Source organism: Saccopteryx bilineata, chromosome 1 (genome assembly GCF_036850765.1).
Source record: "Saccopteryx bilineata isolate mSacBil1 chromosome 1, mSacBil1_pri_phased_curated, whole genome shotgun sequence".
NCBI classification, from domain to species: Eukaryota; Metazoa; Chordata; class Mammalia; order Chiroptera; family Emballonuridae; genus Saccopteryx; species Saccopteryx bilineata.
The window spans coordinates 80,741,997-81,030,354 of NC_089490.1; positions in this window are offsets into that span (position 1 = coordinate 80,741,997).

Here is a 288,358-nt window from a genome sequence, read left to right on the forward strand (position 1 = left end):
CGAGGTCAGGAGGATCCTTTTATAAAGAAATCAATCCAAGGAGAGATGGCCACAGAGTATGTGACGTTCCAACTCCCACTTTCCAGAACCAAGGTGGATTACAACTTAAATCTGAGAACACTCATCGTGAAAGAACAACTTTGAACTAAACTAAGAGGATTCTACAGTCAGGGACCACCTAAGAACCCACACTGAGACTGGTAGGAAAGGCGGAGACATGGAAAGGGCTGCCCCACTCCCAGGAGGGACTCTTGTGATGGGGAGGGTTGCCCAGTGAATTGTGGGTCCTCAGCCCCAAAACCAGAGTCCCAGCCTAGAGCCTTGGATCCTGCAAGGGGCTTACAGACTATATTTGGCTGAGAAAAGAGCCTAGACACTGTTTGAGAGAAGGAGGCAGAACTCTCAGACCCAGGCTTCCTGCTGAAGGGACTGCACGGAGAGCCTCGCTCACAGCCACTTCCCCAGGGCTCCAGGAGTGGGGAGCGCTGAGCGGACTGGAGTTGCCAGGGGACAGAGTGGTCTCAGGGGGAGAGGCACAGGGGGAGATCCTTTGAGGGATGGATACCTCAAATCCCTGGGCTGAGTCACTCCCCAAATCTAAAGAGAAAATTTTTCCTGGTAACAGCATCACCAGCAAAGGGAAGAAATTACCCAGTCCACTGGAGGCTCTTCTGCCCCAGTTAGAACAAAGGCTCTTAGAGGCAGGCAGCACGTTAGGGACATAAAGAGGAAGTGCAGAGGTCTAAGCTACACCACCCCCAGCACTGCTGAGTGCTCCTTGGGGGTGGGCAGGCGGGAGGCAGCAGGGCACGGCTGTGGAAGCCCGGGCAGTTTGAGCAAGCATGCGCAGGCAGGCGGGAAAGGCGGGAACCCCCGCTGCCGCTGCAGAGGTCCGGGCTCATACATAGTCCTGCTTGCTGCCTGGGCCTGCCCTGGGTGGGGGCAGAGGCCCAAGCAACGGCGGAGGGGGTCTGTGCAGGCGCGAGACCACCATCAAGGGCGGAAGTTGACGCTGCCGCTGTGGAGGTCCAGGCCAGCGCACAAACCTGCCTGTGGTGCAGGCACGCCCTCAGGGGCAGTGGAAGCTGGGCGACCTAGGGGGTGGTCCGAGAGGGTGGGCGTGGATCACCCCCCGCGGCGGCTGCTGAGGCGGTCTGAGCCTATGTGCAGAACTCTGGTGACACAGACCAGCCCTTGGCAGCCTGGAAGTGGTCTGAGCGGGCATGCGCTGGTGCGCTGGCCTACCTGCGGGGGCAAAAGCCACGGCAGACGCTGAGGAGGCCCGAGCCTGTGAGCAAAAGTGCCTGTGGCCCAGGCCAGCCCTCAGCGACAGTGGAGGCTGGGGCGGCAATGGCAGCAGTCCAAGCAGGCACGCACATGCCCGAATGCGCTTGCTCGGGCCAACAGCTGCTGCGAAGGCAGGCTGGCTCCAGCAACACCTGAGCCCAAGTGCGCCCCAAGCAGCAACAGCAATGGCAGCCTGGTGGACAGACCACACAACGGGAGCACAAGGGACATACCCACTGGACCCCTGTGACTACACCCTACTGAGTGCTAAAAAAGAAGAAAAAAACAAAATAAAATAAATAAAAAGTCTGGATAGAATGACACCTGAGGCTTAGGAGAAGGCCACATCCAATACCATACCTAATCACTGAATTAGAGTACTGAGCCCAACAAGTTGCCAGCAATAAGAGGCAACAGAAAGCGGATCTCAGGGAAACTTGAATTTTTAAAGGAACTTCCCCCAGGCCAAGAGTAGATAAAAGCAAGCCTAGGAGTGCAGCTGATATTTACAATGGCACCTGGACCCAGCAGAGGCAGCCACAAGATCTGGATCACCTGTACTTCCCAAAAGGTTGATACCAGCCAGTCATAGGCAGTGACCCCTACTGATCTGCGTTAGGGCCCTGGCCAGGGAGGTCCAGGGCAGGCACATTCAGCAGCCAGAAACAGAAAGCAGCAGCTCAGGACTTAACAACCCTTGTTACAGTGGAAGCTTAATGAGGACTCCTCACACCTGACCCAGCTAAGACATAGAAAACTCAGACACAAACAGCAAAAAGAACAGTGATAACAGATAAGTAGCCCACAGCAGATTACAAACAACAGCTGATTCCAACCCAAGAAGACCTAGAAATAAATCAACTGAAAATTGGAGGCAGACAATACCAACCCTACACTTGCTAGCTGCCTTGTACCAGCGCGGCTCCTAATAACAGTGCGGAATTAAGGAAACACACTTATCAAAACAAAAACGATGGGACCGGGAGGACTCTTCAAAATGCCTGGCAGTATCCGAGTGCCCCATAGCCCCAGTTTGCTTTATTATATAGCCATGTGCAAATAAAGGACCTTGATACAAAGTTGCACATCCAAGGCTAAGACAGGAACTCTCCCAATGCAAAAACAGGATACATTAGTGAAATCTACCAACATCTGAAAAGAAAGAGTCAGAGGAAGGGGATGTAAATTGCTTCCAGCAACCTAAGGAAGCAAGTGAAGTGGGTGCAAATACTCTGCATCATAGCCAAATATGGAGATGGAGGGAGGAGAACCCAGCCTTTTGCTAAGCCTCGAATCTACAATGGCTTTTTGCCATCTACGGTCCACAACATATTGCCCTTTTCTTTTTAATTTGTGTGCTGAGATTTGCACTCATCTGATTTCCTAGTTTCCTAGATTCTAATTTGGAGGCAGACTGAAAAAATACAGAACAAACACAAAATTAGTATAGTCAATGCTAACAGATACCCAAATAAACATTCTAATACATTACAGTGATTAAAGCCTTTAAGCAAACTCTTGGCCAATACAACAAGAATCCATAAAAGAGTAGTGTCCTTAACATGTTCACCAAGTCCAAGTTCGCATCAACACCATTCCAAATTTCTGCAAATGCAACCCAACCCCAGTTCAGTCCATTAAAAGCTGTCACAGGAGCAGGAGTCCAGGAAACACATCCAGGAGAAGTCCACATGGCACTGGAATTGCTGTCACACTTCCACACTCTGCAGCTAGCGTCAAAGTCCCAATGACCGCTGCTTCTAGCTGGTGATGACCCTGGTAGACTGTAAAAGCCATCTGCAGCATGCATGAAGACGGAGCTTCCGTATTCTTTAAACTGGAAAGATGAACCCAGGGGGCCTTATCCTGGAGCTTTACAATCATGGGGTGGTGAGGAGAACCTTGGGATACACTAAGCTGGGTGGCAGAGGTAAATTTGTAAGTTGGCAAAAAAGGAGCTCTAAATTAGGAGTAGGTCCCAGCCTAAAATATGAATGGGGCATTGAGGCAGGAGGAATAAAGGAAAACTATATATTAAACAAAGCAGCAGAAAATAGGACTATCGACACCCACAACAGAGATCTTCGAGGGAAGAATAAAAAACCTGAATATTCAGGCAAGACATAGTTAAGTGGCCCTCATATAAATGAGATCAGTTTACCTGCTACTTGGAAGAAATACCCTAGGCTTGTCCACAGTGTCGTAGATGGGGCTGACGGCCCTGGGCACCTTCAGCCTTCAGTGGCAAATCCCAGCATTCTGGGCAAGGTTATGTCACAGGTGGCTGGAGCAGGGCTGGAAGAGACTGAACCCTCCCTTAGAGGAGCAAGGGGGAAGCCTACCTTCCAGTGTCCCTTCTTCCTCACAGCAAAGGCATTGGCTCAATGACCTGGCAGGCTTTGGCTCAATGACCTTCCTTTCCACTATTGAAGAAGGGACCAGATGGAGTCCTATGAGACCCCGTTGGGGTGCTGGAGCCTTTTGAGGGTGTATGCCAAGAACTAGTATTTCACCTGATCTCTTTTGGGCTTTTTCTGCCTCTTGGTACCTTAATAGCCATGATCAGAAGGCCTCGCTAAGGGGTTTGAGGATCCCCATCTGCCTATATAAACCTTTTCCGTATATCTGAAGCTATTTGGAAAAAAGACAAAACAGTGTTATTAGCTGGATCAAATAAAAGAGGGTAGAAATTTGCAGGAGAAAAGGATTTGGTGTCTCCTGTTCATCAACATTCAAAAGAAAATTTTTTTAAAGATAAGGTAGATTTGCAGGAATTCCAGGATATGACTCCCCCTTTTATATTTTTAAAATTGACCTTAAATATTTGCTGAGTACACTTTAATAATGCCTTGACTTTAAATATTTTAAGAAATACCTGTAATTTGAAAGGTTTACAAAATATAGTAAATGCTTTTGCTACATATGCAAGAACATTGTCAGTTTTAATCACATCAAGAAGTCCAATAATAGAAAATGCATACAGACAATGAGCTATAACATGCTTAGCAGCCTCTCCTGTTCTGACAGAGGTTACTATAAATCAAGAATATGTATCCACTGTAACATGGACATAGGACTGTTTGCCAAATGAAGGTATATGAGTAACATCCATTTGCCAAAGTTGTCCTGGTAGGAGTCCTTGAGGGTTAACTCCAAATGAAGGGACAGATTGTAGAATAGGACACCTTGGACAGGATTTACCAATCTGCCGAGCTGCTTCCCGAGAAAGTTGAAACTGTTTACGTAGGGCTGCAGCGTTCTGGTGATGAATAGTATGAGACTGAATTGCTTGATTTGTCATGGTTGCTCTAATAATTTTCTTTTGGGTAGCTTGATCAACAAGGGCATTCCTTGTGCTAAAGCTCCAGGGAGCATAGAGTGAGCTTGAATATGTCCTATAAAACATGGAGCTCTATGTTGACGTACAAGTCTTTGAAGAAGGAGAAACTGCTGAAATAGTTCATCAGCAGTTGTCCCTAAGACAGCAGTCTCTATAGTGGAAACAACCATAAGTAAATATTTGCTGTCTGTATACAGACTAAAGGAGGAATATGGAAAATGCTGAAAAGCCATGATAATGGCATGTAATTCTAGTCTTTGAGTTGATTTCAAGGCAAATTATTTTAGTATAAATTTGTCCATCGATATTAAGCCTGCTATTCCTGAGCTGGACCCATCAGTAAAGACTGTAGGTGCTTCAGGAATGGGCTCATTAACAATTGTCTTAGGAAAGAAAAATGTAGTAATTAATGAAAATTGAACTATTTTATCATCTGGGTAGTGAGAATCAATTTGGCCTGTTAAATTTGTAAAAGCAATTTGCCATTTAGTGGAAGTTTCCCAGAGCCATTGTTGTTGATCCTTTGAAAAAGGAACAACAATAAGTTGAGGCTCAAAACCTATAAGCTGTAAGAGTCGCCTCCACCCCTTGATAATCAAGGAGGTGACAAGATCAAAATACAAAGATAAAACTTTTTTAGAAGTAACAGCCAAATGAATCTATTCAGTAAGACCTGAAGCTTGCCACAATAGTCCCGTTGAAGTGTAACTCGAGAGACAAATTAGAAAGGCAATTGATTCTTTAGGATTTATGCATTTTAGTTGTGCTTGTTGCAAGGCTTTTTAAAGCTTGTTGTCCTGCAGCTGTAAGTGGCCGAGGAGAAGCTGGTTCAGCCGAGCCTCTAAGATTATCAAAAAGTGGTTTCAGTTCCCTGGTAGTTAATTTCAAGGAAGATCTAAGCTAATTAATGTCTCCTATCAGTTTCTGGAAATCGTTTAAAGTTTGCAAATGATCTGTCCTGATTTCTATTTTCTGTGAACGAATTTGTTGTCCCTCAATAATTTGTCCTAAATAAGAAAAAGGTAAAGATTACTGTATCTTTTTAGGAGCTATATAAAGTCCTGATTCTTTCAAAAAATATTCTAGTTGTTGCAAAAGGTCAACACAGTGTCTTTATCTGGATGAGCGATAAGAATATCATCCATATAATGAATTATGTATGCCTTAGGGTGCTGCCTTCATACTGGAGAGATAGCTTGAGCAACATATTTTTGGCACAAGGTAGGACTGTTAGCCATACCTTGAGGCAGAACTCTCCACTGGTATCCCTCCATTGGAGCCTGGAAATTAAGTGAAGGAACACTGAATGCAAAACGCTTGCAATCCTGAGGGCTTAAAGGAATAGTAAAAAAGCAATGCTTCAAGTCAACAACTAAAAGGTGATAATTCCATGGAATGGCAGTAGGAGAAGGAAGTCCTAGCTGGAGAGGACCCATAATTTCCATAGTCTTATTTATTGCTCTCAAATCTTGTAATAGCCTCCAGTTTCCTAATTTCTTTCTTTTTTTCTGATTTCTTTTTAATGACAAATATAGGTGTATTCCATGGACTATTAGATGGTTCAATGTGCCCAAGCTGTAGCTGCTCTTGTACCAATTGAGCAGCTGCCCTAAGTTTCTCCTGTGAAAGCGGCCATTGGTCTACCCATACAGGATTATCTAATTTTTAAGTAATTGGGTCTGCACAATGCATTATTGGGTAGCAGGAACTACCAAGGCCCCTGTGCTAAATTTTTTTAATCTTATTTTTATTAATTTTAATGCAGTGATATTGATAAATCAGGGTACATATGTTCCGAGAAAACATCAGATTATTTTGACCTTTGATTATGCTGCATACCCTTCACTCAAAGTCAAATCGTCCTCCATCACCTTCTATATGGTTTTCTTAGTGCCCCTACCCTCCCCCCACCCCCTCCCTCTCCTTCTTTGCCCCCTCCCCACCCCTCCACCCCACTACCTGTTACCATCACATTTTTGTCATGTCTCTGAGTCTCATTTTTATGTCCCATCTATGCATGGGTTCATATAGTTCTTAGTTTTTTCTGATTTACTTATTTCACTCCGTATAATGTTATCAACGTCCATCCATGTTATTGTAAATGATCCAATGTCATCATTTCTTATGGCTGAGTAGTATTCCATAGTATATATGTACCAAAGCTTTTTAATCCACTCGTCCTCTGATGGACACTTGGGCTGTTTCCAGATCTTCACTATTGTGAACAATGCTGTGATAAACATGGGGGTGCATTTCTCCTTCTGGAACCATTCTATGGTGTCCTTGGAGTATATTCCTAAAAGTGGGATGGCTGGGTCAAAAGGCAGTTCGATTTTCAATTTTTTGAGGAATCTCCATACTGTTTTCCACAGAGGCTGCACCAGTCTGCATTCCCACCAGCAGTGCAGGAGGGTTCCCTTTTCTCCACATCCTTGCCAGCACTTATTCTGTGTTGTTTTGTTGATAAGCGCCATTCTGACTGGTGAGAGGTGGTATCTCATTGTGGTTTTAATTTGCATTTCTCTAATGATTAGTGATGTTCAGCATTTTTTGATATGCCTATTGACCATCTGTATATCCTCTTTGGAGAAGTGTCTATTCATTTCTTTTGCCCATTTTTTGATTGGATTGTTTGTCTTTCTGGTGTTGAGATTTACAAGTTCTTTATAAATTTTGGTTATTAACCCCTTATCAGACGTATTGTCAAATATGTTCTCCCATTGTGTAGTTTGTCTTTTTATTCTGTTCTTATTGTCTTGGGCTGTGCAAAAGCTTTTTAGTTTGATATAGTCCCATTTGTTTATCCTGTCTTTTATTTCCCTTGCCCGTGGAGATAAATCAGCAAATATATTGCTGCAAGAGATGTCGGAGAGCTTACTGCCTATGTTTTCTTCGAAGATGCTTATGGTTTCACGCCTTACATTTAAGTCTTTTATCCATTTTGAGTTTATTGTTGTGAATGGTGTAAGTTGGTGGTCTAGTTTCATTTTTTTGCAGGTTGCTGTCCAATTTTCCCAACACCATTTGTTGAAGAGGCTGTCTTTACTCCATTGTATGCCCTTACTTCCTTTGTCAAATATCAGTTGTCCATAGAGCTGTGGGTTTATTTCTGGGTTCTCCGTTCTGTTCCATTGATCTATGTGCCTGTTCTTATGCCAGTACCAGACTGTTTTGAGTACAATGGCCTTGTAGTATAGCTTGATATCAGGAAGTGTGATACCTCCCCCTTTATTCTTCTTTTTTTAAGATTGCTGAGGCTATTCATGTTCTCTTTTGGTTCCCATATAAATTTTTGGAATATGTGATCTATATCTTTGAAGTATATCATTGGTATTTTAATTGGTATTGTATTGAATTTATAAATTACTTTGGGTAATATAGATATTTTAATGATGTTTATTCTTCCTAACCATAAGCATGGTATATGCTTCCACTTGTTTGTATCTTCCTTGATTTTTTTTATCAATGTTTTATAATTTTCTGAGTACAAGTCTTTAGTCTCCCTGGTTAAATGTACTCCTAGGTACTTCATTTTTTTGGTTGTAATAGTGAAGGGGATTGTTTCCTTAATTTCTCTTTCTGACTGTTCATTGTTGGTGTATAAGAATGCCTCTGATTTCTGAGTATTAATTTTATATCCTGCCACCTTGCTGAATTCATTTATCAGGTCCAGTAGTTTTTTGACTGAGACTTTAGGATTTTCTATATACAATATCATATCATCTGCAAATAATGATAGCTTTACTTCTTTTCCAACTTGAATGCCTTTTATTTCTTCTTCTTGTCTGATTGCTGTGGCTAGGACTTCCAGGACTATGTTGAATAAGAGTGGTGAAAGGGGGCACCCCTGCCTTGTTCCTGATCTTAAGGGGATTGCTTTGAATTTTTGCCCATTGAGTACGATGTTGGCTGTGGGTTTGTCATAGATGGCTTTTATCATGTTGAGGTATGTTCCCTGTATTCCCACTTTGCTGAGAGTTTTGATCATGAAAGGGTGCTGAATTTTATCAAATGCTTTTTCTGCATCTATTGAAATTATCATGTGGTTTTTCTCCTTCCTTTTGTTTATGTGATGAATGAGATTGATTGATTTGCGAATATTGTACCAGCCTTGCCTCCCCAGAATAAATCCCATTTGATTATGATGTAATTTTTTTCATGTATTGCTGGATGCGGTTTGCTAACATTTTGTTGAGGATTTTAGCATCTAAATTCATCAGGGATATTGGCCTATAATTTTCTTTCTTTGTGTTGTCTTCGCCTGGTTTTGGAATCAGAATTATATTCGCCTTTTATAAAAGGAGCTTGGAAGTCTTCCTTCTTCTTGAATTTTTTGAAATAGCTTGAGAAGGATAGGAGTTACTTCTTCTTTGAATATTTGGTAGAATTCACTTGTGAAGCCATCTGGCCCAGGACTTTTTCTTTGTTGGAAGTTTTTTGATAACTGTTTTGATCTTATTTGGTGTAATCGGTCTGTTTAGGTTTTCTGATTCTTCCAGATTGATTTTTGGAAGATTGTATGTTTCAAGGAATTTGTCCATTTCATCTAGGTTGTCTAGTTTTTTGTCATATAGTTCTTCATAGTATTTTTTTACAATCCTTTGTATTTCTGTTATGTCAGTTGTTATTTCTCCCCTCTCATTTCTAATTTTATTTATTTGAGTCCTCTCTCTCTTTTTCTTGGTGAGTCTAGTTAAAGGTTCATCAGTCTTGTTTACCTTTTCAAAAAACCAGCTCCTAGTTTCATTGATCCTCTGTATTGTTTCTTTAGTCTCTATGTAATTTATTTTTGCTCTGATCTTTATTATTTCCTTCCTTCTACTACCTCTGGGCTTTACTTGCTGTTCTTTTTCTAGTTCTTTTAGATGCAGGGTTAAGTTGTTTATTTGAGCTTTTTCTAGCTTCTTAAAGTGTGCCTGTAGTGCTATGAATTTCCCTCTCAGTACTGCTTTTGCTGTGTCCCATAAATTTTAAGTTGTTGTATGCTCATTATCATTCGTTTCTAAGAATTTTTTTATTTCTTCTTTGATCTCATTCTTAATCCATTCATTATTTGACAACCTGCTATTTAGTTTCCATGTGTTTGAGAATTTTTGAGCTTTTTCTGTTGTGGTTGATTTCTAGTTTCATGCCATTGTGATCAGAGAAAGTGCTTGATATGATTTCAATCTTCTTAAATTTGTTGAGACCACTTTTGCGCCCTAACATGTGGTCTATCCTAGACAATGTACCATGAGCACTTGAAAAGAATGTATATTCTGCTGCTTTAGGGTGAAAGGTTCTGTAGATATGTATTAAATCCAGTTGATCTAATGTGTCCTTTAAGTCTGCTGTTTCTTTGTTAATTTTCTCTCTTGAGGATCTATCTAGTGATGTTAGTGGGGTATTAAAATTCCCTACTATTATAGTGTTGCTGTTGATCTCGCTCTTCATATCCATCAATGTCTGCTTTATATATTTAGGTGCTCCTATATTAGGTGCATAGATATTTATAATAGTTATGTCTTCCTGTTGGATTGCTCCCTTTATCATTATGTAGTGGCCTTCTTTATGTCTTACTATATTCTTTGTTTTAAAGTCCATTTTTTATGATATAAGTATTGCTACCCCAGCTTTTTTTTTTCATTTGCATTTGCATGAAATGTTTTTTTCCATCCTTTTACCTTCAACCTATGTGCATCTTTTGTTTTAAGGTGTGTCTCTTGTAGACAGCATATGTATGGGTCTTGTTTTCTTATCTGTGTAGCTACTCTATGTCTTTTGACTGGATCATTTAGTCCATTTACATTTAAGGTTATTATTGATATGTAGTTGTTTATTGCCATTTTATTCTTTAAAGCTGTATTCCTCTTTTGCTATATTCTTTTCCCACTTTGATCTGTTTACACCATGCCCCTTAACATTTCCTGCAGCATTGGTTTGGTTGTAATGAATTCCTTGAGTTTCTTTTTTTTGTCTGGGAAACTTTTTATTTCTCCTTCGATTTTAAATGATAGCCTTGCTGGATGAAGTAGTCTTGGTTGTAGGTTCTTGTTCTGCATTACTTTGAATATTTCTTGCCATTCCCTTCTGGCTTCAAGTGTTTCTGTTGAGAAGTCTGATTTCATCCTTATGGGGGCTCCCTTATACTTAATAGCGTTTTTTTCTCTCGCAGCTTTTAATATTTTCTCTTTATCACTTAGCTTTGGTATTTTAATTATGATGTGTCTTGGTGTAGGTTTCTTTGGGTTTCTTTTTAGTGGAGTTCTCTGTGCTTCTTGAATTTGTGAGAGTTTCTCCTGCATTAATTTAGGGAAGTTTTCAGCTATGATATGATTGAACAAAGCCTCTATCCCTTGTTCTTTCTCTTCTTCTTCAGGAACCCCTATGATGCGGATGTTATTTCTCTTTATGTTGTCACAGAGCTAAGAGTTTCCTCAGACTTTTTGAGTCTCTTTTCTTTTTTCTTCTCTGCTTTCATACCTTCATTCCAGTTGTCCTCCAACTTGCTGATTCGATCTTCAGCTCTATGCATCCTGTTTTTAATTCCTTCCATTGTGGTCTTCATTTCTGATATTGTATTTGTCATCTCCGACTGATACTTTTTTAATATTTCAATATCCTTTTTTATACTTGCTGTTTCTTTATTTAGGTGTTCGTGATGACAATTCATTGTTGTTCTAAGATCCCTAAGCATCCTTACAATCATTATTTTAAACTCCGCATCCGGAAGTTTGATTATTTCCATATCACTCAGTTCATCTCTTGAAGGTTTCTCTTGGGGTTTTATTTGGATTGCACTTCTTTGTCTTCTCACTGTGTCTGGGTGTTTGGGTATTTTCTTTGTAGAGTTGGTTGAGTCTAGGCTTGGTGTTGTCTGCCTCCAGTCTTTACTTGTGTTGTTTCTAGGTCTTCTTGTGTTGGCATCAGCTATTATTTGTAATCCATTTTAGGATTTGGGCTGCTTTGAAGTCTTGATCTGTTTGTTTTCTTAACAGGTGATTGTCTTGTTTGCTGTTCTCAGCAGGGGGCTTATTTGAAACTGTATCCAGGAATGCAATGTGGTAGGTGTGACCTGAGGCTCTGAAGTCCTCTTCTGCCAGTTAATCTCTCTGGGGACGGGTTGCTTTCTCAGCTTCAGTAGGGAGAGGTGTATCTCAGACCTCCATGGAGACCTGAGTTACTGCCCCTTATCCCCACTTCTTGTTTTCAGCTGTGTCTTGTTGCACTGATTGGAGCTGGAGAGATGTCTGTATCTCTGTGACCTGGAAGTACTTTTGTATTTTGCCTTGTGGAAGGATCAGCCCCTCTCCCAGTTATGGCCACCTCCAGCACTGAATGAGTCAGCTTTTCATGTCATCACCTATATTCCTCTCCCCCTCACCATCCGTCTCTCTTTCTCTCCTTTCTTTCTGGAAGACAAGCAGGCCCTTTCAACACACCTTGTTCTCTGGTCACCAGGCAAGTGGCTGTGAGCAGTATTTACTGCTCTTTTCATTGGAGTGAGAGCCCAGCCTCACTCCCCCCCCCCCGTTCCTGTAAGCATGGGAGATTCAGGTGCTCCCTACCAGGTTTGTTGTGGCTTCTTCTTTGCTCCTTGGTTTTTGAAAGCTATTCCTTTAGTCCAGATTTGCTTTTTCACGCTGATTGTTCATAAATTAGTTTATAATCCAGTTTGGTGGTGTGAGCTGGGAGTCTGTGTGTTTGCCTACTCTGGTGCCATCTTCAGGTCCAGTAATTCTATCTATGCTAAATTTTGATATCCTGTTGGGCAGATAAAATATATTATGCTCACTTTGTTAAAGATGGTGCTGCCCACTAGGAGGCCGTTGCCCAGTTGATATTAATGTGTGTTGGGGGCAGGCTGTGGGCAGGCAGGATCGTTGTAGCCTGGGGCTTGGTTTTAGGATTAAGCCTTTTCCACCCTTTTTGATGTGGAGTGGTACAATCCAATCATGCCTCAGAGAAGTGACTTTGTATTAGAGACTTCCCTATTTTGTATATTGGATTAAAGGTTTTGAATCTACACTATAAAATGGGGGCAGAATGGGAGCTTGCGCTCTTGGTTTCTGAGATTAGCATTAGAGAGCAGAGAGCAGAGAAAGGCCACATGGAAGAGGCCAGGAGAAACAGCCAAGATGGTGGAGTGTTGAGTGAGAAGTCAGTTTGTGCAGAGTTTGTACAGGGAGAAGGAAGGAGATGGGGAACAGAGGTGAATAAGTCTGGTGAGCTAGAAACCTTTGATTCTAGAAAACTCAGATAAGTCAGTAGCTTTGTGAGCACTGAATGTGAGTGGGTTTTGGAGCCCAGTGTGTATTTTTTTACTTGCCCACCAGGTGCAAGCTAGAATTAAAGATGGTGGCCCACCAGTTTTTGGCTCCATTGTTTCTTTACCAACTGTCCGAATCCAATGCAAACCTGCATGTGAATAGCCACGATGGCCATGGCCACTGGCTTTACATTTCCTAATCCACATCTTCTTGTATTGGATGCTACTTCTATGGGGGCGAGAATTCCCCGCTGTTCTTTTCCTAACCCCTTAGTGGGCAAAAAATCCCTGATCAAGCATTTGAGTACTGACTAAACTATTAGGACTGACAAGCAATGCTCCAATATTTTTCAAAACATCTCTACCCCACAAATTAACTGGCCATCCAGGGAACACATAAGGCTGAATAAATCCAGAATGACCTTTATCTTCCCATTGTAAAAATCTAGAACTTTGTTGAGGGGATTTACTCTGCCCTGTACCTTGTAATTCTGTGGATGTTGCATGAGTGGGCCAGGAAAGAGGCCAATGTAGCTTAGGAATAACAGAGACATCAGCTCCAGTATCTAAAAGCCCTTTAAATTTACACCCTTGTATTGTTAGTTCCATTTCAGGGCGTTTCTGACCTATTTTTAAAATCCAATTGGCAAAATCAGAGGTGCCAAATCACCAATATTCTTGGGGCCTCTTTTGCAGATGTGGCCTGAGAAGCAGAATTAGCATCTTTATACTATTCTTCTAATTGCCTGAATTATCTGTGAGGCAAATTCTTGAGATGACTTATTAGGGCCCTGCTTAATTTTGCTCAATTCCTTTGTTTTGCCTGAGTATAACCTTACACATAAACAGGACAATTTACACACAAAAAACACAAGTATAACATATAACTTTGATCAATCCTAATACTTAAGTTGCTATATGGCTCCTAACTCTGAATGCACCTCACAATGCACTAACCAAATTAGTAAGTCTTAAGGATCTACATTCTATTCTATTTAAATTTAAATGAGCGCTCCTTACAAATTCTAAAAACATTTTATTTTTTCTAAATATTAGAGCCAGAATTTCCAATTTTTGCATGCAAATAAACCTTAATTCAGGCCTTAAAAACAGACACATTTTGACAACATTAAACAAAGACTAAACAGAAACAAGAATCAGACAAGCCAGAGAGAAATTTGGGATTTCAGAGCACATCCAGATTAGAAAGACGCCTGCCTGATATTAGTCAGGGCATTTTCAGACAGAGGGATTGAAGGATGTGACTAAACAAAATCTCCCTGAGAAAATTTGCTCTCGGCAGCTGCTGAGATATTTTGTATAATCAGATACAACACAGGTCCCCTGCCTCAATTTCCAGACAAAGAACAAGAAAGAAACAAAATGATAGTTCAGAAGATCATAGTTAAAACATTAAAGAAAATCAAATCATGACAGGAAAAGCTGTAATCTTCCTAATACCTGAATCTCCTTTCCATTCTCAAGAAAGTCCAACTTCCACAGCAAATAATCACCCCCTGAAGAGACAAGCACAAGCAATCGCCTTCCAGTCATTTGGGGGGAAGAGCCTTTATACTAATAATATCTGATAAACCAAGTGAAAAGGGGGCAGTAGGCCCATACTGAACACAAGCAAGTTTAAGCTCTTTCAGAGTTCTAAAAGGTACAGGTTCATGTTCTCGCACTAGTCTCTCTGTATCATCCTGTATTTCTACAACAGGAAAATGAGTAAAGCCATCATTTATTGTTTCCCCTACATTTCGAGCCTGGTCTATAGATTTTTTGGGGAGGGGATTTCCCAGATTTTGAGCTACAGACTCCGCAATCAGCCCAATAAGTGAATAGAGGAGCAGAGGGTTGAATGTAGGAAGGAGCTGAGGGCAGTGGAGGTCCTGCGGCTAAGCAGCCATAGCCGTGGATTTTTTTATTTCCTCTGTCATCCTCAGGCTCCAAGTTATCCTCGTATTCACATCCCTCTGTTTCCAGCTCACCCTGATACTCTTCAGACAATGATTTGTCTTCATACGGAAACATTTCTACATAAAGGTCCTTTATTTTTTACTCTATCTATCCCATAATATTTTACTCTTGACTACACTTTCCCCAAAAACTTTCTTTACTCACTGTGCGCACTTCACTTTGGGGAGTTCTGTCACCTTCATTCAGTTTTAGTTTCCTCGTACTCATACCCAAGTCCTCTGTTCGGGCGCCACTTGCTGAGGACCAGTGTGGCTCCTAATAATGGTGCGGAATTAAGGAAACACACTTATCAAAACAAAAAGGATGGGACCGGGAGGACTCTTCAAAATGCCTGGCAGTATTCAAGTGCCCCATAGCCCCAGTTTGCTTTATTATATAGCCATATGCAAATCAAGGACCTTGATACAAAGTTGCACATCCAAGGCTAAGACAGGAACTCTCCCAAGGCAAAAACAGGATACATTAGTGAAATCTACCAACATCTGAAAACAAACAAAGAGTCAAAGGAAGGAGATGTAAATTGCTTCCAGCATCCTAAGGAAGCAAGTGAAGTAGGTTCAAATACTCATCATCATAGCCAAATATGGAGATGGAGGGGGGGATAACCTAGCCTTTTGCTAAGCCTTGAATCTACAATGGCTTTTTGCCATCAATGGTCCACAACAGCTAGCTTCACAAACAACATACCCAAATGAGGAGTGTATACACAGATAAAATGGGAAGACAGAGAAGTGCAATCCAAATGAACGAACAAGAGAAACCCCCAGAAAAATAACTGAGTGAGAAGGAAATAACCAAACTACTGGATGCAGAGTTTAAAATAATGATTATTAGAATGCTTAAAGATCTTAGAGCAACAATGGATGGAAACAATGAGCACATAAATAAAGACGTAACAAGCATCAAAAAGGACACTGAAATAATAAAGAAGAACAAGTCAGAAATGACAAATACAATATCATAAATGAAGACTACACTACAAGCAATTAAAATCAGGCTGGATGAAGCAGAAGATCGAATCAGCAATTTAGAAGACAAGATAAACAGAAACATGAAAGTGGAGCAGAAAAAGAAAAGAGGCTCAAAAAGCCTGAAAAAACTCTAAGAGAGCTCTGTGACAACAAAAAGAGAAACAACATCTGCACCATAGGGGTTCCTGAAAAAGAAGAGAAAGAACAAGGGATAGAAACCTTGTTTGAAGAAATCATAGCTAAAACTTTCCTAAATTGTTGCAGGAAAAAGTCACACAAGTTCAAAAAGCACAGAGAATTCCATTAAAGAGAAACCCAAAGAAATCTACACAAAGACATATCATAATTAAAATACCAAAGCTAAGAAATAAAGAGAAAATATTAAAAGCTGCTAGAGAAAAAAGTCACCTACAAAGGAGCCCCAATAAGGATGACATCCGACTTTGCAATGAAAACACTTGAGGCCAGAGGGAATGGCAAGAATTATTCAAAGTAATGCATAACAAGAGCCTAAAACCAAGACTTCTTTATCCAGCAAAGTCATCATTTAAAATTGAAGGAGAAATAAAAAGCTTCCCAGACAAAATAACAAAACAAAAAACTCAAGGAATTTATTACAACCAAACCAATGTTGCAAGAAATGTTAAGGAGCCTGTTGTAAAAAGAACAAAGGGGGAAAAGAATATAGTAAAAGAGAAATGAAACTTTAAAGAATAAAATGGCAATAAACAACTACATATCATTAATAACCTTAAATGTAAATGGATTAAATGATCCAATCAAAAGACATGAGGTAGATGCATGGATAAAAAAACATGAATAAGGACCCAGACATATGCTGTCTATAAGAGACACTCTTCAAAACAAAAGATACACATAGACTGAAAGTAAAAGGTTGGAAAAAAATATTTCATGCAAATGGAAATAAAAAAAAAACTAGGGTAGCAATACTTATATCTGACAAAATAAACTTTAAAACAAAGAATATAGTAAGAGATAAAGAAAGTCACTACATAATGATAAAGGGAGCAATCCAACAAGAAGATATAACCATTATAAATATCTATGCACCTAATATAGAAGCACCTAAATATATAAAGCAGACTTTGATGGATATAAAGGGCGAGATCAACAGTAATACTATAATAGTAGAAGATTTCAATACCCCACTAACATCACTAGATAGATCCTCAAGAGAGAAAATTTACAAATAAACAGCAGACTTAAAGGACACACTAGATCAACTGGATTTAATAGATATCTTCAGAACCTTTCACCCTAAAGCAGCAGAATATACATGCTTATACATGCTTATTTTCAAGTACTTATGGTACATTCTCTAGGATAGACCACATATTAGGGCACAAAAGCAGTCTCAACAAATTTGAGAAGATTGAAATTATATCAAGCATCTTCTCTGATCACAATGGCATGAAACTAGAAATGAACTACAACAACAAAAAAAACTGAAAAAAATACTCAAATGCTTGGAAACTAAATAGCATGTTATTAAATAATGAATAGGTTAACAGTGAGATCAAAGAAGAAATAAAAAAAATTCTTAGAAATGAATGATAATAAGCATACAACAACTCAAAATTTACGGGACACAGCAAAAGCAGTACTGAGAGGGAAATTCATAGCATTACAGGCAGACCTTAAGAAGCTAGAAAAAGCTCAAATAAACAACTGAACTCTGCATCTAAAAGAACTAGAAAAAGAACAGCAAGTAAAGCCCAGAGGTAGTAGAAGGAAGGAAATAATAAAGATTAGAGCAGAAGCAAATGACATAGATGCTAAAAGAACAATACAGAGGATCAATGAAACTAAGAGCTGGTTCTTTGAAAAGGTTAACAAGATTGATGATTGTTTAACCAGACTAACCAAGAAAAAATAGAGAGAGCACTCAGATAAATAAAATTAGAAATGAGTGTGGAGAAATAACAACAGACACAACAGAAATACAAAATATTGTAAGAAAATACTATGAAGAACTGTATGCCAAAAAATTAGATAACCTAGGTGAAGTGGACAAATTCCTTGAAACATACAATCTTTCAAAAATCAGTCTGCAAGAATCAGAAACCTAAACAGACTAAATACAACAAATGAGATCGAAACAGTTATCAAAAAACTCCCAACAAAATTGCCCTGGGCCTGATGGCTCCACAGGTGAATTCTACTAAATATTCAAAGAAGAACTAATTCTTATCCTTCTCAAGCTATTTTAAAAAATTCAAGAGGAAGGAAGACTTCCAAGCTCCTTTGATGAGGCAAGCATAATTCTGATTCCAAAACCAGGCAAAGACAACACAAAGAAAGAAAATTATAGGCCAATATCCCTGATGAATTTAGATGCTAAAATCCTCAACAAAATGTTAGCAAACCGCATCCAGCAATACATGAAAAAAATTACATCATGATCAAATGGGATTTATTCTGGGGAGGCAAGGCTGGTACAATATTCGCAAATCAATCAATGTGATTCATCACATGAACAAAAGGAAGGAGAAAAACCACATGATAATTTCAATAGATGCAGAAAAAGCATTTGATAAAATCCAGCACCCATTCATGATCAAAACTCTCAGCAAAGAGGGAATACAGGGAACATATTTCAACATGATAAAGGCCATTTATAACAAACCCACAGCCAACATCATACCCAATGGGCAAAAATTAAAGGCAATCCCCTTACAATCAGGAACAAGGCAGGGGTGCCCCCTTTCACCACTCTTATTCAACATAGTTCTGGAAGTCCTAGCCACAGCAATCAGACAAGAAGAAGAAATAAAATGCATTCAAGTTGGAAAAGAAGAAGTAAAACTAACATTATTTGCAGATGATATGATACTGTACATAAAAACCCTAAAGTGTCAGTCAAAAAACTACCGGACCTGATAAATGAATTCAGCAAGGTAGCAGGACATAAAATTCATACTCAGAAATCAGAGGCATTTTTATACACCAACAATGAACTGTCAAAAATATAAATTAAAGAAACAATCCCCTTCACTATTGCAATAAACAAAAACAACAAAGTACCTAGGAGTAAATTTAACCAAGGAGATTAAAGACTTGTACTCAGAAAATTATCAAACATTGATAAAAGAAATCAAGGAAGATACAAACAAGTGGAAGCATAGAACATAGTCATGGATAGGAAGAGTAAATATCATTAAAATGTCTATATTACCCAAAGCAATTTATAAATTCAATACAATACCAATTAAAATACCAATGACATGCTTCAAAGATATAGAACACAGGCCTGACCTGTGGTGGCGCAGTGGATAAAGCGTCGACCTGGAAATGCTGAGGTTGCCGGTTCGAAACCCTGGGCTTGCCTGGTCAAGGCACATATGGGAGTTGATGCTTCCAGCTCCTCCCTCCTTCTCTCTCTCTGTCTCTCTCTCCTCTCTGTCTCTCTCTCTCCCTCTCTCTATCCTCTCTAAAAATGAATAAATAAATAAAATAAAAAAAAAAATAAAAAAAATAAAGATTAGTTTAAAAAAAAGATATAGAACACATATTCCAAAAATTTATATGGAACCAAAAAAGAACATGAATAGCCTCAGCAATCTTGAAAAAGAAGAATAAAGTGGGTGGTATCATACTTCCTGATATCAAGTTATACTACAAGGCCATTGTACTCAAAACAGCTTGGTACTGGCATAAGAACAGGCATATAGATCAATGGAACAGAACAGAGAACCCAGAAATAAACCCACACCTTTATGGACAATTGATATTTGACAAAGGAGATAATAGCATACAATGTAGTAAAGACAGTCTCTTTGACAAATGGTGTTGGGAAAATTGGACAGCTACCTGCAAAAATATGAAACTAGACTACCAACTTACATCATTCACAAAAATAAACTCAAAATGGATAAAAGACTTAAATATAAGTCATGAAACCATAAGCATCCTAGAGGAAAACATAGGCAGTAAGCTCTTCGACATCACTCACAGCAACATATTTGCTGATTTATCTCCATGGGCAAGTGAAATAAAGGACAGAATAAACAAATGGGACTATATCAAACTAAAAAGCTTTTACACAGCTAAAGACAATATGAATAAAATAAAATGACAAACCATACAATAAGAGAACATATTTGACAATATGTTTGATAAGGGGTAATAAACCAAAATTTATAAAGAACTTGTAAAACTCAACACCAGGAAGATAAACAATCCAATCAAAACATGGGCAAAAGAAATGAATAGACACTTCTCCAAAGAGGACATACAGATGGCCAATAGGCAGGTGAAAAAATGTCCAACATCACTAATCATTAGAGAAATGCAAATTAAAACCACAATGAGATACCACCTCACACCAGTCAGAATGGCGCTTATCAACAAAACAACACAGAAACCCTCCTGCACTGCTGGTGGGAATGCAGACTGGTGCAGCCTCTGTGGAAAACAGTATGGAGATTCCTCAAAAAATTAAAAATCGGGCCCTGGACGGTTTGCTCAGTGGTAGAGTGTCGGCCTGGCGTGTGGGGGACCTGGGTTCGATTCCTGGCCAGGGCACATAGGAGAAGTGCCCATTTGCTTCTCCACCCCCTCCCCCTTCCTCTCTGTCTCTCTCTTCCCCTCCCGCAGCCAAGGCTCCATTGGAGCAAAGATGGCCCGGGCGCTGGGGATGGCTCCTTGGCCTCTGCCCCAGGTGCTAGAGTGGCTCTGGTCGCGGCAGAGCGACACCTTGGAGGAGCAGAGCATTGCCCCCTGGTGGGCAGAGTGTCGCCCCCTGGTGGGCATGCCTGGTGGTTCCCGGTCGGGTGCATGCGGGAGTCTGTCTGACTGTCTCTCCTCATTTCCAGCTTCAGAAAAAAAAAAAATTAAAAATCGAACTGCCTTTTGACCCAGCCATCCCACTTTTAGGAATATACCCCAAGGACACCATATCACTGATTCAAAAGGAGAAACGCACCCCCAGGTTCGTGGCAACATTGTTCACAATAGTGAAGATCTGGAAACAGCCCAAGTGTTTGTCATTGGACAAGTGGATTAAAAAGCCACGGTACATATACACAATGGAATACTATGGGGCCATGAAAAAGAAGGAAATCTTACCTTTTGCGACAACATGGATGGACCTGGAAACTATTATGCTAAGTGAAATAAGCCAGGCAGAGAAAGAAAAATATCATATGACCTCATTCATTTGAGGAATCCAATGAACAATGTGAACTGAGGAACAGAATTGACACAGAGGAGGGATCAAAGGGACCAGAGGAAAAGAGGACAGAGGGAAAGGGGATGATAGGATGGGATAAACCTGAAGGGAAGAGGGGCCGGCGCTGTGGGGAAGGGGACAAGGGAGTTGTTGAGGGGACTACAGAGGAGAGGGGGATGCATTGGGGGCGACACTAGAATCTATGTAAATATAGTAAATTCAAATTTAAAAAATGTTAACTGAAAAGAAAGATGAAACGAAGGGAAAAATAACAAACAAGAGTCATCACTTCAACATCCTTAGAGAGAACCCATGGAACATCAGAAAAAGGGATGCTGTTTTCATGAAAATATGCCAATAGGGGCTGCTCCCTTAAAGTATAATAAATACACTATCTTAATTAGAAAGATAAAGCATCAATCCGAGGTCAGTAGCTCCGACCCCTGGTGGGGAGGGAAGCACCTGGGGCAGAGCTAGCTGTGGGCACTCCCACCGCCGAAGGGAAGGACCTTGGAAGGCGACAGTCCCCACATGTGTGGGGGGTTCCTATTGCCTTCCAACAGCATTGCTACGTATACTTCAGCTACTTTATTTTTCTTAATAAAAAAACCCCACACCACCACCTTTCTCAGGATGCAGAGCTATTGGGCTCATAGTAGGTGCATGGTGCACGCATGCTGAATGGTAGTTTTTAAGCACTGAAGCATTGTCACGCACAGTGGGAGGCACAGAGACTGTTTAGAGAAAACTGGGATACTGTGCTGTTTGTGTGCATCTCCTCTCCAGCTTAGAGAAGGCAGACATGCTGCTGGGGGAGCTTTCTTCCTTTTCTTTTCTTTTTTTTTAAATAGAAAAGAAAAAAAAAAACATTCTCCTTATAATTCACCTGAAGTGTCATTCTGAACTTCTGAGAAAGCTACAGGCCTTTTATCCTAAGTGGAGCAGAGTCAGCCCCAACCCACCTTTGGGGATAAGTCCTGTTTACTTAGAGCTGAGAGGCATTTTAACAGATGTGAATTTATGAGCCTTCCAGCAACAAAAACACGCGTGTGTTGGGGAAGTGGCCATGTCTTGCAGCCTACCTGGCCACAGGTGGGCTTCCAGTGTCCTGACTCAGTTCACCCCATCCTCTGGTTAATTTCAGCAACATCCTGTCTCACCAAAGACCCTGACGACTTCACAGAGGACTGGGGTTCCAGGCCAAGTGGGACCCAGATCTGGGCCGGCGGAGCAGGGCCTGGGGACACAGGGGTCCTTGAGAGCCATAGTTCCCTGTTCTGCCCCAAAGTGCCCCAGGAAGTGCTCTTCAGCAGCTGCAGCCAGACCAGAGCCCCTACTCACACCCTGCACTGGGGACAGAGCAGGCACTGCAATGAGGGAGACCAGCTCCACACCTGGGTTGGTATGTCACTCACAGTGAAGCCACTATGTGCCCCTGCTGGACACAAAACAGCCTCCAAGAAGACCAGTGGCAGTCAAGTTCGCTCTGTGTCCAGGAGGAGTGCGACCAAAGGGGACAATATGTCAAAACCCTGTCTGAGCACAGCCAAAAAACAAGACCACTAGGCAAAGCAAAGAAGCCCCTCTTCTGCCCAATAAGCACCAGGCGAGCTTACTGGTGCCAACTGCAGCCTCATTCCTGTCACCTGTCACCTCCTCTGTGAGAAGAAGCATTAGGATACTCGTCACAAGCATAGAGCCACCATGTGACCCAGTAATTCCATTCCCAAGAGACAGCAGAACTCACCTTCACTTAAATCTGCCCATGAATTCATAGCAGCACCGTTCATAACATCCTGAGTGGGAGCTGCTCAAATGTCCATCAACTGACGAAGGATTTAGACAATGTGGTCTATCATCCTTGCACCTGTACTCACACCAGTGGATCTCACAGGGGTTCCCAGGGTCCACCCTGAATTCCCACAAAGCCCTGTTGACCCTGCTAGTGCTCTTGCGTTCATGAATAAGGACAATTGAATGATTGACAATGTCTCTGAGCCACCCACTTGGAGAGGGCAGAGGTCCTTGGCCTGGGGACGGGACCTCCAGCATGTCCGTGGGACATGCTTTGTCCTTCAGCATAGACACTGTGGGAGTCAGCGCAAACCCCCCACACCCAGCTCCCTGCCATCCTGGCTCTCTGAGGGTGGCAGCAATGTTGTGATGGAGACTTTGTCAGGCTGGGTCTCTTGACACCTGTGAAAGGCGTGAGTGACAAATGCATGCCTCTGAGAGATGCTGAGAGCTTTAGATGGCCCCACAGCATGACAAAGCCAACATGGAGTGACACGGCTGACGTGAAGACTTCTGTTCCTCCTGATGCGATCTGGCTCGAAGCAGGACAGCAGCTACATCACGTCTGGCATTTGAAAGGATTACCTGGGTGCTAAGTGCATCGTGCAGGTGATGCACAGGTCAGGGTGTAACGGGGAGTGAGGGACTCAGTGGATTGAGAGCTATCCAGCTTTTCATTTTTGTGTGTTTTTGTTTGTTTTTCTTCTTTTTTTTTAAGTGAGAGGAAGGGAGGTAGACAGACTTTTTTATGCACCCTAACCAGGATCCACCTGGCAACCCCCATCTGGGGCTGATGCTTGAATCAGTTGGACTATCCTCAGTGTCTGAGAATGATGCTTGGACCAACCAAGCCACTGGCTATGGGAGGGGAAGAGGGGAAGAGGAGAGAAGAGAGAGAGGGAGGGTAGAGAAGCAGATGGTCGCTTCTTCTGTGTGCCCTGACTGGGAATTGAACCCAGGACATCCGCACGCTGGGTCAACACCCTATCCACTGAGCCAATCAGCCAGCACTCTGGCTTTCTATTTGATTGGTAAGGAATGACAGCCTCCATCTGGGACAGACAGATGGAGATGGCAGAGCAGGTATGGTCCCCAGGCTTCTGGATGGGCAACTCAAAGGACAGAGATGTATCATCAGTCTACAGCCATACCACCCTGAATGCACCCGATCTCATCTGACCTCGGAAGCTAAGCAGGGTTGGGCCTAGTTAGTACTTGGATGGGAGAGATGTATCATCAGAGTGAGAGGTATGGGCTGGGGGGATGACAGGTCACTTCTGTTTGTGAACACTTGAGGGCTATGGGCACAAGGGCCAGAGGGCCAGAGGGAATTCTCCCACAGTCCACCAGGGTCCACTGGAGAAGCGGAATGGGAGGAGACACATGTGTGAGATGCTTTAGTTGCTAGAAGGGGCTCACACAGCTGTGGGGTCCAGCTGGCTGAGTCCCAACTGCAGGGCAAGTCTCCAGGAGGGCTGGCTGGGCTCCCACATGAGGAAGGGGTGGTTTTTGCACCGGGCACCCTCAGCTCTGCCCTGCAGGCTTCTCAACAGACTGGACGAGCCTGCTCGCCTGTCCGGGGCCATCACACATGCTGGTGAGGCCCACTGCTCTGGATTCAACCACAAGGGCGGGACCCTCACTCTGTGTGGGCCAGCCTCCAAGAGCAACGTTTGCAAATCTGGGGGAAATGCGGAGCTCACCTCACGTGTTTCATTTCTCTCGTGAGTCACAGCCACATGCTGGTTCTCAAGATCTGACATGATTAATATATATATAAAACAGTTGGCATGCAATAAGAAGTCAGAGATCCACTTGACTTTCTGACCCATTAGCACATTTCCCAGTGTGGAATGTGAGCTGAGAGGCACGTGCACATTTTACAGTTTTCTCTTTGGGCTCTGGCTGGGTCATGCTCTGAGAACCCACTGATGAGCACTGTCCTGGCTCAGGCAGGGTGACACTCATGTCCCCTGTTGGAAAGCCCCCACAGGGTAACCTCAGGATCAGTTCTGAAGAGCTGACATGCAGCCTTATCCAGATTAACAGGAGCTTTAATGGGAGATGCTTACACACACAGCACAGCTGCTTTCGCTGGTGGTGGGGGCGGGTCAGGTGAAAGCCACACACCTCACAGAACGGGCTCCCCTTTTATACTAGGTGAATAGCTAAACCATATGGTGGGTGGTCACGGGCCACCAGCAAGAACAATGCTTTTCTAAGTTACAAGACGGCACCAGGCAGTTGTTACACACTCTGTGCACTCATGACCCTCCCTCTGTGCATACAGTTTTTATCTCTGGGAGGTAGTACCCTGCCTGTCTGAGCAGGCAGCCCAGCTTGAGGAGGCCGAGTCACAGAGGGTCACAGAGAGCCCACCACCTCTCAGATGCCCCTGTGGCTGGAGCGATGCTGCAGCTCTACAGTGAGCCCCCCACCCCCGCCCTGGGCCCAGAAGGAGGCTTGCTCAGCACTGAGCTCGTGTTGATGAACACAGAAGGGGAAACCAATGCCTTGCTCAAGGAGGACCAGAATGAGGGACCCGGGAGTCTGCGGGCAAGAACTTGGTGCTGTGACCTGGCCAGGCAGACCTTGGGGCATGAGGGCGGGGGCTGATGTGACTATGCTACTTGGGCTCCCCAAGACCCACAAAAATATTGCTTCTCTGAACCAGCAAGGATCTTTCTCACATAAGGCTGCTGCCCAGGAAGGGAAGCTTCTCACCCACAGGCTGTGACATGCACACTACACATGCAATTCCTGCGTGGCTGTGTTGTCGCTTTAGCACGAGCCCACGAGGGTCAGTTTGCTGAGTGTGCATACATCCATGTCCACCCACCACTTTCCCCAGGACCTGAATGGATCCTGCCAGGTGGCTCCAAAGTTCCCTGGGAAAAATGACACATGAGTCTTCATTCAGCTACTATAAACATACATCAATTAGCCTCCACTTGGCCAGCAAGGCACACAGCATAGAAGCTGAAGGTGACCAGGGCCCTGGGTACTGAGGGCCCCACAGCACACCCAACCATTCACCTGTGCCATGTAAGCAATGTCCCCCACACTGTGTGAGCCATGTTCCCTGTACTCTGTGAACTGTGGCCCCCTGTAAAGTCAGTAGCCACAGCCACCATCACAGCCGCCTGGCTCATGCAGGTTTGCATTTGATTTGAACAAATGGTAATGAAACAATAAAGCCCAGAACTGGTGAGCCATTACCTTTAATCCTAGCTCACACCCAGCGGGCAAGAATTATACACAGTGGGAAAACACTTCCCTTTCCATTCAGGGCTCCCAAAACCACTGACTTATCTGAGTTTCCTAGAATCAAAGGTTTCTACCTTACCAGCCTTATTCACCTCTGTTCCCCATCTTCTTCTCTCTACACAAACTAGCTTCTCTTCCAGCACTCTGCCATCTTGGCTGCCTCTCCTCTGCAATGCTGATAGCAGGAACTGAGAGAAAGAGTGAGCCCCTGGTCTGCCCCATTTTATTATATAGAACAGGGGTCGGGAACCTATAGCTCGTGAGCTAGATGTGGCTCTTTTGATGGCTGCATCTGGCTCACAGACAAATCTTTAATAAAATAAATAATAACATTAAAAATATAAAACATTCTCATATATTACAATCTATTCATTTCCTACCACTCATGTTCATGGTTGCGGGTGGCTGGAGCCAATCACAGCTGTCCTCTGGGATAACACCAAATTTTTATTGAATAATGTGTAACGTATATGGGTCATTGTATGGCTCTCATGGAATTACATTTTAAAATGTGTGGCATTCATGGCTCTCTCAGCCAAAAAGGTTCCCAACCCCTGGTGTAGAAAATTAAAGCCTTTAAGCCAATATACAAATAAGGAAGTCTTTGATACAAAGCCACTTATCTGAGGCATAAATGGGATTCCTCATAAGAGTGCACCACCTCCTATCATGCAACAGTCAAGGGTGTGGGGAAAAGCTTAGTTTTGAGAAGACCTTAGTATTAGAAGGGAGGGAAAGACTTAGTCCTAAAACTAAGCTGTAGGCTATAATGACTTTGCCAGCTTACAGCCTGTCTCCCACACCCAATACAAACTATAAGTGAGCAAAACATATATATCATATTTACAACCTTATTTGACCAACACCCCTGCACTGGGCACAGTGGAGACTCCAGACTTGGTTTTCCTCTTCTTTCTGTAGAAGCTGAAACACTAAACGCGACATTTCTGCTCTTCAGTTCCCTAAGCTGGAATAGGAGAATGGGGGATTTCCTCCTACTTGTTCTGCCTTTGACAAGCCAGGTCATGTGCGCTTTGAGGGTTTGGGGGAACTGTGAAAGCCAGACATGGCCTTCCAGCACACAGGACGTGTACTCACTGTCTTAAAACCCTTTAATTTGGACACAGTGGAAGTGGTTGGGCAGTTCCGAGCCCTCCCTGTGCCCTCCACTCTGATGGCCCCGGGCAGTGCACACTCCTGAAGAAGCATGGAGGCAGGCACTTAGACTACAGGAAGGACAGGTGTCTATAATGGGAGATCTCCATTATGGACCATTACTCCAGAACCCAATCCAGTTTCCCAGAGGTGGGCTCCACAGAGAATGAATGGACGTGCTATCAGGATGGCCCTGCAGGGCCCGCCAGCTGAGATTGGATAAGGATCTTTCGTAATTGGTCCTGTTAGTCTTTGTTCTAGAAAATGATTTCTAATCCTGTTTCTCAGTCAGTGAGCTCCTCTCCCCTGGTTCATCTTCTCAGAGTTGGCCAAGTTCCCTGGAAGCTTCCCTGGGGGGGCTGTGCAGGGGACCTCAAGCCACTCTCCTCCCTGGTACCTTCAGCCTGGGAGTCCCACCTGAAGCTGAGGAACAATGAGGTTTGGAAGCATGGCTTACATTTTTGAGATCCTTCTCTAGATTTTAGGTATGCTATGCCTAGGGCGTGGGAATGTAAGCTACAAACACCACTCAGGGGCTGACAGAATGTTGCAGTTCACAGAACTGATTGGGTTTGGCCACCAATGAGTGGAATTTAGGGACTGTGGGAGAGGAACCTCTGGTTTGAGAATTTAGCCAGACAGATTAGGGGACAAGAACCTGGAGGGGAGACCTGACCCGAAGGGAACAGCAGACAGGGGCACATCTTTCTCCTGCACCTTTGGCAGGTGCTCAGGGGCTTGTTAACTCCCTTGCAGGATGCTCACACTCAGGTAGTTCTGTTGTAAAGTACCGTAACTTACTTCCGCCAGTTTACATAGAGACACCAAGTCTAAATGAATTTTTGAGAAATAAGTTTGTAAATATGATATATAGGTTTGCTCGCTCATAGTTTGCATTGGGTGTGGGGGACAGGCTGTAAGCAGGCAGGGTCGTTATACCCTAAGGCTTAGTTTTAAGACTAAGCCTTTCCCACCCTAAGTGACTTTGTATCAGAGATTTCCTTGTTTGTATATTGGATTAAAGGTAAAGGTTTTGATTTCTACACTATTGTAAAGCCAGTAGCCCCAGCCTTTCCCAGTGTTCACAAAGCTACTGACTTATCTGAGTTCCTAGAATCAAGAGTTTCTACCTCATCAGCCTTATTCACCTCTGTTTCCCATCTCCTTCTCTCTGCACAAACTCTGCACTAACTTGCTTCTCTTTCAGCACTCCGCCACCTTGACTGCCTCTCCTCTCCATGTGGCCTCTGTCTGCTCTCTTCTAGCATGGGCTCCTCAGAACGTAATCACTCTTCCCCAGAACAACATGATCTCTCTTTCTTTTAAAAACTTTTGACGTGAAAGCCCTCCCCCAACACACATTAATACAATCACGCCCATCCCAAGCAATCACCTGGGCAACTGGCTTCCACATGGGCAGCGCCATCTTTAACAAAGTGAGCATAATATATTTTATCTGCCCAACAATTCACCCCTATGCTCACTTTACTGCCCACAATCTACACCACCGACATTCCTGTGCAAGGAAATTAGGCACATTACACAGATTACAACAACATGACAAATCATACAATTTCAACAATTATAAAGGTACATTTCACCAGTCTCTGAGCACTTTGCCAAAAGCTTAAAATTTCCTCAGACTTCTTTCTAGCCATGGGAAAAGCTTCCCGGGGCAGGGAGAGGGCCTCCAGCAAAGCTGTCCCCCACCCCCATCAGGGTATTTCACATTGTCCAAAATCCGTAAGTCCATACAACAAAGGAGCCAGTGTCCACTCCAGTCATAGTCCAGGCATCAGCTCATGCACATGGGGCCTCAGCCACCTCCCTCCATCCCTGCCATCCTGGCAGGTCTTACACTGTCCCAAAGAGGACCACGTGGCAATGGCAGTCAGCATTTCCATCTCTGCTCCAGAGAGCATGATGGCACCCACCCCTATGTCCCAAAATTGCAGACCTACCAGATGTATAATAGATACTCTTTGCTGTTGACCTCTCACCTTCTGGAAACTCCAGCCCAATTCTGCTCATCCTCCAAAGAGGAACTGAAATCATCAGCTCCTGCTGCCAGGCTTCGAGCCCCGGGCCGCCGCCGCCTTCTGCTCCGCAGACCTTGCAGCCCCAGCTCCGGCCTCAGCTTTAGCCCCGGGCTCCAGCCACTGCTGGCTCTCCACAACATCCAGGGCAAGCTGCAACTCACGAACCTGTGATTCCTTCTCCAGTGCTTGCTGCAGCTCCAGGGTCGGCATCTCTTTCTCCCACGTTTGCTCCAGCTCCTTCCACTGCTTGGTTTGCAGGTCCCAGGCAGCCTCTTCCGCAGAGCTCTTGGTTTCCTCATGCATGGCTGTAAAAGTCAGCCAGTCTATGGCCCCCAAAAGGATAGCCATGGGGAACAATAACAGCAGCCAGTTCTCTACTCCACCGCTCAAAGGTGGTGGTGGCTCCATACTAAACTGTATCAAATCCTGCCACAGACTACGCCAAATGTAAAGCCAGTAGCCACCATCACAGCTGCCTGGCCCATGCAGGTTTGCATTTGATTCGGACAGACGGTAATGAAACAATGGAGCCAAGAACTGGTGGGCCATTAGCTTTAATCCTAGCTTTCACCTGGTGGGCAAGAAATACACATAGTGGGAAAACACTTCCCTTTCCATTCAGTGCTCACAAAGCCACTGACTTATCCGAGTTTCCTAGAAGCAAAGTTTTCTACCTCACCAGCCTCATTCACCTCTGTTCCCCATCTCCCTCTCTCTGCACAAACTGGCTTCTCCTTCAGCACTCCACCATCTTGGCTACTACTCCTGGCCTCCTCCACATGGCCTTTCTCTGCTCTCCCCTCTAATGCTAATCTCAGGAATTGAGAGAGAGCAAGCTCCCGGTCTGCCCCATTTTATAGTGTAGAAATCAAAACCTTTAATTCAATATACAAACAAGGAAATCTCTGATACGAAGTCACTTAGGGTGGGAAAGGCTTTGTCTTAAAACTAAGTCTTAGGGTATAATAACCCTGCCTGCTTACAGCCTGTCCCCCACACCCAATGCAAACTATGAGTGAACAAACCTATATACAATATTTACAAACTTATTTGACCAACAAGGTGCAACGTTTTTATTCCAAAAAGGGTAAAAGATCTGCTGAGATGCATCTTCCTGGTGGTGGGGCAGGACGATGCTCACCCACCTCTACCCCCCCCCCACACACAAGATGCCCATGTCTTAATCCTATGAATATATTACCTTACCTGGCAGAAAGGAAGCTCAAGTACAGATGGAATGAAGTTTGCTAATGAGCTGACTTAAAGATAGAATATTATCCAGGATTAAGCTGATGGGCCCCAGGCAACCAGATGCTTCCTGAAAGGGGAAGAGCAAGGAGGAAGGGAAGAGACTCAGAGTGCTATAATGCAGGAGGGGATGGATTCTGCTTTGCTGGCTGGGAAGGTGGAGGAAGGCGCTGTTAGCCTAGGAAGGTGGGTGCTTCTGGAAGCTGGACAAAGTGAGGAACAGGCTCCCCTGCAGGAGCCTCCAGAAGGAACGCACACCTGCCCACACCTGGAGATTAGCCCAGTGAGAGCTGTCTTGGACCTCTGACCTGCATACCTGGGGCCATCACATGTCTTATCTTTTCCTTGGCTGCTCGGGAAGGGGGTATGGCAGCAGGCTTTTCTGTGGCCCCGTCAGGGCTGGCATGGCAATGGCTAATTGTATAACCATCGCCTCCGAGAACTGGCCCTTCACCTAAGTCGATTTCAGCACCGAGAACTGGCCCTTCACCTAAGTCGATTTCAGCACCATCCTGTTTCATTCTAGTTGGACAGAGTGTGATGTAGTGGTCAAGGTCAAGGCTCTGGAGTAAGTCTGTTTGCTTAGGTTCTAGCTGAGGCCTCACTTTTCTCATCTGTGAAATGGGAACAGTAGGGCTCTCGGGAAGATTTGAAAAGCCGCCAACACAGAGAAGGTGGTCATAAATATTAGCGATTCTCAAGATTTGTTACATCCCCATGAATGGATTCCTTTCCATGGATGTATCCAACCCACTGCACAGTCACACTGCAAGTTAGTTGCATTCTCCCTGGGTTGTATGGTGGTTTTAGTGGTACGTACAATGTAACCTTTCACAGTCTCCTCCACATCTCCACCTGCTGTTCATCTGTTGGCAGTAGCTATGGCCAGCTGTGGAACTACTTTCTGGTCACAGGGAACATCTACCTGTAGCACTATAGATAACTAAAATCTTGTCTCCCACTATGATTCTACCTATGTATGCAACCCACCGTCACTGGGTGAATAGTCTCACTATTCTCATCCTCACCAACACCTGGTATTGTCAGACTTTTAACTGTTGTTATCAATCTTCCCTCCTGGGAAAAATTTATCTCAATATGATTTAAAATTTCTTTTTAATTCATGCATTGGTTGATTCTTGTATGTGCCTTGACTGGGGATTGAACTTGCAACCTCCAGTATGTTGGGATGACATTCTAACCAAATGGGCTACCTGGCCAGGGTCTTAATGTGATTTTAATTTGCCATCCATCCATAATAAATTTGACCCTCCTTTAAAATGCTTATGAGCTCTTAATCCATCCAATTTTGTGAAATATGTTTCTATGCACTGTTTCTGTTTTTTCTCTGTTGACACTTTTTTTTTTCCTGATGAATGTATAGCAGATTGTTACTCTGGATACTGATGCCCCCTAATTAGCTGCATTCTAAATTATCCCATTTTGTGGCATTTCTCCTACTTTTTAATGGTGCTGCTTTATAAACAAAAGTTTCTACTTCCGAGATGCTTTATGGTTCATGCTTTTGTGTGTTTTTAAAGTGATTCATGAAATCCTGTTGTTGTTAGTGGTGGTGTTTTTTTGTTTATATTTTTGCTTTTTAAAATACTTATAGCTAATGCTTTCAAAAATTCTTTAAAAGTCTAATTGGTGCTATTAGCATTGTGGAATGAGGTAGGATACAATTTATTTTCTCTTCTAGTTTTTATTTCTCTGTCCATGTGGATAAATTGCTGTCTTGAGTCACACACCCTGAATGTCCCTAAGTCTCTTACCCAGCTGCAGCCTGCAGCCCGCGGCCGAGTCTGCAGCCCCAGCCCTTGCCCAGCACCCTCTCCGTGGGCTCTGTATTCCCTGGCACATCTCGCTTTCTCCCCCTTTCCTGTCTTTGCTCCCGTACCACACTCTGACTGCGAATGTGGATTTATGACTAGATTTCGGCGTCAGGACCATCTTGGCCGCTCCTGGCCCTCTGCTCCTCCATATAAATGTTAGAATTATCTTGTCAATTTCTGCAGACATCAGCACTGGCATTTCCATTGAGTCTCAGTGTGGGCCAATTTGACATCTTTAAATATTGAATCTTCCCTCGCCATAAATATGGAATACCTTTTAATATATTTCTGGGTTTTTTTTTTTCAATAAAGATGTAATTCTTTTTCTCATGCGAGGTGGTGTGCACATTTTGTTAGATTTCTTTCTTGGTAACTCGTTGTTATAAATATCTTTAGAAGGTACATTTAAGCAGTGTCGACTTATAAAAAAGTAATTGTGTTTGGATATATATATATGATCTTATCTAGTGCTTTATTAAATGTAAATTAATTTTTAATTTATTTTATTTTATTTCTGTAGAATGCTTCATGGTTCTCTTTAGACAACCACAATGCCTCCAAATAGTGACATGTTTCTTTCAATTTTCTTATATTCTTTGCCTTATTTTATCATGCTGTCCAAATGTCTCATATAAAAATAGTAATGCAGGAGTTACTCCTTCTTATTTATAGTTTTAAATGAAATGGTTCCATTTTTTAAAATTTTATTTATTTATTTATTTTTTGTATTTTTCTGAAGCTGGAAACGGGGAGGCAGTCAGACAGACTCCCACATGCGCCCGACCGGGATCCACCCGGCGCACCCACCAGGGGGCAATGCTCTGCCCATCTGGGGCATCACTTTGCTGCAATCAGAGCCATTCTAGCGCCTGAGGCAGAGGCCACAGAGCCATCCTCAGCGCCCGGGCCATCTTTGCTCCAATGGAGCCTCGGCTGCGGGAGGGGAAGAGAGAGACAGAGAGGAAGGAGAGGGGGAGGGGTGGAGAAGCAAATGGGCGCTTCTCCTGTGTGCCCTGACCGGGTATCAAACCCAGGACTCCTGCACGCCAGGCTGATGCTCTACCACTGAGCCAACTGGCCAGGGCCAAAATGGTTCCATGTTTTATTAAGCAGAAGCTATCTTGAAACCTTTTGATAGATTCCTATGCTGCCTATGTGCCCCCTGCCCCCTCAGCTTGAGCCCATGCCCTGCTGCAGCTCAGGGCTGCCAGAATCCGGCTTGGTGAGTTAGATTCCCAGGCTCCTTTTTAATGGGCTCTCAGTGAGGTTCAGTCTGTGGGAAGGTCTGGTGGGGGATGAGAAAACAGAGCAAGGGAGCATCTCTCTTACAGCAGAAGTCGACAGCCTAATGTTCGGCATCTTACCTTCTGGGTGTTCCCAGCCCCAGCCCCACCATGACCCCTGAGAGGCGCTGTCACCAGTTAGTAGTCCCCTGGGAACCCACTACAGAACCCTCAAACCAAGGTCGGGCACCAGTCATTCAGAGTGTGTGTGTGTGGGGGGGGAGGGCTCTCTGAGCTACTAAATTCACCCCCAGCTGTGAAGTTAGTATCCATAATTACCAATATTATTACTGATTATCGTTTGGGTTAGCTCAGCCCAGTAGTGATAACTGTTCCTGGAATATATTGCTGAAGGGCAATACATTTTCTAAAACTTAGTCCTTCCAATACATGAATCAACAACCCCTGTGTTATATTCCCTCAGTTTAAGAGGCCTTCCTATTCTGACTGGAATCTTACTTATAAAATCGCTAATGTTTGGTTAGAAAATATTTTTGGTCTTAGTTTTTGTTAGAAATTATGTTGAATTGTGTTACCTAATCAATAAGAACCAAATGTCAATAATGCCAGGATTTTTCTAGCTAGATGTGCTAATGTCCCATTTGAGTATAAAAATGTTAATTGGCTTGTAGAATCTCTGACAGATTTTCAGGTTTGGAAGCATCTTTCTGTTGACCCTCTTTATCCCTAATAACCTTGTTCAAGGATGTGATTTTTATCAACGTAGCTGTCCTAGCTTTCTCTCAAGGAGTGTTTGGGTATAAATTTCCTTTTGTTTCAACTGTGTATCTAGTTTAAAGCGTTTAATTGTGTCTTTTGTGATACATTTTGGCAACATTCATGTTTTAAGCATTCTCTTTTCTTCATTTACACTTATTGGGATAACTGGTGTGCAGGGATTCCTTGGGTCCATCTTGTTCTGTTTGCTAGTTACCTACCCCTCTGTTTCTTAGCTTCTCTCTTTTCTTACCTTATTTTAGATCAGTTATTTTTTTCTCCTCCTGTGATGTCCCATTTATACTTTTGGAACTACAAATAAAAATTACTGTGCCTAATAATTATTATAAATATGAAAGGTATCAATAACTTGACTATTCCTGAACAGCACAAAAGCATTTGACCACTCTAACCTAAAACCTTATCTCCTCGTCCAGTCTAAAGGTTACTTTCTTTTTTCAGTATTTTAAGTATGTTATGTATAATCACTTTTACATGTAATAGATGACATATTATTATCAAACTTCAAAATTTATTTATTATTATTTGTTCATGTTTATCCACATTTCATCCATGGGGTCACCATTTGCTTTGGTCAGCATTTCTTTTTGAACCCTATGTGTTTATTTGGGGCTCATTTTTCTTCTTTCTAAAACACATATTAAAAATTCTTTTGGTGAAGATCTGTTGATGTTCTTTCTTCTGAAAACTTTTAATTTCTCTCTTGTACTTTTACTGGTTTCAGAGTTATAAACTAACCATAATTTTTTTTTTTTTTTTTAGCAATTTGAAGATATAATTACACAATTTTTCTGCTGCTATTTGGGGATCGGCTGTCAATCTAACTGTTAATGTTTTCTGGGTGGTCTACCTTTCCTCATGGAGGTTCTTACAATCTTTGTGTGCCTGGCTGTCTCACTACAATGATCTGCATATAATCTCCTGTTCATGTATCTTTATATTTATGAATTCATCATGCTTTTTCTCAGCTCGAAGAAAAATGAAATCAGCCGTTAACCACTTGGATCATTCCCTTGGCTCCTTTTCTCTTCTTTATTTGGGACCCTGATTACATGTTTGTTGGGTGTTCTAGTTGTGGTTTCTGTGTCTCTTTACCCTTGGTGGAGTGTTTTATCTCGTCCTTCTTTCTCTGTCACATGAGGGTAATTTTATCGGATTTAACTTCAAGTTCTCCAATTCTATGTTCACCTGCATCTAATCTGCTATTGAACTCACTCATTGTGCATCTTGTTTTAGATACTATGTTTTGATTTCTGGAAGTTTGATTATTTATAATAAAATTTGTGTGGTCATGTCTGCCATTTATTCCTTCTTGCTTGTGTTTGTAATATTATATTTCAATTTTAAAATGTTTCATCCAGAATATTTACACCCTTCCACTTACAGTTCAATCACCGAACATCATCAACGAGGGGACTGCTGAACCTCTCCTGCTTCTCATGGCGCCTCTCCTGGTGGCTCGTTTCTTGTACCTTCCTACATTTTTGCTTTATATTTATTTTTAGATAAATTTTATTTTATATTCATGTTTTCCTGCGTTTAACCTTATGGAATTCTGAGGAGTCTAGATTGAACTTTATTTTTCCAGAAAAAAATAATAATCTGTACTGTTAATGCCAGGTACCAGAAGGAAGCAGCCACCTGAAGCCTCTTGAATGTCTCAATCACAGCATTGATTGTGAAAATGCAGGTAATTTAAAACGGAATACCAGAGCTCTGTGAGATCAGCTTGGTAATTACAAATGCTCTATGGAGATGAGTATTATTGGCCTTACCCTCTCTTCTACCTGGGACTGCCTCAGAGGAGACAAGGCTCACAATCACTGTTCTGTGGGGTCAAGCAGGACTCATTTTGTCCTTTATCAGGAGGAGGGGTACAGCTTCTCAAGAACCCATGATTTGTGCAGAAACATTGTCTTGGCCTCCACACCAGGCAGGGGTGAGTCCCCACCTTCTGACACCCCAATTGCCATTAACCCCGTATATCCTAGGTTCTTGGCATTAACTTACCTCCAGGAGAGAACCAGCTTTTATGGGTTTAGCATATTCTTCTACCAACTCTCATGGGTTTGACACGTTCTTCATTTATTTCTTCTTCACAGGTAATTCTAATATATATATTTGAACTTAGTTAAACATTTTATATCCAGAATCTGAGAGGCTTTGTGTGTGTGTGTGTGTGTGTGTGTGTGTGTGTGTGTGTGTGTCTAAGCGCTTCTTCATAGACCCACTTAACCAGCTGCTATAATTCTGTTTTTGTATTTTGGATGCTAGTCGAGGCATTGTGGATATAAAGGAGGCCGTAGCCACTGCACTGGGAGGAACATCTCAGTGATATATCAACTGCTACCGATGGAACCTTGGGCCTGACATTGAACCTTGTCAGCTTCTGTATTTTCATCTCTGAAGTGAGGCTGATGATACCTGTTTGGGAAGACCATGTAAGGGCTAAATGAGCCTGTGTCTGTAAAGAGCTGAGGCTCGTGTCCTGTACACAGCCATTGCCCCAGTGCTTGCTGGGAGACTAAATGATAGGATCAGTGACTGCATGGAACCTCCCCTGAAATCCCACCTAAAGGTCTTCCCCTTCCACTGGACAGAACCAGAACCTCCACTGTTAGCCGACAGCTCTGTTCTTCCCAAACAGCAGTGAATGTCACACATGTAGTCAATGCACGCTCACAGTGAGCACTTCCGTCCCTCCTGTCCCAACCGTGGACCAGGGTGGGCATGCGACGTAATACTTGAGGAAATGAGTGAAGAAAAGAAAGCAGAGCTCTGCTAGCTACCATGTGCATGTGTGCAAGAACGAGGCAATTTGCAGAATCGAGCTGAGTGACTGACAAATAGGCACTAGATGCATGTCTGCTGCTGTGTGGTGCCCACCTGAAAACCATCACCAGGAGTCACTGTGCTTAGCTAAATGCTCCTTGCAGCTGATGGACAGACTGCTCACTGCCCCTTCTGACCCTCTCGGTTATTCAGCCCTGCTATTCGGCTACCTGTGGACGACCGGGGGGTCCTCGTCCGGTGCTTGCTCCACTCTGGGCTTTGCTCTGAGGTAAGGAGTGTCCTCATCAACCCATCAGGGCATGTCATCTAAATAACGTTAGTGTCTGACAGCCCGTTCCTTCTAGGACATTGGAACTCTGACTTCTGGTTACGTACATCAAATATAACCTCAATACGGAGGGGAATGGAGGGAGAGTGCGGTCATAGGAACTGTTTAAACATCTTTAGTGCCGACTGCATTACTGTGAAATTTACAGATGATGGGTGGGATACTGGGTAACAATCTTGAGGCAATAATTACCTGAATTTATTTTTCGGGATCCAAAAGTAAAGACCCATTTGTCCCAGTCTCCTTTCCGGAAGCCAAGTGCCCTCCGACCGGCTACGTTTAATTTAGATAAAATGCTCTCACAGCTCTGATGTTCTCTGAGGCTCTCTTGCCCCTCAAGCCCCAATTATGCTGATTTATGCCTCCTTGAAAGTCGTTTGAATTCTAGATGGGCCCCATTTTGAAAGCTTGTTTCTAAGTACTGCTTGGTTTATACAATTTCCATAGAAGTATGCAGAGCACCTTGGGTGGGTAGGTGTTGCGTCGCTTACTTGAGACCTTAAAGGTGTAGGGACAGGCATCTGGGACTCGTGGGTGAGGAGAGGACACAGACCAGGAGGCTTGGACCCAGAGTGTGTGTTGTGACTGGTCTGCTTTGGTGTGTGGGGACACAAAAGAGGGGCCACTGGGATTATCTACACAGACTTCTTAGAGGAAACATGAGCAAAATTAAGTCATGCAAACCAGACAAGAACAGGACAAAGACAGCACATAGGAGGGATATCGTGACCAGTCACAGAGGCCACAGATACACAGAGATGCTCTCCCTCACATTAGAACATATTCTGGGATGGAGAGAGACACAGTAAGTCACTTCCCAGGACATCAGGCATGCATCGGCTTGGTCCAGGCACACTGGGTACTGGCCACTCTGTGTGGAAGGGTCATCACAATGTGGTCCAAAGGGACAGGGCTCAACAAGCTGTCTGGTTTTGACATTTTGTCCTTGAATTTCCACTCTGGTCGGGCCAGATCTATGCACCCTGAGGGAGGAACACTGCCCCTGGCCCAGGCCAGGCTCCCTGCTGCACCTGCCAACACACTGAGTTAGGGGCCGCTTGGTGTTGAGCCCCAAGGGGACACAACTGCTCCTAAGCGTAGGTCAGGGAAAAGGCAACTTCCCATGCATTCACTCCGCATCCTCTCTGGCCCCACCCGGAGCTCGTTCTTGTATGCGTTGAGGTTTTCCCAACACACTGGGCATCTGTTTACTCACAGTCCTTCTGGACTAGGGTCACCTAAGACCTGGAGCCACTGTGACCTTGAGGGTAGAGGTTGACATGGCCAGGACGGAGCTGGTGATGTCATGAAAACAGCCCGAACTGCGTCCCACCGCAGGGTGGAGGGAACAGGTCTGTGACCCGTGCAGACAGATGTGCCTCCATGCTGCACCCCAATTTATTTCTCATCCCCTGGTGAGGTGAGTGCCACGGGGCCGTCAAGAAGACTTAGTGGAAATGCCAGGTGGGCTGCACTGATAAAAACCGTTCCTGCCTCTCCATCTCTTGAAGGTTTAAAATTGCTTTTTCTACCTAATCCCGAGGAACTTCAGGTGACTAAACTCCCTGCAATGTGGGCTAGAACCTGGCCCAGGTATTTCAACCTCCAGGGCCTCTGTTTATTCTGAAAAAATAGAGGATGTGAGGCAGGAAATTTACAAATAAAAATAAGCTGCACAATATCCTTTATTGTAACATCTGCATGGCTGATTCTCCCGCAATGCCCCCATTTTTGCTGGAGTCTGTGAGCGCAGACAACCTATTAAAGAAGGAGCGTAGCTCAACACATGCGTTGTCTGGTATTCTTTGCCATTAATGAGTCCCATGTAAGAAAAAAGTGCAGGCCCTGGCCAGTTGGCTCAGTGGCAGAGCATCAGCCCAGCATATGGATGTCCTAGGTTTGATTCCCAATCAGGGTACATAGGAGAAGCACCCATCTGCTTCTCCACCCCTCTGCTTCTTACTTCTCTTTCTCTCTCTCTGTTCGCCCTCTGCAGCAATGGCTCTATTGGAGCTAGCGAGCCCCAGGTGCTGAGGATGGTTCCATGGCTTCTGCCTCAGGCACTAAGAGCTTGGTTGCTAAGTAACAAAGCAAGGACCCCAGGTGGGCAGAGCATTGCCTCCTAGTGGGCTTGCTGGGTGTATCCTGGTCGGGGCACATGTGGGAGTCTGTCTCTCTGCCTCCCTGCCTCTCACTTAAGAAAAAAAATAAAAGAAAAAATGATAAAAGTGCAGCCACAAAAAACAGGCTGGGAGCCTGCCCCTTGGCCAGTGACCTGAGCAGCTCCCTTCTGACCTGTGTGACTCTTTCTTCATTCTTTTGCACCACAGAGAACGAAGCTGCCCTTCCGGGCTGCACGTTTTCGTGTCACCTGCCTCAGCAGTTGTTTGCCCATCACTTGGCCTCCAGACAGTCAGTCAAATGACAAATCAACCCACCGGCCGCCTGGCTGCCTCCACCAGCATCCTTGATGCACACTGCACACATGACATCCTTGAACGTGGACTTGGGAAGAGACGTGCGGCAGCCAATCACTCTGTAGTGCACCCATCACAGGAGCGGCGGGCAGAAGTTAAGACCTCGAGGGCAAACATAAGAGCAAAGTGAGGAGGCGATTAGGGAGCGCTGAGTTTTAAGTGCCCGCTGTCCTTATTCTCATTTATTTAATTGTATGTTTACATGGTATGATTTTTAATAATGCCTATGGTGTTAGTCTCTCCTGTGGCTGCTGTAACAGATGACCACAGAAATGTATTCTCTCACGGTTCTGAAAGACGGAAGTCTGAAAACGAGGTATCTCAGGGCATGCTCCCTGCAGAGATGCTGGTGGGGAGGAGGTCCTTCCTGCCCCATCCAGACCCTGGCATGTCCAGCTGGTTCGGCCTCTGACTTCACATGGCCTCCTCCTATGTGCCTGAATCTCAGATCTGCCTGGTCTGACCCTCCTGAGGACACTTGTTGATGGGTTTAGAGCCCAGTCTTATCCAAGCTGATCTTGTTGCAAGAGCCTTCACTGCCAAGACCCCCTTTCCAAATAAGACCACTCGAATGATGGGTTTGGGGCATGTCTTTGGGGAGGGGGGTGTCAAAGTGCAGCCCTTATCACCTGTGTTACACCAGCTCACAGCATTCCTGAGAGATGAAGTCTCTCGCAGGCCAGGACGATCTGACCAGCGCAGTCTCGAGAGGAGCCTACGCCTTGCCACACGTTCAGAGAAACAAAGCAACCCCGTTGGCTGCCTGTGCGACCCCAGGTGTGAGGACGCCCCTCAGGAGCACCTCGGAGGCCCGGCCTCTCGGGTCCGTCACACCCACACTGGAATGATGACTGCAGGTCTTGCTCCTTGTCCACCCAGTCACACCTGGGTGGGAGCAAGTGGTGGCCACTGTCCTCTGGGGCCTGGTGGATGAGGTAGGCGGGCAGAGAGCTTCCCTGGTGTGTCCCTCACAAGGGTCAGAGCCCTGGGGACAGAGCAGGACAGGTGCTGTCTGCTCCCAGGGCCCGAGGACAGAGGCCCATGCCACCGCACAGCCCAGCCCAGAGAACCTCCACGTGCCGGCTGCGTCTGCAGGACAGGGCTGTCCTTGGAGCCGGGAGACAGCCCAGAAGTGGCAACAATGACAGCAGGGCCGAGTCATTCCCCCCAGACCTCTCAGCAGCAGGCACTCAGGATGGATGCGGGCTGAACAGGCGGTGGTCACAGCAGCCGGGCAGTCACGCTCCCCAAACGCCCACCTCACAGACGACAATAGACTCCACCATCCGAATCACTGTTGGCGAGAAACTGTAAGAAAATGAGGGAAATTGTCCAACCTGGTGACATTTTTTCTTAAGAGGAAAATCAGTGACAATGATGTCTCCTCCAGTGTCTGGACAAGGTTCTCAGAGAGTCAGGAAATGGTGGCCTGGGTGGAGGAGGAGATTTCTCGGTGTGACAGCCAGGGCCGTGGAGACAGGGCCAGCTCTGCACCTCAGCTCCTCCTCCTCTAGCTCCGACATGCTGTCTCCTTCCCAGGGGCAGCTGAGGACGAAATGATGATGAAAACAGGGACATCACGGGCTGGGGGGACAAACGGGGCCCTGGTTGGGTTGGAAGTTCTGACACATGCACCTGCTGTTTTCTTGGCCCAGCCAACGAGCTCTCAGGTGTGATGCTCGAGGGACATTTCGATAGGGAGGCAAAAGGGGAGGCAGTGCCACAGACCCCGAGGACAGCACTCTGTCCAGACCCAGATCCCTCATCTGCCACCACTGACAGGTGACCCTGGGCATGCAACTGCACCCTCCTGAGCTACTTCTTTCCAAGTTCAAAGAGAAGTGAGACCAGATGCCACTCTTCCCCATCGATTCTGGGACATTCCAGTGCCATCAGCGATACTCCTGAGGCCATGGCAGCCACCCCCCCTCTGCCTGGTCTCCGGGGGGGACTTCTGAGAGAGACATCAAGCCTGAGACAGGAGCTGGGGTGGGTCAGGCCATTGTGACTCACAGCTCCTGAGTGAAAAGGAGGCAACCTCTGAAGGACCCTGGCTGAGAGGGTGGGCAACAGGCAGGTGAGGCTGTGCCACCCACTGCTGGTTGCCTTGGAAAAGGTCAGGCCATCCTCAGAGAGAGAGCTAAGGGGCTCTGGATGACAGATACCTTTTGACAGCCTTGCAGTCTTCTGGAAGTCTCCCCCATGAGAGGGGTTCACACAGCAGCTCAGCAAGAGGGTGAGGTGTGAGGTAGCCTTCTCCTCAGGGGTGTGAGACATGGTCTGGGTCTAACGTTGGGTCAACATAACAGGGAAGCACAGCGGGGACTATGCAGGCCATGGCAGAGAGAGACCAGGGTGAACCACACACCTGGAGGATGGCTGGGAGTCAGCGCTGGGCTCACTGCCCACCGGCAGTATCCAGTGAGCACCGCGCTTTCCGAGCTCCAGGCTTGTCGTCCTCCACTTGAATTACGATCCTGGCCTGTGTGAACATGGACACACACACCTGATCTCTTCCTGCCCAGGAGGTGGGCGGTGTCGCTGAGCTCCAGATGGGTCTGGAATTTGGAAATAGGGAAGCAGCACTTTCTTAATGTAAATATATGTCCCCTTTCACAACTAGCTTTGGATGGAGAATCTCTGAGCCTTAACATGCTGTGTCTCGTTATTTGATGAGCTAAATTACCCTTAATTGAAGCACTAAGGACACTCTTGTCCAATTCCCAGGTACACAGTTATAATTGACCAGACAAACAAGGCCATTTTCTCAACGTGATTCTTCGGCATTTTGTGTTTGATCTTTGTTTTTCCTGTGTGTGTGTGTCCGTGTGTGTGTGATAATTCGAAAAGAACAGACAGCGGCCCTGGCCGGTTGGCTCAGTGGTAGAGTGTCGGCCTGGCGTGTGGGGGACCCGGGTTCGATTCCTGGCCAGGGCACATAGGAGAAGCGCCCATTTGCTTCTCCCCCCCCTTCCTCTCTGTCTCTCTCTTCCCCTCCTGCAGCCAAGGCTCCATTGGAGCAAAGATGGCCCGGGCGCTGGGGATGGCTCCTTGGCCTCTGCCCCAGGCGCCAGAGTGGCTCTGGTCATGGCAGAGCGACACCCCGGAGGGGCAGAGCATCGCCCCCTGGTGGGCAGAGCGTCGCCCCTGGTGGGCGTGCCGTGTGGATGGGGGGGGGGCGCATGCGGGAGTCTGTCTGACTGTCTCTCCCCATTTCCAGCTTCAGAAAAATACAAAAAAAAAAAAAAAAAAAGAACAGACAGCGTTCCACTACACTGAGCACCCCCCTTAAAGTCATCACTGACGCCCATCCCTGAAGGCTCTGTGATGCTCACTGCGCGGCGTGAGGTTCTGATCAAAGCTCCATGGTCTGAGCCTGCCCTCCCACCCACTCGCTCCCTGTGCCTCCGAGCATAACTTTGTCTAAAACTGCAGCCCTCTGAGTTCTTCCAGAATGTGCAATGAGCTCAGGCCAGTTTTCTCCAAAGATGTGTCTCTCTCCGCCACACAGAGCAGTCCTGCTGGAGCTGGCCCAGTTCGCCAAAGGCTTTAGCCCATTGAGTGTGGACTTTGTGTTTGGGAAATGGAGCCACTTTGTGTTGGAGAAAGGGGGTTGAGCTGCAGGGAGGACTCACCCTCATTCTGGGGTGGTTGGGAGAGGGGTCCCGATGTCTGACCCGTGGCACTGAGGCACACGCCAGAGCTCTGACTGGTGGTGCTGCTCCTTTGGGTCGATAACACCAGCCAAGGGCTCAGCCTGGGTTTCACCAGGGCCAGTCCTGGTCCAGGTCAGTGTCTTCTTCCAGGGGGCAGAGCTGTCACAGCACCAGGGTGGTCTGACTCAGACTCCCACTGCCAACCCTCTTTTAACCAGCCAAAGATAAAAAAAAACACATAGATAATAAAAATATGCAGGACTCAGAGCCCACACTTGGTAATCACATGCAGTTGTAATGGAAGGTCTGTCTCAGGAGCTGCCAGATAGTGTTTCCATGATTTATTTTTTGATTTTCTCGAAGGACTCACCCACACCAGCATTAGCACTTTGTAGAGGCCAGACACAACAATGCAATCTTTATTATAACACATAATTTCACTTCTTACCACTACAGGAATAAATTATCATTGTGTAGTTACCTCTATATTCAAATACATTCATTGCAAGTCACTCTGTCAGGACCACATGCTCCATCTTGGAGTATTGAACCGATCCTTACAGGAATAAGGAAGCCAGAGGTTCACGGGAGCATCGGAGACACTCCTGTCTACGTGGCTTCAGGACGGCATCCTGGGAGGTTTGCAACCTGCCATCTTTTCGGACCAGGTGAGTGTCAGTAAGATCAGTTGAACATTAGAATCAGGTAAGTGTCAGGACCAGATTAGTGTCAGGATGAGAGGAGCTTCAGGACCAGGAAGCTCCAGCCAAGGCTAGAATGCCAAAAGCTTTGAGTCAAGCCTCGAATGCTAGGACAGGAACCACACCCAGGAGCCCCTCTCAGCTCTCCCTCTTCCTCCGCATCTAACTCAAGTCTCTCACTGTGGTGGACCTGGGAGGCCCAAAGCCAGGGTGCCCAGGGTATGCCTGCCTGGAAGAGTCAACGAGGACTCCCTGGAGAGCCTGGAGTTTGCTGTCCCTTGCAGAATGCTGAGAAATGGCGCAGAAAGGGGAGGGGTGGGAGGAGGGTGAAGGCCGCGTAAGCACCACCCACTGTTCTGTCTTTCCCAGTGTGGCCCCATCTTCATTGATAGAATCACCACCAGCCCAGTTCTTCAAATTTAAAACTGAGAAATCTCTGGAAACTTCTCTCCTCTCCCTCACTGGGCCCCTCCCTTCCCAACATCAGTCATCCCTGAGCTCTGATGACTGTATCTGACGTCCACCTCAGGCCCTCTGTCCCCGCTGCCCCAATCGTGTCTCACTGTTGCCAGGATTTGCATTTTTATGAAATGATGATGGGCATGGCTTCCATCTCAGATGGCTCTGGTGGGGACAATACGAATAGTTCTGAGCAGAGCCTGGCCCAGGGCAAGTCCTCACTCAACATCCAGGGTTGGGGTGAGCCATGCCCTGTTCTCACCTGCCCTTTCATTTCCTCCTGTCTGTGCTCTACCTGCGTTCTCACTCAGGATCAGTGGACCGCGTGACTGAGTGCTGGCTGCTGGAATGGGGCCAGAGGGATGCCTGCTGCTTTCAGCCAGGACTGACCTTATAGGACCCTCATGGGATCCAGTGCTTCTTCAGAAGAAGAGAGTACAGCAGAGAGCACCGTGGCCCTGGGAGGCTCGGGTCACAGAAGAGAGGAGCCTGGGCCCCTGGATGTCAGCAGGGAGCAGCGGCTGCACCAGCCCATCCCTACCATCCTGCAGCGGACACAGCAGGGGTCAGCCTCTCTTGTGAGAGATGTGATACTGTACCCTCATGGTCATCCTCACCCTTTTCAGTTTTAAACGTAAGCATTTGTTTCTTTAATTAGAAAAAGTTCTGCATTAAAATGAAATATTATTTCAGTGAAAAGGACAGATTCTGCCTTGAGGTGTCCTGCCCTGGGACAATTGGTAAGTGCAGTGAGGGGGGAAACATGTTATGATCTTATTTCTCTCTAAAAACCAAAATAAAGTCCAGCTACATTCGAATGCATGAAGAACAGGAAAATCTACAGTGGCACCTTGGCCCAAAACCGATTGATACAATGTTTGTGTGTCTATCGGGTCTCCATTCTGTTTCATTGGTTCGCTGGTCCTGAGGTCACATCACACTGTCTTGATCAGGGGTCGAGAACCATTTTGGCTGAGAGAGCCATGAATGCCACATATTTTAAAATGTAATTCCATGAGAGCCATACAATGACCCATGTACTTTACGCATTATCCAATAAAAATTTGGTGTTGTCCCGGAGGACAGCTGTGATTGGCTCCAGCCACCCACAACCACGAACATGAGCAGTAGGAAATGAATGGATTATAATACATGAGAATGTTTTATATTTTTAATGTTATTATTATTTTTATTAAAGATTTGTCTGCAAGCCAGATGCAGCTATCAAAAGAGCCACATCTGGGCCCTGGCCGGTTGGCTCAGTGGTAGAGCATCGGCCTGGCGTGCAGGAGTCCTGGGTTTGATTCCTGGCCAGGGCACACAGGAGAGGCACCCATCTGCTTCTCCACCCCTCCCCCTCTCCTTTCTCTCTGTCTCTCTCTTCCTCTCCCGCAGCCAAGGCTCCATTGGAGCAAAGATGGCCCAGGTGCTGAGGATGGCTCTATGGCCTCTGCCTCAGGCACTAGGATGGCTCTGGATGCAACAGAGCAACGCCCCAGATGGTCAGAGCATCGCCCCCTGGTGGGCATGCCGGGTGGATCCCGGTCAGGTGCATGCGGGAGTCTGACTGCTTCCCTGTTTCCAGCTTCGGAAAAATGGTGGGGGGGGAGAGCCACATCTGGCTTGTGAGCCATAGGTTCCTGACCCCTGGTCTTGATTATGATGACTTTTTATTATTTTTGAAATAAGGTAGGTAGTGTAAATCTCCCAAATGTGGTCTTCTTCAATGTTGCAGTGGGCATATTGGACCTTTCCATTTCTACACACAATTTGTTTTCAACTTGCCAATTTCCATGAAAAAACCCCTGAGATTCTGATTGGGATGGCTTTCAATTTCACGACTGATCATAGGGAGGTTTCATCTCAGCGATGCTTGCTAGTTTTTCTAGGTATGTTGTCATTACTGATTTTAATGTACAGTCATTCTGTTTTTCATCAGATAAATGCTCTGCATGAGGTGGTTTCCTAGACATTTACTGTGACGTGTTCCGTGACCCTGTACAGGGTATATTTGCGGAGTGTGTTCCATGCACCTGTAAGGAAGGTGTGCCCTGCAGCTGTGGGGTGCGTTCCTCAAGTCTTGGTGAGGTCGAGGGGTGTCCCTGCGTGGTTCCATCAGCCTTCCCTGCTGGAGTTCCTCATGCTTCCTGTCAGCTGCAGAGGCAGGGCATTCAACAGTCACCCGCTGTTGCCATGAGGTTTTCGAGTTCTCACTTTCGTTCTGTCCATTTTGGCTTCATCTTTTAAAACTAGAAGCAAGCGCACGAGCGCGCGCGCGCGCGCGCACACACACACACACGCACGTGAGGGTGTGGGGTCCGTGGTTTTTCACGCCTGGATGAATCTTTTCCAACTTTCACTGAGATGGGCACCTTCGTCTCCATCATGCCCCCGCTTCGTGAAGTCTGCCGCCGCCTGGGACGTCAGGGTCCCTGCACACACACACATCCCTTTTCCTTCTGGCTTCATTCCTGCTGTCCTCTCTGTGGCTTCCCACTGAAAATGTCACCCTCTTGCGGGCAGCACGTAGCAGCATCTCCGGTCTTCTCTCTGGTCTGACAAACTTTGATTTATGAGGGGAGTGTGCGATCGTGGACACTGAACGCAACCATGGGTGTGCCATTGGCCTTTTGTTTTCCTCTGCTTCCTGTCTCTTGACATCCTATTTAATCTTGGTGTGGTCAGGTGTGCATCGGCCTTTTTCTCCGTGCCCTTGATTGGCTCTCTGCCTAGTGGAGCTCACTGCAGAGACTGCAACATTCGTCCCTAATTTATCACAGTTAATTCGTCTTGAATTAAAAGGATGCAAGAGCCTCCTACCCACCCCACCTGCCAACCGCATTCTTATCACCTGTTTTGCTAGCACATGAGGCATAAATACCATAAACTCTGCTTTGCATGTCGATTTCTTTAAAGAATTTACGGGAAAGTCTTTCCTGTCCACTCAGTGAATGCGGTTCTTACCCCGTGGAGAAAACGTGAGGACGCATTTTTGAATATGCCCAATGTCTGTCCCTTTTTGGTTGTAGCCTCGGTGTCTCAGACAATTACCTTTATAATTATCTAGGTGTTTGTCCTCACAATTGACCTAGAGTTTGTAATTTTATTGACAGAGAAAAAATGGCTCAGTCTGAGCTATTTTGCTGTCCCCAGAAGCCCAGAGGCCCATGATGTACCCTAGTACATAAACTGACTTAATCTAGCCATCTATTTCTGAATATTTTATTGCCATGTGGATTTGCATGTCAGCTTCTGAAGGGCATAAGAACTGGCATGGAGAATTGAGCCACAGACCTTTCTGTAAGGGCTTGATTGCATGAAATTCACTGGACAAAGAAGGTTACCACTTTAAAGTATCCCATTCGGTGGATTTTAGCTCATTATTCACAGTTGGTGGGCCACGCCTACTATGTGATCTAGAGCATTTTCATGACCTCAGAAAGAAGTCTTATGTTCCTCCGCCATACTCGGCCTGCACCCTGACCTCGGCCCCTAAAAACCACCCCTCCTCTCTCTCCATCTGACAGGTTTGCACTTTCTGGATGCTTCGTACAAATGGAATCACATTGCATGTGGCCTCTTCCATGTGGTATAAAGTGTTCAAGGTTTATGCATGCTGAAGCATGTAGTGTCAGCTTTGGGGGGGTCCAGGTGGTCATCCACTTGTGTGGACGTGCTATAGTCAATTCAGGTGGCATTGATTACCCACTATGGCATCTCCTGCAAGCCAGCTCTCCCGGGAAACCAGGATGCCACTTCGGTCCCTGCCCTCAGAACCCCGGATCTCACTCTAACTTGAATCACATTCAGAGTGGGGATGATAGGATGGATTTCACGGGACCCAGCTCTCCAGCGGGAAGTTATGATGACAATGACAGCACCTGTTGGTTCTGGCCCGCGGGGCTCCTGGGTTTGTGTTCTCTTATTTATAGTAATTTTCTATATGATGGAAAATTACTTTAGGTGACTTGACTGTGAAGAGAAACAATGCACAGGGGCATGGAGAATGATCCCATTTTAATTGTGTTAATGTAATTTTAAAATGCGGCTTGTGGGTTCATAGCTCCCTGCAGGGCAAGGAAGGCAGAGAAATCCGTGCGAAGTTCCGCGGTTGCTGCGGTGAATTTATTCTGCAGAACCTAGCCAGGCTTCTTCCCCTGGAAATGAAAGCTAAGGTCATATTGATGTGCTCGGGGGGTAAGTGTCCTTTATCAAAGCATGTGTCACAAAACTGAGATAATTTGGTGCTGTTCAACACAGCCCAGAAAGGGAGAAGATATTGATTTGTAGAACTGCCAATATTTTCTCCCTAAGAAGGAGGAGGACTTGAGCTGCGTGTAAATAAATCTTCACATTTCCAAAGAAGCCAAGGGGAGACAGGTCCTCTGAGTCCACCGTGGTAGCCCCAGGGCAGAGACCAGCGTGTTTCCTCTGGGTGAGTAGGAGGCTCGAACCCAGCAGCAGGCACGCTGCAATGGGGACCACCTGACTGGCCAGTACCCCCCTGGACTGAGCCCTGAGCTTAGCAGTTGGCCAAGAGCCAACGGAAGCAAAAAGCCCCACAGGACAGTGTCGGGACTGTGCTGAGCCTGCCGCCCCCCCCCCCCCAGCATCCACTGACACTCAGCTCCTTGAAGTGATGTCACAGGACCCAACCCTGTTGGGGAGGATGCCACCGTAGCCACCACTCAGTCTGGGTGTAGAAAAAGACAGTGTTCATGCTGGTAAGAGTATTGTATCTTCGGGCTGGAGTGGTACGGAATGGGGTGCAGTGAACTTCTGTCTTTCATACCCTCCAATGCAACAAACGTGTAGCTCCATTTTCTCTCTTTTTCTTTCCACTGTGGAATTGTTCTTATTGTTAGGTCTTTTTTTTTTTTTTTTTTTTTTTTTGAGAGGGAAAGGCATTACTTAAAATTAATTTATAAATGTATCCCAACCATGAAAGATGTATACATGTAGTGTCCAAGAATTCTAAGATATGGCCCTGGCCAGTTGGCTCAATGGTAGAATGTTGGCTTAGTGTGTGGATGTCCCAGGTTATATTCCTAGCCAGGTCACACACAAGAAGCACCCATCTGCTTCTCTACCCACCCCATCTCACTTCTCTCTCTCTCTCTCTCTCTCTCTTCCCTCCCTGCAGCCATGGTTCAATTGGAGTGAGATGGTCCCTGCCACTGAGGGTGGATTTATTGCCTCTGCCTCAGGTGCTCAGAAGAGCGCAGTTGCTGAGCAACTGAGCAATGGCCCCAGATGGGCAGACATCACCCCCTAGTTGGCTTGCCAGGTGGATCCCGGTTGGGGCTCATGCAGGAGTCTGTCTCTCTGCCTCCCTTCTTTTCACTGAATAATAATTTAAAAAGACTTCTAAGATGTTCTCTCCTCATTCTAATGTGTGTGTTTTTGTATATGGTGAGAAGTGAGAGGTCAGTGTCATTCACCTCCCTTTCCGTCCCTGACCTGGGTGAGAAGCCTTCATTGTCACACCAAATTAAAAGACATCTTGGTTTTATATCAAATCCCTCAACACACTGTGTGCTATTCCTGACTCCTGTTCTCATCCATGCCTCTCTCTCTCTGTGCCTATTTTTACACCATTTCAAATTTTTTAATGACAACTATGGCTTTGTAGCAGGTGCCTGTGACATGGAGTGCTTTCTCATTATTTCTGTCACAAATTCTTTCAGCTACGTTTGGACATATATTGTGCCTTATGGTCTTTATGATGACTATTCTCCTACTTTTTAAAAAAGAGGCTTTAAAATGTACATCTATTCTTGCGTTTCTATTATCCACTCAACAAATACATGCAGAGCTTCCACCAGGTTCCAGGCACTGTTTCAGACTCTGAAAATTAGGCAGGAATGGGACAGAACATCCCTGCCTTCCTGGAGCTCAGAGCCCAGCAAAAGCGATGGGTGGCCAGGGCAATCAGGGACACGTGCCTCACATAAATAGCGAAGAGCGACTCGGAGGGGGCTAAGAGGATGGATTTCACTGGTCAACCCTAAAGATAATTCCAAACGAGGTGAAGGAGGAGGTTTATGGGGAGGGAATGGGGAGGAGCACATTCTGCCTCCCCTGGCCCAGCAACCACGTGGGGAACTTAGTAGGTCTCTTCGTTGCTAGGGTTTCCAACACAAAGCATCGCAACTGGATGGCTCAGGACAACAAAACATACTGCCTCCTGTTCTAGAGGCTGCAGGTCCAAGGTCAAGGAGTTGGCAAGACTTGTTCCCTCTGCAACCTGCAGGGAAGGAATGTTTCCTGCATTTTCCCAGCTCCGGGGACCGCTGGCAACCTCAGGTGTCCCTCATTTTATAGAAGAAGCCTCACTCCGATCCTCCACGCTCTGGTGGCTGTCATCCTTCTGTGCATGTCTCTGTTCTAATGTTCCCTGTTTGTGAGGACACAGTCATAGTGGATTAAGGCCCACCTTAGTGGCCTTCTTTTAATTTGATTGACTCAGACCCTATTTCCAAAACGGGCCACATTCTGCAGTGGTTGAGGTTAAGATGTCACCAGATCCTTTTGGGGAGACAAAAATCTGACCTTTGACAACAGGGTCTAATGGCATGCAGAATCCAGCTGCTTCTCACCATTAAAGTCCCCCTTGCATGACACCAACATGGGCTGCATGTCCCAAAGCACCTTCCTCCCAGAGATGGTGTTCCTGGTCTGAAAAGCACACCCCCTTGCCCCCCACCAACATCTGCATTTGCTGCTGTGAGTCCCTTCCTTGTGCTCGAAACCCATTTTTTTTTTACTCACGTCTGTGTATTTACAAAAATTACTTTTCCCTTCCACCTTCTTCGGATTTGTCTTGTTCTTTTTCTAATATTTTGAACAAGACATCTCAGTCATTAATTTGCACATGTTTTCCTGTCAAGCAGTGTCCCTCAAAGGAATAAATTTTCTTTCAAGTACGGCTTCTGCGGCGCCATGCCGGCTTGATGGGCAGCGTTTTCATTGCCCTCTGTTCCAAGTCCGTCCTCCCCTCCCTCCACACGCGCCTCCTCCATCCCCACAAATCACTTAGAGACGCGTTTTTTTTGTTGTTGTTTTTTTTTTTTTTTATCGAGTTGCTGTCAGAGCGCATGATCTGGGTGATACTGATCTTCTAGGAGTGTTGAAGCTTCCTGGTGACTTGGAATGTGGTCAGGTCTGGCAGCCTGCTCGAGTGTCCCACGGCAGGTGGTCTGCTTAGCTGAGGTGTGCACCCAGCTCCAGCTACGTTTCCCTGCTCCTTTCTCTTGCCCAGGCTCCTGGGTCAGTCTTGGTCTGGTCATATTTTCAGCTTTGAAATGACCATATGGCCCCTGTCACTAGGACGCCACTCTTTCCTTGTACCTTGGGAGCTGTCACAACCAACCACACGAACATGACTGCACCTGTATCTCCATAAAACATTATCCACGAAGCAGGGGACCAGTGCCCATCTGTGTCCCTGTGAACTCCCGTCCACTGGACTGATGACCTACAGCTGTGTATGGGCACCGGCCCTGATGTGTGGCATCCAGAACTTTTACAGCTCCATGTGGATCAGCCATCCCTTCCCCACCAGGAAGCACACAGCAGGTGCATAGGGTTCCGCAGCCATCCCTCAGCCACCCAGTGTCACCTCATATCCACAGTGATGCTTTTGCCTCAGGTCTGCTCTCTGTGGCGTCAGTATACATACCCCAGCTCCTCTGGGGCTTGTTCCTCATTGCCATCCCTCCACGTTCAACCTTCTGGGGTCCGAGGTGCCTTCCAGGTGCTGCGAACCACCCAGAGTGGAGATGTGCTCTGAGGTGTGACTTTCCACACAGGACTTCCGTGTTAACTAGTGAGGTCACTCTTCTTGCCTGAATTTAAATTACTGACACGTTGGGGTGGAGTCCTACATGCTACTCTAGGCTGTTTTCTGTGGTCTCTGTTTTCTTTCTCTTCTTCCTTAGGTTGGTTTTATTCTGTTGTCTCTATGTTCCTCCTTTCTGTTTGTACTTTGAAATTTTACATTCCATTTCAAAAATTTTAGTGCTTTATTTTTTCTTCTTCTTCTTCTTTTTTTAAAAATCACTTTCCAGCTTAGTAAAAGTCTGAAGTTAAGTCAGACTTCTTCCCTCTTCCCAAGGTATAGGACGTTAGACACCTGTACCTTGACACCCCATCCACCTTTGCCTTGTGGTGTTGTGTATCTTTGCTACACCTACTGTGTGCGCTTGCTGTCACTTTGTTTTAAAAGGTCCCTGAGCCCTTGGACCCAATCATGTGCCTTCATAGCCCTGGTTCCCTTCAGGCAGTTAGAGTCCCTCTCAAGGACCAAGGGCTCACTCCTCTCTCACCTGTGACTGACAGGCCAGTTCTGCCGCCCCTCACAGATGGGTGCTCAGAGCCTGGAGCAGGGGCAGGTCTGCCTTCTCCAAGTGACTCAACTTCTCAGACACCTGTTGAGTCATCTGTGCAAGGAGACGGATCAAGTCAGACCCAGAGGGTAGGGCCACTATGTCCACAGAGATAAGTGACAGGAGCTCACCAAGTGCACATCACTGCCCCTGGTCTCCCTGTGAGTGAGCATGTTGGCAATCGTGAGAGGCTCCAGACCTGCTTGCAAGGTTGGCAGTGGGCCCACTTAGCTACGAGGCACCAGGACTGATGACTCAGCATGACACGCTATCCATTCTTCTCTCTCCAAAGCATTTTGGAGAGTGAGCCATGTCCCCAAGTCACCTCCCAAAGTCCTAATGAGATGACAGCAAGGTGCAGACCTGCCACTCCCACATTTCGTTAATATCTCCACTTGACTTTGTGCCCGGAGGCGTCCACACATGTGTAGTCCCAGGAGCCAGCGGAGGGTGGAGGCCTGTTTGCTTTCAGGCCACAACCCTTACCTCCCACCCCCATCATTAGAGGGGAAAGAAAACTGTGATGTGCCTGACCAGGCGGTGGCGCAGTGGATAGAGCTTCGGACTGGGATGCGGAGGACCGAGGTTCAAGACCCCGAGGTTGCCAGCTTGAGCGCAGGCTCATCTGGTTTGAGCAAAAGCTCACTAACTTGGACCCAAGGTCGCTGGCTCAAGCAAAGGGTCACTTGGTCTGCTGTAGCCCCCCAGTCAAGGCACAGATGAGAAATCAATCAATGAACAACTAAGGAGCTGCAATGAAGAATTGATATTTCTCATCTTTCTCCCTTCCTGTTTGTCTCTCCCTATCTATCCCTCTCTCTGACTTTCTCTGTCTCTGCCACACACACACACACACACACACACACACCACCAAAAAAAAAGAAAAGAAAGAAAACTGTGATGTGACATTTTCCATTTGGACTCTGTAGCAGGAGAGATGGGGGCTAGGACCTTTGATGTGGCTGGAGGAAAGCCATGTCAGACATGCAGATGAAGAAAGGTGTGGGATTTTCAGCAGGGGTCGCTGGCTCCTGGGTCGCAGGGGGGCTTCTGGAGAGGTTGAGCCCCATCCACTTGTCCTTCCCATGGGCGGCCCCTCAGCTCCCAGTCTTCCTGAGCCGCTCTGCCAGTCGGACTCCTCCTGCTGCTGCCCCTCACCCTCACCCCCCAAGTCCACACCGCCTGCAGCTGTCCGTGTTTCCATTCTTGCCACACTCAGCCAGAAACAGGGACAGGTGGGCCGCTGACTGTCGGGCTCCTTCTGCTGCGGCCCCTCACCCTCACCCCCCAAGTCCACACCGCCTGCAGCTGTCCGTGTTTCCATTCTTGCCACACTCAGCCAGAAACAGGGACAGGTGGGCTGCTGACTGTTGACACCCTTACAGTAGAGGGCATGTGGTCTTTGAGAACGTACCCCTAGTTCTGTGGTCTTTGAGAACGTACCCCTAGTTCTGTGCCCACCCTGTCCTGCCCCAGGGCCGTCTGCACCCACTCTGCACAGCTCCCCTGGGGATGGACCCAACCCAGCTGGCCTCAGCATTTCTATGGCTTTGGCCTATGGGTTTTTTGCAGATGTGACCCCCAGATCCTGAAGAAACCTTCTTTCCTGGGACTCCCCTGCTCTTGCCCTTCTGCTTCCAGAGTGGGGGCTGGGGCAGAGCAGGTGTGCAGAGCACGTAGTATCGTCAGGCAAGCCACCGTGGGAAACTCTCTGGCTGCATCTGCCAAAGCAGATGTCTACTCAGAGTGACCTGGAGGACTCAGTCCTCTGATGGCCTCTCCGGAAACGCAGTCCTGTCTCCACCATGACACGCACACTTGCCTGTTGTTAGCAACTCTCCTCCCAAGAGCAGAAACCTGGGCGTCGCTGACATTTCTGTCATTGGCACATGAACAAGCACGTCCTATAGTGGGACACAGCAGACAGACCACAGCCGCAGTCACGCAGCCAGTGCACCCCCAGGCCTGTGGGCAGCCAGCTCTGAGGGCAGGCAGCGTGCTGACGGGATACAGTGTCCTGCGCCTGCACCAGGCTCTCTGGGCAGCGGTCACGGTGGCGGTGCCCACAGGCTTGTCTCCGCCTCATGGGTGGACTCTCTTTACAAACTATTTTAGTAATTGTCTGTTTTTTGTGTGTATTTTATATGGCAATTTGAAGTTAAAAAAAAAAAAGTGTGTAGTGTGGAATCAGAGAGCTGGGGTCCTAAAGCCATCAGCACCGGTATCCGCTACCCGGCAACCGGAGCCCATCCTGCACCAGAACCGGGGCCGCCCCACACCCACAGGCTCTTGGGAGGCCATGAGCAGGACCCCGAGAGCAGCTGCTGAGAGGTGTGCAGTGCCTGCTAATGATGGTATTTATCGTTGTCATTATTGTTACTAGTTTCTGTTACTTATAGGAATCATAACATGAAAGCAAACTCCCCACCCCGTGTACGCTTGGGGTGTAAGAAGAAACTAATAATTAAGAACAACCCCCTCGAGCAGTCATAGAACCTCCAGATAATTGACGATGACAGAACCGATGGACTGAGACGCGGAAGGGGCCCAGCGTCCCCGTGTTCTCGAGGAGCTGGCGCGTTCAGACCAGCGCCGTGCCCCACGGCTGCGCGGTGCTGCTCCCAGTCCCGACAGAGGCAGGCCCTCCGAGAACGGTAGCCACTTGAGTTTCTAAGTCACAAACGTCTTTGTCTCGTAGCTTTTCAATCTAGAAGGAGGCTGAGCTTGGCCCGTGAGGAAGGCCTCGCCATGGCTACGGGATCCATGCAGCCGCCCGCGGATTGGGTGACAGCCCTGTGAAACGTCCAGGTCTTGGTGCAGGGGCCCAGCTTGCGATGGGCAAGGAGAAGTCAGACCTGAGCGGGCGCCTCTGGCTGGAGCACGTATCCCAGCCCATGTCTTAGAGAGGGCCAGCCAGGCCGGGCCCATAAATTCACCCTGAAGACCAGACCAAAGCTCAACTTTTAATTTAATCTCATATTTATTGGGCTTTATGGCAGAACACGGTGCTTTTTCACAAATACGGTTATTTCTGCCATCACATTCCAACAGTAGGGATGAAATGTGGGCCGTTGGAGTCAGGTTGCCAGGAGGGGTGACGGATGGTGGGAGCTGGGAGCAGGGCTCTCGGTCACACTCTGTGCTCAGAGGGCGTCTGCCGAGGCCCAGGTGACTCCGCAAGCGACACGCTTTTATTGGATCACCCGTAGAGACAGGGTGAGAGTGCAGGGTGGACCCTGAGCGTGGTCCGTGAGCAGGCACTTCTCGTATCGTCTCGGGTTGAAATGACCGGGGCAAGGATGGTGATTTCAGGTTTTGTTGCTGTATTCTGTAATTTTAATGGGGAAGAAAAAAAGAGTTAATAAAAAAAAATCAGAGTCCACAACCCAGGGGAATAGCTAGCCCTTAAACATGAATTTGTCGTGAGTAAAGCCCCAGGGCTGCCCTTGCTGTGGGGAGATGCCCAGACTGCTGTTTTCTTTCCAACACACAGCAACGTTGTCTCAGGTCTTTGAGATGCAGGGCGAGTCTCCCACTGGGCGTGTCTGACCCCTCAGCGGCTGCGGCGTCTTCCTGAGAAATTGCACTCCTGGCATGGTATCAGCGAGGACTCTCGCTGCCACTGGACCCATGTTGAGGCTGTGGACGCTTATATGTGATATTCTGGTGCCTCCCAGTTCTCAGGATGCTGGGTTCCTGGTTGCCCTGTTTCCATTTGCGGGATCCCTCTGAGATGTGTGGAAGCCCAGTGTGTATTTCCACGAGTACACAGACCACACCGACAGGAGGGGGTGTGTACTGAAGACCTTCACAGGGCTGTCACCCAATCCGCGGGCGGCTGCATGGATCCCGTAGCCGTGGCGAGGCCTTCCTCACGGGCCAAGCTCAGCCTCCTTCTAGATTGAAAAGCTACGAGACAAAGACGTCTGGTTCTTTTGCTGCAACTTTGGCCCAATCCCGGCATCTCATGCACCTTTGCACAGATGCTCTGACGGGGTACTTTGCGTCCCCTGCTGCTAGAATCATGACTGCCTGCAGCATATGTGTAATTAACTGACACGTGATTCAACAAGTGGACAAGTACATAAATAAATGAAAGCTCTCAGGGGAGAGCTCAGGGTCTTGGAGGGAGGGTATATATATAAAGTAGAACACATGAAACCACACCTCTGCAAGAAGACTGACGGGAAGTGCGGGAACAGAAGCTGTTCATGAAACTGTAGATTTGGTGCAGGGGCGCTCAGACACGAAGTATAACTAAGGAGTCACTCACAAGCAGAGCTAAAGAGAAAAGCACAGGTTAGGAGCTTAGAACGGGATGTCATGTACAATTGTGGCTGTCCCACCACTCCCTGAGGCAGGAAAGACTGGCATAAACTGTCACGGAGCCCCAGCCCTGCATGTGATGTTCTGTGTCAGTCAGGACACCCCTTGAAGGGTGGGGTCTTCTCCTGACAGAGAAGGAGGTGTGGACTTTTATGTGACACCAGCAATCCAGACCCCTAGTCCCCTCATGGTCTGCTACATCGGTGGCTCCCAGATTCGAATCAGCAGACCCAGTGGGCTGAAGTCACTCAGAAGCACTCTGATGTTCGGCTTCTCATCCTGGTTCTGAGCCAGACTTATGATCGGGTCAGAATCCCTCCGCATCTCATGATACCTTCCCTGACTCTTCCTCAGTATCTATCTATCTATCTATCTATCTATCTATCTATCTATCATCTAACTATCTATCTATCTGTTTATCTATCTACCTATCATCTATCTATCCCTGTCATCTAACATGTGTGTGTGTGTGTGTGTATATATATATATATATATATATATATATATATATATGCATCTATTTAATGTTTATATCTAATATTCACCCCTCCACTAACCCATTTCTACCTCTATTTTTTCCTAGGTCTCTCCATCTTAGAAGAATAATGACTGTTGTTTTCTGTAAAAATGACACGAGCTTATGATGAGTGAGTCAAGGGACTCAGAGCTGGAGAAGAAAAGGGAGAGGTTCCACAGTTCTCAGAACCTGGAAAAAACCGCAGATAATATTGGGAGAAGGTTATCCTAGGCTTACCTCTACAGACACATGCAGCATGAAGGATACATTGACAGGCTTTTAGGTTAGATGTATGATCCAAAAAGAATGGCTCATCACATGAAATGGGTTCCAGCACACATAATTTTTAATAAAAGAGTTCACCACAGTTGTCTCTGGGGCAGCACCGAGAAGCAGAGGGCACAAGGCAGCTGGGAATCCACACTGTCCCTCCCCATCTGCCCCAGGTCATAGCCCACCCCCTCCAATAAGTCCCCCCACTAACCCGCTCATGTCCCTGTCCGTCCCTTCTTTGTACCTCTCACCCATGGTCTTCAAGCTGGGCTTTTACGCACGTCTGTCCTTCTGACTCAAACCCTTTCCTCACCCATCATCTAGCCAGTAGTCTACCCATTGCCCCTGTGGCAACACAGACCTCTCCGCTTCTTCCCAATGTTCTCGGGAATTCCCAGAGCCTCCAGCCCTGTCCTGGTGTGTCCCCTGTGCTGTGTGTACGTGTCGTAAGCGTGACATGACTTGCTGACGGTCTCCCTTACAGCTGCTCTGTGGCATAAGCTGCTGGGTTGTCAGGGAGCCAGTCGTTGGTCTGTCCTGGCTCTGGCTAGACTGTGTCCCTCAGGTTCCCCACTGTCAGACGCGGCCACATGACTGCGTCTCACCGTGTGGGTGATGAGCGAAGGTCACCTGTGCCACAGCCTGGCCTGACCCACAGAAACACACAGCCATGGCCGTCTTTACTCTCCATCTCCCCCGGTCACTGCAGGGCCACCTCAGAAGCCATGTGGTACAAAAGGCAGCCCCACTGTCTTCCAGGTCCCCGAAGGATGACCTGGAGGGGAGTTAGGGCCACCAGTCAACGCCTTGACTGAGAATGAAATAATTATCTTGTTTCCCCCAAGACGTTGAAGTGGGGTCTATTTCTTATTTCTTCCAACCACACCTCAATTATTTATTTATTTTTTTAAATAACCTCTTTTATTTATTTATTTTTTACAGAGACAGAGAGAGAGTCAGAGAGAGGGATAGACAGGGACAGACAGGAACGGAGAGATGAGAAGAATCAATCATTAGTTTTTCATTGCACATTATGACACCTTAGTTGTTCATTGATTGCTCTCTCATATGTGCCTTGACCGCGGGCCTTCAACAGACCGAGTAATCCCTTGCTCGAGTCAGGGACCTTGGGTCCAAGCTGGTGAGCTTTTGCTCAAACCAGATGAGCCTGCACTCAAGCTGGCGACTTCGGGGTCTTGAACCTGGGTCCTCAGCATCCCAGTCTGACGCTCTATCCACTGCGCCACCGCCTGGTCAGGCCACATCTCAATTATTAAGGAAGCTGGTGTGTTGCCATGGGTGCTACAGCAGGAGAAATCTCAGCTGTGCAGCGTTGGCTTAGCGTTGGGGGAGCCGGCAGAGAGGGGGCTGTGCCTCACTCTGGGAACAGGCGCGGACCTGCACCGGATGCAGGTGACTGCTCCTGTCACTCATAGGGAGGACTTATAAGCAAGAGAGATAAACCAGGCAGTAATTGTTTAGTCAGCAAGTGAGCATTAAGGGGCTTAGAAATTTGGGCTGGAAAAGGGCTTCTGGATCCAAACAGTAGGAAACAAGATTGCAAAGGCATCGAGCTTCAAAAATTCCATTAAGACTTCTCAATTAAACAGAGGAATTTAATCAGGAAGCAGAGAACAGATTGGGGATGCTGTTTATTTACCAAACTCTCTCCCTTACCCCAACACCATCACCCAATAGCCCTTAAACTGACACAAGAGACAAAGGTTTGGGAACAGAGAAACTAAGAAGTAACAGAGATGTATAAACTATGTCTAGAAAGAAAAACAAGCTGTACAAAAAGTCAGTGTGGGTTTGTCATTGGCCCATGGACATGACGTTTCTCAAGGGTCCTGAGCCCATGAGGAGGTGTTGCATTTTGACTTCCTACTCATTGAAAGCCGGCAGCAGAAGATGACAGAAATCTAGAGATCAATGTCCCATCCACCCCAAATGGCAACACCCTTGAGCCCCTTCCACCCCCAGACTGAGATATCACTGAGGAGGAGGACACGGCCACATCCTGAGTGGAATCTGCTTCTGCTGATATCAGTGAGCGACCCTAATGTGCTTGAGGAAGCCTTACGGCGGAATCTGAAGGTGGTGAGGTTCAGATTCTACTTCCGTGTGGGGGAAGGGGGGCTCAAACCGCAGCAAAGCTAGCGGGAGCAGAGATGAGGAAAGATGCATGTTGGTTCATGCTGGGGCCTGTGAGAACGTTGTTTGCTGCCTGCACACCTCGGGACCACTTAACTGCTGAGTTAATATTTGCCAAAGAAATGAACAGAACAAATCCTCACACATAATTCATCCTCTTTCTCCCATTTAGCCAGGACTGAGCCATGACAGTGTCAGAGGGCCCCCTCTGTGAACGTCGGCCACTCATCCAGAGGGGTGTCTGCGTGAGAACCATGCTGCTCCTGTGTGTGGGAGCCACACCTGTGGAATGTATCTGAGGCATACCTGACCTGGTAGGAGTCAGGAAAATTTCATTGTAAAGCATGGCGTGTAACCCAAACGAGATGAAAACTAACTTGAAAAAGATCCACATTTCGCTGGACGGATGCTTTGAACGTGCTGGGTTACACTGGCAAGACGTGCATCCCAGAGATGAAAGCTTGGGCCACAGACAGCAGAGGAGGTCTGATCAGGTTCTACTTCCAAGGGGGTCTCACACAGACGGTGCCCAGTCACTTCCCTTCTCTCTGTCCTCATAATTAAACACTGAACGCATGGGTGACACCTCCTGACCCACGAGAGAAGCTGGTACTTCAAAGTCTAGTGGTCAGGGACATTCCAATTCCCAGGAGTGCCTGACACTGTTCTTCTGTCCAGTACAGTTGTGGTGAATTAAGTTTGGAAGGAAAAGAAGTAAGTCCTTGCATCTGGCTGGCCCTGCCCTGCAGCCAATGGGCTTTCTCTGTGGACTCATGTGAACTCATGCCACCTTGTACATGCTGCCATGGGGGCTGGGGTCATGGGCTTCTCAGTCGGGGAGCGTGGGGTTTCTATTTCAACTCTGGAAGTAAAACAATTTAGTTACTGGATGTTTTCACATTTCACATAGGGTGTCTAAAGGGATATAGTCATCTTTGTTGATTCATCTTTATATCATTCTTATGAGATGTTAATGTCTTTAGGAGACTTTACTGGAACTCTGAAGTCAAGGTGTTGTGTTCAGTAAACACACACACATTATTACTGAACTACACAGATGACATTATCATAGAGTAACAACAGGAAAAAAAACCAGCATGGCAGCTTTGGCTCCAGGTGCTATTTTAATACCAGATAAATTAGACTTTTACCACAAAGAAAATTACTGGGGACAGAGAGAACTGTGATGATAAAATAGCCATCATCACAAGGACACAATAGTAAACATGTGTGCACCTAACAACAGTGTTCAAATGCTTGTGAAGAACACAGATAGATCTGAACAGAGAAAGGGTCATACCCGCATGGGAAGCTAGAGATGTCAGTCTCCTTCTCAGCAGGTAGAACCAAGACACAGAGTGAGCATCAAGGAAAACAGACAAACACCACCAGCCACCTGGACCAATCTGATATCACAGAACACCTCACCACCAGTGGCAGAAGGCACATTCTTTGCATCAAGGGCATATGGTATGGTGACAGATAAACCATATTTTGGGTCATAAAACAGACCAAATTTGAAAGCATTGAAATCTCACAGAGTGTGTTCTGTAACTATAATGAAATTAGACTAAGAATTAAAACCAAAAAAGAATCAAGAAACTCGCCAAACACTTGAAGATTAAACTGCATATTCTTACATAAGAATGGGTCACAGAGGACGACTCCAGGGGAATTCCAAAAATATTATGAACTAAATGGAAATGAAAATGCAACATACTAAACTCGACAAGAAGCAGCTAAAGCAGAGCTCAGAGTAACAGTGTAGCATTATAAACATTAGAAAAGAAGAAAAGTCTAGAATCAAGAACCTAAGTTTTCACATGAACTAGAAAAAGAAATGGGATATCACAACAGACCCCATAGACATTAAGAGGCTGCGGATGAGAAGAGACTGCAAACAACTTGGCACACACATTTGGACAAGTGAGATAGACTGTATCCCTTCCTTGGACAAATGAGATAGAATGTATCACTTCCTCAGACAAATGAGATAAAATGTATCACTTTCTCAAGACCCACAAACTATGAAACGAATCAACAAAATCGCACTGTGGCTATGAAAGCAATTGAACTTCTCATTGAATTCCTTTAGCAAACAAATCTACAGTTGCAATAGTTTTAGTGGCAAATGCCCTGGAATGCTTCAAGAATACCCTTTCTTTTTAGAATGTGGAAAGAAGAACACTTCTCAACTTCCGTGATGAAGCCAGCATTCCTGTGACCCGCAAGATGGACACAAACAGTTTAAGAAAACAAACCACCACAAAACACACACACACACACACACACACACACACACACGCCCTCAGTAACATATGAGCCCGGCAAACTCAGCAAAGCAGGAGAAGAGGGACACACCCCGGCCAAGTGAGGCTTATCCTGAAGTGGCAAAGAGGGATGCACACTTGGAAATCAATCAGTGGAAGATACTTTGTCACTAGTGTCCTGGAGAAAAATCACTTGATCATGCTGCTCGGAGCAGAAGAGCATTTGAACAAAATTAAATGTTAGAATTACTAGAAAGGAGGCACTAGGGCAGAACCAGTCTCCCCAGGATGGCGTCCTGCTAACATGTGGGCTAGCAACAAGTACTGCCTGGGGGGTGTTCTACAAACATGTCCCTGCCCAGGCTGGACCTTGTCTTTTCATCCTCATAACAAGTTTTCTCATGAACAAAAGTTTGCAGAGGTCCCTTTGTTCTTGTATTCTCAGGATATCTAGGGTCAAGTCTAAGAATGTGTTGCTTAGCGCAAGGTCTCCCTGAGATTTTCTCTGGTGTGACTTTAATAAAGTTGTACAATTTTAAGTTCTCCTGTTAAGCCAGGCTTGAGTGAGATTATGTTTTGGGTTCCCTTCCCCATGGGGCTTCAGGCCTGGCTGCCGCGGCACCCGGGTCTGAGAAGGAGGACTCTCACGGGCCCCTGCTGTGGGCAGGAGTTACCACCACTGTCCTGTTTGAGGGGGCACAGAGGCCACTGTCCTCACATGTCCTTGAACCTAGGTGCTGAAGGAGCAGAAGTCAGTGAGCAGGTCCCCAACACAGACGTTGGGGCTGTGCGACAGCCGGTGGCTGCCCTCAGTGCAGGGCCTGTGGGCTGAGCTGGTGGGAGGGTCCCCACAGGGCTGAGGACAGGCCCTCTGTGGCTTTTGTACTGGTCCACGGGGCAATTACAGGTCCTGAAATCACTCAGGACCCAGAAAGTGAAACTGAGACCATATGGTCCTTGAGGAAAAAGAGCTGCTTTCCATGCAAGCCTTTCTGCCTCTGAACATTCATCTCCTCTATTTGCTTTCTGCCTTTTCCCAAGGCAGCCCCCTGGGCCATGTCTGCCGCACAACAGCTGAGCCCAGCGTCCTCGGGCAGACCCTCGTGTGGAAGAGACGTGGCAGAGACACACCAGAGGACACTTTAAGCCCATGTTTCTTAAAGGGGACCTACTCTGTGGTTCGGGAGCATCACATTGAACTGGGTGCATCCCCAGACCCCACTGATGGCCTGCTGGTTAGACGGTTCCCACGGGAGGATGGGGCAGGATTGTAGCCGCCACACACGCAGGTTCCTAATCACAGGAAAGCTCATGAGTGCTCACCTCACAGTGCAGGTGGAGGATGGACGTCTCAGGTGATTGCTGTGCGTGGTTCGGTTCAGTGAGACCCAGTTACGAGGCAGGAGGCAGAATCCCAATCGCTCCGGTTTGTTCCCTGGAAACTTAGATGCCTGGCTTATGACACCTCCTGTGCGGCCCTCGTCCCAAGACGATGCTTTGATGTCCGAGTGTGCATGCCTGTGGGCCTCCCTCTGAAATGGCAACTCCAATCACCGGGTTTTAAATCAGCCCTGTAATTACTGGTGCTACGGAACATCTCCCAAATAATTAGGGAGCAGTCCGGGAACCACTGGTTAAGAGATGGAACCAGGGTTCCATGAGGCTTTTTAATTTGCTGAGTTGTAAATAATGGTAAGTGCCCAGGAGTTTCAATTAAAGGATGTTTACTTGTGTAAAATGAGAAAGCGATGGGGAAGAGGAGGGGCGGTGGACTCCTGTTATCGAGGACTTGAAAGAGCCAGGATGCGGCCCCACCATGAGACACCGTGAGCACGGGACATGGGGCTTGCCCGCCAGCAAGTCTTCGAAGTCCGAGAGGAGGGCTCAGGCACTACCGAGTCAAAACCAGGACAAACACTTCAGTAGTTAAATCAGTCTTCAGATTAAAAATACCTGTAGCCTGTCCTCCGAGCCCCAAAAAGTCCATCCATTGGCCAGAGGTGGGTCAGGTGGCTTCAGATTTTGTCTGGTTCTTCACTCCACCTCAGTGGCTTCTGTGTCCTCTCTCTTTCCCAGCAGGTGTGTCCTCCTTCCCTGAAGCATGCCTCTGTCCCCTCCAGGCTCGTGGGAACCTGGCTGGTCCTCGGGACCTGTCTCCACCACTGTTGGTACTTTTCCTGAGGTTTTGGGAAGCTGCCACCTTGGGGAAGTGTTTAGTTGTATCAAGATATCCCTTCCCAGGGGATGGACAGACTGTTGCATCTGACCTCTTCCACCATGAGCTAGAGGCCCAACATCTAGTAAGACTGAGTGCAGATTCTGGGGGCAGCATGTGCCTCCAAGGCTGCTCGGGCCCATTTACTCAGCAGCCCGTGGCCCCCATTGGGAGTGGGGTCCAGACAGAGAGAGAAGGCTGTCCCCGAGGAGGCCCCGTCGGAGGCTGGCGGGGCGGAGGACCCGTGGGCTGCTCCTTCCCACCCCGCCTCCCGTGTTGTGGTTCTCTTTGATCTCCCTGTAAGCTCATAACAAGAGAGAGGTCTCTGCGTCCCATGTGGCTCTTTTCTCTTCCGAAGCCGTGCTCAGGGTGGAAATGATGACAGGTAATAGACCGTGGGGACGCAAAGCGGTAAAGAAGCGGGTGTCACCATTGGCGGCTCGCTAGCAATTCCAACAGGAAATACACCAGATGAGATTACTGTGGGAGACACTTCAGACCAACTTCACATACACATCAGCACATCCCCACACGAGATTGTAACGGCACCACCACGACCCAGGGTGGCTCGGCCACGCCCAGGACTGGCAGCCAGGCTCCTTTTCACCTGTGGGGGACCAGCCTGGCTCTGCGAACCAGGAAGCCCAGCTTCTTCCTTGCTCACTGTTTTCTTCAGCAACCTGTGAACAATTCTTTGAGCCATGTGTGCCGGACACTGTGTGTATGGGGACACCGATTTGAGGATGGTAGCATTTTACATTGTAAAAAAACTAAGCCCCCCCCCAAAAAGAAAGGAAGAAAGAAAAAAAGAAAGAAAGAGAGAGAGAGAGAGAGAGAGAGAGAGAGAGAAAGAAAGAAAGAAAGAAAGAAAGAAAGAAAGAAGAGAGAGAAATTGTCAGTTGTTTAGTCTTAATTGTATCTTTTACAAGAAAAGACACCGAGGTTCCCAGGAGAAATATCCTGCTCTGAATCACATATTTGGCTTCCAGGTCTTTTGAATTTACTGCTCATTAGAATCACTGGGGAAACTTGAAGAGAGTAGGGTGCCCAGAGACCAAAACAGTCCAGAACCTCTAGGGGTGGGACCAAGGCATCTGCCCTTTCCACAGCTTCCTGTGTGATGCGAGTGGGTGGGCCAGGGCCCTGACCCATTTGTGTTCGATGCCAGCTTCTCCACCAGGGGCTCCTGTATGCCCGGGGCCTCCAGATGGCTTCCTGTCCAGGGAGACACTGCATAGCCCCTGTGGCCCATATGGATGGTTCTTCCCCCTGAAAGATGCAGCCACCTGCATCCAAGATGCTTGAACTTCTTACCAAATGGCTTTGTTTTCTCTCCTCTGTTTCTGGGTGACAAGAAGCACCAAGTTATAAATAGTCACAGAGTTGGAGTATGTGTAGCTCTCCGCGGCTGTCAGAAGCAGTCTCGTCAGAGCCCTCCTGTTGACAACCCGAGTCCTGCTCTCCACGCTGCCTGCCGCCCGCAGGGCCCCAGGAGGGGCCGGGAGGGAGGGACCTGCCTGCTCCATACTCAGCCTGGGAGGTCTCTGGGTTGCAGGGAGCATGTTTGCTGATGTCTTATCTACATCAATGGCTGGAATGTGCATCTGTTCTTTCTCCTTGGCTAATCCCTAAGGCTCACCCGGCGCCTGGAAGGGCCGGGTGGGCTAGCTGCACTGTGTGGGTGTGCGGTGTCCTCCACACCGCTGTGCTGGACCATTGCTGTCCTCACTGGAGGTACTGAAGCTGACAAGAGGTGACCGAGCCTCAGAGCTCTGAGTTCGGGGCCTCCGGCAGAATCAAGTTTGAAGAGATGGAAGGGTTATGGCTTCTCTTAGATCCCCGAGGGCACGTCCTGGCAGCTGGCATCCAGGGAGGTGAAGGGAGACTCCTGGTTGCGGTCTGAGCCTCCCAGCACCTCCGATTTCTCCCTGCAAGGAGGATCAGAAGAACGCTACCTTCAGACCACGTTGAGGATTCATGTGCTAATTTTGTAAAATCTCCATCACAATGTTGGAAAGACAACAAGGCTCTGTGCATGTTGAGTAGAAAAAGAAATAAATTCACTTGGTGCACAAACCCTTGCAAACGCTGTTCCAACCAGAAATCTTTCTCTCCTCGTGACCCTCCCCCTTCATTGCCCCCAGGGCAACACATGGCCTCCCCTTTGGGGGGGGGGCTCTGCCAGCTCTGCCCTACAGGCTGCCTGGTGCCGAGAGCTTGCTTAGACCAGAAAGTGTTCATGGGCTGTGCAGGGGACCCCTATCACAGCATCATGGCTGTGGTTTGCGGAGAGTGATTTGATCAGGGAGCCAGGGCCCGACCTCAGAATCTACTACCTGTCCTTGTCTGTGGTTGGGAAACTGGGTCCTGACACCGAGGGCCTTCTTAATCACACCTGCAATGGAGAAGACGATGGCCCTGGTTCTGGATGTGACTGGTGCGGGCCCTTGTGCCCCGGAATGAACCTGCTGGAGCCCGGGCGGGTGGCTTCACGTCACCATCTTGCCACAAAATCAATGAGGACTTCAGGCAAGTCTGCAAACTCCCTGAGCCTCAGAATTCTCATCTGAAAAGTGAAAAAACAAAGAACGGAACCCCCCCCCCCCTACAAACCCCAGCTCTCTGTGGATTACACAACTATACGGGCAGATTCCAAGTACAAGGCGACTCCCCAGCGTAATGTGAGACCTTCTGAGTGAGAAGGTTTAAAAGCGGGGGTGGAGAAATACTGTGTTCATGGAGGTCAACGTGAAGTCATCCTGGTGACAAGACCCGGCTTAGGAAGGTCTGCCCCGCGGAAGCAGCAGGCAGGGATGCAAGGAGCCCTGTACCTATCATACCTGAAGCCGAGCCAGAAGACTGAGGAGGGACTGCGGGTCGTGGGAAGAAACGGAGGCAGGGGTGGCCCCCTCATCTGAGGGGGTGAAGAGGCCAGGAGAACACGCCCAGTACCCAGTCCATCCTGCGTAGGAAGCCCTGACACTGTGCGGGGTCTGACAGCTTGCAGTGCCAGAGCCCTTCGATGGCACCGAGGGCACCTTGGGACGTGGAGGAATGTGTCACTGGAAGGATTAACAACAGAGATGTTGCTACAAAGAGTCTGAACTCAAACTCCTAATCAGAACTTGAGATGTCTTCGGTTCCGGTCTGGAGGTCTGGAGCCTGCTGCCTTCACCGAACGCCTTCGGTTGGTGTTTGCGTCCCTGCCTGGTGGGTGGAGGGACCTGAGCCACAGTGTTCTCCCTGAGAGTCTTAGCATGCAGACACTGCCCGCCCACCACCCAGATGATGTCCTCTGGAGTGGGTTGCTGTCTGACTTCTCGAGTTAAAAGATTATCTTCTGGAAGCTCAAAACAAATTAGAAAAATAATGATCACCTTTGAAGGATGCAGAGCCATTTCTCAGTATAAGGTATGCCAGGAAAAATGGGACAGGAGTGTGAACCCCAAGTCCTCAAGGACAGTGACAAGAAGGGGTCCTGGCCCCGTTGGCAGCCCCGTGATAACTCCAGGCACTTGACAGGCACGTCTACCAGGAACAGCGCTGATGAGGGACCCGGCAACTGCAGAAATGGAGGGAAGAGGAGACTCAGAAGATGAGTCTTGTCTTAAAATGTCTCTGAGGGCCATCACGTGAGATGGAGCAGGCCTGCTCTGTGTGGCCGTAGGGATTGGGACAAGACAGACGGAAGGAAATGACAATGTAACAGATGTAGATGCAGAAAGAGGAAAAATTGTCAGAACTGCCCGACCATGACGAGCAACCACAGCTACCATTTGTTAGGCAAGTGTGCTGTGCCTGGCACCCAGCTGACCACCACGTGGGCCCGGTCTCAGGAGCTCTTCAGATCACCTTCTGTGATGGAGACGATTATTATTGTTGTTGTTATTTTGTGACAGAGACAGAGACAGAGAGAGGGACAGATGGGGACAGACAGACAGGAAGGGAGCGATGAGAAGCATCAATTCTTCGTTGTAGCCCCTTAGTTGTTCATTGATTGTTTTCTCATATGTGCCTTGACCCGGGGGCTCCAGCCAAGCCAGTGACCCCTTGCTCGAGCCAGTGACCTTGGGCTCAAGCCAGATACCTTGAGCTTCAAGCCAGCGACCTTTGGGCTCAAGCCAGCAACCATGGGATCATGTCTATGATCTTATGCTCAAGCTGGTGTACCCGCACTCAAGCCAGTGATCTCAGGGTTTTGAACTTGGGTCCTCTGCATCCTAGTATGATGCTCTATTCACTACACCACTGCCTGGTCAGGCTATTATTGTTATTATTTTTATTATTGAGGAAACAGAGGCTCAGAACACTTCTGCACCTGTCTAGGGTCACTCAGTCACTGGGAAATCCCAGATCCAAGCCCTGGGTGATTTTCTCAGGTCAGGGCTTGTCCTGGAGGACATGGTCCCTCGGGGTCATGGCTTACACCTGGAAGACTTCCTGTTTGTTCCCTGCCCTCATGGTGCATTGCTCTGAGGGACCCCTCAGTTTTTATGCTCCGTCATGAGATGACGCATCCTGGGGTTCACAGTTAGTGCTGAGAAGATCAGTGAACAGGTTTATTGCAAAAGGATAAGCTGGATTCTGTAAATAAGAGTGTGCAGTAGCTGGCGAGGCGTGGTTGGCCCTACTGCGGATAATACCCAGGTCCCTGCCACCAGGTTGGCACTCTGCAAATGATACCCAGGTCCCTGCCACAGGCAGAGGGCTGAGCCCAGTGCATGGAGGTGAGCAGATGTGCCCTGTCCCTCCACCCAGCAAATGTCCTGTCTCATGTGGAATCTGACGTCCAAGTGTCCGTGATGCTGGCTAATCGTGGCCCATGCTCACAGGTAAGGCTTCTCCAGGTGGGGGCACAGTTCAGTGGGGGAGTGCTCTGAAGAAACATGCATGCCCAGATCCCCTGGCGTCTTGTTGAAGGACTGGCCATGGTCTTCTGGATTAATTCTTGTTCAACTCAGCCATTATCGCTGATGCTCCCACCTTTTGGGTTTGGAACTGCCGTGCCACACCGAGGGGAGCTAGATAGCAATCACCTCATCCTCCCACCATCGCGGACCAGTGCACCCCGCTCTGCCTTCCATCACCTCATCCTCCCACCATCGCGGACCAGTGCACCCCGCTCTGCCTTCCAGAAATGCCCCTGGAATGCAAGGCTACCAGAGACACTCTTCCGTGCAGAGCTCAGCTCTTCTGCAACAGGGCCGTGGGAGGCACAGGGGCAGCTCGGGCTCTGAGGTGAGACCTCGTCTGTCCTTAGAGCAGGCGTCTCCAAACTACGGCCCGCGGGCCACAATACGGCCCCCTGAGGCCATTTATCCAGCCCACTGCACTTCTGGAAGGGGCACCTCTTTCATTGGTGGTCAGTGAGAGGACCACTGTATTTGGCAGCCCTCCAATGGTCTGAGGGACAGTGAACTGGCCCCCTGTGTAAAAAGTTTGAAGACCCCTGCTAGAGCATCAGATAACGGCCTCATGTCAGGAAATGCACGTGTCGGGGCCGCCAGCCCTTCCTGCTATGCTAGGCTCTCCTGCCCTGCTGAAGCTCCTGTTGGGATCCCAGGTTCAGACATCTTCTTTTGGAGTGAACCCTGGCTCATTTCTGAACCTGAGAACAGGCTTGTCTTCCTGGCGGGAGTGTGTCCACCGCCCTGAGTTTCTTGGGACAGAGGCAGGAAGGAGTAGCCCGCCTCATGCATGCTGTGAGTGCCTGGCCCTCACCTTATGCATTGTGAGCCTGTCTTCAGCTTCTGGGCTGATCCTGCAGCTTTATTGATTTTTGTCTCTCTGTCTCTGTCTCTCTCTGTGTGTGTGTGTGTCTCTCTCTCTCCCTCTTTTTTACATAAGGCATTTGGGATTTATAGACGCAGAGAATGATTTACAGTACTGGTCACTGCCAGCATTTCCGTTTGTGTCAATGCTGACGGTTGACAGCTGAGCCCACAGGGACCCTCACAGCCTCCCCACCATGAACAGGCGCCATCTGCTGACATTAAGCACAGCCCCTCTGTTTGCTGCCCTCCCCTGCTCCCATGCCCGCATGTGCCACCCTGTCCCAAGCCTGATCCCAGCTCACCCTTCCCCAGGGCCCTGGCCGTCTGAGACGTACAACTCAGTGCCGCATTCCAAAAGGTCTTGCCTGTTCTTTTGCCATTGAGTGCAGGGACTGTGTCCGTGGTCACAGAGTAAAATCTGGAGGACTTTTGGGATGAAGGATATGCAGCACAGTGGGGGACAGGAAGCGTGGAGACTGCACTGGTGCCCGAGGCTCCGTGTGGACACTCTGATGAGATCCCGCTGGATGCAGATGGGACCAGCGCCAAGTCAGGGCTGTTCAAGGTGCAGACCATGGCCTGTGGAAGCCCAATGCTCCAGCTTCCTGAGGGCAGTGCAGCTGGGCGGGCAGAGCTGGAGTGGGCGGTAGAGGCCCTAGGTCAGAGATTGGAAACTCAAACTAATTAAACCAACAGGGGATATTTCAAAATAAATATGAAGCAACAAAATATCCCCTAATTTTTGTGAGTAGTGTATATAGTGTTGGGGTTGTTTCTGAAAAACGATTTGCAAAAAGCAAAATGCATATTTTTCATCCTGGCAGGTTGATGGCATGATGCTCAGTCCTACGCTGTCCTGCTGCATCCCCGTTCACTGCATTTTGCAGAACTCAGTGACCTGTCAGGACATCCACCTGTCTGGGACCAACAGTCCAGGGTCAGTCCCACAAGTATCTGTCTCTGAGTCCCCCGGGTCCCAAAGTTCGCTGCTGCCACTTACACCTGTATTTCCTGGGTTCCAGTGAAAGATGTCCTCTGCTTCCCAAGGATAGATGGCCTAGGGTTTTCTGTGTGGCAGTCTCCAGAAATGTCATTTCCCTGAGAGAAGCGCCTTGCTTTTCCAGGGTCAAACCACCCACGTGCAGCCATCCTGATGGCACTTAGATGGTCATGTCTACTTAGGAAAGGATGGCGGAACCGTCCGCTTTCTCCACAGTGTGTACGATGATACTCTGGACTGACCCAGCATCCTCTGGCTTGGGACCCCTCTCTGGGGCTGGAACTCGGTCCCTGATAACCTGACTCAGCTGGAAACCCCACGTGCCCGGCCTACCGTCCACTTTCCTGTCCTGCATTCCCCCAGCACACATGGCCAGGGAAGCAGAACCCGCCCTCCACCCCCTGAAACCTGGTCGCACCTGTTCCTAACACTGAGGGTAGAAAGGAAGAAAGGACAGGAACACAACATCAGAGGCTGCCCAGGGGGACAGGCCTCCACTCCAGAATGTGTGCTTCCCAAACAGGGTTCTCAGTGGCACACCAAGAGTGCAAAAGAAAGAAAGCTCTCCCCCTGTAAGAATTTGGGGGTATCTAGCCCAATCATACGTGCCCCGAAGAGATGGTGTCTTGTAACCACTGATGTTACACATGCAGCCAAAATGTGCAACTCTGGACAGCCTTCCTCGTCCCTCTTGCACTTGCTCAGTTCTAATCTTGCCGGATTTCAGTCCCACAGGTGTCTGTGCACCCACAGGAGCCAGGTGGAGCCCTGGGCGGCCCTGGGGAAGCCAGATTGCGGTCTGACTCAGAGAGTGAGGGAGTCCGCATGGTGCCAACTGTCAAAACAGAGAAGAAATGAGCACAGAGGATGTCGGAGCCTTCAGGCCCCACCCGGAGGTTTCAACTTGGACCAAAAAAAATATATAAAGCAAGCACTCAAACCCAGTTTTGTCGGCAGCATTTCATATTAAATCACAGAGCGACAGAAAGGACGTGGTAGGGGCCGTGCATGGTGTGGAGATGTAGAAAGCCTGCAGGCCCCACCCTCCCCCAGCGTGGCCCGCAGCCAGCCTCTCACAGAGCTGCACAGGAGCTGTCCACTGGTTTATTTCCCCAAAAAATGTAATAAAATGCCGCTCTGAGACTCAGTTTCAGTACTTAGCTACATAAATAAAACTTCCAGGAGGAATGAATCTTTAGCACCAACAGGGAGATGAGCAATACGGTTTTATATACTCGTGAGTGATATTTAAATATCAAGAATGTGAGGCCCAGAGCAGCCTGTTGTGAGCCCTCTGTGGTGGCAGCCCCATCCCAGAGCCAGCAACTTGTAAAACAAGGGTCTGACCCTTTGCAGATCACAGCTCATAAATCTTGAGGCCTGATTGTCACAATCTGCACAGCTCCAAAGAGAACCCTATTGAGTATGTGTGTGCATGTGTGTGTGTGCATGCACATAATGTGTGTGTGCATTTGTGTATGTCTTGTGTTTATTGTGTGTGCATACATGTGTGTGTAAATGTGTGTGCATGTTGGCATGTGTGAGTGTGTGTAACTGTGTGTGCATATGTTCATGCCTGTGTGCAGATGTGCATTCTGTGCATGTACCTGTGTGTAATTGTACATACATATGTATAGATGTGTGTGAGTGTGCATGTGTGTGCCTGTGTGTGCATAGATGCGTGAGTGCATGGTGTGCTAGTGTGAGCGTGCATGTGTGTGTCTGCATGTGAGCAAGTGTACATTTGCAAGTCACTATCAGGAAATGACATTCCTCGGCTCCTCCCCAGCCGGGAGTTTTCTGTGTTGTGAGACCGCCTGTCGGGTTGAACATGCGGGTTTTAGGGGGTGAGAACAAATAAAGAACGTGGACAGATTTTGGTTTGTTATTTTGACAGCTTTGAAATTCCACCGTACTCTTAAAGCCAAACCTTATAGAAGTGTTTATTCTGTGCTGTGGACCAGAATGAAAGCAAGCCCGAGCACTCCCTCTGCATCGTGCGTGGTGCATGTAGCATTGTACGCCATCTGGGACCTGGGGTTGTGGTCCTGCATGGTGGCATCAGTAACCAGACCTGATTGGGCAACACAGGACTGGATGTGAACATGGACATCTATCTGACAGGATCCTGAGCAATGAGGGTCCTTCTATGACATTTAGAATACAGCCGATTTTGTCTTCCTCACATGGGCATGAAAATAACATTGACCTTATAATGTTACCATGATCTTCAGACTGGGAAGTTAAGTGTTTAACTCACCATCCAGCACTGGTCAGCTTGGATATTGTTTTCTCTTAGTTTCCCCTGTCATGAGGTGTAGACTGAGGCTAGGGTTTTCCGCAAGGCAGTTTCATATGAATATTGCATGTGCGTGTGTGTCTGAGCATGTGTGTTTGCTAAGTAACGACAAAGAATTGCTGTGTGAGATGTCAACGGTGGATACAGAGAAGGGACAGGGAGTGCGGTCATGAGGCCACATGTCCACTCAGTAGGCAATGTGGCACAGGTGTGTTCCAAGTTGGTAAAATCTGTCAATGGACAAGAAGCTCACCCGAATAATGACAATAAGGAACAAAGTAAATATAAATAAATATAATTTAAAAAATGACTCAGATCCAGTAACCTCCTGAGAAGTTACACATGGGTCAATTTTGGTCAGGGAAGACCCAGTCTGTCACTCAAAGCCACACAGCTATTACTGGGCAGAATCACGGTTAGGATCTGTGGTGTGGGGTCTTCCTGGTGTGCAGGAGCAGGTGAGCTCTGGGAATGGCCGGTCATTGCTGAGAACATTGGCTGTGGGGGGATTGCCCTTAGAACTGGCCTGAGGCTCCAGGTCCCATTCAGAGAGTCTTCCTCACAGCCAGTGAGCAATGACGTGAGATTGAGGACCATGAGGATAGCATCTCCTGAGATCCCCGGGGGGTCAGAGGCATTGCAACTGAGCAGCCGCCCTGCATAGCTGGGCTAGCCTCACACCCATCAAGTCTTCTCCTTTGCTTGCCTTAAAGGATATAGGCAGGTCTCACTGGAATAACGATGGGAACGGGCCGTGTGCGTGTGTCATTGTCACACTCGTGAACCCTTTCACAAACACTCACCATGCTCTTGACATTGGTCTCGGTATAAGGGTCACATTCCTGCAGCATCAGCTCACCTCTCTGACATGATGGCTTTGACTTGATGCCGAGACAGACACATAGACTGTAGGGAGGGGCGTGGCAGGGCTGGAGCAGAGGTCCGGTTGCCGTCCAAACAGGACTGTGGGAGTGTTCTAACTGATGAGGTGATGCTGAGCAGGACCCAGAGGCAATGAGGAAGCAGCCGTTGCTGGTCCTCTGGTCAGCACTGCGGTGTGGAATGGTCCGTTTTAAATCTCCTGCACACTCATCTGATTTTACTCCTTAGTCAAAGCCTGCAAAAACTTTCCAGGGAGTTTTAAAGAGCTTTTCCTCTGTAGAAAAAGGCAGCAGCTGCTCTGGCTAAAAGTGCTGATGGGTGCACAGCCCCCGGGCTGTAAACCTGACACTGGTGGTTTCCTGTATGCCCAGCACAGGTGATACTAACACCGCACATGGGCCAGACAAGCTCTGTCGCAGAGGCAGAGAGTATGCAGAGGATGTTTTCAAGGTCTTATGATAAAAGTTGAGATGTCAGCAAGATGGTTATGAGTCCTGTGGTTGTAAGGTATTCCCCTACACATCTCTGTCTCCTGGACTCTCAGCGGGATGAGTGACATTGGTCATGCCCAGAGTGCAAGGCAGGTGGGAGGTGCACAGACTTGGTGTGAGGTCCACCCCCCGGAGGGGGCTCAGCACAGGGAAGGGTGCATCCTTCCTCCATCCTTGGGTTCCTATAACAGAGAGGAAGAGCGATGGGGGAGATGGCTGTGTCTGAAGCATTGTAAATACCAGGGGGCACTTCCCTCAGGTTGTACAAGGAAGGTTTCTCACCCTGGAAAGCCTCCCACCACACAGAGTTATACGTGCCAACGTGTATTTTTAAAGTCACATTTTAAAAGGAAAGCTGAGCTTATAAGAGAGTGCAGAACGTTTTCATACCACAGATGCGGCCATGTGGATAGCTGCACCGTCTCAGAAGGCTCCTGGACCCCAGGACCCTGAGCACCTGGGTTGGGAGAGGTCCTGGGGTGAGGACCTGGATTTGCGACCTTTGGATAAGTGCCACCCCCTTACAAGAAAATAGACTAGGAAAGCAAATATTCTCACAAACTAATGGAGACCAGAACGTACTTGTCCCAGGATACTGGGGATGAGATGGGAGGCTTCCCCTGAGAACGAGGGGCTGCAGGCCATGTGCATCCATCCACTAATGTCTGACCCAGGGCGTGTCTCTCCCAGCACACAGTCGAGGCTAACACACCCTCTCTACTACCCTACCCCTCAAAATCCACTGTCCAAGACTTCCACAGGATCTCAGAGCACATGTTCAGTTTAAGATTAGAAATAATGATGTCATATAAAACATACCAAGTGAAAGCTATCAGGGGAGAAAAAAACCAGAAAAATGGTACAGCCATATTTTAAAAGAATGTGGATGTTTAAAATGTTTAAAGAGATAGCCTGTCCAGGCAGTGGTGCAGTGCATAGAGCGTTGGACTGGGATGTGGAGGACCCAGGTTCGAGACCCCAAGGTCGCCAGCTTGAGCACGGGCTCATCTGGTTTGAGCAAAAAAGCTCATCAGCTTGAACCTAAGGTCACTGGCTTGAGCAAGGGGTCAAGGCACATATGAGAAAGCAATCAATGAACAACTAAGGTGTCTCAATGAAAAACTGATGATTGATGCTTCTCATCTCTCTCCCTTCCTGTCTGTCTGTCCCTATCTATCCCTCTCTCTGACTCTCTCTGTCTCTGTAAAAGAAAAATGTTTAAAGATATAAAAGTTTTGAATGCAGACATTAAAAGATAAGAGACAATCAAAAAGGTTGGGCCTATTTAAAAAGCAAATGCAACTTAATGAACTGAAATGAATTCTCAGTGGAAAGGTTGAGTTAAAGTTTTGAAATACCCAAAATTCAACATAGAGAGACTCATATCTGGGAAGTATGGAGGGAAAGCGAAGAGGAATAAAGGAGAGAAAAAGAGTTTCTACATCTAAGTAGGACTTCTAGGGAGAAGGGCAGGAAGTGAAGGAGGACAGGAGGGAGAAAGGAAAAGTGGGGTAAAGGGAGAAACACGCTAATGGACGGAATGGCAAAAAACCATAAACTTTTTAGAATTAATTAAAACCATGAATTATTATGTACTGAGAGCCTTGTAAGTCTTAATCCAAGTAAATATAAATTACTTAATATCAAGAGGCATCTGTGAGCCCCCTGGCCAGTTGGCTCAGTGGTAGAGCGTCAGCCCAGTGTGTGGATGTTCTGGGTTTAATTCCCAGTCAGAGGACACAGGAGAAGTGCTCACCTGCTTCTCCACCCCTCCCCCTTCTCTCTCTCTCTTTTCCTCCCACAGCCATGACTCAATTGGTTCGAGTGCATTGGCCCTGGGGCGCTGAGGATGGCTCCATGGAGCCTCCACCTCAGACACTAAAAATAGCTTAATTGTGAGCATAGGCCCCAGATGGGCAGAGCATCAGCCCCAGACAGGGTTTGCCAAGTGGATCCCAGTCAGGGTGCATGTGGGAGTCTATCTCTCTATCTCCCCTCCTCTTACTTGGAAAGAAGAAGAGGAAAAAAAGAAGCATCTGTGGAGAATCATGAAATTCAAAGCAAGAGAGAAGATTGTCAGTGTGGCACCCAGATTACCGACCAGGAAATGGCTGAAGACAGCAGCTTCTGTACCAACAGCAGCCATGGAAACTAGAGAAAGTGGGAATTCCACCTTCAAAGAGCCACCCTATAGCACCTTCCCCGGTGAGATGCTGCCTGCCATTCAGCAGGAGGAGGTAGAAAGGCATTCGTGCAAATAATTAAAGTCTGGGAGAGTCCGTCTCCCCTATAGACATTTCTAATGTGTTTCTCTGAGAGAAGGGAGATGAGCCTAAAAGCAGAGGGTAAGGCTGCACGTTCAGAAACCTAAACAAATGCTGGATACGTAGGAGGATGGTGAGCGTGCTTTTCTGGGGCTGAGAAACACCACAGGGCTCCTAATGAATCATTGACAAAGATTTTAAAGATGTCGTCTAATGGGGGAACAAAAGCACAATTCACCAAGAAGAGCAGCAACTCTAAATCTGGGTGATGAGCACCTGCCTGGTGCCAGGCACAGGGATTTCAAAGACGAAAAAAATACCTGAGCCACTCCCTTGAGAGCCCAGAGTTCTGTGGAAGGGTCGAACTTGTGATGGACTAGACGTTTATGTGGGTTGACCCCTACTTCTCAGGGTTGTTAACCCCCTACTTTTGGGGGTTAACAACCTGCTAACCCCCAAAATTCAAGTTCTTCCAAAGTGAGAGGCAATGGGAATTTATTTGAAACCAAACAAGAACAGTTGTGCAGAAATCACTAATTCAGGCAGAAGCCCACATAGTGCTCCCATTAGAAGAGAGAGGCAGGGGTATTTAGGAGGAGGGGACGGGGATGAACCAGTGACGTCTACAGCCAGAAGGCGTTGCTATGGGTACAGATACCATGCACCAAGGAGCAGCCCTGTGAGGAAAGCATGGAGTCCTCACCAGAAACCACTCCTCCTGGCTCCCTGACCCCTGACTTCCAGCCTCCAGAACTATGAGGAGCAGATGTCTGTTGTCCCAGTACCATCGGAGGTGTCCTGCCTCCATGCCCCAAGCAATTGAGCAGCTGTGAACACTCCCACCTGGGTGTTTGTGGCAATCTCCACACCAACTGCTCGGCACGTCACTTGTCTAGTTACTTGTCCCCTGTATCCTTCAGTGACTGGAAGGCCAGTGCTCTGTTTGATTGACTTGGTGTCTTCTGCCAGGCAGAAATCCAAGATGGAGCAGCCCAGTTGTCCAAAAAAAAAAACATTTAATAAGTGAACAAAAGGTCCATACTCCACACGATCGGGACTGCGGTCCATCACAGACGCAGAGACAGAGGTGGCGTTGCCAGCTGGGAGGGGTAGCCCAGCGTGTGTTTCTGACTGTAACACAAAGCCTCCCACGTGTGGAAAACAATCGCACTTCTTATATTGGCATTCTCCGGGCTCCTTCATCAACCAAGATTAATATAAATATTTATCTGAGTAATTTCAACTAAGATAAAAACCAACATTTCAAGTATAAGCCTTCTGACTCACGTAGGGAATTCTGCATAGTTTGAAACTCCATTCACCAAATCCTTCCCGGCTTGAGACAAGTAGGGACAAAGCTCCAAGTTAGAACCCCCGACTCGCTCATTCTCTCGTGGACTCACCGTGAGCAGGGTGGTGGACGCTGCGCTCCTCGCCCGTCAGAGGACGCGACAGAACTCAGAATCACTGGGCATCGAGGGACGTGGAGATCCATGGGACTGTGTCCTCAGACAGGAGGGCCAAGCTTTCCTGGCTTCAGCCTAGAAAATTCTTCCCAACCAGTTTGTTTGAAAGCATTCTAAACCCCTTCCCCATACACACCCCCTCTAAGGAAAAGCCCTTGCTTCAGGCTTGGCCCATATTCAAACCAATGACCCTTCACGTGGATTCGAGTGGCTCTACGTGGGGATGTCCATCAGGGCTGGGCAGAGCAAACCTTCACTGCTTTAAACAAATGCACCCTTTGCCCACTGGGCACCTCCCCTGTGCCTGATCATCTGGTAAAGATTGAGTGAGTGCCCTATGTGATTCTTCATCATCACACGATTAACAACGTAATTTCCATCTGGCAGAGGAATCCAAGTCCAAGATTTTTAAAGATTTTTTTTAAGATACAAAAACTTCTTTAGAGGAATGTTCCTTATTAGGAGAACATCAAAGAAAAATCCCACATCTCCGGGGAGGTATTTGAAGCCCAAGTTCTATAATGATTCTCAAGTTCAAACTTCGGCCGCTCTGTGCTTGCAATTGATACCTCCAGCCCTGGGCTCTGCAGGGGGTATCTGCGGCCCCATGAAAAGAGAAGCACCTTCTTCCTGATTAAAGTGTCATCTGTCTACCCCTCTCCACCTGGGGTGAGTCAATTAGCTTTGGCAGCAGGCGATGGCTGAGACCACAGTGCCGCTGGCCTCACCCTGCTCCCAAGGGTAAGTGTCTAGCGGCAAGGGTCAGGACAGAGAGCCTGGAGAAGGAGGCACAGTCCCGCCTGCTCTTCACCCCAAGAGCTGCAGCTCCGAGTCAGGGGGGACCTTCAGGGACACTCACTCGGTCATGACAACCAACCCCACAAGCACATGCACACACGTGACTCATCACATTGGTCTCTTTTCTCTTTTCACATAAGCTTCAGTCTGGGTGGGAACAGAGCAGAGTCCACCTAATTGTCTCTTCACCTGGGGCTGGGGTCATTGTCAGTGAACCCGGGTCTGGGCCCGGAAATTGCCATCTCCTGCCGTCCTGCTCCTGAGCTCTCACAGAGGGGCATCTCTTCATATGAAGGCCCAGTGGGAAGGCAGCTTTTCCCTCCTCGACTCTTGTCCCCCCCAAATTAACCTTCTAAGAAGCTCTAGACCCATCTGCTCCTTGCCAGTAGTCTGAGCTCCAGAGTGGACCTCTCAGTGAGTGACTTCAGCACCAGCCCGTGGGCTGGGGTGCGTCTGTCCCTGCGGGCACTTGGGTTGGTGTCCCCTCGGACCAGACATTCTGTCTCGTTCCTCTCTGCCTGGCGATGGACCTGAATGCCCTCAAGGTCTCAGAGCATTCCGTGCCTCCTGTCTCCCCCTCCAGGACACACCACCCTCCGCCACACGTCCACACATGGCACGTTGTACTTTTTCTCCCCTCAAATATCTTTATTCTTTAATCTGCCCACTGCTACTGACCTTCCACCATGCCCTTTGAGACCGTCTCTCATCCTCCAGAGGAAGTGGTATTCCTTCTCCATGGACCCTTTCAAGGAGGTTGGGGGCCTCTGGGCAACACTTCCCTGGGGTCGTAAGCTTCTATTTCTTTCTTTAAAATATTATTTTATTGAATTTGAGAGAAGGAGAGAGCTAGAAAGAGGGGAGAAAAGTGGGAAGTATCAATTTGTTGTAGTTGCTTCTCGTATGTGCTTTGACCTGGCAAGTCCGGGGTTTCACCGGGGACCTCAGCATTCCAGGGTGACGCTTTGTGCACTGTGCTGCCGCAGGTCAGGCTGTAAGCTTCTACTTCAATGGTGGCTCTACTGCAGATTCTCTCCACCCTTCAAGTCCCAGCTCCAGGGCCCTGCTATGAAAGCTTTCCCAGTGCCCCGGGTCTTAGGCAGCTTGGGCTACGGTAGCAAAACGTCACGACCCAGGGTCTTGAAACAACAGCTCTTGTTTCTCGTGGTTCTGGAGGCCGCAAGTCCAAGGTCAAGGTGTCGGCACAGCAGACTCAGTTCCTGGCCCGGCTCTTTTCCTGGTTTGCAGTCGGCCGCATTCTCACTTTGCCCTCATGTGACAGAGAAAGGTCCTCTGTCATGTCTGGGCTTATAAGGTCCTTGATCCTATGTGTGGGGACTCCACCCTCACGAGCTCCTCTCCCCCACAGTCCCCTCCTCCTAACAGAACACTACTACATCGGGGTCAGCCTACAACAGACAAATCTGGGACCACACATGCATTCCACGGCAACCATGTGGACTGCGGGTCAGCGTCCCTTGTCCGTGTGTTTTTCTCGGCCTGGACCGAGTGGTGGCCACTCTCCTGAGTACCTCCCCTTGCTGCCACAACCCTCCCACAGGTTTCCCGTTATGTGCACAGTCTCCCCCATCTTCCTGGAACCCGCCTCCATCACTTACACCCCAAATCTCTCTTCTCTCTGATCCTTGTCTCCTGTTTTCACCAGAACCACAGAATGAGGTCTCTGAGGGTCCCGTGCATGTTTCCAGAGCTTTCATTCTCCATGAACAATGACGTCGTGAGCCATGGGTGAGAAAGAGCCACGCAGTTCATTTGTGTCCCCGCCTGCATGTGGGCTGTTTCCACAGGGGAAGACAATCCCAGGTTTGGAGAGGGGCAGCACCAGGTGTAAGCCCAGCTTGCGCCCCAGGTGGTGCTGTGTCTTGGGAGGTTGTCCTGCCTGGGCCCTGTCATTAGTGCCCATGAGCATGAACCGAGGTGATGCCTAGCAGTAGTGCATATGGTGTCCTGCTGGGGAGCTCTGGTGTCTCCTATTGTCCCAGAGCAACAACTGCAACATCAGAAAGAAACTTAGACTCGGTCCAGAGAAGTTCACATGAGTTAAGAAGAGAGGGAAGAAAGGAACAACGTTCAAGGGATGTCCCCGAGGCACTGCGTGCTTCCCTGGAGCCACCTCCCCGCCCCTGCATCTCCATCCTGACTCTCTGCCCAGGCAGTAATGTTCTACTTCATGAATGCAGAGATGGGGCTCAGAGGGTTGGCTGGGGGCAGAGGCTGGGATGGAGCCCAGGTCTGTGTGCGTCCCCAACATAGACCCTATGGCTCCTGTGGCCAGTGCCATGTGGCCTGGCTGAAGCACACAGCTATAGTAGGTGTTTCTGTAGCGGGAACAGTCCCTGCACCGATCCTGTCACCTCCTTCCTCCGCCCCAGGCAGTGTGACATGTGAAGGTGCTCAGTGGCTCTCTCCTCCAGTGAGGCCCTCCCATCTGCGAGGCAGGCTTCCCTAAGATGGGTTTCCCTTCATGCAAAATTCAGAACATCTTCTCAGGAAGGGAGAGTCAACATTTCAAACACGCATGAGCCGGCTGAATGATTTTAAGTCAGGGCAAGTGCTCTCTGGAGCAGGGACACCGTGTCCAGGGCCACAGGCCCGGGGTTCAGCCGGTGTGACACTGCCTGAGGTACCAGCCCTGGGCCCCAGGGCACCTACTCCCATTGGCTTCCGAGGCAGCTCTATGTTAGCCTGGTTCTCTGTCCTAGTCTGATTGGTGACACTGGTGGGGAGGGTGACCCCTGCGTAATGTGCCCCTCTGAGGAGAACACCCCTTCATTCCAGAACGTCTCACTGTCTGTGACAAAGGAAGAGATACAGAAGGCATGCCTGTCACTTAAAGTCTCCACCATGGGGTCAGAATGTTTATTCAGTATTACATGGCGGGGAGCTGGGGGTCCCAATGCATGGTGCTGATTCTGACATCCATGGAGGCTGCCAGTGTGTGGCTTGCTGGCTTTCCGGCCTGACCATGCACCAGCCGTGGACTCACCGGGCTCCTTAACCTGCCTGAGTTCAGCTTCCTCACTGACTCCTGTGTGTCGAAGATGAGCTGATGGAACTTCGGGAGCATCCAGCGTGTGGCAGGTGCCCGGCACCTGGTCTCCCTGCTTACCAGCCTTGTCCACATGCCACTCAGAGTCTGTGGATTCCTTGGGCTGGCATGGACATGTGACCGTCCCTCGTCCCACACTGTCTGCTTCTGTGGGATGAACCACCTTGGAGGCTGGGTGATGGGATGCTCGCCCTCCCGGGCCCTGCTGTCAGACCTGGGGGTGAGATGGAGAAAGGCGGGGGAGACCCTCAACAGCCTTGTCCTCCCAGTCCCGATGTGGGGCCTGGAGCCGTGTGTCCAGGTGCTCCCCCAGCTCCCCAGCTGGCCTCACGTGCCCTCAGGGTCCCAGGAGAAAGACAATGTGGCTTCCCCCACTCCCATGCCAGTCCCTTTCCTTGCCCCCAGTGCCAGGAAGTAGGTCCAGTTGTCTGGTTTGCCTTCAGCCCATGGGCTCCCTGAACCAGGGGCACCTGCACTGTTCTAGATATGCCGGCTGATTTTGCTACCCCACCCCACCCCTTACAGTCTGTCCATTCCCTCCATGAACATGTGCTTCAAAGCCCCGTCCACTGTGCCGTGACAGACAACACCTGTGCAGAATGAGGTCCTGCACCTGTGGGGCTGGGAGGACACAGCTGACGTGGAATCCTTGGTTAATTGGGGATGTGCAGGGCAGACTGGCCCCTGGGATCACAGATCAGGACGTGGACAGGGTGCTGAGGAATCAGAGGGGCCAAGCGGTGTAACTGTCAGGGGACGAGGGCCTGTCTGTGCAGGAGGTTAGACCAGGTACCCACAGGCATCAGGGCGAAGGTAAGCAATTTGGAGCTCAGCATGAAGCCAGGAAGGAACTGTAAATTGTTTCAAGACCATGAGAAGCAGAATCCCTGGTCCCATTTGAAAATCTCCCTCTGGCCACAGACTCGCTTCCCCTAATCAGGCTCTGTGTCCTGGAACCCGCCGACAGGTGCGAGGCCCCAGCCTGGAGAACCAGAGAGGAGGAACAGGCACCCGGTTGCTCTGCTCGCCTCCTTCCCACTCGCCTTGGCAGCAGCCGGGACCTCCTGGGCCCCGTTCATCCTCCTCTGTGCTGGGGACGCACATGGCACACCCTGGTCCCCTTCCCAGGCTGTCTGACGGCCAGTTGGCCAAGGCCATGACTGGGCATCAGAGATGCTGTTGAAACTGCCCAGGTATAGAAAATCAATTCGGGGTGCACACCTTGAGCCCAGGATGGAGGTTTCAGAGGCAAGTCGAGGCATCAACCCCCACACCACTCTGTGCATGCCAATACACACACACTACACACACGTGTGCATGCATGCAGAGAAACATGCACACACTTCTACATGGTTATTCCTGTTCTGCTTCCAGCCTCGTGTCCGAGCCACTGTGGTCACGTCTCCTGCCTGTACTCTCTGCTTCTTCAGCACGGGTTTCCTGAACCCTGAGGGGATGTGAGACACCCTGGCTTTGGCAGGCTCGTGAGGACCCGTGTTGGGCCATGGGCTCCCCTGCAGTGTTGCCCCAGCCCCCTTTCCATTCTCCACACGTCCCAGTACCACCCTGGAGGCCATTTCAGCAACGGATGGCCGCCTGGGCCAGCTCTGCCTAGTTAACTCTTCCGTGGTGACCTCTGTCCTGGGAAGGGCCCAGGCCTCTCTGACCAGGTCCCAGGCTCTCCCCTTCGAGGCTCTTGTTGGCAGAAAGGTCCCCCTTCAGCCTATGTCCTTCCCTGTCCCTGGAAACTGCATCAGCTCATGGATCACTGGCCCATCCAGGGAATATCAACAGGTGGCCTGCAGGGGAACCCGCTGCTGGACGAGTGGACAGGGAGGGGACAGGAGCATTCCACCTGGAGCAGCCGAGCTGGCCCCGAGGAGGAGTGGTCACCACCCAGGACCCCTTGACTCCGAGGAGGAGTGGTCACCACTCAGGCCCCTTGACCCCTCTCAGGAAGTGCAGGGTTACCGCTGTGGGCAACAGCTTGCTTTTAGTTTTCTGTTTCATTTGTTTATTTTTTAAATTAAGTTTGAAGAATTGGGAGTTTGATATATTTTTTTGTGCTTCCACTTTATTTAATGTTTTCTCTTGAGATCATAAAGTGAAGGCATTTAAACTCATGCATCAGGAGATAAAGGAAGCCTAACATCTTTCATCGACTTGATGCATTTTTACTAATTTCTTTTTCCAACATTTGTTCAGGCATCAGGAAGGGCGCAGTTTCGAGAGTCAGGAGAATAAATAACATAAAAATAGTGTATTCTCAGCAAAAGCCAATGTGAGCTTTCCTTAGGGGGCGGGAGAATGAATGCGTGTCACAGGCGAGGTGGCCTAAGCACAGAGCCCGACAGGGGTGGCCAGGGGAGGCCGGGTGGGGGGGCAGACAAGGCGAGACCGCCTGCCCAGAAAGCTGGCCCCACCAGGGATGCGCCCACTCCACCAGGGACGCGCCCACTCCACCAGGGATGCGCCCACTCCACCAGGGACGCGCCCCGCAACCAGGGACGCACCCCCTCCAGAAGAATCGGGGAGCTCAGGGGCAGTTGCTCTCAGGGCTGCACCCACATCTTTTGCTCTGAGTCTTGCCCTGGAGTCTGCGCAGACATGGGAGCGGAGGACCTGGGTCGACGGAGGTGATGACGCAGCGGTAGAGACGTGTTTGGAGCTTACGATGCGCGGGGCAGTGCTGTGAACCTTTTGAGCACATCATCTAATGCCACCTTTTTGAGAGTTTATTTATCCAATGAGGAGAAACAAGGATCCCTCCCTAACACTGGGGACATTAGAAGACCAACATGTCTGCTTAGTGGGCAAGCAGCGAAGGGTAGAAGTTTCCAGGACCCATCGCTCCCCAGGGACCCCGAGATGCTCCCGACCAACCCTGCCGCCAAAAGCCTGCCGCCGAGTCCTGAGCTCGGACAGACTGGAATATTCAGGGTTCTGTGCATTGGCCCTGTGGGCCCCGCTCACAACAGCCACGGGAACGCCTCAAATGCATGTTTCTCTTCCCACTTTGCTCAAACTCGGGTGTCACGACGATGACTGGTTGGGGAGCTCGGAGGGCCCTGTACGGGCCGTGGCTGCCCAGGGAGGGACCGTGTTTTCTGCTGCTCCCCTAGGTGGACAGCGTGGAAGCTGGACAAAAGCCTTATCGACACCGTGCCTAGAACCCATCCCCTGTTCTCACTCTCTGGCTGCACCCACCTTTCAAGTTTTAAGCTCCTGGTGATGCCATGTGGCCATCTCCTCTTTGGAAGCTTCTGAGACACAGCTACTGCCGCCGCCCCGGCCTCTGGCAGGGCGTGCGTTCTCTTGGCAGCAGCCCTGAACAGCCTCTAAGCAGAGTCCCCACATCACTGCGGTTCCTGGCAGGTGACGGTTTCCAGGTGGACATGCTCCAAGCCCAGTGGGGTCTCCCAGGCAGGGCTCCGCCAGCAATGGCCGCAACAGGGATACAGAACTCTGCAGGGCTTGATGGTGAGACACCGAGGGCCCTTCCCTGGGTGGCCAGAGGCTCCGATGGCAAGGGGACTGCTATGTGAGGCCTCTGGGACTCTGCTGTTGGCTCCAGGAAAAGCACCCTCATTCCAGGCCCCTCCAGTGGCAGCCTGGACCCTGTGCTAGTGGACATGTGTGCAGAATAAAAGCCAATCAACCTGCTCCTGTCGCTGTCAGGTCAGTGAGGAAGCTGCTTTGTCAGAAGTCCAGGCTGCTAGAGTCACAAATGGACGCTGCCGTCCAGGTTGGAGAAGCCGGGCTTGTCAGATGCTCACACAGAGCAACCAGGCAGCCTGTGTACTGACCCCAGGATCCAGCTTCTTATCCTTTGGGTGCCAGCGAAGCCAGAGCAGGCAGAGGGACTCTGTCCCCTGCAGTAGTCTTCATTGGGCACGAACACACCAGGCTGGTGGCCTGACCTTCACAAGGGCGTGCAGTGGAAGGGCAGCAGGTCAGGGTTGGGACCCCCCACCTCAGTGCCACCCTCTCCTCACCAACACAGCCTGCCTCTGGCCCCTCGAGGCTGAGGTCTCCTTGGGCACATGCCTACACAGCACAGGGATGACCAGAGGCTCTCATCTCCCGCTCTCTTTCGTCATTTGTGGTCACAGGTCCTGGTATGGACCTCCCCCAAACCATATCAAGATATAGTGTGCACACATGTGCACAAGTGTGTGTGATGGAGTTTGAGGATTTTATACAATCTGGGGAGCAACCAGCTCTGCCAATGCAGGGGTAGTCAACCTTTTTATACCGACCACCCACTTTTGTATCTCTTAGTAGTAAAATTTTCTAACCGCCCACTGGTTCCACAGTAATGATGATTTATAAAGTAGGGAAGTAACTTTACTTTGTAAATTTTATAAAGCAGAGTTACAGCAAGTTAAAGCATATAATAATAATAATTACTTACCAAGTACTTTATGTTGGATTTTTGCTAAGTTTGGCAGAATAAATCTTTATAAAACAACTTACTATAGTTAAATCTATCTTTTTATTTATACTTTGGTTGCTCTGCTACCGCCTACCATGAAAGCTGGAATGCCCACTAGTGGACGGTAGGGACCAGGTTGACTACCACTGGCCTAATAATGTCTCTGTGCCTCGGTCACTCAGGACCACAGCTTCCCTGACCTCAATTCCTCGCAGAAAGCCTGGAGGACCAGCCAAGCTCCTCGGCAGGCCTCTGGGCCAGGGTTGCTGCCCGCCTGCCCCTCCCTGCTCCGTCCAGCCTACTGGGCCACCTGGGCCAGAGGCAGGAGGGGGTGAAGACGGAAACCCGCTCGTGCTCCACTCCGTCTCTGTTCACCGCCAGCCCAGATCCTGAGATGCAGGCTCCAGGGCGGTCCTGGGTCTGGAACCTCAACTCTCTCTCCTTTCAGCCCTGCCTGCCCCTCAGGGTAAACAAACAGCCTGCTCTCCAAGCCTGGCCCTTGCTGGTCTCTGAGCTCCTGACTTTCACATGTACTCAGGTCAGCGTTTTCTTCCTGGCCAGTGCCACGAGGCCCTCCAGCCTGGGCTCTGTCACTGTGAGAGGGGACTGCGTACAAATGAGAAGATGGCTGCAGCCTGCTTCCATCACTGTGGTCATCTGAAGGGAGCTCCCTGCCCGAGCTGTGGCCAGACGGCCATCTCCCGCACCCGCCCGTGCTGGCTCCAGGATGACCAGAGGACCCTGCTGCATGGCGTTTTGTCCCTGGACACTCTGGGTTGGTCAGTTCACTCGTTGGGGTTGGATTTCCATTTTTGTACAAGGCAACCGGTGATAATGTGCTCAAGGAGGATGACAACAATAACAGTAAAACAGACGGAAGGGCCTGACAAGGCGGTAGTGCAGTAGATAGAATGTCGAACTGGAATGCGGAGGACACCCATTTTGAAACCCTGAGGTCACTGGCTTGAGTGTGAGCTCATCCGGCTTGAGCATGTACTCACAAGCTTGAGCGCAGGGTTGCTGGCTTGAGCATGAGATTATAGACATGACCCCATCCATGGTCGCTGCCTTGAACCCAAAGGTCACTGGCTTGAGCAAGGAGGCACTCACTCTACTGTAGTCCCCCCCTAGTCAAGGCACATATGAGAAAGCAATCACTGAACAACTAAGGTGCCACAACAAAGAACTGACACTTCTCATCTTCGTCCCTTCCTGTCTGTCTGTCCCTATCTGTTCTTCTCTCTGACTCTGTCAAAACAAACAAAGAAACAAAAAAACAAATGGAAGGTCCTGGCCGCCATCAGTGGTCACTGAGTGTGAACTGGCATCATCAGAAGGCCAGTGCAGAGGGGACACGGGAGCCACAGGGGACAGAGAGGAGAGCAGGAAGGAACAGGTGCAGACCGAGCTTGAAGGCCCGCAGAGCATGGGGGCAAAGGGAGTCCTCCTGGGGGAGAGGGCTGAGGACTGAGCAGGAAGGCGTTCTCTGCGCCTGGTGCAGAGCTGCCCCTCGGGGCCCCAGCCTTCCTGGAGACAGGAGCAGCAGCACTGCCTGGGCGTCCCTCCCACCGTCTCCCACCTTTGGGTGGCCCTGCAGCAATGAGCCACGTGAACTCGAGGCCCCCAGCATGCAGCAGCCATGGAGGAGCCCCCAGCCTGGCAGACAGGGTCTGGACCCCATGCCCCACAACGTCCGTGAAATATTTTTGTGTTGTCTTTTTCTTTGTTTCTGAGTTTTTTTTTTAACTTTAATTAATCCACTGAGAATTTATTTGAGGTGAGTCATAAGGTAAAAATCCCTTAGGATAGTGATTAGTGATTATTTTTTTTACAAATAGCCACAACGTTGTCTCAATGTAGTTCCTGAACTTTCCATCTTTTTCCCACTGTTTTGAAACAATGATGTTTTTGTATATTAATTTCCTATACACACCTCACCTGGGTCCATTTCTATACTGTGCATTTTATTTTATTTACTGATCTACTTATATTCCACGATGGTACTGTTTGAATTGGTGTAGCTTCCTGTTATTATATCTGGTATGTGGTGCAGCTTCTGACTCTGCACGTATTTAAAATGTATCTCTCTTGGGTAGTCTTGTTTTTTTATGTGCATAGTTCAACTGGAGACTGTGTGTAACCACATACACATGCAGGCACATGCACACACATATGCACCTGCACACATACCCACATGTACATACACACACATGCACAGGCACATGCACACACATATGCACATACATATGCACCTGCACACATGCACACATGCACACACATACACTCATGCACATACATATGCACAGGCACATGCACACACATATGCACATACATATGCACCTGTACACATACACGCACGCACATGAACTCTGGAAATATAGCTTAAATGTGCAAATACAATTGGGCAGCACACATCGCTGAGACATTTTACTATCAGGCATTACTTAGGGTCACAATGACATGTGGCTGTGCCTTGGCCACCTCCCCAAGATGATTGTGTGCCTTTCCACAGTTCACAGGGCTGCAGGCGAACCCCTCAGTCTGATTAACACTGTCCATTCACACTATAGTACACCTCCACTTGGGTTAACTCTGACACAATTTTACAATTCTATGTTCCTAATATAAATAGAACTTTCTTTTATTTCATCTGTCTATACTTTCTAAATACAAATTTTGGACACAGCCAAATGATAGATTATGTGGAAAATCGCAGAAAGTTGCAAACGAGGGAAAGAAATTAGAGATCTATGAAAACAGAAGGTGAGCTGGTAAGTACAGTCACATAAACTTGACAGGTACAGAGACATCAGAAATCTTGGCAGCTGGAATAAACCTCAGAGCAAAGAGAGTCCACATGGGAGCCTTTGGGAGTCCCTGTCTGGATGTGGTGAATTTGAGCGGGCAGTTTCTGGCCATAATCTCCTAGGGTTTTGTTACATGTGACCTTTATCAATAGCATTTGTGTATCTGCCCCCACACCTCTCTGTGGCCCCAAGGGACAATATCATTTTTGAGTGACCACATGACCAATGCCTGGGGCAAGGATGGGCAGACATGGTCTTGTGAGTTGTTTCATCTCCTGGATTTCATCCTCAAGAAGAGGGGACAGCCTGACAGGTGGTGGTGCAGTGGATAGAGTATCAGTCTGGGATTCAGAGGACCCAGGTTCAAAAACCTGAGGTCGCTGACTTGAGTGTGGGCTCATCTAGCTTGAGCACGGACTCACCAGCTTGAGCGAGAGGCCACTGGCTTGAGCATGGGATCATAGACATGACCCCATGGTTGCTGGCTTAAGCCCAAAGGTTGCTGCCTTGAAGCCCAAGGTCTCTGGCTTGAGCAAGGGGTCACTGCTTCAGCTGGAGCCACCCAGTCAAGGCACATATGAGAAAGAAATCAATAAACAACTAGAGTGCAGCAACTATTTGTTAATGCTTCTCATCTCTCTCCCTTCCTGTTTGTGTGTCCCTGTCTGTCCCTCTCTCTGTCTCCTGTCTCTCTCTCTGTCTCTGTATCTCTCACTAAAAAAAAAAAAGAGGGGACAATTTAGAAGTGAATGCCCAACCTCAACTCCTCATACTAGAAAGTAAAGGGTGGAAATAAAATATTCCATGAAGGAAGATTTTTGAATTCAGAATAGGATGATCTATTTAAGAGACAGCCAGCATACAGCAGTGTGGAAGATAAAGAAAAAATACATGTATTTTTTAAAGCCTCACAGAAAAGCCCTAGTGTTCTGTATATATTGATATGTGAGATGGGATCATCTTTCTCTTCTGTGCTTCTGAACTGTTTAAACTGCACGAGAGAGTGAGCAAGAGGAGCTCTGTGTGGCTCCGGGAAGGTTTTGGGGCTAATTAGGATGAAAAGTGCACAGTGGCCATGCTCTGAATGAGTCTGCCGTCTTACTGGAGGGTTGAAGAAACAGGACAACGAGGAACTCTGCTCCTGCAAGGTGGTTTTTCAAGGGGAATGCTGAGATTCCCACTGGCTCGGGGTCAGGGGCTGTCATTGTGCAGAAGAGCGGAGGTAGGACAAACCAACAGGGAAGAGTGCGGACCGTCGCTCCGTGCGCCGAAGTCCGTGTCGCAGTCTCATCCCAGGGCAGCAGGGCGGTTTTGTTCGGTGCTGGTAGAAATCCAACTGTGTGTGATATGAAGACTAAAAAAGTAATATCAGAGGATAAAGTCAAATGGTTACAAAGGATTTTGGAAACCACTAAGCTCTAGGAACATGCTGGAAACTCACATGAGATGAGGTCGCCTGGCTGTGCTGAATGTCGGGATGCTGTCCTGATGTCTGGGACCCTGGAAGTACATCCCGGGGGAGAGGGTCTCATTCATCTTTTGCGCTTCCAGGTAAAACCACATCCTTGTGTAGCTGAGTACATGCAGACCTGCCAGCTAGTCCATGAGAGAGTGTAGGATTTTTTTAAATTAAATGAGAGGAGGGGAGGCAGAGACAGACTCTCACATGTGCCCCAACCAGGATCCACCCAGCAAGACCACTAGGGGGTGATGTTCTGCCCATCTGGAGTGTTGCTCCATTGCTCAGCAACCAAGTTCTTCTTAGCGCTTGAGGCGAAGGCCATAGTGCCATCCTCAGAGCCCGGGGCCAACTCACTTGAATTGATCCATGACTGCAGGAGGGGAAGAGAGAAAGAGAGAGAAGCGAGAGGGGGAAGGGTGGAGGAACAGATGGTCACTTCTCCTGCATGCCCTGACCAAGAATTGAACCCATGACATCCACACACCTGGCTGACGCTCTACCACTGAACCAATCAGCCAGGGCCAAGAATGCGCTTTTCATAGCAGGAAAATCACCTTCTGGATGAGGAAAGATGTATTTATACTTTGTTGATGTTTTGGAAATTTTAACTCTTCCCTCTTTGCTTTTGTTTCCATCCGAGACAGTACTATTTAACATTTAATTTTTATAAAGAAGTAAGTGTATACAGTTAATAATAATGATCAGAATGTTTGTGACCCCAATGGCACGCCTGCCCCCACTGTCCCGCCCCTGTCCACTCCTTGCTCTTGAGGTCCCCCCACCACCCCAGGGCAGCTGGTTTCTCTCCTGGTGTCTGTTTCGTCTTGTCTCAAAGGTTCTAAGTTATATAATTGTGTGACTCTCTCTTAGATTTTAAGTGGTAGATATTTTCTAGGATACACTCATAAAGCCAACGTGACACAAGCAGGGGTATGGCGAGGCAGAGACTTTGGGCTGCCCCTCTGCACCTCCCACCTCCTTCATTTGTTCAGGGTCTTTGCTGAGGTCACAGTGGCTGTGAGGTCATATTCAGCATCACAATGACCACATAAACATCCACTGTGGCAGGATGACCGTCCCTTTCTGTAGCAGCTTCTATGTTCCTTGGAGTTAGCATCACATTTTTTTTTTGTATTTTTCTGAAGTTGGAAACGGAGAGGCAGTCAGACAGACTCCCGCATGTGCCCTGACCGGGATCCACCCGGCATGCCCACCAGGGGGCGATGTTCTGCCTATCTGGGGCATCGCTCTGTTGCAACCAGAGCCATTCTAGCGCCTGAGGCAGAGGCCACGGAGCCATCCCCCGCACCCCGGCCAACTTTGCTCCAATGGAGCCTTGGCTGTGGGAGGGGAAGAGAGAGACAGAGAGGAAGAAGAGGGGGAGGGGTGGAGAAGCAGATGGGCGCTTCTCCTGTGTGCCCTGGCCGGGAATCGAACCCAGGACTCCTGCACACCAGGCTGACGCTCTACCACTGAGCCAAACGGCCAGGGCCAGCATCACATTTTTTTGTTCTCAGTCTGACTATGAATTGTTGAGGAGACCCATCCCTGTGATGTTACAAGCAGATGTGCTTGTCTACCTACTGGTGTCATTTCCGGCCTCCCCCCTTGTCCCCCTTCCCCAGGATAACCTCTCAGGTCACCTGAGACTTCTCTGAATTGCCTTGCTCTTGGATCCCTGTCCTCCATATCTCACGATTCTTGTAGATTACACCCTTGTTTCCTTAGGGATCATCCTGAGAAAATGCGTGCTGGGCTTTGAAGCAATCCAATAAACGGACCATCTCTGTATCATCCATTTAGTGAGTGCAAGGCTCCTAACCACCACCACCCCTGCAAAGAACACTAACTAAATGTATAATATGAAACAAGCAGCATTCTAGGATACTTTGGATTAAGGACACATATTTAAGACACTATACTATAGATGACTATGGTAAGGCCGGTGCCAAACACTCACCTCCCTTCTTAGGAGACAGACAGGAAGGAGGAGGGTGACTGCTTCCCACGTGCTTTTTCCTGACCAAGTCCATCCCCAACCCCACCAAGGTGCCAACTCACCTGGCTTTTTTATTTTTCTAACCGGTCTCCTGATTCCCTTCATCCTGTTACCAAGTCAGTGTAAACGGCTATGTACCAGACACTGAGCTTGTTCCTTCCTGTGTGCTGGACAGCCAGCGTCTCGGGCCACCTGCTCTGTCACTCGACCGTAAGGGCTGAGAGTCACACTCCCAGATGGACACCCTGCGCCTCACCTGGGGTTTTTGTGCATGGAACCCTCCGACCACAGCGGGCACTGCCGTCCTGTCACCGGCACCCCCCCTGCCTGCGGGCCAGGCCCCCCCCTGCCTGCGGGCCAGGCCCCCCCCCTGCCTGCGGGCCAGGCCCCCCCCCCTGCCTGCGGGCCAGGTCCCCCTCCCTGCCTGCGGGCCAGGCCCCCTCCCTGCCTGCGGGCCAGGTCCCCCCCCTGCCTGCGGGCCAGGCCCCCCCCCTGCCTGCGGGCCAGGCCCCCCCCCTGCCTGCGGGCCAGGCCCCCTCCCTGCCTGCGGGCCAGGTCCCCCCCCTGCCTGCGGGCCAGGTCCCCCCCCTGCCTGCGGGCCAGGTCCTGTCCACGGGGAACACGGCTCGGGATTTCCGTGTGCTTCCCATTGTGTCCATCACACTTGTCTCCTGGTTGCTTTCTTTCTCGTTCACTGTTATAAAATCAGGCAGGGGTTTGCCAGGTCACAGGTTAGGACTATGTCTGGTTTCTCATGAGACAAACTCCCAATTATTTTTTAACCACCAAAAGGCTAGGAACAAGCAGCATTTGAACCAGCCTAACTGTCTCACAGATCTGTCGACAAATGCTAGTTTTTAAAAACATGCATATTTTTAAAATCCTAATTTTCTTGATCACTAACTGGGTGCAACATTGGCTTATAGTGTTAATTGTCCTTTCCAACAAGCTCCTCTATGGAGTGCTCCTCTATTTGTGTATTTTGGCTATTGGGGTTGTTTTTAAGCCATTGAGTGTTAAAAATATTTTTGTGTGTGTTTTAGATGTCAAGTTTCAGCGTTTATCCGTTGCACAAACCACAAGTAGGTTTTGTCAGTTGAACTAGCCCTTCCTTTGTTGGTCACTTTCGATGGGGAGATTTTCTTTTATGGTTTGCATTGTTGCTATCATTATTTTTTTAAGTTTGAGATATAACTGACATGTAGCATTGTATCACTTTTAGTTACACGTTGACAGTATTATTTCTTTATTTATTTAAAAAATACCTTTCTAGGGCAATCTCTGGTATTTTCTCCCACATGTTTAAAGTTTGACAACATTGTCACTGGAGTGTTTAAACCACCCATGCGCTTGGGTCAAAGCAGAGAGCCGGTTACTGGACTGTTTCCTGTTGTTACCGGTGGACCTGGTACAATTAATAACCAACAGTCTATGCCCACTGACCTGCTAAGTCTACAGTCTGTTACATGTCCCTGGCTTTACGTCCTGTGTTTTAAAAATGGTATCTGTTCAGCGGTGGGATTCAAATAATTTAACAACCAGTTCTCTGCCCTAATGAACGCTTTAAGTATAAAAAAAACAATATTCTGAAAGATAGTTTATTATCTCATGCATCTAAACTTGAATAAGAACAATAAAAGAGGTACACAAAACTAGATTGTAAGAAAGAGTTTTAAAATATTGATGAAAAATATTAAATAATATCTGACAGAAAACAATAAAACTGTTATTTTAAGATATTTCCATATTGCTTCTTGATTGGCACCCTTACTTGCAATTTTTTTTTACTTATGGACAGAATAAACATTACTGTAGGTGCTTAGAATACACTGTTGTGCAGATGGACATTAAAAAGGAGTAAGGAATGTAAATTTGTGATTTCCACACTGGGTGGCTGCCCAGGCTCCCACCTTAGAGAGAACCCTGATTACGAGTGCCATTTTAACAACCGGTTTGCTGAACTCAACAAAAAATTAGGCACTGGTTCTGCTGACCCGGTGCAAACCAGTTGAATCCCACCACCATGTGTGTTGCTTCCATTTTGACAAAGCATGTAGCTGGACACTAAATTCTCTCTCTCTCTCTCTCTTTCTCTTCTTTTAAGGAGTGTGTTTTCACTGTGTCAAATCTAACTGGCGAGAAGTATTAAGCAAAGAGATGCTTCTTCCCTTCCAAGTGACTGAGTCTCTCAGCATGCATGTTCAGAAGTTATTTTAAAATTCAATGAATTGGGCTGTGTCACGTCTCAGGGCTGGTTCACTTGATGTCAACGCATCCTAGAAATGAGGTGCCCTTTAATATGTAGATTAAAGATTCCTTTAATGTCTAAAGTGACAAACTGAATCATTCCTGGGAATGCTTTGCAGACATTACCTGGACTCCTCTTTTCCAGGAAACATCACTTATCTGTGTGTTGGAGCTCGCGTTCCTGCCTCTGGCCGGTGATTTCCTCTGTTTCTGATCTCGGGTCCACTCCCACATGTTTTGACTCCTTCTTGTGTGTGCTCATTTATTGAGTGAACGTCTATTGGATGTTGCTCTGTGCCAGGTATGGGTTGGTCGCAGCCCGACCACATCCCTGTTTGATGGTGATTAATTTTAATGAGGGAGGCACGCAACGAGCAACAAATACATTCTATAAACTCAGGTCCATTAAGTCCATCACAACAAGTGAAACAGGGCAAGGTTCCAGAGCAGTGGGAAGGGAGCCTCTTAGGAGCAAAGGAGTCAGGTGAGGCTGCTCTGATGGTGACCTGGAGGAAACCTGAGACCTGAGAGCACAGGTGGGCTAAGGCCAGCTGAGGCCCCGAGCACAGAGAAAACTATTGGGCCCCTTAAAAAAAAGAGAGACAGGGAAAATAAAAATACATATTAACCACATTTCTAAATAAATAAAAAATATTATGTATTCTTTTGTGTTTGTTTTTTTTATTTTTTAAACTCTTTTTTTTAAGATTTTATTTATTCATTATAGAGAGGAGAGAGAGAGAGAGAGAGAGAGAGAGAGAGAGAGAGAGAGAAGGGGGGAGGAGCTGGAAGCATCAACTCCCATATGTGCCTTGACCAGGCAAGCCCAGGGTTTTGAACCGGCGACCTCAGCATTTCCAGGTTGACGCTTTATCCACTGCGCCACCACAGGTCAGGCTGTTTTTGTTTTTTTTTAGAGACAGAGCGTCAGAGAGAAGGACAGACAGGGACAGACAGGAATGGAGAGATGAGAAGTATCAATCATTTGTTTTTCTTTGCGCATTGCGACACCTTAGTGGTTCATTGACTGCTTTCTCATACGTGCCTTGACCGTGGGCCTTCAGCAGACTTGGGCTCAAACTGGTGAGCTTGGTGAGCTTTTGCTCAAACCAGATGGGCAACCTCGGGGTCTCGAACCTGTGTCTTTCGCATCCCAGTCTGACGCTCTATCCACTGCGCCACCACCTGGTCAGGCATATTATGTATTCTTAATGTTAAAATTGCACATATAAAACCAAACTTGGTGTCATTAGAAAAAAGTGTAAAGTTGGGATTTTGCAGGGGCCCTTCAGAAGTCGGGGCCCAGGGCGTACACCTGGTGCGCCTGCTGTTAATTCCACCTTTGCCTGAGAGGGCATATGCCCAGCACAGAGTGCCAGGCGTGGAGCAGGACGAGCATGTGGAGCCCAGGCAGGGGCAGCAAGGTGGAAATGGAGAGGGGAGCCCAGCTGGGGGCAAGGGGTGACAACGAGGGCAGGGTGATGAGGGGTGGGGTGGCGAGGACGGGGTGGCGAGGGCTGGGGTGTCGAGGGTGGGGTGGTGAGGGACGGGGTGGCGAGGGGTGGGGTGGCGAGGGTGGGGTGGCGAGGGGTGGGGTGGCGAGGGGTGGTGGTGAGGAGGGGCTTCAGTGATTTAACAACAGGCATCAGAGTATTCAGATTAATCAAGTCCAAAATGCAGAAACTCCATTTTGAGCTTTCAAAATTCACTTAAAATAATCGAAACTAAGTCATATATTTAAATACTAACATGATACAACATACTTAAAAAACATCGACTGGAATATAAATTTTAAAAAAAATATAGTAGTCCGTGCACATTGCTGTTCTAGAAATCATAAGATAAAAATCAATACCACCCAATGATTTGAAATAAACACTACATATAAGAAACATAACCACAACATTAAAATGCATTTATTTCTTTAAAATGCAATTATTAAAAAAATATGTGTCATTAGTCTTGTGTTTGACTCCTCAGTTCATTGTTCTTTTGATGCAGATATTTCTGTCTGCTGAAAACTCAGAGTAACGGTGAGGAGGTAGTTATAAGTGACTTTTGGCTTTTGTTGGTTTTCTTTTTTTTTTTGGAAAGGGGTGCTCTTTCATCTTCAAAGGGCCCACTCCTCATCTGATAATGTTAAGATTGTTTGGACAGGTGATTGCTTTCCAAAGGCCGTCCATCCTCATGGATGGCATCATATTCCCTTTGTCTTTATATTTTGTGCCTGCCGGGAACAGAGGGAGTCCACCCACAGGTACCCACAGCCGTTCAATTCCATCTTGTTCATATTCCATTTTTGCAGAAAGCCTTTGAACTTTGCAGGGAGGCTTTGTTCAGACAGGAGCTTTGCAAGGGCTGCTGAGGATACTCAGGGCTCACCCCGCCAGGCTGTTGTGGGCTGTGCTCTGGACCACCTCTCGGCTATGCAGGACAGTTAAATCTCCAGTCTCGATCGCAGGATACACTTTGTTTGACTTCTGTAGCATCTTTGCTTTTGTTAAGACTGAATCACCGGCATCCTTCCCACCCCAAATAAGCAGCTGCATTTTGATGATTTAAACCAGCACACCTCCTGGAATGCTGGACTCCTAGACAGGTGGTCGAGGATGAGATGGCATAGCGTGTGGGGTTGAGAGAGGTCTTACAACTTTGTTCTGAATACAAGGAGACTCTTGCTAGGTTTCAGGTGAGGGGAATCCGATGCATTCACGCTGTGCAGAGACGAGGCTGCGTGTGGGATGCAGACAGGGAGGCAGGCAGCGTTTGCCGTCAGAAGTGAGGAGAAGGAGGGCTCAGTGTCAAGAGACAGTCTGAGTTACCCTCTGAGGTGAGGAGCAGGTGTGCATCAGAGATACAAGTGGGTGGCAGAGGTGATGACAGTGATGGAAGGTGTTTGCCTCAGTACTGGGTGACCTGGGAGGGGCCTTATGGAAACAGGATGAAAGGGGAGGGAAGGATTGAAGTGGTGAAGTACGAGAGTTTTGGATTTGAATGTGCCAAAGTTAAACCAACTAGACAAGCATAGGCAGAGGGATGCAAACATTTGTATGCACAACCCCTGGCTTAAAGATGAAGTAGGGATGAGTATCATGAATGAGCCCTCATCACAGGACTGGATGAGGTCTCCCAGGGGCACTGCAAACAGCAGCTGAAGTCGATGCTGCCCTGATGAACATGGTTGTAGGAAGTGGAGGGAGACCAGATGGCCATGATGCCCCAGGCGCCAGGGGTGGGAACATTTTATGGAAGATATAATGAACACGATAAAATTTTGAGGTCAAGGAGATTTAAGGCTCCAGGTGACGATGGGAGGTGGGGCCACACAAATGCTGTTGTTGCCTTCCAAGCACGTGATTGGTCGGAGAGGTCAAAGGAGACTTTTAGGAAAGAAAGGGAGATGACTAGCAGAAAATGTGCTGTAAAGAGGAGCACAGAAGGGGTCGGCAGCAGGAGGCAGACATGACCAGACAGTAGTTTAGATGAGTGACCAGATCTGTGTGGCTATGAGAACCATCCAGAACAGTACGGAACAGTAGTGAAGTTGGAAGGCAGAGACAGCCATGCAAATGACATCCTCGGACCTGACTGGAGTCAGGTCTGGTGCATGATGAGGGCTGGACTGGCCGGACGTGGGGGTGTGGACGTGGAGGGACCTCAGGGAAGGCCGGGCTCATGGTCACAGAGGGAGGCAGGGCCTTGACCTCCTGGTGGGGGAGATTAGGTCTCTTACCTGGGCTGGTGTGTGTGTAACAGGAAAGAGGCCATCAGTGGGGTGGGGGGCTTGGGTCATACTGGATGTTTCCAGAGAAAGAAGTGTGGGTGTACTGACTGAGCCTGGGGGAAGGAACGACTGGCTGGTGTAACTGACCCACAACCCAGAGCTGAGTGCCCAGACGGGGGGTTTCCTAGGATGACAAAATCTGGGGATGTGGACACTCACCTGAGGTTCATTATTGTAAATTTAAATGCAAACTCTGCACTGTCATCCATTCCTCTGCCTAGTGCCAGTGGATGAGGTGGGAGGTGAGTCAGGTCCTCAAGGGGACAGGTAAGGACACAGGGAAAGAGGGCTATTAAGGGAGGGTCCTGGTGTCGTGCTGGAGCTGATATCTGACCACAATGTATCTTACCAAGTTCTGTTAACTTTGTTTTCAGAAATTTTGGGGGACGTGATTTAATCTATACATCTTGTTAGAGCTGGCTCACATATCTACACCCCCTAAATAGCCCTAATCATAAACATGGGATAGCTTTCTATGTTTATTTAGGACATAAACTTTCTATTGAGAACAGTTTTACATTGTGCTGATACTACAGTTGCCATGGGCCCAGGCCAGGTGTCCCTGTTGTTCACATCTTACAGCAGGTGCTATATTTGCCACAGTTCAGAAACATATTGATACTTTGTTACCAATCAAAGTCCATAGTTTGAGGCCGCCTTGTCCTTGAATTTGATGTTCTTAACTCACCTCTCCTATGATTTCTAATAACCCTCTGCAGATTAAATCGGTGTCTGTGTTGACAGTTAGTCTGAGAATAATGGTAGTTTTACAACCTCCGTTCCACGCCTCTGTTTTTGTTTCTGTGTGGCTGCCCACTGACTTCTGTGCTGACCGTGACTCTTGGGATGGTGTTAACACACATGTCACCAGCTGGCTTCTCTTCTCCTTCTGATTTTACAGGGAACCTCATCTAACACGCCCCTTTGAAGGATAAGTATAGTTTCCTCAATGTGTCTGATTTTTTCTTGTCTGTTTATTGTAATATATATATATTACTTTTTAGGTAAGGCTATCTACTTATTCTCGTAATTTATAAAGGGGTTTTTAAATCACAAGTGAGGGCTAATATTTTTTTCTAATTTTTAAAAAATTTATTTTAGGTAGGGGAGAGAGACAGACAGACAGACAGACAGACAGAAGGGGTGGGGAGCAAGAAGCATCAAATTTCATATGTGCCTTGACCAGGCAAGCCCAGGGTTTTGAACTGGCAACATCAGCATTCCAGGTTGACGCTTCCTCCACTGTGCCACCACAGGGCAGGCGAGGGCTAAATTTTTCATTGAATATCTCTTTGAGTTATGGTAGACCTAAGAAAAGGCACACATCACACAGATGGGCCACTCGATGAATTTTCACCAGGTGAGCACAGGTGTGTACCAGGCCAAGGTCAGGGGGCAGAGCATTGCTGCTGTGACCAGCCCAAGCCCAAGGAGGCCGCTGCGCTGACTCCAACCCTGCAGACTCGCCCGCCTCGTCCTCTAGATAAACGAAGTCCTGCTGCACGTTCCCTTTGTCCCTGCTGTTTCCACTCAATCAAAAGAGCATCCACGTTTCTGTGTCATGGTGGATTATTGATTCTCTTGCCTCATCTCATCGTGCGGGTGTCCTAAGGTCCGCGGAGCTATTTCGTTATTGATGGGCATCTGGGAAACTTCTAGCTGTGGACTGTAATAAATGGTGCTATTATGAACTTTTCATATGTCTTTTGAAGAAGAACCCGTGTAGATATCCCGCTGTTTATGAACTGCAGAATGGGATGCCTATCGTAAGATATAGATCTCTTGAGAGGCAGAGAATTCTCCCAAACGACTTCCCAGGGTGGCTGTGCCAATGATGGCCTTGCCCGCCATGCATGGGCGTCATTGGCTCCACATCTCTGCCGGGACCTGCTGTTTCCCTGTCTTTTGCATTTTGGGGTGTTCGGATGGGTCTGCATCGGCATCAGACGATGGCTTTAATGTGTGTGTTTCTGACGGCGACAGAAGTGCCGAAACGTTCCATGCCATGTATTGACCGCTTGAATATTTATTTATTTATTGTATTTCTCTGAAGCTGGAAATGGGGAGAGACAGTCAGACTCCCGCATGTGCCCGACCGGGATCCACCCGGCACGCCCACCAGGGGCAACGCTCTGCCCACCAGGGGGCGATGCTCTGCCCCCCCAGGGGGTCACTCTGCCACGACCAGAGCCACTCTAGCGCCTGGGGCAGAGGCCAAGGAGCCATCCCCAGCGCCCGGGCCATCTCTGCTCCAATGGAGCCTTGGCTGCGGGAGGGGAAGAGAGAGACAGAGAGGAAGAGGGAGGTGGAGAAGCAAATGGGTGCTTCTCCTATGTGCCCTGGCCGGGAATCGAACCCGGGTCCCCCGTACGCCAGGCCGAAGCTCTACCGCTGAGGCAACCGGCCAGGGCCTTGAATATTTATTTTTATGGAGCCTCTCTTCAAGTCTTTAACCCAGTTTGCTGTCAAGTTGCCTGCCTTTGCTGTGCCCATTTGCCTGTATTTCATTGTGTTCTAGATACGAGCCCACCTGCTATGTGCATTACCCCCATCACGTGTGTCACCAGCATTTCCTCCCCCTCTGTTTCTGGACTCTTACCAGGATAATAGTGTCTTCGATGGACAGGTGCCCTTGACCTTAATGGGGTCAAACTCAGCCAGGCTTCATCCTTCATGTTTAGTCATTTTTACGTTAAGTTGGAATTTTCACCTGCTCCAGGACGCTGGAGGATTTTGGAGAATGTCCTTCGGTTTCCTTCCAAAATGATTGTTGTGTTACTTTCCATATTTAGTGCTAAATTCCGTATTGAATAGATGTTTGCACGGAGGGTGAGGTAAGGTGGGATTCCTGCTCCCTACCAGACACCTGCTTGAAGGAGCATGAATTACTGAAAAGCCTCTCTAGTTCACCACCCTGACGTGTGGCTTCTGTTATCAAACAGGAGGCTATAAACATGTGAGCCTCCTCTGGGCTCTCTTTGGGCCCATTGGTGTGTTTATTTCTTGTTGCACCAACAGCACGCTGTCTTCATTAACATCATGCTATTATGGGGTGCCGTGGTGGGGGTGGGGCTGGACGTGACCCAGCTGGGTTCCTTTTGGCCTTTTGCTTTTCCACATAAATGTCAGACTCAACTTACCCATTTCTCCTCAACTTCTTATGGAGATTACATTCAGTCTATTGGTTGAATTGGAACAAGGCCATATTTACAGAGAGAATGTGGTGTTCATGTGTCAGAGGACATGGACCCACGGATCAGCCACCCAGCTCACCTCTCTGCTTCTTCTGGGAATGGGGGCCCCATGGGAGAAAGTCTAATCCCCTTTGAGCCTGGCTCTCCTCCTCTGTGAAGTGGGACCAGTGCCCATTCCTGTCTCATGGGCCACCGGGGACAGCAGGGATGACGCACACTCCAGCCGTGCACGTCCTGAGCACGCACCCCTGTATTGCTGCCTGTCGTCTGAGTCATCCTGGAACATTTGCGGTTGGGTTTTTACACCCCTTTGGGGACCAGTTAGAAAAACGTGTCACTTTACAACTATAAAATGTTACAAGGTACCGACTGTACAAATATTGATTCTCTGTAATAAGAGGCTGGGTCTCCCCAAACGCTGAGTGAATATGGAATCACTTAGTCTCCCCTGGCCCCTCACTCTGGCCCCTCCCAGCCTCCGCGTGGCTTCTGGGAGGGGCTGCTGTAGTCATAGGAAAGGAGGACAGGTGTATGCAGAGGCCCTCCCCAGGGCCTGCCATCGGGCAGAGCTGCGAGGCCAATTTGGAAAATTGCAAAACCACCCGATGAGGTTACTCACCTGAGATGTTTGGGACTTAGAAATGCCCAGAAATATCTATAATTTATGGCTGTTTGAAAAGATGTCAGATGAGAGAGAGAAAGCATTTGTTCCTGTTTTCATCCAACAAAACTGAGTGTCGTCTGTGTGCTGGGCTCTGTCCAGACCCTGGGAATACCCGTCTCTCATCCCCACCTTCATGGAGCTGAGTCTTGCTATCAGGCATCTTTTGTTCATATATATATATATTATATATTATATATATTATATATTATATATATTATATATTATATATATATATGCACGGGGGGGTGAGGTAAGGTGGGGATGAGAGGCTCAACATATATATATATATTTTTTCCACATATTTCACAAGTATTTGTAAGTTCCTACTGTGTGTATTGGGCAGCGCTGGGGCACGGTGCTGACTAGAACAAGTCCCGGTTACCCTCAGATTTACATTCCTTCAAGGAGATGCAATACACAATGAAAAAGTGTGATGCAATACACAAAGAGGCAGATAATCTGATGGATGGTGACTGTGCAGTAAGAAATACAAGATAAGGGGCCGGACTTCCTGGCTGTACAGGCTGTAGAAGCAGCATGGCTTCAGCACACTAGGGAGAGGGAGACGCAGTGGGGAGAGTTCATCAACGTCCACTGACAAGCTCCCCTGAGAGCTTACCACGGGTCGGGGCCCGTGCCACTGAGCCGGAGGGTTCACCGTCCAGCATGTGGAAAGGTAAGTTGTCAGACAACCACAAACCAGTGTCATGTGTCATCACTGCCCATCGCCTTGGATGCTACCTGACGCTAGTTTCTAGGCACTTTGACATGTCCTAGAGACTTTGTTTCCTCTCATCCTCCCTCACATTATAAATAGTTATTAGGCTCACATGACAGAGAAGGCCACGGGGGCTCAGAGGGTTAAGGAGCCCACAATGGAGCTGGGTTCGACGGCATGCATGAGGTTCTAGGCTCTGCCTGGCAAGTTAGCTGTGCAAACGCTTCCTGCCCGACCCAGCCGCGTCCCAGGCTCGCACAGAAAGCCCTGTGCCCACAGCTCGGGATCCAGCGGCCACACAGACAGTGCCAGGTTTCCCCTGGTCATAGCGCCATGCAATTTGGGTTTTGATCAGTTTACATGTGTCCTGCCTGACGTGGTCCACAATCTCGTATGAGTCTCTCTCATTTCCAGGTTGAATTAGAGCCCAGACTCTGCCTTTATTCTGGGGTGACGTGCTATCCCCAGGCTCCTAGCACTGCCTGTGCACACAGTGGGGGTTCAAGGTGCGTGACTGTTTGCTGTGCTGAATGGTGACTGTCTCACACCTCCGCACCCAACCACCTGCTGTCTAATGCCTCTTTTAGAGGCTTCCTGTCAGTGTATGACTAGGGAAACACATTTCTACCAATCATGCGGAAGAGGACACCAGCCTCCAGACAGCTCATGGAAGGGGCTCGAGTACTGCCTTCGAAATGGAGCCTGCCACCCATGCCATGCGACCCGAAGGGTGGGGGGGGGGGAACACTGAAGGAAAGACATGAACCTGGAAGGAGTCACGGTCTCTGGTTCCCACTTCCCCACCAGAGACAGAAGAGCCCGTTGGAAATGCATTTCTGCTCCACATGAACAGGCCTTCCCGGCTGCCAGCAAATGTTTCACAGTTCACAGCATCGGCTAACGAGGCTGACCTTTGATTTTATGCTCCCCTTGTTGGGAATCAGGTCAAGAAAGAAACTTGACCATGAACTCGGAGCTATTTGCGTTATTAGTATGTAATTCTCACTGGCAATTACTCTGTCTCTGGCTGTAAATTATCTGGTCCTTCCCATCTGATAGCATTTTGAAGACCCGTGCAGTTCCCAGAAGGGTGCTAAGATCCAGGGGCCTCGGACAGGGAGGGGGAACCTGTGAGGAAGGTCCAGACATGGATATGCCCAGGAGGTGAGCAGGCACTGTGGAGACCAGGGGAGGCCCTCTAAAGGCTGTATTTGTGGAAGCGGCAGCCTCAAGTTCTGCTATTGGGTCTAAGGGAAGAAGGAAGGACACACTGGGCAGCTCAGCCAGCATCTGCGGACATGTCTGGGGGGCATCCTTGACCACCCGACCCGGGGTGGGGTGTACCAGGCCCCGGCCAGTCTAGCCAGTGCCAGGCTGTGAAGGGCATTCTGTGCATGTGGGTGCAGGACCTGGTAGACATGAATGGGGCAGGTGAGGCAGCCATACTGAGAGGTGTTAGGGCTGTGGGGGAGCTTGGGGATTACCACGTGGGTAAAGGGATTCATTGTAAGTTTTGGAGGAAGACAGGCAGGACAGTTGGAGTAGCAAGAGTGTGCAGTGGAGAGGTGCCCTGTGGGCTCTAAGTGACAGCAAGGACAGAGACTCTGGTGGCAGAGGGGACCTGGAACATCCCAGTCCTGGGTCCTGGTGCTGGCTTTGTTGTGAGCAGTGGTCTGCAGGGAGGGACATAGGACAGCTGAGCTTTGGACAGGGCTGGCTAGGAAACTGGTGACTCAAGAGGGAGCCATGCATCCTGCCAGGACATGAGCGTCCCCATAGCAGGTAGGTGGTCAGCAGTTCAGGGGACACCACAGGCTGTGGGGGCAGCTGCCACCTGCCCATCCCTACCACTCACTAAACCTAGGCAGATTATGTAAGTACCAGAGAGCCATTTTTAGATTTTAAAAACAAGGCTTTATTGTTTCCTAATTACAAAACAACATGCATCTGTTGTGAATAAATTGGGAACCACAGAAATGGACCAAAAATAATGTCACTGGAGAAATACTGATCATCATTCTACCTCCTGCAGAAAGCGATACTGTTACAGAGAGGGGTCTGTTCTGCTGAGGCCCGGCTGGGTTGGGGTGGGGATGGGAGAACTGTGTTGTCTGGGTAACAGAAGGGGAATTAGGGAGTCCTAGGGGGTTTGTGTGGGAACAAAGAGGGGACAGGCTGACTGGGAGGCAGAGACAGGTACAAACCAGCAGGAAGTGTGGAACTGAGTGCCCACTGTTCTAGGCCCTACCCCAGGTTCTAGCTTCCCTCGGCAGCTCGCTGGGTGAGGGGGTTATTGCATCAGGGTTGGGAGGATCCAGCTGGCCGCATTACGGGTTCAAGAAGAAGCTGAGCCTGAGAGAGGGGGTGGGAACTGACCGATGTCAGGGAGGCTCTGGGTTCCTCAGAGCCCATGGAACTGGACTTAGACGGGGGTGGCAGGAAGGGCCACTAACGCACGGGTGATGACAGAGAGCAAAAGCTCCCCCCCCCCATATCACCAATTGGTTTATTTTACTTACAGCTACATTATCCACGCATAACTTAATTTATTCTATTTACTCAAAAAGATTATTAAACACCAACTTACACCATGCTCTACTCCACATTAAAGGAAACTCAATAGCAAAGAAGATATATATAATAATAGGCTCCACCAAGCATTCTTTAGACTGTAACTGAGCTGTTGGAAGGAAGGTTATAGACAGACATGCATGAAAATATGCAGAACTCCTCAATAGCAAGTCCAATAACCACACCAGACAAACGTCATGGGGTAAGGAGTCCACCCTTGTCTCCTGCCCAGCCTCCATCCTCGAGTGCAAACGGGCTGGATTTCCTAGTGTCCGTTAACCAGAGAGAAATGGAAAAGACAGGTGGGACATTGTTTTTAAGATTTTTAGTCAGTCCCTAATGTTTTCTGCTTTGGCAGCTACAACGTCCAACAGTCACTGTTGGTTATTTAAAAAAAAAACACAACACCCTAGGCAGGTGGCTTGTTAACACAGAATGAGTTTGCACAGAGTGGGTTTTCAGAGTGAGTTTGCACAGAGTAAGTTTGCACAGAGTGGGTTTGCTGAGTGAGTTTGCCCAGAGTGGGTTTGTACAGAGTGGGTTTGCACAGAGTGTTTTTGCACAGAGTAAGCTTGCACAGAGTGAATTTGCTGAGTGAGTTTACACAGAATGGGTTTGCACAGAGTGTGTTTGCACAGAGTAAGCTTGCACAGAGTGAGTTTGCTGAGTGATTTTGCACAGAGTGGGTTTTCAGAGTGAGTTTGCACAGAGTGGGTTTTCAGAGTGAGTTTGCACAGAGTAAGTTTGCACAGAGTGGGTTTGCTGAGTGAGTTTGCCCAGAGTGGGTTTGTACAGAGTGGGTTTGCACAGAGTGTTTTTGCACAGAGTAAGCTTGCACAGAGTGAATTTGCTGAGTGAGTTTACACAGAATGGGTTTGCACAGAGTGTGTTTGCACAGAGTAAGCTTGCACAGAGTGAGTTTGCTGAGTGATTTTGCACAGAGTGGGTTTGCACAGAGTGGGTTTATACAGGGTAGGTTTGCAAAAGGGACTTGCACAGAATGAGTTCTGAATCAGGTCCAGTGAAGACCAGCACTTGGAGTAGTGATTCCACTCACCTGTCAGACAGGTCAAAGTGGGACAGTGCTCTGGCTTTGAACTTGTGGGTTGCAGGCGGGGACTCCAAAATCACCTACCCTCTAGGACAGTGGTCCCCAACCCCCGGGCTGTGGACCGGTTCCGGTCCATGGGCCATTTGGTACCGGTCCACAGAGAAAGAATAAATAACTTACATTATTTCTGTTTTATTTATATTTAAGTCTGAATGATGTTTTATTTTTAAAAAAATGACCAGATTCTCTCTGTTACATCCGTTTAAGACTCACTCTTGACACTTGTCTCAGTCACGTGATACATTTATCCGTCCCACCCTAAAGGCTGGTCTGTGAAAATATTTTCTGACATTAAACTGGTCCGTGGCCCAAAAAAGGTTGGGGACCACTGCTCTAGGGGCTGCCAGGTTGCTAAGTGTCTCCTGTCCTGATTCCAAGGCTATTGATTCTCACCATGTGTGATGGGTTTTTTTACACATCAACTTGACTGGCTCACAAGGTGCCAGATCACTGGGACAAACACTTTTCTGGGTGTGTCTAGGGGGTAATTCTGGAAGAGATTGATGTTTGAATTGGTGGACTGAGTACAGCCCCAATGGGGGTGAGTATCACCAAGTGAATTGAAGACATACAGGGAATCAAACTGTCTGAGGAGGAGGGAGCTCCTCCTGCCCAACTGCATGAGTGGGGGCTCCCATCTCTTCCCGCTTTTGGACTTGAACTGAAAAACAGGCTCGTCCAGGGTCTCAAGCTTGCAGACAAGCCTGTACACCATTGGATCTCCTGAGTCTTTAGGCTGCAGATGGAGATCCTGGGACCTGTTGGTCTCTGTGTAAGCCCATTCCTTATAATAAATGCATCTCTGCATATTTTATAGATAGAAGCAAATCACAGGGCACCTGTGTGCATGCACCTATTGGTACCGTTTCTTTGGAATCTCTGACAAACATGACACAGCTGAGACTGGGAGTTGGGTTGGGAGTTAAAGCTTCTGCAGATGTGGTGGCAGGGGAACAGTGCAAGTCAAAAGACCGCCGAGTTCACTAGCACTCCTGAGATGCAGCTATTTTTCTGAAAGAAATATATCTCAAATTGTTGTAAGGCTTTGTTGAATTTGCAGAGTTATGAAAAGGTTGCTTTTTTAACAATTCTCCCCAGTATTCTCATTGCTTTATGGAAGAGTGGATTTTCGGAGGTTCTGAACCCATCAGCCCAGAAGGATCTCTTCATAAATCTAATTTCTTATCCCACACTTTTCGATTATTTTCCTGGTTCTCTGGAAAAAAGAGTGAGTACTGAAGCCTCTGTGACTAGGAGCAAGAGCAGGGAAATACGCTATTTAAAAAAAAAAATTTGAAGGTTCTGGAGTGGCAAGGTGTCAGTTGTCACCATGAGCCAGTGCAGGTGGCAGAACTGAAGAGCAGTGGGCAGAGCCAATGGCCTGGAGCTGGCGCGTCATGCAGTTCCTGGGCCCCTGTGGGCTGATCTGCTCCGCCCTTAGAAGCTCGGAGAGGCCGACGCCACCTGGGCAGAGGGAACTGAGCCCTGGAGCTTTAGGAAGACTTCTGGGCCCCCTGGCTCTTAAATGGCCTGAATGCTTCACCACAGAGACAAGTGCCTATTTTTACAGTTTGGTGTAGTTAGTGGTGCCTTGCACCAAGGGCCTGGGTGTGGCAGCTGCGATGAGATGATATCTAACACGACACTTGGGACTCTCCCAACATAAGTTAATTCAATGTGCAGGTTTATGGCATTAGGGCAGTCATTTATTGGAGTCTGAAGCATAGCTTGTGTTCAAACTGGCGTGAGACACGCTTAGCAGGGCGCTGGGCATGCGGCCAGCACTGTGCCTGTGGTCATCGCTACAGTTGCCCCAGGAAGGGTTTGCTGAGCCCAGTGTGCAGTGGGGGTGGGGTCTCAGCCATAGGCAGTAGTGCAGAGGAGGGGTGCTTCACGGGGAACCTTCCACAGGGCAGGGCCGGCTCTGCTTTGAGCTCCAGACACGTGGACCTCAGCAGTGGAATAAATACCCTGCACTATCTGCGTGTGGTGGGGCTCCTCTGTCCGGTTCCCCTGGCCCAGGCACAAGCACTTAAGAAATGTGTACTCATGCCCATGAAATGGTATTCATGAACCATGAACACCACCTGGAGTTTCTTGGGTGCTTCACCCTGTGGGGCCACCTCTCTAGTGTCCAGCCTGGCTCCCGCTGGACTCCTGACTTCTCGTCTCTGATAAGGCTTCCAGCACACCAGTCTGCCTTTCCTATGCCCTCTCTTCCAGGCAGCCCTCCATACCTGCACAGGGCTCCCTTCCCACATCTTCCTTCCCTGGCCAGCCTACCTGACGCTCGCCCCTCCGCTCTGCCTCAGGCTCCCTCCCTGTGACTTTAAAACACTTCCTCATAATAAGGAAGTACTTTATGTGTTGCCTTGTTTGCCTCTTTCCCTCAATTAAATGTGATTTCCTCGAAGTGCCTGCATTTAGCTCCTAGCTCAGCATGGACCAGCTACAAATCAATACTCCTTGAATAAATGAATGAATTTAGTCTGTGGATGTTTGTTCCTTCTGACACCAAGTCCATCTCCCTCCAAGAGAGGTCAGCACACATTGTGCATGGGGCCGGCAAGAACATATTGTTATGTCTGTGAGCTGTGCAGTCTCTGCCCAGTGGCTCACCTCTGCCGGTCACGTGTGAACACAGCCGTGGATAGGACGCGGGTACCCGGGTCTGGCTGCGGTCCAACAGGATGTTATGCATGCACTGAAACTGCGGTTTCAAGCCATGGCCCAGTACCATAAAATATTATTTTTTATAATTTTTCCCAACCATTTAAAGATGTAAAAATATGTATTTTTAGACTCACATTCATAGAAAAACAGGCAACACCATATTTGGGCACACAAGCCACAGTTCAGTGGTCTTGCTTTTTACACTCGGAGACCAATGGAAACAGGTGAGTTATTTTATGGACTGCTAAGGCAGAAATTACCCTGAGCATAAACAAATTGGACTAACCTCATTAGGTCTGTAATCTTCATACAACATCAGGGCAGTCAACATCTTCGCAGACCTGCACAAAATTTCAGGTGGATCAGTCTTAAAAACCTGCTATAATCTGTTGATCTGCCCTAGAGGGTCCACATGGGAATGCAAAGACATGGTCACTGTCCAAGGATACTTGTTGAGTGATATCCATGTTGCTGGGGGGAGGATGAGGCAGAGAGGAGTTAGTCGGAGAAGCCCCGCCCTATCTCTGTGAACATTGCACATGGGTATCCAGCCCAGAGCAAGGGGACCTCCCGAAGACCAGACAAGCCTGGCAGCCGAGGGCAGTCACTCCTGGACCTGCCAACACACTGAGGGTGGCTCCTCAGGAGGGCGGCAGCTGAGCTGGGCTTGCAGGGTCCTGTGCAGGTGAGAAGAAGCGTGTCCGACAGAGGGGGCTACAGGATGGTGGGAAGTGGAGAAACAGGGTAGCAGACCATAGTGGCATCGTAGGAAGCCTCACCCGTTGGGACCCTGAGACTTTGGTGGGTGCCAACAGCCAAGCCAGATGGGTTGCAGGACCCTGCGAAGTCCCCTCTGCACGGCCGTGGGCTGGACAGAGGTCTTTGCCGTTAGGTAGCCACGGAGCTGTCAGAGCGAGGAGCCCAAGGGCATTGATTAATGGATCCACGTCCTGCAGGGAGGCCTCCAGGGACCTGCCCCGTCCTCATCGGCCATCTAACACTTGCTTTCATCAGTGGCTTGAATAAAGGTGTAACAAGCCTGCTTGTCAAATTTGCAGGTGAAAGCCCAGAGGACGATTAATGTGGTGGAAGAAATACTTGGGTACAAAGAGCCTCTTGACAAGCTGGAACAATGGGCCCGAGTGAACAAGATGACATTTAGCGAGGTTAAGTGTCCCACTCGCTGGTTTAAAAAATTCCACTGAGTGTTCCAGAAGGCAAGGGAGGGGCCGGCCAAAGGGCGTCCACGGAGAGTGGGCCTCCCACCCGTGCGGCCAGCTCTGCCTGTGCCTTACCTGGCCGCCCCCAAGCAGGACCCTCGCCCGAGAACAAGGTGCAGCCGAGGAGAGAGCAGGGTGTGTCCACTGTGTGACTGGAGATCACACTTCCTTCCAGAGGACTCTGGTTGGAGGCAGATGTCCAGGGCAGAGGGACTGGGCCATGTGGGAACAGGGGGCCCGGGGGAGACACTCCTGAGACCCTTGGTGCCTCTCCCAGGAAGAGATGACATCCTTTCACAGTGGGAGCGCCACAGGACACAGGGGACAGGGGGGCAGGCCTTGGTTGGATTTAAGGATAGCTGTCCTGACAAGAGTGTGCATGCCACCTCCCAGGGCTGGGCCATGCTGCTGACAGAGGGGTGTCAGAGGGGACGGGCCACCTGTCAGTGAGCCCAGAAGGCTTCCTCTCACAGGTGAAGTCTCATCTAAACCTTCACTTCACCACTGGGCTGGGGGCGGGAGGGTGAGCCCAGAAGAACCCGCCGTCTTAGCCCCTGGGCTTGGGTTCTCTGAGAACTTTGGAATTTAGCCTCTGGAACTCTTCCTATAAAACAAAAATGAGGTTTATTTAAGACGCTTGAAAGGGGAGAAGAGGTGTGGGTTGGACTTTTGGTTTGAGAGATGGATTGAGCTCACTCCCCGTCTCCGAGTCAGGATCCCAGTGAGAAACAGAACGGCAGCGTCGGGGTGACATCTGCAGCATTGTCCCCGAATGGAGCTCGAAGGAAGGTTCAGACCAATGACACAGCCTCACAACTACTCTTCCTGAAGTGAGAGGGACATCTGGGACATGGGGTCTCTTTTCTGGGCACAGAACATAATCCACGGAGCCTGGTGGAGGGTCAGGGCCAAAGTCCCTGCAGTCCGTGGGAGATAGCAGGGACAGCAGGGACAGCCCAAGCTCAGCCCGGACCTCCCACTGTGCTCTGGGCAAGCCCCGTGTTCTGACCTGTCTCTGCCTCTGTGGGCAGTGGGGCAGGCATGGAGGAGGCGGGGGGCTCTCAACACCCGTGGACGGTGGACGTCCCTGTTTCACACTGCGAGGTAGACCACACTGTCCAGACTGGTTCCATAGATGCACTTCCCGCTGGACTACCCAGACTGCGTGTGCATGAAGAGTTGGGGTCCAGGAAACACCAGGTGCAGAGGAGGAGGAAACTGAGGGGAGAGGGGAGTCTGGGTGGCCTTTCACCAGCACCAGCCATCTTCAGTTTGGGGACCAAGACAGCTGTCCTCGAGGCTGAAGCTTGTCCACGAACACCAGTGACAGATGGGGGCACTGTGCCATTTGAAGCCACCGGGGTTTTATTAGTAAAAGTTTAGCCAGCTTTGGCTGCTCCTGTCACCAGATTGGGACCCAGAAAAGGCTGAGGACTCCCTGGACTCCCCAACCCTCCAAGGATTTCTTCACACGTGCTGAGCGAAGCCTGGGTGGAGTGGCGGGTGCTGGGGGGAGGGACAGGCCCCTGGGGGAAAGGGCACCCCTGGAAATACCCCTTGAGGACATGTGTTCCAATCCCAGATGCGCCGTCAGCAGCTTTGGGGGCATGGAGAAATTTCCCATTGTGAAAGCGGACATGGTAACAGACCTCCCAGAGCTGCCCAAGGACCAGGTGAGCTCCCGTGACCAGCACCCAGCTGGCCTGGCACGCAGGAGCAGGGCAGGGCTGCCTTTCCCAGCTCGCTCACGTTTGCAGCAAATCGAATAGAAACACGTCACTTGTTTCCTGGACTATCTGAATGAGCAGGCGGTGTTTACCTTCACAGGGAAATTCCCCCGGCCCCCTTCCTCCGTTTTCTTCATTCTAAAAGTAGTAACAGTTGATTAAACAACGTGCAGAAAACAGGCTTGCCGCACACACACACACCTGGAAGGGCTCCTCGTGAACATGTTGGTGTGTGTTTTTTTTTTCTACTTGCCTACTGACAGGCACACCTTTTCTGTGAGGTGGAGTCACATAACAGCAGAGCTTCTCTCGGTGGCCGTCCCTCGAGCAGGAGGCAGATGCACCCACAGGCCACTGCAGGCAGCCCGCTGTCTTCTCTTTCCTGCCCTGCGACACTATTTCCTCACCCGGCCATTTCCATTACCCGTTTTCTGGATGTTTTTCTTTCCTACTAAAAACAGCGTTGTGAACGTGGTTGTGCATTGATCTCCGAGCACTGTTTCTGCCGGGCAGCAGAATGCCTGGTGGGCTACCTGGTTCTTCCGCAGACAGTGTTCCTCCGCCTCCTCACCAGAAATAAAAGAGGTCCCCATCCGCACAGCCGTCTTAGTGTTATCCGCGTGTTACTTGGTTTGCCCTAGTGATGGAGTAAAACCGTATTTTATTATTTTAATTTGCATGGGTTTGTTCATTTTGAGGGTGAATTAGAATTAGCCCCCCCCCCACAACACACGTATAATGCAGGGAGAGAAGAGCCAGGTGCCATTCTGTGATCCCGAGGCTTTGCACGTGGTCCCCGGGGCGGGGGGCAGGGCATTCCCAAGGGGCCTCTGACCACAGGCAGGCACTCAGCTCCAGTCCTGAGGCTGCTGGCCCCTCATGTTAAAGGGTAAACACCTCCCTGACTCACATTAACAGGGGAAGAAGTGGTCCCAGGAGCTGGTGGTGAAGTTTGCCTTTTCAAACAGAGACATTGAAGTTTGAACTCGGTGTCCTTGTTCACCTGGCATGCTGTGTCTTCCCTCGAATGCGAGCCCTTCCTGATATTCCCAGATGGAACCCACCAGGCCCTGCTCCCGACCTTTTCACTGACTGATGAAGGTCACCCTGGAGGTCCATTTTTGTTCCCCTGGCCGCTGCCCATGGAATTGAAACGACAGGCCCGTTTGGTCTTATTTTGAAATAACTCAGGGCTCATGGAGACAAATGGAGTTCACAGGTAAGAATTCAGAGGTCCTTCCCCCTGGGGCCTGGGACACGCCTGCCAGGCCTGCAGCCCTAATGTCAAGTGGAACCCATGGACAATGAGAAGATCATAGACTCTTCCCGACAAAAGCCAGGGACCGGCAGGTGTGGTGAGTGGGCGGCCACTTGGGTGAACTGGGCTGCAGGGAGCAGCCACCAGGAGGCCACAACATGGAAGGTCAGGCCACCGGGTGGGAGGCAGGACCAGGGGCCCAGTCTGCAGTGGCTAGAGAGTGTGGCTCCTATAGATGGGTCATGGCCAGGAATGTGGCAGTCAGCGCCCCCTGGCCTGAGGTTTCCACACGCCTTCCACACACTCCAGGGCTGCAGGTGTTTCTCGTCCTTCCCACCTCGGAGCTCTCCACCCCTCCTTCCTGCACAAATAAGCTTTCACATACACAAGCCAGTACAGCTGGCTGAAGGCAGCCACCTGGGAGCTGCCGGGGCTCTGGAGAGGCAGGACACAGGGGCAGACCTGTTTCTGCATCATTTCCCAATTCTTAGGCCTGACTTTGTCCTCTGTAAAGTCTCCTCGAGCCAAAGTCATGCCCGCCACTCTCATCAAGATGATTCCGTGTCTCCCCCTTGTCCAGACCCTGGGAGCAAGTTCTGCTCCCAGGTCAGGTCAGGCTGTGCCTGGGCCGAGGGTCTGGCAGGCGCAGACCCCAGAGGCTACCCCTGTGTGGGGCAGAGAAGAGAGCCTCGCCACCAGCGGGGTGCTCAGGGCCATCTGTCCTGCTCTGTCTCCACCTGCCCAGGCCCTGGGCCCTCATCCTCTCAGCTGCAGACTCCTCAGGCAGGGGCCTCGCAGACATCTGCAGAGAGCCTGCCTTCACTCCAGGGGTCTGAGAAAAGGTTATACTCAGAAAATCTTACACTTACCTCTGCCAGTCAGGGCCTGAGCTTGCTTCCTGTTGAAGAAAAAGTGTTTGCCTCCAGGAGAGAAAAAACAAAAAAGCATCCCGTTTGATGAAAGCCTGATGAATCGTTGGATTCTGAGCTCCTGGCTATGTTCTCGTGAAGGGCCCTCTCCTGAACCCCAGCAGGACACCGTGTGTACTTCTGTGAGACGCCCACAGCTCCCGCCTGCTCTGCACACGCCCCCACCACAAATGCGTGGACTGTGTTGGCCAGTCCTCACAGCCATTCTCTGCTCTGGGACCGTGCACACTGCCATGGCACGGGCCCAGCTGTTTCCAGAGGAACAGAAAGGGCCTGGTCACTGATAACCCTGTTTTCTGACTAACCACTGAGTCTGTGTTTTCATTCTCAAGACGAGGAAGATTCTGCTCGCAGAAGGAAAGCCATCTCTGCACATCTTCGAGACCTTGAGTGATGTGTGTCTGAGTGACTTTGAGTCTCCTTAAGCTCCTAATGAACTCCATGGGGTGAGTCCCACCAGAAAAGTCAGCATCGATTGGCTTGATTATTCATTTATTCATCCATCCATCCATCCATCCACCCATCTATCCATTCATCCACCATCCACCCATCCATCCATTCATCCACCATCCATCCATCCACTCATTTATCCATCCATCCATCCATCCATCCATCCATCCACCATCCACCCATCCATCCACCATCCATTCATTCATCCATTCATTCATTCAATTTACTCACTAACCCATGGGACTCTGAGGAAGGCCACTGTTCATCTGCCTCACCGGACACCAGCAGATCTCCTTCATGCTGAATTTGCATCACACCCATGGAAGAAGTCATCACATTGTGCAAACAAGGAGAGTGATGTCCCAGATTCGAATCCCAACCCCACCACTTGCTACAAGAGCTACTTAGGCCAGTGAGACGTTCACTTGACTGTATCCAAATGTCCTTGATGGTTACAAAGTGTCTTTTTCGTGTGATTTGCTTGAATCGAGGTCAGTGGCCCTGTGCATTTCATGATTATGCTCCAGAGTCTTATTTAATCTACAGCAATGTCTTCTCCCTTTTAGAGGGAGTGTTGGGGGGGCTTTTAAACTGGTTATGGAAGTATTAGCTCATTTGACCTGAGCAATGCTTAGATTTAACTAATCGTTTCTTTTTTCTTTCTTTTTTTGTTGTTTAAAGTGTTTCTATAATTTCTGAATTTCCAGTAAGTAGTAGTTAGATAAGAGACTTGGTTAGATTTTGGTTCAATCATATAGGTCTAATAGCAGAAACCATAGTAACTCTGGTTGTTCCATTTACCAAAGTGGTAATTCTGAGTGGGCCAGGGGCTGTGGCCTGACCCATCTCTCACCACTGCCCCCACAGCTCCTTGTCCACAGTGATGCCATCCATTTGTGACAGTGCCCTAGCTCCGTGGGTTTACCAGTGTTTGGAACCTGGTGACTTTGTAATTCTATCATCTTTCTGAATGTATGTATAACCTGGAATAGTCCTGTAAAAACCCTTTCCATCAACTCTTAAGCCACCTCAAAATATATATCTTGTACAGGAAAAGCAAGGTCAATGTTGATTCTTTTCTTCCCTGCTTTTTTTTCAATCTTCAGAGGAGTGAGCCATCCCCTTAGCAATAAGCAATAATGACCTTTATTGTGTGTGAATGTCCTTCTCTGCTGTAATGCCTCTTACTCAATAGCGGCCACGTTCTTTTTAAAGCTCAGGTGGTCTCCCTCACCCCTGTGTTTATCTGACACACACACACACACACACAGTGACTGTTGGTCTTTTCCTCAGTCTCTGGTACAGAAAGGCTCATCACACTACCTTCTTGCCTAAGAGCTGAGTTCAGCCACTTTTCAGGGAAACCCTGCTTCTTCCCACTGGGGTCTGCATTTAGAGAACATAATCCATGCCCAAGGGTGCTAACCGCTCTGGACTGTCAACCCTGCTGGGCATGGTTACCAGACTGAGTTAGGAAATAAAAAGAAAACATATTTTTAAAGAGAAAATGTCATTTATGTATACTATTTCCAGTTGAGGTTTAAGATGAGTTTTTTTTATTTTTATTTCTTTTTTTCTGGACTCCTTTTGTATCTTGCTTGCATCTGTTTTCTGTTAGATTAGAAGCGTTGACTACAGGCACATCAGTATAATTACTGCTTGCTTCTATCACACAAACACTTGAGACAGCTCCAAAAAAGTCACAATGCTGCCTCCAACAAGGCTTCCAAACCCACTGGTTCTTTTGTCCTTGAGATATATTCCCGGAGAGTGGTACGACTGCATGGGAAACTTAAGATCAGTTTTATATAATTATTTTTATTTGTGTGCCTATGCATGCCCCTAGCTTATAACACAGTTCATTTCAGATTGTTTTTATTTTTTATGTGTTTTAAATGAAATCTTTACCAATTATTTAATGATTCATATAATATTTTTTTTGTATTTTTCTGAAGTTGGAAATGGGGAGGCAGTCAGACAGACTCCTGCATGCGCCCAACCGGGATCCACCCGGCATACCCACCAGGGGGCGATGCTCTGCCCATCTGGGGTGTTACTCCGTTGTGGCCGGGTGCCGCATTCTAGTGCCTGAGGCAGAGGCCATAGAGCCATCCTCAGTGCCCGGGCCATCTTTGCTCCAATGGAGCCTCGGCTGTGGGAGGGGAAGAGAGAGACAGAGAGGAAGGAAAGGGGGAGGGGGGGAGAAGCAGATGGGCGCTTCTCCTGTGTGCCCTGGCCGGGAATCGAACCTGGGACTCCTGCATGCCTGGCCGACACTCTTATCACTGAGCCAACCGGCCAGGGCTGATTCATATAATTTTAAAATCAAATCTATTTTAAAAAAATGTTGTCTGCAGGATGTCTTTTTTTTTTTGTCTCCCTCCTGTTTCTTCCCTCCCTGGTAGGTAAGCATTTTAGCTCATTTTTATGTAATATTTTTTACTTGTTCTCTTCTATTCTTTCCCCATGACTATAGAACACAATTTTTTAGAACATTGTTCTTTTTGTGTGTCTTTATTTAATTTAATAGTACATCTTGGCAGTAACCACCTATTAGCCCAGAAAATTCTGTCTTAATTCCTTGAGCCCGTGCATTGCCCATTGTGTATGTAAGAACCAATGTTGATTCCACAAGTCCCTCATGATGGCCACTTGGGCTGTGTCTAGTCTCTCACTAAAAAAATATAACACCTCACTGAAGGAGAACAAGCATTTGTAAGAGTGTGGCATGACTTAATTTGCGCTTTAAATTTTCCTTCTGCATGCTATGTGGTGTCCATCTTGAGGTGAATTGGATCCAGGCAGGCCCATCAGGAAGCTGCTGTTGGCAACATGGTAGGTGGGCCAGTTGGTGGCCGTGGAGAGAGCTCATGTCCAGATCACCCACCATGACATGTAAGAGGAAGGGTCGGCCAGCTTTAATGACATGAGAGAGGACGCTGTGTCGGAGAAGAAATACCCGCCTTTCTGTCTTGTTACCATGCTCCTGCACATGCGTCCACTCCTGTGGCCCCTTGTCCTGGCCTTTGGCCACATCGGGGACAGGGCTCAGCCCTGGACAGAGCTCTAGCTCTGCATTCTTCAGTCGGCTGACTCGACCAGAGAAGGTCCAGTCTGGTTAAGGGAGAGAAGCCCTGTGCCCACATTGAATATAACCTCTACATCATTAAACAAAAAGGGCTGAAGGGGGTGCACTAGGGTTCAGCTTCTGGTACTGGATTGCCAGGAAAGCAGTGAGCACTCCCCTTAAATCTCCTCATTGACAAATTCACCCCAGAACAAAGGAAGGTCCAAACCAAGGACCCCTCTGCTTTTGCCCATGGTGGCCACTGCCGGCTAGGCTCCATTCCCCAGGCCTCCTGCAACCAGGTAAGACCACGGGACTGGTTCTCACTCATGTTCTGACACTTCTGACCGACAGAGTCCATTTTTCTTATTTCTGTTAAAACCCCCTAAAAGCAAGGTGACCGAAGCCCTAGGGGGTTATGCAGCCACAGACGCAAAGAGCCTGGCCCCTGGATGACAGCACGAGAGGCCTTGCAAGAGAAAGAAACTTCCGCTGTGAGATGCCACTGTTGGCATCCTGCTGATCGAGACAAACCCTGTGAGTCATTCCAGGGACCTCTGAGTGGTAGAAACTCCCGCTTCCTGTGCCAGCCTGGTGATATGTGACAAAACAAAGCAAAACAAGCCAAAGCCCTGAGATTATCTGATTTGTGGTGTACTTGTGTGCCTTTGCAGGTGATTTAGGGGTTTCAGAATAAGTGATGGCATAGGCTTCTGTGACTATCCTCTACCTCCAGAATTCTGTGCAGGCTCTTCCCAGTATCCCATGCTCAGACTCCCTTCCGGAAAGGCAGGGTGCCCAGGAGCCTGAAGAAGGCGGTTCCCCTTGTGACTCTGAAGGGGTCCCTGGACACAGCCATGCAGTGGCTGGCAGAGCCCAGGACAAAGACACATCAGAAGGTCAGGGATGTCTGATGGGCTCAGCCTCATTGGCCCATCTGTAAGGCTGTAATTAAGACCTAATCAGGACCGTGGACAGCTCCTGGGGACCAGAAGGGTGGAGACCACCTGTCAGGAAAATCTAGATGCAGGAAGCTGGACCACAGATCATGGTCCCTGACGCAGAGATGCTGGGCTGGGCTGGGTGTTAAGACCCATGCTATGTGGATTTGCTTTTTTTTTTTTTTTTTATTTTTTTATTTATTCATTTTAGAGAGGAGAGAGAAAGGGAGAGAGAGAGACAGAGAGAGGAGAGAGAGAGAGAGAGAAGGTGGGGAGGAGCTGGAAGCATCAACTCCCATATATGCCTTGACCAGGCAAGCCCAGGGTTTTGAACCGGCGACCTCAGCATTTCCAGGTCGATGCTTTATCCACTGCGCCACCACAGGTCAGGCGTGGATTTGCTTTTTATGCATGCAGTCTGGGTTCCTTAGTGGGCACACACCCCTACAACAGCCTCATTCCTCTGCCTGCATCTCCAAACTTACTGGATCCTCCTGTGTCCTCCTATCTCCTCCTCCACCAACCTGTGTGTGCTCTGTTTTCCAGAAAGCACATACCTTTTGCTTCTTTTAGACTAAGGCGTCCAGCCCCCATTCCTAACCGTCACCTCCAACGCTGCTCCAGAGCCTGGCTCAGCCTCACCTGCTCCAGGAAGCCTCTGTAGTCCCTCCTTGGTGCCATGGGTATGGCGATGTCTGGCGCCCCGTGTTCCTGTGCAGGTGGGACATTCAGTCACAGTCTGTACTTCCACCAGCCCCTTTGGAGCAGGGAGACAAGGAACCCTTTCAAGGCACTCTGGCTGGAGGACACTGAGGTCTGCAAGGTAAGTGGCTGGGGCAGGCAGCTAGATTTTAGCTCACCTCTAATCCACGTGTCCCTCCATTATGGAGAAGCTATGCTGCTCTTACAGGGAGGGGGACAGATAGAGAGCCAGAGATGACCCCTCAAGGTGACAAGCAGTGAAAAGGGGGCACATAAACACAACGACCCTGCAGGTGCCCTGAGGCTGGGACTCTGCTGACCTCAGGTTGACAATTCTCCAACTTTTACACCTGGGAACCCTTCTGTTCTTAAAAATGATTAAGGGTCCAAAGAACTTTTGCTCACCTGTTTATGTCCATTGATATTTACCACGTGATAAATTAACACTGAGGAATGTGCAAAAGGTTTTTTTTTTGTTATCTATTTTTAAATGTCATGCATCCATTGCATAGACATGTGAACAGCTTAATTTGAGTGAAAACAACATAGTTTTTTTATTTTTATTTATTGAGAGAAGGGGAGGCAGAGATATAATCTCGCATGTGCCCCAACCCAGATTCACCCAGCAAGCCCACTAGGGGGCAATGCTCTGCCAACTGGGGTGTTGCTTCATTGCTCAGCAACTGAGCTCTTCTCAGCACCCGAGGCTGAGGCCATGGAGTCATCCTCAGCACCTGGGGCCAACTTGCTTCAATCGAGCCATGACTGCAGGAGGGGGGGAGAGAAAGAAAGAGAAAAGCAAGAGGGGGAGGGCTGGAGAAGCAGAAAGTTGCTTTTCCTGTGTGCCCTGACCAGGAATCTAACCCAGGATATCCACATGCTGGGTTCATGCTCTACCACTGAGACAACCAGCCAGGGCCAGCATATTTTCTGAAGCAAAGCACACGTTAGTGAGGAGGGTGGCCTTGTTTTTTGTCCTGCAAAATGGCTGCCTTTGCTAGAAGACAGATGGGCTCCTGTGTTTGCTTCTGCATTCAGATGGTTGTGATGTGTTATTTCAGGTGATGCGCATGAAGAAAATCGGGCCTCACTCAGCTATAGTTACATAACATATGCAGTATGAGAGTATTTTAATAGACTTCTCAGATATTATGAATATTTTTTTTTCTGACCTAAACCTGAACCTTTAAAGGGTAGCTGCAATGTAGGCTCTGAATCTGTATCAAGGACCCTTCACACTGGACTCCATTGAAAAAAATAACAGCCATGGCTGGATTAGTGATTGGTTGGAGCATAGTTCAGAAGTGCAGAGGTTACTGGTTCAATCCGTGGTCAGGGCATATACATGAGCAGATCAATATTCCTCCTCTCTCTCTCTTTCTTCTTCTCACACTAAAATCAGTAAGTAAAAAAAAAAAAAAAAATTAAGTATTGACCTGAAATTTAAAAAATGACTAACACTGATCTATCTTTGAATCAATCTTTTACACACGCCTGGTTTTCTAACATCATACAGTAGTTATTTGTAAAATACATTTTCATGGAGTTATGCATATATTCCAAATTATTAGTACATTCCTGTATCAGTTTAAAAAAATCCATTCTTTAATATCACCCCTTGTCTCAACAGAAAAGGTTTTAAATATTGGGACTTGGTTCACCTCTCAAGGACAGGTGCAAGTTTTCTAAAATTATAATTGTTCCTGGGTATCTCTGATCTCACCATGGCTCATGGGCACTGCCAGTGGCTGTGCTGGGAAGGACGGCTCCCTCTGTCCATAGTCATGAATGCATCAGTCACCTGACCAGAACAACCCCGATTTGTGTTTCAGATGCTCTTTCAGGTGGAAGCACTGTCCCATGATGAAATGGCCCATTGGGCTAGTGACTCAAACAGTTTCCCCAGTGCCTCCTGGGACAGCACCCCACTTCTGTGAACACAGGGGGAACTCTACCACCCAACTGTTCAAGAGACGTGTGCTCCAGGGCCCAGAGTTTATGAAAGATTTTTTACTGCTCTATCAGAATATTCTTAAATAAAACTGGTGCTGCCTACGTGGCTCTATCTATCTATCATCTATTACCCACCTTCCCACCCCACACATTTATCCATTCATTCTTCCATTCATTCATCCACTCACCCACCCATCCATCCATCCATACATCCATCCATTCATTTATCCATCCATTTATTCCTCTCTCCTTATCCCCCTCCCTTCTTACCTCCCTCCCTCCCTCACTCACTCCTGTATCCATCCATCTTTCCATCCAGCCAGCCAGCCAGCCATCTACCTTCCTTCCTACCTTTCTGCACATGTGTGTCAGTGAAGAATACAATGACAATACCACAGTTTGGTGACACCACCTCACCTGATAACAGGTGTCAGAAGCTTGACCTGTTGCCAATGGTTTTGGACCCCAGTGTAAATGTCATCATTTCTCAGCACCACCACCTCCTGGCTGTGCTAGCCTGGAAATGCCCTCTTGCCATTCTGAACCTGTTTCGTCTCCCATGTGGAGATGCTCAGACTTATCTGTGACAGTTGTCCTGCCACTAGGGCTAGTCCAGGTCAAACGTCACCCAGCAAAAAGCCTGATCTCCTGCAGGGACTTGTTAATGTGTGTCCAATTCAAAGTGCAAGGTGTCCTGAATTTAAGATACGCTTTCCGATGTCTCCTGGGTTGTGTGGAGAAATACTTGTACCCAACCCCACCGCTCATCCCCGCCTCCCGCTCAGCATGAAGAGTCAGCATGACGAAACCAGGTGATACCGTGTTTTCCCCACAGGCGCTTGCACGATACACTCTCTTAACGCCATCCAGCTTCAATTGGTTTGGGGCCAAACCCTACCTTCGCTGAGACAGAGGTGCTTTTAACATTGTTGTATGTTCAGTGACTCAACTTGAACCCGATTAAGCTGGTTCTGGGACATGTTTCGTCATGGGATATGGGGGGAAAATGAAAAGGCAGTCAGTGTCCATATGTAAAATGGACACACTCACAACCATCCAGTCATCTTGGGAGATTAAGAAGCAAGCACACGTGTCCGGCAGTTCTCTGGGACATGCCGGAGGGTTCTGCAGACTGGGGCGGGGTGCTAGTTAAAGCCGAGTGGGAAGGGAGCCCATCGATGGAGCAGAATCACCTCGTTGTGCCGGAGGTGGGAGCTGCCGCAGCCTGACAGCGGTTCATGTGCTTCAGAGAGTGCAACGGGGTAGAGACCAGGAAGCCCATCGATGGAGCAGAATCACCTCGCTGTGCCAGAGGTGGGAGCTGCCGCAGCCTGACAGTGGTTCATGTTCTTCAGAGAGTGCAACGGGGTAGAGACCAGGGTCTTCATCGATAACTTGTCAGACGCTTAGCTGCACATTAATTTCTGCCAGTCCCTCTCAGTATGTTATGATGAACTCACAACCCTGGTGGAATTAAACGCATCTTTCATCCTCCGCCCCACCCCTGTGAATGCGTGAGAAGGAAAAGGCCTGAACAACCTTAATGGGGAAGAGATGGTCTTCCCAGCAGCCCTGTTGTTCTGGGTCCCGGCAGACGCAAAGCCTGGAGCTCTCCCACTCCCGCTGTCACCACACCTGGGCAGGTGGAGGGACAAGGAGCTTCCCTGGGCCACGGACACGGGCTGCTCAGTGACTGGGAAGCCTCAGCAGAGCGGGCTTGCCACTTACTCAGCAAAGGGCACTGTGTGACCTCCATGTTGACCCTCTCCAGTTTGGCCTCCTTGTCGGTCAGGAGGCAGTGAAATCACTCCTTACGGGTCCCCTAGGATGACCAGGACCAGCTCCGCCCCTGGCACAGCCTTGGGAGCAGGAGCCCAGGCTGTTCTTATTGGCACCATTGCTGTTGTCTGAGGATCAGTCAGCATCAAGAGGCCATGGTTCCTCCTTCAGGCATCACAGCTGCAGGTGACAGTGTCTTCCCAGCTCTGAGATGGACAAGATGCCACAATCTCTTTGGCCACTGCGCTGTCCCAAATCCACAACCACGTGGAATCCAACACCATCCGTCAGTGATATCTTATGAAAGATTTGTTATTAAGACACGATATTAATCAGAACGTAGCCCGAAAGTCCATGATAATTGAAGGTGGTTGGGAGCCCCTCTAGCCACACAAGTGTAGAAGGTGGGCACACAGGCCAGCAGCAGAGGAAACCCTAGCACCACTTTCACCCCTGGAGACAGTGGCTGTGCCCGCAGCAGGCCTGATGGCAGAGGTCCAAGTGACTCACAGTAATGACCCACAGGAGGATGCTGGCCAGTCCACTCTGGCTTCTTTCTTCCCTGTCTGGGTCTCTCCCGGCCTCTCCTGAGCTGAGCCCACCTGGGGAACAGAGAACAGGAGAGACTGAGATATGCCCCACGGCTCTACCTCCAGGAGGCAGAGCAGGGCAGGGGATGGAGAGCAGAGCTGGGGGCAGGTGAGAAGCATGGTGCCCTCACCTGTGGGCTCCCAGGCCCACGCCCCTGCACCTGAGCACCAGCAGGGCAGGGGATGGAGAGCAGAGCTGGGGGCAGGTGAGAAGCATGGTGCCCTCACCTGTGGGCTCCCAGGCCCACGCCCCTGCACCTGAGCACCAGCACCGAGGTGGCTGCATTCCTCTCTGCACACACCTCCTTGGGCGATACCATGCCTCATGTGAGGGGGGTGCTGGGGCTCAGGCGGACCATGCTGATTCCATCTCCTTCCCACAATGGGGCTCCACAACACCCTTGTTTCAGGGGTGTTACTTCCTTGAGATAAATCAAACATGTAAGCCTCCTTCCTGATGACCTTGGGGAGGATGGATGGCAGGGAGCCAGGAGCCAGGCATCTGGAGCATCTCCTGAGGAGATGCAGGTGCACACAGCCAGCGTCACCACCTGGTGCCCGCACAAGGGCTGGGCATGGCCACTGATGCTGTAAGGGACAGGAGAGCATGAGGCAGAGAGGACAGGGCTTGGGGGGGCATCTGCTGGCTTCACGGGGAGCTGAGATGGATGTACCCCTTCATAGCTGGGGTCTGAGTTCCCAGGTTTCTGCATGCAGCAGGGGTTACCCCTGCCTGAGCACTGAGCAGCATGGCTGCGTGCAGGGGTCAGGGGTGTGTGTGTGTGTATGCGTGTGTGTGTGCGTGCACGTGTATGTATGTGGCTTTGTGTGCAGTTGTGTGTTTGTGTGTCCCATATCCTCTCCCAGGTGTGCAAGGCAAAGCCCAGGCCCAAGCACCCACCCCACCATCCAGTGGGGATAAGTAAGAGACTCCTACCTGACCATGCAGACTGCGGGCCTAGCGCCATCCCTGCGCAGGCCGGAAACAGTGGGGCACCAGGAGGAGCAGGTGCTGGCCCTGGGCAGGGAAGGAGGGTCCCAGCAGAAGATAGTGGTGCTGTGGACACAAGCTAGGGCACGCTGCAGGTGGGGGCAGCCTCTGGGAGGACAGAAGGGCAGAAGGGCCCCTTGGGGGGGAGACTGGAGAAGGGAGGCCGACAGCCCAAGGGCCTGTGTCTGAGCTGTTTCGGGGTCACTACAAGTGATTTTCTTAACCTCTCCTCTCCTTCCCTGTGCTATGAGTTGAACTGTGTGCCCCCCCCCAAAACATGTTGGAGTCCTAACCCCAGGACCTGTGAATCAGACCTTATTTGGAAATAGGGTTTTTGCAGGTGTGGTAACGCTGGAGCAGGTAGGCTCATGTGCAATGACTGTTTCCTCAATAGAAGAGAAAAGAACAGAGACAGACACACAGGGAACTCTGCAAGAAGTCATGGAGGAGAAGGAAGGAGGCGGAGATGGGAGCCATGAGGCCACGAGCCAAGGGGCCATCAGGCAGGACCCCCCTTCTGTTCCAGGTGGAGGTTTGCCCTGCCGACACCTTGATTTTGGACTTCCAGCTTTTAGAATGGTGAGAACCTAAGTTTATGGTGTCTGAAGCCCCTCAGTTTGTGATTCTCTGTCACAGCAGCCACGAGGACACACGCACGACTTGCCCACTTTGGGTGCCTGTCATGTGGCAGCCAGAGGCACACACACACACACACACCAGCATTTGTGACCCAGCATCCAGGCCCCAACACACGTCCCCAAGCCTCATATGTATGTCCCAGAGACAAGCTCTTTACAAAGGACACCTACCCTCAGCACCCCAGCACCAATTCATGCAACTGTGTGAGACCATCACCCCAAACAGAGTCCCCATTAGCACAGGGGCATTCTCCACCCCAGGGCAGGACTCAGTGGGGTCGGATGAGACCCTCCAACCCAGCAGAAAGGTCCGTGTCACATTCAGTGCCGAGCCCTCAGCCCTGTGCCTCATGATGGCAGGCTGTGTGACCTTGGAGAGGTGACTTGGCCCTCTGAGTGGTGGCCCCCCAACTGCATCTTGTGGGAGATCCTCTTGCTGTCCTTTCCTGTCACAGGGAGCAGTTATGAGGACAAACGAGGCCATCTCTGCAGAGGCACCTGGAGCACCACACTGACCCGAGCTGATAGACTTCTCACTGGACTAAAGGTTCCTCTTACCTTTAGCTAATAACTCCAGTCTGTTTCCACAATACATTAAAATGACAAGCTTTCGCCACAAGCGCTTAAACCAGAACACCTTCAGTTTGTCCCCCTCATCCACTGGGTCGGAAACCCAAGCCGCAGAGTCCTGCAGAGACAAGGTGGGTGGTGGGGGCAGTCCTACAGCAGGCACCTGTTGGAGCCACTTTCTCCACTGACCCATGCAGAGCCAGGTCAGACGCCCCTTTCCCTGCAGGAAACCTCCCAGGTGCTTGGCACACTGCACTGGTACGGCCGGGGAAACATCTTCCCTCCCCGGGAGCTCACGCTTTCTCCCACAGTGTTAGTGCTGGGCTCAGTTTCTGTCAGAGAAATGAAGGGCCCCGGGACCAGCTGGGAACAAGACCCTTTGCTTGTGAACCAGACATATTGTTGTCCTAAGATTCATCAGCAACAAGAACGCCGTGTGGAACAGCCACCCGCCTGCTGGGCCATGCGTTGGGCCCAGGTACCCAGCTGCAGGTACAACACCATCCTTGCCTTCGAAGGACTCAGTTGCCAGGCAGTGAGGAGAAAACGTGGCAGTGGGAAGGCGTGACTTAGACAGGAGATGGAAAGCGACTGCCTGTAGAAACTAACTGAACTAACTGAACCGGCTGAGGAGGATGGCGTCTCTGCCCCAGCAGCACAGCTGAGGGCCCCGAGGACCCTGTGACACGAGGTCTAAAAGGACGTGTATGTGAGAATAGGGGCCGACAGAGAGGGCCAGGGCCTGGGGCCGTGGGGTTTCCAGCTCGGTTCCTCCCGAGACATACAGGATCCAAGGGTCTGAGCCTTCTGCCCACCAGGCCTTGTTCCCTGCTGTGCAGGGGAACGGCCACCAGCCCCTGCACCTCCATGAAGTGTCTCCGAGCACAATGTCCCCTCCCACCTGATTCTGATGCCTCTGTCTTTCTGTGGCTGTCTCGGCATTGCCAGTTCTGTGAAAGCACGCACCTTGGATGGTAGAATACATTGGCTTTGTCCATGGATAGACAATGTCATTTTGCTTCAGCCCACATGAGCTATGTCCCTCTGGGTCTCACTTGAAGGGCCTGACCCTCCAGTATCACACCTGTGTTGTCTGCTTTATGGGCAACACAGAGCATGCACTTCATGACTGCGCCCACTTCAGCCTGTGCAGACATCACTAATCAATTTCAGCATCCTTTCCATGGAAGCTTTGTTCCCCCTAAGATCCTCTGTGTGGGACTCCAGAGAGAGGGCTGCAGTGGGTGAGGGGCATGATCCATCCTGAGCATGTGCTATGGGGCAACCATGTGGGGTCAAGCTGAGGGGTGTTCTGACTGTTTGTCCACTCCATGATCCTCAGACTCAGGCCGGCTGGCATGCTGCCACAGAAACAAAAACAGAATGGAAACACAGGGTCTGCTCTTAGCTTTGCTTACACATCTTCCTTCTTCTCATGCCTGTCCCCTACCCACTCACATCCTGCCTTATCTCCAGACATGACCGTGACCTCCACCTCCATCTTCAATGGGGTTCCTGCTCCTGACTCCTCTCACCTGCCTCCTAGAGCCGACTCATTCCCCAGACAGATCCTTGCTCTGACCCGTCCTGCAGGTTCCTTCAGGCTCCACAATGACCTTTAGTGATATGATCGTCATCACCGCCAGCCCACCACCACCATCAGTGACTGAGGAGCAATGATGCCAGTTCACACATGTCATTCTGGGGCTTAAACCTAAACCACAACACTCGCGCTATAATTTCCACGGCACCGGTGAAGGTGCTGAGGGTCAGGGAAGAAGACAAGGATATGCATGCGGCCACTTGGAGCTGGATTTTGAATCTGGGCTGGTCGTGACACCCCTATTGATTTATGCATTTGTTCAGCAAATAATTATGACAAATACTCCGAGATTAAATCCACACCTGGTCATTGTGTGCATAAAGTTTACAAAATAGTGAGTCTTGCATGCAACTGTTCGTTTATATATTTCACTGTTTGTTTATATATTTCACTACCTTCCACTAAATAGCTTTTCCAATGCAAGTATTAATAAATTTGTATCCTCAAATAAACAGGACAGACACAAAAGAATTCTAAATAAATCTTGAATATTGGGAGGGATTGGTGGATGGATGGATGGATAGATGAGCAGATGCATGGATGATAGACAGATGGATGGATGGATGGATGGATGAGCAGATACATGAATGAATGAGTCTAGAAGCTGGAAAAGCGCTTAGTGGGCTATTATTCAAATTTGTTGGGTGATACATTTTCCATCTAGTTTACACAACTCTTTCCTGTAAACCTTCGGGAAGGGTGCGATCTACTCTATGAGAAAGCCTGTTCCTTGGTGGAGAAGTACCAGCTGTCGGGAAGTTGTTTTTAGGCCTGGTTTTGATGAAGCACCTTGTTGGACAGGAGCTGGTAGTAGGCAGGGTGTGCATCAGTTTATATGTGACAGGGACGTATCCTTGGCCTCCAGGTCTAGTTTCTAAGCTCAGTGAGCAGGACGCCTTCTTGGCTCCACAGGTGACCCCGTGCCGCTCAACAGCCCTTCCCTCTGCTGGCAGAGAAGCCCGGAGCTCCAGGACTAGGGAAGCTCATTGTTCCATGAAAGGAGTCAAAGTCAAGCTCAGGTTGGCTGCACTAAAGACACAAAAATGTGCAGATATATTGTATTTCCTCTCCAGCTGCCATGACCTGGTGTGCACAGAGGTGTCTGCCCTGACCAGCATCCAATCTCTGCTAAGACTTCCCTCCTTTTCTCTGTGCTCCCCGACTCTCTCCTTCCTGGGGACACACATGCAACCTCTTTTCCTCTTCCCAGCAACCGCGGCACAGGGGCCCGAAACGGCTGCCTGACTCAGCAGATAAAAATGGAGGGTGTCTGGTGTGTCTCTAGTCAAATTATACTCAACATTTGTCCATGTTTACCCTCATCCCAGATCTAGCTGGTGTCCTGCCTTCTCCTGGGAGAACGTGGGGTCCTCTCCTAGGAAGAGAGTACAGAGCACCCAGAGCTGAGGGCCTGTGATGTCCTCTGGTTGACAGACATTTAAAAATCCTCTTCTGCTTTGCAAATAGAGAAAAAGGACATTGTCAATAACGGCTAGTCCCGAGTCGGAGCACAAAGCGCCTGTGTGGAACAGTGAGTTCATGTTGCCTGTGGTTTTCTCTGTGTGTGGGTCTGGGTTTGGGTCTTAGAAAGAGTGCCCATACTCAACGAGACTCCTGCCCAGGACAAGGGCTTCTGAGTCCTGTGTGCAGATGGAGGGACATCCAGTACCATAGTCCTCGGGGTGTCCCCCCTGCTCATCTATTTCATGGAGGGAAGAGGAGCTATTCTGTCCTGGGAAGGGGCTCCTTCTCTGCAGAGCCCCTCCCCCTCTCATCTTCCAGCAGAGTGAGGTCCTGTCCCGGGCTAGCGACATTTGGGTGAGCATCTAATCATAGGTGTCGACGACGTTAGGACCTGCACCTGCACCTGTGTTTGAGGTCAGCTGACCGCCCTAAGCACCCTGCCAGCTGCCTGTAGACCAGCCCCTGGGGCGGCCCTGCCCCCACCACCAGATCAGATGCAAAGTGCTTGCTGGCTCTGGAATTGCTGGGATGAGCCTGGCCTGTGCCATCTGGCTTTGGCAGAGGTCCCAGGTGCCACGAGACCAGGATGGACTCTGGCTTTCAGAATCTGGCCTCAGCCTCCTTTCCTATCACCACAGCACTCTCTGGCCAAGTTGCTTTGGGAAACAGGCCATATTGTCACCAATCTGACTGAGGATGCAGCCAGACGTCCCTGACAAGTCTGGGTGCCAGGTGACATGATTAGGCAAGACGGACAGCCCCAGCGGTGCCCCTCGGCTGACTAGCCCTCCAGCTGCCCTCCGGCTCTCTGCTGACCCCTCTACCCTGCTTCACGCACTGCAGCGCCCATGCCAGCGTCAGGGTAATTGGGAAGAGCAGCAGATGCTCCCGCCACAGAGAGCCCTCACTGCACCTCCCCCCACCCTCCTCATTAGAGCCCAAAGAAGGTGTCAACTTTGCAGTAACTGCCTGGGGCGAGCCCACAGCTGAAGGCTGTAGTGGAGGGGGACCTCGCTTTCCCACCGGGGAAGCTGGCCACTGGGGTGAACCGAGCTGGAACGTGACAGCACGCTGCCACTGGATAGAAATGACAGCACAGTCCTGGGGTGCTAGAAGGGCCTCCAGCCAGGCCTCCTGGGGCTGCCCTCAGACAGAAGCCTCCAGCAGGCCACGAGAAGAGGCAGGGAGCCTCTGGGTTGTCCCAGAGTTGGCCAGGCTGAGGGGAGGTCAAATCTATGGTCTCTGAGAGTGCTGGCAGCTCACAGGAAGGTCCCCATAGTTTGCCGAAAGTGAAGGGGGCACAGTCCCAGACCCATCTCCCACACATCTCTGGATTTTGTCCACTGCCTTCCACCTCCCCCTGCCACCATCCCTTGTCCAGGCTCCGTCTGGGTCCCATCCCCCACGTGACCTGTCCTCTCCCCTAGGGACCGTGCAGGGCTACCACGGCCACACCCACTTACTCTTGTCACCACTTGAGAGGCTGATAGGTAGAGAATGTTCCATCCCTATAGGTAGAAAAAAGTGAGCTGTTTGCAAAACGCACATTGTCGAAACAACAGTCAAGCAGAGATAGTCTCAGGATCAAGTAGAATGACATTTACAGAGATGTCCAAGTGGTGGGATTCACAGGACTAGCCAGTGGATGTGGCAGGCAGGCGGGCCTGGCAATGTGGGGAATGGGGGTCCGTGTGGACTGCGCCATCTGTAAAGTCATTAGAATTAAGTTTCCTTAGGCAGTCATGAACTGACCCTGGCAAGACCTCGGAGAAAATTAATTAACCTCTTAGTTCCTCAATCTTCTCTTTGGTGATGGGGGTAGTGCCCTCATTTGCAAATGTCCTCTTTTTCTCCAAAAATTCTGCAGGCTTGATGACCCCACTGCTCTCTGAATCACTCGATGGTGAGGGAAGTTCCAGGAGACAACGTGGTGGGCCAGACATGTCCAGAGATCGGGAAGGAAACCCCAGCAGACTGAATTCCCGGGGTTGGGAGCAGGAACGGGGCTCAGACATGGGTCCTCTCTCAGCCATGCTGGCCCCTGTGCCCTCCCTACAGGTCAGGCCAGCTGAGTGGCATCTTATAGTCAAACTCAGACCACTCTGGAGACATGCATCCGTTTGGCGTGATGCCCACGGCTTTCTCTTCAAACCAAAGACACACGTTCCTCACACAGTCACGCTCATCTCTCCCCGAGTCTCACCGTTCATCTGGCCAATGTTTCCTGGGTGCCTAGTATGTGCACAGAACCGTTCTCTGGCTAGAGGCTAAAGACCCCGACTGTGGAGCAGGGGTATATGGGCAGGTCATGTTCACCTGCGTCTTTGTCCTTCTTGCCAGCAAAACCCCACAGGGCTGCTTGAATGATCAGACGCTGATTGTGTGATGCTCCCCTCCTGCTACACACACTTCATCTCTGGGCTCAGCCTCTCAGGGCTCAGCTGCTCCCTCCCTGGCCCCCGGAGCCCGGCCACAGGCTCCGTCTGGGTCCCATCCCTCTGGCCTGTCGTGGGCATGCACTCTGCTTGGCTCGCCGGGCTCCTGGGCTGCTCAGCTTCCCTGCGGTTGCTGACTCTGCCTCCACCATCACATCTTTATGAATCACGCTCTCCCAGAACGTAGAGGAACCGGTCTGTGAATGAACTGAGGTCTGGAAACTGGCCCGGGACCCTGGCTTTTCTGCCTGTGTTGCAGGAGACATCAGTCTACTGCCTTGCGACTCTTCGTTGTTTTAAACTGCAGTGGATGTAAGACAGGTGGCCCAGCCAGTGTCCTCTGCTTCACTCTGGGAGCCCTCTGACCGTTAACCAGCCCCAGAAGCCCTTGTGCTCAGGACACGGATTCCACTCCATTCCTGCCGCCCATGAGGGTAATCATGTCCACTTCTCCTCAAGGGCTCCGTACCCACCGGTTTATGCCTGGTCACAGCATGGCGGTGTCCCCTGATGCAACCCTGGACTTAGAGGAAATCACCCAGTCACATGCGCCCTCCTCAGCCTTCTGTCCCTTCCTCCTGCTTTCAAGGGGGTGATCCTAGAATCGCCACTCAGTCAAGGTAGGCCACAACTGTTACAGCCTTCAAGAAGCTGCATTGTGGACTGTAAGGACCAGGTCTGGAGGCCGGCACTATAACTCTGAATTCCATGTCAAGGGTGAGTGTCCTGGTCAGCACATGTCTCCCGACCCAACCTGAGCCCTTCCCCACACTGGGCCCACACCGCATCCCTCACTCACCTGCACTGCGTGCTCTGACCGGTGATGTCCGTGTCGGCTGTGCTCTGCGTTTCCCGCCCCACCGGCCAGCCCCACCTGGGCACAGCCTGGACTCCCTTTCTCTGGCTTTCCTTGGCTCCATGATGAGGCCTGAGCTGGGACAGCTAAATTCTCCTGGATGCTGTCGCGTCCCCCACCAACCCGTCCGGTCTGTCCACACAGTGAAGTCAAGGGTTTCAAGAGAAGGAAAGAGCTGAGGGGCCTGTTGGGCTGGCACAGAAAGTGGCAAGAAAGTCCCACGGCCACCCTGATTCGCAGAGGGGGGCATGGAACCCCCTCTTGATGGCGGGAGTCTCATATAATGATTGAGAAAGGCCAGAGGAAGCGGCAATAAGCATTTATTGGAGACCCAAAAAGTTAGCTCTTTGGGAACCACTGATTCAGGCAGAAGCTCTAATAATGTTTTGATTAAGAGAAAAAGGTAGGGGAATTTTTTATGGGAAGAGGAAGGGGACCATCACATCAAAAGAAGGAAGGCACGGCTGTTAGTGCCGATAACGTGACAGCAACACGCTGATTCTATACCACGCTTGCAATCTTCAGCTCGGGGGCCACCAGTCGAGGAGTTCGTTATAATAACTTCTTTCTTGTGAAATTCCCAAGCAGCCCTTCGGGAAACAAGGCTGCTTCAGGCCCCGTCTCCAGGTCACTTTGTCCAGTTTTAACACGCAGGTTTGAGGCACTGGACGCGCCAGGCAGCTCCTCGCGGATGGCAGCTCTGGCTCTGTGCTCCAATGGCTCATTGATGTTAATTGTTTTCATAGTGTTTTTGCTTTCCCTGATTCTGAGGAGGCTGCAGTGTTGCCATCTGGATAAGTGACCGGAAGACACTGGACGAAAGGGCCCTCACATCTTGCTGGTCTAACAAATCCCAGGGCCCCCGGCCCCCGCGCGGACCAGCGTGTGTGGGCTGCTCCACCGGCCCTCCGTGTTGTGAGCAGAGTTGGACACGATTCTTGGAAACCCAGGTGCTAACCAGGACGTAGGAGGGAAAGGCCCTCCACCTGGGATGGGGTTGGTGAACACCCGCACTCTCCCTAGGAACTGCGGGTGTGCAGGTTTAAACCTCAAGGAAGTGAGCCTCTTCACCCATCAAAGCGGAAATCAAAACTCCGTCACGTACCGGAAAGGATGCGGGAGGTGCACTGCCACCTCCAACCTGTGCGCCCACAGTTTTGGGAAGAGTGGATAGCTTGCCCTTTTTCCCCTTGTACATCCATTTAGCAAGCGTCCTGATGAGCATTTTCTGGGCGGAAAGGGTATCATCCCAACTTCCCAGAGTGGGGCTGAGACTTAGAGGGCCTCTGAACTGAGAGGAGAACTGGGTGCTGACCGGGCCAGGTGAGCCCAGGCCATTCACTGGCCATCTCCCTTCGGGAGAGCGAACCATTCCAACTGGCCATCACTGGGGCCACAGTCCTTTCTGGGTCAGCATGGAATTCCCAGCGGAATGTGCCCAGGACTCAGGGTGGGGCAGGGATCTCCTTGATCTTCTTCCCAGCCCCCCTCAATGTGGTGCCTCCACCCCCAGGGGTGTAGGAGAGCCCAGGGGTCACCCCGACTCCTCTCCTTCTGGCCAACTCAACCTGGGGCTTTGACTCAGGCGCTTGGTCAATTTGACCTAAATACCCCTGGAATCGGCTGTTTCCTACCCTCCCTGCCTCAGTGCCGGGCCTCTGCCTGGCCCTCCAGACAAACGCCTGGTTCTGCCACCCACTCTGCACTGCCCTCATGTAGGGGACCCTCGAGCAGCTCCACAGAAGTCTGGGACCTGCAGCCTCTCCTTCTTGCCCCCTGTAATCCCTCACCTACCCTGTATATCAGGGGTCCCCAAACTTTTACACAGGAGGCCAGTTCACTGTCCCTCAGACCGTTGGAGGGCCGGACTATAAAAAAACTATGAACAAATTCCTATGCACACTGCACATATCTTATTTTAAAGTAAAAAAACAAAACGGGAACAAATACAATATTTAAAATAAAGAACAAGTAAATTTAAATCAACAAACTGACCAATATTTCAGTGGGAACTATGCTCCTCTCACTGACCACCAATGAAAGAGGTACCCTTCCAGGAGTGCGGCGGGGGCCGGATAAATGGCCTAAGGGGGCCGCATGTGGCCCGCGGGCCGTAGATTGGACCCCTGCTGTAGAGCAAGGTTGACTCACACCCACAAAACATCGTCACCACTCAAGACTGAATTGCCCAGGTCGACCTTGCCAGAAACCCCTGTAGAGTTAGGACGGAGCCTGTGGGAAGATGCTTCGCAGGCCACCAGGACCTGAAGTAGCACCTGGGGCTTCAGTGACCGGAGGTCCATTTCCACCCCTCTGCGTGAGGAAGCCAACAAGGGCTCCAATCCCCAAATCCTAACCCAACCCACCGACACAAAGCCCACATTCTCAACCTCATACCTCCCTGTCTTCTGTGGCCAGGGTGATGGCCAGGCACAGTCCCTCTTCTTGTCCACAAAAAAAAATCATGAGGAGCTGCTCAATGCTCATCTAAAATCCACATGTCCAGAGCCTGTGGACACAGTGTTCTCCAGCTAGGAGGCCAAGCTGCGGGGCACCTAGAATTCTCACACAACCCAGGTTCCTGTTCCTGAACAGGACCTCTATAGTTGCTGAAACCAGAGACAAAACCAACCACACAGAACACAGTGAAGCCAACCACAACATCAGTGCCATGGCCCTGGGAACTTCTCCTGGTCCTAGAGTGTTTATGACAGGTCCCAGCTGTGGGGCTCCAGCTGGCAGAGACAGTACAATAATGCATTTTAGGGAAACAGCTGTGCAGGGCCTGCTGCTCAGCCAGCCCCCTCTGAGTCCCGCGGGCTCCTGGAGGAGGCCCTGGGCCAGGTCCCCTGTGCTGGGATGCCCCTCACCACCTTCCCGCGGGCTCCTGGAGGAGGCTCTGGGCCAGGTCCCCTGTGCTGGGATGCCCCTCACCACCTTCCCATGGGCTCCTGGAGGAGGCCCTGGGCCAGGTTCCCTGTGCTGGGATGCCCCTCACCACCGTCCCACCTGCAGCCTGGGCAGCGGGGCTGGTGCAGCTCCAGGGACTGGGGCTTCGTCCAAACCTTAGACCACCAGCCTCTCTGGCTGCTCCCAAGCGTTGCAGGTCCCAGTCCTTGCTCCAGAGCCCTCCTGAAGCTGTGCCTGGGGTCATCACAAGCAAGTATGAGCCCCTGGCTCCAAGCCCAGTGTGGTTCTGTCATGGTACCTGAGCTGACAGGGTGGTCTGGGTCACTCCTTCCTTCCCTCCTTCCCTTCCTCACTCCTGCCTTGACCAAACATCCCATGAGTTATCCCCATGTGCTGACCCCATATCTGCACAGAGAGAGACAGACAGAGGATAGCCTTCAGCCTTAGACAAACACATTCTCTCATCCTGTGAGCTTGGCAGTCCACTGCCCACCAGGTCTGACTGGGCCACCCAGGCTTCAGAGCATCAGGGACCCTGCCTAGGTCAAAACTTCAAAACCCACCATAGGAGGGGTGGTTCTCATTCCTAAGTGACCCCCCTTCCGGAGCCTGGGACCCAGCATCTGAGAGAACAGCCCTGGGGGAAGGGAATCTCAGGGTACAGAACACCCTAGGACCCTCCTCATCTCGCCCTCTTTCCTGACATTCAGGGGTCTTGAGGGACAAATCTTACATTTTCTCTTGCAGCTCAATGTTGCAGAGAGAAAATGAAAATGCTACTTTCTCTTGATGACACTCTCACTATTCTATACATTATTTTCTTCTGTAGGCAGGAAGAGGCCTTTTTTTCTTTTAGAAAAATCGAAGGTAGTTTTCAAATGTCAAATTTTTTAGACTGAGGACAAACTGCCTTTTAAATATCATGTTTGGTAAAATTTATACCTTTTGTGTTTTACCTGTGTCATCCTATTCCTGAGCCCCTCCATGTCACAGCTGTGAGGAGAGTTTTTCGAAACGGCCCCCGACGGGGTTCAGAGGCAGGCGTCGGGGTGAAACAGACGGGAACACCTGATCATGGGCTGTAACAGAGTCTCACTCCTGGGTAAGGGGTCTGGAAACTTCCCGGCCGATCCCTGCAGGGGCCTGGCCCGTGCTCTGGCCTCCAGTATGCCCCGTGCACGTGGCGCTGATCTCTGCGGTGACTTGATGAACCTGACCCATCGCACTGGCCTGGCTGAGGTCTCGCCTGGGCAGGGCCCTCCTGGGTCCGCTTGCTGAGCCCTCCCTAGTGCAGGGCCTGGGGGAGGAGCTATCACACTTCCCACATTGGCGACTTCATGTATGAGTGAGCAGCCCCCACGACGCCATTGACTGCTGGACAGTCATAGGCATGAGGCACCCAAGGCTGACACAGGACTCCAGGTAGGTGCTGAGTCCACCCTGACTCAAGAGCCACTCAGCTGTAGTAGCTGGAAGGCCTCAGAGCCGTTAAGTGGCTGGGGCCACAGGCAGCAAAGAATGTGATCAAGGGCAATCAGTGGTCAGGAGTCAGGGACAAGGCCCACTTCTGGCCTGTCTTTAGCTGAGTGTCCATTGACTCAGTGCAAAGGTATAGTCCCTGTGTTCCCACTCTGATCCAGGCAGTCTGTCCCCCAAAGTATTGTAGCCAATGGGTCATTCCAACAAGAGGGACATGCAGGGGAGGAGATCCGGGCTATGGGTGAGGCGTGCTAGTGTCCTAGGCCGTCACACAATGTACTCCAGGTCTTCACACCACAGAAGTATATGCTCTTGTCATCCTGGAGCCCAGAAGTCTGAGAACAAGACACGGGAATGGTCCGTTTCTCCCGGAGCCCTGAGGAAGAACCCGTCCCAGCCCCCTCTCCCAGTTCCAGTGGATCCCAGCAGTCCTGGGTATTCCCTGGATGTGGACTCCTTACTCCAGTCTCTGCCTCTGTTGTCACATGTCCTCCTTCCTCATGTCTTTCCTTCTCTCTCTTATTTATTTATTTGTAGTTGTTGAGAGAAACAGGGAGAAAGAGACAGGAACATCGAGCTGCTCCTGTATGTGCCCTGACCAGGGAATCAGACCGGCAGCCTCCGTGCTCCAGGATGACACCCCAACCAGCACAGGCCAGGGTTTAATTTTTATTGATTTTTAGAGAGACAGAGAGAGGAATAGACAGAGAGGGGAGGAGGAAGGGGAGCATTTATCTGTTGTTCCACTCAGCCATGCATTCATTGGTTGCTTCCTTTGTGTGGCCTGACTGGGGATTGAACATGCAAGCTTGTAGTTTTAGGTTGACGCTCTAAACCAACTAAGCTAAGTGGCCAGGGCCCTTTCTCTCTAACAAGTCACTTATCATTAGATTTAGGGCCCACCCTCATTCAGGATGTTCACATCTCAAGATCTTTAATTCACTACAACTACATAAGACCTTACTTCCAAATAATGACCCAGCTGCAGGCCTGGGAGTTAGTACCGGAACACACTGTGGGGAGGGTCCCACTCACCCCACTAGGAGTCATACTTCACTCCTCAGGGGGAGGTCGGCCCCTGCAGCAGACAGCTCTGAGGCTCGGTTCTGTGACTTGGAGGATGGGAGTAATAACAATAAAATAATACTACTACATCTCACCCAGGCTTCCTGTCAGAGGGATGATGGAGCACAGAGTGGCGTGCACAGACAGACGGGCATTGTTAATAACAGCATCGCCTCCTCAGCTGCAGCCACACTTCGTGGTAATTCTCATCATGTTGCAAACACGGATGGCTGTGACAATCAAATTTAAAACACACACAGAAGGCCATGAAGGGAGTGTGGACATAGGAGGACATCGCTTGTGTGCGGTCCAAAGTAAAAATCTAGGAGCTGGTTATGAGAACGTCAAGAGGCACACAGTTCCCGCAGAACCTGGAACCCCACTGGACAGCCCATGCTACTTGGGCAGGAAGGCTTCTGGGAAGATGCTTATGGTTGGGGCCAGAGTTGGTGGCATGTCCAGAGCAGGTGGAGTTCTGGGTCCCAGCCCTGAATGGGGGACAAAGGACTCATAGGTTTAGATCAGTACTGTTGACAGGCTTTGGAGTCTCCCAAGAAGTCATCTCTAAAATCTCATGGGCTCTTAACCACTGCAGCTATAAATTTATGGGTCTCATTGGCTACCTTCTGCATTGTTTTCTAACAGGAAGAAATGGAGGCAGCTATTGTGCAGGAAGTGGAAGTTGGAGCTGGAGAACATTTTAGACTCTGGGCAACTGTAGAACCATTTCTATACCCTGCTGTGCTATCCTATTCCTGAGGGCACTGGGGAAAGGCAGAAAGTGTGGCAGTTCTGACAAAAAAATTTCCTATGACTGTGAAACATCATTGCCCCCCTCCATTCTTGGGGCTAATATGTGACTGATGAAAAGGCTGAAGGCTCATGGCCAGGGAACCTAGAACTTATCCTGGACCTGGCCAAGCTCAGAGCTCCTGAGTGGTGTCCCAAATCTTCTCATCATACTTTGGCCTCACTGTCATGGGGACCAGGAGACTGGTCAGAAAGCCATTCTGTTTTACAGGTGAGCAAAGTGACCTCTACTTAGTTGGTTGGCAACATCTAGGCATAAAGCCAGCTTTAACAACAGCTATCTTCAATACCATATATACTATGAGCCTGACACTGACCTGGGTACTTTGAAGATTTTTCTCTCTTTGAATCTCAGAACACCTAAAAAGGTCATTGTGAGACCCATTTCACAGATCAAGAAACTGACATGACAATGATGCATGATGTGTTTATCAAATCCACCCATCTCTCCAAGTCCTCAGCCAGAGACTTCCAGATAATTAAGACAACAGGGGTCTGTCTGATCTGATTTATCTGGTCAGTTTTTCCCTCAAAAAAGGTTCATATGCAGGAGAACTTGTCTTAAGCATGACAGCTGATCCTTTTTATTTCATCGAAGATGACACTGTGGTTCTGAGAGGACCAGCGCCTAACCCAAGGCCTTGTGGGTAAATAGGAGCAGAGCCAGTAAGAGGGAAGTGCTCTCTGGCTTCTTTTTCAGTCCCATCCTGCCAAGCTCTCCAATGTATCAGGGATACCTTCTCCCGCCCCCGGCTCTGTGAGCTGCATGGATGAACACACTGTGACTTCTGTGAGTTTTTCTGCACTCCATGTCACACACACACAGACCGGGGACTGTCATGACTATCAGCGTGAATTACAATAAAGGGAAATGGCATCTCATGGTCACCACAGGGATGCCATAATTAGCAACATCAGCCACAAATACGCACCAGTCCCTCAGCATCTACTTTCCCTGCTATGTTTATTCCTTAGAGAACAAAACAAAGAAAAAGCCAGCTTCAGCAGACACAGGCTGGGTCTGGTGGTCCTGGGACTTCCAGGGTGTTGGGGACAGGGCAGGGGGGGGTGCTGTAGGGCTCTTGACTTCAGAGTGTTTGCTGGTCACTCTGAAAAGCTACTTGCTTGGATGCATTTTACTTATTTGATTATTTGTTCATTTTTATTGGGGGGGGGTCGTTCTGAAAAGAAGCATTTGCCATGAAAACGTCCCCTGAGAGCTGCTGGGCGGCTGGGCTGGATGCCGTCCAGCAGGGGCACACCGGGTGCCCAGCTATGCTCCGAGCGCTTCTTGTTCCTCCTCCCGCTTCTTTCCCAAGTACGGGGTCACCCCTATTTGCAGGGCAAGAAACATGGACTTTGGATAATGTCATCATTCAGGCGAGACACAGGTGGTGATGGGGCCGCAGAGGGTTTATCTGAGCCGGGTCTCTGGCCTCTGTGGACCCCGCATTCGTTTCCTGGGCTTCTCTGCTACACCCTTCCCGAACCAGGCCCTGCCCTTCGTGGGAAGTCTTTCCAGGAGTATAGACCACTGCACCTGTGGGGAAGAAGGCACCAGGATGCAACCTGCCGCTGAACATTTTTTGATACTTGCACAAAGGTGAGGATGCCAGAGATCACCCCCAAGGGGATCCCCAAGGAGTCTGGGCTACTTAAACCATTGATTTGCTCTTGGAAATGTTACTAAACATGCAGCTATCAGGGTAAAGTGGAGAGTGGCAGACACAGCTCCACTGTGGCCACAGGCAGCCTCTCTGTGTCCACAGGCGTGTCCACGGGTGTGTCCACTGGGGGTACCACATGGCAAGGCTTTTCCTCAGTGGCCCAGGCTCCTGTTCCGCCCCGAGATCATACTCTGTTCCTTTTTCTCACAGATGCGCCATGTGCTTTCACTGCATGTTTGTGAGTGTGTGCATGTGTGCATGTGTGCATGTGCGTGCGTGTGTGCACTTTGCTTGTAACGGCTACAGAAGGGATGCAGTCTGATGGCTCGGGACAGACGTTTTCATCATCGCATCCAGACACCTCCACCCATGCGTCTTCCCACCTCTTGGAGCTTCCAAGCTTCCGTTTGGCTGACCTGGGAACTGTCTTCATTTTCCTTTGCCCAGTGGGGTGGGGCAGAGCCTGGGGTTAAATGCTGGGAAGGAGCATTAACTGGAGCTTGGAGTTTGAAGTCTAGGGCTCCCCAAATGGAGATTGGTCTTTCTATCTCAAGATAAATGTTTATCTTGTTATTTTACAAAACACAGTGCTAACCCTGAATATAGAAATACCTGAGGCCTGGCCTCTGATGGCGCAGTGTATAAAGCGTTGAGCTGGAACGCTGAGGTCGCTGGTTTGAAACCCTGGGCTTGCCTGGTCAAGGCACATATGGGAGTTGATGCTTCCTGCTCTTCCCCTCCTTCTCTCTCTTTTCCTCTTTCTTCTCTCTCTAAAAATGAATAAATAAAATCTAAGAGAGAGAGAGAGAGAGAGAGAGAGAGAGAGAGAGATTGAGAAATGCCTGAGTCAGATAGGCCCAAAGTCCACGGGAGTTCACAGCCTGTGTGCCGAGGAAGGGCTGCTGTGCCCACAACAGCTATCTGCCCTCTGCCAGACCTTGTTCAGATGCAGGTTGGGATGCAGGTGGTCTGGGGAAGGGACTGAGGTTTTCAAGAGGTTTCCCGGCGGGACTGACGCAACTGGTCTTGGAGTGCCCATAGCACGGTTGCACCTGCCCTGGAAAGCTGGAACCAGAGAGCGGCTTAGTGTCTTCTGGCTTCTCCTCCTGTGCCCCTAAGATAAAGACAGAGAAGCCCCTCTCCCTGGGCTGTGGGTAGAATGATAAGTTCTATGTGTGTCTGTGCAGCTGTCCAAGGGAGAGGGGTCCAGGCAGGTCACACAGCTTCTCCACACAGATAAGGGACACCAGAACTTGAGCAGTAAGAACGAATGAGCTATCCAATCCCAGAAAGACCTGGGAGACACTTAAATGCATTTAGGCAAGGGGAAGAAGCCAATCTGAATATGCATAGGTTGCGTGATTCCAACTCTGCAGCATCCTGGAACAGGCAGAACTCAAAGACGGTAGGGAGACCTGTGGCTGCCTGTGGATGGGGAGGGAGAGGGGTGAGCAGGTGCAGCCAGAGGAGATCAGGGGAGTGCAATGTCTCTGGGTGAGACTGTACCAGTGAGTTCACGTTGTCAGACCTATCCCAACACCTGCAGAGTGTGCAGGAGCACCAAGAGTGAGCCTCACGATGCCCGGTGGACCTTACATAGCGATGATACCTCCACATGGGCTCAGGAACTGCCACCAGCTTGTCACACTAATGCAAGGTGTTATCAGGAGAAAACCTGCATGTGAGGGATATGTGGGACCCCTATACTCCCTGCTCAATTTTTTGTTAACCCAAAACTGCTCTAAAAGATGTCTGTTATTTAAAAATAAATAAGTGAACATTGGAAGATACCTTGAAAAAAACAGAACCAAAACCTAGCAGAAATCCGGGGACACACAGGCTAACACAGAGCAGGGCACACCTGTCCCCCTGGATTGCAACCTCGTCCTGTCACCTCCACCCCAAACAAGAGGAAGAGGAAGCACTGGAAATAAAACCACCACAGCCTGCCAGCCCGAGATCATTTTATTGGTCCACATCAGGCTGCTCAGAGCAAGCCTGTGGAGCCTGGGCCAGCCTTCCTGAGCCCTTGCTCTGTATGGAGCTTGTGGGCGGCAGGGTCAGGCAACAGCACTCTCCTGAGCACGATCTCCTAGACTGGGCAAGAGGGACGTCCAATCCCCAGAGGGAGCATCTTTAACAGGACTGCCCTGGGGGGCTGGGCCAGTCTTCCTGAGCCCTTGCTCTGTATGGAGCTTGTGGGTGGCAGGGGCAGACAACAGCACTCTCCTGAGCATGGTCTCCTAGACTGGGCAAGAGGGAGGTCCAATCCCCAGAGGGAGCGTCTTTAACAGACTGCCCTGGGGGGCTGGGCCAGCCCCATCCCCAGGAGACACATATGCTTCATCGCCCAGCATCTGTGCTTTTTGGGTCAGAGACATTTCTGTCCAGTGCCAGGGAGTCAGGGCTGCTCCCCAGCCTTGGCCTAAACAGATGGGGAATCGGCCACTTTTCTATGGAATAGAGGATATTTGTCTATGGAAGCAATTGTTAACAATCTCTTTATTCCCATGGTTGCTGAAACCTTACAAGTAAGGTGACCATATGATGTGTCTGTGAAATGAAGACATGTTGACAGTGAATAGCAGGGGAGCCCCGTAAGCTACTTTTATAATTATATATGCACAATTTAAAAAGATATGTATGTGTGTGTCATGTGTGTGCACATGTATGTATATGTATTTATGTGTGTGCATACATGTGTGTACACATAGGACATGTATCTGTGGACTGTGACCTATTTCTTAGCTTTTTTGAGTCAAATAGATGTTACTAGTATTTTTCTGAAGATATATTTTTTCATGTGGATTTATTTAATATTTTAGATACTGTGGATAATTTTCTTCAAAGTTGAAGGTTATGGATAATACCATAGGATTGGGAAATCCACTTTCCTGTATAGCACAGCATTTTTAATTAAAAAAAATATTTTCTCTACAGGTGCTGAAGTACCTGGTACACTGAGATCAATTTCCCCTAAATGTGAGCATTCTCATGTCTAACTTTTCATTAAAATATGCAAATACCTCAACCTGTACATCTTCACAGGTGCACTTGTACCAAATTCTGTAGGCTGAACAAGTCATGCTGAATGGAAATGGGAACTTTTAGGAGAGACGAATGAGAAATATGAGGATAAATGTAAAGGACTACTTTCCTCTCCATTTCTCGGAAGTACATAGGATCGTTTAAGCAAAGTTTACAGCAGGGGTCGGGAACCTATGGCTCACGAACCAGATGTGGCTCTTTCGATGGCTGCATCTGGCTTGCAGACAAACCTTTAATAAAAAAAATAATAACATTAAAAATATAAAACATTCTCATGTATTACAATCCATTCATTTCCTAACACTCATGTTCATGATTGCGGTGGCTGGAGCCAATCACAGCTGTCCTCCGGGACAACACCAAATTTTTATTGGATAATGTGTAATGTACACTGGTCGTTGTATGACTCTCACGGAGTTACATTTTAAAATATGTAGCGTTCATGGCTCTCTCAGCCAAAAAGGTTCCTGACCTCTGGTTTACAGTAAGGAACTGATAACACACACAGTTGTAATACGTAGGATACATCTGGCACAAAAGACCAGGTGAGGTTAAAAGGACCTACAAGGTTCCAAGGTTCTTAATTTTATAGGAGGTGACACACTTTTAACACTAAATACACTGTGAAAAAAAATTAAGGGCATGTATAATAGTCCCTAAAGCAAACACAAGAAATCCACCATAATATCTATATCAGTATTCACGCCCAGATTTTATCTATATCTGTATCAATCTGTCTATAAGTCCTCTTAACGCAAAATAAGTTATGAAAGGAAGGACAGAGGAAAACCAGATGGAATCAACAGCCAATTGATGAGCCTAGATCAAGCCAGATCAGTACCTATATCAGTATCAGCTCACTGTGCAAGCCAAGTGAAATTTTACAGCAAAGTTCTGTCAAAGTAACGATGCCAACAGGAAGATGGATGAAAGTGAGCAGAGAAACACGCACCGCGTGGTTCACATCAGAAGCCTGGAACGGCTGCATTAACGTCAGATAAAGTCCGCCTCAAGATGAAGGGCGTGAGGGGAGAGATAAGGCAGAGCGCGTTGCAGAGATAAAGGCATGTGTTCTCCAGGAAGACATAACTTTCAGATAGGTGGCAAGGCTTATAAACAGAGTGTAAAACTATGAGTAAGAAAGCGTAGCGTCGGAGGGAAAATAGACACAGGTGTAATCCTAGCTGGAGATTTTTAAGACCTCTCAGCAATTACGAGGCCAGGTAAACTAAAACCGTCAATTCCGACACCAAGATTGGAACACGACCCATCACCTTCCCTACATGGATCCTCGTGGGACTTGACACAATGACTCCAAAACCCACGTTCTTTTCAAGTATATCCGTGATATAATCACCCACATACACGGCATGCTGGCCCTTAAAACTAGTATCAGTGACATTAAAAAGATTTTAACAGGCCCTGGCCGGTTGGCTCAGCGGTAGAGCGTCGGCCTGGTGTGCGGGGGACCCGGGTTCGATTCCCGGCCAGGGCACATAGGAGAGGCGCCCATCTGCCTCTCCACCCCTCCCCCTCTCCTTCCTCTCTGTCTCTCTCTTCCCCTCCCGCAGCCGAGGCTACAGTCGCGGCAGAGCGACTCCCCGGAGGGGCAGAGCATCGCCCCCTGGTGGGCAGAGCATCACCCCTGGTGGGCGTGCTGGGTGGATCCCGGTCAGGCGCATGCGGGAGTCTGTCTGACTGTCTCTCCCCGTTTCCAGCTTCAGAAAAATACAAAAAAAAAAAAAAAAGATTTTAACAAAACAAAATATGTTCTCTGATGAGAATGGAATCAAGTTAGAAACCAACAACAACATAATATCTGGAAAAAATCGATACATGTGGAAATTAAATAATGCACTCGTATATAAGCATGGGTCAAAAAAATTTGCAAGGGAGAGAGAAGATTATTTTTTTTAACAGAATGTTAATAAAATATATTAAAACTCTGCAGAATGTGAAAGCACCAATTGGGGAGGGGGGTTGACTTACAACATTAAATGCTCATATGAGCAAATAAAAATGGAATAAATTTAGCGATGTGAAGTTTTATCTTCAGAAGCTAGAAAGAGAAGCAAAGTTAAAGTACAATTAAGAAAATAGTAAAAGTAAACACCAAAACAATAAAATAGAAAAAAAGGAAAACAACAGAGATACTGACAGATTCAAAGTTGGTTTCTTGAAGATAAAATAAATTGATAAACTTCTAATGTGATTCATGATAAAGGAGAGAGAGAATATGAGTACTGTGAATAAAAGGGAAACGCCTCTACAGATTCTGTGAATATAAAAAGAAAATTAGGGAATATCGTAAAGACTTTCATGACAATGTATTTGACAAATCAGTTAAATTTATTGAAGCAAAGGTTATCAGAATTGACTGAAGAGGAAATGGAGAATCTGAGTAGCCCAAAACCTATAATAAAGAGATACACCTTCTTCATAGACTGAAGACTCAACACATCTGTTAGATGTCATGTCTCCTCAACTTGATTTTAAGATGCCATGCAATCCCTGAAATAATCCCACAAAGCATTTTTGTAGAATTTGCCTAGTTGGTTTGTGTGTGTGTGTGGGGGGGGGGGGGCAGCTGTGTTAGGCTTGCTCACGGGGTTACCAGCTGCCAGCACTTCACCTGATTGGTGCGTGGGTGTGTAGCAGCGCCACGTGTGTATGGCCCATATAAGGCTGTGGGTGCTTGCGCTCTAGAGAGATGGGGGATTGCGGATGTGCAGATTGCCTGCCTGCCACTGGTCAGGGCCATTTTGCTGTTTGTTTGCCTGAGAGGTGGTTTCCCCTGCCTGTGTGATTGTCCGCCATTGTGATACTTTTTTAAACAGAATGGCCTAGCTCTTTCTGGCTCCGCAGTATTTCTACCATCTGCCCGAATCCAATGTGAACCTGCCTGGCCTCAGCCACCGGCATTACAGTTTGGAACTTTCAAATTAATGAATAAACAAGGACCTACCATCAAGATGACTCTACCTAGCAAAACTGTCAATTTAGCATCAAAGGACAGGTAAAAGCTACCCAGAAAAGAAAAAGTTAAAGGAGTTTATGTTCACCAAACCAGTATTATATGAAACATTAACAGGTCTTTTTTAAGAAGAAAAAGAAAAAAGATAAAAATTTAAAAAATATGAACAATAAGATGGCAATAAATATGTACCTATCAACGATTGAAGCTAAAAAAAAAAAAAAAAGAGCCCCAAATAAACAAACAAGCAGAACAGAAACAGACACAGAGAACGTTGGATGGTTCCCAGGTGGGTGGGGTTGGAGGGGTGGGTGGAAAACGTGAAGGGATTAAGAAGTATGAATCAGCTGTTATAGAACAGTCATGGGGATGTCAAGTACAGCACAGGGAATACAGCCAATAATATTCTAACAAATATGTATGGTGTCAGATGGGTATGAGATTTATCAGGATGATCACTTAGCAAGTTATATAATGTCTAGTCACTGGGGTATACATCTGAAACTAATATAATATTGCATGTCGACTGTAATTGAAAAATATTAAAAGTGATAAATAAATAAATATAAAATAGATAACACCTAGAATAGTAAAAGAAATCTCTGAAAAGAAGAATAAAGTCAATAAACTCAGACTGCCTGATTTCAAAACTTGCTACCTAGCTAATGCAAACAACACAACATTGTTAAAAGAACAGGGAGATTGATGGCTGCGACTGAATAAAGCCCCACACACATAGTCATTGATTTTTGAAGATTCACAATAAATACAATGTGCTAAGAGAGTCATTCCCACCAATGGTGTCTGGAACAAGATATCATTGGGGAAAGAAATAAATCTTGTCTCCTACTTGACAACGTACAGTATACACAAATTAAAAACTGTAAAATTCTAGAATAAAATATTTAAAAAATCTTCACGACTTGGGAGATACATTTTCTGAATGCACAGAAAGCAAGAAACAAAAAAATAAAAAGTAATTAATTTGACTTCATCAGACGTGTGGTTTCTCATCAAAAGGCTGTGTTAAGAAAAATGAATGGGAAGGAAAATGTTTGCAAAATCTGTTTCTGACAAGGGCTTTTTATCAAGACTATCCAAAGAACTTCCAAAACTCAATGATGAAAAAACAAACAATATAGAAATGAGAAGTTGACGAACAGACTTCTGGACAAAATTAAGCGCAAATATTTCTGGACCTTGCAAAGGTGGAGGGGCCCCTGAGCAAGACTGCAGCCTCCGACACCTGGGGAAAGGTGTGAAGATGTGTAAAATGCAACCACAACAGTAAGATGAACAACAGAAGAACCAGAGCCCCTCAGTCACTCCTGACAGAGAGAAACAATGTTAGGCAAAGGGAAAAAAAAAAGAACACAAGAGAAATTAAAAGCACAAAGAACAATGAGATAAAAATAAGACCAAACACATTTCTATGGCAGAGAGTTTCAAAGGATTAAACTTATTGCTAAAGAAAGACCCTTGAACTGGGACGGACTCCAGAGTCTGTCGGCATGGCACCTAACAACGGACTTGACAGAAGCTGAAGGATGGAGAGGTTGTAAGTGAGAGGGACAGACAGAGGTGTACTGAGCAAAACTCAGGAGGAGCGCACGAGGCCAGAAAAAAAGAAAGAAAAAACCCACCTCAGATCAAGTATGATTCAAGGTAAAAACAAAAATTAAATAGGACAATGCAGGCAATGCTTTTTGGTAAGTGTTCCTTTTGATACAAGAAAATGGCAGCCATGAGCCTTTGTGTGCCCAACAATGGAATCAAAGCACTTGAAGACAAATCAGATCGACATAGGAAGAGAATACATCAGGCTTCCCCAAAACAGAGAGATATTATTTTATTCTTTGACAGCTCAGGGAGGCAAAACAGTCATAGAGATATAGATGTTTTAATTGTGATAGATAACAGGATGGATATATATAATAACTGTGAAGTAGAAAGCGTTGTCACTGTAGAACGACACCTACCACAACAATTGATGTAAAACTAGCTCATACTCAAAATTTAACGTCAACCTCCCTGATATATAAGGCAGAAACCACATCAAGTTTGCATTGTGCGATCATCAATGTCATCATCAGTAGCAACATTATTCCATTCAACATTTATTAAACAAATAATTGGCCCTGGCTGGTTGACTCAGTGGCAGAGCGTTGGCCCAGCATGTGTAAGTCCCAGGTTTGATTCCTGGTCAGGGCACACAGGAGAAGCAACCATCTGCTTCTCCATCCTTCCCCATCTCACTTCTCTCTCTCTCTATCTCTCTCTCTCTCTCTCTCTTCTCCTGCAGCCATGGCTTAATTGGAGCAAGCTGGCCCCAGGTGCTGAGGATGGCTCTATGACCTCTGCCTCAAGAGCAATGGAGTAGAGCAGTGGCCCCAGATGAGCAGAGCATCACCCCCTAGTGGGCTTGCTGGTAGATCTGGGTCAGGGCATATGTGGGAGTTTGTCTCTCTGCCTCCCTTCCTCTCAATAAATTTTAAAAAAAAACAAAAGTATTTATAGGGTGCCTTCTGTGTTCAAAGGTCTGGTCAGAGTAGTAAGGATAGAATAATGAAAAAAACAGGCAAATCCCTGCCCAAATGTTTGCATTTTAGTAGAGGCAGACACAGACAAGCAAGCTCTTGGCACATTCTCTCTTCCTTCTGGCTGAAGTCCAGCGATTCCCTGAGGCCATCCCCCATCTGTCTCCCTGTCACTTTGCGACTACTCAGCCCATACACCTGGACCTCAGACCCAGATTCAGGCAAGGGTCCTTTTACATTCTTATTGTGTCCAAAGCCATGTGTACCTTCTCCCTTATTCAAAACCCCAGCTCCTTAAAGCGTGTGTCATTGCATCAGCTGCCTGCCCCACATACACATCGCCTGAGACTCAAGTCTCTCCTAGTGTTTGTTAAAGACTCTGGGACCTTGAACACCGCTTCCCTCCATCCTCTGTAACACCAGCACCCACAGGGCATATGCCTCTTTCTCAGTTCCTGGGTCTTCTCATTCCTGGTGACTTCTCCTTCCACCCCATCCTCTCCCCTGTCACACCTAAGGGCAATCTCATCTGACCTGTGGATGACCACCTGTCTCTCCAAGGTCTTTATTCTAGTGCCCCACCCCCTTCTCAAGTCTTCCCTGTCAAAGTCAAGATCACATCATTTTGATGCTGAATTAACTGCACCGCCAACCACTTGTCTGTCTCTGGGTCAGTTATCCAGACCGCTTGTTACATGTCCTGGCTCCCGCCTTTGCTCAGGGCGGAGCCTGGGGTGTGTCCCCTTTAGCCCTCTTCTCTCTCAGACCCTTGGCTCCCAGTGCCCCTGACACGCCAGCCCCTTTCCTCCACCCACTCTGCACCTCGCCCTGGCTGCTGGACCGAGTCACAGTGAAACCTTCAACCGTGGAACCCATTGAAATTCTCTGTGAGGTAGGCAGGCAGTGTGGCTCATCAACCCTAAAACACGTTCCGTGAAATGTTCACATCTCCTGCAAAGTAAGGATCTCACACCTTCCCTTCTCTCCAGCATTTCACACTTCTGTGAGAAAACAAGGGCTGTCTCCCTTTTCTGCCCCAGATCAGCTCACGTCTTGCTGCTTATCTTCGCCCCCGCTGCCCTTCCCATCCACGTTCATCAAAGACCCCCTGCCTTGCTGTACCCCTGGGATTCCCAAATACAAAACCCTGCCCTCGTGACATCCTTTGCCTTTGCAATCAGTTTCCCCTACACGTGGTCTTCGTCTTAAAAAGTAAAAAATAAACAAAATCTGCCGTCTCCTATCTCCCTCATTCACCTTCTGTTCTCAGAACTGTCTCATGATGTCACTGTCACTGTCACCTTCCCATCTTCACTTCACTCGGCATCTGCCTCCGTCCTCTTGACCTTGTCCTTTTAGCCCACCAATAACCTCCCTGTTGGCACACACATCACTGATCTTTATATGTATATATAAGACTTTCTTTAGTTGACCATCCAAGCTTCCTGGCTTCTGGGACACCACCTGCTCCCGGGGCTGTGTCTCCCTCTCAGTGCCTCGGGATGGTTTCCCCTAGGGGACCCCATCAGTCCTGTGGCTTCAAGTACCACCCACCCACTGATGGCTCCCAGAATTCTGCCCGTGGCCACTGGGCTCCAAAATTAGTACACATACTGACTTAGCCCTTTGGGTGTGTAACATCATCTCAGATCTATGAGGTCCAAAGCTGAACTCTCCACGCCCCTCTGACAACACCCCAGTGCCTCTGGGTCGCCCCCACGTCTAGAAATGATGCAGTTCCAACCCCATCATGAGAGTCTCTGACTGTCATATTCTCTCATGGTCGCCATACCCACCCCCCAAGCACCACATCCAACGTCACCACTCTGGTGTTCTTGTCTCCAAACACACTGTACCTCAGCTCCTTTGTCCCACCTCAGGGCCATTCCGTGGCCTGAGCCATCATCCTCTCCCAGGTGGACACGTGCTGGGTCTCCCAAGTGGCGTCTCCACTCCCACTCTTGGAGGCTGACCTACAGATGAGACCAATGTAGAGGAAGAGGTATGGCCTGCTACCCAGCAGGTCCTGTCAAAATGATGCCCTGGAGTTCCCTCTGCTGTGAGAAGCCCACCTGTGCTGCAGGGTTACCCGGAGAGGAGATGGGCTCATAGTGAGCCGGGCCTGTCCAGATGGGCCCAAAAGTCAAACTGGGTCATGAGCAGAAAGTGAGAAGAGCTTTTCTGGGAGGAAAGGTGATGTAGATTGCAGTTTCAGCACCGGCAAAGAGGAGCTGGCTTCAAGGTGGAGCAGGGAGCCATCTTCACCAAATCAACGATGGGCATGTCTCCCCCGGAGACATTTAGAAACCTCCTTGGCATCAGTTTTAATTAGGATCTCTGCTCACTAGCACCCCCAAGGCAGCACGCCTCAGGATTCTAGGGTGCAATTTCCATCCTTCCGTTCAACAGCATTTGCTGACAGCTCCTGCTGCCCCTCTACACACACACATGGCACAAGGCACTTGGCAAGACAGAGACATGTGAAACACGTGCTGATGGGCATGTGCGTTTAGAAAACTTTGTGCCCATGTATTCTGCTCAAGAGAAACAAAAGCAAGTGGAGTCTTCATGGAGTCACGGAATATTAGTTTTAAAAATATGTTTGGAGGGTTCAGCCGTGCCCGGGGCTTCCCTCCTCATACCTGCAGCCCTGGAGTGTGCCCTCTCCCCTGGTCAGCCACTGACCTCTGGCATTCCAGTATCAGGCTGGAGGTTGACAGGGGGCTTGTTAGACTGAGAATCAAGGGCTGGGGAGCAGCGTCGGGCACCAGCCCCCAGCAGGTGGGCCACAGACCGCAGAAACCTGGGTGAGAAGCCCTTGCAGGTCTAACGCTGGGAAGGAAATGTCACCCTGGCCATGGTCTCCCCGCATCTGCTGACAGTGTGGTCAGAGACGATTGTACTGGGGCGCTATATCTGCAAGATAATCACACAGGAGAAAGGAAAGGTATATGAGAGTGAGGGACGAGGGCATTAGAAGCTCCATGCCCAGACAATTCAATGCACGATGTCTCCGTCCCAGATAGCCACAATACTCAGTCATGGGGATAAAGGTTCTGAGATGTTCAGCCATTGAAAGGAAAAACAAAAAACAAAACTAAACTAAACTAAAAAAACAAAAGCCCTGCTTAGCTCCACTCTCCATTTCCCAAACACATTTTGCTGTAGATTTGCCCCATGAGTCCTCGTTCAGCTTCTCCCTTCTGATTTCCACCCAGCGAGCTTCTGAAATAGCCCTGGCTTCACTGGCGCATTTGGAGAAGGCAACCATGTAAATGAAGTTTGAGGGAAAATGTGAGAGGGACATCCCTAAGTGAGATAGAAGTGATTCTTAACGACTTCATTTAACTTGTATGCAGATCCCTTGCTGGGACAGTGCCAGGCACAGCAGAGGAGAGAGCGTGGAAGGGACCCTTGAGATGTGAGCCATGCTGCTGAGCCACTGGGGTGGGTGGGAGTTCTTGGGCGCTACATTTAGAGAAGTGAGAGCCATCCTCACAACAGGACATCATGCCTGCCATATCGGGTCCTCCTAATGGCTCTGGGAAGCTGAGGTTTCACTCTCACCCAGAGGTCAGGAGTGTAGGACTTCAGCAGGCTGTGGCCAAGGTAGGAGGGAATGAGGCAGCAAGACAGGGGTGTGATTGTGGGGACAGAATGAGGACTGAATTGGCTACATGTCTGTAGGGAAGATGGGACAGTTTCTGAAGCTGGTTTGAGCCAGTGACCACCCAGAGTCTGAGACAGTAATCTGAGAAACAAGGACCATAGTGGTAGGCAGGCTGGGCAAACCAGGGGGGAGGGGCATGGTTGTTTTCAGAACATTCTATATACATATATAAAGCTTTCCAAAACTAATGATAGACACCAAACCACAGATCCAGAAAGCTCACTGAACAGCAATCAGGATTTAAAAAAAAAATTACACTTGCACATATGATATTCCCCATACATTCAAACAAAGAGAAAAATTTAAAAGAAGTCAGGGGAAAACAACATAACACCTTGACTAACAGGAACAAGGGATGAGAATTTAGTGATGTTTCATCAGCAGTCACTCAAGCTGGAAGAGAGTGGAGTAAAATGCAGAAAGTATTAAATTAAAAAAAAATTCAGAATTTTATATTTAGTATTAATCCTTTAAAGTGAAAAATGAGCTTTCTTTTTGTTGTTTTCCAAGTGAGAGGAGGGAAGATGGAAAGACAGACTTGCACACACACCCTGACTCAGATCCACCCAGCAATCCCCATCTGGGGCTGATGCTTTGCCCATCTGGAGCCATGCTCACAACTAAGCTATTTTTAGCACCTGAGGTGAAGGCTCCACAGAGCCATCCTCAGCACCCGGGACCAATGCATTCAAACCAATTGAGCCATGTCTATGGGATGGGAAGAGTGAAAGAGAAAAAGAGAGAGAAAGGAGGAGGGGTGGAGAATCAGATGGTTGCTCCTCCTGTGTGCTCTGACCAGGAATCAAACCTGGGACATCCACATGCTGGGCCGATACTCTACCACTGAGGGCAAATGAGGACTTTTTAAGACAAACAAAAACTTAGTCACCAACAGACCTGCCCCACAATGAATGTTAAAAGAAGTTTTTTAAGAAGAAGGAAGATAATATAGTTTAGAAACTGAGACCTCATAAAGAGAAGGAATAGATGAATGAAAAACAATTTTCTAATGTTTCCTATCCTGACTCAGTTAAAGAAATGATAGCAATACTAGTAACAGTTTACTGGGCAATCACCATGTTTGAGTAAGTGAATGAGGAAGGGATAGGAGGAGTTGAGAATGTTTAGTTGCAAGGTACCAGCACGACACGCCCAACGGGATGGTGTTATTTGAAGAGGACTTACATTAGGTAAAAATGTGAATGGAAGACTCTAGGGCAGCCACTATTTTTTCAAATGAATATAATATACACAGTAAGAGACAAAACAGAACGAAACCTTGTAAAATGTTCTAACAAGATCAGAGGAGACAAGACAAGAGGAGCAGTTTGGAAATGAAACAAACAAGAAAAGTGTCTGATTCACAGAAACCAGTTAAAACAGTACATATATCAATATAATTACATTTTTAAATCACGTTAAATGTGAATGGTTTAAGTATGCCATTTAAAATACAGAGATTGTCTGAGTGAAAAAAATAAAAAGACCCATGTGTATGCCTCTAACAAGAAACCCACTTTACATATGACAATTCAGGTAGGTCAAAAGTAATTGAAAGATAAATGGAGTAATTCTGTTCATTTCAGACACAGCCAGCTTCTATACAAGGGCAATTATCAGGGATAAAGAGGGTTATTACACAATGATGAAGGTGTCAATTCTTCGAGCAGATGTAACAGTCTTAAAACGGTAGGCACCTAACACCAGAGTGTCAAAGTACATCAGGTAAAAAAATTAAAGAAGAAATGGACAAATCCTTTATTATGCGGGAAGATGTCAACACCCCTCTGTTAGCAAGGAACGGATCTAGGAGGCAGAAAATCGTTAGAGGCACAGTTGACCTGAACAGCCCTATCAGTCAGCCGGCCCTAACTGACAGTTACAGAATACTTCCCTCAACAACGTCAGACCACACAGTCTCCTCAGGTCCACGTCAAACATTCGCCACAGGGGACCACATCCTGGACCGTAAACGCACCTTCGCCACTTTTAAAAGACTAAGAACCACACGAAATTTGTTTTTCTGACAACGGAATTAAACTAGAAATTTGCCAACAGAAAGACAGATGGGAGAGGCTAAAATATTTGGAGATTAAACAATGTACTTCTAACACATGGATCAAAGAAATAAAAATAAGAGAATTTTTTTTAAAAGTGGAACTGAATAAAAATTAGACTATTACTTATCAATATTTGTGGATGGTATCAAAATCAGTGACAGAAAGGAAAATTTTTGGAGTAAATGTATATCTTAGAAAATAAGAAATGTAACACCAGTAATCTATGTTCCCACATTAAGAAACTAGAGGAGGTACATGCCAAGCCTAAAGCAGAAAACAAGAAAGAATTATAAGAAAATAGAGCAGAAGTCAATAAAATTTAAATCAAGAAAACAACAGGGAAAAAATCAACAAAATTAAAAATGGGTGCTTTGAAAAGATGAATGGAACTGATACATCTCTAAATAATCTAATCAAGGAAAGAGTCAATATCGTAAATGAAATAGGGCCTGTGACTGCAGAACCCATGAACATTAAAAGGAAAAATAAAAAGAACACTATAAACAACTCTATGCCTATAATCTGATATTTTAGACGCAATGAACCAAGTCCTTGAAAAATACAGACCATCAAAATTGATGCAACAAGAAAGAGACCATTAGAACAGACTTGAATAGGCACTTATCTCTTAAAGAAGCAAAATCAATAATTAATAACCTTTTTAAACACACACACACACACACACACACACATTCACATCAGGCCCAGGTTATTTCATTGGTGAATCCTACAAATATTTAAGGAAGAAATGATGCCCATCGTCAACAGTGTCTTTCTTTCCCTCCCAGAACATTCTCTGAAGCTACCCTAACAACAAACCAAACCAGAAAAGGGCGTGACAGGACAAGGGAAAATACAGCTCGGCGTCTCCCGATAACAAAACCTTCATAGCGCACTAGCCAGTCAAACTCAATCATGTATGAACTAATTATACAACATGACACAGCAGGGCTCACTCCAGGTCTGTGAGGCTCGTGCTGCTGTCAAAATCCAACCACTGTAATCTAGCAGGAGAAAACGCACGTGACTTCACCTCTAGCTGAGAAAGCTTGGGACACAATCAAACATCCCATGTGTGATCCAAGCCATCAGTAAACTGAGCCCCTAAGGGGCTTCCTCCGGCAGACGGTCACCATCTTTAAACCAGGGACAGCTTGGCAGGTGCATAAAGGCCCCTCTCATGGAAGCTGTCCTCCAATGAGTCATCATTTCTCAACAAAGGACCTGCAGTCTCATTTTATACTGTATCCTGTACAAAACCCGGGGCTCAGGGGGAGGTGACCTTCAGAGATCCTTGAGGCCTTCCTCAGGAGAGAGGCAGAGACTGGGACCAAGGATGGCCAGATCCGGCACCTGTCCTTTGCCACGACCTCAGCCCACACCCCAGGGTGTTGGGGTGCGACCCCTGTTGGGTCCACCCAGGGGCTAGTGCCAGGCCCTACCATCCTGTGCTCCATCCAGGGGAGACCACTACACCCGCTCCTGGGGTCGCCCTCCTGCTGGACCTGTAGGATCAGAAAGCCAGTCGCTAATGAGGGTCTGAGGACCAGTCAGAGCAGGACCAACCCGCTGACAGTTCCGAAACCCTGATCAGAACTGGGCTCTGTCCCAAAGAATCCACGCAGCAGCCCTCCACAGGGAGTGATGGCTGCTCAGCCGTGTACACCAGTGTGGCCGAGCCCCAAACTTTGGCATTCACCACAGACAGGGTGATCACAAACCCCCCGCTCAAGATGAGGCGTTCTTTAAACATGCTCTTAGAGCCATAAAGTATTAGGGAACGGCGAGGTGTGATTAGACCTGGCATTTAATACACCATCATTAGAGCTGTAACCGTTTATTTTTAATTTTACAAGCTAAGCTAATGCTTGTCTAATTTTGAAATGTTTCCCAAGCCACAATAAGGAGTATATAAAAGGCGAAAATGATGGGATTTGTAACCCCCAGCGCTCCTCAGGGAGAGAGACTGCACAAACCTTGGGAATAGCGCCCTGCTCTGGCCCCTTGCAGAAAACCTGCCTGCACCCCAGGGCATGTGGGCACCGAGAGAGGCCTTATCCACCGACAGCTCACCTTGGGAGGGAGAGTTGATTCTGAGCAGCAGAGTGGGAGTCCCAAGTTCCTCCTGATTCAAAGAAAGAGGTCTTGGCCTCTGGTCTGGTCCCTCAGGCCACCATTACTCCGTTTTGCGTCCAATTTGGTTATGAGGTTTCTGAATCCTAGACGGGTTAGGTGACGGGACTCACAGATGTGTGCCTAGCTGTGCTGTGAGCGCGCGCGCGCGCGCGCGCGCGCACACACACACACACACACACACACACACACACACACACGTGACAGGAGAGCCCAAGCACAGCGCACGGGAGGGCAGAAGCAGACTCTGAGCCTTCCGTGAAGGCGCAGGGCCTGTCGGCTCTCACAGGCCGAGTGCAGGACTAGATCATGCTCTTTGCTCAGTCAAGTCCTGAAATCTTCAAAGACTGGGTTGTTACATCGCTAGCCTGAAATCTTCAAAGACTGAGTTGTTACATCTATAGCCTTGAATCCATGGAAATTGCTCTTTTTACCCACATTTGTGGGTGAAATGATCTCTTGAGAATACTGCTTCCATCCTGGTCTTCATCCTGGCTTTTTCCAGATGAGCCAAGCCCTGTGTAGCTCTGGGAAGTGCTGCCTGAGGACAGGGACTCCCAGCATGTCCATGAGCAGATGGGTTACGTATCCTATGCACCAGTTCAGCCTCCTGTTCCAGGTCAGTGGGCTGAGAGCTTCTCTTTCACATGCAAGGTGGCAGCTAGGAGCCCACACTCCATAGCGAAGGCCTGCACATTGGGTCCTTTTCTTTTTTCTTTTCCTTTTCTTATTTCAAACTGAGATAAAGGGAGATAGTGAGTCAGACTCCTGCATGTACCCCAACCAGGATCCACCAGGGAACCCCTGTCTGAAGCCAATGCTTGAATCAACAGAGCTATTTTTATCACCTGAGGCTGAAGATCAGGTCAACCAGCTATCCTCAACTCCCAAGGTTGACACTTGAACCAATTGAGCCACTGGCTGCAGACGGGAAAGAAGGAGAGAAGGGGGAGAGGAGCAGATAGTCCCTTCTCTTGTGTGCCTGACTGGGTTTTAAACCTGGGACATCTATATGCTGGGCCCACACTCTATTCACTGATAGAGACAGAACTTCCAAGAAGACTCCACAGGTGTTTTATGAGGGTGGCCAGAGTGCTCAGGACTATAGGACCCGGGGAGGTGCCCCGGGTCCCTCCTCTCCATGTCTTCCCATGGACAGCCCTATTGGAATCATCACAAATACGCAGTGCTGTGTTGAGATGCCATCTGAGCAGTGATCAAACCACAGGCCAGGACGTAGGTCCCCTGTGCACTCACTCACCTGCTCAGCTGCCAGCACTTCCTGGAACCACTGGGCGCATGGTGGTGAGCAGAGGACCCTCCAAGAAAGCCAGCATTTCAGAGTCCAGGCCCAGAGCTCCCAGCTGGCCAGTCCCCATGTGTCTCATCTTTGTTGTCAAGAAAGCCCAGGGCTCCCTAGAGGTGTGATGTGGGAATCGAATGGGCTCATCCGTGTCCACCGCTCCTCCTGGCACTTGGCACGGAGAGCTAAGTAAACATGAACCATAGTTGATGTGGCTCCAGCCTGGTTTGTGCAGGAGGTAGTGCTCAGTAAATAAAGGTGGAAAGAGACAGGAACAATGCTGGGTGGAGGTCATGAGGAAGGAGCCCCAGTCTGCCCCCTGGGAGTTACTCTACTGCAGCCCTGTGTAGTCCTGGCAGCTGCATCTTCTTTAATGCCCCCCCCCCATCAGGATGAGACCTCGTCTTTCTCCATCAGTGCAACCTGGAGCTCAGCAGAGCCCCATATGGGCCCCCGCTTAGCGGATTTTCAAGAGTGACCTGTGAACAGAGCACGGAAGGGCCTCCAGCCAAGCACAGTTTAGGGCAGGGGGACGCACCCCACAGACTTGGTCCCAAGAGGTTCTGTCCACAGTGAAGACCCCGCCCACAATGAACCTGCGCTGAAGCCTGGAGATGTGGAGCGTAGGGACCACATGCTCCAAGTGGAGCTGACAAAGGGTCCCTATGAGTTCTGGAGCAGAGCCGCATGTGACATCGAGCAGCAAGGGTTGGGACACCTAGGGTCTGGCTAACACAGAGGCTCAGCCTGGGGAAGACCAAAGGCCCTTGGACATTTCCTTCCATGTCCATGGTAGGATGCCAGCTAGGAGGTCAGCCCATGGCCTTGCAGGGGCACCAGAGCCCTATCAGCTTTGGCAGGACAGTGGGAGAGAGCCCCCAGTCACAGGGATGGCAGCTGACCAGCCTCCCCACTGACAGGAGGAGCAGGGACATGCTGCCAGACAGGACCATGAGAACATGGGACACACTCAACCACGTGAGGGAGCCCTGGGCCCTGGCGCTTGGCATTCAGCCCGTGTTGTGCATATTAGTTTCCATGAGGCTCATGTCACAGCCTGCCAGGCAGGGGCTTGGGGGCAATGACACTTATGTAAAGCACCCTTTGGTGTGCCTGTGCACAGTAGGAGCTCAGCAAGTGCTCCCAGAGGCGTGGCAGGAAAGGGGGGAGAGGCTGGCCCTATGGCAGGGTCCCCGGACCCACGGGGACCTCCTTTATCCCCAGGATCTGCCTGTCCCCACAGCAAACATTCGACAGCTGTCTGTGGAGTAGATGAAGCTGCAGAGCTCTTTCTTTGGCCCCATGACCTGCCTTGGACAAGAAAAACTTGGATTTTCGAGAAGCATATGGAGGGCTGGGCAGGGCGATGGTCATTCAGCATCTCCACGTGCCCATCACACAATCTGAGGAGGAAGGGGCACCGTCCAGAGGGCAGTGGCAGCTCTGTGGGCTCTGGGCAAAGAGGACGTCCTCTCTCTGATGCTCTCAGGGGTACATCTAGCAGGACTGACCCTGCCTGCAGCCCTCTGCTGTCCTGCTGGTCCTGAGATGCCCTGGGGCAGGAGCCATACCCAGTGGGATCAGGCAGGTCTTTGAGGGCTTAGAGGTGAGTTCTGGCTTCCTGGGCCTCATGGAGACAGCAGCTCAGGCTGGTGATCACTCGAGTGGGCGCCCCCTGTAACAGCAGCACCCCAATGTTCTGTGAGTGCCCCAGTGATGTGCCATCCTTGGGATTTGGAATGGCCAAGGAAGGCCAGAGGCAGACATGGGAATCTGGCTACCCTTCCCATAAGGAGGGGCAGCAAGCCAGGCTTCTGTCCCCCTAACTCTCTATGTAGGGGACCCATCAGCTTTGGCTAAAAGTTATGATACATTTTAAATGAGAGCAATCATCCCATTTATGGGCAGACACCTCTCTCCTCTAAGGATTTTCTTTTACAATTTGTCTAATTCGTGCCTGGGAGGTGGTTGTCACTGTCCCTGATTTGAAGGGAGAGGACTGGAGTACAGAGATGGGAAATAGCTTGGCCAGAGGGACGTGTGGCTGGACTCCGCCCGGGGCCGCCAGAGTCTGAGCGGCTCCCCCTTCCCGCCGCCCACCCCTCCCTTCTCCCAGTCTGTCCTCAGGTGACCTGGCCAGTCCTTCTGAGGAGAAGGCTGGATGAGGCCAGTGCTCGTTTAGGAGGACACCTGTCCCTGGGGGGCTCACGCACAGTTTGGCGCTGGCCCACAGGTGCTCCGGGCGCCACCTCTGGGTTCAAAAGCCGAGCCGAGAGCCTGCGCGGCCGCGGATTAGGATTTCTCTGCGCTCTTTTTTATATTATATATAAAAAAAAACTTGTCACATCCCTCACACGTTGTCACTGGAGCCTCATTACACTGAAATGTCACCTCACTTACGAACATCATTATGCACAAACATATGCTGCCAATGACAGGGACTGCAGGAAATGTGCAAAGATGTGATTTTTTTTCCCCCAAAGCCGCATTTTAGCAGGAACAGAGTCAACATTTTGACATCTAGTGAGGATTTCAGGCCCAGAGGTTGCCCTCTGCAGAAAGGTCCAGGAGGACGGACTTCAAACCACTGGTGGCAATGGCGGAGGGAGGAGAGGTCCGGGCGGCGTGGGCTGGTACACCCCTGCCGGGACGCGCTTCCCTCTACCCCAGATGCACAGGGCCGCTTTGTTCCCAGCCAGGAGAGAGTGAGATCCCTGCGGCAGTGTTCGTTAGGGTGACTGGTTTCTCAGGCTCAGCCCCTGCCCAGAATCTTGTGCCCGCTGTAGGAGGAGGGGAGGGCCCAGAGCAAAAGCTATTCAATCACATTGGTTTTGGAAACAGCTAATACAGTTATTTGGTCTCTAATTCATTCTGTGGACCACGGTTGGGCACCTACTGTGCGCAGCATGGTGATGGGCTCCGTTGGGAGACCTGGGGTCCAGGGTTGCCATGGCAATGAGGGCCTGTACTTAGGGCACTGGGAACACCACAGTAGGTCACCTGGCAGGAGCCCCAGGAGCTGCTGTCACCAGCCCACCCTGCTCCTAGCCAGGAGCCAGGAATCAGATTCCTGGTACCGACCAGGACACTGAAAGGGTCCCCGGAGCCCACGTCAGCGTGGGCAGGACAGGATCGTGTGGTGGACAGAACATGGGAGTCGGGACCAGCAACCCGCAGACACCATGTGTGTGAATGACTGCGTCACCTCGAGCGACCCACTTCTCGTCTGTGGGGTCAGTTTGCCAGTAACAGTCAAGATTGCTGTGCAGGCTGCCGTCCACACTGAGTGCACCATGGTTGCCAGGGTGGGCCACACAGCCCACAGGACTCTTGTTCTCGCCGATGGTCCTTGTCACCACACAAAGCCCTTTCCTATTATTTCACTCCTTCATGTAAGGTCTCCCTCCTCCCCTTCAGGGACCTCCTGGGAAGACCAGACTGCAGTATCTTGTCCATTGTTAACCCCTGGTGCCCGGGAGACTTCGCAGGACACAGGGAGATATAATTAACATTTGGCAAATAAATTAATGAAGAAATAAACATTTCAAACGTTGTCTACATGAATGAGGAACACAAAGTGCAAACAATTAATGAGTCTATGTATGAAGAACACTTAGCCAGCAGTATGTCAGGCAGGGTTTGAGCTGAGAACACATCCTGGCGAGAGACGGCCGTGGGCTGCACGTCCCCACCCCGGCCAGGCCCCGCTTGGTCCGGAGCTCAGAATCCACACTCTCCCGCCAGCTCACTCCCCGACTTAAGGCCCAGGTTTCATGTGATCCAGTGTTGAAACAGGGTTTTTTTTCTATTTTAATTTCCTAAGCCATGATGGAAACACAACTACATTAAAAAACGTGCACTCATTAAGAAAATGTTCTTTTTCATATATAAAATTTATTGAGTCCATTAACAGTTATTTCACTGAGGATCTTAATCACCCCCACCAGTGGTGAGAGGCGGCGGGTCAGCGTCTGTGCGTCACTACCAGGAACCTGCCAGACTTCAGATCTGGGAGCCCAGGACTGGGGCCCTCCAGCACCGCCCTCTGGTTTGGGGAGAACTGCTATGAAGTCCTTTCTGCAGAGAAGGATTTCTGTATCTCCATTTAGCGGCTGCTTTAAAACCTTTTGATTTTATTTTTTTATTTTATTTTTTTTAATATATATATATATTTTTATTTTATTTTATTTTATTTATTCATTTTTAGAGAGGAGAGAGAGACAGAGAGGGAGAGAGAGACAGAGAGAGAGAAGGGAGGAGCTGGAAGCATCAACTCCCATATGTGCCTTGACCAGGCAAGCCCAGGGTTTCGAACCGGTGACCTCAGCATTTCCAGGTCAACGCTTGATCCACTGCGCCACCACAGGTCAGACTTGATTTTATTTTTTAATAAAGGTTTGTTGGTGGGACATTCCAGATAAGATGGGTATGTGCTTTTATGTCCCGTAGCTGACTCTGTCTGACAGACAGCAAGGGGAGAAAGGTGAACTATTTTTATTATTATTTTTTTTTTTTTGCAGACTGCATTCATTAATTCAGAGTGGTCCCAGAGGATATTTTGTGTTCAGACTTGGAAAGAGAAGGACACTCTGTGGGCACCAAACAGATCGACAGCATCCTTGATCCTGGAATGTTGATTTCTTCTTTCTGGTCCCCTGGCTCTTGTCCTCTCTGCCATGCGACATGTCACGGGTAGTTTAATGAATTCATGGAAACAAAAAGAAAAAAGAAAAGAAAAGAAAGGTTTGTGCTGTCCAATGAAGGGGATACAGGGGGTCCCACCTCAGATATTCAGAACTAGGGTCAAGAGAGTTGTGGTGGTCATAACATGTTATAAAGTGTTTCCTGATAGTAGGGAAGTGTCCACCCGTGTGGATGGAGCCCCACATGGCCAGCAGCTGCCAACCACACCACACGTTGGCCTGACTGGTCGGTCCTCTTCCTGGGACCGGCTCTGAAGAGAAAGGTTTTCCCCGAGACTCATAGTCACCAGATGCCTTCTTACCCTAATCCCCAAACAATCCACATCTCAGGACTTACAGGGTAGAAGGGGCTCCCTCAAACACTGATCCTTGACCCCTAACCCTCAACCCAGATGCTCACCTGCTCCCTGTCATGTCAGGGCACCTTGGAACAGTTCACCTTCAGCTCGACGAGGTGGCTGCACTCACTGCCACATGAACTGCCTCGAGATCACGGGTCTCCTGTAATTCTAGACCTCTGGTGCTTTATCCAGAGGACCCAGAAAATCTCCAAATTCCATCTGAGGCCTCCAACAGAGCTGGTTCTCATGTTGCCAGAGGAGGCTCTTGTTCCCTGCAAATTAGTCTGTGCAAAGGAACAGATGTTTCCGTGCTGCCTGACAAAAGCTGCCAGCGGCCTCCTGGTGCCATTCTTCACAAACACGCACCCCTCGCACATGAAAGCCGAACACAACAGCGTGGGACTTCACACTCTGCTTTGTGAAGTTCATGGTTAAAGCGAGCGTGAGGATTAGAGCTGTAAGCCCAGGTATCCAGGGGACAAGTTCAGAATTTCAAAGGTGTCTGTGGCTCGACGCGCTGAACGTGGAAACAGCGGGCGTTGCCAGCCCTGGGGGGGAGCCAGATTCGGTGCCAGAGGCCTTGAATTCCCACCAGTGCATGTGTGGAAGGCCTCACGGCAGCGAGATGGTGCGTGGAAACCACGTTAAGAGACCAGGACTCTAACAGGTTCTTCCACTTAGAGGCCTTACACTGGGGGAAGGGAGGGAGGGGAGTAAACAGGGACAAATACGTATATGGTGGCAGAGAATGATTTGACTGCTGGGTGATGAGCACACAACACAGCAGTTCAAATGCTATAGAGACGTTCACCTGAAACCTATGTCTTCATATTGATCAATGTTGCCCTGTTAAATTTGATTTTCTAAATTAAAAAGGTAAAAGCTCAGCAACTCATCTCATGCCAGTCACTGAATCTCATTGAGGTCTGAAAGCTGGTACTAAAGATGGTGTCTACTGGCCCTGGCTGGTGGCTCAGTGGATAGAGCATCGGCCTGGGATATGAACATCCTGGATTCGATTCTCAGTCAGGGCACACAGGAGAAGCAACCATCTGTTTCTCCTCCCTCCCTCTTGCCCTCCCCTAGCCTGTGGCTTGATTGGTTTGCGCATGGCCCGAAGCACTGAGGATAGCTCAGTTGGTCTGAGCACATCAGCCTCAGACACTAAAAATTGTTCAGTTAATTTGAGAACTGACCCTAGATGGGGTTGCCAGGTGGATCCCAGTCAGAGTGCATCCTTAGTGAAGGAGTCTGCCTCACTATCTCCCTTCCCACACCTAAAAAAAAAAAAAAAAAAAGAAGGATGGTGTCTACCTCATGAGGCAAGGTAAATAGCATCCATCACTCAGGGTGAGACCCAAAACAATGACATTTGCAAAAGTATTTCCATACCATGTCACTGTTGTTCTTCATCCTGCCTGCATGTATGCCCAAATAACAAATGCCAAAGGTAACAGGTTGCTAGCCAGCATCTTCCATGGAGGTGGGAGGGGAGCACAGGTCACAGGTTGATGACAAGTGAAACTGTCCTAACAGCTTTACACCCTGAGGCTCTGAGGGGTCGAACAGTGAATTAAGGAGTTCAGGTGAACTTTTCTGGAGCCGAATCTGGAGACAAACTTTGGAGTTCAGCAGTCAGAAAACGGTTGGGACAAGAGAAGCCATGCTTCCCACACAACAAGCAAATGGCCTCACAGCACGAGCCTTGCCCCTGAGGTACGGGCAGATGGAGGGGTGCAATGATAATGGGATCTCTTTATGGAGAGAGATACTGTCTCAGGCATTCATCCACATTCTGCACAACACATGGCTCCACAAGTTATTTGTGTTTCGCTCAGACGTTGGCAGGTTGGGGGGAGTGTTGCCGACGTGTTGGGTCTTCAAGCAGTGGCTGAGGGACTGAGAATGGAACGGAGCTTTCGGACTCTTACGGGCAGGAGACAGAGTTTTTTCAGGCTCCTTAAAGAGGAAAGCCCAGAAAGTGATTCAGATTTTCCTTCCAGATTTCCAAGGGCTGTAGGGGAGTGAGGGCTGCTGCCTGGATGTGTGGAGTCCTCGTGGGTATGACGAAAATGTTGGGAATTAGAGAGTGGAAAGGATTCTATAACCGTGCAGAGACACCCAAAACAGTGAATTGGCATTGGAAAATGGCAAATTTTGTGACATGAACTATATGTCTGTTAAAAGAAAAAGAAAAAAGAGCAGCAACTACAATAGTTGTAAAGTTATTCTTGTAGAGATCACAGCCACATATCCAGAGGATAAGTGAACAATGAACTCTACTAAACGTTACGCTTGTGGGCATATGAGGTTTAGGGTGAGTTTTCATGAATAGTGCCTTGTATGAAATCAAAAGCAATCTGAAAACAACTTAGAAGTCTAAGAAATATTTGTCTAGTATTGTCTCTAAATTGACTAAACACGCACACACACACACACAGATGCTCGTCAAACTTACAAAAAACAAAGGCAAACAGAATAATCTTAAAACGAGGCAGAGAAAATGAAATGTGTTACCCTGAAGACCAGTGGTCACAGGGCTCTGCAGGAGTTTCAGAATGCAAAGGATGCTGGGACTTCACCATGGAGGGCCGGGAGCAGCCACAACCAGCCCAGAGGTACAGGTGATATAAAGGATCTTCTCCAGAGGTGACGGTAAAATAAAGATATAGTTAAACAATTATTAAAGTAAATAGACACAAGTAGAACTCTGACATAAAAACACTACAAAAGTCATTCAGGTGAAAACAAGTGAATCCCAGGAGAAGCATATAAATGCAAGAAGGAACTCTATACATGTCTATGTTTGTAATGTTAGCCATACTAACCTAGAAAACAATAATTCCATAAAACTAAGGCAGGAGATGAAAGTATCATACAGTTTTTGTGTTTAAGGACTGACACAGTGCTTTAGAAATTGGTTAATCACAGATAACAGTAGTAATGCACAGGTGTTCGGTACACAGTTAAGGAGGGATGAACAATGGTTAGAAGAAGGGAAATAAGAATGATAAAGATATTGAAGTAAACTAAAAACATAAAAGAAAAGAGGGAATAAGCACAGATCAAGGATGTGATGTGTACAAATATTAAGGGAGGAAGCTCAAATCCAAAAATATCAGTGTTTATAGTACAGGTAAACAGACTATAGTGCTTCATACACAAAGATTTTCAAGTTAAAGAAAAAGACACCCTGTCCCATTTTACAAGAGTCACATCTTAAAGATACAAAAAGTGTGGATCAAATAAGGAAAAAGACACACTGTGCACATATTCACTAATAATAACAACCATAATAACCCTAATCATGCTCGTGGCAAAGGGATGTGGCTATCAAATATCAATATGAGCGCTACAGCAGGCAGGATTTCTAGCTAGAAAGAAGAAAATGATTTATAGCAATGGAAGGGCCATTCCTCTAGGGAAATAAAACAATTCTTAACAATACTATCTATCACTTACGAACAGAGCCTACAAGAGTATGTTACGAAAGACACTAGAACAAAGACAATGAACCAAAAAAGAAGAGATTATGATGGGCCGTCTAGCACACCTCACTTTGTAATTCAAAGCGAAATCAGGCAACATGACTAGTCATTGTGAAGAAAATTTTGACAGCACGATTAACAATTTGATATAGTTGATGCACGTAGAACACGGCACCCAGTAAATGTAGATTATGCTTCTCTGTGTGCATAAGAATCATTTTCTATAATCATGCACATGTTGAATCATAAAACAGGTCTAAGAAATGTCTGATATTGCCGCTGGTGTATTTTTTGATCACAGTACAGTTGAGATAGAAGCCTAGAGCAAAACAAATTTAAAAAGACTAATAATTAGTAGATCATTTCCCAGAAGCTGATAAAAAGTTGCACATTTCTAAATAAACCAGGAGTTAAATAACAATAATTCACAGAGTAAATTAGGAACATTTGTCATGCGTGATGATAGAACTACAGTACAAATGTAGGGGAGACAGCCAGCCATAGCTGTGTGTAGAGGAGAATTCATGGACTTGTGAATTCAAACTATTAAAGGTTTAAAGTCATTCTGAATATCAATGTCAGGTTACTGGAGAAAATAATAGTACATTAAATTTGAAGCTATAGTTAAGTACCAAAAACAAGATAAAATCAGAAGGAAGAGAAGCAAGCTATTATAATGGACTACATCAACCATAGCAAATATGGGTTTATGAGGAAGAGTAATCCATTAGACCAACACCTGACAATACTGTATATAAGGTTACAAGAAAAAGATGTAAAAAGGCAAACTTATAAGAGTCAAAGACACCATTGACTAAAAACAGACTCAAGAAGAAATAGAAAAATCTATAAAAAAAAGTTCCATATTTATTAAAGTACTGGATAATTAAAGTTGCAATTAAAATGTCTCCATACAAGCCTGACCAGGTGGTGACACAGTGGATAGAGCGTCAAACTGGGATGTGGAGGACCCAGGTTCAAGACCCCGAGGTCGCCAGCTTGAGCACAGGCTCATCTAGTTTGAGCAAGGCTCACCAGCTTGAGCCCAAGGTCGCTGGCTCGAGCAAAAGGTCACTCAGTCTGCTGTAGCCCCCCAGTCAAGGCACATATGAGAAAACAATCAATGAACAACTAAGGAGCTGCAACGAAGAATTGATGTTTCTCATCTCTCTTCATTCCTGTCTGTCTGTTCCTAACTGTCCCTCTCTCTGACTCTCTCTGTCTCTGCCACAAAAAAAAAAAAAAGTTTACATACAAGAAAAATCCTCCAAGCTTACGGGTCTTTATAAATTTTTTTCAACATTTACAGAATAACAAAATGTACAAAGTTCATAGGCACAAAAAGCTTGACCAGAGACTAGAAAGCATCTCTCAAATGTCTTGGTGAGGCCAGAACCTTCTTGATAACAAAATCTTATGTGCCCGTTATAGATCAGGGTTGTTTAGGGACAGTGAGTGGCAGGCTGAATCATGCCCTCATTGCACCATCATAGTTGTCCACATCTTAACCCTAGACCTGTGACTCTGTTGTCCAGTGACCAGCAAGGCTGGAGAGGATGATGCTGGAAAATGTTTCCTTCTGTCCAGAGCCCTGCGTCATCCATCACCAGCACCAGGACCACAGCACAGCTGGGGTCGGGCGGGGGACCTCAAGAATGAACCACTGAGGGCCGCCTGCCATGTATCGGCTTGTCCAAGTTCTCCTACCCCACTGACCCTTGCAGCAACTTCGGCATCTGTGGGGTTTTCTATCCCCACTGCCCCACACCAACCTCCCCCCTACCCTGCCATCCTGAATGTTAGAGAGACAAAGAGCCCACCAACAGCTGCTGCTCTCAGCTTCACTGCAACTTTGGAAATTAAATAAAAAAACATGCACCACATTTTGCTTAGCCAGTCATCAATGTTTTTGAAGAATGAGCTCTGAATGAGTCTCTGCTCTGTGCCTTTCCCCCATCCGTCATTATTGGGAATAAGATTAGGGAAATAACGGAAGGACGAGTGCTGATCACAGCCATCTGACACCTGCCTTCAGCACTGTATTGGGAAGCCCCAGAGAGGGAGGCAGGTTCACCCAGACACGAGCACAGGAGCAGAAGCAGGCAGCTTACAGAGCGGACTTCACTCTGAGTGCCAGAAGGGGGGTGGGCACCATTCCATATATACAGAGTTGGGTTGATTGGCAGCTAGTTCCCAGGGGACAGGGACAGCTCAGTGGTAGAACCTGAGTGCGGGTTTCCTTAGTGGGAGCAGGGAAGACAACATCTGAGACACCTGTAGTCTCTCGGGAGCACCCACCTGCACTTCACTCAAAGACTGCAATGCAACAGCCACCCCACTGCCTCCCACTGTACCCCGTAACTAAGATAAATAGCACAAGACAGGTCATGTGTCATGTTGGGACCGTTGCTCTGAAAAGTTTGCGTCCCATGACTGTGGGCCCCATCTGTCAACGCCCCATCTGCTGCTCATACCCTCAGGACACCTAGAGCGAGCGAGTCAGAGAGGCTGGGTGGACTGGGGCCAGATAGAGTGAGCATCCTCACGCTCTCTCCTGAGAGAGTCCTTTCAACACTGTTTATGGGGCACATAGCACACGCCATCCTGTATAGAAGTGTGGGATACGGATATGAGGGGCAAGATGGTGTCCTTCCAAGCCAATGGTGTTTGGGTGTGATGGTTGATGACAACAACATAAGTTAGACATGCCAGGGCGGGGGCTTTGGGAGCCTGAACTAGGTCTGAGGAGGCTTTGCAAAGGAAATAACATTTGAACTATCAAGGAAAGCAGCTCCCAAGACATGAACTAACTGACGTGTCCTTCGACAGGTGATGGGGCAAAGGAGATGTGACACATGTACACTAGGGAACACCACTCAGTCTTAAGAAGAGAGGAAATACTGCCTTTTGTGACAACATGGAGGGACTGTGAGAATGTCATGCTAAGCAAGGTAAGTCAGACAGAAGAATTGAAGAGCCATATGACATCCCTCAAATCTAGGATATAACGCTGAAGGCAGCAAATCGACAGACAAGACAAAGAAACAAACAAAAGCTCACAGACAACAGCATGGTGGTTACCCGATGGAAAGGGGGTTGGGGACAGGCAGAAAAGGACAAAGGGGGTCAAATACACGGGGACAGTAGAAGGAAATGACTTTGCTGGTGAACACACAATGCAACATGCAGATGAGGTCTCATAGACCCGTGCTCTTGAAACCTGTATAATCGTATGAAGCAAGGCCACTCCAATACATTTAGTAAAAAATAACTTTTTTAAGTAAAATAAAAGTAAGAGAAACAGCATCAGGAAGCTTATGGAAGGTGACAAGACAGACTTTATTCAGACTGAGCTAGACTCCCAGCACGACAAAGGTGACCAAGGTCCTCGGAGGGAACAAAGACAGAGAGGACAGAGAAAGGGGCCAGGAGGATGTGAGAAAAGAGACAAAAAAAAAAAAAAGGACTGGGGGGCTACAGAGAAATGGAAACTTCCAGAAGGGGTAAGAGGAACTTTGCTGCCCGGGGGGTGGCAGTGCGGGACGGGGCTCTGTGCCTCTTGCAGTCTGGCCCCATCCCTTGGAAACCAGGCTGCTAGTATTCCAGCTTCTTCGTTTGGTGTTCCGGCAGGTCCTGCAGGCCATGTGCAGGCTCCTCGTTCCAGAGCTCACGGTCCCAGTGACATTGGTGGAGGAATGTGTGGAACCTGGACCTGAGGAGGCTGTGAGGGGAAGAGGAGGTCTCAGAGGACAGAGTCCACGGGCTTGGCGATGGGCCCTCCAGACACAGAAGGACCAGTCTAGGATGCTCGTGGGGCTGTGGGTGCCTTGACATTCCCAACAAGGAGTTCCACACCTAGAGTCGGGTCTGCGGTGGACTTTGACTCCATGGCAGGATTCCAGAAAACGCCACCTAAGCAGACCTGCAGGCGCATGCTGCTGGGGACCTACTTCAGGGGAGCTGGTCGACCCCTGCTGCGTGTCAGGAGTCTTCTGGTGCTCTCTCTCACAGCAAATCCAAGGGAGAGATTCTGTTATAACTTACAGCTCAGAGCTGTCCAAAGGAACCCTGTGCTGTAATTGGAGTGTTCTGGGATCTGTGTGTCCCACAGGGCCGATGGCAAGGACCGTGTGGAGCCCCCCCCCCCGCCCGAGCCCTGCACTCTGGAGAAATAATGAGGGTTAAGAAATCCTTGCTCCAACGTTTGTGTTTTGAAAAAACAGCTTCTTGCAAAAACTCTTCTTGCCCATACAACCAGACAAGACTCACTCACTCCTTCCTATTCACAGGGCCAGACACAGACCCTCAGATCCCATCCTGGGCCTTGTGAATGATCAGCTGACTCTGCTGTCCCCATGATTCCCTGGAACAACAGGCTTGTGACCCTACTTTGGGGAGAACTCGCCCTTATGCAGCCCTAGACCAGGCCCATCCTCTGCCTAGCCAGTGAGCACACCCGCAGAGGGGACGGGCTGGGCCTCTCTGCCAAACCTTCTCTGCTCTGTGATTCCACCAGCCACCCTTCCACCCCACATCCCCATGCCTGGCCTTTTGGGGCTTGTTTATGCCTCTCTGGAAAAGAAGAGCCCTCTGCCTATTCCTTGAGAAGCCTGCAGACCTTGGGGTCAGAGCCTTCTCCCCCCAGCTGAACTGCCCCCCTCCTGTGACTGCCTTCCCCTCCCCCACCCTGCACTAATCCCCTGCAACCGAGGTTCTCCTTCCCAAGTCTGAAGGTGGCTAGTGCTCTGCTGACGACTGTGGAGCTATTTTGTTTTTACTATAATTTATTGACATTTAAGCAGCCACATATGGCTTTTAGCTCCCTGTGAGGAATCCACACCCAGGGAGGTAAAGTGTCCCGAGCCAAGGGCCCTCGGCTGAGCAGCTGCCATGCACCCAGGCCTGTGTTACACTGCTTCCTGTAGCTGGATTCTGTGGCCGAGTGTTACAAAATCAGGTCCCCAGAGACAAGCAGAGAACGGGCAGGCACAAAGCCCTCCTACTGTTCATCCCCACTGGTGCCCAGGAGGCAGGGGTCCCCCCGCCGTGGAGATGATGCCCCAATAATGGCGGTGCAGGCCTGCCTCTCTGGTTCTCTGGACACCCCACCATGCAGCTTAAATCTCACCTCTGGGCTCTCACCCTTTGTCCCACAGAGAAGTGCAGAATCATTTCAGGTGAGAACAATCACGTCTCAAACACAGCAGTGGAACAAAGCCTTACATTCAAAGGCTCCTTGTGCTGAGCTCAAGAAGACAGGGCCATTGTGCAGCTGGGCTTCGGTGTAAGCCATTGTTTGTGAAGAGGAGGCCTGGCCCCCAGTGAAAGGGCTTCCAGCATTAGCTCCTGGGAAGAGGGCTGCAGAAGGTGGGAGAGGGGTTAGCTGTGACCTCCCCCAGTGGAGAAGGACTTCTCTCTCTCTCATGGAGAGAAACTGTATTCTGGAATCCAGGCTCAGGTTCCTGGTCTGGGCCAGCTGATTTGCAGAGGCCCTGGTACAAATTCCAAAACTTCTTTCATCTTAGATTCTTATTTGTATAAAATGAAAGCAAAAAAATGTGTATCTCTTGCTTAGTTCTTGAGTGCAAATTGGATAAAAAAGAAAGCGCAACTTTCTTAAAATTAAGGAAATGGGTCGACCAAGGTATCAGGGGGCTGCTCTAAGCCTCCTATCCCCCCCATTAATTCTCAGGAGTGTTTCTGCTGTGGTGTTTTTGCATGTCCACCCTTCAAGGCTGGTGGAGTTAGGCCAGCCTGATGCACAGAGAAGGGCTCCACAGGGTTCACTCATCGCCCAAAGTGATTGACCAGCGGCAGCATGCTATCCAATTCGTCACATTAAGCCCATCATGGTTCCCAGACCAGCAGAATAAATACACAGTCTTTGGGATACACTTACACTTGGAATGACATGTTGCTTCTCTGAAATTCAGCCTGAACGGTGGTGGTGGGAGGGCTGTTTTCCCTGGCAACCCCACTTTTGTAGACTCCCAGGGGCAGTCAGCAAATCAGTGTAGATGTGAATCGGCACATTACCCATTTCTACTATTTACTTAACTAAACAAAGGTAAGTTCTTAAGAAACCAGGAAAACTCCCTTGCAAGGGGAACGAGGAAACTGAGTTGAACAGTTGAACAAACAGCTTGAACAAGTTGAGCAAGCCGTAGCCAGCTTATGGGTCAACAAGACTCTAGCATCCCCATCCACAGATGCCAGCGAGCAAGGCCCTTTCCCACCTGGGCTCTGCTTGTCAAACAAACTTGGAGAGGGAGGCGGTGATACTCATCTTATGTAATCAGGACACATTGGGTATTTGACAGAGGGAATGTTTGTCTCTTCCCTTAGATGTAGCAAATGCCTGCTGAGCGCCTGGACCTGCCTGTCATCGGCTGCACACTGGCTCTTCAAGGGTGACTTTTCAACCTAAAGTGCTCTTTATTCAAGATACAAGACTTCCAGCCATAACCAGTCGGCTCAGAAGTAGAGCATCAGCCTGGTGTGTGGAAGTCCTGGATTCGATTCCTGGTCAAGGCACACAGGAGAAGCTATCATCTGCTTCTCCACCCTTACCCTTACCCTTCTCTCTCTCTCTCTCTCTGTCTGTCTCTCTCTCTGTCTGTCTCTCTCTCTGTCTCTCTCTCTCTCTCTCCTCTCCCCACCTCTCCTCTCCTCCTGCAGCCATGGCTTCATTGGTTTGAGAGAGTTGGCCCTGGGTGCTGAGAATGTCTCCATGTCCTCTGTCTCAGGTGCTAAGAAGAGTTCGGTTGCTGAGTAATGGAACAGCACCCCAGATGGGGAGAGCATCGCCTCCTAGTGGGCTTGACAGGTGGGTTCTGGTCAGAGCATATGTGGGAGACTATCTCTCAGCCTCTCCTGCTCTCACTAAAAATAAAAAATAAAAAAATAAAGACTTCCAATGGGAACTTTGGTCAGGCCTCAAGACATCATTCTAATCCCTTATTCAGCCTCGTCCTCTATCAGGAACAGTGGAGGGAACAGTAGACTGGGTGACAAGTGACCCCGAGACTTTCTACTTATGACTGATTGTCCGGTGGTAGAGATGATCATGAAGTGGGACTCAAGGAGATCTCAGGCAGGTGGGGTGAGAGGACACGGTCAACAAGTGTGGAAAAACAAGGTGAGAAACTTCAACCAAAAGTTGCTGTTGGAGCAGGGACATCCCCTGACCTGTGAAGGCTATCCCCCACATCACCGGTATCTTTCTCAGCGCCAGTGGCCCCGGGCAGCACCTGCCCCTTCATCAGGGGAGGATCTAAAGGAGCAAAGACAGAAGACATAAATCAGAGAAACATCTTTAAAAAGAGATTGGAATTTTGAATTTAGAATGAATGCCAAAGGAACCAAGTTAACCAAGACACACAAAGAGAGATATATTCCTGTTGTCATGCTCCTCCCTTCCCCGCTGGACCTCTGCCCCTTTTCTCTGTCCACTGGCAAAGGGCACAAGAGTGAATGAGGTCAGACATGGGAAGAAAACAGAAGGCATCTCTCTCTGTCGGACAAACATCCTGAGCTTCCACCATGAGCCAGGTGGCTGTTGAGGCTGAGGGACATTGAAGGTTGTAACAGGTAGAGTGGCCAGGTTGTCATGGTGGAAGGTTCTGGTCACCTGTGTCAGGAAGGCTTGGAGGAGCAATATTGAGTCTGGTGAGCATCCGAGGTAGAGCTGATGTGTGTGGCACGGGGGATGGAGCAGGGAGTGAAGCTGAAGGGACATCTTCCAGACCGGCCTCCTCTACTCCGTGCCTTTGATGGACGAGCATCTCCCCAGCTCACCCAGGGTCCTCCATCACTGACACCTCCTGGGACAGGAAAGCATTTCTCCGATGACCTCAGCATGGCCACCTCACCTTTCATTTCATAAAATACGTTTCCATGGACGCACAGACACTTTTTGTAAAATGTGAAATTCTCAGCCAGAGAAAGGGTGGCCACATTGCTATTGTCTTCAGGAATTGTATGGTGACTTATTTCCTGTGGGTCACTCTGGGTGTTCCCCTTAGATTCATTAGAGGGAATGTGACTGTGAGCCCCATCCATCAAGCCAGGACTCCCACATCTGAGTCATTCCTCACCACTTGGGTTGAGAGTTGACATCATTGATCCAGCTGTCTGGAAAATTATATTATGACAGTGCTTGCTCTGATAATCCTGCAGAAAAAGAAATCATTCACTTCATCTTGCAATTCTCGCTGTCTCAAAACCTGACATCTCCCCTTCTCCGGCCATTGATCACTATGAGGCTAGATTCTTAAGTGCCTTCTTAATGAACTGTTTGCCAGTGTTGAGGACAATTGGACGGTGCTCTCTCACCTTCATAAGGCCATCTGTTTCCATCTCAGGCTCTGGGAGGCTTTTCTCCTACTTGCTTTGTATCAGGCGATGGTTGTAGCCAGTGGACATGAACTCACGAGAAGATGGAGATACATTGGAAGTTTACAACACAAATCAACAACGTTGTCTTGGAACTTGACTGTCTCTTTGCCGTCTGACAGGTCTCCTCCTGCAGCAGGATGTCACACAGAAAGTCCCAGCAGACTCTGCATGTCTGCAAGTGAGTCATGGGGGAGGATTATAAAGGTCCCAAGGTGATTATCAGGGCAGGAAAAGAGGTTGGGGGGGGCCTCACCTAGAGGTGATAAAGTAAAGAATGTCAGAGAGGTGTCTGTGTCACAAAGAAGGGGGACAAAGGCTCAGGACTCCTAGCTCCAATTCTTGGCTCTTCCTACTCCATCCTGTAGCCTTTTGCACCCAGAAGTATCTTCGTGTCTGCAGGACCATATCCAGTGAGGGGTGCAAGTCTATACCAAAATGAGTGGACAGAGCTTGGACCCTTCCTGACTTCAAGGACAACTGCAGAAGTGTTTCATCAAAGGGAGTAGTAATAAGCCTCCTAAACAGCAGGGGGCTGGCATCTGTATCCTCACTGAGTGGGGAAATCGGTCCACCCTCCTAGGACTGGCGAATCACTAGAAATAGCAAACAACTCATCCCAGAGTGTAAATTTTCCATGCAAATTGATTGATTCGGAGCCAATTCTCTGAACCTCTGTCTGACTCCTCTTCTCAAGGACCCAAGATTCCCTGCCCTAATCATTCCAGGGGTCTAACACCAGACAACGAGAGGTGACTCCTACACCTCGTCGCCCACTGAACGAACTTAAACTAGCCACCCCTGAAACCTGCTGACCCGATCTTGCCTGGCCTTTCCCATAAAGCCACAGCAAAGGCTCCTGGTCATGCTTTCCCCCTTGCTTTCTGTGCCCCCTGGCAGACCCTGGTGCTTCCCCGTGTGGCCCTTCGGGGCACCCTGTGCTCCCTTCTCTTAGGAACAATGAGTGATAAATGACATTTTCAATGGCAATTGTCCCCTGATCTGTGGCTTTGCTATCCATGAATAATATTGAAACTTACATTTTAAAACAAAGTGAATTATCCACAAATTGAGCTGTATATTCAACAATTCCAATCAAAACCAGTCTTTTTTATTTTTATTTTTAGATAGCAGCAAGCTGACTCTAAAATTTATGGAAATAAAAATAACAAGGAATACTAAAACAACTTTAAAAAATAGCAAATTAAAACTCTGAAAAAATTCCTAGAAGAAAATGTAGAGAAGATCTTTGTAAATTTAGAAAAGACAGTGATTTCTTTACATGAGACAAAAAAGGCATAAAATATGAAATAAAATATTGAAAAATTGAATTTCATAGTAATTTAAAACCCTTTCTTATAAAAAAATCTTTTTAAGGGAATAAAAGAACAAGTCGTAGATGGAAAGAATACATTTATAAAATACATATCTGATTAAGGACCTGTATCTATCATGTATAAAAGACATTTATTTATAATTTAAAAATACAAGTTGATAATGTCTAATTTAAAAATGCCAAAAATATATATATAGACATTTCTCCAAAGAAATAATATGTGCTGTAAGCATACATATTACTAGATGGTCACTATCCTTGGTCATTAGAAAAACATATGTTAAATCCACAACAGCATAGCATTATAATCCTAAATGGAATGTCTACAATTAACAAAACAGACAAATAAAATGCTGGCAAGAATCCATTGTCATGAAAACATTTATACATTGCTGGTGAAAATACAAATAGTACAACCACTTTTGAAAGCAGTACATCAATGCCATTTGTAGATATTTGCTCAGAAGAAAGAAAAAAATGTCTACAGAAAGACTGATATGTGAATTTCCTCAAAATCTTTATTTATAACAGCATAAACTGCAAAGAACACAAATGTCCAAGTTCTGAAGAATAATTAAACAATTTGTGGTATGCACCACTGTGAAATTATAATTCACAATAAAAATGATAAGTTGATAATATGGTTAAGTGTTAAAAATATGAAATAACATTGTTAAAATAAGTGCCAATAGAATTGTTATTACAATAATGTAAAATGACTAAAATTTTTGGAAATTAAACACTTTCAGAATAGAGAGAAGAAATATAATCTAATAACATGTCTATATCCAAAACATACGTAAAACAGAACTATGTAAACCTGAAAAGTAGCCAGGATAATATGATGTAAAGTGAATTTAAGATTAAAGATATTCTAAGGAAAATGGATACTACATATGGCAACAATAAAAATTGGTTGAGATTAAAAACTAATCATAAATGTATCTCAATTTAATAATATATTTTCAAAATATTTTAAAACAGTAAAATAGTTGGAGAAATAAAACTATCAATAATTGTATTTGAATATTTTAGTGCTCCATTTTAATAAACTAAGAGATTAGAGTATCCAAAAAAGAAAGTAAAACATTGGGGTATTTTTATAAGTAGATTAATGAGGTTGAATATTCAACCTCAAACATATAGTAGCCAGTCAACTTCAAAATTATGTCAAAATTAACATGATTAACAGTGGTTATTCTGGTAACAAAAAAATCTACTAAGGTAATACAACTTAATAGTGGTTATCCTGGTAACAAAAAAATCTACTAAGGTAATACAACTTAATAGTAATTAAGAGAGGAAAACTCTCTCTCTCTCTCTCTCCCCTCTAAAATAAATTAATAAATAAAAATAATTTTAAAAAAAAGAATGTAAAAAAATTTTTGCCTGACCTGTGGTGGCGCAGTGGATAAAACGTCGACCTGAAATGCTGAGGTCACCAGTTCAAAACCCTGGGCTTGCCCGGTCAAGGCACATATGGGAGTTGATGCTTCCTGCTCCTCCCCCCTTCTCTCTCTCTCTCTCTCTCTCCTCTAAAATGAATAAATAAATTAAAATAATTTAAAAAAAGAGGAAACAATGCACTGAGTTTTATTGATAAAGCCATAAAAAGTATTAAAATTCAACCTTAATTTATGTCATAAATTCACACAAAAAGTATAAATTATTAAATAATATGATCTACTCCTGGAAACACACAAAAAAATTAACACTATTGAAATTATAGATCATTCAACAAGGTTGCAGATACATTTACTTGCATGAATAAAATTTTTTCATATCAGAAATAATCACCAAGTAATATAATAGAAAAAATATTTATTCACAATACCAATTATTATCATCAAGAGCTGAACTATTCTAAAAGGAATGCACAAGATTTTTTATGAGAAAAAAATTTTTTAACTCAGTTAAATAACATCAGAACAGGATTTCAATAAATGCAGAAGAAAACCTTGATCCAGGATGGGGTAATTTACCATAATAAAGCCTAATTTATCTTAAGCATATGCTAAAAACGTAGCGTAATTCTAATCAAAATTATAATTAAAAAACAACAACACAAAGGCAGCTCATTTGTCTCAAAACTACATGGAAGAATGAAAGCCTACAACTAAGTGGATTCAAGGAAAGCACTCTATACGGTCATAGATGGAGTAAAAGTCACCACCAAAGCCAGTGTTGAAAGACCATGAGCATGATAAGTATGACGTGAACGTGGGGATAGGCAAAGGGGGCGATGGACCCCAAAAATAGATAACTCAAGAACAATCTGGAGAGTCCCTGTGGGAGCCGGGAATAGGGTAAAGATAGAAACCTGCCACTCTGTGTGCGTGCCTGGGGGAGCTTTCACACAGACTATGCAGTCGTCACAAATGCACCCACATATTCGTGTTCACATCCACACAGACTGGTGGGAAAAGGATGGACCACTTTGCAGACTGTGTAACTCAAAATATGGAGAAAAACACAGTTGGACATGAACCTCATATTATGTTCACAACTAAGCTCTAGATAGATGCAGAGGATGCTAACTGTTCTTTGACATCATATCTGTGATTTTCTGGCGTGGACAGATTCTAACAGGGGACTTGAAAAGCGCAACCCTCCAGGTAAACGGTGATTGACGGAGAACGCATCAGAATGTGATGATCTCTCAAAAAAATGACACCCTGGGCAAAGAGTGGGGACCCATGACATGCTAACAGAACTCATGTGTAGCGCTAAAAACAGATAATGGACCAGCATCTCAGCTATACAGGTGCTTCTGAACACTCACTCGAGAAAAGCCCAGAAAACCAACAGAAAGACTGGCGAAGACTGGCAGACGATTCCTCGCAAGGCACACTGCGTGGTTAAGACATTGAAGATACTGTGAGCACCTAAAACCAAGACCTCACAATGGCAACATGGAGCAAGGAGAGAGTTCCAGCTCCTAGCCAAAAGATGGGGAGACAGGACCTGCTGTGGGTATCTAGATACGGTGGGGAGCGATTCGGCAGTTTTCAGGGAAACATGGCAGACGAATGTCCCATGATCCAGAAGTCTCAGTCCTCAGTCCTGGTCGTCCCTCAAGAACTCACCCACGTGTGAGGACAGAGACCAGAGACTCATTGGTGCTCATTGGCTACAGGTGCACGGGGCAAACACAAGTCATGGGGGACCCTTGACAGGACACTGGATTGGTAGAGAGCGACAGACACGCACTGCTCCAGGTTCTGTGTGTACCGACTGGATATGCGCTCAAGCGCCCTGTGTGACTGATAAGACTACCTCCCCTTCACAGACGGAGACACAGAAACGCGAGGAGTCCGAGGTCTCGGTCCTACAGCGAGGGAATGGTTGGGCTAACGTGAGACGGGGCTTTTATCCAGAAGTGGTACTCTTTTTGTTTTTCTATTTTCTTATAGAAATTTCAAATACATACAAAAACAGAGAGAACACTCTCACGAGCCTTTGCTGTGGTGACCCCCTGCCCCAGCGTTTACAGCAATCAATGTATGGCGGCCCCGTTTCCTCCCTGCCTCCACCCCTTCCCCATATGTAGCTTGTTTCACATTTGGAAGCAAATTCCAAAGGGAATGTCATTTCTTCTCTAAGTATGATGGCATGTAATTAGAAAATACAGGTGGTTTTTTTTTTCCACTTTGCAAATATCACAATAGTATATACTCCCACACGCTACAATGTTCAGCAGTCGGTTTTTACCACCATCAAATATTCTGCTGTTACACACCCCTGGTTGTGCGTGTGGTCAATGGTTTTAGCTGTTCATTGCCTTGTAGATGTGTATACTTAGACAGCCGTGCATTGAACTGGTTTATCTGTCTATTGTCTCTTAATCTGTGGATGGGTTCTCCTTCCCTCGTATCTTTTCTTCCCTTCTCTGTGCATTAATGTGTTGGCGAAACCAACAGGATATTGGTCCCATAGTGTGTCTTGCAGTCTAGATTTTGCTAGTTGCATCCCAAAGAAGTAATTTATGTCTTCAGATAGCCTCTGGAAATTGATCCACTAGGAACCTGAGCAGATGTAGGATTTGGGGTTGTTTGTTTTTTTATCACAATTGTATACATTTTTAGCGCAATGATCATTGCCTACATCCATAAATCCTTTGCAGTTTTTAAAAATCATGATATTCCAGAACCCTAATTTCTTATTTTATTTATTAGCTGGAATAGTTGGATGAAGAGAAACTTCCTCTCTCTGACCACTGGGTTACCCTGAGATCAATTCAAACAGGAAGAGCACACATGGATGCTTTCCCAATGCTCCCCAGGTTCCAAGCGCAATGCATTATTCCCCCGGCATTCTCTGAAGGTGATCGATGAGCTCTTTGGGATTATTATGAACTCACAAATTTAAATCTATTTGCTGTTTTCCAATATATGGCAGTTAATGTCTTTATCGATCTCAGATTTGCTTCCTGAGTGCGTGCTGCATGACCCCAGTGGCGTGGGATGGCTTCCCTGCTGTCAGCTATAAAGAGATATTCCAGGCTCTTCTCACACACCCTTTGCCCCGGTCTTGGAGCTTGGCCGCCTCTACAGTGGAAAGTGGTCATTCAGAACGAGGCCGATTGGAGCCGCTGCCCAACACCATCTCTCTGATTCCAGAATGTGGAATTGCACAGGAAAGTCGGAAACCATGGAAATTGCACAGGAAAGTCGGAAACATTATTGCACGCCTTTTTGAGAGTACAAACATAACACGCTGTGTTTCATATGCATAATTTGATGTTACAGTTCACATTCAACATAGTTTGGATGCCATGGTGAAGGGGTTAGGGGGCAGGGTCAGAGAGGAAGTGGCTTATTTAAAAAATAAAGAAACAGCCTCATGTGGTATGGACTGAGGTGTTAATTTATCTTCTGTCACCTGAAGGTCAATACATTAATAAACAAATACTTTGAAAGGAAATAAACATAAAAAGTAAATCCATCCAGAAAGTTGGTCAGTGGTTGGTGGGGGACTGAATGGACCGCGAGTACTAACGGGTACAGGGTTTCTTTACAAGGGAAAAGCCGTCTGGAGTTTTGCGGTGGTGACGTTATGCAAACCTGTGACTATGCTAACCCCCCTGAATTGTTCATTCCGTTAGGGAAAGCTTTATGGCATGTAAATTATACTTCCATTTAATAAAAAGGAAATAGATAGTACGCTCTATTACCCGCTTAGTGACAAACCCTAGAGAAGTTCGCACAGCCGCGGGAGCCCGTGGGAGCAGCCGCAGTGTGTGGGAAGCCGGGACGTCTCTCAACTAACTGGGGCTTGACTAAGTAACGTGACGGGATGTAGAACATGATGTTCCAGGCAGCAGCCAGAACCTGTGATTATGAGTTACAGAGCAACCAAGGGGAAGCTGCTTACATAAACGGTGCTTTGTGCGAAAGGCAGGAAACCCACATGGGGTTTATAGCACACTGTTTTACATAAATTCTTCATATATTTTATCTACACACCCGTACACACACTGCCTACTTTTCAGAGTGACACACATGTATCTAATTGCGTATTTAAACACATCCCTGAGGATGCCGAGACAAGAGGTGAGAGTGGCTGTGAGGCTTTGCTGTGGAAGAGGAAACTGCTAAAAAAATGGGGTGGCAGGAGGTCACTCACCAGACCCCAGTGGCAGTGAGCTAGCCATGAGCCAAAGACATGAGGAGCCCTCTCTGCGGTTGAGGTCCAAAGGAAAAAAACTGAACCACAATCACAATCCTATCCAAATCCTCGCTGTTACACTTCTCGGAGACATCCGAGGGGTGACTCTGTATTCTCAGTTCACTGAGAACGCTTTCAGAATGCTCTCCTCACCTATGCTGCCCTTAACATTCCTGTCATCTTGGCTTGTGCCCTTCAACCCTTCTTGCTCCTTCATCCTCATCGCCCAACTCCAAACCTCCCAGTTTCATGAGCTCCCATTGTCCTTCTCTCTGGAGAGTGACTTTCATGCATTCTTGCTTCTCTGGTTGTGTCCTGTCAATGCTCATACACTACACATGCACACATGCACGCACACACACACAGCCAGGATCCAGGCACGCAAACGCTGACCCTACTCTGGGGTAAGGCATGGGGAGGGCTTTGATTCCCCAACTCCATGGGGAATCAAACGACTCCATTGTTCCTGGGATCTGGAAACTCAGCCTCTTCCTGTTGTTTTCCCAATGCTGGGAGTACTGCTGTGGTTTTATTTTATTTTTTTAACTTTAGCTATTATTTCTAGCTGGCATCCATGTTCCCTCCTTGCTTCCTCAGCTGTCCAATGCCTGTGTCTCCACTCCCCATGCAGAATTCTACTCTTGAAGTGCCGGCGCAGGTTGTGTTGCCCTCACCAAATTCTGACTGCCGTTACATTTAGTACCAGAGAAAAGTCTCAGCCTGGGGAAATAAACCTTTGAAAATGGAGTTCTGGAGTTGGTGTGGTTTTGTCCTTAACCTTGAACATAATGCTGAGCACATTAGCACTGGGCCATGACATGCTATTAAATCTGTGGCGTGTTGTGGCATCACGAGGAAGGAATTGCCCGATGTTGATGATGACGCCGTGCCCAGGAACCCAGTGCTGCAGGAGCCACGTGACCACGTCACTCGGCCATCGTCATAGGTGATACAGGAATAGTGGGGTAAGGATTCTCCTTTGATTACTCTAGAGCAGTGGTCCCCAACTCCCGGGCCGCAGGCCAGTACCGGTCCGTGGGCCATTTGGTACCGGTCCACAAAGAAAGAATAAATAACTTACATTATTTCCGTTTTATTTATATTTAAGTCTGAACGATGTTTTATTTTTTAAAAATGACCAGATTCCCTCTGTTACATTCGTCTAAGACTCACTCTTGACGCTTGTCTCGGTCACGTGATACATTTATCTGTCCCACCCTAAAGGGCGGTCCTTGAAAGTATTTTCTGACATTAAACTGGTCCGTGGCCTAAAAAAGGTTGGGGACCACTGCTCTAGAGTGTCTAGGAAAAAAGATAATATTCCAAACTCCACGCTCTAAAGGTTCCATGTGAGTCGTGGTCAAAGAATTGATGGGAGTCTAGAATGGCCCTAACATGATCCCTTTTTCTGACCACTGCAGTGAGGAGCACAGTGAAAATCAGAAGGAAGCCAGAGCACATGCAGTCTGCAGAATAATAACATGAGTTCAATCGATGTACCTCCTTACTCTCTAGGTGAAAGTTAGTGGGCTGGCTGGGAAGAGGTGGGATTGGAGGTATGGATGACATGCACCTATCTGGTGCACCTACATGGGCTTCATTGTGAGTCTCAACCCCTGGATCTCCTGGAGGGTCGCTGCCACGAGCATCGGTCTCTTCCCTGTTTACAGGAGTCTAGCTAACTCCTGTTAACTTGTGTAAAGATGTGTAATATACTTACTTGAGAGAGGATGCCCGTCCTCCCCAAGCCTGTAAGGAAAGTCGGACCTCTCCATCCTTCATGGTGAGGGGACAGGGGACAAGTGTAAAGTTAGAGGACCATAAGTGGGAGCTTTCCTGGTGACAAGAACTAAGTGATGTCCCTGGGCTCTCTCTTGCATGCTGTGAGAGTGAACAAAAGCAGCGTCACAGCTCCTAGAGAACCGCAGAGAATGGTCACTCGCTACCAAAAGCCAGAAAACACAGGGTAGCTGATACCGCCTCTCCACAGAACTTGCTGGTTGCTCCTGCACAGAAGATGAAGGGTCTTGGAGAAGAACACAAATTGTCTTCAAACTGAAGTAGAGGTGAACCCAAGCATGATGTGTCCTCCAGATGGGATGGTGTCCCTGGGGGTAGATGCAGGTGACAGGGACGTGTTACCTTCATATAAAGCCTTCGATAACATGCAGACCAGCTGTGCTAATGTCCAAATTGAGGCTGTGCTTCGTGATGTAAAGAGAGTATGAGATCGTTTTTACTAAATATTATAGCAGAAAAGTCATGAGACTTGAGTTTTCTTGGGGGAAGGGAGAGTGGAAGCATCCCTCCCTCATTGGTAAATTAAAGGAATGGGGACCGACAAAAAGTAGGTTATGCTATGATGCCTCCAGCGAGCCCCTCTCCTGTGGATTGGCTATGTTAGCGGTGTTGACCTCTATGACCACTCTTGTCTGATTGCTGACGTCAGACCTGTTTCCCCTGCTCTGTTCGAATGCCCCTGCTCTGATCTGTAATGCTTGCTTCTTCATTCCCACTGGCTCACAAGGTTCATGGTGCTCTACACCCATCTGTCAGGAAAGAGGGAATAAATAAACGAATTTCACAGAAAAGGAAACAAATGCCCAGGTAGGGGAGAGATGGCCGAGATTGATGGGTCTAGAGACACCAGAACCTGGACCCACCTCTTTTCCCACCAATTAAGTGGAGTTCCTGTCAATCATCTTTTCTAGAATTAACTACAACCAGTATCTGTAATTCTACATATGGAGCACCAGTTCCCCACCAGACTGTGATGAAGGAATGCTGTCCTCCTGATGAATTAGCACACTGTGAGTCAGGGCACTCCGAGTCCTTGCTCACTGACCACCAATAATCAGGGGTCAGAAAGACATGGCAGCTCCATGCAGAACCTGCAAGGCCAGAAAGGGGAGGAGATGAACTATGCACAGACCCAGCCACTCTCAAAGTGCAGTCCGGAACTCACAGCCTGGACATCAGTCAGTGCCTGGGAAATGGGTGACGGGTGATGTGGGAGGGGGGTGGTCCCATTCCAGACCTTCCCCCACATGTGACAGACACTTGCTTCCCTGTTCCACCAATGTCCCCAAATACCCCACCCCAATCTGAAAGCCGGTAATCCATCTTTTGAAAAGCCTGATATGGTAAAAAAAAAAAAAAAAAAACAGTAAAGATGATTAAAAAGGCCTTCAGAATAAAGCTAACGGGAGTCCCTGATCGGTGGCCTGGATTCCTTCCATCTACGGGGGCAGGCTAGCAGATTTCCCATAAACAGCACTTCCCCTCACTCTGCTGTACGATGCGATTTGATTTATAAAAATTCAATTTACACAGACCGTTCAAGAGAGACATTTGTTGTGGAAGGCGGGGCGTTTGACATTCTGTTCTAAGATCAATAAGTCTGGGCCCTCTCTGAGTCGAGGACGGATGCAGCGTGGCGGTGGGCACAGGTGGGCCTCCGCTGTGAGTCAGCCAACGTGGTTTCTCATTACGCATGATGACTAGGTCCGTGGTGAGCGATAAATCCACGTAGGCCCAGGCAGTTTCTGGAAGTCTATATAGAGTGTGTATTTACAGAATCCTGCCAAACTGTTACGGGGATTTGGGGGGGGAGAAAAAATAAATCATTCCCTGTGATCTCGCTAACCTCATGGAGTCTGTCACCTAGAACATGGTCAATAAATGCTGCACATGACGATGATCATAAGAAATTATTATAATTTATAATGAAGGGTAAGAACTATGATTAATAATAATAGTAATAATAATAATAACATGGTAAAAGGCCACACAACTATATGGATAATAATAAGGTGACCAATCATCCTCCTTTAGGGAGGACAGCCCTTCTTTTGTAAGTTCCATCCTCTCTCGAAAAGTGTCCTCCTACATATCCTCCTTTTTCATATTGGAAGACTAATCTGTAAATGTCTGTATCCGATAGATGCAGTCAATCCATTGCGTGTGATGTGACGTATTTGTATCTAAATGAGTACTTTTTTCTTACAATTATTATTAAAAATTAATAGGCATGTAAACATAATTACAATATAAAATATTATAAATGTTTTTATTATGCATTTATCATATTATAGTGTATTGTTGCAATGACTAAAAGGTTTCTTTTATTTAAGATATTGCTTTCTTCAATTTATTTTTGTCCTCCTTTTCATCGTAAAAAAGTTGGTCACCTTAATAATAATCAGCATTGTAATTATCAATAATTGTAATAATAATAATTACAGTGATGACTATTATCTGCATAATTGTCTGACCCCATAGAATATGCAAATGAAGGTTGGAGAAAAGCTTGGGTTCCACCCCTGTCTGAGTCGCGGTGCTTGAGTCTGGTTTCTTGGGCACTTAATTTCAGATTTATCTCTGTTCTCAGAGTAGACACGGTATAGATTTTCCTCAAGTTCTTGGAAACTGCTTACAGGCACATATTGGACCCTTTCCTCCTCTGTCCAACTATGGAAAAAAATGTTACCCAGAAACTGTCCAAGAATATGAAAAACCTGTGTGGGCCGACGTCTGCAGTGGGGAGGCATTTTTGCTGAGCACATCCACATAGACTAACATGAACTTGGAGAGCACAGCCTGGGGCCCAGACCCGCCAGGACCGGATGGGAAGGCGATCCCCGTGGATGAAAGAATGGAAGGGCAGGAAGAGGACAGCACTGGGTTGGGACAGGAGCCTGAGACAACAGGGTGGCCCTGGCGTCCGAGGGACACAGCCTGAGGGCCTGTTGAGGACCCCCAAAGCCCTCCATGTAGTTACCAAGGAAACGGTGGCAGGTTCATCCCTGTCTGTAGGGGTGATGAAGAGGGTGCTGACCAATGGGGAAAAGGCTGTCCCAGGGCAGGAGGGGTGGACCACTGCCAGGGATGTGGGCAGGGGAGACCCCGGCCCAGGCATCCCTGCTCCTTATGTAGGTTTCTGTTGCTTTCACAAAGCCACAAAAATGTAGCACCTTCAAAGGACACACATTTGTTATCTCATGGTTCCTGTGGGACTCAGGGCCCCCTGGGCTGGGTCCTTCTGAGGCTGCAATGCAGTGTCTATCTGGGGCTTAACTGGGGTAGGGGTTCTGATTCGAGCTCGTGTGGTACTGATAATACGTGGAGAAGTTCATGGGTCTTAAAGACTGATGAGGACACAGCAGGATGGGGGCGAGGAAGGAAACAGGGCTTCTTGAGAAAGGGGACTGAGCTCCTGAAATTAACTCAGTGAGTTCAGGATTGTCACCTGCTGTGAAATAGTGACCAGCAGACTCAGACCTTCAGGAGAACCCGGCCAGAGTTTGGGGCGTGATTCAAAAGAATCCGAGTCCTGCGGGGAGCCTTGGAGGACCCAGACTTTAGGCACCAGGGCACAGCCGTGAGCAGGCGCAGAAGACAGGGCCACCCTATAGGGACAAATAAAGAAGAGAATGTCGGTTCCTAATGCGGGCTGGGACAGTGATGTGAAGCCATGGGGCTGGACAGGTGTGTGGGCAAGCATCCGATCATCTGGGATGCTCCGGGAAGTTCCAAGGTCTCAGTAACTAGGAGAACGTGGCCATGGGACGTGGGGGAGGGCATTCCTGGCTATCAGTGTGCAGGGCCATGGCCTCGCCGTGGGACAGTTTCTGCCTGGGGCGGGAGGGTGAGTCTGAAGCCAGGCCCTTGGGGAGGAGTACGATTCTAGCTCCATTCTTTTTGGGAACCATTCACAGTTTTAATGGGAAATAAGCACTCTTCAAAGGCATGACTTAGAATGCTGTCCGGGCTCCAGAAATATGTGAATCTGCATATCATTAATATCAGACAAACTTGGCGTAAGAACAAGACCTCGGCAGACAGGACGGAGCAGCTGGGTTTCAGGTTAGAAATGAGAACCTTCCAAGTGTGGAGACGGGACAGGCAGCCTGGGAGGACACAGACCACAGGTCAGCCGGGCTGGCTTCCAGGTGCTCCGAGCTCTACCAGCACCAGGGCACCAGGTCCATCTGGGTCCCAGCCACCCCGCTGCTCATTAGCCAAAGCTTCAGGGGACATAAGAGAAAGGAATGGTGCCACCTCCATCAGTGAGCAGCAGCCACACACTCAGACACAGAAGGCCGGCTGGGAGCTGAGTGACTGTCCAGGTGATGCCCAGACCATGCCTGTGGAACCAGTGGGACCTTACAGTCCTGCCTGCAGGGCCACTGTCAGTCAGAAGCAGCTGTACCTGGAGACAAGGACAATGGTCCTGCCAATGACACGGGGCACTGGACTCCAACCAAGGCATTGGGAGCCTCACTGAGACGTGGCCAGGTCGCCAAAGGGAGGGATTTCCTCCCAAAGCACCTCACATCCACTGTCCTTGTCACCGATCCCCAGTCAGGGAGGCAGAGGTGAGCAATAGAGGAACACAGAGTCTCCACCTGGTCATCAAGCTCCTGAGCACGGTGACCACTGGCTGTGGTAGCTGCCGACCCAGAAAGGGCTTCCTTCCTTGTTCTGTTTGCAGATACGTTTTTGGGGGACATTGCAGTGTCCAGTGTGATGACCTGGCCCCAATTCCATTCCTGGGGACACCTCGCACATTGAACCTTATGTCCCCCTCCAGTTCAGGACAGCCTAGGGGCATTCATGGTCTCTCTTGTACCTCCACCGAGGAGAAAAAGTCTCTAACTGACCAGTCTAACATTAACATTGACCTCACAGGTAATAGACTGATTTGATACTTCCTTCCCCCTCCCTTGTGGATGGGTAGCAGGGCCATCCTCCCCAGGATGCACCAGGTGAGCCCCTCAGGTGGCTCCCTGAGCAGGAAGGGCTGCCACCCCAGGCTCCAGCTGTGACAGGCAGACAAGGATGGATTAGAGAAGGAGGCAGGTGTTACCACCTGCCTTATCCACAGAAGCTGAACACCACTGCCCTTCATCCCCATGGGACTGCCGTTTCTTCCTGGGACCCATTCTTTCTAGCATGAGTTTTGCTACACACCCTGTCATGGCAAAAGTTTACTTGGGGTTTGGAGAATTAATTTTCAATTTAAACATCTGCTGTCGTAATGACCCAAATTTGCATAATATGAGCTCTTCATTAGAGAGCAGAGAATGAAATTAAGCTGATAATCAAATCGATTCATCTGCTATTTCTTTAGAGGATATAGGACCCGTCGAGTCAGGGCTGACGGACAGGTTGCTCAGTTAGGGAGGGCTGGGTGACCACCAGCTCTGTGTGGGGCTGCACAGAGACGTGAGAGGCAAAGAGTGTGTCTTCACTGTATGGATGGACGGACGGCTCCAGGCGGCTCCCCCAGATGCCCAGGCAGCACTGATGGTTTTGACACCCTTGGCATTTCCACATGCAGGTACAAATTCTACATAAAAAAATACCTTTCCTGACAGATTTCCCAGGACAGAATTTATTAGCAACCTTCACTGACCATTGGGAACAAAACTGCAGAAACAGCTGTCACTGAACCCCTAAACACACATGCACACAATCCCACAACATGCACACAGGTACACACATGGACACGCACACACATGCATGTATCCATGTACACACCACATGACCCATGTACACATGCATACACACACCGTGCACATGTATGGGGCATATACACATACCTATGTGCGCACACATGTGAGCACACTCATGCACATATACATGCAGACATCCTCAGGTTACCTCCACTCCTGATCTGTTTCCATTAGTGCCAAATTGAAATTCAGCCCTAGAGAGGGTGGATTCACAGCCAAGTACAAAACAACAAAACTGTAAATTGATTTCCAGACAGGGAACTGTAATTAGAAACAACCAGAACCAGAAATAATTGCTCCAAATCCAATTTCTAATAAGAAAGAAATGTGCAATCTGCAAAGGTCAGAAGCGTTTCTGGAGCGAACCCACTGTGCGCAAGGAGCTCCCCTGGTCTGGAAGGAGGGACGCAGGAAGGCCGGGCTCGGAGCTGTCGGGGGCCAGGCAGGAGGGCACAGGCCTGTTAAGACCAGCGTGTCCCTCCCCCTCCCTGACCACCAGGCGTTTCCTTAGCCAGCAATGCCCATGCCCAGAAGAGGACTGGCAGGATCTCTGAGTGTCACTACCCCTTTTGTTTGGAAGACTCTTCCCCAGAGTGTGTGCCTCCCTCACTTCCCCCAAAACCCTACATCAGGGCCACCCCATCAGGATGGGCTTCTCTGCCCAGTGCCTCTGAGAATCCCACCCACCTCCAAAGGACACCCTCTATCTCTCCCCACTGCTACCCTACCGCCAGTGCATCTCCTAGCCCCCAAAGGAGGGCAGGAGGCGGGCTCAGCCTGTGCCTGTCCCTGCTGCCTGGGGAGATGCCAGGCCCACAGGGGGAGTCCAGGAGGACTTGCTGAGGGCTGGCTGACCACAGGACACAGTGTTTCTGATACGTCTCAGAGACCAGGAGAGGCTGTGAGTCTTCCCCCACAGCATCCAGGCAGTAAATCACCAAAATAAGCCTGTGTTTAACCCCTCTGCCATCTTGTCTCCTTGGAAGTTGAGTGCTAGGGGAGGAGGGAGATGGACGTGCAGGGGGGTGGGAGAGGAGCAGCAGGACGGGGGACAGGAGAGCGCAAGGGGGAGCACAGCTCGGGGGGCTTCCAGGCAGGGCAGGCGGTCCTGGGTTCCACGGGAATGAGTACACGCTTGGTTGAGCCTGTACTCATTTGAAAGAGGATTTTGGGTGGTGGCATGGGGCGTGAGGGATAAGGGGGTGACATGATTGTGTTGGCTGTGATGACCAGAATCAAAAAGCCAAAAAGCCCCCCTTAAGTCAATATATCATCATGAGCAACTGTCTTCACATTGAACGCAGGAGCAGTTGAGTATGCATAAGAACCTCACCAGAGTGGGTCAATAACCTTAATTACAGTTTTTTAAAATAACAGTTGTATTAAAGTATCCTCAATTTACAATCAACTACACATTTAAAAGCACGCCATCAGCCCTGGCCGGTTGGCTCAGTGGTAGAGCGTCGGCCTGGCATGCAGAAGTCCCAGGTTCGATTCCCGGCCAGGGCACACAGGAGAAGCACACATCTGCTTCTCCACCCCTCCCCCTCTCCTTCTTCTCTGTCTCTCTCTTCCCCTCCCGCAGTCGAGGCTCCATTGGAGCAAAGATGGCCCGGGCGCCGGGGATGGCTCCTTGGCTTCTGCCCCAGGCGCTAGAGTGGCTCTGGTCGCGACAGAGCGAGGCCTCGGAGGGGCAGAGCGTCGCCCCCTGGTGGGCGTGCCAGGTGGATCCCGGTCGGGCGCATGCGGGAGTCTGTCTGACTGTCTCTCCCCGTTTCCAGCTTCAGAGAAATACAAAAAAAAAAAAGAAAAGAAAAGAAAAGAAAAAGAAAAGAAAAGAAAAAAGCACGCCATCAGATAAGCCACATCTCTCATTCCTGATGTCAGTAATCTCTATCTAACCATTTTCTTTTCCCCCATCAGCCCAGCTAGACATCAATCAATATACTCTCCAAGGACTAGCTTTCGGTGTCATTGATTTTTCTTTATTCTTATTCTTTTTTTTTTAATATTTATTGAGTTTTAACTGATATTGGCTATTTATTTTTTTCTGCTTATATTGGTTTTCCTTCACTTTGCTTTTTCTAGTTTCTGAAGGTAGAAGCTGAGATCCTTGATTGGGGAACTATATTTCTTTTAAATATGGCTGTTTAGTGCTACACATTTTCCTCTGAGTCTTGCTTTAGGTAGGAAGATTTTGATACACTGCTTCCATTTTCATACAATTGAAACTATTTCATTTTTCCTTTGGTTTCTTATTTAACGCAGGAGTGATTTAGATGTGTAGTATTTACTTTCCAAATACTTGGGGATTCTCCAGAGACCTCCCTCTTATTAGTTTTTATGGACAGATCTCCTGTGCATGGGAAACAGACTTTGTATGATTTGAATCCTTTTTACATCTACTTTAACTTGTTTTATGGCCCAAATAGAAGCTTTCATTGTGGATTTTTTCCATACACTTGAAAAACATGGATTCTGACATTATTTGGTCAAGTGCTCTAGAAACATCAACTAGAGCAGGTTGGTTGATGGGATTATTCAAGTCTATATGCTTACAGGTATTCTGTCTTGTCTTATCAAGTATTAACAACATGGTATTAAAATTCCTGATGATAATTATAGATTCAGCTACTCCTTCTTTTAATTCTCCTAGTTCATGCCCTATGCGTTCAAGGCTGTGTTATTAGGTACATAAGCATTTAGGATTGTATGTCCCCTTGGAGGGTTCAATATCAACTTGTTGTGCAAAATGAATTTCTTTCTTTCTCTTTCTTTCTTTCTTTCTTTCTTTCTTTCTTTCTTTCTTTCTTTCTTTTTCTTTCCCCTTCCTTCCTTCCTTCCTTCTTTCCTTCCTTCCTTCCTTCCTTCCTTCCTTCTTTCCTTCCTTCCTTCCTTCCTTTCCTCCTTCCTTTCTTTCTTTTTGTGACAGAGACAGAGAGAGGGACAGAAAGGGACAGACATACAGGAAGAGAGAGATGAGAAGTATCAATTCTTTGTTGCGGCTCCTTAGTTGTTCATTGATTGTTTTCTCGTATGTGCCTTGACCAGGGGGCTACTGTAGATCAAGTGACCCCTTGCTCAAGCCAGTGATCTTGGGCTCAAGCTGGTGAGCTATGCCCAAACCAGATGAGCCCGCGCTCAAGCTGGTGACCTCAGGGTTTCAAATCTGGGTCTTCTGCATCCCAGTCTGATGTTCTATCCACTGAGCCACCGACTGGTCAGGCCAAAATGATTTTCTTATCCCTAGCTCTTTTCTTTGCTCTGAAATCTAGTTGCCTCATATTATTAGATATTCTACTACTTTCTTATAATTAGTGTTAATATGATTTATATTTAGTCATCCTTTTACATTTTAAGCTATTTGTGTCTTCATATAAAGTGTTGTGTGTTTGGTTTTTGTTTTTGTTTTTCTTGTAGGAAGTAGAAAGTTATGCCTTGTATTGTTATCCACTCTGATAATCTCTGTGTTTTAATTGGGGTGTTCAGATCATTTCCTTCTCATTGAATCATAGACACAGTTGGGAGTTTACCTACCATTTTGTTATTTGTTTCCTATTTGTCTTATCTCCTCCTCCTCCTCTTCCTCCTCCTCCTCCTCCTCCTCCTCCTCCTCCTCCTCCTCCTCCTCCTTCTTCTTCTTCTTTCTCTTTTACTACCTTCCTTTGGATTTGTGGATTATGTTTATAATTCCAATTTATCTATTTTGCTGGCTTCTTACCTATAATTCCCTGTGCTGTTCCAGTAGTGGCTTTGTGGTAATAGTACATGTTTCCATCTCATCAGGGTCTACCACCAACAGTTCTCCCAGCATATGAGAACCTTACACTACACTTTCATCGTTCCTCTTTCCAGATTTTGCATTATTGTTGCTATACATTTTACTTCTACAAAAGTTGTAAATTGCATAACTGTTTTTGCTTCAGTCAAGTTTTTTTTTCTTTCAAAAGAGATTTAAACAAGAAGAGAACCATGGCCTTAATGCGAGGGGTTCAATTACAAGAATTTCTTGTACAGTCTCTGTTGCAGAATGTCCTGTAAGGAGTTAAGGCACTGTAGATAACCAGAAGTTAGTTTACCAATCTTAATCTTGATGCTGTTGCCTAAGAAACACAAGGACTTCTCAGACAGAAACTTCCCAGAGGCCCCACAATGCTGGCTCTTCCAGAGATAACAGCGGAGGTGCCAGGTAGACCTGAGGGGGCATCAGGAGGACATTCCAGGAAAGCATTCCAGCAGACCCATCTCATACTTCCCATGCACTGCTACGTGACTAACTGCATGCTCTATAATAAATCCCTAACCTCGCCAAAATATATATGCAGGCCAGTCAGTCAAAACTATGAAGGCAGGCTTTGGATGCGGTGGGGGCCCCTGCCTTCTCAGGTTGCTGGCAATCTGATCAAAGACACTTTTATACCATTCAGATCTCATCTCTGTGATTGGCTCTGCAGTGATGGGAAACTCAAACCCTGGCTTGTCCTGGTAATATTAACACTAACCCATGCAACATCCATTTCTGATGTTATTCCTCTCTGTGGACACAGACTTCCATCCATGTCATACCCATCTGTCCAAAAGGCTTTCTGTAACCTTTCTTGTTGTATGGGTTGGCTGTGCTCAAGTCATTTAGTTTAGCATGTCTAAAACGTCTGGGTTTTTGAAGGTACGTAATTGGTTAAAAAGGAATAGATTTCTTTTCTTTCTTTCTTCGGAAACTTTCAAGAGGCTACTTAACTGTCTATCAACGTGCTCCGTTTCTGAACTGAAACCGGCTGTCATCCTTACCCTTGTCCCTATGTAGCTGCTGTGTCACATTAGGCTGGCTACTGTGTTTTAAACCTTTTCTTTGGAAATAATTAAAGCTTCCCAAGAATTTGTAAACTATTCCAGAGAGGTCATATACTCTCAGAATGTCCCAAGGATTAAATTTTACATAACTATAGTCCAATCACAAAAGCAGGAAATTAACAGTTGTACACGGTCTTTATGTGTGGCTTTATGCCACTTTATTATTGGTGTGGACTATTGCACTGCCACCAAATTCAAGATACAGAACTACCCATCACTGAAAAATCTCTCATACTATACCTTTACAGTCACACCCACTCTCCTTTCCTCACCTCGCCAATCCCTGACCATCACAAATCTGTTTCTTAATCTACATTTTTTGGCTTTTCTAGAATGTTAGGGTTCATGCAATACTTTTTAAAATACCTTTTTTTTTTTCAGTGCCCTTAGGATGTGAGATTCATACAAGATTAGCATGTTTTGAAGTTTGGTTCTTTTTTATTATTGAATACTATTCCATATCATGAATATACTACTTTGTTTTAACAAATCATCTATTGAGGAACATTTTGGATGTTTCTAGGTTTGGGATAATACAGATACAATTGCTATGAGCAACTGTGTGCCCATTTTGTGTAGACAAATGTTTTCATTACAGTGAGAAATACCAAGGAATGTAATTGTAGGTGTCTGTTTAACATTTAAAGAAACTGCCTAACATTTTTCAGAACGGTTGTTTGATTTTTCTTCCCTGCCAACGATGCATGAGTGATGGTCCCTCCCATCTCTGCTGGCTTTTGGTTTTGTTGTATTTTTTATTTTACTCGTTGAGTAAGTGGGTAATGATATCTCATCATGGTCTTAATTTGTATTTCCCTAGTGATAGTGATGTTAAGTATCCTTTCATTTGCTTACTTGCCATCTGTGTATCTTCTTTAATAAAATGTCTCTTCCCATCTTTTGCCCATTTTCTAACTGAATTTTTTTAATGCTATGTTTTGAAGGTTTTTTATAAATGCCAGAGAACTATCTTTTGTCAGACATGTGGCTTGCTAATATTTCCCCCTAATCTGTGTGCCTTTTCACATACTTTGTCCTTTGCAGAACAGAAGTTTTAATTTCGATGAAAACTAATAGATCAGATTTTTATTTCCTGAATCTTGTGTTTGCTGTCATTTCTAAGAACTCTACAGTGCCCTAGGTCCCAGATATTTCCTCCCTTTTAAGTTTTATGGTGGTACGTTTAGCTTTAAATCTATGATTCCATTTTGAGTAATTTTGTGTGAGCTGTGAGGTTTAGGTTGAGGTTATTAATTTCTTTTTCCCGTTGTGTGAGAATTTCCAGTTCCTCAGGCACTTTTGTACCTCTGCCAGGCATCAGTAAACTACACCTGTGCGGAGCTATCTGTAGCTTCTCCATTCCATTCCTTTAGTCCGTGTGTCTGTCCCGGCAATAACGTGCCATCTTGGTTACTGTTCATATGTGGTAAGTCTTGAAATCAGGTTGGATGATTTTCCCACTTTACTTTTCTTCTCCAAAATTGTTTTGTGTCTAATTCTGTGTCTGTCCATATAATTTTTTTTCCTTCTAGTTTTTTAAAATAAACTTGGGTAAATCGACAAAAATACTTCGCCAGGATGTTGATTGGAATTTTGGAATTGGATCACAACAGGATATCAGATTGCGGGAGAACTGGTATCTTTACGATACATGCTCTTTAATCCATGATCGTGGGATGTCTAGTGATTTAGACCTTTGCTTTCCTTCACCAGCATGCCCCAAATTCCAGCACAGTTTTGTTTTTTGGTTTGTGTTTTATTTTGTTTTTAGTGAGAGAGAGAGAAGTGGGGGACAGACAGACAGACAGAAAGGGAAAGAGATAAGAAGCATCAGTTCTTTGAGTGGCAATTTAGTCGTTCATGGATTGCTTTCTCATATATGCCGTGACTGGGGGGCTACAGCAAAGCGAGTGACCCCTTGCTCGAGCCAATGACCTTGGGCTCAAGCTAGTGACCTTGGGCTTCAAGCCAGCAATCTTTGGGCTCAAGCCAACGAACATGGGGTCATGTCTATGATCTCATGCTCAAGCGAGCGACCCTGCACTCAATACTATGCTCAAACCAGATAAGCTTGTGCTCAAGCTGGTGACCTTGGGGTTTCAAACCTGGGTTCTCTGCATCCCAGTCCAAAGCTCTATCCACTGCGCCACTGCCTGGTCAGGACCAGTGCAAAAGTCTTGAACATGTTTTGTTTGACTCACACCTAACTATTCCATTTTTTCAACAATTATAAACGGCATGCTAACTTTTAATTTCAGTTTTCACACATGCATTGCTAGTCCTTCAAATGCAGTTGATTGTGGCACGTTGAGCTTGTATCCTGCGACATCGATGGACTCAGAGTAGAAGATTGTGTGTGTGTGTGTGTGTTCGTGTGTGTTTCTGTGGAGCTTCTACATAGAAAATCATGACATCTGTAAATAACAGTCATTCTATTTCTTCTATTATTTTTTTTCCAACTTGTTCAGACTTTATTTTTTATTGCCTTACGTTGCGCTGGCCAGACCCTCCCTCCCCCCTCCCAGCACTATGTTGAATAGAAGTGATGAATGAAAACATATCCTGGCTTTATCTCCAATCCTTGGAGAAATACACTCAGCCCTTTGCCAGTAATTATGACATTATATGGATGGTATTTCGTAAGCCATCTTTATTGATTTGAGTCAGTTCTCTATTCTTAGTTTACCAAGAGGTGTTTTATTTTTATTTTTATTCTTTCTTATCATGAATGGACATTGAATTTTGTCAAATGCTTTTTCTACATCAGTTGATATGATTCTGATTTTTTTTTCATTATCCTGTCAGCACAATGAGTTGCATTTACCGATGTTCAAATAGCAAGCTAGTCTTGATCCCTGGAACAGACACCCATTTGAGCATGGTGGGTAATGCTTTTGTACATCACTGCATTTTGTTACAAATTATCAACAGTATTTTGTTAAAGAATGTTTGCATTGACATTCATATCAGGATATTAGTCTGCAATTTTTTTTTAATTTATTTCTTTTACTGTTTTTGGCTCTGGCGCCGGAAATACTGGCTTCTGAAAGTGAGTTGAGAAATGTTCCATCCTCTCTGATTTTCTGGAAAAGGTGGTCTGAAAGTCATATTAATCCTTTCAATGCTTGCTGGTGAAATTCCCTAATGAGCACGTGGAGGCCCAGGAGATACCATTTTTGGTTTCTCCCGTGACACCGTATGTGTACGGCGTTTTGCCAAACTGGGGGACATTCAGCCACACTTTCTTGGACTACTGCTCAGCCCCTCCTTCTCTCTGCTAGTCCCCATCCTCTGTTCTAAAATTGTTGGCTCTGAATGTGTCTATTTCCTTGCTGAGGCTTTATATATCTTTTTCCATTTGTATCTGAGGTGAAGTAACTGGCTCTTGGCTGCATTTTTTGAGTCTGGCTTTTTCAATGTCCCCGTTTAGGCAGTTCTAGCATCTGTGTCCTCTCCATGCTGATGGTCTTTTCTCATTCAAGTGAGTTCCTAATGGTTCTCAGTGTGACGAGGGAGGGACTTTCCGTTGAAAATGGGACATTTGGGATATTGTTTTGTGACGTTCTGGATCTTGTTTAAATCATGTGTGTTAGTGGGCCTTGGCAGAAACCTTTCTGGTGGAGCAAAGTGGACCCCCTGCTAATGACTGGGTGTCCAGGGTCTCTGCTCTGCCTCCACTGACACTTGGTGGGAAGGAGCTTCTCATTGGATGGCCTTTGTCTCCTGCACCCCCGTGGAAGGCTGACTGTGGTCACTGCACAGAAGCTCAGTCCCCTCTAGCTCTGATCTCACTGGAGTATGGACGGCCAACACCCGTCCTGGGGGAGCAGCAACCTACGTTTGGTTCTAGGTGGGGGTTGAGTGAAGGTTCAAGGGGGAAGGGAAAGTTATCTCCCGGTCTGTCCCTGGCAGTCCTTGCCTGTCCTCACTTCCGCTCAGTGGCCCTGTAGGTGAGAGCCAGCCTGCCCTCTGAGAGAGGGAGCTTTGAGCCTCAGATCACAACTAGGGGTCACCGACCAACCTGAGGTCATTCTAGAACAGGTTTCTGGGAAGGAAGCAGTGGATGGTACGAGTGAGTCAATAAAGGGAAGGAGGGCACCCCAGGACATGATGGCTGAGTGAGGGCCTGGTGACACCCAGGCGGAACACCCTCCCCTGACTCCTGGCCTGAGGGCTGTCCCAGCTGGGAGCCCAGCTGGAGTCAGGCAGAGCGGGACAGCCTTCAGAGGTACTATTTGCTTGGAGTCTTCCCGAGGCCTGTGTAGCCCATGCCTTGCCTGACTCTTTAATAACAGCAATAGCAACTTAGACAACAGTAATAGTAACTTCAGCGGGAATGTCACTTTACTGCTTACGAAGCACTTTCTTGGCCATGATTCCTTTCCATCCTCTGAGGGCGACCCAACCCCCATTCTCTTTTCATTTTGAAATTGAATTATTATATACAAACTGATAATCACACATGGACTTTACAAATGTGCAGAAAAGTTTGCCGTCTATTTTTTTTAAGTGTGTACTTTAAAAAAATCTTTTCGTTACTGGTCTCCTTCACTCTCCTCCTTTTAACCCCCACTCTCTACTCGCTGCCCACCAACTCCAGCCCTGGCAATGCAGACGGTCCACTCCTAATTCATACACACACACACACACACACACACACACACTGTGTGTCTGTCGCACACACAGACACGTGGACACGTACACAGCAATGCAGCCTCCAAGTCTGTCACGGGTTTGCGAATGTAAATGGTGTTGAGCACACCTTCCATTGACTTACTTGCGTGCCCTGCCCCTGCCCACCCTGCCCGCCCAGCCCACCAAGCTCAGATTTCCTCTGCTGAGCGAGGAGGGCGCAGCCCACCAGGTGAGTCTCCACAGAGCTGTTGACTTTCAAGTTCACTGTCAACCCCCCGCAGTGCTTGTTGAATGTGAGCTTAGTAGCAGCTGCGCCCACTTTCTTGTTTTTGTTTTTACTTCTCAAGGTTAAAACTTCAAAGAGCCCCAGTGTGAAAATACAAAATTCATGAGACTCCCGGTGGCTGGGGAAACCAGGTGAGGTTTGGAAGCAGCAGCTCCATGAGCATCTGGGGGAGGCGCTGCGTCCCTTTGAAATGCAAGTCTTTAAAGAATCAGACCATGGAAGGTCGGGGAAAATTAGCGCAGGTGTTACTGCTTCTATTTTCTCTCTCTCTCTCTCTCTCTCTCCTCTTTCTGAAATTCAAACCACACCAAGAAGCTGTGAATTACAGTTTTCCTTAATAATGTCGACAGTGACCGTGTGCGGGCCCTGCTCCTGCTGCAACGCCGTGTGGCCGTGGGTGTGCGGGAGGCACTGGCGGGCTGCCCACAGGCACCGCTCTGGGTTCTGAGCCCCTGGGGACTCACGACCCTCATCCTTACTGAGCTCGGAAGGGCTCTGACTGAGTTGGGCGCAGTAGGAAGAAGAGGTCAAAGGCCGAGGAGAGCGTACTGCACTGAGGGTCCAAAGCTTCCGGGCACTGGGGAGTCGGCCTTCAGAGAACAGATGACTACGCCTGAGTGTTTGCCCTCTCCTGGGTCCACGGGTGTCATCGCAGAGCCGGGAGTCCCGTGGGCTGGATGAAGTGAAGGCAGGAGCCTTCATCCTTGCTGGAGGTGATGCTCACAGGCCCTGCCTCCGTGGGCACCACAGTGGTCAGGAAGCATTCCAGCAGGTGGGGGGCCACCCTGTTTTTACAGCACCTGAGTGGTTCCTAGTGCACTGAGGATGAAGCTCAGAGTGGCCTCGACCATGGCGTAGAAAGCTCAGAATATGTACCCGCGTCCTCCGCCACCTCCTGCCCCACATACCCTGCCCTCTCTGCTCAGCCACCACGGCCCCTCCTGCCCTCTGCTCCCTGTCGCGTGTACCTTCTGTGTTCGTGGCTGTGATGGGCACGCCGGGCCCCACCCTTCCCAGCCCCCACCGTATGTACAACGTTGGCGGCATGTGTCTTCAAAGGCAGACGCCAAACTGACCCTCTGGCTTCACAGTTAAATTGGATGGGCAGGACCATCGGGAGCAGGCTTGCGGTTCTGGTGGCCACGTCGATAGTAGAGGAGCTGGGATGCAGGAGGGCCAGGTGGGAGGCTCCTCCTGCAGCTGTTCTTCATGGGGAGGGGAGCAGGGTCCATGAAAACAAGTCCTCGTGTCCTCCTCCGACCGTTTGAGCAGACGGAGGGCAGGCTCACGCCCTTCACAGCAACTCAGTAGGTGGCCCAAGCTGCCGGGCCCCAGGTGGTCCGGGCTGCTGCCTGTCCATGTCCAGAGTCTCGTGTTTGTACTTGTGGGGACTTGGTGCTGGGAAAAGGCAGTGGCTAAAGAGATGAGGGCTCTTTTCCCACCGTCAGGACAGAACCTCACTCAAGTGTAATAGTCAACCCAAGAACTGCCAGTTTCGTGGGGTTCAACAAAATCTCCCTTTCTCCCAGATTAACTTCCCCCAGAAATTGTGCTGGGAAACTCCCGGCAGGAGTTTCCAAGCCTTATGACCACACACTGGTTAACCCTCCAATCCGGCTGGGCTCCGAAGCACCCTGAAAACCAGATGGAGAACCCCAAAACAAAATTAAGAGAAAAACTTCCCACCACGGTGGCATTTAAATATGGAGGGTCCTTAAACGGCAGCCTGGCACAGAGACCACAACTGGGTCACGCATGACCGGATGACGCAGGTACTCACTATCGGTATTTAAACCCAAAACAGGGGATCGCGCTGATGCAGACGCTCAGCAGGCAAGAATGTGGTGGAGGTCAAAGTGCACACACTGTCGATTCAGGTAAATCGGAGACCACCGTGACACGTGCACAGGGCATTCTGTCACCAGCGGTCCCCACAGCCTCTGAGGGCTGTTAGTCCTGCTCTTCAAGGGCCAGAGAAGGCAGGGATGGTGATGATGGTGAAGGTGATGAAGACAATAGTAATAGAAACAGCAACTGTCATGCGTAGTGTCATGGGAACTACCGGGAGCAAGCTGCGTGCTGGGCGCTGAGTCCTGCTTCACGGGCGTTCACATTTAAACCTCTTACCTGTTTTATAGATGAGAAAACTGAGGGATTGGAGAGTCGGAGTTCAGGCCTGTCTGAACCTCTAGACACCCTCACCCTGAGCTGCCCTGCAGCAGCTGGAGAGGGGCCGGTGTGGTGAGGGCTGGGGCACAAGGAGGGCCCTGCAGAGTTATAGGGACTACCAGGCGGGGCAGTTCAGAGGAGGCTTTCAAAGGCGGGCTGGCGGGGGGATTTAACTCAAACCGGTGGTGGGGAACCAATGAGGAACTCTTGGAACTGGATCTGAGCCTCTTACCGAGATTGGTACAGGGGTGGGAGCCAGGTAGCATGTGCTCAGGTAGGAGGGGCTCGGTCCAGGTAGGAGGGGCCTAGGCCCTGGACCGAGGGGCCCAGGCAGATTTCCGACCTCAGCGGTGTCATGGCTGGGCACCTTTGTGCCAGGTGGGTACAAGCACAGTTAGGACAGAACTCTTGGGTGAGGTGGGTGATGCATTTGTGGCTGTGACACTCTGAGCTCCACCTCCCTGACCTTGAGGATCGGGGGTGGGCAGGCAGCCACCTGGGTGGAAACCTGGGTGAGTCTTTCACTCAGTGTGTGGAGAGTTCAAAACCATGGGGAAGACAGCCTGCGGCAGGAGGTGCCACCACCTCCGCACAGGGTGGGGAGCATACGGAGCCTGACACGGGTTTCCAAGGGCATCTAGGGGCCACGGTGGCATCTCCTCTCTGCCCACCGTCTGCGCTGTGCTGCCTGTTGAAGCCCCAGGTGCCCTGGGCCGTGTTGGCAGCTTAGGTCTCCTGCTCGAACTCAACCCTCCCTACTGCTCATGTTCTTCCTAAGAGCAGTGTTTATCGGCCCATTTCCATGAGGCTTGCTCCATCCACAGCTGTGGAAAGCTGGCCACCTACAGCGCTGGTCAGCTTGGCAGGGCCCCCACCCCCTCCGGGGACTGATGGTCTCAAGCTGGGAGAGTTCAGCACACAGCCTGCCACCGCCCACGTCGGCCCAGGCCTAGCTCGGCCAGGGTGTGTGTGGCCTCCTGGCACACAACCAAGCCCTGTCCAATCAGTGTTACCTGTGGGAGCAAACGCCGGACTGGTACCGCAGGAGCCTATTCTGGAACCCGCAGGTGACGGAAGCCAGCGGGCCTTTGTGCTGGGATCTAGGAAGAGATGCTGCGGGGCCCGTGGTGATCCCATTAGCCAGCAGAGCAGTTAATGAACAGTGTGTCCTCCCTCACGTTCCCTGGCTGCCTTCGGAGCTTGTGTTTATCTACTTACTTATGGAAATCCAGGCCTTCTTAGTGGGTGGTGTGGAGAGGCAGCGTGTTGTTTTCCGAGATGCTGTGCATAGGTCTTGTCATTCAGGCTCAAGCCTTGGTCAGGCTCTTTAAGACTAATCCCAATCAGAGTCCTTAACCCTTCCCTAACCCGACCCTGTAGTTCAGATGCCTGGAGAACAAAGACATTCCCAGGGAAGGACTTCACTGCATTCTATTAAAGAACTTTAGAGGAAGGCAGCTGTGCAGTCAAATTCAGGAGAGGGAGCTCGTGGAGGGTGTTCAAGGTCCCTGCCGCTCCTGGCCGAGCTGTCTGGCCATGTCCTTCAAAAGTACAAGGCTGGCTCCTGCCCTGACATTGTCCTGTGTGCCTCATCTCCCTTGTCCTCTCTCTAGGACTCAAGTGCAGTCCATAGGAGCAAGGGGCCAATAGGGTCGACCAGTCAGCCGCCATCTGGCACAGGCTCTGCTGGGTTATGCATTCAGCTGAGAGAAGGGGTGTCCTCAGATTGTGTTAGACAACTGGCAGAATGAGAAGTGCCTTTTCTGACAATAGCCATAGTACTTCTTTCTAAGCATTGATGGTGCCCCACCACCATGCTAAGTGTCTGTTGCTATTATCCATGAATAAATTATCACAACCCTTAGGTGGCATAGGCCAGCATTTATTATGCCCACAGAGTGTATGAGCTCTGGGAATTTCTCACTTGGGGTGTCCCCTGGGTTGCTGTCAGATGTTGGCCAGGCTGTTGTTCTCTGAAGTTTAACAGGGACTAAAGGAGACAGATCGGAAACATTTGGTGCCAGCCTTTAGCTGGGGTCCTCAGCTTCATGGGGCTGCCTTGGAGTGGGGGTGTCTTCATGGCATGTTTGCCGGCTCAGAGCAAGCCACCCCAGAGATTCGGGTGGAAGGTGGAATGACTTTCATGAGCTAGCCTAGTTCTCTGTATGCTCTGGGGTCAAACAGCCCTGACCCCTCAGGGAAGGGCACTGGACCAGCACGTGGGCACCGAAGGCATGCATCTCCCGGCTTCCAGTCTTCAGCATTCTGCCCATAAGTAGTTCTACAATTTCCCATCATGAGTCTGCATCTGCGACTCTTTGAATGTGTCTCTTGATCATTTTATTTCATGTTTAATGAACCTACAGTTTATAATCTTTGTTTTCTATAAGGTTTCCTTTGTGTGTGTGTGTGTGTGTGTGTGTGTGTGTGTTTATTTGTGTGGATCCGCTCTAAATTCTAAGAGTAATCTTTTTGCTGTGTCTATTGAGAATATTGTTGTCCCCCTTGCAGCTGCCAATTAACTTCGGGACTCTTGTCATTTGTCACGAGGAGCTTGTCAGCCTTTTTCGGAAAGACGTCTCATTCTTCCCTGTCATGAAGCTTTCCCCCGCCGCAGGTTAGAGAGATTTTTTTTTTCAGACACATTTTAATCAAACTAAAATTTATTTACAAGCACTCTAAGCTAGGATCCATCTAGTTTCTGGAGCAAGTGGAGAGTCAGGTGCCCCCACACCGTGGGTGAGATAGAGGTTCATTCCTCACCGACGTGCCCGACACTTTTATTATCTGTTAACTTAATCGTATTCCATGCAGGTTCCCCGATGCGTCAGTTTGTTTCAAGATGGCCTGGTTCTCCCTGCTGTGTTTGCAGAGCAATGATTTCTGGCTGCTTTTAGCATCCTATTTTTGTGAGATCCTAACTTTGTGGGGCCTCGGGTCGGGCAAACCCCACACCCACGTTTCTGCAAAGTTGTACCAGCTGTCCCCCTGTACTCCTTGTCCACACAAACCAGAGAGTCCGGTCGTGGGTGTCCACGACCAAACCTGCCAGAATTTGCCGGAGGCGTGAACAGTGCCTGGGTTCTTGAGGGGGTCCGTAGTGGGGAGTGACCTCTTACGACACTGAATCTTGTCCTGTGCGACAGACCCTTGCTAGGGTTCCCAAGCCACCTATCCTCACGTCTTGGACACAGAGGGTGACAGCTATCATCTTTCTTCCCGGTCAGGTGTGATCATGTGACCAAGGTCCAGACAATGAAGAATGGGAAGAAATGACCCGAGCCACCTCCATCTGGCCCCGAGGAGCCCACCGTATTGTGTCCCCTCCTCCTCCTATTACCTTCCACCCACAGGCAGCCAGCCATCGAGTGACCCTGGGGCTGGAGGAGGATGTCAGAGCCACAGGAGTCCAGGAACCCAGGGATCCCTGTGGGAGGTCACATCCCCACCCCTGGAAACCCACACTGAACTATTATTGGGGCAAGAAGCAACCTTATATTTTGCTAAGCCACTGAGAATTGTGGACTGTTGGTCACAGTGTGGGTCTGCCCTGATTGGTGGTATGTGTCTTTGTCTCTCTCCTGCCAGTTTTTACTTTTCCAGTAGGTTAGAATTGCCTGGAGTTCTTTTATATTATCATTGGGGCAGAGAATTGAATCCGTTGTTGTTTTTTCTCCTATTACATTTTCTATTTGATTGTTGCTGGTTATAGAAAAGCTATTGATTTTCATAGGTAGATACATTCAGCTGCCGGTGGCTGAACTCTGATGACCTCTTCTAGCAATTTATCAGTGTTTCTATTTTTGCAATTTTTTTTATAGGGAAACATGTCCTCTTTCCTACACGCCATGTTGCATTTCTCACATTGGTAAACATCCACGGATAAGCAGGCATCTTTAGCTGAGCTGATTTTGAGATGTATCACTAATGTCTTGCTATTAAGGATAATGGCTGCTTCATTTTCCTGGTAAATCTTTTGATCGAGATAAGAGTGTTTCATGACTGTCTTTGTTTTCTAAATGGTCTTTATCAAGGATGAGCGATGTTTCTTCAGCGTCTGGGGACAGTATTAAAGGCTCACCTTTATTTTCAAGGGAGGAATAAACCCACGGAAAGGGTTGTGAGCCACTCGTATACGCCGGGGATGAGCTCCTTGTGTTGGTGACGTGCTGTTTTTAATACAGTGTTGATTTTGAGATTAAATGTTATTTAGGATATTTATTCATCAGTGTGAAGTAGACTCAAATATAGGTTTTTCTTCCTGTGTTCACTTGTCTAGCTGTGGTATCTTAATTATACTAGCGATTTCAATAAAATTGGTATCTGTCTTCTTTTCCTATTCTATGAAAGTATATGAAATGTGTGAGTTATTAAATGTGTGTGAGCACCGATGTCCATCAATGAATACTTATTTCCTTTTGCTACTGTTGCTATAGATCACATTTCTACTGTATGCATGTATAATACAGTGTAGAAGTTACTGCTTGACTGTTTATTTTTTATCAAGTTACACATGTATAGATTTATAAGCCACAGAATTCCACAGATCCTTTTTACAAAGAAAACAGCCCCCACCCCAATGCCTTTCTGTGCTGCCCACCAGAGGGTACCACAGCCTCTCCTCAGTGGTTTTTGGTAAGAATCTATACATCTAAGTAATGCGTTTCACTGAACCTTCAAGTCTTCCTTGTGAGACATCAATGACTCCCGTCCTGGCAGAGGTCAGGGATTTGATTTTTTATATGATCACCCTAAAACTCCCCCCCACACACACATACACACTTTCCCTCCAGCCAAACTCTTTAACACATGCATGTAATAATTCCAGGACCAATTTCTGTTCCATGTTTATATAATTTTGAGCCCGTCCACATATTTATGTATGATCCCTAGACAACGTCATTCTCTGTTTTATAAGACATTTTCCTTTTCTTCTTAATAGTTATCTCATTCCTCATACCTGAAATAATTCATACAAAATTTATCATCAGATGGGTACAACCCTCTTCCTCATTTTAGGGCTTTCTCTATGAAATTACGAGGCACACATATGCGCACCACAGACACGCACGCACACACGTGCATGTGCTCCTTGCATGTGTTTGTGTTCCGTTCAAAATGACGTCTGTGAGTGTCACTCATATCATTCCGTGTGACTAGAGTTTGTTATTTCATAGTTCCTCTAACATATATGAAGGCTGACCTTTGCCATTTTTTTTCTCTTTTGGCTATCCTTTCCAATTTCTGGACTTACTAACTTTGTAACACAAGGTGTGTGTCTTTGACCCCTTCACCCACCTTGCCCACAGCATAATGTATTTTTAGCCCATTTTGTTTTGATGGGCATTGGAGATATTTCCAGTGGTTTGTTTGCAAGAACAAGGCTGTTAAGAATGTGATCTGTATGCTTACTAGTGATTGTGTGTACACACTTAGTGGTGTAGGTACCTGGAATTGTAATCACTTATATTACATATTTCAACTCTCACCGTCACCATGATGGACCTGCAGTTTCCCCATGGACTCACCGGCACTTGGTATTTTCTAGCTTTTTAAGTTTTAGTCATTCTGCTGGGTAACAAGTGGTTTGCCTTGTGATCCTGGTTTGTATTTCCCTCATGATGAATGAATGGAGCGTCTCTTCCTTGTGTTTATTGGTCCTCTGGGAATGTCTGTGTGTGAGTTCTCTTAGGGTTGCATTTTCCTCCCTTATTGCCATATAATTTCTATGAATGTAAGTTCTTAGCTGTAATCGAACCTAGCGTCCTGATTTACCACCGTTGTCCCTTGTTAACAACCTCTGCTTCTCAATGAAGAGTCTCTGCCTCAGCCCAGGTCTGAATATCAGAGAGTAAATGCCTTCCTCTTGTTTGGTGACTCGGAAAAGAAAACTTTTCACAATTTCAAGTCACGTCCTCATATCAGTCTTTTTCATTACAGTTCATGCTTTTCTGCCTGGTTTAAAAAAATTTTTTTTTCCTGACACTCATTCACGTTCCTTCGAACATTGCCTTTAATCCATTCCACATGTTTTAACGATCAACCATTCACATTATAATCTAAACTAGATCTAGAATTGGTTTTTGTCCACAAGATGAGGTAGAAGATCGAAAATATTTGTTTCCCTTGCAGCGGGAAAGGTCGTTCACTAAAAAGATATTCTATCAACAGAACTCCGTAGCGACACTGGTATGAACCATCACACTGTTTGTCCGTAACACGGCCCAGGTTACAGCATGAATGAGACTCTTGGTTCATGGGCAAAAACACTTAAACACTATAAGTCAGGCACACAAATTGTCACATGAAATACATTCTCTTGTCCTACGCTGACAAATGCACACTTTTTCTCCTTCATGTTTCCTTTAATAAAATAAATTTCCACTTGAGCATGAGTTTACCTTTATCTCATAACCCCTGGTATAATGTAATTAAAATCACTTATTTAATTAAATAGTGAATATTATTGCATTCACTTTGAGTTCAGAACATTTTCCAATTTCCACTTAGGATGTCTGACCAATGAGCTCTTTAAAAATGTGTTTAATTTTCACATAGGTAGGAGGATTTTTCCAGTTATCTTTTTTTGTTATTCATGTTTCCTTTTAGCCTTTTTGCTCATTTTTCCCATTCTCTCGCTTCTTTTTATTATTATTATTAATAAATAAGTTGTCATTTTACTGTTACTTTTTTAAAAAAGAAAACTTTTTACTGTCTAATCTTTTTTTATAAATAAAATTTTATTTTAATGAGGTGACATCAATAAATCAGGGTACATATATTCAAAGAAAACATGTCCAGGTTATCTTGTCATTCAATTCTGTTGCATACCCATCACCCAAAGAGAGATTGTCCTCTGTCACTTTCTATCTAGTTTTCTTTGTACCTCTCCCCCTCCCCCTCTCCCTTCTTCTCTCCCCCTGCCCCCCATAACTACCACACTCTTGTCCATGTCACTTAGTCTCGTTTTTATGTCCCACCAATGTATGGAATCCTGCAGTTCTTGTTTTTTTCTGATTTACTTATTTCACTCCATATAATGTTATCAAGATCCCACCGTTTTGTTGTAAGTGATTCGATGTCATCATTTCTTATGGCTGAATAGTATACCATGGTGTATATGTGCCACATCTTCTTTATCTAGTCTTCTATTTTTTTTTACAGTGATTAAAGCCTTTAAGCAAACTCTTGGCCAAACAGCAAGAATCCATAAAAGAATAGTGTCCTTAACATGTTCACCAAATCCAAGTTGGCCCCAACACCATGCCAAATCCCTGAAAAATGCAACCCAACCACACAGTTCAGTCTGTTAGGAGCTGTCACAGGGAGCAGGAGTCCAGGAAAAGTCCACATCCAGGAAAAGTCCTCATGGCACTGGAATTGTTGTCACAATTCTATACTGTGCAGCTCATGTCCAAGTCCCAATGACCGCTGCTTCTAGCTGGTAATGATGCAGGTAGACTGGAAAAGCCATCTGCAGCATGCGTGGATATGGAGCTTCTGTTCTCCTCTGCCTGGAGAGATGAGACCAGGTTGTTTTTCCCTGGAGCTCTGCGACTGTGGCATGGTAAAGAGAACCTTGGGATACACTAAGCTGGGTGGCAAAGGTAGATTCATAATAGAAGTTGGCAAAAGGGGGAACTTACTGTCTAATCTTGAGAGACTTCTAAGTCTTTCTTTTTGTCTTTGGTTTTCAGGAGATTTTGATATTGTGATTATTTGTGATCTTATTTTTACTTATTCTGTCTAGGTCTCATGTTCAGTATGACTTCTGAAAATGTCTTTCTCCTTATTGTTTTTAAACATAGGGCTGTACAGTATTATTTTTTATCCTCCTTTCTGGGACTTTAATTAAGTAAAAACTGATCCCAAAGAGGGACAAATATATTAAACTTTTGAATCATATTCCATATGTCTCTTACTAATTCTATTTATTTTCTTATGACCTACCTTCTGGTTTTCTAGTTTTCTCTTTAGTTGCATCTAATTTTTGAACTATACCCTTTTCTAAAATATCAATTCCCTTTGTTAAAATTTTAATTCTGTATTTCCCATTAGTTTCCTTTTATTGGATGCCATAAACTGTTTATCTTGTCTGTCATTTTCTTTGCTATATAAAATAGGCTTATTTGAAATATTATGTAATAATGTATCTGAATTCTCTAGGGGTAGGTTCCTCTTACCTTTTGTTACTTGTGGTTTTGGGTCATGTACCTGTTGGAAATGGAATCTGAACACTTGTAGAATGTGTTTAATGTTCCAGATAACACTGTCTCCTCCTAGAGAGGAATTATATTTGCTGCTGGGTGGTGGCTAGACTAAAAATACTAATAATACTCAGAGAGCTTAGCCAAGGCAGGGATTCAGACAGTGAGTATGAACCTGGGGTTTCTCCCCTTTCAGGACCATCTCTTTTCTTTTCTTTCTTTCTTTTTTTTTTTTTTTTTTTTTTGTATTTTTCTGAAATTGGAAACGGGGAGGCAGTCAGACAGACTCCTGCATGCGCCTGACCGGGATCCACCCAGCATGCCCACCAGGGGGCAATGCTCTGCCCATCTGGGGTGTTGCTCTGTTGCAACCAGAGCCATTCTAGTGCCTGAGGCAGAGGCCATAGAGCCATCCTCAGCACCCAGGCCAACTTTGCTCCAATGGAGCCTTGGCTGTGGGAGGGGAAGAGAGAGACAGAGAGGAAAGAGAGGGGGAAGGGTGGAGAAGCAGTAGGGCACTTCTCCTGTAGGCCCTGGCCAGGAATCAAACCTGGGACTCCTGAACGCCAGGCCGATGCTCTACCACTGAGGTAACTGGCCATGGCCCAGGACCATCTCTTTTCATCTGACTCTGACCCCACATCCCTTTTTGGAAGTCAAGCCAATGCTTGGAAAGATTTTCAGACCCTTTATCAGCAGAGTCCTCAGTGAACTGGCTCTGAAACACAGGTGTGTGTGCAGACATGTGCTGGACACATTCTTGGGAGCAATACTGTGACAGAGTGAGGGAGTCAGGGTCGGCGACAGGAGAAGCTGGACAAGAATCGGTACCAACGGCAGCCTCAGCTGATTCCATGGAGGCGGAAGTCTGCAGCTACCATGGCTCTTGATTTAGGTGGAGGTGTAGTCTTACGCTGCATCAACCGGGCAAAACATCTGTGAGAGCAATTCTTCTGTGTCTTGTCACCTCCTGCACTTCTGGAAGCGGAGGAAGGGGGTGCCTCGATCGGGAATGGAGAAGCTTCATCTATAAAGGTCCAGACAGCAGGTGTTTGAGGCTCTGCATTCCAAGCAGTCTCCGTGCCGGTCACTCCTCTGGCTCTGTAGTGTGGGAGCAGCCAAAGAGCTATGTCACAGAGGGGCTTGGCTGTTTTCCAGAGGAAACTTTACCAAAACAGGCTGTAAGCTGTACCCGTGAACCTCCAACTCGATCGTAATGTTGGCTTGGAAAGCATCCCCATATTTCAAACATGGGGTGCATTCTTTTTCTACCTTTCCAACTGACTTATCATTTTTTTACATGCAATATGTATTAGGAAGGAGAAAGGGGGTGTGTAAAAGTTCAGCAACCAAAAGTAACCACACAGGGTGATCTGATCATAAATGCCTAACTGGGCAACTTGCGGTGGAGAGTCACACACAGACCTATAACTTCTTTAGTAAAAGGTGGAATCTTTGGCATAAACCGGCCCTGTCCGTGGTCCTTGTGCATCTAGGTTCATACACCTTAAAAAGTCCTCTCTTCCAGACCCTGGAAAGGCTAAACTGCCATCAAGGGAGAACATAATCTTTTTAGCAATCCGGTATGGCTTGCTCCAACTTCTCTGTACTCTTCCTTAATCCCAAACGCATGAAAAAAACTGTAAAGCCTCCGCTCTTCAGAGGATTTGAGATCTTGCTTCCCCTGCCCTCATCATCAGCTGGACTCCAATAAACTCAAATCAACTTTTACAAAAATTCTCCACAGGTTTGGACATTTCTTACGTGGCAACGCTTAATCCCAAATGTCTGTGTTTGAAGCGAATTCAGAGGAGTCTCACCGCATGTTCAGGCCTTCTATCTTGAGCAGAAATCCCACGTATTTATGTATCAAACATTATCACATTCCATGCTCACATTGAAGTAGGTATCACATCATTATTTTCTGGGGAAGAAAAAGGACTTGGAGCAGTTATTAGCCGTGTGGCTTTGAAAAGCTATCTGGTGTGGGATTCTATTTCCAAAGCCTGTCATCTTCCCCCTGTGTAGTTTTAGAACCCAGCGATCGCTCTGTGCAGGAAGCGTGGGGAGGCTGGGAAGCTGGCAGTCACCACCAGTGACCACAGCCCTGTCTGGAGCCAGCTAGTTCAGAGATGCAAGTTCAGAAAGTATATCTCTGAGCAGGGACTTTTATGTGGCCTAACACACAAAATGAAGTCTATAAATATTTTGGGAACAAATGCTTAGTTTCCGTTTAAAATAAGCTGGGCAGTGGAGGCAGGGTGATGTGCATTATGAAAGCAGATTCAACCTCTTCTCCTCAGTTTCTCTGAAGAAGATTTAATGATTTGTGTGTGTGATGGACGAAGAGAGAGGATCTGGGTTCCTTGGGCTGTGGACAGACATAGGTGGTTGACAAGGAGAAGCATTTATTTTCAGAGCGTAGCTAGTATGCTTGGAGCACAGGCTGAGCCTCTGATACTTAGCCATTGAGTGGATGGATGGATGGTGGGTGGACAGATGATGGATGAATAGGTGGATGAGTGGTAGGTGGATGGATGAATTAAGGATGGACGATGGTTGGCTAGTGAGTGGATGCATAGATGGGTGGATGGATGAATGGTTGGCTGGATGGGTGGTAAATAAATGGATGGCTAGATGGTTGGACAAACTGATGAATGGGTGGATGGATGGAGGATTCAGATACAAAATCAATTACTTGAAGCTAAAATGAGAGACACCTGACACAGCAGCATTTTAGCTGAGGACAAATAAATCTGCTATTTATTAGGCACAGGCTATAATTGGTCTTTTTACATTTTCCATTATATATGGTCCCGATAAGAAATCTGTGAGTTAGACATTATTTCTATTTTCCAAATGAGGAAAGTACAGTGAATAACCTCAGCCAGAACCAGTCCTGAAACCTACATCTCTCTGACACTAATCTCTGCACAGGTGGGATTTCGGTCTAATTGTAACCTCTGCATATCTGACTTCTCTGAGACTGTGGGTAGGAGCCGAGTGGCAGAAGGGTGTACAGACTCTGAGACGGGCGTAGGGCGGGAGAGGATGCAGGCCACAGGGTGGGACATTTCTCTCTGCTCTGGGCAGGTGGGACCCCAACGAGGGCACCACGTTTGTTTCAGGTTCACCCTGAATTGACATCATGTAAAAATCACCAGACAGGCACTCAGTTAAAGACCAGGCAGATGACACCATGGGACAGACGGAGCATTCAGCCTGAAGAAGAGGTATTTTCTTCAGCCTGCAGGGCTGTTTGTGAGCAGAAGAACTGCTCTCCCATGGTGAAGTGTGTCTTCAGCAGCCGACTTTTCCGACATCCTTGTCACATCCCAACCCATGGGAACGGCTGTAATTACCACCCTCTCTCACCGGGGAGCAGGGCAGGTGGAGAGGTGCTTTCTGAGGTCCTCCGAAAAGCCATTATCTAGAATCAGAAACCAGGGCCAGTTTATTTTATTCTCTTTTATTTCTTTCTGAAAGTTCAACACTTAGAACTCATCTGGCCTGAGCTCTGGCCCAGCCAGCAGGGAGCCGATGGCCTTGACAGCAACCAGAAGTGACCGCTTTGCTTGAACGGGTAAGAATGACACAGAGATTACTCTCTGAACCCAGAGGGACGGGTGACACGGACAGTTTTCAGAGCTGCATTTCCCAGGAAGATGCGATGACCATCTCCTTTCTTTCGTCCTCAGAACGGCCCTTATGCTGCAGCTGTCCTCGGTCTGAGGTCCTGGGGGCTGCTCCCAATGCCTGCCCCTTTCACCTTGATTGTAACAGCACATGTGATATTAGCTCAAGAAGGTGGACTCACTCTGCGAATCGTGACATGTCTCCTCCAATCCTGACCGGCATGTAAGTTCTAGGACCACAGCCCTCTCTGAATGGGAGTGGTGAACCACGTGGCTAATGCTTCTGGGAGTTTCCAGGTGAGTGTGCTGCACAAGTCCTGTCCTCAAGCTGCGCCTGGAGCAGACGGTGGTTGGGAAATGACCATCAAGTCTGAATCTGTCACAGAAAACCTCACATAAGAAACCAGAGTCAGGCCCTGGCCGGTTGGCTCAGCGGTAGAGCATCAGCCTGGCGTGCGGGGGACCCGGGTTCAATTCCCGGCCAGGGCACATAGGAGAAGCGCCCATTTGCTTCTCCACCCCCCACCCCCTCCTTCCTCTCTGTCTCTCTCTTCCCTTCCCGCAGCCGAGGCTCCATTGGAGCAAAGATGGCCCGGGCGCTGGGGATGGCTCCTTGGCCTCTGCCCCAGGTGCTGGAGTGGCTCTGGTCGTGGCAGAGCGACGCCCCGGAGGGGCAGAGCATCGACCCCTGGTGGGCAGAGCGTCGCCCCTGGTGGGTGTGCCGGGTGGATCCCGGTCGGGCGCATGTGGGAGTCTGTCTGACTGTCTCTCCCCGTTTCCAGCTTCAGAAAAATACAAAAAAAAAAAAAAAAAAAAAAAAAAAAAAAAAGAAACCAGAGTCATTGAGGTGAAGAAAGTCCCAGGGTCATGGAGGGGGCCCACCTGGGCTTGACTGAGTTCATGATTTAACAGCAGCATTGACCATGGCAGGTCAGTGATGTCAGCCAGAGGCACCGCTGAGTGAGGAAATACACTCTGAGTCAGGAATGTGATTGCTGGCCCTGGCCAGTTAGCTCAGTAGTAGAGCATCAGCCTAGTGTGTGGATGTCACACATTTGATTCCTGGTAGGGGCACACAGGAGAAGCAACTATTTGCTTCTCCACACCTCACTCTCTCGCTTCTCTCTCTCTCTCTCTCTTTCTATCTTCCTTTTCTGCAGCCATGGCTCAATTGGAGCAAGTTGGCCCCAGGTGCTGAGGATGGCTCCATAGTCTCCGCCTCAGGCGCTAAGAAGAGCTCAGTTTCTGAGCAACGGAGCAACGTCCCAGATAGGCAGAGCATTGCCCCCTGGTGGATCCCAATCAGGGCACATGTGGGAGTCTGTCTCTGTCTCCCCTCATCACACTGACTTAAAAAAAAAAAAGGAATGTGATTGGGATAAAGGGGATGACAGAAGCAACATGCCTACAAGGCACCTAGTGTGGCCTAAGCTCTAAGCCTCCATGGTTGTGAGTGATGTTTGCTTCCTGATTACTACCTGGACCACCCAGAGAGAGCATTGCTCAGCCTCTCAGGGGTATGTGTGGCCCTGCATCTCTCCTCCATCTGTCCTGGGTGGTGCGGGGTTCTGACACAGGACCAGCATGGACCGAAGCAACAGTCTGAGTGTCTTGAAGTTGAACCCGCCTCCTGGTCTCCTAGGCTGTGTCGCTCAGCCTCTGTCTCCTCTCCTGCCTCTTTGCAGACTGAGCTGCTCTTTACTCTCAGCTCTTGGCTTCTCTGCCCCCTACCACTTCAACTTATAGCCACTTTGGCATGCTGAGCCCCTGACCCTCCCCAGCCTGCTTTCAGGAGCTCCCCACAGTCTAACTTCACCTCTGAGATGTGACTCTGTGTCCAGCGATTTCTGATTGATGCAGTTCTCCTGGGAAACTCTATCATAGGGAGCAGAAAGTGGAGTAACTATTTGCTCAGTTTAATTCAATTCCAGGGAAAACCCCAGAGAAAATGTTTTTGATGTCTGTCCATGACCCAGCTGACCCATCTGTGGCACGTTGAACCGAATATCAGCAACTGGTCTCTGAAATCGGAGGGGGGACTCCCTAATGGCCAAAGACCCATAAAGAAGACAGAGGTGACCCAGTGGTGTCTCACATGTGCCGAGAAACGCAGCCAAGGGCAGCAGAAGGGATGACGCCGACCCGAAGCTCAGACACGTAGGCCTGGCGCCGCCTCTCTGTGTGGGCTCCTGGCTTCTGAATTGGGGATGGAAGTCCTGTGCAGATTATGATTAGCCACTGTCTGCTGCAGGTCTGGATGGATCTGGCACTCACGCCGGGATAAGCGGACAGAGAATAGAATAAAACCGTGAGCCTATTGTGCAGCACAAATGAATACCCTGTGACAGATAAACAAAAAATACTTTTATTCATGTGTTTCTCTCTCCAACAGGTGATACAAGTAAACTTCTTATTCCATACCAGTGTTAAGAATAAGGTTGCATGTGTTGGCTCCTTCCCGGGTGGCACAGGGGGCCCTGGAGTGTGACACTCTGGGGGAGGGGATGGCGTTTTCTGACCCACGGGTGTTGGCATCCTAATTTCTGCTTTATCCAGCTGCTGCTGCTGCTGGCGAGGGGCCACCTGTATGTATGCAGATAGAAAGCCAGGCCTTGAAACTCTCATATTCCAAAAACCCATGAGAACATCAAGAGCAGGCCAACAGCAGACAAGTGACCATTCGGAGCAGATGCATCCCAGCCAGCGTTCCAGAACCTCGGGTTCAGCCCTGGACACTGGGTCCTCAGCCCTGTCTGCTCCATAGAACAGGGGCACAATAAATGTGGAGCGCCAACGTTGCAGGGGAACCTACGTGCCAGGCAGGCCGTCATCACAGCCGTCACTGTGGGCAAAGTTGGCTTGTGGCTGAAATAATTCATCCTCCATGGAGTAGGTGAGCAGAGAGATAGCCCAATGATTAAAGGGAGCTTCTAGAAGGTCTCCCCTACCCCCGTCATTCAGGATGTGGCTTCCAGCTGCAGATGCCAGGCCTTGCCATTAACCTTCAGCGATCTTCAATTAGCAGCGGTGAGGGGTCCTTGGCAGGCCTCGAAGATTTGGAGGGGCAGTGCCTGCCTGAAAAGGATCTAAGTGTTCTGTTGGAGGAAAGCCCAGGAGACAGCGACAGGCTGCAGGTGGGGCCGCTCTGTAGGAGGAGGCTTCCTGCCTCCGAGAGAGGGTTTGCAGTGAAGCCCAGGCGGGGGCCGGGACCACATCACCTCAGCCATGTCTTGTGAGCATGGCTCCTTAAGGATTGATGGAGGATGTGGAGCCCCCTGACAGCCCAACATTAAGCCTAAATAAAAGAGCTTTATAGATTCTTGATAATTACCACCATGTCGAGTCAATGTGCTTGGAGTTGCAAGGGCACTAGGAAATGAGAGCAGCCGTCCCCACCAGCTATGTGGCCTTGACCACAGCTGGGCCAGGTGACATGATGCTGACCCTGAACTTCCTGAGGCTCCTCTGACCTTCACAGCCTCCACACACTTGTGCTATGTCAGAATCAGACAGGAAACAGTCATATGGCCTCTGACCACTAGCAGAACTTCCCTAGGACTCAGCTTCTTCATCTGACAGCTGCGCATAACAAAAGGCCCTTTGAGGGGCCTCCTGAGGGCCAATGAGATTGTCTGAGAGCACTTGTAGATGAGCACTGCCCTCCAGTGAGGCCTGGCCCCATAGCCCGTGCCCCACGACCCTGCCATGGATTCAGGAGAGGGCTCAAAGGAAAGTCACAGGTCTCAGCCAAATAGGGACAGTTGTGAGTGGAGCCCTTGGAGTGGATTTGCCCTGAGATCCTACAAGGCAAGGACTGCTGGTCTGTCCTCACTACAACAAGGGGCCTCCACTGCCCCTCACCCCCAGGGAGATCCGAGCTCCATCTCCCCCTTCTTGCCCTGGACTTCTTCCCAGGATGCCAGAGGGCGAGAGGGTTCCTAATACAGGAAGTCATGGGGACAAGTCAACGCAGAGCGCGCTGCCCTTTGCTCCTGTCGGTGGAAAGTGACAATGTCTGTGATGACTTTTGGTGGAGGAGACACCAACCACAGCATCGCAGGTCCTGCTCTCACTTTTTCTCTCCTCTACGGAGTTGCAAACATTTCCTTCATTAAAAGCCTACTTGTGTTATTTAAAACCACTGTCCAACAGAAGGAACCAAGGTCCTTGGAGACCTGGCTGATTCCAGGGCTGGAAGGAATTCCACACAGTGAACCCAGAGCACCTGCAGGCCGGACAGGAAGGATGTGCTCCCCTCACCCCATCATGATGGGGTGTGGCAACCAGAGGACCTTCCGATGGTCAATGCTGGGTCAGGTTGACAACAAAACCCAGTAGGGCTGAGTTGTAGCCCAAAGTATAAAAATAAGTCCCCACAAGTCCACACTGGTGGGCGTAAATGACTGAGTTAATGAATGGGGGAAGAGACAAGTCTCCCCCATTCCAAGTTGCTCTGACAGATGCTCCGCCCTCAAGAGGTGGAACCCGACTCCCACCCCTGTAATCTGGGCCATGCATGGTGAACTCCTTCCAAAGAGGACAGGATGGCCGGGGGCAGGTCCCAGTGCAGTGGACACACCTCAGCCAGGAGACCAAGGTCAACATCACAGAGATCAGTCAGGCAGACGGCATGTGCCCTTGACAGGATGTGAGGAGAAGGCTCTTCCCCTCTGTGGTCGGTCCTCCTCCCCAAACCCACGACCACAATCTAACCCTGAGAAGAACATCAGACAAACCCCATTTGAGAGCCATCTTAGAAAACACCTGCCCAGTCCTCCCCCAAAACTGGCAAGGTCATCATCACCAAGGAGAGTCTGAGACATTTCCCTGAGGAGCCTGGAGAGACAAGACAGTCAAAGCTCTACGGGATCCTGGGGTGGGAAAGAAAAAACATTGAACTTAAACTAATAAACATACAAAAAAAAAGTTCCAAAAAACCTGGAGAAATATAAATAAACTCTGAAATGTAACTAAATGATAGCGTATCTATCTTGGCTCATTAACTACGCCAAATACCGCCTGCCTAGGTAACAACCTCCTCTCAGGACAACGGTGTGTGGCTCCGTATGGCTTCTTTCTGTACTATCCTTGCCATTTCCTGTAAACCTATAACTTTTCTAAGAAGCGATGTTCTAAAAAGTAGCCCAATGGTTAGACGTGCTGTGTCACCCAGAACACAGGGCAGTTGGGCCACACAACTAAGGTTGCATGACCGTGAAGATCTGGCAATCTGGGTGGTTCCTTCCCAAACAGGCACTGCAGGGGTCCTCAGTGCACAGAGGCCAGCACACCCTGGAGGACCAGCTGCAGACAGTCCCTCTCTCGTTGTCCTTGAGGGAAAAGAGGCCCAGGAGAGAATGAGGCATTTATTATCCTATGGACTCAGTTCCCATGCCAGGGCTCTGGTGAATGCCATCTGAGCCTACAGGGCACTCTCTCTGCCCAGGCGAGGAAAACCTAAACTTGGAGAGGCCCAGCCAGCACCCCAACCCTTCCCCATGCCAACTCCCTGGCCTCCATGTGTCTCAGACCTCTCTGGTTGACCTCAAAGCTTGGAGCAAACTTGATGTGGGCAAGCCGGAAGACCCCACTGGATCTCCTGGGAGCTCAGACTCTGGACCAACTCTGCTGACCCAGAAGGCTGGGGTGCAAAGTGTGTGTGAGGGTTTGCTGTATGAGGAAATCGGCAGAGGAGAGAGATTATTATCTCAGACCTCGTCTTTGGAAGGTCAGACCCACCTCTGCAGGAAGAATCCAGTGGCTGCAGGAGGTGATAAACAGGCAGTTGCAGCAGAGGCCACTGGCCTGCCTCCAGGGAGCTGCACCCAAGTGCCCACTGCCAAGAAAAAACGCAGGCACCACCCACGAAGGACAGGCTGGACAGGCAGGCAGCCTTCTAGGCCCCATGGGCCCCGCCCACGAAGGACAGGCTGGACAGACAGGCAGCCTTCTGGCCCCATGGGCACCACCCATGAAGGACAGGCTGGACAGGCAGGCAGCCTTCTAGGCCCCATGGGCCCCACACACAGCAGTGCCGGCCACATAAGAACTTCCAACACCCCACTGGGGCAGAACGCTGTCACAGAGGAGAGAGAACAGGGAAAGGACACTGAGGGAGGAGACGGAAGCTGGCCGCACTCTCTTCGCCTGCACAGGCCTCCTGGCTGGCTCCATCACACGGGACTGAGCATACAGATAACCGGTGTCAGTACATTTTACTTCCTGACAGTGACACGGGAATCCATGGTGCCACCTGATCGTCCTGGGCAGAACAAGGAACCCTGAGGAAGGCAGTCCCAGGGTTGGTTAGGAAAGGAGCTGACCCCGCTGAGTCAGGGCGTCCTCACTTTCTGCATGACGGTCACATCCAACACGGGCACACAGAAGGCATGCGTCACGGTGACACCCTTGACTTCAGCCTGTGCACAATGCTTTGTGACATCATACTCTGCACTGCTTTTCACATAGCATAACTGTGGACGTTACCCATGTCAGAACCCTCCGGGTCTGGGTTCTTCTTTGTGGGTGGGCAACGTCTTTAACCAAACTCCTGCTGATGGGCTTCTCAGGTATGTCCCCATTTTTATACGCAGGGCACAGCTCTGTGACGAGGTGCCCATCCCAGTTCTGCCCGCAGTCAGGTCCTGCACGTCCCCCCCATCCTCGGCCAGCAGGGTGCTCTGACCTTCGGCTCCCACCCCTCCTCCATGCGGTCCCTTTGTCCTGGGAACACTTGGATCCCCGCGGTCCCGTCCACCAGACACCGGCGGAAGCAGTCTGCAGGCCTCCGGCAACACCAGCACCCTTTGGGTTTCCAAGTGAGGTATGTGTGTCCCCAAGGGAAATAAGGCAGGGATGGCGCTCGTTCTTTAATTGACTTTGCTCCATGAGGAAATGACACACTTCATCTTCTGTTGTCCCCAGGAAATGCCTCCCTAGAGAGCCCCAGGACATCTGCATGGCCTTGGTGGGATGTTGGAGGAATATGGCAGTGGTGACGGTTCGGTCCTCCTGGGCCCTGGGCAGGCACACACAATATTGACCTTCCTCGTGATGTTTCCTGCATCCTGTCTATATTGGCGCTATAACCAGCACTTTCTCAAGTTCTCCCAGAAGGAACAGTCAAGTTTAATTCAACAAAAGCCTATTCTGTCCCGGGGTGAGTGTGCTTTGTATATTGGACACCATTGCAGGCCCTAGAAAAACAATCGTGAATAAAACAGCTTACATACAATTGGCCGATTGAGACATTAGACAGGTGAATGGCTCCTGAGGTGAGTAGATCAGGAGATGCCCTGAGACAGGTGAGGAGAATGTGCCTTGGAGGCACAGAACAGGGGAAACAGCACTTAGAGGGCACAGATGGGCCAGGACCTCTGTATGGAGTGACCACTAAGCTAGGACGTCAGGGCATGCCATGGGTAGGAGGAGAAATCCCAGGGGTTGGGAGAGACACCAGCAAGAGAAGGCCTGTGGTCTGTGGGCAACGGGCAGGGTAGTACCTGGCGAGACAGAGGCTGAGGAGTAGGTGTTATGGGTTGAACTGTGCCCCCAAAAGATGCTAAAGTCCCCACCCTCAGTGTCAGTGAGTATGCCCTTCTCTGGAAATAGGGACTTTGTGGAGTTTGTAGATGATTCACACAAGGTAAGGTCATTAGGGAGACTCCTACTCAGTGGCCAGCGTATTCTGGACAGGGGACGTGGACACAGAGGCACATGCATAGGGGAAAGGCTGAAGACACAGGGAGATAATGCCATCTACAGTCCAAGGGGCCCCTGAGACCACCAGAGGTTGGCACAGAGGCCTGGGCCAGATATCAACCCCACAGTCCTTAGGAGCAATCAGCCCTGCTGATACCTTGATCTTGGACTTCCAGCCTCCGAACTGTGAGAAGATAATGTTATGTTGTTCAAGCCCCCAGTCTGTGGTGCTTTGTTATGACACCCACACCAGTCAGTACAATAGGCCATCGCCTTTCTGCCAATGGCAAGAATCTGACACCTCACCACAGAGGGTAGGAATGCTGCCCAGTGTTGGGGACAGATGAGCAGGGAGGTGAGTTTAACTCCAATGCAAGTTTCACAAGACGCTCTGCTAGGGCTCACCCCCACAGGCTGCGGAGTCGGTCACTGTGCTGGGGACACACACACAGTCACCTTATAGGACAGCATATGCTACTCACCTAAATGAACACCTTGTCAATGAACCCAGAGAGAAGAGGCACCCATCAGCCATAAGGAGAAACAGGAGAAGGCCTCTGGTCAGAAACACAAAAGCCAGAGAAACTGGGACCATGTGACTAGGAAGCTGGGAGGAAAAAAGAGGGTTTTCAGATAGCCACGCTCAACATGCACCGTGATCTGGAGCGAGCGGTGGCGACAGTGACCTCCACAGAGAAATAGGTAGTATTACAAAATAAACATCTACGGCGGAGAAGTCCAGCATCTGAATTTTTTAATTCACTGGAAGGAATCAAGAGAGACTCCACAGTGAAGAAAGAAGCGTGAACTTGAAGACAGAGCGATGGGAAGTCTCTACGTTAAAGAACAGAGTCATGGCCAGAGCCCGAGAGACCCACGAGATTATGTCAGAGGACTCAGCAGATGTTGGAAGGCTTACCCCAGTGAGCAGAGAGAGCATGGGGATACCGATGTATTTCTGAAAGAAATCATTGTCCCATGTTTCCCGAATTGAATGGAAATCAAATTTAGGAGGATGAGTGAATCCCAGGCAGGATGAATTCAGAGAGAATTTTTGCATATCAGAGGTGGGCCAGTGAAAATCAAAGTTGGAGAATAAAACAACAACAACAAAAAAATCAAAGTCACCAGGGAAACCAAAGACGGGTTGGCGACACACAGAGGATTCAGGATATGCTTCGCATCAGACTCTCGAGACAGGGAGACGGTGCCTTTGAGGGGCTGAAAAAGAGAGAGAGAGAGACTTAAACCAGAATGGCAGACCCAGCAAAATATACTTCAACAAAAGGCAAACATTATGGAGATGATTTCTTTTTTTTTTTTTTTTTTTTCTGAAGCTGGAAACGGGGAGAGACAGTCAGACAGACTCCCGCATGCGCCCGACCGGGATCCACCCAGCACGCCCACCAGGGGCGACGCTCTGCCCACCAAGGGGCGATGCTCTGCCCCTCCGGGGCGTCGCTCTGCCACGACCAGAGCCACACCAGCACCTGGGGCAGAGGCCAAGGAGCCATCCCCAGCGCCCGGGCCATCCTTGCTCCAATGGAGCCTTGGCTGCAGGAGGGGAAGAGAGAGACAGAGAGGAAGGAGGGGGAGGGGATGGAGAAGCAAATGGGCGCTTCTCCTATGTGCCCTGGCCGGGAATCGAACCCAGGTCCCCCGCACGCCAGGCCGACGCTCTACCGCTGAGCCAACCGGCCAGGGCCTGGAGATGATTTCTGATAAACAGAAGAAAGGTGAGGGAATTAGCCATCAAAGAACCAAAACTGACAGAAATGTTCACAGAAGTTCTTCGAATGGAAGGACGTGACAAGGAACAGGGCCTCGCTTTGCAGACAGGATTGAAGAGCGTTGGCGAAGAAGTGACTATTAAAGGAGTAACTATTGTAATAACATTGGGTTTAAAATGTATGGAGGTTTAACATGTTTGGAAACAGCTGCATAGAGCACCAGCCAGAAGTTTAACCAAAGAAGATCACAGTTGGGTCTAAAGTTCCAGGTGAAATTGTTGAACGTGAATTCTCAGGGACTATAGAAAGTTAAGGATACATGTTGTAACCCCCAAGCACTTAACATACACATGCACACACACACACAAACACATGCACGGGCACGCAAAGTAAACCCAAAATGTCAAGAGAAGAAATAAAATGAAATTGTAAAATATACTTGATTAAAGAAGGCAGGAGGGGAGAGATAAAAAGAAACAAAGTCAGAGCAAACAGCGGATAGAATAGAGGACCCAGACTCCATCAACAGTTGCATGAAATGTGAATAAGGAACAGTACCTTGGAGACATTAAAAGACCAAGGAATCATGATGCATCAAAAATCGACCATATCCTGTTTCCAAGAGAACACATTTGAACAGAAAGATGGGTAATTTGAAAGTAAGAACATCAGAGGACACGTAGATCATGCAAAAAGCAAACCCTGAAATTCTAGGGTGGCCAGAAGAATTGAGGATCATATACTTTCCACAACAAGGGTTAGAACTAGATGTGAAAAGGGGAAATCCCATCATGATAGAAAAAAAAATTGGCCCTGACCGGTTGGCTCAGTGGTAGAGCGTCAGCCTGGCGTGTGGATGTCCCAGGCTTGATTTCCAGTCAGGGTACATAGGAGAAGTGCCCATCTGCTTCTCCACCCCTTTCTTTCTCATTTTTATCTCTCTCTCTTTCTCTCTTTCTTCCCCTCCTGCAGCCCTAGCTCAATTGGAGTGAGTTGGCCCCGGGCATTGAGGATGGCTCCATGGCCTCCACCTCAGATGCTAAGAAGAGCTCAGTTGCTAAGCAACAGAGCAATACCCCAGATGAGCAGAGCATTGCCTCATAGTGATCCACCTTGCTGGGTGGATCTTGGTTGGGGCGCTTATGGGAGTCTGTCTCTCTGCCTCCACTCATTTCACTGAATTAAAAGAAGAAAAGAAAGAAAAAAGAAAAAAAAATAGGTAAAATGGACTTCATCAGATTAAAACCTTTAGCACAAGGCTTTGGGTATTGGGAGGACACTGTAACCAACAGAGCTACCAACCAGGGCCACCGTTTCTTAATCCCCTCGGTGCAGCCTGGCCTGGCCCACCTGCCTGTCAGGCATGAGGACACGAGGGAGCACCAATGAATGGAGACAGAGTGCGATTCTGAACTGTAGTCTGTGTTTCTTCCCAATGTGCCAAAGTCCGTCAGCAGGTCTCCATGCCAACCGAGAGGTGGCTCTGCCCAGTGGAGACGAGGACATGATCAAGCTGTGAGCCACAGCTCTGCTGAGAGAGGGAACACAGCTCTACAGCTGCCATGGTCACCCCTCAGCCCTCTCCTACTCGGCCCCACAGCGAGGCCATTCTCATTAGCGCTCAGAGCCACCTGGCCACCAGCAAGGGCATTCAGAGACATCAGGGCCCTTCATCGCCTGCATGACACCTCAACCAATGACAGGAGTGTCTCCCCAGTCAGGCGGGATGCAGTTCTGGCGGGGTGTGGCCCTGAAGCCACATGAGCACGGCCACATTGTTTCCAGGAAAAGGCTGCCCATTACGCAGAGAAGGGACCTCTGTGGAGGGAGGGGGCTTGGATTCCCTCCTTGTTTCACTGAGCAATGGGAAGTTAGCGCCGCTGACTTCAGCCTTTGCTTCCTGAAGGTAATGAGCTCCCCTATGGAGGCCCGAGTAGGCATGACTGGGGGCCTGGAGGAAGGGGCCATGTGTCTAATGTCACCATCATCGCCACCCATAAAAGTACCCGCTCGTTAGAAGCAGCAATGAAGAGGTGTTTATCTAGGAAATGAGTGCTTTTGATGTGATCCCTGGAGTCAAATGTCATAAATAGCTGCTAATTTGGGTCTGTTTACTAAAAGTGTAATGCCTGCGGAAAAATCTATTTGGATCATCACAAATGCAATCATGTCTTCTAAGGAGACGGCTGAGAAAGATAGCGGCAGTTTGGGACGAACTTGAGAGCAAGGCGAGGCCTGATGAACAAAGGACTGTGTGCGTGCTGCCCTCCCCCCAGTTCCCACCTGCCGAGCGCCCTCAGAGGGCCGGCCTCCTCCTCGGGCCAGGCCACGGCCATGGAAGTCTTGGTTTTTCCAGTACCAAATAGTATCACTATTAATATGTGGCCCTCGAATGTTTTCTTAGCTCTCTTGACAAAAGCGGTTGCTTATCACGATAGTTATTCCGTCCCCTAGTTTTTGCACTCTGTCTGAAAAAAATAATCACAAAACAGTTCCCAGGATGAGAGACAGGACGTCCAATAAACTTGTCATGTGCTAATGCCACCGCACCAACGGTGACTGATGCCATGTCCCTGGTAACAGTGCCCCCAGAGAATGGCAAAGACCTTTGATCCGGCTCCCCGGCTGAGCAGGAACAGGGAGCAGCCCTTCGCTTTTTCAGCTCATGGAGGGCCCTCCACTACTCCTCCTGTGTCAGGGCTCAGGCAATGACTGATACACAGACTCCCGTATTTAATAAAAAGAGTGAGTTAGGAGGGACAGCAATGGTTTCCATCAACTGTGCTAATTTCTCCTGGTCAGAGGTCGGGATGAGGGTGGGGTCCTGGTCAGGGGTGTGAGTGCCAAAGGAGAGAGAAATCCAAACTCCTGAGGAACAGCTGGATAGAGAGCATGTTTCCAGCACAGGACACATCCCCTGATGCGTGTTCAGTGAGCACCTTTTACGTGAACACTGGCCATGCCTGCAGCCCTGTAGGAGACCAGGGAGACCCTGCTGGATTTTTCCTCTGGTCAGCCTATCAGAAAGGCAGGGACCTCGTCCACTGTGTGTGACAGGCAGGGAGTTCCTGCCCATGTGAAGACAGCCCCATGTGACCAATCTCTGAAAACATTCCCATTCCTTTCCTATGAGAGGCCACTCACGGCTCATGGGTGACCGAAGAAGAACAATCACTTGGCCCTGAGAAATCCAGGTGGTCTTCCTGCAGGCAGAGACACCCAAGGAGGAGGCTGACATTCTGGGCTGCATACCGTGTGCTGGGGGCTGTCAGGGAGGACACGCAGCCTGGGCGGGCCGTTTCCCTGGCCATGTCCCTGCCAATCTGCTCTCCACAGCCCTGTGTCTGCCATTTGCTGTGTGTTCCTCTAATGCCTCAAGAACCCAAAAGGAGAGAGAATGGCCATTAATATCTTTATGCAAATATTCCCTGCCTCAGGGCATCCTTTCGCTATGATTAATGAACAATGATTAAAAATAACTCACACAATGTAATCTCCTGTGAACATATACAGGGAGACAAGATGAAATTAAATACCCCCCTGCCCCCCCCACTGGACAGAGAGCTCTGAAGGTCACTGCCCTCTTGGGAACTCAAGTGGTTTCCTTCATAAGTGATCAAGGTCTCCCGCCCCGAAACCAAGCACTCAAAGTGGAAGACACTGTGTCAACGGGCATCTTAAAACGGTCTGTGCTCCCGTTTCACCGGCAGTCCCCTTTCCATGACCCTGAGCACCTCCTCCCTGCCCGCAGCACCGAGGCTGTGACTCAGGATGAACTGGTGCATTCACTCCACACGATGACAGGGTCCCTGCACCTGATCGGCCTCTTTCCTGCGTCCACAGGGATAGCACAGTAACAGGTCAATGAGTCTTGGGTTTCTTCCTGTGTCGTGTGGGAAAATGACTAGTTTCCAGCTGCGAACCCCATATGGGTCTTCCCCACACTCCTCAAGGTTGCAGAGCCATGGCTCAGAATGGGGCACCCGCCTTCGGTGAGGCTCTCCCAGACCCCGCCATGGCTCATGTTCCTCATCGACACCATTACATACCAGATGGACGGTGCTTCCGGGGAAGGAGACGGGAGGACAGCGCCTGGCCAAGAAGTCATGCTCAGGCCCAGCACTGACGTGACCTGTCACTCACATGATATGACTATTTAAACATGGATTTGCTGTCCAGAGCAAAGTCACTCAGACATCAGCACAGCAGCGGCTACGCCCACCCAGGAAGAGAGTACCCGTCCCACTAAGACCGGGTGCGTCCTGCCGGCTCCAACGCCTTCCCCTCAGACAGCACCCTACACACTCCCTCCAACATCACAGGCGTGCCCTGCTTACAAAGGGGCCAGCCTGCTCCTGGAAGGGACAGGCACTGCAGCCCCAGAGCCTGTGCTCCCTGTCTTGGTGACTCCCTCCATCCAGTCCTGGGTAAGTCCTGATATGCTGAATCTATGTTTCTTGATATCATCTCATGATGGCATAAGACTAGGACCTGAGCCACCAAGGCCTCAGGCAGGTAACACATAGCATGGAATTTCTGGGTGGGGGGACCCACCAATAGCATCACAAACCTCAGTGGTCAGTATTCCTTTGTGATGACAGCATCCATTCACCTGTCAATCACCAGGTACCCCTGTGCCATCCATGTACTTAGATACGTCACTGCACACAATCTGTACACGGGGCTGGGGGCCGGGCTGCTCCCGTGGGGCGCTCTGTCCTGCTCTCTGTCTTGGGGGTGGGGGGTGAGACAGGAGGGAACTATTTCTTTTTCAAGGACTTCCTTTATACAGAAAACATGCCAGCAGTATCTCATGTCATTTCTTTAATGACTCTTAACAACTCTCATCTGAATAATAATAATAATTAAAATAATAGTGTTCCAGTGACTTCATTCCTGCCTCTAGTACAAATACTTTGGGAGCCTCTACTTCCTCCTGGGCCCCTTCTCAGCCCTTCATACACAGGGTCCAGCCAGATAGAGAGTAGAGTTATCCCATCGACTTTGCAGTAAAATTAAATACCAATCACAAGTCCTGTCTATAATATCAAAGGTTGCCATGTTTCATCAGTTTAGTCACATTTTAATGCCTCAGAAACCTGCGTGTACTTTGTCAAACCTGTCAGTCAGATGGTGGTCTTACCGCAGTGGCCATCGCCTGGACAGGTGCCCAGATCTGGCAGACAGGTGCAGCAACTTGGAAACTTGTCCCCCAGTCACCTGCGGATCACCCCTGTAGGGAATCTACAGAGAACGTGCTGTGGCACAGACAAGGGTGTCCTGTGGAGAGACAGGGCTCAGGCAACTCTGGGTCAAAGAGCTCCAAGGAATCAGGCTGTAAATATGGCACCATCGTAGGAACACTGTGGTCTGTCATCTGTCAACGGAACAATGGCTCCCAAAGACATCCATGTCACAATCTCCAGAACCTGTGATCACACTGGGTTCTGTGACAAAGGGGAGCTAAGGTGGCGAGTGGGATTACAGGTGCCAATCAGCTGACCTGGCAAGAGGGAGACTGTGTGGCTGGCTTTGAGAATGGAGGAAGGAGCCAGGAGCCCAAGGACATGGATGCCTCTATGGGCTGGAAGGGACCAGGGACGCTGCTCCCAGGGCCCCCTGAAGGAATCATCCTGCTCACACCGTGGTCTAGCCCAGCGACAGCCAGGTCAGACATCTGACCGACAGGACCACGAGATAATGAACCTGGATTCTTTGAAGCCATTAAATTAGTGGTTATCTGTTACAACGCTGATTGAGAAGAAATACTGAAATAGTACTAAGTGTGTCTCACTTCTATTTCCCTTATCAGAAATGAAGCCAGGCCCTGCCCGGCTGGCTCAGTGAATAAAGCGTCGGCCCAGCATACAGACATCGCAGGTTCAATCCCTGGTCAGGGCACACAGGAGAAGTAACCATCTGCTTCTCTCCCTCTCCCTATTCCCTTCCTATTTCTCTTTCCCTCTTGCAACCAGTGGCTAGATTGGGCCGAGTGATTGGTCTGTTAGCCTCAGGCACTGAGGATAGCTCAGTTGGTCTGTCAGCCTCAGGCACTAAAAATAGCTCTGTTGAGCCTGACCAGTCGGTGGTGCAGTAGATAGAGCGTCGGACTGGGATGCGGAAGGATCCAGGTTCGAGACCCCAAGGTTGCCAGCTTGAGCATGGGCTCATCTGGTTTGAGCAAAAAGCTCACCGGCTTGAACCCAAGATCGCTGGCTCCAGGAAGGTGTTACTCAGTCTGCTGAAGGCCCACGGTCAAGGCACATATGAGAAAGCAATCAATGAACAACTAAGAATTCGCAATGCAACGAGAAACTAATGATTGATGCTTCTCATCTCTCTCTGTTCCTGTCTGTCTGTCCCTATCTCTGCCTCTGTAAAAAAAAAAAAAAATAGCTCTGTTGATTTGAGCATCGGGCCTAGAAAGGGGTTGTTGGGTGGATCCTGGTAGAGGCATATGCAGGAGTGTGCCTCACTATTACCCCTCTTCTCACTTGAAAAAAAAAGTGATGCTGAATAAAAATCTACAACATGTGTACTAATTCTAAGTGATAGGAGAACATTGTATAACATAAATGTAACTGGGAGGTTTTTATTCTTGCTTGTGATACATTAAGTAGTCAATGACACCTGTGACCCAATAAATGAGTAACAACAAAGCAGTTTAGTTATCCTTATACGTACCTATGTAATGTGGAAAGTGAGGGTGGTGAGTGAACCAGGTCCCAGCACTCGGCTTCCTCCCAAGCCTGTGTCATGGATAGCATTTGTCTGGCCTGGCAGGTGGTGCTCAGACCTCAGAAGGAAAATATTGATCCTTCAGCTCAGACTTATGAGGGCATGTGGGGGACTTGGGATTTAAGCCACAAGCTCCCAAGGCCATGAGCCCATCTTGGATGTCTGTCTTCATAAGAGGAGGACCATGTTGGCCAAACTTTGTCCCCTGACATCAGCCTGGTGTCCTGGCCCTCCCACACTGAATGCTGGGGCCGGTCTGAGAAGTCAGGATGGATGTGCCTGTCTGCCAGTGGCCCGCAGAAATGGAAATCTTTACAGCTCGTGGCCTGGGCTGATCTTTGTGGCTGTTTTCTCTAGGAGGCCCAGGTGCCATGTGTGAGTTTACACTTGCAATTCGGTGGCAATGGCCCTCCCGAAAATAACTCTCACAAAAACGTCACTTGGGAATTTTTACGACCGGAGCTGTTCATCTGTCTTCCGAACGGGTCAGCTCTTGGCTCCCTGTGAAAAAGGTTTTCAGATAACCTGCTCAAATCAATCTCTAACACCCTTTCTCTCACAACTTAGAAGAACAAAACTTTATGAACGTCGAGGGGGGAGGAGAAAGGGGTGCCTGTGTCCAGGCTCCACAGACACGCACACACCCGCAGGCCTGGCCCTCTCCCAGCTGGGTGCCTCTCTCTCAGGAGTGCTCCCTCGCTGGGACCCTCCATCCCAGGGTCACCAGAAGCACATTGTACATGCTGCTCATTTGACAGCAGGAGGAGAGAGGAGTCCCCAGAACCCACCTGACCACATGAAGGTGAGTCGTGTTTACTACAGAGCATCCTCCACGGGAAGGAGGATCATGATGTCTTTGTTACTTTGAGGCCCCAAAATGGAACCAAGATCTTGCCTTCAGTCCAGGGGACTGTTGGCCACCCAACTGCTCTTTCCTCGTGGTGTGGTGTGGCTGAGACATTCCGTTCCTCCTTGTCCCTCTGGCTTCATCCAAGGAGCATCACCCCAAACAGCAGCTGATGCCCCTGCAGCCTGTTCCCTTGGGCAGAGTCTCTGCTGGTCTCAGCAAAAGAGGAGGAAATGACAGATGACCTGCAGCTCCTGCAAGGGCTGTGTAGCTCCAGGCCAGCCGTGCCCCACCTGAGCCCTCAGTTCCTACTCTGCAAAACGGGAATGCTCACAGCCAGCTCACATGTACACGCAACTGGGCATCGTATGCAGTACAAGGTGCATGTGTAAGCTCGTGAGAACAATGGGGCTGCAGGAGGATGGGAGTGTCTTCAGGGAGCACGCCCTGGAGGGCAGACTGTGTGGGGCTCAGACCCAGAGCAGCAAGTACACATCCTCAGAGCTTGTCTGCTCTCCTGGGGGGGGGGGAGAATAGCCCACTCACCTCAGCCTCAGCCACCGCCTGTCCTGACCATGAAGGTCTGTGGGCCTGAGATGGCCTGAGATGGCCTGAGCGTCACCCCCTCACAGCAGCTGCCCCAGTCCTGTCCTAACTAACCCTGGAGGTGACCACTGGTGGTTCTGAATAAATGTCTGACGTCTTGGGGTGCTGGGGATGGCACAGAGCCTCTCCGGGGTCTCAGGAGGCAGGGTCTCCAGGGTCTATCCCCTCTGCTGGGGCAGCCCAGTGGACTGAGAGAAGTAAAATGGTGTCTGTCCTGAGTTTATATAGTTGGGGCGTTGGGGTGGTGGTGGGGTGTGAGGAGGGATGGTTTTGATTGGGAACACAAATGCAGTCAAGGCCAAATCCACTGTGAGAACCGATTTCCCAAACATGTGTGCCCAGGCTACGCAGAGGGCCCTCCCTTTGGAGGGACATAGATCTACCTTCTGTGGTCAGAACATGAAGGAGTGTGGTCCTGCGCTTGTCCTCCTCCATAGAGAGGACACCAAGAGCCACCCCATGAGCACCTCACAGGGAGGACAAGGGTGCCCGGTGCTGGCAAGGACCACACAGAGATGGGGAAAGGGCTCCCTCCCGATGCAGCAAACCTCTGGTGAGCCTGCACCTCCCTGGAAGCCGAGGTCACGGCGCTCACCTCCCCGGTGAGAGAAGGGCACATGGTATGGCCACTGGTTGCTAATTTGACTAGACCCAGAGGCTCAGCAACGCAATGCTCGGCCTGAGCTTGTGATCAAGGGGAACAGGCCTCAAGGGGAAAGCACAGGTGCACACAGGCCAGGTGAAGGTGTCACCAGACAGCAGGCACCCACAGAAAGGAGACAGGACCCAGGAAGGGCACGTCCTGGTCGCTAAGGAGCGCGTTCCCGTCACAGAGGAGAGGAGACCAGGCTTCAGTGTTTCCCGCTGTGGCAAGGGAACGAGGGGGTCCCGACTCCGGAACAGAACAGATGGCTTCTGTTGGGTTGACCACAAACTCCAGCTTTAGTGGCTTCCTTTGGGCCTCTTCTCAGCCAGGCTCCACCTCAGGGCTCCCATGTGGGTCTCTGGGTTGTCCAATGTTAGTAAAACCCTGTCAGGTTTGCCCAGCCAGAATCTCACCCTCCGTGTCTGACCAAAGCCCTACCTCCCCCCCCCCCCCCAGTGATGTCTGGTCGCCCTGGCTGCATTCAGCAAGCCTCCTGTGAGGTCGGTTTAGTGAGGAATTGCTCCGATACCTTAGTCATTTCCTGCTGACCCACACCTGCTCCTTGGCTGTAAATCTCCACTTTTCTTCGTGGTTTTAAAAATTGAGCCTGGTCTGCACTGAGGTCCCTTTTCCCCATTGCCGTGGTTCCCAGAGAACATCTGTTTCACCCGTTCCCCCTTCTGTCTAGCAGGGGAAGCCAAGGCCACGCTCTGCAGTGGGCAGTGACAAAAGAGGGACCCGGAGGGGACACGGATATGGCAGGGTGCCGAGTTATGTGCCGGGAGGGACACGGTGCCACACTGACAGCAGCAGGTGCCAGGTGGTAGAGTCGAGGACAACACCCGAAGCTACCAAAGGCACAGTGACACACCCGTCCCGGCAGAATGGACAAACATGATGCTTTGGAAACAATTTGGGCAAAGTGTAAAGGGCCTCGGGAACTTACAGAATTCCTGAGGCCCCTTGGTGAGCGTGCTACTTGTTTGGGGTCACGGGTCGGTGACACGGGCAGGAGCCAACCCCCCTCTCAGATGCTGCTTCCTCTCCTTCCCATTGTGGCCATCTCCTGCTGCCTTGGATCAGGGACAGGAGTTACCAAAGACCGGGACCCTGCAAAGCAGCGAGGAGCCCGGGACTGCGGAGGCAGCGGTACGCTCTGACCAGGGCAGGGCTCACTAGAGCAGGGGAGAGAGGAAGGCTGTGAGGCCAAGCTGCCCAGCCCCCAGCCTGGACCTGAGTGCCCTCCCAGGGCGGTCGGCAGGAAATGGGGGGGGGGATAGAGAGCCGGCCTCACCGAGGAGGAGGAAGGAAGATAGAAAATGGGAAGCAAAGGGACCAGAACTGAGTCTGCCAATAGAGCAAAGAACCTCACTCGCAGTCCCGGTGGAGATAGGGAAGAGAGATGGAAGGAGACTGGGAACCCGGGCAGCAGGAAACCTCTCCTCTCAGGGACATTCCCACAATTGTCTACAAGTACCTAGAGCCTGAGCCAAAGAAAGGAGAAGGCTCAGGGGGAAGCTGAGACCCCCCACTTATTCTGATAGCGTCCTTATTCTTGGGGAGGACCGACCTATCTCCCTCAGTCACTCGCCAGCTTTGCCATCCCAGACCGGCTGTTACTGCTTCAAGCTCTCTTCCTCAGTCAACTCGTGAGTAAGAGTGATGTGTGCTCTGCAGACAGCCTCCTTCCCTCACTCACGCACTCACTTGTCGGGATAAGTAAATGCCCCAGTACTGGAACCCAGTGGTCTGTGGTCCTAACTGAACAGGAAAGGCTCAGGATGGCTTTGGTGCTAAGAAAGTGCCCTCCGGCGAGCCTCCCTGGGACTTGATCCTGAGGTCATTGTGAGCTGGGAATAGGTAGAGCTGTGACTTCATAACCTGAGATGTATGTGTCATCCAGTTCCAGCAGTACATGGCCATAAATGAGGACTAAGTCCCCAGAGTTCCTGCGGGCTCTACACGAGGAGATTGGAGGGAAAAGGGGAGCCAGAGAGGGGGAGCCATCTCCCTCTGGTGAAAGGCTCGTGTCTACAAAGCCCCTAGGAAGAGGGCCAAGTATGCCTGCAGAACAGGTGCAGAGGACCCCAGGGAACCACGGGAGATGCCCACTGCCCTGGCTCTGGCCCTAAGCAGTAGCAGTTGCCAGTCTGGGATGGTGAAGCTGGCGAGTGACTGAGGGAGATAGGTCGGTAAGAGGGATGGAATTGGAATGTCCACAGTCCATCAGGAAATGGAGTCCAGTGCGCTGAGTATCCGCTGGAAGTCAGGACCGCGGCACAGGGATACGGAGTCCCTAGCGCCTTCACTGGCTTCCACGGAAGGGTTCCCCTGGTTGCAAGTGACAGAGACCGTCTTTGAAAGGTGCTCAAGGCAAAAATAAATAAATAAATAAATGTCAACTCATCAGACATTTTCTAGAAGAAATAAACAATAAGCACCAGAAATAGGGACATGATGACCTTTGAGGGTTTTTTTTTTATAAGTTCTAGGTGTGACTCCTTTGTCAGATTTTTTATTTGCAAATATTTTCTCCCAGTCAGCACTTTGCCTTTAAATTCTTTTCACATGTTGTTGTTTCTTTTCAAAGTAAAAAAAAAAAAAAAAAAATAGGTTTGATGTACCCCAATGCACACATGATTCTTTGGTGGCTCATGGTTTTGGTGCTAAGTGGAGGAACTGTTCTTCAAGCATCAATCCCTAAGATTTCCTCCCATCTTTTTCTAAAAGGTGTGTAGGTTTCCATTTTACATGGAAGTCCATGAATCACTTTAAATTAATTTCTGTGCGTCAGGGGTGAGGTTTAGGTTGAGGTTTGTTTGTTTTGTCTGTAGATGGGCAGGTGCTCCAGCACCAATGGGGGAGGGAGAAGGGAAAAGGGAGAGCCTGCCCCCTTAGCCACTTTCACACCCCTGTCTGAGGGAGCCCACACTGGATCCTCCTGAGGACGTGTGAGTCCTTCCTCCAGGGAGCACCGTCCCACCATCCCTTTCAAATACCGCTGTCTTGAAGCTCTTGTGGTATTAAAATTCCTGTTTCCATCGTTTCATGTACGACTCGTAAACCCCACAAGCGGACGGGTCCTCTGCATGCAGCCACACTCCTCCTCTCCCTCCCTCTCCTTCCTTCTCCCCTCCCGATGTCCCATGATTGCTGCACTTACCACTTATCGCTTCCTTCCTGATGGAAGAATTTCCTGTATTCAGTCTTCAAAAGTCTATCCGCTCGCAACAGCTCTTTCAGATCACCTTCACCTGAGAACGCCTGTCCCGCTGCCCTCCCCAGGGAAGGACGTGGTCTCTTCTCCCCACACCTGCTTGCCCCCCACCCCACCCCGGCTGCTTCATTCCTGAGGAGAATCCCGCTGTCATGCAGCTTGGGTTTTGCCTGCAGGTGGTACGTCATGTCTCTCCTCTTCAGCTGCTCGTCTGCTTACATCTGTAGGTGTATGCCTCTCACCAAAATTGGGGATTTTCCAGCAATTATTCCTTGGAGTGCTCTCTCTCTTTTCTCTCCCAGGATTCTGACGTCATGGATGTTAGAAATCTGTTTACTATGCTGCAGGTCCCAGAGGTGCTGCTCACCTCCACACACACACACTGTCATTCTTAGTCTGTTGCTCAGAACAGGGCTGTTCTTTGGGTCTGTCCTCAAGTTCACAGACCCTGTCCTCTGTCATCTCTTCTCTACTGCTGCGTCTCTCCAACAAGGTTTTCAAAGTTTCTGTTAGAGTATGTTTATTTCCTCACTTCCATCTAATTCATTTCTTACAACTTCTCTACATTTGCTGAGATTTCCCCCGTTTCCTTTTCGCGTGTCTCGGGAGCATGTGTAATTGATCGTTGATGCATCTTTTTGACAACTGCTTTAAGATCTTGTCATAACTTCAACATCAGAGTCGTGTACGTGTTGCTGTCTCTTAATTAGCTTTTCTCATTCCAACTGTGGTTTTCCTGGTTCGGGGAGTGATGAGAAGTTTCTTGTTGTGCTGGGGACACTTTGTCCATTACGTTAGGAGACTCTGTGCCCTAGTTAAGTCCTTGATTTTAGCAGGTGATCACCACTGTTCACATTAATGCCCAGGTCCTGGCTTATTTTGTGGTGGGGCTGTGGTTCCAATGACAGCCTAATTTTTGACATCTTTGTGACATTACTTTGGGCTGCTTGGTTCACCTGATGCTGTTGGGGGCTTCTGTTGGGCTCTGAAAATCCACCTGAGGGGCTATAGAGTTTCTGCAGACCAGCCTCTCAAGTGTCCCTTATTGAGGGATCTCTGGATTCCCTGGCCAGGCATTACTGTGCCCCTCACCCCCTGCTGGGCCCCCTGAGCTCTCCCTGTCTCTGGGTGGAGGAGGGACATCTCCGGCCTGCAGGGATCAAGAGAACTCCCAGGCTATAGCGTGTTTTGAGGGTGTTCCCTCTTTCTGCTGCATCCAGCCTTCCCTAGACCTCTAGCTTGGGTAGGGCGGCTGTCTTGGGCCATGTGGGAAAGGGGGACATCTCCTTAGCCAATTATTTTCAAAAACTTTCCCAATTTTCAACCTTGGCAGTGGTTCTGGGCTCATCTGGTGTCATGCGTGAATGCCTCTCCCAAGGCAGAAGGAGTCAGCTGTGCCGGCTTCTGATGCTTGCCTGGGGGACAGGAAGTGCCCGGTCCCTTCCCCTGAGGATGGAGAGGTGGGAGGCACCGTGCTGTCCACTGTGCTGTCCGTGCATTCCATGAGTTCCTGACCAGCCTGCCTTCCTCTCACCACTTCTCAGGGTTCCCAGTGGTAACCTCTTGCTTTATTTCCAGGTTTCTAGCTATGCTTAGCCAAGGGGCACCTTCTTATACAGACTAAAGTGCTCCTCACAGTTTCTGTGGCTCTGTCCTTTCTCTGAGATCTTGACTCCATTCAAACCATTCTAAGGTCTTCCCTCATCTGTCCTTGTCCTCTAGTTACAAGTCCACTCTGGGTGACCCGCCTGGTCCCCTATGTTCAGAGAACATGTGCGTGCTGCTGCCCTGAGTTTCTCTCTAGACTTGTGCCTCCACCAGCTTCTTCACAGCCTTCCCTGGCAATGAGGGCCATGGAGTCCACGTCCCAGACCCACGGCTCCCATCACTCTCTCCATCTGAGGAACCTAGAGACTGCCGGCTGGGTGTTCAGGTCAGAAAGAAGGGTGTGGCCACTGAATGATGTCTTTCATTGCAGCCTGATATAACGCTTTGGTCCCATCACCTTTGCTCATCCTCACAGCCACGGCCCCGCCCAAGCTGCTCATCCCCTGCCCACGTCACTAGCACAGCCCCTTTGCGGGTCTATCTTTCCACTTCTCCCTTCTCTACTACAGCCAGAGCCAGTGTTTGGAAGCATAAGGCAGTCCAGATGGGGTGACCACCTTCCCTTTGATTTCAAAGGGTCTCCATGTCTTCAGAATCCTTGGGGTGGTGATGGAACGCCAGTGAGTCACTCACTCAAGAGCCTGGCCTGGAAGATATGGATTTATAGACACAATGTCTACAGAATTAAAAGAGCCTCTAGACCCAGAGAGACCAGGAAGCAATTTTACCACAAAATGCAGTCTTTTTTATTAGCCTCATCCATCCATTCATAAGATAGGGTATCACAGCTGTGCAAAGACCAAGCCGTCTGTTCTTTCAGTCATGCGTGGTGGGGGTGGAAGGGGAGGGGTGCTTGCTCGCTACAGGGGTAAAGAAAAACAGCGTCTATAGCCACTGACACACCTGGAGGGTTGCGTGACTTTCCAAGTGTAAAAGCTAAGGCAGGCATCAGGGGGCGCTGGGCAGACCCAGGGATGGGCTCCGGTGATACAACTAATGCAGGTGTCCCCCAGCTTTGCAGGTCTGACTTCCCATTGACTGCCAAAGTTGTTTGTTGTGTGTTTGGGAGGAAGTGGTTTTATGTACACATTTAATTACTTAAGACATGGAGTCCCCAATGTCTACTTTTTTAAAAATTTGATTAGATAAAAATTTTGAACGTCCTTGAAAGTGGAAAGGTTTCTTTTTTTGTATGTGCTCCATTCACTCATGTATAACTTTTTTGAATCTCTTCTTCACAAGAGCCAGACACCATGTCTTCTGACCACTCAATGTTTCATTGGGTGTCTCTGAAAAAATAGGCATTTTCGTGTACCTTCAAAATGCCATTATCTTGTTGGACACAACTAACGATCATTTCTGAATGTTTATCCAGCACTGGGGTCCAAAGCCAGGTGTCCCAGAGGGCTCGTGAATGTCTGCACAGAGTGGGTAGGTATGAGTCAGAGTCGGAATCTAAGCGGTGTGGACGCATGGAGCTGGGTTACATTTGTCTATTGCTCAGGAGTCTCTCACGCCCTGTTGTCTGTACATCGGTTTGCTCCAGACAGTAGAGCAATTGTTTCGTGAAATGCCAGCAATGTGGGACCCATCTGCTTGCCCTTGTGGTGTCGGTAAGCTGACTGCCCCTTTCCCGTTTTCTGTACTTGGAAAACAGGGGCTTGAGCAGTTTCAGATACAATGTTTTGGGAGAAGAATACAGGATTGCCCACCATGCACACACCAGGAGACATACTTCCTGATGGTCTTATGGATGCCAAGACCCACCTGTGGTTTAGGCGGTGTCACCCAGGTCTCCCCATTGCCAAGTTAAAGTCATCAGTCTGATGGACTCACCCATTGAGCCTCATTGCCTGGGTCAATTCATTTCACAGAGGTTGCAAAGTTGCGGTTTTTAAAATTCTCCAGTTTCTCAACTCATATTTTTAACGAATGAATCTACCAGAAACCGTCACACATGTCCTCAGTGCTGTAGCATAGGTGAATTTCTTCATGTGTGCAGCAGGAGGAAGGGGCTGATGCTACCAGCTCTGCGAGTTTTGTAGAAGACAGTGAGTGCTGAGGTTTTTCCGTTCTACTTGTGTTTACCGAGAGTTGACTCTGCAGGGCTATTTAGAGAGCGTCTGCAGATCTGAGATGCTTCCTGCAGGAAGTATCCCTCAGGAAGAGGGAAGGACAGACATGCTCCATTATGCTCCACATTGAGTGACCACGTTCTGTATGAGGGACAGCGTTTGTGTAAGAGAGTATCCAACCAAACATGCCTCCAAGAAACAGGGTCCTTTAACATGTGGGGAAGGGAGGCTGAGCGTGTCTTTGGCCAAGAGGCACCCGAAAGCAGCCTTCCCCTCACTCTCCTGCACATGGGACTCCGTCTGCCCTTCTGGCAGATGTTCCAGCACCTTGGCCCACACTGCGCTGTCCTCACGTGTAGGTGACGTTCCTGCCCCCCAGAGTTTCTGTCTTTGGGCCAGGAACTCACCCTGCTGGCAGCATCCTGGGCCCATCACGTGTCACAGTCACTGAGGCTATGATGGTGAATGAGACAACCGCAGACTTCACCTCTGGGTGTGTGCAGTCTGGGGTGCCTGTTCCTGTTTGTGTTGAGGTTGGTTCTGCTCTCATGGCTGCCCCCAGCTCCAGGCTGGCTCCCGGGGAGTGGGCACTAGGAGGTGGGACATGTCCCTCTGAAGACACACACTGACCACCTCCAAGGAGCTGAGAGAGGCAGGCGGGTCAGTTTTATCTCAATAAAAACATGCCTTTCTGGATCAGACCTGGCTAGAGAGATGAGCTCGGTCCTGGGGTGTCCCTGGTCATGCTGGGACAACCGTGACCCCTCCTGCCTGTACACAAACTCCAGCACCTTCACCAGTGCCAACTGCAGATCTCTGTGGGAAGAGGGCAGCTCTGTAGGGACAGGAGGTGGGCCGAGCCCCTGGCACGGGAGGAAGGAGCAGAGAGGAGGTGGTGGTGGACTTGGGCAAGTGGGGAAGATGTCCCCCTGACAATCCCCACTCCCTGAATAGGTTTCCAGGGATGACCTGTAATACTTGACACCCTGCCCCACCCCAGCCTGGCCAGCAGGGATGAGGAGGGACCAGAGGGAAAGTCTCATGCTGAAGTCTGTCCTGCTCACCCTCCCGGGGAATATGGTATAAACCCAGCCGCTGGCAGACAAAGACATCTCAGAGGCCTGTCCTTCCCCTCACGCCTTCCAGGCTACCAGACAGGAGTGGTCCTGGAATGAGAGGACCATTTCCTGTGGAGATCTCCCTTCCTGGGGCACAGCCTGGCTCCTCCAATCCGGCCTGTGCAACTTAGAGAGGGCGCTCTGTGTTCCTGGTTTCAGACACGTCTGCCAGGAAAATAATGAAATGATCCTGATTGGGCGAGTGGTAGAGAGGGAGGGCACAGAGAGCCACAGAGACAGAGACAGGGCGAGGACTTTAAGAGTATTACTTACCCCCATCGGTGCCCAGCATGGGACGCGAGAGGTACAGCACTCGCTCCGCAATCAGCACCAGACAAATTAAGTCCTAATCATGACTGCGTTTGTCTCCTGATGATGTTTTTTGTCTTATATGACAATTTCTGCAGAAATAATTGATTCTGCAGCTTGATTTCATTCCTTGCCCATCACACTGAAGACAACACACGTAATGAGATTGTTGTCTAACATTTGCCGAGATTAAATGCCAACATAGTATCTGGGATTAATCAACCCTGTTTCCCTTATTAGGTTTTCTGCAGAGGCTCAAGCAAGCAGGACTCAGCGTGCAGCCTGTCCCCAGCATGTGCAGCCTGTCCCCAGCATGTGCAGCCCAAGAGCGGGAGTTTCAGCGTGGCCGACACCTGGGGGGGCAGGGGTCGGCTGACCCTGAAGAGGTAGACTAAGGAGCAGGTGTGCCCCGTGCCAACACGGGCCTTATCAAGCCTCACAGATGCCCCGCTCTGTGGTATCATTGAGGGCATCAGCACTCCCGTCCAGGCACCACGTTTCCTTGGCAACAGCCTGGGGCTGGGTTTACAGAGAGAGCAGGGAGCTGGGAAGGCAGGGATTGGGGTTGGGGGGCAGTGAAGACAGCACAGAGGGTCCTTCTGGCCCAACATCCCCTCCTAGCCAGCAGCCCCCCGGTGGCCTGCGGTCCCTGCAGCCTCGCCGCTCAGAGCACAGCCTCTGCTGCCCGGGAGGGAGTTCTGGCCCCACCTTGTCTGGGACGTGGACCTGGGCAAGTCCACCCCTCTCTGGCTGCCCCTCTTTCCTTGGATGTAAATGGAACTCATTGTGGTCCTATTTTATAGGTTGTCTGGAAGATTAAGTGAACTAGTATGCACATGCACGGTTGTCAGAGATAGGAATGAAAACACAGCACTTATAACACTTGGTTTTTTGTTTTGTTTGTTTTTCACTATAAACATAGCCAAATATTGTATGGGATCCAATAAAACCAATTTTGTTGTTCATTTGAAATTTAAATCTAACCAAGCATCCTGTGTTTGTACTGGCAACCTTCACACACACACGCGCGCGTGCACACACATTCACACATACCCATGCACATACATGCACACGTGCACACACATGCAGTCACACACTAACACTCTCACTCACTGACACGCTCACAGGACAGCGCCCGGGAGGTGCTCCTACTCCTTAGCCATATTCCCTCCTTCTGTCCTCAGCAGCCTGGCTGCAGATCTCAGCTCTCCTCAGAGCCTTGCTCTCCTGTCCTCACTGGTAAATACTGACTCCAGGAACCCATCTGATGTTTTCAAATGACGAGCCCCACCCTGGCAGACCCCTTCTCAGACCTTCTGATGGACGTCACTGCATTGGCGGGTCACTGCCTCCTCCAGAGCCTACCGGCCCTGGCCCTCCGCCCACCACCCTGCCGCCCCTCCTCCCCACTCAATGCTTTCCTACCAGACTGGCCTTCTTATCATTCATTCATTCACTCAATAAAATCTTTCATGAGCAACTCCTCCAGGCTACAGTCTAGGTGCTGAGGATACAAATATGTGTGGGGAAAGACACACCTCTTAGAGCTTAACCCCCAGTTCCCCACCCTGCCCCCGGGTCTCCACTGCCCAGCACTCGCCCTGTCTGCACTGTCTGCTCTGAGCCAGCAGCTAGCGTGCTGGGGCTCGGTCTGCAGTTGTCTTGCTAAATCTTCCTCCGCCATGAGGCATTTGCATCCCCAGTGTTCAGACCAGCACACCGACATGGGCCTACGGCTCGGACACCACTCAGCTGGGACTCTCGGCCCCATGACTCAAAGTCCCTGTCATTTCCCCCCGGTTAATTTTAAAATAATCCCTCAATGAAGGCTGGTGGTATCAAGTGAGCAGACACACTGAACTGGGGTAGCTACATCTCCAGGACAACAGTGAGAAAAAATGCACCCACCGAATCATCGCTGTGACCCACTGCGGCCGCAGCCTGCGTGATCACAAACCCCGGCTGAGCAGACGGGCACAGAGCCTGCCCTGGAGGCCTGGGCGGTCCACAAGCAGGTGGTCGTGGGGAAAGTCGGCGCACTGAAGGCGCACAGAGGAGGGACAGAGCACCCAGGGCCACAGAGGCCAGGGCCGACTTCACAGAGAAGGCGTTGTCCACCTGGGGTGGAAGGACAGCTGAGGCGTCTAGCTGGTGGGACTCGGGACGCTCTCCTCGGGAGCTGTGGGCACTCTGGCATAACGGGAAGATTGGATGGGCAGAAGAAGCCCCTGGAGATGTGGAGTTGTACGGGGTCAGAGAATTTGGTCAACATCTACAGAGGATGTCACCCCTAGCACTGACGGAACAGAGACATGACAGCATCCTTAGGCCAGGAGACAGCCTGGGAGGGGCATGGCTGCGGGCAGCCTCATAAGGAGGAGGACCCTTACTGCAGAGGAGACTGTGAGAACCCGGGCCCCACGCTGGGCCGATCATCAGTGTCTATCGGAGCTTCGTAAAAAATACAAGGTAGATGGTAGTGCCAGTGTTCATGCCAGAAACTGTACACCGATTCTGTGCATGTGAGAGGGGCCGAGGAAGCTTCCCCTTTAGCAGCCCTGCAGGTCTCTGATGGTCCATCAGGTGTGGACACCTCTGGCTGAGTGCGATGCTCACTGGGGAGACACCATCACCTCCATATGCTGGGGACAAACATGTAGTGTGAGCCAATGCGTGAACCTATCTATGGGACTCCTGTTCTAGACTTGGGGGCCCTTAAAGCCAAGGACCATGCTGTGTGGTCACTAAACCCCGAGGAGCCCCAGACCAGGCTCACTAAGTGAAGTGCAGATGGGTCAGTGTGATGGTCACTGGGTAGAAGACCAGAGGAGGGGTGAACGGAGGGGTGAGTGAACCAGCGGAACGGCCCTTCCCCTGCAGGACCCCAGGCTCACAACCTGGGAATGTGGATGGAGGACTGATCCCAGACTTCCGAGCTGCCATGAACGAGATTTCAAATAAATAAGACTCAACTTGGAAAAGAAGTCCTAACCTCATCTTTCGGGGCGTTAAATTTGAAAGACGGACAGAAAGCACATTTCATTGTATGCCATGAAAATGCCGCAGCCCTCTTCGAGAGCAGTGTAGGAGACAAAGAAAACGCTGCAGCCCCTGCAAGGCCAGAATACCCCTCCCCGAAGGCTAGTGGATGCGTCCCCTCGGAGCCTGCCATCCTTGGAGGCCTCCCTCCTGTCCTTCAGGGCCTTCATCCAACCTCCTCCTCTTCCTGCCCCCTCTCCCAGGGCAGAGGTCCAAAAGCAGCCTTATTCCCTCAACCGCAGCTTCTCTGCCCATCTGCCCAGCCGCCTCGGGTAGAGGAGAAATCAGACCGTGGTTTGAAAGCTCCCAGAGTTTGCCTGGGCATTTCAGGAAAAGGCAGCAGTGGAAACAGGGGCGCGGGGTGGGGGCACACCTGCAGCGCATGTGGGTGCCGAACCAGTAGAGATTTGCTCCCATTCTGCAGAGAGGATATCAGTGTCCCCATTTGGGGATCAGAAGAGGTGGCCTCCAAAAAAAAAAAAAGAGAGAGAGAGAGAGACACCCTCCTAAAGGTTGCCCTGGCAAGCCGATATTTCAGGCCCCGGGGGCGGGCTGCGGCTGCAGAGAGCCAGGTTCAGGACTGATTGATCTTCACACCGGGAGCTGGCGCAAGTTAGAGATGGTCATTAAGTGTTTTACGGGTGAATTAGCGCATTGACAGGCGGTGGCCACCGGACCCGAGCCGCTGATGCCAGCAGATAATCGGGTTCTCTCTAATGACCGTCTGCATCGGATTCCTACCAGGAAAAATTAAGCTCGAGCGTCTGGCTCTTTGTTTCAGTCTGGGTTTAATTGGTCAGTAACCAATTAGTCAGAACGGTAGAACAGCGGTCCTGTGATTCAGGAGAGAGCTCTGACCTGGGGAGAAAGCACCTCGGCTGTGACAGGCTTCCGGCAGCCACCGTTGTGTGGCGTGGTGGCCGCGGCCGGTGTCTCTCTGGTACAATTCTTAGCCCACTGAGTGTTAATATTACCTTGAGGAGATCATTATTTTGTGTGTTCTTGTAACATTTTGAATACATTATTCAGTATTTTAATATTTAAAGCAATTTTTTTTCTTTCTGAAGGCATTATTTCCATAAATTATGAACCACCTAAAATTCACTGGAACCACACACAACTTGTCAGAACGTCTCAGAAGCATTGAGTGGCTTTGCTTGAAGGGATTTGAGGCAGGAGGACCTGGGGGAAGAACTGTTGTTGGTGATAAGGTTTGTAGATAATAAAAATGGACAACCCCGGTGGCCTGGATGTGTGGAGGAGCTCTCTCCAAGGCGAATCAGCGTGATTGCCTTTTAATTAACCTTAAAAAGAAGTATTACCAACCACTGAAATCTTTTCAGGTGACCTGCCAGGGCATGGAGGCACCTTATTACCATAGTAACACTTCAAACTCCAGGACGTAACCAGCGTCTGTCTGCAGGTGCCAGTCGTGATGGGAAGAGCAGAGAGCCTAAACGATGACAGTGATGATGGAGAGCTTCTCGCTCAGGTGCCAACCATCTCCCCGTGCAGCGGATGAGCCAGTCCTCTGCTAGGACAGGGGGGACGGGACTGGGCATCTCTGTCTCGGAAGGACGGCTGTGCTCAGCACTGGGCATGTCCCCTGGGCCAGGCCTGGGCTGGTCACATGGCTATCAGGAAGGCGCTGGCCTGACCTTTGGGATCGGGTCAGTGTGTGCTGCAGCTGCATCCCCAGAGGCAGAGAGGAAGGCCCAGGGCCCCTGGAGGGGGTGGGGCTCGGCCTCGGCCTTCAGCTCTGTCCCTGGGCTCTCCTCAGGTGGCACGTGTGGCATGCGTGTTGACTGTACCAGTCAGGATGTGATCACCTAACAGACAACCCCCAGGTGCCAGTGGCTCAGCCCTAAAGCAAGGCACAGCCCACACTGGCTGCAGCGGGGTGACCGCTCTGCTCCATGCGGCTCCCCGCAGACCCAGGCTCCTTCCTCTGGTGGCTCCACTCCTCCTAGGAGGTCTCCACGTCACCTTTCGCACCCAGTTGGCACACGAGAAGGAGACAGAGCAGGAGGTGCAAGGGGCAGGTCTGGAGGTGGTGGGTCCATTTCTGCTCTATCTCCCGGCCATTAGCGCATAATCCATTCATCTCTGGGACAGCACGGGACAAGCATGTCCAGCAGGGAAGGGAAGGGAAGCCTGGGTACCAGAGCACCCTCTCACCCTTGCACTCTTGTCTGTCTCCGCAAATAGGTTCTTGCACAGGGCGTGGGTGAGGGGCATCCCATTCACGGTTCTGCCCCGGGGCCTCTCACAAGGAGACATCAGTGCACAACTGTGAGTCTTTGTGCTGGTAAATTAGTAAAACAAACAACTATAGGCAGCAGCAGTGAGCAGGGGAAGAAGTAAGTCTCCACCCATGTGACAGGACATCGCCCGCCCGCCTGCCCATGAGCCACCCTCTGGGTCACCGCCACTCTGCAGAGCAGCGGGAGAGACTTCAGAGCTCTTCCGTCACTTGCTCAAGGTCACTTGTCTCACGGTTGGTCAGTCTGGGAACTGAACCAAAGCACTTGCTTTTTCCTCTGACCTTCCCCATGGCTGAGCTCAGAGCGGAGGCCAAGAAGGGCTCTTCCCTGAGGATGGATGAGAAGAAGCGGTGTCTTGGGCACCCTCGGGAACTCCGTGGTAAATTGCTTCTTCGTCTTCAACTCTGAACCCGAAGGGACCCTGTGCCTCGCCACCCTCCCCACACCTGGAGAAATGCCCGAGAACGTGTCCCAGCGCCCGGACACACAGCTCCAGTCGGGGACTTGGGTCTGTGCGCTAATTACAGTCTGTCATCCAGAACAAATACCTCACATGACAAAGCGAGATAATTAATACGCTTGGAGAAAACTTTCTTTTTTTCCCCTTAATTAAAGCACACAATTCCTTTTAAAAGTGAGAAAATAGATCTGTTGTCTCCAGTCAGCCCACACACACACCAGTCTGTACAAGCCAGCTGTTTAGCTATAGTGTGCTTTCAGGTATTTTTTTCTTAAATATATATAAAAATGATTGCAGTTAACAGTTTTTTAAATAAAAATCAGCCAGGAAGTATCTGGAAAACAATGCTGCTAATGAAAACTGTTATAATAATGGCTATTTTAGGGAACGTCTAACAGGGACCAGGCCCTCGGTCGACAGTGTCCGTAGAGTCCAGTTACTCTGCCAGGAGTGAGTGTGGTCCCCATGTTAAGCCTTAGGGAACACGAGGGACCCAGGAATTTGAGGACAGCCGTTCCGTCACAGGCTGGGAAATGGCAGAGCCGGACTGGGAGCACAGGTGCTCTCGGCCTGAGGGTGGGCTTCCTCCTTCCCGGCCACACTGCTCCTGTGGGGCTGGGCTGGAGCACAGTCCCCAGTGCTCGGGGCAGCTCCGAGCCAGACGCTGCGCTGCCATCTGCCAAAGTGAGGGAACAAGCAGACGGCGTGCCCCGCAGCAGGGCTCACTGGCACAGCAGGAGGAAAATGGGGAGGGGGGGGGACACAGCTCTCCTTCTGTCTCTTGGGGCTCCTGGCCATCCTCCAAAGTCAGGAAGGACCTCTGTCCCCAGGGTCCAGCACAGAGGAAGCTAAACCATGAGTAGCCTTGCCAGAAAATCACAGATGATCACAGATGTTGCTGTGGGAGGGTCCTCAGCTCCATGCCTGCACGGATCCTGGGGCTCGGTTGTCCAGGGTCCATCCCCAGAAGACGGGGTCTCTTCCACTTGGGGATGGGCGGCGGCGTGTGCACACCCGTTGACGCCCTTCCCTCTTGTGGAGAAACGTTTGGTTGTCAGACTTCAGACATCACGGGGAGAAGAATGACCCAGTTTCCTGTGAAAGGCCCCCAAGCCCGCTGCTCCTTGTGTCTTGCTAAGCAGCGGCGAGGACAGTACAGGCAGCCCTGTGTTGGCCGCAGTGCCCGTGCGCCCGCCGTGCATGTGGTGGAGACTTTGTGTCTGGGGGTCGGAAGGTGTCCATCCAGGGAGCTGGAAGAGTGCCGTCCCTGGCCTGAAGCCCTTGGGCTGTGGGCTCCGTGGACCTGGGCAGTGCGGGCGGTGGGGGGCAGTGCAGGGTTCTCCCTGGTTCTGCTTCCCTAACAGCGGGTGGGGGGGCGGGAAAGACTGTACTCAGTGTGTAGTGTGCAGTGGTGGGGATTTGGGAGAGTGGGCAGGAGGAGTCCATGGTCTCCACCCCAAGGGTCCGAGGGTGTCCAGTGACTTCTGGACCTACTTAGTCCTGGGCCCAGCCCTAGCTCAACCTGCCCCTGGAGACTGGCATTGCCCATCAAGACAAACCACGAGCAGGGGCCAGAGACCAAAAGGCAGCTCAGAGTCAGCCCTTCCAAGAAGAGGGGTGCCAGCCCCACACAGGGCCCACGTGGGCAAGGAGACGAGAGAATGGTGAGAGCCCAGCATGGAGGCCTGGCTGAGGAGATGCCTTCATGTGGGGGGTCCTTATACACTGATTAGGTGAGCACCATTCCAGCACGGGCAGGATTGTGTCCAGGTAGGGACAGCTGGGTGGCCTGGGCGTGGCAGGAGCAAGGGGATGGGTGGGCAGGGTGGCAGTGCATGTTCCTGAAATCTTTAACCTTGAAGAAGATGCCACGCCTTCAATTTTAGAATCCCCTATGCACTCAGCACCCTCTCCAGCTCTAATCACCCTGGCAGAGGCCCTGCTTTGGCCAGAAATGCCCATTTGGACCCAGGCACACCCTCCCGGCTCAGGCCCACAGGACTGACTGACATTTGGATTGAGCTGGTGCTGCCCACCAGCCCCTGGGGTGGACCTTTCAGATAGACAACATACCCAATGCTCAGAGTTGCTCAGTGAGGGCGGGGCATGCACCACAGGTTATGTTCATGAAACAAGGGTTGACAACTCCTCCTTTGTGGGTGGCTGTGGAAAGTATTGACCCATTGATTGACCCAATCATCACTGTTCAGTAGGTACTGAGCACCTATGTGCCAAGCAATGCTCCAGGCACTTGTGACACAAATATAAGGAAAAAAACATGTACATTCACAACCAGTCATACTACAGAGGCAGAAACAAGCAAGAGACAAAACAAGATTTCAATTTAGTTGATTTCCAATCTACATTTTTATTACTCTTTCTTCTGCTTATTTTGTATGTGATTAGCTCTTCCTTTTTCTAATTTCCTAAGGTGGAAGCTTAGATGACTGACTTTAGATTAGACTTCCTTTCCTGATACAAGCATTCAATGCTATACATTTCCCTCCAACCACTGCTTTGCCTGCACGCCACACATTTCTGAAACATTGTATTTTCACTTTCATTTGGCTGAAAATATATAATTTAAAATTTTCTCTTGAGATATCTTCTTTGACTCATGTGATATTTAGAAGTGTGTTCAATCTTCAGGTGTTTTGGAATATCCCAATAATCTTTCCATTATTGATTGTTCATTTAATTCCATTCTTGCCCAAGAGCAGACTTTATTTGGTTTTTATTTTTAAAAATCTGTTAAGGTGTGTTTTATGGCCCAGAGTGCTTTGTCTTCATATAGGTCCCATGTGGGCTTGAGAAAAATCGATGATCCACTGTTTTTAGATGAAGTAGTTTACACATGTCAAACATACCCCAGTGGTGATGTTGTTGTCACTCACCATCAGCTGTGTCCCCTGATTCTCTGCTTGCTGATCTGTCCACTTTTAATGCAGGAGGTGTGTTGAAGTCTCCAGCTTTCATAGTGGGCTGGTCTCTTTCTACCTGAAGGACCATCACTTCTGCCTCACATATTTTGACACTCTATTGTTAAGTAGATACGTGTTCAGAATTGTTGTGTATTCATAGAGTATTGGCCCCTTTATCATCATGTAAAAAGGAACTTCTGTTTTAAGTGAGGGAGTCAGAAATGGCCTCTCAGGAAAGTGGATCAAACAGATGTGAGAGGTGAGAGAGGAGCCAGCCAGACACCTGCTGGTGGAGCTGACTGGGCAGCAGGAATGGCTCAGGTGATGGCTGATACTCACCTGTACCAGCAGCAGCCAAAGAACCCTGTTACAATGCAGATGGGATCCTGTTACCACCAACAATGCAATACTCCTGGTGCCGCACTGACCTCAGGACAAGCCAGTCCATACTTGACCCACATAGCCTGTGGGATCTGGCCCTGGTCACCCCATTGATCCTTCTCTCATGACCTTTGTCCTCCTTCCCGAAGCTACAGCTGCCATGCCTGCTCTCCCTTCCTCTGACCTATCAAGCTGGGGAGCCTAAAACCACTTCCTTCTGCTGAAGGCCAGCCAACAACTGGTTTTATGGACTTAGATTTCATCCATCCACTCTCTGAGCAGCCCCACCTGGTGACCCCATCTTCTCTCTGTTATGCTCTTGCTGTTTCCTTCAGAGGTGTCACAAGGTGGAGATGGATCTTCTTCTAGATTGCAACTTCCCTGAGGGCCAGGATGTTGTCTGTCTGCTTTCTTGCTTCATCCTCAGGACAAAGAACAGAGCAGGCCCTGAGCTCCTGTGTTTGGAGTGAACAAACACTCTTCACACAGGGGCAGAGCTAGCACCGTCCCTGGGCGGGATCGCCTGTAGGACAGCTCGGTGTGGACATCACTTACAGCAAAGGGAGGTCCTCTGAGGGTTTCACCAGCTTCCCCAGCATCTCCCAGATGCTGGGAGGGGGTGCTGAGGTTTGAACCCACAGGTTCGGCCTCCTCTGGCCTTCCAGAGCTGGGCTGCTGCAGGGTCCACAGGGAAGTGATGTGGAGTCCTGGGGAAAGAGGAAGCAGCCCTGTGCTCCTGAGTGGGGTCTCCTGACCTGGGACCCCACTGTGGTGACAGGTGACTCCATCTAGCCACCCCATATACACCACGTGCTCCCCACCATCGGAGTGTCCTCAGGGCTCTGTGCAGGGCTCGCTTGGATCACTATTCCACCACGGCTGTGGTGGGATGTGTCCCCACCTCCCAGCGCACTCCATCTTTATATAATTCAAAGGCCAAGTCTTGCAGATCCCGCAGGCTGGGCATCCTCTCGGGAAGCATTTAGAATAAGAAGAAAGGGCTGCCTCTCAACCCTGAGTTCAAGAGATGGCCAAGGCTTTTAATTTAGTTTGATTGATTTAACACCCTGCATCCTGGGAACCGGGCTCGACGTGATGCTGGCTGCTCTCCTCTCCCTGTAAAGCCGGCTGTGAGCGGCGCGTCCCGGGGCTGCAAACAGTAATAAATGTTCTCCTCCCGGCCCACTCAGCTACCAGGCACTGCTTGCAGGGAGGAGGGGCAGGCACCTGGCCTCACATACAGGTCACCCTGGGCTGCGGGAGCCCCTCCCCTCACTTATTCAGGTGGTCACCTACACAGGGAGCCGATGTCTTACACCCCTTTGTGCTGCTGGTGGGCATTTCCTCAAAGGGGTCTCTCTTCCACTTTGTCCTTTACCCTCACCCAGGAAGGAGACCACTGGGTCTCCCATGGGGCATGCACCTCCTCCAGGAAGCCCTTGCAGACTCATCTGTCCTTTGTAGGGTTGTGACCTGAACCAACCACCAGCACATCTATATAGCACTCCCATTGGCTTAGGCCCCTTATGGCCCTCAGGAGCCAGAGGGCATCCTGCAAGGAGCCCTGCGAGTCCTTGCCCTCGCATCCTGGTAGCCCAGTCTGAACCCCAACCCCAACACATCCACGGCAGGAATTCGAGAGCATGTGCCTATGATGGACATGCCAGCATCGCTGGACGAGCCCGTGCATGGGTCACCGCCCCCTTGACTGGCACTCATGGCCCCAGTTCCCTAGGCAACCCTCCCTCCACAATACATCGGATAAAATAAAAGCTATTTATGACTTTGTAGTGTTTCAGAGCAGTTTCCTATCCAGGGACTTTCTCCATTCCCCCTGTGGAAAGCCAACTGATCATCACGCCTGCCTTGGCCAAGTCTCCATCCGTGCGTGCGTCTGAGATGGGACCTGTCGGCCCATGTTCCCACTCCTGCATCAATACCCTGTGGCCTGTGTCCCATAACATTTTATAAATAATAATTATCACAGGAAAAATCCTCTCTTTCTTATTTTTATCTCTTAATATTGTCCTGGCTTTTTTTAGCCATTTATTTTTTGTTCAGATTTTAGGATGAATTTATCCTCTGATATGAAAAAAAAAATTTTGTTCAAAGTTTGATTAGACATCATTGAATTGACATTTGCATTTGGGGAGAATTGTTATCTTTAGATATTGGACATAAGCACCTAGGAACCATTGTGTGTACCCTCTAGAGCTACTGAAGACCTACTTTCAGTTTTTCAGTGGAAGTACATTATTTTCCTTAAAAAGGCCTTAGTCATGTTGGTAGGCTGATGACTGAGTAGCATAGTTTTCACTGCCTTTAGGATTAGGATATATATATACATACACACACACTAAACACTATAAAACATTGATGAAATGAATTGAAGAGGACACAAATAGATGGAAAGGTGTCCTATGTTCATGGATTGGTGAAATTAATGTCCATCTACCCAAAGCAATATACAGATTCAATGCAATCTCTATCAAAATTGCAATGTACATTTTTACAGTAATAAAAAAAGCAATTTTTAAATTCATATGAAAAAGAGTCCAAATATCCAAAGCAATCCTAAGAAAAAACAGAGGCATCATACTTCCTGGTTTCAGATTATATTACCAAGCTACAGTAATCAAAACAGCATAGCATTGGCATAATAACAGACACATAAACCAATGCAGAACCCAGATAAAAACACAAACACATGCATCCACCTTTTTTTTTTATTAAATGATAGGAGGTGGGGGCACAGAGACAGACTCCCACATGCAAGTGGGCCATGCTCGGCCCATCTGGGGCCGCTGTTTTATTGCTCAGCACCCTGAGCCATTTTTTAACACCTGAGGCAGAGGTCATAAAGCCATCCTCAGCACCCAAGGCCAACTTGCTTGAACCAGTCGAGCCATGGCTGCAGGGGTAAGGGGGCAGGATAGAGAGAGAAAAGGAGGAACAGTGCAGAAACAGATGGCCACTTCTCCTGTGTGCCCTGGCCAGGAAACAAACCTGGGACATCCACACACTGGCCGATGCTCTACCACTGAGCCAACCGGCCAGGGCTGCCACCTTATTTTTGACAACAATGCCAAGAATACACAATGTGAAAAGACAAGTCTTCAACATACAGTGTTGGGAAGACTGGACATCCACATGCAGAAGAATGAAACTGGGTCATACCTTACAGGACATGCAAAAATCAACTCTAAATGAACTAAAGACACACATAGGACCTGAAACCATGTAACTCCTAGAAGAAACCTCAGGGAGAAAGCTTCTTGGCATTAGCTTTGGTAATTCATTTCTTGGATACAGTGCTGAAAGCTCAGACAACCAAAGCGACCACAAACGTGGGGCAACAGCAAGCTACAAACCTTCTGCACAACCAGCAATCGACAACATGAAGAGGCAATTTAGAGATAGGCAGAAAGTACTTGCAAAACAATGATTGGATAACGGGTCACCATCCAAAACATATAAGGAATTCATACAACTCCATAGCAGAAAATTAAATGAACTGATTAAAAAAAAAATGGGCAGAGGACCAGAACAGACATTTTCCTCAAGAAGACATACAAATAAATGGTTAGCAGGTATATGAAAAACTACTCAACATCACTAATCACCTGAGAAGTGCTCGTTAAAAAACCACATCACTTCACACCTGTGAGAGTAGCTATTATCAAAATAAATAAAAGATAACAAGTGTTGGTGGGAGGGAGAGAAAAGGGAACCCTTGTGCATTATTGGTGGAAATGTAAATTGGTGCAACCACCGTGGAAAGCACTACAGTAGTTCTTCAAGGAAATTAAAAGTAAAATAACCATGTAATCCAACAATCCCTCTGGTGGGGATATAACCAAAGGAAATAGATACGGGCACTTTCTGTTCATAGCAGAATTATTCACCATCGCCAAGGTATGGAAACAGCCTAAGTGCCCATGGACAGATGAATAGATAAGGAAACTGTGAGATATATAATATATAATATATATATATATATCTACACACACACAGTGGTACCTTGAGATATGATTTAATTCGTTCTGTAACCAAGCTCATCAGTCAACTCATATATCAAACTGCCAATACTGAACCCATATGCCAACACGCCAACTAGCAGCAGCTTCCGGAATCACACTCATATCTTGGAATTTTGCTCGGATCTCCAACAAAAATATGAACCGAGTCGCAGCTCGTATCTTTAAAAAAAAAAAAAATTTGTATGTTGGTCTGTTCGTATCTCAAGGTACCACTGTGTGTGTGTGTGGGGGGGCTATATCAGCTTTGCAAAAGGAGAAGACCTGCCATTGACAACAACACGGGTGAACCTGGTGGACAAGTGAAATGAGCCTGACACACACAAAAAAATTGAAAACTGCATGATCTCACTTACAGGTGGGACTCCGAAAAGGTGAATACACAGAAGCAGGATATGAAGCAGCCGTCACCAGGGCAGGGTGTATGGGGGAGGGGGAATGAGGAGATGTAGGGCCAAAGGGGACAGAGCATGTAGGACGCTAATTCTAGAGAAATAAGGTACATCAGGTGCAGCCCGATGGCACTGGTCCACAACACTGTGAGGAACGCCGGGTACTTGCGAAGAGAGTAAATCTCAGGCTCTCTCTGCACACAATGTGTCAGATGTCACTCAGCCTATCAGTCATAAGCATTGTGCTTTGTGTGTACGTATCAATTTGTTGTATTGTTCACTACACACATTTACAAGTCATATTTGTAAATAAAATGAAACGTTAGGGTCCCCTTTTCAAATAATCTACCTGAAGGCCCACTGAACACCAGCTACAACATTACTCGTTTCTCCTCACCGTTGTTCTCGAACCCAGGGTTCTTCTCACTAGACTCGTGACTTTCCCTTGCTCTTACTTGGTAAAGACATGTATTCAAGTATTTTTTATTTAAATTTCTGAGGTGTTTTTTTTTTATTTCACCCACGAATATCACTTTATTTTGCTCTTCCGCTTGAGTTATGGGTTTCCTGGGCATAGAATTATAGACTCAAAATACTTCTGGATCTTTGAAGATGTTTCCTCTCGAGGCACGTGTTACCATTGGACATTTGCCACCAGTCAGATCTTTGTTCCATTCCAGAAGTCCATCTCCTTGCTGTTAATGCTATTAAAGATTTTGGGAGAGTGTCTTAATTATTAGAGTTCTGGCATTTATCCAGAATGTATGCAGGTACTTGTGTTGTTTTTTTTTTCCTAATCTATTTTTGTCCCACAATAGACACTTTTGAGATTTAAAGAAGAAGAAAAGAAAAAAGAAAGCTCTTGGCTTTTCTCAATTCAAGAAAAATATCTCCTTTTCATCTGTGAGCATTTCCTCTCCTTTGCTCTCTCTGCCTTCCCCCTTTTTTCACTCTTTTGGTAAAATTCCATCACCAAGTCATCTAGATGAATAATTCTGTGTGCAGCTGCAGCCATTCGATACTAGGCCATTTCTGGAGAATTTTTAAATGTCATCAAATTGCTAAGTACTCTGATAATTTTTACTGCTTTTTCCCTTCTTCCCTGGGACGTCACTGAGGAGGCATCCGCCTGGGCTCTCAGGGCAGTGGCTTCCTAAGGGCAGGCTTTCCTGCCGGGCTCCTTCTTCTGCCCAGGCCCACGCAGCTTCTCTCCAGCCTCGCTCTCAGGGTCTGATCTTTCCCCACAGCACACCTGGAAGAAATTAACATTCACCTAGGCTGAGAACATGCCAGACACCTGGGCAAGTCGTGCTCAGGATTCCCACGTTACAGGAAGCCGGGGCAGAGCTGGGATTCAAACCCAGGGAGGCTCGTGCATGACAAACAGACCCCACTGCAGCCCAGGCAGCCCCCGGGACTGTCCAGAAGGGAGTCCGGAATGTTCTTCCCGGGCCTGTTTGGGTTTTTTTTTACAGAGCACCCTGGAGATGGCCCCCATGCTCCCTCCTCTATGGGGTGGCTGGCTCAGGGCTCTGCGAGACTGCTCACTCTCCTCGGCAGTTTGCTCTGAGTCTACCCACGGTCCCCAGAAATCCCGCGCCACATCTTCTCAGTGACATCCCTTCCCGGTCGTCATCGTGCTTGGGCACTTGTTCTCGTTAGCTGTCTCCGACTCCATCAGTTTTATGACATTTCTGGTGGAAAGAGAAGGAACTGTGCTGCTCTGTGGGTCACTGTGGTCCAATAAAGCCATCTCTCCGAAGGCGGCATGGCCTCGTTACAGAGTTCTGCGGATTGCCCATTGACGCCAGTGTCCGGTCTAAACTCTAATCTGTCGCAGGGGACCCTGCAGGCCTGGAACAGCCCCCTCCCCTGCCTCTGAACATCTCCAGCCTGTTCCCCACACCCCCCCCCATGCCCCAGGGATGCACAATAACTCCCAAATGTGCCAGGCTGCTCTGCACACCTGGTCCCCCTGCCCAAACATTTCCATAATTTCTGAACCCGCAGCCACTGCCCTGTGGACCCCTGTGCCCATGAAAGTCTGAGGGTCGTAGGATCGCTGGTCCAGGACAGATGTGCAGTGGGCTACACTGGGCTGAATGCTGGCGCCTTCCTCTGCGACTGTGCGGTCCTCCCCACATGTACGTTCCCCTCCTGTCTGCACTGTCACCATGTTCCTGCCTCAGACATTTCATTATAGTCATAGCTCTTCATGTGACACCAGGGTGGGCCTCTCAGGGGCATGGAGCTCGAACTGCATGGCAATACTTCCCCACATAGTGCAGGGTGCAGCGTGTGGTGAATGCTCAGATCACCCGGGTCTGTGGGTGAAAGTGACCCCAGCCTCGACACTGCCCCTGCCCCTCACTTCAGTGGTCCCAGGCCCACACCTTTGCGTCTCCAAACCTCAGGTGCCCGAGGACCAGTGTCCAGTGTCCCTCCTGCAGACCCCAGCCCTGTCCTGTTTTGCAGGCATGTGGCCCACACAGGACGGTCCTCTCCATAATTGCTGCTTCCCAGCTGCGCCAAGCTGCCTGCGTCAGCCAGGGGCCAGCGCTCTCAGCATATATGACCATGTGTTTCTCTGTCCTCTCATAGCCCCTGGAAAATGCTGAACAAAGAAAGTAGCTCATGAGACCTCGATGCAGGCGTAGCATCTGCTGCAAAGGCCACCAGCAGATGTGACTGCATTTTAAAGGTGGTAGGGCTGGGACCCTGCTCACTACGACCAAGCCCAAAGCCCGTGTCCAAGTTCAGCTCTGCATGCAGGCCTCCCTCAGGACTATCGGGGTGTGGGGCGCATGCAGCTAGCACCATCCATTGATCCTCCTATCACTGACACAGCTACTGAGCTCTTTTGAAGCGACTATAAGGTCACGACCATGTGTTAACTGCCTCCACAAAGAGGCCCCCACCACCACTCACCACCCACCCCATCCTCCCACATACACACACACTTTATTGATGGGAAATTAGAGGCTTGGACCACAGAAAACTTGGATTGGAAACCAGGGCCATTACATTCACGCGCACTGTGTGCCAGCCACTCTGACAAGCACAGGCCACAGAATGCATGGAGCATTCAAGTGCCTTCTGAATTTTTAAAAACAGTATCAAAGTTTAATGCACGAAGGCGTTAAAAAAATGCTGTAAAAATGCCATCAGTCTCCAGAGGAGGAATGTGTCGTCTCTCCCGGGATTGAGGGGGAATTATCTTTCTGTGAGTGAGAACATGTGTACCTGGGAAGGCGACAAGAGCCCACTTGGTGCAGCAAACAGAAGACAACATCCAGAGCTGCGCCCCCCGCTCCGCCCGCTCCTGTCTGAGCCTTGCAGCCTCTGCCCAGCCCCTCGCCCGCTCCCAGCTCCCTTTCCCCCAGCCGGCCAGATTTAGGTCATAGGGCTGGAAACAGACTCTGAGCGAGGTCCACCCACAGGAAACCAGACCCTCCCTACCATCTGAGGACGTACCTCCTGACCATCCTGGGACCCTCATCCTGAGCTCTTGTCTGCATCACTGACCAGCCTCCCAAATGCCTAGGGACACAGGACGGCCCTCTCCTCCCCACAAACAGAAGCCTGCTCTTCACCCCATGGTTCTCAGCTCTGGACAATGCGCAAACCATTAGACCTCAGCTTCCCGCTTGCGTGACCTTGGGTTTCCTTCCCATGTGATGATTCCTGGGGTGCTAAGTGGCCACAGTGGTAAATCTACATTGTCGTTTGTTGGAGGACCAGAACCATTCACTCATGCAAAAACACTTAGAATGGTGCCTGGTCCCTACAAGGACTCAGGCCATGTTGAGTGCTATTTATTTTGGAGGGGGTCCTATTCTTATACTGCTCTGTTACATGACTGTGTTGCCATGCAAGGCCCGGTCAGGTATCTCCTCCTTCAGGGAGCTTCCATGGCTGCCTCCCTGCGGACTTCAGCCCCGCTCTGCAGGGGTTATTCATTCATCAGTCCATTCCCTCGACCACGCACTGACCCAACAACTAGCTGCTGTCACCTGCTGTATGCCTGCCCAGTCCTTCCCTCACAGGTTCCTTTGACACAGCACATACCCCACTTTCTTACTTGTCCTTCTGACAGCCTGGGGTACAGGGCGAGATGCCCTCCTGTTTCCTGAACCCAGAGCCCAGCCTGGGTTTGGAGCCCAAAGATGCACCTCAGAAGTCCTGGTGAGACGTCCCAGTAAAGGAGCACTTTACTGTGAGCTGTGTCCTTGTCACTGTCCACGGCACTCACTCTGTGCCCCAGTCATGTCCTGGACTGGGGAGCACACTCACAGATGGGGGGAGACAGCTCCGGTTGACATAGCAACACAGCCAGAAACAGCACTTCCAGCACGGCAGGGAGGAAGGGTGAGGAGCACAGCAGAGCCTCACTTCCCAGCACAGGGGCCCAGCTGCTGCCTGACCCTACACCTCGAGAGGACCACGAGGGCTGCTCCAGGCTGGTCACTCAGGAGATGCGGAGGATGGGACTGGAGTAGGACTTTGGTGTCCCCAGCATCCTGGACAGTGATGTAGCACGTGCAGCCCCTTCATGGCGGCTGTGACCACGTCTACTTCCATGGATGCTTAGCGCTGTGAGGGTAGAATCTCATCTTCCTGTGATCCGTGCACCAGGGCCTTCTCTTAGACCCCAGAGCGGCCACAGGCTAACACGTGGGTGGCTGGAGAATCACTTACTACCACTAGACAGATGTTGCTGACCTCTCATTCCTCACTGTGTCGACAGCGCCCCCTGCTGTTCCTGCCACAAACAGGTACTGAATAAAGAGCATCTAATGCTGTGCGCCTACCTGGCCTTTCAGTCACCAAGTCCAATGAACAGCAGTAATTGTGGAGGTTGAATTCAACAGCCCTGTGGTATTGTCACCCCGTAGTTCTGGGCACTGTATTGAGGCCTCTCTGTGCTTCTATGGGCACGATCCAGGCTGGCACTGGGGAAGCAGTAGAGACTGGTGCCCGGCGGGACTGGTGTATATATGCCCCTCACTGCATGGCCTGTCTGCCAGGGGTTTCTGGTTTCATGGCATTTTCCATCATGTTGGATTCTTTACCTGAGAGCCCAGCCCACCATCACGGTGTCCCCTCTGTGGCCCTGATCCTGACTTCACAGATGAGGAGGCTTGCTTTATCTTTTTGTAGGGGAGGGTACACCTTACCAATGCCAGGTTCAGCCCCAGCCAGAGCTAGACATGCATCCATTCGGTGAAGAGGTAAGACACCTTGTCGGTAAGTCCAGCCCACGTGAAAAATGCCCGCTGGCCCGCAGTCTGTGCTCTGAAGACTGGGCAGAGCTAGGACTGGGAAGCTGTAACCTGGTCTCAGAAAGAGCTGCTGGTGTTCTGAAGGGTGAAGTGGCGGTGAGTGTGACCTGAATATAAGTCGCCAAACAAGACCCTTCCCTCTCTCTGTAGTGAGGCGAGGAGGTTCCCACTCCAGCCTGGGAGAGTGAGATCAGCACACTAGCAGGGTGTATGCCCTCGTCTCTGATGAGCCGTCCATCTGCGTGCGATCAAGTTTGAGGCCCAGGAGTACAGCCGAATCCTGGATGACCGTGACTTCACTGAGACAAGATGTGCTTGGTGAAACAGCCTGAGTCCCCAGCACCACAAAACCACAGGTTCTCCGGGCATATGGGTGGGCACCGTCCGTGGGATCAAGGACACTGCCAAGAGTAGCCCATCCTGGCCCCCAAAAGCTTGCACTGTCGTGAAATGTCTCCCAGTAGGACCCCAGACTCCACCCGTCACTTATTTTTCAGTCCTTTGAAACACAGAAGCGGTGTTGAATGTACAGAGTTCCCCCTGCAATCATTTCTTATTGGGAGAAGACTCGTTGACCTTTCCGCAGCAGGGAGCTGGCAGTCTTCGGAAGCCATCGTGGCTTGGCTCACTCAGAAAATGATTTCCCTGAGGATCAGATAAAGTGTGTTTGCACAGTCCCGACTGGGCTGTAACACAGAGATAGTCCACAGTCCTGCTCAAAGTCAGCAAATCCACAGATGGCGACTTGATCAAACAGCTGGCACCAGCAATAAGCTCCTTATCGCTCCCAATCTGCAAGGGCTCTTGCAGCTTCTCCATGGGTGGATGGCACCTGCTCTCTCCTCCCCTCACACTGCACACCTGAGTCTAGCTCCTTCCTGGGGACAGGAAACTGGACTCCTGCTCAAGTCATAAAGCCAGCAGGGCAGGATTCTCTGCTGCAGCTCATGGGACTTTGGCTATGGGAGGGGCCCTAATCTCTCAGACGGGCACAGCTCCCCTGACTGACTGGGCTAAAGGCATCCTCCGTACTCTATCTGCTCCTGTGCACAGTGGTGGAAAATGGCTTACTTGCTTTTTTTGAGTATTCTTATGTCGACGAGGAGAAGACAAATATTGTGGGGCAGAGCAGTGGCTGGGACCAGACCTCAGAAAGCCTGTGTATGCTGCCAACCAATGGTCTTGGGCATTAATTCAGGCCAACAAGAGTCCTCAGTTTGGGGTGTGGTGAAGAAGGAAAGTTGACTCAGTAACAAACAGGTCAACTGTGATACAGCACAGTCCTTGATGGTCTGCTTCACTCAGCTCAGGTGGAAAACACAGCCCCCACTCCTGGGTGGAAAAGAGAAAGTGTGCTCACAGAGCCACAGGGGAGCTGGTTTATAGAGACAGAAGTCCCCACTCCTGGTTTCTGATTGGTCTGTCCTCATGCAAATGAAGGCTCCAAATCCTTATAGTTTGATTTGTCCAAACCCCCTGTCTTGATTGGTCAGAATAGAGCCTCTCTGATTGGTCCATGCTGAACAACAACAGGCTGCAGAAAGCCTCAGTCCTACTGGTTGACATAGGATTCCAGGAGCTCCTTTATAAGGGCTGCTCAGCTGGCAGGAACACAGTGCAGAGGGCAAGTCAGTGCAAACTCCACCTTGAAGTACAGTTTGTGTGAGATGCCCCTGTACAGAAATGGCTGCTTTGTTGTTTTGTTGTTGTTTGTTTATTTATTTTAATTTGAGCCTAGTTAGCCACCAGAAGACATTCTTAGTAGGTGTCTTCTTTCTCCCAGGGTTCACATCATCATCCTAGGGAGATGATGGTGCAAGCACCATGGTCATGGGGATGCACCCAAGGGTTTAAGCAAGAGGAGACTATCAGATATGTGTTTGCAAAGACAGCCTGTTACAGTGTGGATGTGGCTGGGCTTGGCAGAGGCAGCTGAGAATCGGCTATAGCTTGCCTGAATCTGGCCAGCTTGAGCAGTAAACACACACTTGCTGAGTCGGTGCAACACCCCACTTCATTTTTTTTTTTCATTGATGTGTTTGATTTTCACAGGCAACCCTAGGAGCTACGCAGGGCAGGAGAAATTATTCTACCTTCTCAGAATTTTTTAAAATATCACTGCAATTTCTAAATGGTATTTATATCCCAGGGAACGTAAAGTCAAGTGTATATGCTTCTTTTTCTTTCCACCTGATTAAATTCTCCCCAAATCCTACCAGGCAGTCACGTTACCCGTGTGTGATCGACGGAGAGACTGAAGCTCAGAGCATTTCTACCGCCTCCTGGTCCAAAGCAGAGCTCGTCGGGCCCTGCAGCCTGGGCGTGTCTTCACAAAACCACAGGGCCTCTGGCCCTCATGCCACAGTGCTGAATGGGAAGAAATCAGACTATAACACTGGGGAACAAATTTTTGTTGCATCCAGAAAAACACTTGTTCTTACCTAATTCGAGTGTGTTGATCTCAAACCTGACATTAGTTTTTCTCTGTAAGCTACAGTTTTTTTGCAATTCAAGATTTTAGGTTTTCATCTTATTGTAAAATTTTCAACATTTAGTTTAACATAATGAAGTAGAATGTCTTCTTGGGCATCATCTTTGTGAAAATATAATGATTTATATAATGCAGTAAATACACTAATACACTAAAAGATATAATTGTATCAGAATTTGTCTACAATTTCAAAATAGAACATATTAAAACACTTATTTTAATCATAAAATTTGCACAAAACATTTAAATTCTATACAGGCAAAAATTTGCATTTGTATAGAATGCAAACTCTTGTGTTTGTGTATTTGTTGAGGACAATCTCATTTGATGCTCCAGCAGTAGTCTGCCATCATATTTCTGATAATGCTCTTCCACCATCTTCAGATCTTGATGAAAGCTTTCTCCCTGCTCATCACTAACAGCTCCAAGATTTTCAGGAAACTTATCAAGGTGACTGTTCAGGAAGTGAATCTTAACGCTCATGTTACATCCAATGTTGCGCAAAGCCAATAGCATCCTTTGAACCAGGATTTCATAGTTTTCTGCTTTTTTTGTTGCCAAGGAAGATCTTTGTATCTGCCACAAAAGACTACCATCCTGTTTTCTCCTCCTTATTCATCTTCCTGGCAAATTCTTCATCACATATGAGGATTCAAGTTTGAGGTCCATTGAATATGCCTGCTTTTATCTTCTCGAAAGACAAGGCAGGAAAAGCAGAAATAATATGTTGAAAGCATTCACTGGCCCTGGCTGGTTGGCTCAGTGGTAGAGCGTCAGCCTGGCGTGCAGGAGTCCCAGGTTCGATTCCCAGCCAGGGCACACAGGAGAAGCGCTCATCTGCTTCTCCACCCTTCCCCCTCTCCTTCCTCTCTGTCTCTCTCTTCCCCTCCTGCAGCCAAGGCTCCATTGGAGCAAAGTTGGCCCGGGCACTGAGGATGGCTCTGTGGCCTCTGCCTCAGGTGCTAGAATGGCTCTGGTCGCAAAAGAGCGATGCCCCAGATGGACAGAGCATCGCCCCTTGGTGGGCGTGCCAGGTGGATCCCGGTCAGGCACATGCAGGAGTCTGTCTGACTGCCTCCCCGTTTCCAACTTCAGAAAAATACAAAAAAAAAAAAAAAAAAAAAAAAAAGAAAGCATTCACTTTCTCTATTCAAAGCCTGAACAAACTGCTTCATTAAGCCAAATTTGATGTGAAGTGGGGGAAAAATGATCCTGTCTCTATTAACTACAGGTTCATTCACAATATTTTGCATCCCTACTTCCAGAGCTTCACGTTTTGGCTGCTCCTTCTGTGTTCAGTGTTTCTCCTGAGCTCGGCTGTCCCACAAACACAGAAAGCAAGGATACTTTGTGAAATCTCTCTGTTGTCCTAGCAGGAAATTTTCCATTTTAAGATCCACACAAATGATCCAGTTATGCTCCTCATACTTCAGTAAGTTGAGAACAATTTTTATGTCATTATAATCTTCTCACAGATGAGTTAAATAACCAATTGGAACCGCTGCATAAACATTACCGTTGTGTAGGAGAACACATTTCAGACTCCATTTAGAGCTGTCAAGAAAAAGCCACCATTCTGTTGGACTACGAGTGGTAACACCTAGCTGGCTGAGAAGACTACTGATATCATGACAGTAAACAAAGTGTTTATCTTCGGAAAAAAAGTCCACACAAATTTGTTCATGCTTTCTGAAATGGGATACTTTAGCTGACTTGTGAAGTACATTCTTTTCTTCAAGCCTGGAGGCTAATAACTCAGCTGCTTTCTTCGATAGGCCCAAATCACTTACTCATTCAATTCGGGTTGGCTAAACTGCTGAGGGGTTAATGATTGCTTGGCATCAGAAGAAGACCCTTCAGATTCTACAACCATTTCCTCATGCATCTTATCAAAATGCACTTGATCACCATGTTCATTTTCTTTGCCCTTAGAAGAAATAAAACCATTGAAAACTGGAAACGGGAGTGTCTCAGAGTGTGGGATAGGTTGTATTGCTGAAGGAATATTAGGATATGCGATCATATGCTGTTTTTTCTTGCCGATGCCCTTTGTATGGATGAGACAGAAATAAGTCACTGCTGTGGTCCTTAGGTTCACGCCAAACCATGGGAATACCAAAAGGCATTCCTTTGCATTTTCCTTTTGTCCAGTCACGAAGCATTTCCTCACAATTATGACACACAATATGAGGAGCCCAATTCTTGTCTTGATCACCAAGGGGAACTTGAAAATAGGCAATATATGCACGTGTCACAAATGATGAAATATTGCATCTTTGACTTTGAAGTGTGTAACAGCCACATATAAAACCGAAGGTGTCAGGACTATCCTTACATTTACGCCTACTCAAAGAAGCTATGATTCAATCTTAAAACAAAATAAGAGGGATTTTTTATCAAATAATAATTTTTTTACATTTAAAAACAACTACAATTATGTAAAAGTGATGTTTGTAAAACATTAATTGCCTTGTGGTTATGTTCAATCCAAGAGTTGTTGCCCTGTAAACTCCAATTTGAAACCTAATGCATGCCATTAACTGTAACAAAAAGAAATTAAAATTGCATAAAAACTAGAGCATGCACCAAAAAACGGATTTCAGACTTGGAATTGGTGATGCAGAAATATATAGAAACAGTTCTAAAACCTCATGCAATGGAAAATGAAAAAATAACTGCTCCTCAGTATAATGGATGAAGAAGGATTTCCCTCTGGAAGCATCCTACTGGGAGCCCCTGCCATCCTCCCTCCCACAATGCCCACCCCAACCCTCATTCTGTGTCCAGGGCCCTGGCCCAACTAGTTTATTTCTCAGCCATCTTGAGTCTTCTCAGTGCCACTCAGCTGAACAAGGGATATCTATAGACTTGACAGGAAGTGAGGTGACCACATTCCCCTAGCAGTTAAGCCTGGCTCCATGATATCTTCCACTCCCTGCACTCCACATGAAAGCTCTTTTTCCCAGGATGCACTGAGATCTCCCAGGAGTGCTAGGTGCTGCCTATTCTGAGCAATGTCTCATGCATGGTCCAGTCCACTAGGCTATTTCCTGGGAGCCATTTGGTACGCCAAGCTCTTGAGATCATGATGGATGACTCCTGGGTTCTGCCTTCTGAGGCTTAGAAGCTGACATAGACAAGGTGAGCAGCACACAGTGATGCTGGACAGGCTGTGGTCCCCCAACACGTACTGTGTGGCCTTCACACACCAGTGTCTCCTGAGAGCTATGTAACCCAATGCACAGGCCATGCAATGCCGGCAGGAGGAGGTGGGAAGAGAACCCGGAAACACTCACAAGACTTACCCAAAGAATGTGTAAAACACCATCACTACTAAAGCATGGGGGTTCGTCTGTGGGTGGGGCAGGAGCTTCCCAGGCAGAAGGAATAGAATTATCTATGGGAGGCACAGTGAAGTAACGCATATTGATTCAGTTCTGCCTGTGACTATGTCATTTGCTGGCAATACAAAAGCAATTACGTATCATAATAGCAACAGTGCAGCCACAGAAGCACCACTGCCTGAGTTTTCAAGTGAGGCGAATGCTTGCAATGTCCTGCACGGGTCTTTCTCCTCCCAACACTCCTGCGGCCCCGGGGGAGGCACTGCCATCATCCCTATGTCCCCATGCTTAGATGTGGCCCAAGGACACACAGCCACAGACCAGCAGTGGCCATTGGCCTGTGTGGTAGTCCACATCTCTCTCATGAGCAAACACTCCCCTTTCTAAAGCCCGCAGCGTGCTGGTGCCATGGTGGTGAATCCCAGTCACAACCTCCGGCCCTGTCCATTCCTGTCATAAGTGATGCTGACCCAACATCTCCTTATCCCCACCCTGATCCTCAGCCACAGAGGTGTCCACATGCCCTCTGCCTGGCCAGTCTTCTCGTGGGCAAGAACTCAGTATTCCTGAGGAAATCACCTGGAGCAGGGATGGGTGGGCATTTTAACCAGGGAGGCCTTTTGCAGAATAGGCAGCACTCTCTTATTGTGAGTACTGGGAGAGAATATTCCCACTCACAGAGGGATGATGGATTTGGAGCCACAGGGACAAGGTGGGGAGGAAGGAAGAGAATGGGGGCAGCAGCCAATCAAAGGCTGGGACAAAAACAGATCAAGTGACAGTGACAAGGGCCCAGCCCAAGGAGAGACAACAGCCCCACTATGTACCTGTTCAGAGGTGAGTCTCCAGGAAGACCACTTTCCTTGATCCTGTCACCTCATGCTTTGCACAGGTGGCAATTCCAGGCCAGGGACTGTCTGTCATACCTGAAGCCCATCCTTGCCTTGGCCTTCCACAGGGCTCCGACACCCACAATGTAAACACCACCCCAAGTCCCTGGCGACACTGGAAGAGTCTGGCTTCTTCTCTATATATAAATAGACCACTTTTTAAGAGAAGTTTTGGGTTAATAACAAAATTGAGCAGACGATCAGGAGATTTCCCATACCACTCCTGTCCCCCGCAGCCTCTCCCACCATCATCATCCCCCACCGAGGTAGGATGTATTTGTTACAATTCAGTAAGCCTATCCCAACAGGTCATCACCACCCAAGGTCCACAATTCACGTTAGGGTTCACTCTGTGCTGTACATCCTGTGGGTCTGGACAAATGTGTAATGACACGTACCCATCATACAATATCACGCAGTCTTTTCATTGCTCTGAGCTCCTCTGTCAGCCACCTGTTCATCTCCCCCTACCCTGACTCCTGGCAACCACTGGTCTTTTCATTGTCTCCATAGTCCTGCCTTTTCCAGAATATCATAGAGTTAGGATCACAGTGTAGACTGTTCAAATGGGCTTTTATCACTTAGTCATATGCATCTAAGGTTCCTCCATGTCTTTTCATGTTTTCATATCTCATGTATTTGTATTGCTGAATAATATTCCACTGTCTGGAAAGACCATGGTTGGTCCATTCACTTTCTGCAGGACACCATGTTTTTTTTTTAGGTTTGGGCAATTCTGAGCATAGCTACTATGACATCTGTATGCAGGTGACTGTGGACATCAGTTTTTAATTTATTTGGGTGACTACAAAGATGTGTTTAATTTTGTAAGAAACCAACTAGTGGTCTTCCAGAGTGGCTGCACCATGTCGCATTCCCACCAGCCGTGTGTAGGAGTCCCTGCTGCTCCACGGCCTCACAGTCATTCCACCAGCCCCAGACAGGGCCTGGTCCCTCTGCAGTCCCCCCAGCATGTGGTGGTGTCAGCATTTTCACTTGCTCACACTAACAGGTGTGCCGGAGTATCTCATTGTGGTTTGAGTTTGCACTTTACTCGTGGCAGACAGTCTAGAAATTTTTCTGGGGGGTTATTTTCCATCTTTGTTCTCTTTGGTGACATGTCTGATTGAGTGTTTTGCTTATTTTTTCAATTAGGCTATTTGTTTCTGACTGTTGAGTTTTGTGGGGTGTTTTTATATACAGGGTGGGGCAAACGTAGGTTCACGGTAGTAATACAGATAAGGAATACAATAACTGGTCACTAGTCATACAGGAATAAACTGCTTTGTGGACTCACCACTGCCAACCCACTTCTGCCCATGCTGGGCGCACTCTGGGTACAAGAGGTCACCGAGCATGCGTTTGGCAAGCACGGACTGCAGTGGGCTGGATACATTGCCCCTGGCCGCCATCATAGAGCACCAACAGCGGACAGGCTGAAGCAACAGAAATGCACTCACTCATAGCTCGGGAGGCCGCAAGTCCAAGACCACGGCATCCACAGGGCTTATTCTGGTGAGGGCTACAAGGGAAGGCACTGCTCTAGGCCTCTCCCTTGGGGAAAGAGGGAAATGCACCCTGCTTTCCCTCTGCGCATGTCCTTGTCTGTGTCTGAGCTCTTTTTGCTCATGAGGACACAGTCACATTGGATTAGGGTCTGCTCACTGATCTTGGTTAAGGATTACCTCTGTAAAGACTCTGTCTCCAAATAAGGCCACACATTCCAAGGTGCTGGGGGTTAAGACTTCAGTGTATGAATATTTTTGGGGGGGAGAGACACAATTCAGCCCATAACTTTTGCCTTTTAATTCCCTTAAATGTCTTTTGCAGCCAAAATTTTTAATTTTAATAAAACCTAAAGCATTGGTTGTTTAACGGATCACGCTCTTGCGTTATGTCATTTCCAAGAACGCTTCCCCCACTCCCTGGTCTCCCTCTGTTTTCTTTCAGATGTTTTATAGTTTTATCTTTTACACTTACATCGATGATGCATTGACTTAATTTCTGTTCAAGTTGCCACGATTCAGTGGAGGTTCGTATTTCTAACGTATGAATGGCCAATTGATCCAACACCGTTTGTCGAAAAGACTGTTCTCTCTGCATTGAGTTACTTTAGCACCCTTATAAAAAAGCCAAACAGTCCAGATTAGTGTGGGTCTGTTTCTGGGCCTGACATAGTGTTGATTGGCTCACTGTCTATGTTTTTGCCAATACACGCTGTCTGGATTACTGCGCACCTTTAGAGTAAGTCTTAAAAAGCAAGAAGTGTGATTCCCAACGCTGTTCTTCTTTTTCACAATTGTTTGTAGCTATTCTAATTATTGCTCTCACATGCCACAACCAATTCTGGAAGTTCTCATCTGTGTCCACAACCATTCCAGAACTGTATGAAACCCATATACCAATTGGGGAAGAATGGGCATCTTCACAGGGCTGGTTCCATGAACGTAGTAGCATCTCTCTTCATTTATTTAAATCCTTAAAGCACTTGTCCCTGTCTTATATGTTTCAGCATCCAAATTCTGTACATGATTATTTTTAGGATTTAGACTCGCATAGTTTACTTTCTTGAACTATTTTAAATGGTGCATTTTTATTTTGATTTCCAAAATCATTTACTGCTACTATCTAAAACTCTACCCGTAGGTGTGTCCATTGACCTTGTCCTCTGCAACCTTGCTAAATTGACCTCTTAGTTCTAGAAGAGTTGGGGGTTTTTTGTTTGTTTGAGGGGTTTTTTGCATATTATTTGGGATTGCAGGACTTTTCCAAAGGAAATTAGTATGACTTTTACCATTAAGGTGTTAGTTGTAAGGTTTTGGTAAATGTCCTTCATCAGGTTGAGGAAGTTTGCTTACAGAAGTTTGCTGTGAATGGTTTGCTTTTTTACTACAAATGGTTCTGAGTTTGGTCAAATGCTTTTTCCACACCAATCCCTAGGATCATGTAGGTATTGCTTTTCAGACAGTTAATATAGTAGATAATATTGAGAGATTTTTAATATCAACCCAGTTTTGAATTCCTGAAATAAACCCCAGTTGATGGTCCTGTTTTAACCTTTATTTATAATCAGATTCAACATGCTAACCATCTGTTGAAGAAAAATGTGCTTATCTATTCATGAACAGTCTTGGTCTGTAGTTTTTGGGTATGTGCTGTTTTTGTCCGGTGTAGATATCAGGGTAATGCTTCTAGCTCATAAGATGAGGTAGAAATTATTTCCTTCTCTTCAGGTGATGGTGTGGAGTTGGGGCTACTTCTTGTTTTTTTTTATGGTAGAATTTACAAGTGAGATAATCTCGGTTTGGAGATCTCTTTCTCCAAAAGTTTAACCTATAATTCCAGTTTCTTTAGAGTGATAGGGCTATTTCATCTTGGGTGAGTTTGGGTAATTTGGATTTTGTCCTTAAGGATTTTGTCTATTTTATGTAGGTTGTGAAATTTATACATGTAGAATGGCTGGTTGTATTCCCTTCTTGTCCAGTTTGATGTCTGCAGGGTATGCAAAAGAAAAAGACTTTCATTTCTGATATTGGAATTTTAGCTTCTCTGCCATTTTTTTGTTGGCCTTGACGAGAATGTATCAATGATATCGATCTACACAAAGAACCAGCTTTGGACTTTATTGTTTTTCTGTTTTCCGTTTGATTGATTACTGTTCTTGTTTTTATAACTCTCTTTCTTCTGCGTGTTGTGGGTGCATTTTGCTTTTTTTTTTTTTAGTTTCTTAATACGAAGCTTAGATTACTCATCTGAGACCTTTCTTGTTTTCTAATATATAAACATTTCTGAGTGCTCTGAATTTCCTCCTCGACACTGTTACAGCTACATCTTAGCAAGGGGAGTGATGAGATATGTTCTCTTCTCACTGTGGGTCTGCCAAAAATCACTTTCTGACTTTCCTCGGGACTTCCACTTTGACCCAATGATCTCGTCTGAAAGTAAGACATTCACTTTCAAACTGTTTGGAGTTCTCCCTGTTATCGTTCTGTGATTGGTTTGCAGTTTAATTCCACCACGATGAGAAAACATGCTTGGCACAATTTTGGCCATCTGTCTTGGTGAGTGTCCCTGTGGAATGGAAAGCATGCACGTCCCACCCCTCGCCGAGTGGGGGGTTCGGTTGATGCCCAGGTAGGCGCAGTGGGCGGGAGGGCCGTTGGCATCCCATCCCTGGCTGATTGTCACCGGCCAGCCCGCGCCTCACCTCGCTCACAGAGCAGCGCGTCCCCACTGTCACAGCCATGGCTGTGCTTTCACTCCAGTTGCCTGGCATGTGCCTCCTGCATGGCGGAGCTCTTTGGTTGCATGCATGCCCAGCTGCAATGGGGGTCACTACCGTCTTCTCTGTAATCAATATGTATTGTCCTGAGATGGTAAATTTCTTTTTTTTTTTTTTTTTTTTTGCTTTCAAATCTATTTTCCCGAATATTTGTGTAGCCAATTCAAGTTTTTGATGAGGGTTCACACAAATATCACTTTGACCCTTGTACTTTTAATGTGCATGAGTCGATGTATTTGAAATGCACTTGTTGTGGGCAGCATATGGGTAATGTTTTTGTTGTTTTAGCTATTCTGATGACCCCGGATCTCTTATGAAAAGTGTGTGCATACAATTTTTGTTGGTTATAATAAGCGGCATATTTAGAAGGAGTTCTACCCTTTTACAATGTTTCTACTTGCTCCTTCCACTGGTATTTCTGCCTTTCCCCTTTCCTGTCTTCTTTGTGAGGTTCAAACCTCTTTAGGATTATTTGTTGCATTTTTACTACGTTTCTTTGTAGAGGTAACAGTTCTCAACCCGGCAGTTCTGGGGACGGCCATGTACCACTCTTGGTCTTCCAGAAACTATGTCATTTTGCTGCCAGGGGGATGTGCCAATGTCACCTTCACAGAGACCCTTCGCCCGCCCCTCTATAGGGTGACTGCCATGGATTATTGCACAAACACTGAAAACCTGCTCAGACTACGATTCCATTTTTTACATTCAGCTATCAAATATGTTCTCAAGAATTCAGAGTGTAAAACAGCCTATTGCATATGCTCATATGTTTTCCACATCTGTGCCGGTCTGAGCCCCAGAGGATCCGGTCCCCTGCTGCTCTTGTCCCCCTTGGGCTGGAGGTGTGCCTTCAGGGGCTGGCTCAGAGCAGCTCTCCTGGCAGGGCAGTGTCTCAGATTTCCTTCAGCTAAGAACGTCTCTGTTTCCTTCATCCTGATTCTTTAAGGCACTGTCTCTGGGTGTCTTTTTCTGGGTGGACAGGTCTTTTTAATTAGGACTTTAAAAATGCCTGGGACCCTCCCGTTGGGCCTCCATGGTGTTGTGAGAAGATGGCCACGGTCACTGAAGGGCTTAGCTCCCATCCACAACGCAGTGTCTTTTTCCAGCTGCTTCCAAAATTCATGTGTCTAGTCTAGATTCAGCAGTTTGGGTCCACCGTGTCTACAGACGCGTCTCGGGGTTGATTCTCATTGGGGGTTGCTGAGCTTCCTGGTTCTGTTGGTTTACATGTCTTTCCCTATGTGGAAAGGTTTCCACTGATATCTTTTCAGATATTTTTAGCACCAGCTCTTTCTCCTCTCTTTGGTTCAGACAACACAAATGCCGGAACCATGACTGCTGTCATATAGGTCTCCAAGGCTCGGTTCAGTTTTCAAATGTTTTTCTCTGCTGTCAAGGTTGAATACTTTCTAGTAATCAGAGGTGGATTACGGTCAGCTGAGGCCCCAGGCACAGAATAAAATATTGGGCCCCTTGTCATTAGAAAAAAGTATAAAGTTGGGGCTTTGCGGGGCCCTTCAGAAGTCGGGGCCCAGGGCACGCGCCCAGTAAGCCTGTTGTTAATTCCGCCTCTGAGTTCAGCTCATCTTTGAGTTCAGTGGCTTCTTTCTCTGTCACCTGCATTCTGCTATTTAGCCTATCTGTGGGATTTTGGTATTATTTCATTTTGTGTATTTTTTTTCCAGAACTTAAATTTCCATTTTATAATTTTTGACTGATGTCCAACATGTTTGGGCTTGCTTGCTGGAGTACTCTCACGACAGCTGCTGTAAATCACCATCAGATAATGCCAACATCTGTGGCATCTCAGAACCAGGGTCTACTGACTGTGTTTCTCACGAGAACTGAGGTTTCCCTGGCTCTCCACATGACAAGCGGCTTTGGATCGTATCCTGAGCATTTGGGCTACTCTGCAGTGAGGCTCTGGGTCCTGTTCATAGCTAATGCAGATGCCACACTTCTGTGCGTGTGGACATTGAGGCCACATGTGCCAGCTGGCCTTCACTGGCTGGCTGTGGTGGATGGCCAGCTTAGTTTCCAGGTCTTTGCCATTCTGTCCCATCTGTCCTACACACATGTCACCCAGTGCCCAGTGTAGGACCTGGGCCTGTCCTCTCTCTGTCAGTTTGATCCTCAATGCATTTGGAATGCCTAGGAGGGTGGTGACATCCTTGTTTGCACAGCTTGTGTATGGAAGGGCCCCGAGCCCAGCAATTCAGAAACAGTCATGTTAGGGTCACTTTCCTGAGTCCTTCTGGCTAAGATAAAGAGACCCTGCTCTCAGAGACCTTGCTCTGCTTGCCACCAGAGCGTCTATGGCTACCCATCTCCTACATGGTCAGCAGCACAGAACAGGAAGGATAGAAGCATCGGGTCCTGGCCTCCTGTCTTAGGACACCAGACCTCCATCATGGAGAAGATGTCTGTCCCACCCCAAACCTGCATTCTTGAGACTCCTGCTTCTGGATGCTTCTACCGCCCCCAGCTGACTATTAAAGGATGGAGGTATGTGAAATGAAGAAGTCAGAAACAGGAGAGACACCGGACCAGAGGATGATGCAGTGGCTAGAGCATCAGCTTGGGACACTGAGGACCAGATTTGAAACCCAGAAGTTTCCAGCTTGAGCGTGGACTCACCAACTTGAGCACGGGGTCGCTGGCTTATGCACGGGATCATAGACATGACCCTATGGTTCTTGGCTTAAGCCCAAAGGTCACTGGCTTGAGCCCAAGGTCATTGGGTTGAGCAAGGGGTCACTGGCTCAGCTGCAGCCACCATCCCCCACCAGTCAAGGCACATATGAGAAAGCAATCAATGAACAACTAAGGTGTTACAACTATGAGTTGATGCTTTTTATCTCTCTCCCTTCCTGTCCGTCTGTCCCTGTCTGTCTTTCTCTCTCTAAAACAAAATAAGAGAGAAAATGGGGTGTTCTTCATTTTCTGTGTCAGGATCCCCCTTTTTGCTCCTGGGCCACAACTGCTGGGTCTCTGATGCTGGCTGTCCCTGCCCACTTCTGCATTTCCAGTGCATTGACTTCCCACCAGAGGAGACTAGACGGGTGGGGAAAAATTGACCTATCCATTCGTTGGGTGACACATGGAATCATGGCATTTTTTTCCCAAACCACCTGCTGTTATTTACCATCCAGAGTCTTCAGAGAGTTGCCCCATGTATTCTGCCCAGATTGTATGGGTGTCATCGACAGGACAGCCAGGGAGGCTGTGCTCACCCCAGTGTGCCCAGACGCAAAGCCATCAGCTTGATTTTGCACGGATGTGTTTGCATTTCTTCTACTGACACATCCTCTGCATGGTCTTCATGGAGCACCTGCTCCAACTGCAGCTGCGCAGTCCTGCCTGGTGGTGTCTGGCTGCATGTTGTGATAAAATTTTATACATTTGTTCTTTGGAACATTAAAAAAAAGGTACCCATGTACTTGCATCGATTTTGATCTGGGAACATTTCTGAACACCTTTAACTAAATTCTTTTTCCAGTGTGTCCCAGACCCAGGTGTCTGGTTATAAGTCACAAGGAAATAAAAAATGGATTTACTTTTCTTTTAAGAAAAATCAATAAATCCCAAGAGATGAATTTAATTTTAAAAAACACAGAAATGTACGTTTTTGCCTTATTAGAGCATCTGCATTGGAATAGGACATGGCTTCTGTGAGACAAACTCCTGTGGGCCTGAGGAGGTGACAGCCTGAGTTCAGAACATGCATTCTGGAAGACTGATGACATCTGGCTTCTGGTCTTCCTGGAGGAGGTTACCTGAAGTCTTACACCTTCTTAATCTGGCCAGACCACGCCTTTTCCCCAATAGCCTCCAACTGTCTGTAGCACTGCCTATGTTTCTCACCAATTTCTAAGGGTTCTTCAGCCAGAATGACCTTTCCTTCCATTAATGTCAAAACACACTCACCCTCTCGAGCTGAGTGCATCTGTCCACTCCAGGTCACCCACCTAGACCAAGTGGGTACAAGCTGACCTTTTAACTGCAAGATTCTAAAGATCAGGTGTTATTGAAAGTCCCACTTTTTCTTAGGAGTAGTGTCCCAGGAGGGCCCCACTCTACCCTGGGAATAGTGTCCCAGGAGGGTCCCACTGTACCCTGGGAATAGTATCCCAGGAGGGCTCCACTCTACCCTGGGAATAGTATCCCAGGAGGGTCCCGCTGTACCCTAGGAATAGTGTCCCAGAAGGGCCCCGCTGTACCCTGGGAATAGTGTCCCAGGAGGGCTCCACTCTACCCTGGGAATAGTATCCCAGGAGGGTCCCGCTGTACCCTGAGAATAGTGTCCCAGGAGGGCCCCACTGTACCCTGGGAATAGTGTCCCAGGAGGGCCCCACTCTATCCTGGGAATAGTGTCCCAGGAGGGCCCCACTCTACCCTGGGAATAGTGTCCCAGGAGGGCCCCACTCTACCCTGGGAATAGTGTCCCAGGAGGGTCCCGCTGTACCCTGGGAATAGTATCCCAGGAGGGTCCCACTGTACTCTGGGAATAGTGTCCCAGGAGGGCCCCGCTGTACCCTGGGAATAGTATCCCAGGAGGGTCCCGCTGTACCCTGGGAATAGTGTCCCAGGAGGGTCCCGCTGTACTCTGGGAATAGTGTCCCAGGAGGGTCCCGCTGTACCCTGGGAATAGTATCCCAGGAGGGTCCGCTATACCCTGGGAATAGTGTCCCAGGAGGGCCCTGCTGTACCCTGGGAATAGTGTCCCAGGAGGGCCCCACTGTACCCTGGGAATAGTGTCTATTAGAAGAGCCATTTTCTGTGGCCATCATGCCCACTAAGGTGGATTCAGGTGGGGAATCTGTTCTCCTGTGACCCTTGCTGCTGTCCTTGGTGCTGACCAGCCACAAACTTGTTTGATAGCTATGCTGCAGCATGAAGACTAACCACCACCCAGGTCCCTGCTCAGGAGGACCCATGTGACCCCTGGCGGGGGGGGGGCACTTACCCACACCGCCAGCCCCTACAGGGCAGGGGTGAGCTCTGCATGCACCCAGAGTCATCTCTCATTCAGGTGGAAAGCCGTCTCCCAGGAGCTGCTGCAGTTCAGCGTGTCACATCACACTCCTGACAGGCGCAGGACTAAGACGGGACTCAGTCTTACGTAAGAGTCACAAGTGGTCAGCACAGGCCTATTTTGGGAAGCAGCTGACGGGGACCAGCTTTGGACACAGAAGCGTATCTGCAGCAGGTGATTGATTCGGAGACAAGGGTTGAAAGACATGCGTCTCCTTGGGTAGAGGTGTATGCAAAGCACTCGGTGACAAGACACTCTTTCCTGTTCTCCCTCCTTCTGCCTACAAGTGACATTCCTCCCTTTGTTAGCAGCCCACGAGCTCCTGCTCCTTGCTGGAACTGCACTCCCCGGAAGACAGTCACGGTGTAGAGACGTAGAGTAAGCAGAACTGAGGCCAGAGGTTTGCAAAGATTGCAGCCTGTGGAGAACACCCTCCCACCCACCCCCTGGAGGCCAAGACCTGGCATAACAAATGGAACATACTATGAGGTTTCTTTTCTTCAAACCCACCATTGCGATCCAGGTTGCTTCCCCTCGTTCAAGGTCATCCAAGAAGCTGTGAACCAACTTGCACGCTCACACTGACGCTTACTCCTCCCATGATCTGATCTTGTCTCTAAGTGTCGCCTCTGCCCTGAGGACCCACAATCCTATCTCTAACCCAGGCCTCCTCCCAAACTGCAGCCTTTTGTGACAGTGCGTCTGTCCAGCTGTCATCTGCACTAGGATGACATAAGAGTCATCTCAGACCATTCTGTCCAACTCAGGGTTCTCCCCTGCCCCAAACTACTTCATCACAGCAATAAAAGGCAGTTGTATCTCAGCCATCTGGTGGCTGAAAATCACGTAGACATTCATAACTTACCTTACTTTCACATCCAAGACCAACCCATTGTCAAATGCCATCCACCATCTGTCCTGACAGATCGAGGGTGCTAACACTTCTCCACCGGAGACGTGGCCTCTGCATCTCCAGGCAGGCCACCACAGCTGCCAGCTCCCACTGCCGCAAAATGCTCCCAGCTGGTTTCCCACGGCACCTTCTGAACGCCACAGCTGAGTGCCTCTTACCTGGGCAGCATAAATCAGGTCACCCCATCCTCTGACAACATCCCACATGGAGACATGGTTGACTTCAGGCATTAACACAGCACCTGAGCTGGGAAATCGGACCCCTGAGCTCATCCTTTCCTTCCCCTTCTAGGACCAGTGACGTCAGGAGCAAGCAAGCAATCTCATTACATTTGTTAGTTTCCAAAAAATACTTGAAAGCCTCACACAGGGAAGCACCCAGCCCCTCAGTCTCGCATGTGGTTTACCAGGCATGCCCAGTGCAGAGACTCCAGCGTCTCTCTTGCTAGGTCACATGTGGATGGCCAGTGCTCTCATTACCACCAGAAGAGAGACATTCTCATCTGTTCATTCAATCTGGTGAAAGAGCTCATTCCAGAAACCCAAGAACCAATTCAAAAATCTCCTTCTTAAAATCCCATTCCTCTAGAATCATGCTCGGTACCAAAACCAGGCTCAGGCAGGGCTCCCCAGAGACGCAGAACCAATAGGACACGTATAGAAACCTGCAGAGACTCACCCCAAGGAATAGGCTCATACGATTGTGGAGGCTGGAGGTCCTGCTTTCTGCTGTCTGCAGGCTGGACACCCAGGAGGCCAGGGGCGCAGTCTGAAGGTCGGAGAACCAGGAGCAGCCAGGGCAGGGGATGGTCCCAGCCGAGGCTCTGAGGAAGAGCATCACCTTCCCTTCCTTCACTCTGTGCTCTATTCAGTTCTCAGTGGACCACATGATGCTGCCCACACTGGACAGGACCATCTAGATTTCCTCAGTCTGCCCGTAAAAATGCCCATGTCTGCTGGAAACGCCCTCACAGACACATTCAGAAAACATGTTTCGCCAGCTATCTGGTCATCTCAGATCCCGTAGAATCAAGAAAGAAAACTGACCATCGCACCGTCTCACCCAAAACAGAACCCAAGGCAGTGAGTTCATCTGGGGGGGGCCTCTGTGAGCCGAACTCACCCTCCCCTCACTGTGTCTTGCTTCTGTCCCTTTGGTATTAGTCATTAGTCATTCCAATGCTGGCTAGTCAGTCACACACATTTATGGCTTAAGGTATGAGCCGATTCCTTAGGGTGAGTCTCTGCAGGTCATCCAAGAAGCTGTGAACCAACTTGCACGCTCATACTGACGCTTACTCCTCCCATGATATGATCTTGTCTCTAAGTGTCGCCTCTACCTTGAGGACCCACAATCCTATCTCTAACCCAGGCCTCCTCCCGAACTGCAGCCTTGTGTGACAGTGCATCTGTCCAGCTGTCATCTGCACTAGGATGACATAAGAGTCACCTCAGACCATTCTGTCCAACTCAGGGTTCTCCCCTGCCCCAAACTACTTCATCACAGCAATAAAAGGCAGTTGTATCTCAGCCATCTGGTGGCTGAAAATTATGTAGACATTCATAACTTAACTTACTTTCACATCCAAGACCAACCCATTATCAAATGCCACCCTAAGGAATCACCTCCCAGTGTGCCAGGGTCAGGAGCCCACCATGACCTACGTGGCTGCTCAGCTTAGGGTCTCAGGACACTGCACACAGTGTACTGGCCAGGCCTGGGGTCTTACCAGAGGGTTAAACAATGAAGGGCTTGTTTCCAAGCTCCCTCAGGTCATTGGAAGAATTCATTTTCTTATGACTACAGTGACCTGGTTTCTGGCTCACTGTAAGCTGGAGATGACCCTCAGCCCCTGGAGACTCCCCTCGGCCCATGGAGACCATCCTAGAGGGCCCCTGCAGCTGGTTGACACATGGGTTTCTCTAGCATGGTTGCTAAGATCATCAGACCAACCAAGAGAGCATCTAAAGTGTGCTAGCAAGACAGAGACTTCTGCAACATATCACCATTGGGGGAATGACACCCCATCACCCTACCAGACCCCATTGCTAGCACATTTCTCAGATTCCACCATACTTGGGGTGGGGTCAGATGGTACAAGGGCATGGGCACCAGGAGGTGGGACCACAGGGGCCGCCCTGGAGTCTGTGTCACACCTTCTCATGCCCCTCATCTCATGGGCTTCTCTGAGCCTTGGCTCATGTGTCATTTGCCTTAGATAGAAGTGTGAGAGGGCCACGGGCCTAGTCAGAGGGCAGGGGCCAGTGTCACGTGCTCAACCTCGTGAGAGGAAACCTTTGACTTGATCCAAACAAAATAAAACACTCAGATACATCATCTGTTTTCCAAAGTTATTATCACACTATGAAAGTTCACAAATATTTCCCCCCGGGTTCGTTGCTCAAGAGACTCTATGTTGTTCAGGTCAGAAGTAGCTTGAGTATCACTTGCCATTAGCTCTTGTCTGGACTCCGCTGAAAGTGGAATTTTAGATGAAAATAAATGAGATCGCCTGTATGGTCCTTGTCATGTTTAAACAGTCTGAGACTTCCACCTAATTTCCTGAGACCTTGTTTTCTCGGCTTGTCCGTAATAACAAATCTTCAAGCATTCCTCCCTGGGAATAGCTTCTCACCATCCAGCTGAAGCACATTTCTGAAAGATGCAATTTGTGCCAGGCGGTCCATTGCATATGCAGCATTTAATAAGTGATACAGACCCCTCGACAAAAAAGCAAGTGCGGAGCCCATCGGGCCCCCATGTGAATCTGCGCTGGGTCCCAGAGGCCATCGGGGATGGAGACCAGGGTCTGGCTATCAGGTGTCTTGCTGTAAATATGGTATCCTGTGTCTGGTGTCACCACAACGACATCAGCTTCATACCTGCCTAGTCCTGTGCATGCTCTCCCGCCAGCTACCCTTCCCTCCGTCCCTCTTTGTCCCATCTGGAAAGCACGGCTTCAACGAGGCTTATGCCATCGGCTGTTCTCCCATGACTTGTGGAATTTAATTTGATTAACAGTTCTCATAATGTACAGAAGTGTATGCGTTTTATTGAGTCGAATCTAATTTTCTCTGTGATTCCTCCTATTAAGTTCCCTCCCGCAAGGAGCTGCTCTGATAGCAGCTGATAGCGTGCATTCCTAGCCTCTGTGTGGTTTTAACTTTAACCCCACGTGGGGTTGAGTGAGAATTATTCCTTCCCCCTTTCCTGTCTCATCAGGTGTCATTTGTTGTCTAATTTGCCTGCATTAGTCAGTTTCTGTTGTAATAATGTGGCTTTAACAAACCACTCCTCCTGCGTGTCTCCGTGCCTGAAACAACAAACACTTACTTCCCGTGAATGGCTGAGAACTTGGCAGCCTCGCATCAGGCCGCAGTGACACCCAGGGGAGCTACACATGGACCCAATTCCAGGACCTGGGCCAAGGGAGCAGATGTAACTGAGCTGTGACATCCTCCTGGTGGAAGGTGGGGCACAAGAGCCACAGTGGGGACTTGCCTCTTAGAACCTTTGTTTAGCATTGGCCTGCGGTCATTCCCACCACGTGCCAGCAGCCAAAGGAAGTCCAGGGGCCAAGTCCAATGTGAAGGATGCAGTACTAACAACAGCCTCTTCTTGGGCAGGGGGAGGGGGCAGAAGGAAGGGGAGGAGAGCACAGGTGGTCTGAGCCACAAGATAGTCACCAAAGTCACCTCTCTGTGTCATAGGAGACATGACCCTTCTGTCTTAGAAAGACATTCCAAAGGGATCATCCACTCACGCCCAGATGTTATCTTTAGGTCTTTATCAGGTTTGGATGTGACCCCCTTTTTGCCTGGAGAGCTAGGGATTTTAAATAATATCTGATCTGCCTCCCACACAGTCAAAAGACAATGGCAGCATGAAGACAAGATGACTGTCTCCAACGCCCCCGCTGGAATGGGGGTGGCTGGGGAGGAGTGGTGGACACCAGCAGCCCCTGGTCCCCTGCAACCTGACCCCAAGCAGGGCAGTCCTGCAAGGCCCTCGTTCTAGGCCGGAGAATGTTCTGTGTTTGGCCCAGGATATGTTCGGTTGTTCTTCATGGCCCTTGGTTCATCCCCCAGAGAGTTCTTTCGTTTCTCCTGGTCCTTTGAGGCAGCACCTAAGCAGTCTCTGGAAATGGTGTCCTCCCTCCGCCTGGCCGAACAGCCTTCCCATCCCTCTTACTGCCTTGTAAACGCTGGTCTCATTTTCCACCTCAAATCTTACAGGAGGTGCTTGGAACTCATCTCGCTTCACAGGAACCACACTCATGGTTTCTGAGACATTGGGGCAATGGCTGCCACAGACCCGCCGGCGGTTCTAAGTTCCCGGCACAGAGCTGCCCCTCCAGGGTGGCTCCCACGGCACCCACCCAACATGAGCCCCCTGTAAGTCAGCGCAAAGCAACCGAGAACTCTTTCTATAAGTAAAACATCCTTATATGTAGTTAAGTGGAGATAAACCCAAACAGAAGATAATATAAATGTGGAATTTGGTGGCACTTAGAAAAAATGGTGTATGTGCAACAGGAGAAAAAATATATTAGTGGATTTAGGGCTTAACAACTTCTGCAAATTCTCAAAAAATTTGCAATTCAATTCTGTTCCCTCTCTGAACCCAATGAGTTAGCTTACTTGTATGTCAATTTGCATTTCCTTGCTTAAATCTTCAGGGACAAAAGAAATTACCCCCCCCCCACACACACACACACACTCCAAGCTTTGCATGAAAATAATGAACCATTCTTTTGTGAAAGATCAGAGGTGAGCTAAGATACTGAATGTCCAGCTCACCAGTGACCCTACCTGAGGCTCTCAAATGTTTTCTTCCACAGGTAGCAAGCAATACTCATGTCTATCCATGTCATAGCCCTCTTTCGAATAAGCGGTACCTATTCAAAACAAGAAAACTTTAAAAGAAAACAAAACATTTTAAAATCTTTAGAGTTTTGACTTGTTACCAAGGTGCGTCTGGATGAAGACGTCCAGTCAAATAAATAAATGGATGCCTAGGAACAGATGGATAAATGAAATGTTAGAACCAAACATGGGGCCTGCATTGGCGATAAGAAAGTAGAAGCTCTCATATCAAAATAGGGTTTACCTGTTGACCTTTATGAAGTGCCCACAGTGTCGACACAGCAAGAACACATTAGGTGCTCAGCCAGGATAGGGAGGTCCTAAAGGAACCCCTGCTTCTTCATCAGAACAGACACCAGGGAGTGATGCCTGAGCCTGAGACGGCCTCCCAGAGCCTCCCAGATGGCCATACGGCGGTAGCTGCTGTTTGGAGAGTATGTCTCCTGAGATCCGGGTCATACCCCTCACCCCTGGCCAGAAGAAATGTTCCTGTCCATAGCTTCCTGATGAGCGTCTCGTGTCTTCACAGAGTAATTAGCTTGCTCACATTCATAAGACAGGAGAAAAGCAAAGCTGTAACAAGAACCTCGATGTCCTGACACACACACACCCCACACACAACACCTGGTCACCCATGTTCTCATTACTTCGGTTATTTCATTTTATTCTTTGTCATCTTCAGTCCATGTCTGATACCTTCAATACATGGTTTGCTTATGGCTTTGATCCTGGTGGGAGTCTTTTCCCTTCTGTATCCTGAGATGCCTGCTAGTTTTTAAATTGGTCCCGGCCAAGTGTGTGAAAATGTTAGAGGGTCTGGGTAGAGTTAACCCTCCCTTGGGAAATTTTCCCTTTACCCCCTCACAAGCCATGTGAGCAGAGGTGGGCCACTTGGGTTCAATCAGTCTGGGGGCTGATTTGAGGCTGGGGTGCCAATCTCTTGCGGTCTGGGCTATACCTGGTAGTCTCCAAAGTTAATCTATAGCCCACCAAGTTTCTATTGATGGCCTGGTGTGCCTGTCAGGGTGGCTCCTCCTTCTTGTCAGGTCCTGACACCCAGCTCTGATTGCCAACACCTTGTGCCCACCAAGGCCACGCTCAGTTCCTCGGTCTGCCTGTTGCTCGCGCTCATCATGTGACATTTGCAGATGCCCTGGGGACACGGCACAGGGTGAGGGTGCCTCCTCTCTGCGTCCTTTCTCTCTCACATCACCCCTACCTGCATGCCTCTCCAGTGCCTCCAGGCACTCTGTGCGTTTTATGCATATTTCCGAATTGCCTCGGTGGGACGGAGGGCCTGTTACTACTCCTGTGTCATGGCTGGAACCAGGATCCTTCCTTCCCAGGGTTCTGTGATGCTAACGTGAGAAACGTTGGAAGTGGTGCGATTCGGAGAATGTTGAAAAGTGGATGTTCAATAACACAACCAAAACGGGATGGAAATAACGACAAACTGTTACCATGACGGTTGCCTCTATTATTTTTAATGATGGGATTTCAAGTTCGATGTTATTGTCAGAATGGAGCTGTGTGTGTATGTGGCAGAAGCAGACCCCCCAGCGTACAGGGAGGGTAGTGGTGTTCCTCGCTGCAGTGTGATGCACTGACGTTTCGATCTGCCTGTGGTCGTTTGTAAACTTGGCACATACCGCCTGACCTGTGGTGGTGCAGTGGATCAAGCATTGATCTGGAATGCTGAGGTCGCCAGTTCAAAACCCTGGGCTTGCCTGGTCAAGGCACATATGGGAGTTGATGCTTCCTGCTCCTCCCCCCCTTCTCTCTCTCTGTCTCTCTCTCTCTTCTCTAAAATGAATAAATAAATAAAAATAATTAAAAAATATATTTAAGAAAATCTTGGCACGTACTATAGTAATATTAATAATGGTAATGATTAACAAAAAGAACAGTAACGCATGTTGACCAATTCACAGATGTCAAATTGGGTCCTCAATGTTTTCCGTCCATGATGTCATTTCCTCCTCCCAGTAAAGCCACGGGGCCAATGCTATTGTTATCCCCCATTTCATGTGTTGGAACCAAGGCACAGAGAGACAGATGGTTCTCCCTAAGGCCACACGGTTGGTTTGTAGCTAGCACAGCAAGGATTAGGACCGAGGCAACCGGACTCCAATTCCAGTGTCCTTATGACTCTGCTGCCTTTCATGATGCGTATGGTGGCCCCAAAAGGCTGAAGTGAAACTTCACAAAGCCATGAGAAGGTTCAGATCTTGAACTATTGGGTGGTCCAGGGAGGTCCCATGCAGACAAGCAGCAGGTCTTCCGGGCTAGGTGATATCTCTACGCTGTTGCACTTGATGTCCACAACTATGAAACAACGGTACTCACTAAGCAAATTTACATACAATCATGGTTTAAAAACTAAGGGTTCAATGAGAACCCAATACATGGCTCCTGTTCTTGTTGAGTTTACCATCCATGGAAAGGAAAGACTCCCATCAATGCTTAGGCCGGGAGCTTTTCATTGCAGTTGTCTTGGGGAGAGGAAGCCCAGGGAGAGCATGACCAAGCGCCTCCCTCGTAGAGGAGGCCCAGGAAGAGCATGACCAAGCGCCTCCCTCGTAGAGGAGGCCCAGGAAGAGCATGACCAAGTGCCTCCCTCATAGAGGGTCCAAGATGGATTTCTTTCTAAAGGAGTCAACAGTCCCATCAGGAAGGTGAGAATGAGCAGGGCTCAGCAGCATTGCGAACAAGTGGCCCAGTGCACACGGGGTGTTGAGGGGACTGAGGCTGGAGGGAGCCTGGTTTGTTCAGGGAAATGCAAGGTCAGCCTATCACTGGCAACTGGTTGGGTAGGAAACCCAGAGCAGAATGGAGAAGACTTCAGCTGAGGCCAGACCATGGTCCCGTACGGCCAGGCTATGGACCTAGAACCTCACTGAGGAGTGATGGGAAGCCTGCGGGGGTCATAGTGAGATCAGACTGATCAAATGACATTTTTGAAAGGATCGTTCCGGCTCCCACAGGAGGGAGGCAGGCCATGGGAAGAAGAAGTCAAATGGCTGAGACCAAGATGTCAGCCATGGTGATGAAGGAAGGAAGATTCTGGAAGGAAGCACTAGCAGACTTAGTAATGATGGCGGAATTTACAGAAAGTTGGATGTGACAAAGTTCTCCAGACTCTGGTCTAAGTGACGGGCTGTGGAGGAGGGGGGTCTTCTCTGGGGACGGAGCAGCCAAGTCTGAGAGGGAGGTTCCTGGGACAGGTGTGACAGCAGCACTGAGTCAGTGGCTCTGAGAGGGAGGTTCCTGGGACAGGTGTGACAGACTGAGTCAGTGGCTCTGAGAGGGAGGTTCCTGGGACACGTGTGACAGTAGCACTGAGTCAGTGGCTCTGAGAGGGAGGTTCCTGGGACAGGTGTGACAGACTGAGTCAGTGGCTCTGAGAGGGATGTTCCTGGGACAGGTGTGACAGACTGAGTCAGTGGCTCTGAGAGGGAGGTTCCTGGGACAGGTGTGACAGCAGCACTGAGTCAGTGGCTCTGAGAGGGAGGTTCCTGGGACAGGTGTGACAGCAGCACTGAGTCAGTGGCTCTGAGAGGGAGGTTCCTGGGACAGGTGTGACAGCAGCACTGAGTCAGTGGCTCTGAGAGGGAGGTTCCTGGGACAGGTGTGACAGCAGCACTGAGTCAGTGGCTCTGAGAGGGAGGTTCCTGGGACACGTGTGACAGTAGCACTGAGTCAGTGGCTCTGAGAGGGAGGTTCCTGGGACACGTGTGACAGTAGCACTGAGTCAGTGGCTCTGAGAGGGAGGTTCCTGGGACACGTGTGACAGTAGCACTGAGTCAGTGGCTCTGAGAGGGAGGTTCCTGGGACACGTGTGACAGTAGCACTGAGTCAGTGGCTCTGAGAGGGAGGTTCCTGGGACACGTGTGACAGTAGCACTGAGTCAGTGGCTCTGAGAGGGAGGTTCCTGGGACAGGTGTGACAGCAGCACTGAGTCAGTGGCTCTGAGAGGGAGGTTCCTGGGACAGGTGTGACAGCAGCACTGAGTCAGTGGCTCTGAGAGGGAGGTTCCTGGGACAGGTGTGACAGCAGCACTGAGTCAGTGGCTCTGAGAGGGAGGTTCCTGGGACAGGTGTGACAGACTGAGTCAGTGGCTCTGAGAGGGAGGTTCCTGGGACACGTGTGACAGACTGAGTCAGTGGCTCTGAGAGGGAGGTTCCTGGGACACATGTGACAGTAGCACTGAGTCAGTGGCTCTGAGAGGGAGGTTCCTGGGACACGTGTGACAGTAGCACTGAGTCAGTGGCTCTGAGAGGGAGGTTCCTGGGACAGGTGTGACAGTAGCACTGAGTCAGTGGCTCTGAGAGGGAGGTTTCTGGGACAGGTGTGACAGTAGCACTGAGTCAGTGCTACTTGGGAGCTGGCCAGGTGGGGTTTTCTAGGAGGCAGTTGCAAACACCTGTTTGGAGCTCATGGGAGAGCTCCGAGTCAAACACAGAAATTTGGAAGTCCGTGGTGGCACGCAGCTTGTACAGTAAGCACCGGGAAGAGATGGGGAACATTCCAGTGGCAGCATGCGGAGTGGGAGTCAGGGGGGCAGACCAGCAACCTGACCAAATCCGACACATGCATCAGTCTTGGCCCAAAGTCTCACTTCTAATCAGCAGTGCTCCCCCACCCTCAGTAGCTTTCTTCTAATGATCTTTTCTTATGACTTCTGGGGGGGGGGGTAGGACGACAGCTCGTTGTCTTAGCTGTTCTTCCTTCAGTTCTCAGTGACCTTCCTGCCAGGTCCCAGCAGCCTGTCTGTCCCCCCAAGCTGGAGATGTTGCTCAGTCACCCACGGGTCTCCATGCCTCTGTCCAGAACCACAACACCACATCCATCCTGTTCCCTCCGCCTCCTCCACAGCAACCTCGGCGTCCACACCAAGAACAGCAACACCCAAGGGTGAGCGCAGGGAAAGAAGTCCCCAGTGGTTGCAAGGAGAAGACACCGTGTTCAGCTCCCCACCACTGGGATGGGGGTATGTGCGACGGGAGGGGTGCACACCTTCTCGTGTCGAGTGCCTGAGGTATCACTGTGCACTGTTTTCCCGACAGAGCCCCCTGACCCGATGACTATACCTGTTCCCTTCTCCCCCACCCCTGTCTTCTCATCCCTCCTGAGTGTCTGATGCTGCTTCAGGAGCAGACCGCCCTCCCCTGGCGGGTCTCTGGCACCCTTCCTCCCTCCCGTGTGCTCACCGAGTCCTTCAGCAGCATTCACATTGCCTGGTAATTTCTACATATTTCATCTCCCTCAGAATGTGAATATCCAAATGGCAGGAATGTGTCACCTTCAGTTCTGTTCCCAGGTGCTTGGCTTAGAGCCCACAGCTGACCTGGAGCTCTTGTGTGGCCTGAGCAAAGGGCAGGTGTTTTGTGGTGTGTGACCTGTCCAGCAGTGCCTGCCCTCCTGAGCATGAGAAGACCCTCTTTCCTCATGTGGAGCGCTTCCCTGCTCCTGACTACTCTGCCCGGCCTCCCTTGCCCGTGCCCACAGCTGTGTGCCGGGTCCATGCAGAGCACTCACCGGGCTCTGTCCCTCCTGCACCCGCAGCCCAGGGCTTCCCTGCTCCTGACCACTCTGCCCGGCCTCCCTCGCCCGTGCCCACAGCTGTGTGCTGGGACCATGCAGAGCACTCGCCGGGCCCTGTCCCTCCTGCACCCGCAGCCCAGGCGAGCACGTAGGACACCTGCTCTGTCTCCACAGGAGGACACGCTGGAGGTACTTGCATCCTCTCTCTGTTCACACTCTTCTGATGACACCCTGGTACCCCTGGTGGCTGTGCCCCCAGAAGGAAGAGGAACCAGAGCGTTTGATGCAACCCCAGGAAGAAGCAGAGATGATGCTGGTGAGACAGACAGCATTGCTTGATCCTGGGCCCCCTCCTGTCTCCTCCAGATGTCTAAGGACATAAGTCCCTCCCTCCACCTGAGGTAGCTGGAGTCAGCAGGGAGAGTCACCCAGAACCAAAGGGCACGGATTAAAACAGATACATGCATGTCAGACATGACATATGACCCTTCCCTGCCTTTTCATCTTACCACATGGATAAACCCTCCGGTTCTGAGCTATGCAGTTGGTACCATCAGCCTTTCTCAGGAATCAGTAACGGCTATGAAGAGCCCACCGTGTCCAAGATACACAGGGTTCAGCCCATGTTTGTCCTGGTATTCATCTTGAGATTTCCTGTAGAATGTGCTAGATAGATGACAGAGAGGTAGACAGACAGATTGATTGATAGATAGGATAGATAAATAATGGATGATAGATAAATAGATAGATCATCGATGATGGATGAATAGATAGATAAATAGATGATAAATAGGTAAGTAGTTGGGGAACAGCATTAGGAGGATTCAGTGTGTGTGTGTGTGTGTGTGTGTGTGTAAGTATATGTGTGTGTGGGAGTTGGTGTGAATATGTGTGAGCATATGCAGTGTGAGAGTGTGAGTGTGT